Below are 283,770 nucleotides of genomic sequence, written 5' to 3'. Positions count from 1 at the left end.
GCTAAAAAGAGAAATGATTCAAATAACTTGGGACAACCTAAAAAGGAATACGACTCAAGTAACTTGGGACGGAGGGAGTATAATAAGAAGTTAACAAATTCACAATTAAAATAATAAAATTATAAAAATACATAACATATCACTAATTTAAAATAAAAACATACTATAAAAAAAGTAAACAATTTAATTATAGTATAAAGGTTGTAATGTGTTTTTATATTTTAAATATATGGAATATTTAATTGTATTATATATATATATATATATATATATATATATATATATATATATATATATATATAGAGTTGTGATCAATGTCGAACCAATTTTAAAGACCGAACTAGAGACCAAATCTGGGTCATTAGATCTAGTTTTTTTGATGAGATGTGCTGCTGTGAAAATTTTTTCGGCTTCATTACAAGCCCGTTTTACTTCATTATATAGGTTTATTACTTCATTCTGTACGTAATACCTTGAAACTACAACATGTTTTTACTTGCTTCCAATAGGTTTTGAAATGATTCAACATAGGCTTCATTCAAATTCATTGACGTGGGTTTTTGCTTGATTAACATTTAAAAATGCAATTTTTCAAGTGAGTTTATTACTTCATTCAGAAACGTTATTACTTCATTGGATAAGATTTTTACTTCATTCCCGTAGGACTTCAAATGCTTCTACACATACTTCATTCCAATAATTTATTACATTATTCCATGTGTTTATTAAACCATATTAGCGCCAGGGCGTTGGTGATAGATATTGTAGAGAGAAAGAACGGCACACGACGGCGAAACCACATTTACGTACTGGAATGAAGTAAAAACCTACTGAAATGAAGTAAAAACCTACTATAATGAAGTAAAAACCTACTAGAATGAAGTAATATATTATGGAACGAAGTTAAATCTTCGTAACATGTTAGTATGACTTATTTACCTTCAGATGAATTAAAATAGGCTCGTGATGAAGGCGAAAATAATTTATAAATTTCTGTATCTTATCCATAAAAAACTAGATCTAAAAGCCCTAATTTGGTAGGGTTCGGTGGTTCGGTCTTTAAGACTGGATTTGTGGATAATGGGACTCTTTTGATTTTTTTTCGACCCCACGGGTTAAGTTTTCTGGATCCGTCATTGACTCAATGTACAGGATTACTCAGACGATCTTGCTAGGAATGAGAGATGGTGAGAACCAAGATGACGGTGAGCTGTTTGAGAGTATACCGATCACCATCTCGGATATACTAGCCGCATGCCTCACCAATCTAGTGCAAGTCATAACGTTGAAGTGTCACAGAGAGGACATCAGAGAAAGGGAAGAAAGTGTGAGGCGAGCTGCAATTCTTCTTGGTGAAAGCATGGAGATTCTTGAAATTCTGCAGCAGCGTGAGCTTCTGAGTTTGGATGTGGAGAAAGCTGCTAAGATTGACGAGTGGAGGGCATCCATGGCACTGGATCATATAGTATAGTAGTACTGATTTTCATGTTGTTTATCTATTTTCAGTTGTATGATGTGTTTTTTTTTATCATGTGTGGTTATAACTTTAATCTGTTTTGGGATTTCAGTTGCAAAATAAAATGTGTGTTTTTATCGATGTTGGTAATAAATTTTTTATATGCTTTTGATTCTTAAAATCATATGCGTAGACGATGGAACAAATTAACCCTAATCCTATGTGAAAAAGCTAATATAATGATAAATTTAATCTAGGAAGGAAATCGAGTCGGAGACAACAATTAATAAACTAATTAATAAAATAATCAAAATTAAAGATAAACCAAAACTAAATTCATAGCAAGACCAACGCTAGTACATGCAGACGTCCATTTCCCATGCAAACTCTCAAGCTGGGCCTCAAAATTTGGCCCAGAAACTTTCATGGTATTGGGCCCCATGGCCCATATGTTATTCACAGTATAGTATTTTAAGAGATAGGGTGTGTTATGCTAACTCCTTATTAAATTGTTACTTAGTAATTAAATGATAGACATTGAATTATTAAACTAAGGCACAAGATCATTCAACTAACTATATCAATATAGTGTATAACAAAAAAAAATTAACGAAAGGTATTAATGTTAATTAACAAAAAGTTAGTTATTACTAACTTTTAAAAAACATCTCAAAATTTTAAATAATTATAACTATCTCAATTTAAATTATATTTTTACACAACATAATTAAAGATAATTTTATGAGAATTCTAACGAAATCTCACTTGCATATGTTCCGATGTCGAAATTTGAATCTTTTTTTTAAAATTTTCATATTTTTCTAGAACAGCTTAACGTCAATATAACTATAATAATGTCAGTATTATATATATACAATGTCAATGCTAAATTGTGTTGACATATTCAATGAATCGTATTGATATGTTTGATACACTATATTGACATTGATCTTAAACCCTAAATATTGTAGTTTTCTTATCTTTTTAAATTTAAATAATAATAAAACGAAATTGCACATAGCAATTTATAGACCACTAGGTCTCTACAAATCTGATGGTGTTCAGAGATCTAGTGGTCTATAATTTGCCATGTGTAAATTCATTTTTTTATTATTTAAATTTAAAAGGAAAATTAAAACTCCCAAAATTAGGGTCTTGGATCAAAATGTCAATATAGTGTATTAAATATATCAAGACGATGTCTTGAATATGTCAATACAATTTTGAATTGACATTTTATACATATTATGTTGACATATTATAATAACTACATGAGATTAAACTGCTTCATAAAAATCCGAAACTTGAAAAAAAAATTTCAAAAAATTGACATTGGATCATAATTAAGTGAGATCTTGTTAGAATCCTTATAAAATTATCTTTAATTTGAAATATGTTGTGTGCAAAAATAATTTAAATTGTGATAGTTATATGTATTTAAAGTTTTGTGATATTTTTCAAAAGTTAGTTATAACTAATTTTTTGTTAATTTACCTTAATACATTTATTGATATTTTTGTACAATGTATTGATATTCGGAGTTGAATGATCTTAGCCTTTAATTTAAACATCCAATTCATATTATTTAGTTGTAGTTAGCAATTTAAAGAAGAATTAGCAATATAAAACACCCATTTTCTAACAAGTGTTCAACTGCGGGAAGAGTAAAATTAAACATAATCCTTATTTGAGTAGAAAGTAAAATGACTTGAAGAATACTAAATCAAGGTAGAATCCATTAGTTTGATTTTAATGGTGTAAGAAAATTATGTTTAAAACAAGCTTGGCCCTTGCCCATTCCGCTTCATTAGTGTCAGAGATCATGTTCTTGAACAACGGTAAGCTTATAATACTCATAGCCTTTTATGTTCAGTAACTCTCGGCAAAATCCTGTCTTATTAAAAGTGATTATATGTGAATTGGGTAATTATAGATGAAAATTAGGATGAATTGAATGATAAAAAAATAAAAATATGAAAAACGGGCAAAAAGCTGCTAGTTTTGTTTTGGGGGAAGTGGTGAATATTGAAAGAGAAAATAATTGTATAAAAGTGAAGATAGAAAAGACAGCTCGTGGTTGATTGAAAGATAAAATAAACAGCGAATGCACGTTGCTAGTTAGCATTTTAAAGGCATCGACTTTAGAGTCGACCCAACGGTGGCACTACTTTTTTAAAAAGAAAAGAGAATGGATATGATACCCCTGGGCCTGGCCCGCTCATATCATAACCAATAGTGGACAACACGAACCGAAAGATAAAGTGATTGAATTATTGTCAGTGATGAATAATTTTGGTGATGAACAAAAATGGGAAGAGAGAACTATTGATTGTAAATTTGAATTACTACTATATAAAGTTCAGTCTAAGAGGATGACTTGAGTGTGAGGACATCAGGGAAAGAAATCGATTCGATAGAGTTAGCTTTCTAGCTCATGGCTTCTTCCGAAATGCCAATTGGGACGGAATATCTGGACCAAGTGCAAGCATCCCTTGATTCAACAATGCCGTGGATAGGCATGTACATTAATTGCAGCACACTTGCAATGGTGGCCGATGCTTTCAATGGCTTCCGGAGCAAAAAGTATTGGCTCCCGTGTAAGTATTTCACTCTCAACGCTTTCTCCCTCACAGTATTAGCAGTAGCCATGAAACTACCTGTAGATTTAACAAACTTGGAAAAAACCGTCAATGATTATCTCGCAAGGATTAGCAGCCTCGTTTTGATGTCGACTGCCATGAGTAATCTCATGACATCTTTGGGTGCCATGGAGAGTAATGAGATTTTACTAAACATGGCAGCTTTAGGCATTCTTGTCATCACTATTGCTGGAAATATATGCATTCATCTTGTTCAGATGCGTGGCTTTCCGTATGTGTTATATGTGTTGCTACCCCAACAGGCTACATTTGTTGCCTTCATGCTCTTCTTCCTTGTGATGTTATGTTGTATGTCATTGATGGTTGCTGGAGCTAAAAGGTACTCCCTCCGTCCCAAGGTATTAGACCAACTTTCCTTTTTGGGATGTCCCAACATATTAGACTCATTTCCTTTTTTAGCAAAAAACATCTATCTTATTTTATTCCCCACCTACTTTTTTCTCTCTTCTCTCCCCTACTTTTTCCCTCTCTCACAGTACTTTACTCTCTCCACTTTAACTATTTAAATATCAATTCCTTAAATCATGTGCCCAAAAGAAGTGAGTCTAATACTCCGGGACGGGACGGAGGGAGTACATAAGATTGAAGTATGATGAAGTTCACAATGCAGTTTCGGTTAGACAAGTACAGTACTGGGGAAAGATTAGTGTTGCTGAAGTCGAAAATATGGTGGGGTATTGGGTGATGGCTCAAACTAACAGTTCTCAGTTTGCTCTTGCATCTTCTGCCATTTCTCCTATTTTAGGCCTCTTGTGTCTTTTTGTGGCTCTGTTTTTGTTAATAGCTCGGATTAGAGATAGTTCAGTAATTTCGGTTCCAAGTTGGAAAACTCACAATTATTTTTGGTCTGGTACTTCAAACTATGGCTGGTCCATCCTTTGGATTATGAACATTCAGTGTGTTGGAGTGGCAATTGGAACTATTGCTCCTCTGATGAGATGGTTTGCTGCTTTGCGGTTCAAGATTTCTCAGACGGAACGGAAGAGCTTCAGAGATGAAGTCAAGGTTGGCAAGTACTGGACTTTGATGCTGGTAGAGTGGAGAGACAGATCACTTCCTTTTCAATTTCAAAACCGTGTGTGCAAGAAGCTACTTCGCAATGCAGTAAGATTTGTTATGAATTTCTGCATCGGGGTTCAGATTCTCATTGTTTCAGTAGGCAAACTAGTTCTATTCCTCTCTGCTAGATTTGGTAGAGCAGTTCTCTTGTGTTTATGCAAGAATGAACGACCTGTTTTAGTGGGAGCACATGTCCGTTTTAGCCAATATGTACTTCCGCTTGAAGGTGAGCTACAGCTGCCTTATAAAATCCTCAACAACATCTGCAACGAGGTGGATAAGCTGATAAAAGTAGGCGAAACAAAGCAGCCCAAGAATCTGATCCAACTTCTAAACAAATCTTCAAGCTTCAGTGGGGTGGGACGATTCGACAGCAGCCAAGTTTCAAGCTTGCATTCTCAAGAACCTCCAAATTGCTGGACTCTGCCCGTGGTGACTTTGACAGCCATTTCAGTTGCTCTTCTCAACTTTGCAGACAAGAAGGCTTACCACTTAATGGTTTGCATTAGTGAGGGCTTGCCCATCGTGAATCTTATCGAGGAAAGACTAGACAGATCCAGAGAGTTAGAAAGCATAAGAAAAGCAGCAGTTGTGGTTTGGGTTGAAGTTGACTTGTACAGAAAATGGAATGGCATTGATTTGAAGAGCACGAGAGAGAGAGGCGCAACACACGAGGAAACACTTCAAAACCTTTCTAACATTGCAAGAAAGATTGTGACAGATTTTATGGCTCAAACGAGAGATATTCTAATGCAGAACCCTCTAAACTGGCCTGTTAGAGTTATAGCTGCTAACTCAATGTACAGGATTACTCAGACGATCTTGCTAGGAATGGGAGATGGCGAGCACCAAGATGATGATGAGCTATTTGAGAGTATATCCATCACCATCTCGGATATACTAGCAGCATGCCTCACCAATCTAGTACAAGTCATTACGTTGAAGTGTCACAGAGAGAACGTCAAAGAAAGGGAAGAAAGTGTGAGGCGAGCAGCGATTCTTCTTGGAGAGAGCAAAGAGATTCTTGAAATTCTGCAGCAACGTGAGCTTCCGAATTTGGATGTGGAGAAAGCTGCTAAGATTAACGAGTGGAGGGCATCCATGGCACTGGATAATATAGTATAGTACTAATTTTCATGTAATTTATCTATTTTCAGTTGTATGATGTGTTTTCTTTATTATGTGTGGGTATAACTTTTATCTGTCCTGTGATTTCAGTTGCAAAATAAAATGTGTGTTCTTATTGATGTTGGTTATAACTAGGGGTGTCAAAATGGATATCGGGAATTAGATACCCAATATCCAAACCCGAAATATCGGGTAATTGGATACCCGATATCCGATTTTTCGGGTTTCAGGATCGTGTTCGGGTATAGGATTTTTGGATTATCGGGTATACCCAAATTACCCGAATTACTCGATTTTTTATATTTTTATTTTTTTAATTTAATATAAATGTATTTATTCTATTATTTAAAAATTAAATAATTAAATATACTCCCAAAAATTTTTCTCTTAAGTCATATTTTGGGTTAATGTATGAATTGAGATGTTTATTATGGATGAACAAGGGGTGTTATAACTTATTAAATTTTTTATTTCTAAAAATTTGTAGTACTTTTTTTCTCTTATATTTGAAAAAGTTTAAGTTTGTATCAAATTCGAACGACAAGTTTGTATTTTTAAAAGATTGTAGCTTTTTTTTTTTTTTTTTAAATAATAAAATAAAATAAACTACAAATCTAAAATTGGGACTGGATACCCGATTTTTCAGGACTGGATACCCGAGTCGGGTATCCGGGTATCCGAAATCATTTCGGATCGGATATCGAGTATTAAATTTTGGGAAATTCGGGATCGGGTACCCGAAATTTTTGGATTGGGTATCCGCGGGTAACCGATTTGACATGCCTACACTTTAACTTTTTATATGCTTTTTCTTCTTAAAATCATATGCATAGACGATGGAACAAATTAACCCTAATCCTATATGAAAAAGCTAATATAAAGATAAATTTAGCCTAGTAAGGAAATCGAGTCGGAGACAACAACTAACAAACTAATTAATAAAATAATCAAAAAGATAAACTAAAACTAAATTCATAGCAAGACCACGTCCATTTCCCATTCAAACTCTCTAGCTGGGCCTTAAAATTCGGCCCAGAAACTATCATGGTATTGGGCCCTTAACTCCATGGCCCACATGTTATTCAGAAGTATAGTATTTTACATTATTAAAATCATAAGATAAAATTAGAATATTGTTTAGCTTATTCTAGATATCTGATTCTCTAACAAGTGGGAGGGAGTACGATCTCGATGTGTCATCTTAACCGGGATGGAGGGAGTATGATTTTTTTTAAAACGAGCGGAAAAAAAAAGATGTTACCCAACTTAAAAATTCAAGAATGGAGAGTAATCCAAATTTTCAATTTCAAGACCTCAAAATTTATCATTCCAGAAAACAGTATACCATACTTGATACTTGAACATAAATGGTAAATAAAAGTAGCCAATTAAACATAAAAAACACACACATGTAACCTGTAACCTCTAACAACAGCTCAAGTTTATCACAATACAATGACAGAAAATAAAGCAAAAACTATTTTAGCTGATGCCAAGAAATAGATCGAAACAGGTAGTCATCCAGACTAGATCAACTAGAAAATGAAGAAAACATCAAAAAAAGGTTTTGCAAGAATGAAAATTTACCATTCAGAAAAGGGGATGCAACGAGAATAGATCGCCATACCCCCAGAATACTTGATGAACCTGCTCGTATCAATGGGGCAATTAAGCAAACAGGTTGTATGCATTGAATATAATTATTTTATTAATGAAGCTTTAATGGTATTGGGCCCTTAGTCCCAGGCCCATATGTTATTCAGTAGACAAAATGTACCTTTCTTGAGTAAGTAGAATATGCACACCAATGCCTCTCTAACAATCGCCGCCTGAACAAGAAGAGAACTATTAGATCCAATGCACACCCAATAATCAATTTGAATTTTAATAATTATAAATATCAAGGTTCATTAATAAAATAAAAAATCAATAAATAAGATAAAACTAAACAAGCTTTACCCTTGTTACGAAGGTAGCTCATTTGAAGAAGGGTCTGTGAGAACATGTTATACCATTCTCTTTGAAATTTTAATGACATTCATATTTTTCAATTATTTCCAGCGGAATTTAGTTAGCAAATATACACAAATCATAGTACTATGAAAAAGAAGGAACAAATATTAAAAGATAAAATAATTATGTAAAAGTGAAGATAGCATTTTAAAGGCATCGACGTTTAGAGTCGACCCAAAAATGGCACTACTTTTAAGATATTGAAAAAAGCTGCTAAGATTGACTAGTGGAGGACATTCATTCATGGCGCTGGATATTGAAATTCCTCTGTTTTAGGATCAAGAGTGTTGATGTGAATCCGGGATGTGTCAAACCAATAGAAGGAACGAAGGCATCCAATGAATCACACTGGAGCTGGGGTCCATTTCAAACATCAATATACCTATTAAGATGGTGTCCAAATACTCTTCTAAGACCACCATTGTCTTCATCGTCAAAAGAGCTTCGCGTGAGTACCTTACACGCCTCAATCGGAGCCCCGATGAGGAAGTTATGGTCGTTTTATGAAAGTCGCGCAGTCCAACAAGCAAAACGCTCGACGATAGAGAAAATACCCGGGCAAGGCCCCAAAACGCCCGGCCGGGCGTTTTATCCGAAAATGTCATTTTTTCAAGATTTTGAAGACTATTTTCCCTATTACTTTTGTTTTAGTATAAATACTCTTTTGTAGGGTTTTCGTTCTCAGCTTTTGAACATTTGTAAGAGACCAATTCTCCATATTTGAGAGCTCACCTGATACGGCATATTCCCTAGGATTATCTCCATATCTCTTATTTAGTTAGTTATTGATTTCCTATATCTTTTCATATATTATTAGGATCTTTATTTTCTTGTTCCCTAAGTCAGAGTCCTATTATAAATAGGAGATATTGTATTCTTCTATTTCAATCAAGAAATATCAATTATCCTTTTATTTTACTTTTACGCATTTATCATATCATTCTTGGTTTGATCGACCGGCAAAGCTCCGGCGACTACCTTTTATCCCTAAATTTGACGCCGGATTGATCGACGGGCAAAAGCTCCCGCGACATTCGACGCAAATTATCCGAGTTAAGGAATTTCATCCTTAACAAATTGGTGCTTTCATCGTGATCTCTTCCTCCCATCCATGACTTCTGAGAAAGAAATCTATCTATCTTACCTATGTGACCAAATATTGGTTGCCTGCAACAGAATACACAAGAAGCTGGACAAGTATGACGAGTTTCTCCTGTTGTATACAACTCCGGTGATTTCCTACGATGTGGCTCACCCATGGCAGCAGCAGGAGCGTGCCTCCTTTTACCAGCCAGACTGGTACCATCCTCCACCGGATCCCGACCCGCCTTATGCTGAGATAGAGTCTCATCTCTCCGTCACCGATCGTTGCGTGGACAGCCTCCGTCCGCCTGATTTGCCTGAGCTGGAACAACCGAATGCTCACCCGGATTGGCAGCAGCCCACCTCAGTCCACCAGCCGCGCCTCCAATCACCTTCCTGCAGCCGCCTCTAACAGCTGCCGCTACCGCCGCCTGCCTACTCCCACAAACCTACCAAAAACAGCCGCTGCACGATTCTAATAAGAATCCGGGAATTGAAGGTAATGGTTCTTGTGATGCTAAGAAGTTGATACAAATGAAGAAGGATAAGTCTTTTGAGTTGAAAATTACAAAAGATAATGATGATTTATTGAAGGAGAATAGCGTAGATGATGTAGAAGAAATTCTTATAGTAGATCATCATGCTGCAAATATTGATATGTATGCCTTAAAAGAAGTCGATGAAGTTTCACATGGAAAAGTCATTATTATTTCCTCTGGACTATTGGAGTCAACCTCTATGGTAGAGCACTTTCTTTCAACTTTGGGCAATGAACTTTCGCATTTGGGACTCATGGTCCAAGTAGCGACAGTAAAATGTTTATTGCGCTTTTTGAAGGAATTCACTTCGTAGCTTCTCTTGAAGCCATTGCACTGAGTACTCAAGTTGGTCGCCGAGGAATATATGAAGGGAGACACTTCGTCATTCGGTGTCCATTTGATCCTGGAGGAGATATATCTCATCTGGCTTATGTTATCAACAGACTCTGTTTATTGCTTTGCTTCGTGATTTCCACCTTGAGGACAAGGTGGATTTTAACCGTGGGGGAGTTGATACGGCATATTCCCTAGGATTATCTCCATATCTCTTATTTAGTTAGTTATTGATTTCCTATATCTTTTCATATATTATTAGGATCTTTATTTTCTTGTTCCCTAAGTCAGAGTCCTATTATAAATAGGAGATATTGTATTCTTCTATTTCAATCAAGAAATATCAATTATCCTTTTATTTTACTTTTACGCATTTATCATATCATTCTTGGTTTGATCGACCGGCAAAGCTCCGGCGACTACCTTTTATCCCTAAATTTGACGCTGGATTGATCGACGGGCAAAAGCTCCCGCGACATTCGATGCAAATTATCCGAGTTAAGGAATTTCATCCTTAACAAATTGGTGAGTTGATATCCGGTGTAGGTGTACGACATGTTGATGATGATTCGGAGAAGATTCTACATTCTTCTTCTCGTTTTTATGGCGTTGAAAAGGTTGATATTGATGGGAATTTGGAAGCACATGAAGATGATGTTGCGAGAGAATTGAAATCTGTAGAGGGAAAGAAGTCAATTTTGATTATAAAAGATAAATTTGTGCATATGTGTGTTGAAGAAGATGAAGCTCCGCCCGATCATGGAGTTTTGACTCCCCTAAAGAATTGGCTCAAGCTACTACCTGATGGGAGTTTGCCATGCATTAACGCCTGTGCTGCAATTCTGAGGATTTTCTTTGATCTTCTAATTAGTTTGGATCAGTTTGGTCAAAGAGAACAATTGAAGAAAAATGACCTTGGAAAGGACATTATGTTTTTATCTAAGCCGGATGAGGATACCAGAAGCAACCAAAAAATTGCTCAAGAATTGGTTAACACATGGAGGCATCTAGTTTTCAACAAGAGTCCTCCCTCGGTGTATTTTTATGGGAATAATGAAGGGAGACCATCAACCATTCGGTATGCGTTTGATCCAGGAGGAGATATCTTGCCGAAGTTGCTGTTCGACTCTCTTCGTTGTGTCGTGGTTGTGTCGTGGTTTCCACCTTGAGGACAAGGTGGATTTTAACCGTGGGGGAGTTGATACGAGAATATCTCTACGAATATCTCATATCTCTATTATTTAGTTTAATTTTGTCTTGCTCATTAAGTTACTATCCCTATTATAAATAGGGCTATTGTTATTCTCATTATTCAATGAAGAAATATCAAAGTATTTTATTTATCTTTTACGCTATTTCATTTTCTGCAAAGTAATCTTGGTTTGATCGACCGGCAAAGCTCCGGCGACTGCCTTTTATCCCTAAATTTGACGCCGGATTGATCGACGGGCAAAAGCTCCCGCGACATTCGACGCAAATTATCCGAGTTAAGGAATTTCATCCTTAACATCACCCTCTTCATCTTTTAAAGACTTCTTAAATTTGTCCGGGTTGCATTCGATCTTTTGCCGGGCTAACGTTGATTGTAAATGTATGCTTGCTAGTTCTTATGTTGCTAGTTTGTGAAGCCATAAGATGTTTGTATGTGAAAGTACCTTTGGGATTTCTTTCTTGTTCTTCACCTAAATCATAACACAAATATATCCTCTATCCTTTTATCCACTTTTCTTGTTCCATTTCTTGGTTTATCTTCTTCATTTGTTGGGTTTATTTACAATAAGTTCGGGTAACTTCATGAGTCTTCAATCTATAAGATTCACATTAAGTGTAGTAATTTTATATTGTTTTTCCATTCCGAGTTACTGTATCCCATATCGGTTATGTTTCCCGGCCAGTACAAGTCTCTTGTACAGTAATATTAATATGTACTTTTTTATTGTTTTACATGGTATATTAGATACTGTATCTAATTTAGTCTTAAACAAAAGAAGAAATTTGGGTTTGCTTTCTGCCTTATTTTTTCATCATGTACTCCCTCCGTCCCCTATTAAAAGTCACACTTTTCCATTTCAGTCCGTCCCCAATTAAGAGTCACACTTCATTTTTACCATAAATGGTATGTAGGTCCCACATTCCACTAACTCAATCCACTCACATTTTATTATAAAACCAATATAAAAAAATGGGTCTCACATTCTACTAACTTTTTCAAATCAAGTTTTCTTTACATTTCTTAAAATCCGTGCCCGGTCAAAGTGTGACTCCTAATGGGGGACGGAGGGAGTATGATTCTAAACCTTATGTCGGGGAGACGGGGACCACTGTTAAGTTGAATGGTTCCAACTATGTGTTCCATTGACGATTGCTCTGGCATGACCGTGGCTTCCTGATAGGCTAAACCATATGTGGGTCAAAACACCATGTTCTTAGATAACGAGGAGAATTATGGTGACAAATATTTTTTATCAGGTCTTGATGTTGATTGTTATACACCAAACAAAAGAATTCATCCCAAAAGACTAGTTTGAGCCCACGCCAATTACTCCCACAACTGATGTAGGACATTAAATTAAACACTAATAATTATTTAGGAAAAAAAATGTATTTCTATGAGTTACTATATAGTTTTAAGTTAAAATAACACTCATTTGTATGTTTATTCATTTATAAATAAATAAAATTATCATTAAAAATATACTCCTCATATTTAAGAAAATTATAAGTAAATTGATACGAGTAGTGCCCCGATAACAGAGACAGACACTTCTGTGAGGCAGGATAACAGTGACAACGTCTTGGCGAGGTCAGAAGAGAATGTTGCGGGAATGCGAAGGAAGAAGGGAAAAAAGGGTCAGGCCCAAGTGGAACCGAGGGAAGATGGAAGACCGAAGCGGCAACAGAAGAAGCCGGTGATGTTTGGAGACTTTGTGTCTCGTTAGTTTAGTACTTTTATTATTTTAATTGGTGTCCTGTTAGTTTAGCATTTGGATTATTTTTATGGGCTTTATGTTTTGGACTTATTTAATTCCTTTTGAGTCGAGCGTAATTATAAGCTCCGTGCCGGGTTTTCTTGGTGGTTCTTTCCCGGTATGATCGAGTCGAACCAAACCTAGGGTCCTTAGATATATAAATAGGGATTCTGTGAGTTGATGAAATCAATCAATATATCAGAAATTTCCTAATTCCCTTGCATTACTTTTTCGCAAAGTTACCTTCTCCACGGCCAAAACCTTATTGGCGTGGGAAATCCGGTTGCTCGACGGAGATTCATCTCTGCGAACGGACCTTTATCCGGCGAATCTCTCGCCCCTGTTTCAGTTGCGAATTCCTTCGTAACATTTTGGTGCTTTCATTCGGTTCTCATGACGATTGAAGGTTCTTCGGTTCGAACCAACGCAGAATCCATGGTCACGACTACGCCAGCGGTTCCCATCGACCCGACTGCCGCGATCGATCGATTCGCGTCTCAACTGGAGAGACTTTCGGCGACTGTGGGTCGCTTGGAGTCCAGAATGAACATGAACGACCGGCGGAGTGGAGATATTCCGACAATGACCCGCCCTATTCCAGCGCCTCCGTTCTCAACCCAACCGTTGAGTTCGCTGTCATCCATCCTAACAACACCACTACAATCGACCCCTATTTGGACTCCTCCGGCATCTTGGTCGACCATTCCGCATACCATAGGTGGCAACCACACGATTCTTGGGTCATTGGTTCAATCGGGAGCCCACTACTTATCCCTGCCCCAAACCCTAGGGGGAATGTCTGCCCAACCAGTGCTGTCAACGGTGACTACTTCATATGGCCTACCACCGTTTAGCCTAAGTTCGGGATCCGGTCTGCCGGTGTCTGCTGTGCAGCCTCAACCACAGCTCTCTCAACCGTGGCAGCCCGATTACTCAGGTTTTGGTATTTCTAGCCACGCAAGCATCCAACGCCCTCATCTTATAAGCCAGTCCTCTTGCTGGAGCGCCCCATCGAGCCGGCAACAATCAGCTTTTGGTACACAGATCGGTGACCAGAAGCCTAACAAACTCAAGATGGAGGCCCCTCGTTTCGACGGGACGGAGGTAAATAATTGGATTCGGAGTGTACAATACCATGTTCTTTTGGATTTATATGTGGCGGGGCTGAGGCAACCTATTCAGGATGAGGTCCTACTCCACCGACCACAATCCCTAGCAGCGGCTTTTGCCTTGGCGGTTCGAATTGCTTCTTGCCGCCCGGAATACAACCACCCATCGGGAGGGCAGCAAAGGCGTCAGTGGCAGCAGCGGGACCAGCGGGCAGGTCAGACGCCGCTGCACTCAGAAGCTGGAAATTCTCAGCCACAAGCTGCGGGCAATCGGCAACCTGGTGCACTGGGACGACAGTCAGACTTATCCAAGCTTCCTATCATCCGCCTATCGGCGGCACAGAAGGCTGACAAGGCTCGGCAAGGGCTATGCTACTACTGCCCTGAGAAGTGGGTTTCAGATCACGTCTACAAACACCGGCTCTTGGCCTATATGGGCGCGGACGATGATGAGGAGGATGTATTTTATGATCCTTTGAGTGACAAGTTGAATGAGGAAGTGGTGACAACAGATCTCTCTCATTTGCACGCAATGGACGGGAAACGGACTTCGAAATCTTTGTTATTGTCCGGGTCTATTGAGTCGGTAGGGGTTACAGTCCTGGTGGATACTGGAAGCTCACACGATTTCTTACACCCTCGGATAGCTGAGCGCTTGCACCTCCCCCTCGCGGCAATCAAACCGTTCCGAGTATATGTTGGCAATGGAGCATCCATTTTGTGCTCGCACATGTGTAAGGGGACTAAATTGGTGATCCAAGGCTCGTTGTTTGTCATTGATCTCCATGTTTTGCCCATTCACGGTCCGGACGTCGTCTTGGGTATGGATTGGTTGGAATCTTTGGGGCGTGTAACGACGGACTTTGTTGCGAAGTCCATGGAGTTCATTAGAGGGGATGAATTGGTTGTTCTACAGGGGATTGATCAGCCTCCTCGTCGCATCTCTTTGTCTTCCTTGGCCTGCCTCATGTCATCGGCGACGTTATTTGAATTATATGAGTTGGTTGCGCTGGACCCCCACACCCAATCTGATCTGCCGCCGGATGTCGAGGAATTTCCGACGTCATTACCACCATCGATCAGCTCGGTTCTTCGCGCCTTCGCCAATGTATTTCTGGTGCCACAGGGTCTTCCATCCGCTAGACAGTTTGATCATCGAATCCATTTGCTACCAAACTCCAAACCCGTAAATGTCCGGCCGTACAGGTAACCATACTTTCAGAAGAATGAGATCGAGAAGCAAGTTAAGGAGATGCTCGATCAGGGGGTCATACAGCGAAGCCATAGTCCTTTTTCGTCACCAGTGTTGCTAGTTCGAAAGAAAGACGGCACCTTCCGCTTCTGCATCGATTACAGAGCCCTGAACAAGGCAACGGTCCCTGACCATTTTCCAATCCCGACTGCAGATGAATTATTCGATGAATTGGGTGCAGCTCGGTACTTCACTAAGTTGGATCTCCGTTCGGGATACCACCAGATAAGGATGCATGAGGCAGATGCTTATAAAACAGCTTTTCGCACGCATGACGGACATTTCGAATTTTTGGTGATGCCATTCGGTTTGACTAATGCCCCTTCAACATTTCAGGCAGCCATGAATTGTATCTTCCAGCCCTTCCTGCGAAAGTCAGTCATCGTCTTCTTCGATGATATTTTGGTCTACAGTCCTTCATTGGATTCTCATGCTGATCACCTTCGCATCGTGCTATCCATCTTGGAGGAGCATCAGTTTTTTGTCAAGCTCTCGAAATGCTCATTCTGCAGTCAGACGGTGGACTACCTCGGTCACTTGATCACTGAAGGGCAGCTGAAGGCGGATCCGTCTAAAATTGAGGCGATGGTGGCTTGGCCAACACCCGCAACGGTGAAACAGCTTAGAGGATTTTTGGGTCTCACGGGATATTACCGTCGGTTCATTGCTCACTATGCAGTGATAGCGGCCCCCCTGACGGACCTGTTAAAAAAGGATGCTTTTTGCTGGACGCAGGCTGCAGCTGACAGCTTTGAGGCCTTGAAACGGGCAATGACGGCAGCCCTTGTTCTTCGCCTACCAGATTTTTCACGAACATTCTATTTCAAAACGGATGCTTCAGATTTTGGTGTTGGAGCGGTATTGATGCAGGATGGTCATCCATTGGCTTTTTTTAGCAAAAAATTGGGGCCCCGGCGTCGAAGCGCGTCCGCTTACCATAAAGAGTGGTACGCTATCGTAGAGGCCGTCCATAAGTGGAGACAGTATCTGTTGGGTAGAGAATTTGTCATCCGCAGCGATCAGAAGAGTCTTCGGGAATTGCTCCAGCAGGTGATATACAGACTCCCGAGCAACACTTGTACGTCCGCAAGTTGATGGGCTATAAATTCAGTATTGAGTACAAGTCCGGAGCGGCTAACCGGGTGGCGGATGCCTTGTCTAGACGGGACGAGGAGATAGAACCTGATGCATCCATGCTTAGTGCGATAGCACACCCCATTCCCGACATAATACGGCTGCTGGTGGAGGAAACGGCATCTTCAGCTCCACTGTGTGACTTGCGCGTGGTTCTGCTGATCCTAAGTTCACCTTTTGCGACGGACTGATTTATCGCGACCGCAGAATCTACGTCGGAGAATTTTCGCCACTCCGGGAGGCTTTATTGTACGAGTATCACAGTACTCCGCAGGCCGGTCATCCCGGGTTTGACCGTACATTGTGTCGTATATCGATGCAGTTTTATTGGCCACATATGCGGTGTGATGTGAAGCGTTTTGTAGCCGCTTGTGTGGAGTGTCAAACCACAAAGTACTCCACGCAGAAACCAGGGGGTTTATTGCAGCCCCTTCCTATCCCAACTCAAGTCTGGGATGACGTTTCCATGGATTTTGTGGTAGGTCTGCCACTATCCAAAGGGTACACCACTATCATGGTCGCGGTGGACCATTTATCCAAGTATGCGCACTTCGCGCCATTGCCTGCACGTTTTGATGCGATGCGAGTCGCTCGTCTTTTCATAGAAATAGTGGTTAAGCATCACGGGTTCCCTAAAACCTTGGTGTCAGACCGTGATCCTGTGTTCTTGAGTGAGGCATGGGAGAACATGCTCACCCTCAGCGGCACTAAATTGCACTTCTCGGCAGCGTATCATCCTCAATCTGATGGGCAGACAGAGGTCCGCAATCGAGGACTGGAGCAGTACTTGAGGACTTTCGCGGCAGACCGTCCCACTAAATGGGCAAATTTTCTACCTTGGGCCGAGTTGGCGCTTAACTGCTTCCATCACGAGGGGCTGGGCACTTCTCCTTTTCGTGCTCTTTATGGCCGTGAGCCGCCACCCATGGTCGCTGCACAACCGTTGGTCAAACGCCACGACCCGCCCACTATGGAATTAATTCGTCAGAGGAGCGAACTCTTAGTGGAGTTGCGAAAGAATTTGGAACGGGCACAACAGCGTATGCGTTCCTCGGCATGATGTCAACTTTTCAGTGGGTGATAAGGTTTTGCTTAAACTCCAGCAGTATCGGCAGCACTCAGTAGCCAGGCCGGTGTCAGCCAAGCTTGCACGGCGATTTTATGGTCCATTTGAGGTGATTGAACGGATTGGTCCGGTGGCGTACCGTCTGAAACTTCCGGTTGGTGCGCGCATACACGATGTGTTCCATGTTAGCTTGCTAAAACCATTTGTTGAGGGTTCATCGACTTCATCAGAGGGCGAGTTACCCGCTGATATTTTGGGGACGAGGCCGATTCTGAGGCCTATTCAGATTCTAGATCGAAGAGTTGCTCTACAGGGTGACCAGGCTGTCGATCAAGTTTTGGTGGAATGGGCGGGTTCCTCGCAGAATCAGCCGACATGGGAGCCGGTGTCGACTGTGCGACGGCGTTTTCCACACATCCTTGAGGACAAGGAGCCTCTTAACCGGGGGAGAGTTGATACGAGTAGTGCCCCGATAACAGAGACAGACACTTCTGTGAGGCAGGATAACAGTGACAACGTCTTGGCGAGGTCAGAAGAGAATGTTGCGGGAATGCGAAGGAAGAAGGGAAAAAAGGGTCAGGCCCAAGTGGAACCGAGGGAAGATGGAAGACCGAAGCGGCAACAGAAGAAGCCGGTGATGTTTGGAGACTTTGTGTCTCGTTAGTTTAGTACTTTTATTATTTTAATTGGTGTCCTGTTAGTTTAGCATTTGGATTATTTTTATGGGCTTTATGTTTTAGACTTATTTAATTCCTTTTGAGTCGAGCGTAATTATAAGCTCCGTGCCGGGTTTTCTTGGTGGTTCTTTCCCGGTATGATCGAGTCGAACCAAACCTAGGGTCCTTAGATATATAAATAGGGATTCTGTGAGTTGATGAAATCAATCAAAATATCAGAAATTTCCTAATTCCCTTGCATTACTTTTTCGCAAAGTTACCTTCTCCACGGCCAAAACCTTATTGGCGTGGGAAATCCGGTTGCTCGACGGAGATTCATCTCTGCGAACGGACCTTTATCCGGCGAATCTCTTGCCCCTGTTTCAGTTGCGAATTCCTTCGTAACATAAATCTTTTAAACTCGATTGGCCCGATGGGTTAGCTCCAAAACTTGAAAATTTAGGGTTAGAGTTGAAAATATTACCCAAATGGCCCATTCCAAAATAGCCCCTTTACTTGGTTTATGCTGTCCTTTTTTACTTTGCTACTATGACAGAGTACAACTTTCTTAAATTTTATGTTAAAAAAAACTATTTCAATTAATATGTGACTAATATGCGAGAACATATTTTTATGCACAACAAATTAAGAAATGGAGAAATGTTATTCTCGATTGCAAAAGAAGGCTTGTGTGTTACTCCCTCCGTCCACGATTAAATGTCTCATATATGATCGGCACGAGTTTTAAGAAATTGTTTGATGTAATAAAGTAAAGTGATAGAAAAAATTAGTGGAATGCGAGTCTTACTTTTATATATTGGTTTCGTAATAAAATATGAGTGGAATGAGTTAGTGGAAGCAGGGTCTACTAACCAAATATAGTAAAAGTGAAATAAGATATTTATTGGCAGGCGAAGGGAGTACTATCCCATACACGTTGCATGTTCCAGACCTTGCATTTTAAAGGCATCCAACTTTAGAGTCGACCCAACTAACCTGACAATGTCGACTGATCATTGACACTACTTTTTCAAAGGAGAAAGAAAAAAGGGCATATAATTTTCATTGAAATAGCAATTTGGTAGTATATGGTAATAATGAGCAAAATCAAAGAGAAGCAGAAATCAAAACGGTAGAGTTAGCTAGCTAGCATTCGAGCTCATGGATGATGTGCAAGCATCACTTGATTCAACAACGCCATGGATAGGCATGTACATTGCAGCAGCTTCTGCCGTCTGCACACTTGCAATGGCGGCCGATGCTTTCGTTAGATTCAGAAGCAAAAAGAATTGGATTCCGTGTAAGTATTTCTCTATCAACGCTTTCTTCCTCATAGTGTTAGCAGTAGCCATGAAACTGCCAGTAGATCTAACAAGCTTGGAAAAAAACTCTCATGATAAAGTTGCAAGGATTAGCAGCCTTGTTTTGATGTCAACTGCTATGAGTAATTTCATGACATCTTTGGGTGCCATGGAGAATAATGATATTGTACTAAACATGGCAGCTTTAGGCATTGATGGGCTAGTTTTTGTCACTCGGAAATGATCACTATTTGCACTATATGTTGAATATTTGCATGAAAAAGATGCTTTTTGGCAGGGAATGGATCATTAAGTTCGGAAGCTTCTTAATGAAGGCATGAAAAGAAAAACATGCAAGAAACATGACAAAATGACAAGAAATGGAAGAAAGTGAAGGAAGAAGGCAAAGAAGACCCATTCTGCCCAAGCTGTTAGGACTAGCCAGTTTGAACCCGATGGGAAAATGATTAAAGCCACTTGCACACACTTATCAAGGATATATCCCACTTGCTACGCACGCCCATTTCTTCCCTTGGAGAGTAAAAACTAAGGGAAATATCATTTATTGGATACATGTATTAAAAAACCTTAATTTTCCACAACTAGACACTTTTTCACTTAGCTTTAGTTTAGTTTTAGTTTATTCTCTCACTGGGAAAATTTTCTCTCTTCCTTAAGAAGAGAGATTTCAACTTCAATACTGCCAAGATCTTAATTCACCATGGGTTGAAGCTTGTAGTAGATTTTAGTTTCTTAGTTTCTTTGTAGCACTTGTGTTGAAACTTATTTCCAACATCTTAACTCTCTAGTTAATGGTTGTTGGAGGCTGATCTTTAAGAGCTTTGGTGTATTTAATTCTCTAGTGTTAAAGCTTTAACTCTTAGTTCTTGTGTTCTTGTGTTCTTTAGGTGAACATTCTTGTTTTTAAGCTTTAACTTCTAGATCTTGCCTAGTTAAATGTTGTTAGTGTTTTTCATGTTGATTTGAGTTTGTTTTAAGCTTTCAAAATGTTCTTCAAAGTTTGCTTTTGTTGATTTCAAATTTTAGTGGAGAAAAGTGAAAATGTTTTCTACGTTGCAAGTAGTAAATAGTTAGTGGCTTTTCCTTGTCTAGTTGCTTTTATTTTTATATGTTTTAGTGTAGATCTTGCTGATTTCGTTTTGGTAATGTAATTCATCCTCCATGGTTGTTGTTTTTAAGCTTCTTTCATCATGTTTAAGTACTTTAATATTCAGCTTTTTATTTTGTGTTTTCAATGCATGTTTAGGTAGTTTACTTGTTCATTTTGTGTTTCTCCTTGTATTTTTAATTATGTAGCAGCCAAGTAGTCTTTCCTCTCACTTAATTTATGTGCCTTTAGTGTAGAATTAGAAGCCATGATCAGCTTTTAGGAGTTAAGTGGAAGAACCATTAGTTGTAGGCTTTTATCCAATGGTTTTACACCTTGGGTAATAGAAATTGGGAGACAACAAGTACATGATTCCTTTTCACTTTTGGCAGCTCATTTAGCTTAGTTAGTTTCTGCATTCAATCTTCATTTACATATAATTTAGTTTGCCTTTTAGGAGTTGATTAGTCTAGCCACTTTTAAGGGTCACTATCCTAGTTTCCTAGCTTTCTTTTAGGAGCCAACACTTATTTTATTTTCCTTAGTCTTTTAACTTAGTTCCTTTTGCTTTCTGAACTTAGGATGCTCATGCAAGTTGCTGCTCTCTTTTCATTTCCGAAATGTTCTTATTTTCGCCACTGCTAAGTTGCCCAAATTACCAACATGCCCAGTCTGCTTTCCAGTTTAAATGCTTTCTTTTAATTGCATGTTATTTGCACTTTTAGTTCTCAATCCTAGCTTAAGTGTTATTTATATTTTGTAGTTTAGTTCCCACCCCCAATTTAGAGCGTGGCGGCATCGCCAAAACCCTTCTAAAGTGTAGAAATACATAACGGATGCTACCGTTCCTCGTGGGTTCGACACCCTAACTTACCATATGCTAACTAATAGTATTTTGAAAAGTGGGAACTAATAAATCTTGTTGAATAGGAAGGGACACATGCCTACGAAACGCGTGCAAAACTCCGAACCTTCCGGGCATTCTAGTCGTCACTATTGTTGGAAATGTATGAAATTGACGGTGGAGATATTTGACGGTACTGACCATTTTGGTATGTGGCAGGGGGAGGTTCTAGACTCTCTTTTCCAGCAGGGTCTTGACATTGCCATTGAAGAAAAGAAACTAGAAGATATAGATGATGAAGATTGGAGTACCATAAATCGGTTAGCTTGTGGAACAATTCGGTCGTGTCTGTCCAGGGAGTAGAAGTATGCTGTCAAGAATGAGACTTCTGCACATAGATTGTGGAAGAGACTGGAGGACAACTTTCTTAAGAAGAATGGTCAGAATAAGCTCCTTATGAAGAAAAGGTTGTTCTGATTTGAATACCGGTCATGTACCACTATGAATGAACACATTACTTTGTTTAAACAGTTAGTAGTAGACCTGCTAAATTTAGATGTGAAATTTGAGGATGGGGATCTGGCATTGATGTTGTTGTCGTCTCTTCATGATGAATTTGAACATCTGAAGACCACATTGCTCCATGGTAAAGAGAATGTGTCTTTAGATACTGTATGTTCTGCTTTGTATAGTCATGAATTGCGAAAGACAGATAAAATGAAAGGCAAAGCAGTTACAGATGAAGCATTAGTGGCAAGGGGTCGTCAACAAGGCCGATCAAAGGAGAGAAGAGGAAGGTCCAAATCGAAAAGACGAGCTGCCAAAGATGAGTGTGCTATCTGTTATGAGAAAGGACATTGGAAGAAAGACTGCCCAAAGTTGAAGAAGAAAGAAAAGGCTTCGCAGGATGCAAATGTTGCTAAATGCAAAAATGATGCGGAGTCGGATTGTTCTTTGACCGTTTCACCTACAACATCGCATCCAGACGAGTGGATATTGGATTCAGGTTGCACCTATCATATGTTTCCCATCAGGGAGTGGTTCTTTGATTTCGAAGAACTCAATGGCGGACTTATTTACATGGGAAATGACAGTCCATGTAAGACGGTCGGGATAGGCTCAATCAAGCTGCAAAATCAGGATGGAACAACCAGAATTTTGAAGGATGTGCGGTATATGCCCCAGTTGAAGAAGAATCTCATCTCATTGGGGGCCTTAGAATCTAAAGGCCTAGTTATGATGATGCGAGATGAAATTCTTAAAGCAACTTCAGGATCATTGGTGATGCTGAAAGGCGTGAGGAAGAACAATTTGTATTACTACCAAGGTAGTGCAGTTGTTGGGACAGTAGCAACTGCAACTTCGAGTAACAAGAAGGATGCAGAGGCGACGAATCTTTGGCATTTGCGATTGGGACATGCTGGTGAGAGATCATTGCAAATTCTCGCCAAGCAAGGATTATTGAAAGGTACGAAGTCTTGCAAATTAGAGTTTTGCGAGCATTGTGTTCTGGGGAAACAACGAAGAGTTAAATTTGGCACTGCAATCCATAATATAAAGGGAATTCTGGATTACGTGCACTCTGATGTGTGGGGACCTGCCAAGACTCCATCACTTGGAGGTAGACACTATTTTGTCACTTTTGTAGATGATTTTTCCATAAGAGTTTGGGTGTACACTATGAAGAGCAAAGATGAAGTCCTAGGGAATTTTCTAAAATGGAAAGCTAAAGTTGAAAATCAGATGGGGAAGAAGATCAAGGTTCTCCGATCAGATAACGGTGGAGAATACAAGAGTGATCCTTTTCAAGATGTATGCCAGGAGTGTGGCATAGTTCGGCACTTCACAGTGAGAAATACACCACAGCAGAATGGAGTGTCAGAGCGTATGAATCGAACACTAGTGGAGAAAGTTCGTTGTATGTTGTCTAATGCTGGGCTAGACAGGAAATTTTGGGCTGAGGCCCTCACATACGCTCAACACATTGTCAATCGTTTGCCATGTTCTGCCATTGATGGCAAGACTCCTTTAGAGGTATGGTCCGGTAAACCTGCAACTGATTACGATTCTTTGCGTATTTTTGGTTCTGTTGCATATTATCATGTCACTGAATCAAAATTGGATCCACGTGCAAAGAAGGCTTTGTTTTTGGGTTTCAGTGCTGGTGTTAAAGGATATCGATTATGGTGTTTGGAGTCTAAGAAGACGATTGTAAGTAGGGATGTTACCTTTGATGAATCTTCCATGTTGAATAAGGTAAATCCAAATAGTAGTGATACTTTGCAGCAGGTGGAGTTCGAAGATGCAGTTGTGATCCCGACTACGAACACCACAAATGACTCTCATACGGAAGAAGAAGAGTGAAGAGGTTCCACCCTAAGAACCTTCGCAGTAATCAGAGCCAATTGCAGTCAGGCGAACGAGGCGGGAAAATAAGAGACCTGCTCGTTTTGCGGATATGGTAGCATATGCGCTTCCAGTTGTTGATGATGTTCCAGGTATCTTTTCGAAAGCTGTTGAAAATTCAGAAAACGATGATTGGAAAGGTGCTTTGGAAGAAGAGATGAAATCTCTTCAGAAGAACAAGGTGTGGAAGCTGATGCCGTTGCCGGAAGGAAAGAAGGCAATTGGATGTAAATGGGTTTTTGCAAAGAAAGAGGGATTTCCTCACAAAGATGATGTTCGCTACAAAGCAAGATTGGTAGCTAAAGGCTACGCCCAGAAGGGGGGAATTGATTACAATGAGGTATTTTCTCCTGTTGTTAAACATTCCTCCATTAGAATTTTGTTGGCTTTGGTAGCGTAGTTGAATTTGGAGCTAGCTCAACTTGATGTGAAGACCGCGTTTTTACACGGTGATTTGAAGGAGGAAATCTATATGACCCAACCGGAGGGATTCAAGGTTGCCGGTAAAGAAAACTGGGTTTGCAAGTTGAACAAATCGTTGTACGGATTGAAGCAGTCTTCAAGACAGTTGTACAAACGGTTTGATAAATTTATGAAGGATCAGATGTACACAAGAAACAAATACGACCACAGTGTGTATTTGCGCAGACTTCAAGATGAGTCCTACATCTACCTACTCTTATATGTTGATGATATGCTGATAGCATCAAAGAGCCAAGTTGAAATTGACAGATTGAAGGCTCAGTTGAGTAAGGAGTTCGAGATGAAGGATTTAGGGGAAGCTAAGAAGATTCTCGGCATGGAGATTACAAGGGATAGAGAGGGAGGCAAGCTTTGGCTGACACAGAAGCAGTATTTGACCAAAGTACTTCAGCGTTTTAGTATAAACGATGATTCCAAACCTGTAAGTACCCCACTTGCTCCTCATTTTAAACTTAGTTCTCAGTTATCTCCAAATACGGAAGATGAGCGGGAATATATGGCGAAAGTTCCTTATGCTAACGCAGTTGGAAGCTTTATGTATGCAATGGTGTGTACAAGAACAGACATTTCACAAACCGTTGGTACTGTGAGCAGGTACATGCATGATCCGGGCAAGGGTCATTGGCAAGCTGTGAAATGGATTCTGCGGTATATCAAAGATACTGTAGATATTGGTTTGCTGTTCAGGATAAATCACTTGGTCTTTTTGCAGTTGGATATTGTGATTCCGACTATGCTGGTGATTTGGATAAGCGAAGATCTACTACTGGCTATTTATTCACTTTAGCAAGTGCGCCAGTTAGTTGGAAGTCTACCTTGCAGTCAACGGTAGCTTTGTCTACGACAGAGGCAGAGTACATTGCCATTACTGAAGTTTGCCTACAAACTTTGACTAATTGTCAAAAGTTTCTATCCCACATCGGTGGGTTATCAATAGTGTGGGGGAGTGGCTGCCTATAAAAGGAGCTCACCCCTCATTTTGTAGATCATCCCGAATTTGTAATCTCTTCTCCATTAAATATAAGTGGGCTCAGAGGGTGCTCGGAGACGTAGGTAATTTGGCTGAACTTCGTTATCAAAGTTTCGGGTGTGTTTTTTCTTTATTAATTATTTTGTTCCGCAGTTATTTCTGGGTTTGCTTTTCTATTGTAATATTGTATTCAATATTATTTGCGGGTTTTGTAGTAGTGTTTTGTACACCGACTGATAAATTCTGTTTGGAGTATGGTAATTAAGAGAGGACAGTGTCCCCACCAGTCTTTCCAGAGAATTTATTTGGAGAAGTAATTTTATCGAAGTAGAGCCCATTGGGTTAACTCTAAAATTACTGAATCGGTTCATTTCACTATTGAGAGAAAATTTACCCGGTTTTCTCAACATTAGGCTCCATTAGTTTGATGTTAATGGTGAAAGTAAATTACGTTGTTATATCAATTGCTAGGAAATTACAAATTACGAAAAGTAATCAATATTGCACAAGTCGTGGATCTTTCACTACAGACAAAAATTATAGCAGACTTCACAATTACAATGAGAAAACCTGTTCATATGTAGGGAAAAACCATTAACCAACATAATCCTAATCTAACTAAAATTCCTTCTAATTCTGAACTCTTATTCTAACATCATCATAAATTCCATAATTTAATATTATTTTAATTCTAAAAATTAATAGTACAAGATTTATGAAAATATATTCGTCCAGACGCCAGTATAACAATGTAAGAGATGATTACAAAATATCTTTCAACTACTAATCAAATATCTACAAATATACTTACCATTAAGAAGACCAAACTTTTAGTCTTTATGGTCTTTGTCGTTTTTAAAAGGGAGTGGGGAACTTGGTTTTTACCTATTTTTTGGATTAATACATAAATTTAAATATTGTTGTGATGATTTCACAATTCAAATTATCGTACAAATTAAATTGATACGACAAAATTAAATTTGACGTGGCACCACTCCAATAAATTAAACACGACGTTGTTGAAACTTTAAAACTTTTTTTTTTCTAAAAATCAAAATCCACCATTTTCTAATTTGTCTCAGCTTCTCTCCTTTCTCCCCTATCAAGCCACAACAATCACAATTTTTAACTTAAAAACGAATACTACTAGTTTCATAATTATTTTGATTTCCCATGATATCTCATGCTTAAGGAAGCAGGTACGTATGCTAACCATGTTGATTTTCATAATTTTATTAAAAGAATTCAATTCTCATTGTTACATATATACTCCAGGTTTGAATATTCCACTGGATGCTACTACAATCTTTTAAAAATCAAATATTTGAATTGATTTTTTTAATAGACTAAGCCGTCTCCCAAGTCAAGCAATGAGATATATTAAACCAGGCTTTTCTACTTAAAACACTACACTTGAGCAATACATTCATTCAACTAAACTAATTCATTATGTGGCCTCTGCAACTGATAATCTCTATCTTCCTACTTCTCCCACCATCACTACTCTCCGCCGCTCTACATGCCAAACCGGGATGCCTAGACCGGTGCGGGGATTTACTCATTCCATATCCATTTGGAGTCAGGGCCAAATTGTAGCCTCAACCTATATTAAGGGCTAAGATTATTCAATTCCGAGTATCAATACAATGTAAAAAAAATGTCAATATGGGTATTAATGTCAATAACAAATTAGTTATAACTAACTTTTAAAAAATATTTCAAAACTTTAAATGCATATAACTGTCTCAATTTAAATTATTTTTTCGCATTACATATATCAAATTAAAGATGATTTAAACTATCATATATGTTTCGATGTCAAAATTTGAAAAAAAATTCATAAATTTTCATATTTTTCAAGAAGCAGGTAATATCACAATAGCTATCATAATATGTCAATATAATGCTTGCACAATGTCAATACGAAACTGTGTTGACATTCTCATATCTTGGTGTTGATATATTTTATAGACTATATTGACATTGTGTTTATAAACCTAAATTTGATAGTTGTTATTATCTTTTTAAATTAAAAAATAAAAAAATAAAATTACACATACAAATTATAGGCCACAAGATTTCTAAAATCCGATGGTCTTAAATTAGTTGTAGTTAGCAATTAAATGATGAGTTAGCAATTGATAACATATATAAGTTTCTTAGATAAGTACATTTTTATTTCTGTAAATCTTTCTATTGTTTTAAATTCTTATTTTCTATAATTTCATTGGTATTTGTATTCAATATTTGAAAATCTTATGTCCCGTGCATAGTACGGGTGTTAATACTAGTTTTATCAAAATGCAACATTATTCTTCACAAGCTTTTTGCATCTAGCTTATGGGATATTTTCACATGTATGGGGTTGATGGAATTGTCAACAAACCCTGTCGAATAAACTGAACTGTGGGGGCATTTGCTAACTACATTAATGAGGTGGAAATTGTCAGCAACTAATTCTGCTGATTCAGCCATAATTCAGTTCGTTTGTGTTAACGTCGGACTTTTAATGAAAAATTTACTTTTCAAAGACGACTTGTGTTAACGCGGCAAAGACTTGCTACTCGTTTGATTGAAATAGCAGGAGATGTTGGTAAACAAGAATGTGTGGTATTAGAAATGGGTCACTCACCAAGTCGATGTGGGACAAGATATAGAGAGATTTAACACGCCCCCTCACGTGTGGGCCGGAATGACACATCGGATTTCAAGATATAGAGAGATTTAACACGCCCCTCACGTGTGGGCCGGAATGACACATCGGATTTCAAGATATAGAGAGATTTAACACGCCCCTCACGTGTGGGCCGGAATGACACATCGGATTTCCATCACGTGGGTAGGCAAGAGAAGAGATAAAGAAATAAATCCATCATCGACGTGGGTAGGCAAGAGAAGAGATAAAGAAATAAATCCATCATCGACTTGGGCCCGCTCTGATACCATATTAGAAATGAGTCACTCACCCCTTAAAAGGCCTCACAAGGGGGAGGGTTATCCATCTTATATAGAAGAAATAGGATCATCACCAAGCCGATGTGGGACAAGATATTAGAATTTTAACATGTGGTACAACCAAAACCAAAAAGAAGCACAAATCAAATCGATAGAGTTAGTTTTCGACATCATGAGTTCCCAATGCGAAGACCCATCACCCTTTAAGAAAGAGCAAGATGCACTTGATTCAGCTATGCCATGGATAGGCGCGTATATTACAGCAGCTTCTGCTGTCTGTGCACTTGCAATGGCGGCTGATGCAATCAGTGGCTTCAGAAAGAAAAAGTATTGGCTCCCATGTAAGTACTTCACTCTCAACGCTTTCTCCCTCACACTTTTAGCAGTAGCCATGAAACTGCCCATAGATCTAACAAGCTTGGCACTCAACTACATTGATATATTTGCAAAGATGAGCAGCCTTCTTTTGATGTCGACTGCTATGAATCATTTCATGATATCTTTGGGTGCCATGGAGAGTACTGAAATCGTACTAAACATGGCAGCTTTAGGCATTCTAGTCATCACTATTGCTGGAAATTTATGCATTCATCTTGTTCAGATGTATAAATTTGCATATGAGCCTGTGGCTTTGGCCCTACAAGTTGCACCAGCTGTCAACATGCTCGTCTTTCTTGTGATGTTATGTTGTATGTCGTTGATGGTTCCAGGAGCCAAAAGATACATAGGATTGAAGTATAATTAAATGCACAAATCGGTCTCAAATAGACAAGTAGGGTTGGGACGGTTTAGTAGTGGTGAACTTGAAAATTTGGTGAAAGCGTATTGGGTGATGGCTGAGACTAGCAGCCCCCAGTTTGTTCTGGCGAGGTCTGCCATTTCATCTACATCTGGACTCTTGTGTCTTCTCACAGCTCTAGTTTTGGCAATAATTTTGTATGCATACTTTTATAGGGCCAGTACATTTACTATTAGGCTTGAGAATATGAGTACTACAAACTATAAATGGTCCGTCATCTTGATTTTAAGCATTCAGTTGATTGGAGTGGCAATAGGAACTATTGCTCCTCTATTGAGATGGTTTACTGCTTCGCGGTTCAAGATTGCTGAGATGGAGAGAAAGAGCTTTAGAGATGAACTCAAGGTTCAAAACTACTGGACTTGGAGGCTGGTGCAGTGGAGGGACAGATCACTTACTAATTTTCAAGTTCAAAACCGCGTTTGCAAGAAGCTACTTCGTGATGCTCTAAGATTTGTTCTGAGTTTCTGCATTGGGGTTCAGATTCTCTTTGTTTCAGCTGCCAAACTAGTTCTATTCCTCTCTGCTAAATTTGTTGGTGCAGTTTTCTTTTGTTTCTGGAAGAACAAAAGACTGGTTTCAGTGGGAGCACATGTTGGTTTTAACCAATATGTTATTCTACTTGAAGGTGAGCCACAATTGCCTTCTAAAATCCTCAAGAACATCTGCAACGAGGCGGATAAGCTGATAAAAGTAGGCCAAAAAAATCAGCCCAAGAATCTGATCCAACTTCTACAGAATTCTTCAAACTTCAATGGTGTAGGACGATTTGACAGCAGCCAAGTTCCAAGCTTACATTCTCAAGAACCTCCAAACTGCTGGTCTATGCCCGTGGTGACTTTGGCAGCCATTTCAGTTGCTCTTACAAACATAGCTTATGAGAATGCTCCCAAGTTATTGGTTTGTATTCGTGAGGGCTTGTCCATCGTCAAGCTTATCGAGGAAACTCTCGACAGAAATGGAGAGTTAGAAAGCATCATAAATGCAGCACATGTGATTTGGGATGAAGTTGACTTGTACAGAAAATGGAATGGCAATGATTTGAAGAGCACGAGAGAGAGAGGCGCAATGCAGAAGGAAACACTTCAGAACCTTTCAAAGATTGCAGAGAAGAATGTGAGAGATTTTATGGCTCAAACGAGAGATATTCTAATGCAGAATCCTCTAAATTGGCCTGCTAGAGTTATAGCTGCTAACTCAACGTACAGGATTACTCAGACGATCTTGCTAGGAATGGGAGATGGCGAGCTTCAAGATGATGGCGATCTATGTGAGAGTATATCCATCACCATCTCGAATATTCTAGCAGTGTGCCTCACCAATCTAGTGCAAGTCATAACGTTGAAGTGTCACAGAGAGGACATCACAGAAAGGGAAGAAAGTGTGAGGCGAGCAGCGATTCTTCTTGGTGAAAGCAAGGAGATTCTTGAAATTCTGCAGCAGCGTGAGCTTCCGAGTTTGGATGTGGAGAAAGCTGCTAAGATTGACGAGTGGAGGGCATCCATGGCACTGGATATATAGTATAGTACTAATTTTCATGTAATTTATTGCATTTCAGTTATATGGTGTTTTTTTTATCATGTGTGGTTATAACTTTTATCTGTTCTGGAATTTCAGTTGTAAAATAAAATGTATGTTCTTATCGATGTTGGTTACAACTTTTTATATGCTTTTCCTTCTTAAAATCGTATGCATAGATGATGGAAAACTAGCAATTCAATATTGAGAAAATATATATGGTTAAGTGTACGACAGTTGACGCCACGACTGGGATGCATGTCTATTTGATGAGTCATATAAAAACATGTTGTTCGAAAGACTAAGGCAACAAATTAACCCTAATCATATATTAAGAAACTAATATAAAGATGAATTTCATCTAGGTAGGAAACCGAGTCGGAGACAACAACTAAGAGCATCCATAATAGGACGCCTTAACCAATAGCCTAGTATTAGGACTAACAAAATATACCTCTTGCCACATCACTATGACTTTCCACAAGTCTTCCCACAACCAAGCATTAGGACTAGCCGACGCCCTAGACAATCAAACAAATTCACAAATACAGAATTATAAATTCGGCACGAATAAGGAGAAAGTGCAATAATAATTTCATTAAATAAAAAAAAATTACCTAGTACAATCCAAAAAAAAAAGTCTAGTAAAAAAAAACAATGATTCAAACATATTACATTAGATATCAGCGTGCAATCCTACGCGACCATAACTTTTCAATTATATCATCCTGGAGTCGAATATGGCTTCTTGTTGGAAAATATCGGCAAATGCTTGGACCCTTTAGGCAACCCCCGGGGTATCCCCATTCGTACACTGGCGGTGGCCACACCGTGGCTTGGACCGGCAACATCTTCACCATGTCGGCCGCGCCTCCTTAGGCTAACTATCTGATTGCATCCTCCCTGAACTGGAAATACTTGTATCGACGCTCTAAAGCCGACACGATACTCAGAAATAGCGGTCGGTGCATTCTAAAACCCTGCCGAAAAAAGGACTCCCCAAACCGCGGCTCCTCAGCGAAGTAGTTGTCAAACAACCGTTTGTGGACACCAAGGTGGTCCCGATAGACTACTGCTCGATGATAGATGGGGTGAGGGACCGCCAGTGCTGCTGCTGCTGGCGCAAGAACTCTTGCTCCAATTGATTTATCTCTCCGGACATATAGGCTCACAACTCTTCATTAATTCGCTGCGCGTATCACCATCACTAGCCATTTTTTATCTACTAGTATGAGAAACGAAGAGAGGAGGAAGAGAAACTCGTTAACACGAGTGGTGTAAATGAAATAAAGTGCAAGAAGCCGTATATAGAGTTGAAATAAAAAAATAAAAATTAAAAATTAAAAATGCGGATCGCCAATCGACGCCGCACAATAGTGGACGAGCGATCAGCTAACGCCCTCCGACCGCGGACGACCGCTCATCCACCCTGTTCGTCCGACCGCATTCGCCAACTCCTATAGCGGACGAACGACACGCCTGAACCACTAGCCGGTCGCTAGGGTGTGCGTTCGTCCGCTATTGCGGATGCTCTAACAAACTACTGCCTCCGTCCCCAAAAGTTTGTCCCAATTTGACTCGTCGCGGGTTTTAAGAAATTATTTGACTTTGTATTAAATGAAGGTGTGTAGTGGAATGAGGGTACCATACTGAGGAGATTCAAAGTGTATTTAATATCTATTTTTAGTAAGATTCCAAGGGGACAAACTTTGTGGAACTGACGAAAATAGTAAAATAGGACAAACTTTGGGCGACTGAGGGAGTGATTAATAAAATAATCAAAAGATAAACTAAAACTAAATTCATAGCAAGACCAACGCTTGTACATGCAGACGTCCATTTCCCATTCAAACTCTCTAGCTGGGCCTTAAAATTCGGCCCAGAAACTATCATGGTATTGGGCCCTTAAATCTCTAGTTCATATGTTATTCAGAAGTATAGTATTTTACACGATTAAAATCATGAGAAGATAAAATTAGGAGATTTTTTTTAGCTTATTCTAGATATGTGATTCTCTAAGAAGTGTTCAACTGCAGGAAGAGTAAAATTAAACATAATCCTTATTTGAGTAGAAAGTAAAATGACTTGAAGTAATTCTAAATCAAGTTAGGATCCATTAGTTTGATTTTAATGGTGAAAGAAAATTATGTTTAAAACAAGCTTGACCCTAAATCCTTAGAGATCATGTTCTTGAACGACGGTAAGCGTATAATACTCATAGTCTTTATGTTCAGGAACTCTCGCTCGGCAAAATCCGTCTTATTAACAGTGGTTATATATGAATTGGGTAATTATAGATGAAAATTAGGATGAATTGAATGATAAAAAAATAAAAATATGAAAAACGGGCAAAAAACTGCTACTGTTTTTCATAGAAGGGTTAGTGAGGACATGCATGTTATACCATTCTCTCCAAAATTTTAATGAGATTCATATTTTTCTATATTTCCAACGGGATTTAGTTAGTGCAAGTAAATCATACTTCCTCCGCATTCAATAAATAGAAACATTTGAAACGACACCGGTTTTAATGCACAATTGGTAAAGTAAGTGAGAAGAATTGGTAAAGTAAGAGAGAGGAAAAGAAAAATGAGTAAAGTAAGAAAGAGAAAGGGAAAAAGTAGTGAAAGTAGAGTTAGTGGATTGTGGGGTCCATGCCTTAAAATAGAAAGATTCTAAAATTTCTATTTTTAAGAAACGGTCCAAAATGGAAATAGTTGCTATTTTTAAAAAACGAAAAGAGTACAATGAAAAGAAAAGAATAAAAAGTTAAAAATAAATAAAAGTGAAGATAGAAAAGACAGGTCGTGGTTGATTGAGATAAAATAAACATCGACATGCACGTTGCTTGTTCCACACGTTGCTAGCATTTTATAGGCATCCACTTTTAGAGGTATATTTTAGTCTTAAACAAATGAAGAAATTTGGGTTTGCTTTCTGCCTTATTTTTTCATCATGTATGATTCTGAACCTTATGTCGGGGAGACGGGGGCCACTGTTAAGTTGAATGGTTCCAACTATATGTTCTGTTGATGATTGCTCTGGCATGACCCAGACTTCCTAATAGGCTAAACCATATGTGGGTCAAAACACCATGTTCTTAGATAACGAGGAGAATTATGGTGATAAATATTTTATCAGGTCTTAATGTTGATTGTTATAGACTAAACAAAAGAATTCATCCAAAAAGACTAGTCTGAGTCCATGCCAATTAGTCTCACAGCTGATGTGAGACATTAAATAAAAATCTAATAATTATTTAGGATAAAAATGTAGTAGTATTTTTGTATTTCTGTGAGCTAGTTAGTATCTAGTTTTAAGTTAAAATAACACTCATTTGTATGTTTATTCATTTATTATAGATATAAAATTATTATTAAAAATATACTCCTCATATTTAAGAAAATTATAAGCAAATCTTTTGAAGTTGATTGGCCCGATGGGTTAGTTCAAAACTTGAAAATTTAGAGTTAGAGTTGAAAATATAACCCAAATGGCCCATTCCAAAAATAGCCCCTTTACTTAGTTTATGCTATCCTTTTTTACTTTGCTACTATGACAGAGTACAACTTTCTTAAATATATTGTTCAAAAAAATTATTTCAATTAATACGTGACTATTATGCGAGAACATATTTTTATGCACAACAATGAAATGGAGAAAAGTTATTCTTGATTGCAAATGACGGCTTGTGTTTTACTCCCTCCGTCCACAAGTAAATGTCTCGTATTTGACCGGCACGAATTTTAAGAAATTAGTTTAATAATAAAATATGAGTGGAATGAGTTAGTGGAAGTAGAGTCTAATAACCAAATATAGTAAAAGTGAAATAAGACATTTATTGGCGGACGAATGAAAAAAGAAAAATGAGATATTTAATAGCGGAGACGAAGGGAGTACTATCCCATACACGTTGCATGTTCCAGACCTAGCATTTTAAAGTCTTTGATCAAAGATGAGAGTCGACCCAACTAACCTGACAATGTCGACTGATTGACACTACTTTTTCAAAGGAAAAGAAAGATGCATATAATTTTAATCGAAATAGCATTTGGTAGTATATGGTAATAACGAGCAAAATCAAAGAGAAGCAGAAATCAAAACGATAGAGTTAGCTAGCTAGCATTCGAGCTCATGGATGATGTGCAAGCATCACTTGATTCAACAACGCCATGGATAGGCATGTACGTTGCAGCAGCTTCTGCCGTCTGCACACTTGCAATGGCGGCCGGTGCTTTCGTTGGATTCAGAAGCAAAAAGAATTAGATTCCGTGTAAGTATTTCTCTATCAACGCTTTCTTCCTCACAGTGTTAGCAGTAGCCATGAAACTGCCAGTAGATCTAACAAGCTTGGAAAAAAACTCTTTTGATATGACAAGTACTAACTACAGTGACTCTTTTGATACTCTTTTGATTGAGCCAAGAGTCTGTGGTAGTGTGGTACAACCAAAATCCAAGAGAAGCAGAAATCGAAACAATCGCGCAAGCTTTCGAGCTCATGGATTATACTACTGCAGAGCAAGATTCACTTGATTCACCTATGCCATGGATAGGAATGTATATTGCAGCAGCTTCTGCCGTCTGCACACTTGCAATGGCGGCCGATGCTTTCAATGGCTTAAGAAGCAAAAAGTATTGGCTCCCGTGTAAGTATTTCTCTCTCAACTCTTTCTCCCTCACACTCTTAGCAGTAGCCATGAAACTACCCGTAGATCTAACAAGCTTGGAAATGACCGCCATTGACATATTTGCAAGGATTAGCAGCCTTGTTTTGATGTCAACTGCTATGAATAATTTCATGACATCATTGGGTTCTACGGAGAATAACGATAATGTACTAAACATGGCAGCTTTAGGCATTTTAGTCATCACTATTGCTGGAAATGTATACATTCTCTTCTTCAGATGCATAGCGCCAGACCTATGCTAAATGTGCTTCAGTCTCAACGGAGTGCATATACTGCCATCATGCTCCTCTTCCTTGCGGCGTTATGTTCTGTATCGTTGATGGTTCCAGGAGTAGGATTGAAGTATAATGAAATGCACAAATCGGTCTCAAATAGACGAGTAGAGTGGGGAAGATTTAGCAGTGTTGAACTTGAAAATATAGTAAAAGCGTATTGGGTGATGGCTGCAACTAGCAGCCCACAGTTTGTTCACGCAAGGTCTGCCATTTCTTCTATTTCTGGGCTCTTGTGTGTTTTCGCAGCTCTATTTTTCATAAGCGTTTGGATTGAAAAATTAGATTTTCAGTACGATGCTGGTCTCATCAAAAAGTTAGAGGTTCTTACTTCGAATTATAGCTGGTTTGTAGTATGGATTTTAATCATTCAGATTATTGGAGTGGCAATGGGAACTATTGCTCCTCTGTTGAAATGGTTCGTTGCTTTGTGATTTCTGAGACGGAACAAAAGAGCTTCAGAGATGAAGTCAAGGTTGACAAGTACTGGACTTGGAGGCTGGTCGAGTGGAGAGACAGATCACTTCCTTCTCAACTTCAAAACCGCGTATGCAAGAAGTTGCTTCGCAATGCTGTAAGATTTGTTCTGAATTTCTGCATCAGGGTTCAGATTCTCTTTGTTTTGGCTGCCAAACTAGTTCTGTTCCTCCCTGCTATATTTATTAGAACAGTTATTCTTTTGTTTCTGCAAGAATAGAAAACCTGTTTCAGTGGGAGCACATGTTGGTTTTAACCAATATGTTCTTCTACTTGAAGGTGAGCCACAATTGCCTTCTAAAATCCTCAACAACATCTGCAACAAGGCAGATAAGCTGATAAAAGTAGGCGAAAAAAAGCAGCCCAAGGATCTGATCCAAATTCTAAACAGATTTTCAAACTTCAATGGGGTGGGACGATTTGACAGCACCCAAATTCCAAGCTTACATACTCAAGAACCTCCAAATTGCTGGTCTCTGCCCGTGCTGACTTTGACAGCCATTTCAATTGCTCTGCACAACATTGATGATGAGAATGCAAACCAGTTATTGGTCTGTATTAGCGAGGGCTTGCCTATCGTGAAGCTTATCGAGGAAACACTAGACAGATCCGGAGTTAGATAGCATCAGAAAAGCAGCAGTAGTGGTTTGGGATGGTGTTGAAATGTACAAAAAATGGGATGAGATAGATTTCAAGAGCACGAGAGTGAGAGGCAAAACACACAAGGAAACACTTCAAAACCTTTCTAACATTGCAAAAACGATTGTGACAGATTTTATGCCTCAGACGAGTGATATTATAATGCAGAACCCTCTAAACTGGCCTGTTAGAGTTATAGCTGCTAACTCATTGTACAGGGTTACAAAGACGATCTTGCTAGGAATGGGAGATGGCGAGAACCAAGGTGGTGACGCGCTATTTGAGAGTATATCTATCACAATCACTACAAAAAAATGTCAATTTACCGACGGAATTACCGACGGGAAATTTTCGCTACTAATTATCGACGGAATCACCAACGGTAAATTTTCGCTACGATATACCGACGGAATTTCCGTCGGTAATTTAATTCCTTTTTTAATTAATGCATTTTCGTCAGTAATTCCGTCGGTAAAAAATTTACCGACGAGCTCTTTACCGACGGAAAATTTACCTTAGACCCTAATCCGTCGGTAAATAGCTCATCGGTAATTTTTTTTACCGACGAAAAATACATTAATTAAAAAAGGAAATATTTCACCCGCGGAAAATTCCGTCGGTAATTCGCAGCGAAAATTTTCCATCGCTGACATTTTTTTTAAGTGAATCTCACCAATCTAGTGAAAGTCATTAGTTGAAGTGTCACATAGAGGACATCAGAGATAGGGAAGAAAGTGGGAGGAGAGCTGCGATTCTTCTTGGTGAAAGCAATGAGATTCTTCAAATTCTGCAGCAGCGTGAGCTTCCGAGTTTGGATGTGGAGAAAGCTGCTAGGATTGACGAGTGGAGGCAGGGACGGAGCCGGGAATTTATATAAAGAGGGGCAAAATTATACATAGATAAAATTTAAGAGTTTCAAGAGGGGCAAATAGTGAGAAACTACAACAAATTAATTTTATAATGTATATTTTATATATATGTGATGAAATTTGAGGTGGGGCATTTGCCCGTACTAGCTATGAGCTGCATCCGTCCCTGAGTGGAGGGCATCCATGGCACTGGTTCATATTAATATACTAGTATAGTAGTACACTAGTACTACTAATTTTCGTGTAATTTATCCATTGTTTTTTTAATCATGTGTGGTTATAACTTTTATCTGTTTTGGGATTTCAGTTGCAAAATAAAATGTGTGTTCTTATCTATGTTGGTTATAACTTTTTATATGCTTTTGCTTCTTAAAATCATATGTATGGACAATGTGGAACAAATTAACCCTAATCCTATATGAAAAACATGTTGTTCGAAAGACTAAGGTGACAAGTTAACACTAATCCTATATGAAAAATCTAATATAAAGATAAATTTAATCTAGGAAGGAAATCGAGTCGGAGACAACAACTAACAAAAAGATAAACTAAAACTAAATTCATAGCAAGACCACGTCCATTTCCCATGCAAACTCTCTAGCTGGGCCTTAAAATTCGGCCCAGAAACTATCATGGTATTGGGCCTTTAACTCCATGGCCCACGTATTATTCACAAGTATAGTATTTTACACTATTAAAATCTTGCGAAGATAAAATTAGGAGTTGTTTAGCTTATTCTAGATATTTGATTCTCTAATTTACAGATAAATCTAATCTAAGAAGGACTGAAGGAGAACGGTGATTAAAGTAGTGTTCATGGTTAGCAGGACCTATATTATTAAATTAATAAAACTTTCCAAAAATGAAATGCACATATTTTTGTGGACGGACGAAAATAGAAATTGCACATATTTTTGTGGACGGAGGGAGTATAAAAAAATTAACTAAAGTCATAACAAACCAAGGTGAGATGTCCATTTCCCATGCAAATTGCAAACTCTAGGTGGACTACTCTCGCATGGGCTTTAACAAATGAGCCCAGAAACTATCACGGTTTTGGGCCCTAAACATAAAATTAGGAGACTGTTCTTGTAACTCTTGCACACTTCCTTATGAATAGAATTTAGCTCAATATATAGAGCATTTGAGCTGCAAAAATGTCTTCATTAATTCCTTCATAAGCCACAAATATATCATAGGCGACTAGGAAGCAAAATTAAGATAGGCATCTGATTAATTACAGCAAGCAATCTAGCTGCAATTGATGCAGCAGTATTCTACAGTGGCTCGAGGGACATTACTACATGTATAAGGTGGAATTGTCAACAACTAATACGCTGAATTCTCAAGCACAATTATGTGGTGCATCAGAGTCTTCCATCATCATTCATCCACCACTACATACGAAGACCAAGCTTTTAGTCGTTATGGTATTGGACTTTAGTTCAATGAGAATTTTAAAATATAGATTTGAAAGTAGTATAGATTTGAAAAAAAAGAGGCCAATTGGCAAAGAAAGCTTCACAAATTAAGACCAAAAAAAGTTGAATGAACCAAAATCGGTGAAACCATCATAAAACTAAGATAAAACTAAACCCTAAATATGTGATACATACAAAAGTGCTCCGACGTCATGTACAACGAGAACATAAAAACCACCATAATTGACGTTGACAAAAAAAATGTGAAAATATCGAGAGAGTGACAATAGAAAACTCATTCAAACCCACATATTGAGTGACCTAAATTATCTAGTCCATTAAGATTACACATATTACATTTTGATAAATATAGGATCATTTTGAAAAATATGTAGATTATTGATCAAATCGGACAATATCAAACTATTGTTGCAGTCGACAATCTGAACAAGTGGTATTAGAGCCAAGTCGAGTGGGGCCTAGGATGACTTGTTCGGATTGTCGGCTGCAACAGCAGTGGCGTATCTACGATTTTTAATTCGGGGGTGCGATATTTATATCGATTTGAAGCTTTAAAATTCGATCGGATCATTTTTCTTTTGTCTTGTTAGTGGAAAATATCTTATTTAGATATTTTTGTTAACTATGAATATTTTATATTAGTATAAATATAATAATTATATAGTGGTAATAAAATATCCTTAAAGTAAATCTTTTGAATATAAATTATTGGAACAAAGTTGCAATTACTACCATAAGGGAGTGTTCAATTGCTAACTAATTAGCAATCTTAAACTAATACTAAATCTTAGCCATTAAATTAAAAGATCTAGTGGTTGAAATAATGTCACATGGATTATACTTTTAATTACGAAAATTAATAAATAAAATTAGAGGGTATTAATGTCAATTCCCTCTCATTAAAATCATCTTAAAACTTTAAATTTATGTAACTCTCTCGATTTAAATAATTTTTTCACAAAAAATATACCAAATTAAAGATAATTTTATAAGGATTCCAACGAGATCTCAATTGCATATGTTCCGACGACGTTCGGATGATGAAATTTGATATTTTTTATTTTAGTTTTCGTAAATGTTGATAACAGATTTTTATCAACAAATACATCAAAAAATCTCAATAAAACCATGAAAAAATCTCAATAAATATGTGTTGATATTTTCTTGTACTAGTGTTGATATTCTTATGCCATATTTTTTATATTTGTAATACACTATATTGATATAAAAAAACATTCACGAAAATTATCATATTATAACATAATGACGATATTACCCTTTTGTTGATATTTTGTCTACTATTTATTGAGATTCGTAAGATTTAATCTTATCCACTCATTTTAAAATCCAAGGGTGGAGATTTGGTCTTAATTTTGGATTAGGGTGCTATAAGAATTAGAATATGACCCTACTACAAGAAAAATAAATATATAATAACCAAATAATTGATAAAATATTTGTAAATCTTATTAGCAAAAATATAATAATGAATATAAATTATTCAAGGAAATATCTATTACTTTTCTAATAGAAAAAAAGCAATGTAGTAAATATAAATAAATATTGAAAGTTTTGTATTCAAACAAAATACTATTCCCTCGGTTCCTCCGTCCCAAGGAAGAACTTGGGTGAGTATGAAGAATAAGAGGTATTTTCCTACTAACCAATAGAGCTTTCCTTACAAAGGCTCGACAATATATAGTAAAGATCTCAAATTTTGGGGGTACAACTTATTCCTATACTGGATACGCCACTGTGCAACTGTAGTTTGATATTGTCCGTCACATGTACGACCTGAAGGAAAAGGTGAACACAGTTATACAGGAGAACTTGATTTAGAAACATACTGCTGGCTTCTCAACGAGCCGTGGATAAATGTATATTGCTGCGATAAGAGGTCGGTCAGTTCATACCGAGAAGAGCCAAAAATAAGAAATATAGAGTAGGCCGAATTCAAATCCAACGAATTCATCGGGTGTCAGATTCACCTCTCCCGATGCTTGAGTTTATAAGATCGAATACTAGCTAATCGGGCAATAAGAGCGTCCACAATAGGGTGCCGCGGCTCCCGCCCGAGATCGAATTTCTTGTTGTTTTTTTTTTGAATTTTCTTTTTTTTCCCCTAAAAATATACCCATTCCTCTCATTATTTTCACACCATTCCAATCTTCACTCTTTTAAATTTTTCTTTATTCCACTTTCAAAATATGAGATGTCGATAATTTTCGTTGTATAATTTTTCCGTTCTTGTAATACAACGAAGATTTGAATTTAATTTTTCTATTAAATTATGCGTTTTTTCCTAATTATTATAGTCTGATAATTTTTATTCTAATTGAATTAAAATATACCAACAATTGAAAAAATAATGTGATTTGTGGCTATGGCTTGTCCACTATTAGGCTGGACAAGTTTGTTTTTTTTTTTTTTTTTTTTTTTTTTTTTTTTTTTTTTGCCGTGGACAAGTTTTTGTGGCTGAATTTGTAGCTTGGCCTTGGGCTTGGATTGTGGACTCTAAGGTTTAGAATATCAGTATACTCGATCTCGATTAGTAATTGAATTTACTCTTCAGTTTTTTTTTTAATTATTATAAATTTAGGCCACAGCTGAACTACTATCTAGTTGTCACACAATTGGTCCTAAATTCGTATATATGTTTATGATTTGACTCGAAACAATTACCGAATACATGACTTGCACATTTGATGAAGAATGTTATTGGCATGTTGCCTGCAAATTTAGGAGTTTCAAGGTTTTTCAACTATGAGTGACATGACTATATTTCTGAGGTGGAATATTCAACCATAATTTCCAGGGACGACTTGAGTTAACACGGCAAAGACTTGATACTCTTTTCATTGAACTAAGACTCTGTGGTACAATCAAAATCAAAGAGAAGCACAAATCGAAATAATCGAGCAAGCTTTCGAGCTCGTGGATTATACTACTCCTGCTATTACTTTGAGCAAGAATCACTCGATTCAACGATGCCATGGATAGGCATGTATATTGCAGCAGCTTCTGCCGTCTGCACACTTGCAATGGCGGCCGATGCTTTCATTGGCTTCCGAAGCAAAAAGTATTGGCTTCCCTGCAAGTATTTCTCTCTCACACACTTAGCAGTAGCCATGAAACTGCCAATAGATCTAACAAATCTGGACGTCACCTACCGTGATAAATACGCAAGGATGGGCAGCGTTGTTTTGATGTCGACTGCTATGAGTAATTTCATGACATCTTTGGGTTCAGTGGCGGATCCAGGGGGGGCAGGAGGGTGCGGTCGCCCCTCCCCGGCAGCCAAGAGGGTCGAATTTGTCCTATGGGTTGGCCGAAAAAAGCCATGGTCGCCCCCTTCGAAAAAAATTGAGGAGGAAGAAAACCTGTGATGAAGTGAGTGGTGGTGGAGAACCTTCCAAGATGAGAAGGTGACTTGAGATGAGAAGGTAATTTGAATAAACGACGCCGGCGGTAAATGAGATTGGGGTTCGTTCAGTGAATTGGGGAAGGAAGCCTGGGAAGAAGATGACCATATTGGACTTATTTGGAGAAAGATAAGGTTTAATGAATAGGACAATCACCAGTTTTAATGTAGAATTGATAAAGTAAGAGAGAAAGGTAAAAAATAAGAGAGAAGGAGAAAAAGTAAGTGAGAAGTAGGAATAATATGTAGGGTTATTATTTGCTGAAAACTTTTCATAAATGAATGTGCTCTGTTTTTTGTGCACGGTCAAAAATGGTAAATGTGCCCTGTTTTTTGTGGAAGGAGGGAGTAGAATACATTAGTTTAAATATAAAATGTAATTATAGAAAAAAAATATAATAAAGACATTATGTCTCTCAAAAATCATAATAATACTCTAAAACTAAAATATTAGTTAAACCGCAATCCTGCTTTATCCAAATTTTATTAAAGGGGCAACCTCATTTTTACCTTTTACCATTGGTCAAAAAATGCGGATTTCTTAGTCTCATTATTTACTAAGACGATTTCAATTAGTTTTTTTTCCCTCATAATCAATGAATTTTAGTATTTTACATCAAAATTAGTATTGTCTCCAAATCCTTATAACTATTTTAGGAGAAAGAGGGCGTACACAAATTTTAATTTAGTTTTCTAAAATATGATTTTGACTCACTGTCACAGGAACACGTTTCTTGGAAGCAGAACTAATTGACATGAGCAGAAAATCGCAACGTAAAAAGCTTTTCCCATGTAGTTATGCCTTTATCCATGAGAGGAAAAATTGGAATGAAACCGTATTTTCATATCCTTTGTACTATCTGAATAACTAAACGGCATTGGCAAATGATAATTGGGCATCAACAAAAAGGCCACCGGTAGTGCGCTTGGACTGGCTCGTTGGCGCTGAGAACTGCAGCCGAGCTAAGAGTTCTAGCACTTACGCGTGTCTAGACCAAAGGAGTGATTGTGTTGATTATGTTGATGACTATTATCATATTGTAGGATACACATGTAGCTGCCCAAAAGGGTACGAGGGAAATCCTTACTTACCGGGAGGATGCAAGAGTTAGTTTCTTTTCTCCCCTAGTTCTTTTCATTTCAAGTTTTCTCTGTCTCAAAGAAATAGACCATATTTTCATTTTCGTCCATTCCATAAAAATAGTCTATATCCATTTAGGAAACTTTTCCACGTGAACAAACACCACTAACAATCATTCTCGCTTAATTTACCAATTCAACTCCAAATCACTTATTTCTATGGAACGGAGGGAGTACAAAAACCACTTATGAATACATGCTTGCGGTAACTTGGCTCTATCTCATTTGCTTCTCTGCCAGCAATAATTCCCTCTTCAAGTTCACCTGCCAGAAGTGGATGCATGGATCAATGTGGGAAAGTATCGATTCGATTTCCATTTGGTGTGGGTCCAAATTGCTTCTTGGAGCCATCTTTTGAAGTTGTTTGCAACAAGGACACCCACCCCGCCACACCCTTCCTCCGTCTTTTCAAGGCTGAAATCCTTGAGCTGAACTCATCGAAAATTATTGTCAACTACATGAACCTATCTTCAAATTGCTTCAATTTGTCAGAGTCAGACTATCAAGTTGAGCTTGTCAACTACATGAACCTATCTTCAAATTGCTTCAATTTGTCAGAGTCAGACTATCAAGTTGAGCGGAGCTTGAAAATCTATTTGTTGAAAACGCAGTATCGATTATCAGATGACAACTGGATCACCGATCACCGCCATTGGCTGCAATGTTATGCTTAACGGGGTTGTTGGACAAGACAGGCGAACTTCTTTACGCAGCAGCTGCGCAGCCATTTGCTCTGACAATCAGATCTATGCAGGTGGTGATAGTTTGTATGGACTGTGCAGGTATGGACCAACATTTTATGCAGGTGATGGTTGCTGCAGAGTACCAATTCCAAGAGGTAATAATCAGTTGATGTTTGGTTTCTAAACATTCTCTATTACCCCATTAAAGAGCTTGACATAAGTAGACAGTGAAGTATGTGTTGGATCATTTGCAGGTACATCGTACCTTGAATATAATTGGACTGATCTTGGTGAACGAAGGACAAGTTCCAATATTTCATTGAATACACTAACAATGAAGATGGAGATGGTTCATTACAAGTTCCATTTATGAATTACTCAAAAGTGATCCAAGGTCAAATTGTTCAGCCAAGCATGGCACTGGATTGGAGGATCGGAAGGATGAATTGCAAAGAAGCCCAGCAGGATCTCCCTAACTTCGTATGTCGAAACATTAGTGAATGTGTTGATTTTAATGCTACGCTTGGAGGGTACCTCTGCAACTGCTCCGAAGGATACACAGGCAATCCCTACCTCAATCCAGGCTGCCAAGGTTGGTAACCTCTAATCTTTTGCCTTGTTATGCTATAATAATTTACTATTTGGCAATTCATCTACAGATTTATGCTTTATCAAATTTTCAACTAGTGATTATCTTTTGAGCTGATATTGAATGCGCTGATAATACAACTAATACATGCGCCTCAAACTCAATTTGCAAAAACCTTCCGGGGACATTTCTCTGCTCATGTCCAAAATGGTATATTGGTGATGGGAAAAAAGATGGCACATGTTACCTTCCGCTGCCACCATCCAAAACCAAGATGATTATCTTCATAGGTAACAGTATAATGTTTCAACTCTCATATCAATCTGTTTGATACTCCCTCTGTCCATTGCTATGCATATTCCTTTTTGGGATGCCCGAAGTTAAATGAGTCATTTCCTTTTATTGGCATTCCCTCTATTACTTTTCTCTCTATTTTAGTCTCTCTCTTACTTTATTATTCTCCATTAACTAACAAAACCTCATTTTCATAAATACCGCCCGAAAATAAATGACTCACTTAAGATAATCAAACCAAATAATCAATCTGGATCATTGGAATGGAAAAATAGATGGTATAGATCTATTCCTTGTTATAAAATTTGTCAATTATATATACATCAATTTATGATTAAATTGGAAAATATAGATGCTAGTTAGTTCTCCTAAAAATGTGATAAAATTTTGAATTTTACATAATTCTTTCAATTCAAATCAAACCTTTATTGTTTGGAAGAAAGTAATAATCATATATGTGGCTCAATTGACGTCTTTTTATTTTGTAAATTTTACTATTAATTTTCTCACTCTGAAGTTTCCATATAAGTATAGGATCTGGATTGGGATTTCTACTTATAATCTCGATGGTATAAATTGCGGCAAAAGAGAAAGAAAATTATGGTAAAAGCTAAATTCTTTAAACGAAATGGTGGTCTTCTCTTGCAACAACAGACAAATAAAGGTGCGTTTGGAAAAACAAAAGTTTTCCCAGCAAAGGAGTTGGAGGTGGCTACAGATAACTTTAATGAGAGCAGAATTATTGGACAAGGAGGGCAAGGCACTGTCTATAAAGGGATGTTATATGATGGTAAGATTATAGCGATAAAAAAATCAAAGTTGGTTGAGGTGAATCAATTGGAACAATTTATAAATGAAGGGGTGATACTATCACAGATAAATCATAGGAATGTGGTCAAATTATTGGGGTGTTGTTTGGAAACTGAGGTTCCTCTGCTTGTTTACGATTTCATGCGAAACGGGACACTATTTGATCTAATACATGATCCAAGTAGTGAATTTCCATGTACATGGAACATGCGTTTGAAAATCGCAGCAGACATAGCTGGGGCAGTGGCGTACTTACACTCTGCATCTTTTGTGCCTATCTATCACAAGGATATCAAGTCTACTAATATCCTCCTAGATGAAAAGTTTGTTGTCAAAGTATCAGATTTTGGAACATCCAGGACTATTGCTACATATCAAACTCACTTAACTACTCTGGTTAAAAGGGATGTTTGGATATCTTGATCCTGAATATTTTCGGTCAAGTCAATTCACAGAGAAGAGCGATGTTTATAGTTTCGGGGTTGTTCTTGTCGAGCTTCTTACTGGGCAAAGGCCAATATCTCTTGATAAAACAGAAGAGGAAAGAAGCAAAAATTCTGATACTTTGATCCGAAGAGCGAAGGAATTGTTAGTGTAGGATCAGGATGCAAAAATTCAAAAGATAAAGTATAGGACAAAATCATAAAATGAGCATATATTCAGGACCAGTTTTTGCCTTTACTGTACCTTATTAATTATCTCACTTTACTTTTACTACTTTTGGTAATGGAACTCACATTCAACTAATCCACTTTCATTCAAACTTTATTATAAAACTAATATATAAAGGTGGGGTTCACGTTCGACTAACATTTTCAACTCATTTAACTCTATATTTCTTAAAATCCGTTCAGATTCAAAGTGAGACACATAATGGATAATGGAGGACAGAGGGAGTATCTAATTCTAAAAAATCAAATCCATTTTCTAGATAAATAGCTTCTCTCCTCTCTTCCTTGTCGATATCCGCTACTGGTATTTCCAGGTATCCTTCGAAATTTTAAGTTTATGCTTAAGGATAAGGTGCTAAACCACTATGCTTAACTATATCATTTTAGGTCCGTGAATTTTAAAAATATCATTTGAGGTCCATCAACTATGGGTTAAAATATCATATCAAGTAATTTTTAACTACTTTCAAGTTTTTTGGACGAAAATACCCTCAATACCTTAAAGGGTATATAATTTTAATAAACTTATCATATACTCATATTTTTTATAAATATCTTTATAATATATTTTTAACAAATTTTCTAAATATAATTTGACCTTCAATATGATCACTTAATTTTGTGACATGCAAGTAAAATTGCTTCTTTAATTTTTTATATTAAAGAATTTTAAAATTGTATAAACAACTTTTCTTTAATAATAAAAAATCAAATAAGGATCTTTTCTTGCATGTCACAAAACTAAGTGATAATATTGAAGGTCAAATTATACTTAGAAAATTCATCAAAAATATATAGTAAAGATATTTATAAAAAATATGAGTATTATGATAAGTTTATTAAAAATATATACCCTTAAAGATATTGAGGGTATTTTCGTCCAGAAAAACTTGAAAATAGTAAAAGAATACTTCAATTGATATTAACCCATAGTTGGTAGACCTCAAATGATATTTTCAAAGTTCATGAACCTAAAATGATACTTTGACAAAGTTCATGGACCAAAAAAGATGTCCACTCTACTATTAATTAATTAGTTCTCTTTTTATACCTTATATATGTATGATATAGTTATAGTATATTTTTCATCTGTCAACAGTTTTCATAATGTTGTTTAAAAGAATTCAGTTTCTTTTATATCTATGAATGTTCCAATGGGTGCTACTTGACAAAATCAATTTATTTAATAGTCTTAGTCGTCTCCCAAGTCAAGTAGAGAGATATTTTAAGCCAAGCGTTTGAACATCTTAATAGTTAAAGTGAAAGTGAGATAATAAAATTAAAGAATGTCTTAAAATGGACAATACACTAGTTATTTAGATAAGTAGGTTGTCACCAAAGTCAATTAGTGAGATGTTTTAGTCAAATATTTGAACCGGTCAAAAATCTATATACGTACTCCCTCCGTTCTATAGTAATAGAGTTATTTTGCCATTTTGATACGTTCCAAAGTAATAAGGTCATAACCTTTTTTAGTAAAAGTCAACACATTTTTTCATATCTATTTTACTCTCTCTTACTTTTTTCTCTCTTCATCCCTCTACTTTTTTAATTTTTCACTTTATTCTCTCTTTATTTAATTCACCTAACACAATTTTTCTTAATCTCCGTGCCGAAAAGAAATTCCTCCATTACTATGGTATGGAACGGAGGAAGTATTTAATAGTTATGTCCAAAGTCAAGTAGTGAGTTATTTTAGGCCAAGCTTTTTTTGATGATACCTATGCACTTTCACTCAATTAAACTCTTTCACTATGTGTCCTCTGCAACTGATCATCTCTTTCTTTCTACTTCTCCCACCACTATTACTCTCTGCCGCTCTACATGCCAAACCTATATAATGCTCGTCTCCAAAGTCAAGTAGTGAGTTATTTTAAGCCAAGTTTTTTTTCCATGATAGCAAAACTCATTCACTTGTCACCTCTACAACTGATCATCTTTATCTTCCTAATTCTCCCACCATCACTACTCTCCGCCACTCTTCATGCCAAACCGGGATGCCTCGACCGGTGCGGTGATTTACTCATTCCATATCCATTTGGAGTTGGCGAAAATTGCAGCCTCAACCCATATTTTGACATCAACTGCGACTCATCCACTGACCCTCCAAAAGCTTACCTCTCCATTATGAAAAAACAAGTGATTGAATTCGATCAATCTTACATTCGGCTCTTAAACCCCTACACGATTTCAGCTTGCTATGATGAGGATCTGTCAACGGAAGATAAACATAGTATGTCTGTGAACTTTTCGGGAACTCCATATATGCTTCCATATGGAAACGTGCTCACTGCAATCGGGTGTGATGATATGATGCTGCAATCCAACGAAAGTGCCGTCCTTGGCGGCTGCTCGGCGTTTTGTCCTGGCAAGAGTGATGCCGGCTTCGGAGATTGCCACTTTAATGGTTGTTGCCATCAAAAACTAGGCTACGGTAATTGTCAAAACTCAAAAGTAAATATTTTAAGGATTAATTATATAATCTGTTCATATTTTTTTTATTTATCAATTAATACAAGATCTCAATATTTGAAATATGCAAGTTCCATCTCAATATTTTCAACTTATCTTATGCATTCTAATCTTATTAATTTGTATGAAATTCGCATTAAAATTATTAAATACTCATTTTTATCAAACTCGCATTAAATTTATTGTTGTCTCCAAATTCCCTAACTATTTTAGGAAAGGGAGGACGTTTCTTGGAAGTAAAAACTGATATACTTGAGTGGAAGAGAACAACGTAAAAAGCTTTTCCCACGCAGCTATGCCTTTATCCAGGAGAGGACAAATAAAAATGAAACCGTATTTTCATATCCTTTATATTATCTGAATAACTCAACGGCATTGGCAAATGATAATTGGGCATCTGCATCAAGGCCACCGGTAGTGCGCTTGGAGTGGACCGTTGGGGCTGAGAACTGCAGCCGAGCTATGAATTCCAGCACTTACGCATGCCTAGATGAAAAGAGTGTTTGTGTTAATACTCCCTCCGTTCCATAAAAGTTGAGTCGTATTCCTTTTTAGTCCATCCCAACAAAGTTGAGTCATTTCCTTTTTTAACAAAAGACAAAACATCTAATCACTCTTACTTTATTCCATAATTTACTTTACTCTCTCTCTTATCTTTCCTACTTTTTTCATCTCTCCTATTTATTTAATATAAATTCTTAATCTCCGTGGCCAAAAGTTTTGTCTCAACTTTTATGGGACGGAGAGAGTATATATTATGATGTTACAGGATACATATGTCGCTGTGTGCAAGGGTTTGAGGGAAATCCTTACTTACGTGGAGGATGCCAAAGTTGGTTCTTTTTCTCCCTAATTCTATTTATTTCAAGTTACCATACATGATATTGATAAACACGGGATTTGCATGTTTTTAAGGCCTAGATTTGGCTCTTTTTAAATGTCAATCTTGCAAATTATGTTCTTAAATTGCATATATTATATATTTTGGTATTTTGACGTGTTTGTTGATAAATGATACAAAAAGATAGGAAAAGGTGCAAAAAAGGTGTCAAGGTTCAGCAGCCTCTGTTCGAGCCCATCTGCCAACGAGTTTGAAGTCCAATCAGTGCTTAATACATATCATTCTCTTCGTCTTCGAAATAGCTTCGCGTGGGTACCTTGAACATCTAAATCGGAGTTTTGTGGAGAAAGTTATGGCCATTTTACGAACGTTGGGCAGTGCAATCAAAATTAGGTGGAAATTGAAGAAAGGAAAGAAATTGTTGCCTTGTGATATCAAATCTCTTCTATTAATTGTAGGATTCGAAATTACCATCTTTTCTATTACTTGGAGGATACTTTTCTACAAATTATAAATCCTTTTCAATCCTATATATACCCCATAACCTAATTCATAATATTCATCTCAGAGTCTCCAATCCTCTCCATCCCTAGACTTCTTCCATACCATATTCTACATATTATTCTCCTATCTTCCATTGGAGCGGAGCTATGCAGATCCAGGCAAGAGAAGACTGAAGACTGCATAATTCAACCTTGGGTTTTGTTTTGTTTTTCTTCATGTCTAGTACTTTTTGTTGTTTTACTTGTCTATGAGTATTAAACATCTTTTGTAGAATTTTTGGTAATATGCTATGATTTTGAGTTATTAATTCAATTGTTTTCCTTGTTAGCTCTTGTAGTTACTTCGATTTCTCTTGTGTTTATACATTTGTTTGACTGGCCATCTTATGAATGCATGTGGATTTTACTACAAGAACTGAGAAGTGAGTAGTCTAATTTGAAAGAGGAGAAATTGACGTCTTTGCCAATAAAATCGAGAGATTTGAGCCTTTGAATGAAGCAAAATTATCTTAGGAGCTTTTAGGAGTTGTTGCCTTAGTTCTAGGAAGGACACTTCGGTTCTAGGTAGCAATCTACAAATTATATGCTTCGAGAGAAGATATAGTTTTACATACGTGATAGCTTAGTAACTCTAGAGACCGTAATTCAAGGAAGTCTTTTGGATTTTAGCTTTTGATTGTGATTCCTAAAAACTCTGCATTCCTTAGCCTGTTTTGTATTTTATTTATTTTTATATTTTCTGTTATTTATTTATTTCTTTATGTCTAGTTTATAAATTCAAACCCAAAAACCATATGTCTCTAAATAGTACATAACGCTTAGTATATGATAGACAGTTGCAATCTTATTCCCTGAGTTCGATATCCCGGTACTGACCTTTAGCTATACTAGATCTACCTTGTATACTTGCAAGAATTTTTAGTGCTAATAAATAGTGCATCAAGTTTTTGGCGCCGTTGCCGGGGAATATTATTGCTTTAAGCTGATATTGTAGAACGGTTGATAATATTAATTTGGAGTGTAATATTTTGTATAGTTTTGTTTTGATTTTTTTTCTTTTGTTTATTTGTTTTGCAAGGAGCACAAAGCTCAACAATGGATTACTTTGCGCTCGTATGGAAGATGCAATTATTTGCTACAACATTTGATAAGCTCCGTAGAGCGTGGGTAAGATATAAAATTCCTTGTTAACTGCTCTCTTCTCTTTGTTTATTTTCTAGTTTAGTTTGTTTTTCCTTCGTAGAACTGAAGTTTTTCTACATAGAGATGAAGCTAATACTAGTTTAATTTCATTTTTTTTTTCTCTTTGCTTAAAAAAACCTTCTGTTTCTAGTTTAGGTAGATTTTTTAAAACGTTCTGTTTCTTTTAATTTTTTTTCTTTCTTTCATTTTCTTCAAAAAAATTAAAAATTTTCTTTAAAACAAAAAAAAATAAAAACTCTCTGTTCGTGACTCGCTAGTTCCTATCTTGCTGGCATTAGTATCTGTTCATAGATTTTTTTTTTTTTTTTTTTAAGCTTTTCGTTTCTTTAATATTAAAAAAAAAGAGAGAATACACCTAGATATCAGCTCCACACTTATATTTTGTTTTCAGCACATAACTCGCACACCACACTTCAAATTCACATCATTTAATTTCTTTGCATTCTACCAATTATTCTTGAGCTCAACTGTCAACCAAGGTATGTTTTTCTTTTAATTTCTGAGTTTTAACTTTAATCCTTTCATTGAATGACTTTGTTGTTGGTATGTATTGATAGTTTGGATTGAATTTTGATGAGCAATGATGAATTTGTAAGTATTGGATTTTTTGAAATTAATTATTATTGGGTGTGCTCGAGTATGTTTGATCTTGGTGGCTGAAAATTTGAATTTCCCATTGATTGATACGCATAGTTCATGTTCATAGCATTGTGAGACTATTTTATCTTGCATGAATTGTGTATATTTAGTTATTTTGCTTGATCATGGTTTATTGTTGAAAATTCTTGCAATTAATTGAGGGATAGGGAAGATAATGGGGGATGGAAAATGATCATGTTAAGGTAGAAAATTTGATTTGCATATTCTAGGCCTTAATTTGATATAAGTTTGGGGGAATGCCAAAAGTTACTTGTTATATCCTACTACAATTTTCTTCATTCTATGCTCACATTGCGAAATTGTAGGTACAAAAGGCATCCCAAAGGAACTCTTTAGAATAGGGATAACTTAGAGCACTCCCAATGCTCTCCCTAAAAACTCCCTTATTTCTCCCTAACTCCTGCCACATCAGCACCAAAATTTATCCCCAGTTTTTAGCCAACTTTTAGCCAACTGCTCCAATGGTTTCTCCCTTATTTCTCCCTTATTTCTCCCTAACTCAACATTTCATTTTTACATCATCATTTTTAATATTGTTTAATTTTTCCTACAAATGTGTTTAATAAATAGATTTATAATGAACAATTCATCGTTGTATTAATCATTGGAAAATATAATACAACGAGAAAAAAAAACTACAAATAAAAACCATAAAAAACAAAGATTTAAAAAAAACTACAAATAAAAATCATTAAAAAACAAAGATTTAAAAAACAAAGATTTAAAAAAACTACAAATAAAAACCATAAAAACAAAGATTTAAAAAACAAAGATTTAAAAAAAAAAAAAAAAATATCGCCGAATCGCGCCCACAGTGGGCGGCGATGATTCGGCGATAAATCGGCGATAATAAGGGAGTTGGCGATAATAAGGGAGTTTTATCGCCGAATTATCGCCGAATTCACTCCAACGCCCGGCGATAATCCGGCGATAATCGGCGATTTTTCGCCGGATTTAACGCCGAGCCATTGGGAGTGCTCTTATGAGCTTCAAATAACGTCAAGCTAAAGACGTTAACCAAGCGCTTGTTGGGAGGCAACCCAACATTTGGTATCAATTTTTTCGTATTTATTTTAGTTTTAGTTTTATTTGTTTTCTTAATTTACTCTCGTCCCTACCGACTTTTCAAACTTATTCTTAACATAGTTTTGAATAAGTTTGGGGGATGAAGTGGTGGACCGTGAGTTTAGTTGTTTTTGCTTATTATTTTTGCTTAGATTAGTTTGTTTTTGTTAGTTTTTGTTTTAATTTTATTTTAAAAAACCCGAGGTTAATATAGTCATGAGCATAACATAGAAAACTTAGAAATACTCATGTTTAGGGACATCAGACCGAGTTGCCTATGATGAAAAGTTCTATTATGTTTTGTTTGAGTTGACTTGATACATTGAATTGAGAGTTTTGTTAAGAGGTGCACAATTAATGAATTGCTTGTTTACCTTGAATCATGCTTATACCTTGTGCGACTTGAGCCATAAATTTCTTTCTTGTGTGATTTATCTGCATTCATGTACTTGTTTCTAGAACTTGCTCCCAGTCTGCCTAAGTCTACATAGTGTTTAAATGATAAAAGAGGACGTTAGGCCATCCTTCTTAGCTACTTTATATATACAAATTTTTGACCTTACTCAAAAAATTTTTCCTAGCTAGCCACTTTGAGTCTTTAAAGCCTTTTTCTTTGGAAGCTAAATAAAGGGGGAATATCCTTACACTCTTGGGGAAAGTTAGTTTATATCTTGTGAAAAGAGTTGGAGAGATAAGGTAGAAAGAAAGTAGTGTGTTTAAATGTAAAAGTAGCATAGACATATGTGGTTTGAAATTAAAATTTTGTTGAGCATAAAAAAAAAGGATGTATAAAAGAAAAAAAAAATGAAAAGAAAAAAAAATCGAGAAAGAAAAAAAAAAGAGAGGAAGAATGAAAAGAAAAAAAAATCAAGGAATTTGGGAAGTGGGAAGAAATCTGGACGAATAGAATTTACTGAGATTTGAATTATTGGTTGGGTGTTGAGTTTGATGTAGTAGAAACTGATCACTTTTGCTATGTTGGGTTTAGTCAATTTTTAGCCAAATATTTCCTCACCTTACCAAAGAGCCTACATTATAACCTAAAACAAAGACCTTTCGGATTTTTGATTTTAATCACATAAAGTAGAGGAGGGATTAGACTTTGAGCAAGCTTATGGTAAACTTTGCATGTTGCATGATCTGAGAGCATATATTCTTCACCTTATACACTTTGAGAGTGAGTGATAAACACGCTTCTAAACACTTGTGAGCGCATGTACTTCAAGGTGATCAACGAGCTAGTAATGAAAGTGCACTAATAAGCTTTGCTTGATTTGATTTGTATTCTTGTCGAAGTCTTTATTTTTCTATTATAAAAACTGAGGCAACTATGAAGTCTAGACCTTAACATCCGTGTTTCTTAATTTGATTTTCTCTTGTTTTGTTTGAGGACAAACAAATATTTAAGTTTGGGGGATTGATAAACACGGGATTTGCATGTTTTTAAGGCCTAGATTTGGCTCTTTTTAAATGTCGATCTTGCAAATTATGTTCTTAAATTGCATATATTATATATTTTGGTATTTTGACGTGTTTGTTGATAAATGATAGAAAAAGATAGGAAAAGGTGCAAAAAAGGTGTCAAGGTTCAGCAGCCTCTGTTCGAGCCCATCTTCCAACGAGTTTGAAGTCCAATCAGTACTTAATACATATCATTCTCTTCGTCTTCGAAATAGCTTCGCGTGGGTACCTTGAACATCTAAATCGGACTTCAGTGGAGTAAGTTATGGCCATTTTACGAACGTTGCGCAGTGCAGTCAAAATTAGGCGGAAATTGAAGAAAGGAAAGAAATTGTTGCCTTGTGATATCAAATCTCTTCTATTAATTGTAGGATTCAAAATTACCATCTTTTCTATTACTTGGAGGATACTTTTTTACCAATTATAAATCCTTTTCAATCCTATATATACCCCATAACCTAATTCATAATATTCATCTCAGAGTCTCCAATCCTCTCCATCCCTAGACTTCTTTCATACCATATTCCACATATTATTCTCCTATCTTCCATTGGAGCGGAGCTCTGCAGATCCAGGCAAGAGAAGACTGAAGACTGCATAATTCAACCTTGGGTTTTGTTTTGTTTTTCTTCATGTCTAGTACTTTTTGTTGTTTTACTTGTCTATGAGTATTAAACATCTTTTGTAGAATTTTTAGTAATATGCTATGATTTTGAGTTATTAATTCAATTGTTTTCCTTGTTAGCTCTTGTAGTTACTTCGATTTCTCTTGTGCTTATACATTTGTTTGACTGGCCATCTTATGAATGCATGTGGATTTTACTACAAGAACTGAGAAGTGAGTAGTCTAATTTGAAAGAGGAGAAATTGACGTCTTTGCCAATAAAATCGAGAGATTTGAGCCTTTGAATGAAGCAAAATTATCTTAGGAGCTTTTAGGAGTTGTTGCCTTAGTTCTAGGAAGGACACTTCGGTTCTAGGTAGCAATCTACAAATTATATGCTTCGAGAGAAGATATAGTTTTACATACGTGATAGCTTAGTAACTCTAGAGACCGTAATTCAAGGAAGTCTTTTGGATTTTAGCTTTTGATTGTGATTCCTAAAAACTCTGCATTCCTTAGCCTGTTTTGTATTTTATTTATTTTTATATTTTCTGTTATTTATTTATTTCTTTATGTCTAGTTTATAAATTCAAACCCAAAAACCATATGTCACTAAATAGTACATAACGCTTAGTATATGATAGACAGTTGCAATCTTATTCCCTGAGTTCGATATCCCGGTACTGACCTTTAGCTATACTAGATCTACCTTGTATACTTGCAAGAATTTTTAGTGCTAATAAATAGTGGATCAGATATGAAATTCAACACATGAAATTAAGTTAATTTCTAGTACGTACGATGTTTAATGAAAACATGCTTACACATGAAATTAAGTTAATTTCTAGTACGTACGATGTTTAATGAAAACATGCTTTCTCTATCTCATATGCTACTCTGCCAGCAATAATTCCCTCTTCAAGTTCAATTGCCAAACGTGGATGCTTAGATCAAAGTGGAAAAGTATCAATTCCATTTCCATTTGGTGTGGGTCCAAATTGCTTCTTGGAGCCATCTTTTGAAGTTGTTTGCAACAAGGACACCAACCCCGCCACACCCTTCCTCCGTCTTTTGAAGGCTGAAATCGTTGAGCTAAACTCATCAAAAATTATTGTCAGATACACAAACCTAACTTCAAATTGCTACAATAGGTCAGGCTATCAAGTTGCGCGGGGCTTGAAAATGGACTTGTTGAAAACGCAATATAGTTTATCAGATTACAACTGGATCACCGCCATTGGCTGCAATGTTATGCTTAACGGGGTTATTGGACAAGAAACGAAATTCTATTCAAAGCAGTTGCACAGCCATTTGCTCCGACAGTCCGTCATATCTATGATGATGGTACAACTTACGCAGAATGCATATATGATCAAACATCTTATGCAGATGATGGTTGTTGCAGGGTATCAATTCCAAGAGGTAATAATAAGTTGATGTTTTTATTTCTAAAAAGAATTCAATAGATATTATGGGTAAAGTTTTACATTGAAAAACATTTCTTGTTTGATACGAGATTTGATGTAATGTTATTTTTATAAGTTAAGTGAGAGAAAATAATATTTGAGATTGCAGCTTCTTAATTATTAAACCTGTACATTCTCTAACACATTCTCTAATGGTTATGTTAAGAAAAATATATTTATAAGCTCAAGATATAGTTTTAAAATATGTTATCTTGACTAGAAAATGTTGCAGTAATGAGTGAAATATGTGTTGGATCATTTTCAGGTACAACTTACCTTGAATCAAATTTGACTCATCTCCGTGAACTACCGCCAACTGCCAATATTTATTGCAGTTACGCCTTCACTAAATAGATTGAAAAAATGAATGAAAGGGAATTTTTGCTTACGAATAACTCAAGCAATGATCCCACTGTTCAATGCTAAACTGATCGCGAGCATGGCATTGGATTGGAGGATCGGAAGGATGTATTGCAAAGAAGCACGGCAGGATCTCGTTAACTTCGTATGCGGAGATAATAGTGATTGTCTTAATTTTGATGCTACGCTTGAAGGGTACCTCTGCAACTGCTCCAAAGGATACATAGGCAATCCTTACCTCAATTCAGGCTGCCAAGGTTGGTCTTTAATCTTATTCCTTGTTATGCTATAATGATTTGTGTGTAAATTGACCTACAAATATATGCTTTGTAAAATTACAACTTGTGATTGTGTATCGAGCAAATATTGATGAATACGCTGATAATACAACTAATACATGCGTCTCAAATTCAGCTTGCCAAAATGCTCCGGGGACATTTGACTGCTTGTGTCCAAAAGGGCATATTGGTGATGGGAAAAAAGATGGCATAGGTTGTATTCCACAACTGCCATCCAAAACCAAGATGATTATCTTGACAGGTAACAATATAATGTTCCAACTCGCATATCAATCAGATATGCTGCTCATTGAGTTTTACTTATTTCTAAAATTTGTTAATTTTCTCACTCTTAAGTGTGCTTGTAGGTATAGGCTCTGGATTGGGGTTTCTTCTTCTAGTTTTAGCGTTCTTTTGGTTGTATAAATTGTTGCGAAAGAGAAAGGAAAGAATGGTAAAAGATAAATTTTTTAAGCGAAATGGGGTCTTCTCTTGCAACAACATACGAATGAAGGTGCACTTGGAAAAACAAAAATTTTCCCTGCCAAAGAGTTGGAGGTGGCTACAGATAACTTTAATGGGAGCAGAATTATTGGACAAGGAGGGCAAGGAGGTGCCAAAAAGTTTTTTTTATCAAATGTCGTGGATCTTTTAGATTTGTGGTTTGTTCCTTGGGTATTTAGTTACTTGATTTTTTTTATTGTGTTGAATCGATGTTTAAAGCATGTTTTTCTATTACGATTTAATTTTTTATCTCGATTTAAATTTTATATTTGTTTAATGTTATTAGTCTAATTCACTTCCATCTTATAATGTGAATAAACATGAAAATATACATCAAATGATTCTATCCATGAAAAACTTTTATTCTTCATTTACTAGTTTTTGGATGCGTAGCTGTTTCTTGATCGCCTTATTCCTGTTTATTGGCCTTGGTTTGAATACACTTATTTGTTAACTCTTTTATACAAACTAGTGTCCATCACCCGTACTACGCACGGAACATAAGATTTTCAAATAAAGAATACAAATTCTAATGAAACTATGGAAAATAAGAATTCAAAACAATAAAAAGATTTACAAAAACAAAACTCTAAATGAATAATTTACTCATCCCTTATGAATGAAACATTTCAAATTCTGTAAACGATTTTATACAATTTTAATTTATAATATAAAGGGAGTAAAATAAATAAAATAAATGACAAAGAAGAGAGGTGCGACTAATGATGAAAGAGTATGAGCAAGTTAGAATACGATAAACAAATAAAGAAAATATATGTGTGAGTAGAGATCAGAGAGAAAAAATTAGATAATTGGAAAAAACAAATAGCTCAACAATTGTGATCAACAAAACATAAATATTCATAAATTTTGAAAAACTTCTTTGTAAACAGCATTTGTAGTGAAACATTTTATATTCGGCAAACGATGCCTACAACTTTAAATGTTCATAACATTATAAACAATTAATAACATTATAAACACTAACAAAAGGAAAAATATAATTCTCCCAACTTATACCAATCTGGAGCAACTTATTTCGATTTGGAGTATCCTTTGTTATCAGAGATTCAAACTTGAGTCTAAATTGGGGAAAGAAGACTCGTTACATACCACTCCATGAATATCAAAATCTTATCACCAAAATAAATGATTTTAGATAAGATATTTGTCTACCTCAATATATTTATGAATTTTAAAATTATACATTATAAATTTAATATTAAGCTTATGTTTGTCAATATAAATTATAAATATAATATATACTTTGTCATAACCTCCACGTGTTACCTAACAAATAAATGAATCGAATATGAATTGCATCTTTCTACTTAGTCTACGATAAATCGAAATTCTTAGTTGCTCAATTGAATATAAAATTATTGGAATCCAAAATTCTCATTCTCTCGGCCATCCGCCGCCTTGCCGCATCCTCAGCCTTGCCACCCTCATCACTCATCATCGGAGTGGGGTCGCCGGATTCCAAGACTCCTGTTATGCTGCAATCGATCGGAAAAATCAGAAAATCAGAATATGTAAGAAATATCAATATCAAAGCTTAAATTCAAGAGAGAAAATAACACAAAAAAGTAACGTACTCATTCATGGAAAACGTATTTTGTGTCTTGTATTTATAGTGGTTCAAAGTTCAAACAAATTCCAATGTTAGCCAACATATTAGTTAATTTAAAAAATGTTTTGAATCTCAGCATAATTTTTGGGAAGATAAACAGTATTGTACCTCCCAAAGTCTGATTGCCATGCTTTTCTCGGTAATAGTACATGCAACTTTTTTGGGAAGATAAAACCCAATGCCCATGCTTTTCTAGTTAATAGATACATACATGATACAACTCATATGTAGACAGTAAATGTGGACATTACTATCCATTTTCTCATTTCCAAAAAAATACTTCATCAGTCCGCCTTTAGAAGCTCATTTCTTGGCGGTACGAATTTTAAGAAATGTTAAGAAAAGTTAATGGAAAAAAGTTAGTGAAATAGGGGTTCTACTTATTTATATTAATTTTAAATGAGTGGAATGAGTTAATGGAAGATGTGCCATATTGTCACACATACAACCACCATCCATCGTGTTGTTCTCTTCTCCACCCTGACGCAATAATCCCACCGTCCACGAAAAATAAACCACATTTGCCATTTTTTTATTGTACACGAAAAATAGATCAAGTCTAAAAAATGACCTCATATTTGCTACCTAACACAATTATACACTACCTCTCTCTTGTTGTTTTCGCTTATCTTTTATTTTAGTAATTCCACATTAAAACCGGTGTCATTCACAATGTGATCTATTTTTCGCGGTGGACGGAGGGAGTATGTTAAATGCCCATTAATATTCTTTAATACTCCCTCCGTTCCCCATTAGGAGTAGCACTTTGACCGGGCACAGGTTTAAAGAAATGTAAAGAAAAGTTGGTTGAAAAAGTTAGTGGGGCGTGAGACCTACTTTTTTATATTGGTTTTATAATAAAATATGAGTTAAATGAGTTAGTGGAATGTGAGACCTACTTACCATTTATGGTAAAAGTGAAGTGCTACTCTTAATTGGGGACGGACCAAAATGGAAATTAGTAACTCTTATTCGAGGACGGAGGGAGTAATAGTTACTTGTTTTTGAATTTATTCCATAACTTTAAAATTTACTATATATTACTATAAAATTATTGTAAATTCCTAGTATTAGTATTTGTTGTATTATTTATAATTGAAAACTTTAATATGGTTAACAATCTCTAAAATTGAAAAATCAACACTCTACATTCGTTTTCTTTTTTCAATATATGCAGCTGGGAAAATGATCAATACAAAAATGTATCTCAATACAAAATCCAGACCAAATCCTGACCATGAGATTTTTCAATCTAATAGTCAATAATTAAAGAAAAACACAGTGGATCATTATAAAAAAGTTTTAGGTCATATTATCAAATTTGGGTTAGAGATCATATTAAGATCATTTTATTTAATCCTTATTATAATGACATAAAAATAAGTTTACGATGACCTAAATATGACCTATGTATGCTTGGTTCTGTATTATTGTATCAAGAATATAGTACAGTGAGAATGTTTTTAAAGATGGAAGTAATTTATTATCCCAACTTCCAATACATCTTCTCCATCCTTCAATGCTTCCAAATCTGCAACCTACAGTCCGACCTCACCGGCGGCGAAGGAGGACCAGGAAAATTAATAGGAAATCCCATTCGCTTCCGACCCCTCCGATCCTGGCTCCGTCCCCGACAATAATGCTTATCGGCGCCGCTTTCATTCTCTAGTGTTCCAGCGGTAGCTAGCTTGGCATGTGCTGCGTCCGTCAATGCCGGTAGCCACCGCATCGACGCCGAAGTAGTCGCCCTGAAGCTGACGTTGAGCCGCCGGATTTTCCCAAGTCCAGATAGCCTTTTCCGCCCTACTTTCCCTTCAATTTCTCCAAAGCCGTCGACCTCTGCCACCATTTCTCCAAAGCCATCTACCTCCGATTCCTCCAAGTTGCTATAGGTAGATTCATTTTCTTAATAAGTCACAGAAGGGCATTTAGCCAAGCTGCTACTTATAATACTCCCTCCATTCCCTCATAGTTGAGGCGGAACTTTTCGGCACGGAGTTTAAGAAATGAATGTTGAGTGTGTTAAATAAATAGATAAAAAAGTAAGAAAGAGAAAAATGTAGAGAGAATAAAGTATAAAATGAATAAAGTAGAGAGAATAAAGTAAGAGAGAGTAAAGTAAGAGAGAGGAAAAAATTACTATAAATGAAAATGACACAACTATGAGGGAATTTTTTGAAATGGAAAAATGACTCAACTATGAAGGAACGGAGGAAAGGGAGCCGTAGAAGTTCAAAACTTTCTGTGTAAGCCACTGTAGTTAATTCTCTGTACAACTTCATGGAAAGACTCAAAACAAATAAAAAATATTTTTCTTTATGAGAAGATCACGTGTCAAGAGGATATGCTCATTTTCCCCCCAAATAATTTTTCGCCATTTTTGTTAATTTCCCTGCAACTGCCACTTTAGATATAGATTGCTTCTCTTCGTAGAATAGTATTCCAAGTTTAGTTTCTCTCCGACTTATCAAACGAACATCCATCCCGTTTGTGGCAAAGATTCAAGGCATACTTTACGTCTTCGTTTTTAAATTCCCCGTCAATGAATCATTTACCATCTAAATGCAAAAACATCATAAAACAATGAAGCATAAAAAGTTATAACAACTCTTGATAAGAACGCATTTTATTTTGCAACTGAAAACTAAAGCACTCAGGAAACCAAAAAAAGCAGATAAAAGTTATAACCACGCTTGATAAGAAACATTTATGACTGAAAATAGATCAAACAACATGAAAATTACTACTATGCTGTTGTTGAATTGTCACTTGATGATGCTGAAGGAGATGCCAAAGGATCTTCAGTTACCAGCGCAATGGACGCCCTCCACTCGTCTATCTTAGCAGCTATCTCCATATCTAAACTCGGAAGCTCACGCTGCTGCAGAATTTCAAAAATCTCTTTGCTCTCGCCAAGAAGAATGGCTGCTCGCCTCACACTTTCTTCCCTTTCTTTGATGTTGCTTTTGTGACACTTCAATGTTATAACCTGCACTAGATTGGTGAGGCACGCTGCTAGTATATCCGAGATGGTGATGGATATACTCTCAAATAGCTCGTCACCATCTTGATTCTCGTCATCTCCCATTCCTAACAAGATCGTTTGAGCAATCCTGTACATTGAGTTAGCAGCTATAACTCTAGCAGGCCAGTTTAGAGGATTCTGCATTAGAATATCTCTCGTTTGAGCCGTAAAATCTGTCACAATCTTTTCTGCCATGTTAGAAAGATTTCGCAGTGTTTCCTTCTGCGTTGTTCCTCTCACTCTCGTGCTCTTCAAATCTGTCTCATCCCATTTTTTGTACAATTCAACGCCATCCCAAACCACAACTGCTGCTTTTCTGATGCTTTCTAACTCCCCGGATCTGTCTAGAGTTTCCTCAATGAGCTTCACAATGGACAAGCCTTCACTAACACTAGCCAATAACTGTTTAGCCTTATCGTCTGCGAAGTTGAGAAGAGCGACTGAAATGGTTGTCAAAGTCACCACGGGCAGAGACCAGCAATTCGGAGGCTCTTGAGAATCCAAGCTTGGGATATCGCTGCTGTCAAATCGTCCCACCCCATTGAAGTTTGAAGATTTCTTTAGAAGCTGGATCAGATTCTCGGGCTGCTTTTTTTCGCCTACTTGTATCAGCCTATCCGCCTCGTTGCATATGTTCTTGAGGACTTTATAAGGCAACTGTGGCTCCCCTTCAAGTAGAAGAACATATTGCCTAAAATCCACTTGTGTTCCATCACTTGATTTAGATTTTCCCACCCTTAAAACTGAACTACCAAACCAAGCAGAGAGGAATATAACTAGTTTTCCAGCTGAAACAAGCAGAATCAGAAATCCAATGCTGAAATTCAGAACGAATCCGACTGCATCACGAAGTAGCTTCTTGCTTACGCGGTTTTGAACTTGAAATGGAAGCGATCTGTCTCTCCACTCCACCAGCCTCCAAGTCCAGTAATCGTCAACCTTCAGTTCATCTCTGAAGTTCGTTCGCTCCATCTCAGCAATCTTGAACCACGAAGCAGTGAACCATCTCAGCAGAGGAGCAATAGTTCCCATTGCCACTCCAAGGGACTGAATGATTAAAATCCAGTTGACTGACCAGCCGTAATCCGAAGTAAGAAACACGGAAGAAACAATGGGACCGGTATCGTTGGTACTATCAGTACCCAAGCTCGAACCGTACTTTACAAACCGGGCTTGTACCAAAAACAGAGCTGTGAAAACACACAAGAGTCCGGAAATAGAAGAAATGGCAGACCTTGCAAGAACAAACTGAGGGCTGCTAGTTGCAGCCATCACCCAATACCCTTTCACCATATTTTCAAGCTCATCACTACTAAACCTTCCCCACTCTACATGTCTATTCGAGACCGATTTGTGCATTTCATTATACTTCAAACCTATGTATCTCTTGGCACCTGGAATCATCAACGACATACAACATAACATCACAAGAAAGAGAAGCATGATGACAGCAGATGTAACCTGTTGGGGCAGCAATACATATAACATAGATCGAAAGCTACGCATCTGAACAAGATGAATGCATATGTTTCCAGCAATAGTGATGACAAGAATTCCTAAAGCTGCCATGTTTAGTACAATCTCATTATTCTCCATGGAACCCAAAGATGTCATGAAATTACTCATACCAGTCGACATCAAAACAACGCTGCTGATCCTAGTGAGTTTCTCCTTGCTGGTTGTTTCCAAGCTTGTTAGATCTACGGGTAGTTTCATGGCTACTGCTAAGAGTGTGAGGGAGAAGGCGTTGAGAGAGAAATACTTACACGGGAGCCAATACTTTTTGCTTCGGAAGCCAATGAAAGCATCGGCTGCCATTGCAAGTGTGCAGACGGCAGAAGCTGCTGCAATGTACATGCCTATCCATGGCATAGTTGAATCAAGTGAATCTTGCACATTATTCGGATCTACGCGTGCTGCGGGTGATGCCATGAGCTCGAAAGATAACTCTACCGCCTTGATTTTTTCAGTTAAAAGGGTATCAAGCCTTTGACACGTTCACACAAGACTTGGAAATTATTTTTCAATGAAAGACTAGTTGGGTGTTTTTTTTTTCAAAGTTGATGCTATTCCCATGCACTTTATTTTCTTGGTCAAGAATATTTATTTTTCCAGTCAATGGTGAAGTAGGAATGCTCTGAAGTGTTCCATTGTTTTCCACTCCGATGTGAAAACTTCATTACAGATACAGACTCATGTAGAAAACTTGTAGCAAGAACGTAACAAGAACGTTACTATGTGTGAAAATTCAGCAGGATTAGTTGTGAAAATTCAGCAGTATTAGTTGTGACAGCAGTATTGGAAAACTTGAAGTAGGAATGCTCTGAAGTGTTCCATTGTTTTCCATAATTGCTAGTTTGAAAAGGCTTGTGAAATTGCAGAGATTGGAAGCAATTTTTGCAAGCTCGAGACTGAAGCATTTTAATGTGACACGTCATTGGATGCGAGATGCACTTGTGCAGCTCGAGGTCCTAGGCATACTTTTGTTCACCGTCTTGGAGTTGCTCACGATGATCATATTACTACATTAGGTAGATCATATGCCAGTCTATGTAAAAACAGAGAAAAAGCAATATCCACTCTCGATAAGAACACATTTTATTTTCGCGTTTGAAATGCCAAAGCACTCGGAAACAAAAAAACAGATAAAAGTCACAACCAGATACATATTTAAACAACATAAAAATTACTACACTGTTGTTGCATTGTCACTTGATGATGTTGAAGCGGATGCCAAAGGATTTTCAATATCCAATGCCAAGGATGCCCTCCACTCGTCAATCTTAGCAGCTTTCTCCACATCCAGACTAGGAAGCTCACGTTGCTGCAGAATATCAAAAATCTCTTTGCTCTCACCAAGAAGAATCGCTGCTCGCCTCACACTTTCTTCCCTCTCTTTGATGTCGTTTCTGTGACACTTCAATGTTATGACTTGCACTAGATTGGTGAGGCACGCTGCTAGTATATCCGAGATGGTGATGGATATACTCTCAAAAAGCTCATCATCAGTTTGGTTCTCGCCATCTCCCATTCCTAACAAGATCGTTTGAGCAATCCTGTACATCGAGTTAGCAGCTATAACTCTAGCAGGCCAATTTAGAGGGTTCTGCATAAGAATCTCTCTCGTTTGAGCCACAAAATCTGTCACAATCTTTTCTGCAAGCTTAGAAAGGTTTTGCAGTGTTTCCTTGTGTGTTGTGCCTCTTACGCTCGTGCTCTTTATATCCGTGTCCTCCCATTTTCTGTACACTTCAGCTCCTATCCAAACCACATCTGCTGCTTTTCTTATGCTTTCTAACTCGCCAGTACGGTCTAGAGTTTCCTCGATAAGCTTCACGATGGGCAAGCCCTCACTAATGCAAACCATTAACTGGTTAGCCTTCTCGTCTGCAATGTTGAGAAGAGCAACTGAAATGGCTGTCAAAGTCACCACGGGCATAGACCAGCAATTTGGAGGTTCTTGAGAATGCAAGCTCGGGATTTCGCTGCTGTCAAATCGCCCCAACCCGTTGAAGTTTGAGGATTTCTTTAGAAGCTGGATCAGATTCTCGGGCTGCCTTTTTTCGCCTCCCTTTATCAGCTCATCCGCCTCGTTGCAGATGTTCTCGAGGATTTTATTAGGCAGCTGTGGCTCACCTTCAAGTAGAAGAACATATTGCCTAAAATCGACATATGCTCCCGCTAAAACAGGTCTTTCATTCTTGCGTAAACACAAGAGAACTGCTATACCAAATCTAGCAGAGAGGAATAGAACTAGTTTGGCTGCTAAAACAACGAGAATCTGAGCTCCAATGCAGAAATTCAGAACAAATCTTACAGCATCACGAAGAAGCTTCTTGCATACGCGGCTTTGAACTTGAAACGGAAGTGATCTGTCCCTCCACTCCACCAGCCTCCAAGTCCAGTACTTGTCAACATTGACTTCATCTCTAAAACTCTTCCGTTCCATCTCACAAATCTTGAACCACGAAGCAACGAACCATCTCAACAGAGGAGTGATAGTTCCAATCGCCACTCCAGTACACTGAATGTTCAAAATCCAACCAACGGACCAACGATATTTTGAAGTAAGAAAAACACTAGAATTAACTTTATACCTAGGATATAGAAGCCTATGTGAAATCCGAGCTTCGACCAAACCTGCCACTGTGAAAAGGCACCAGAATCCTAAAGTCGAAGAAATGGCAGACCTTGCCAGCACAAACTGAGGACTGCTAGTTTGAGCCATTACCCAATACCCTTTCACCATATTTTCAATCTCATCACTACTAAACCTTCCCCACTCTACTCGTCTATTTGAGAATGATTTGTGCATTTCATTATACTTCAATCCTATGTATCTTTTAGCTCCCGGAACCATCAACGATACAGAACATAACGTCACAAGGAAGAGAAGCATGAGCGCAGAAGATACCATCTGTTGGGGAAGCAACACATATAACATAGATCCAGAGCTAAGAATCTGAACAATATGAATGATGACATTTCCAGCAATAGTGATGACTAGAATGCCTAAAGCTGCCATGTTTAGTACAATATCGTTATTCTCCGTGGAGCCCAGCGATGTCATGAAATTATTCATAGCGGTTGACATCATATAAAGGCTGCTAAGCCTCGCGAGTTTATCGTTGGAGGTGAGGTCTAAACTCGTTAGATCTACAGGCAGCTTCATGGCTACTGCTAGAAGTACGAGGGAGAAAGCGTTGAGAGAGAAATACTTACAGGGAAGCCAATACTTTTTGCTTCTGAAGCCAATGAAAGCATCGGCCGCCATTGCAAGTGTGCAGACGGCAGAAGCTGCTGCAATGTACATGCCTATCCACGGCATTGTTGAATCAAGCGATGCTTGCACTCTTTTCAGATAATCCGGATCTTCGAGCGTTGGGGATGAAGCCATGAGGCCGAAAGCTAACTCTGTTGGTTCGATTTCTGTCTGATTATCTCTGTTGTTTGCATGTAGCATGCACTCTTATTTCAATCAACATAGTATATTAGTATTCCATTTCTTTGGCTTGTTGACGCAAGACTTTGAAATTAATTTTTCAGTGATGTCTTTATTACCCTGTTCTTGGTCAAGAATTAATATTTTTTGTCAAATTGATTGATTTTCTATTATGGTGAGGATGAAACTTGCTACGACACGAATGTGGTGGACTGAAATCATGCACTTTTTTCCAAGTCTTGCCAGTCTTATTGATAGAGACACATGTGGGAAGTTCTAGCAAGAACGTAATTATGGATGCAAATTAAGCAGCATTAACGAAATTGTGTTGGTGGAAATCGACTTTGCAATTTAATTTCTATAATCGTTGGGCCTAAAAAAGTACTATTTCATTTATCAACTCAATCCCTTATTTGGCTGATATTTTCCAATTTAATAAACTAAATACAAGTGTTGGGCCTAAATTAAAAATACAATTTACAATTTGGGCCCAAACTAATTAACCTGAATTCTTTGTCCTTGGCCCAAAGACTCCTCACAATCATTTGTTTCAGCGCCTGAATCCCTACGATTAAAAAGAGAGAAAAATAGAGTGTTTGAAAGATGTTAAAGGCGAGGTAAGAGATAAGGTTACCTCGCCTATATTGGGATGAAAATAATAAGAAATAAAAGAGTAAAAGAAATATAATGTCAAACCTCTTATTCTGAAACGTCAGCAAATTTAATCTCAAATTACGAAAAGTCAACAAATTGGGACCCATATTTTGATATTTCTCGAATAAAAATATGTGTGTTTTCGTTTATATCTGCGATTGAAGTTTATGTTATACTCCTTCCATTCCGCGGTAGTGGAGATGTTTCTTTTCGGCACGTGATTTAAGAAAAATTGTGTTAAGTGGGTTAAGTAAAAGAAAAATAAAATAGGAAATGAAAAAAGTGAGACTTGATGTCATGAACTAGGTTGAATTTTGAATTTGTGGTGAAATCAATTCTACCCCCAAATCATTTAATGACCGTATGTAAACATAGCAAAACACAAAAAATAAGTTACCAAAACATGAACAAAAGAAACATTATTTAATACTTCACTATTTCACAAAATTCATGACAAGAAAAAAAACCTAGGGTCCAACACAGGGAGAATTCTTCTTTTGTTCTAGGCTTGTAATTGCATTCCATCTTAATGAAGAAGAATAAAATTGTTCCCAGACAGGGAGTGACGCATAAGCATTATGCGTCACTCTAAATGAAACGCATAAAGCAGATGCGTCTTTAAAGAAAGACGCATATCGATGATGCGTCGTTAAAGTGGAAACGCAAAAAATATTGCGTTTTGTAAAGACGCATAACCCTTATGCGTCTTTCATTGGTGACGCATATCCGTTGTGCGTCTTTGGGTAATGACGCATAACCATTATGCGTCTCTGGGCGTGTTTTAAAATCGGGCAGAACGCATCAGAACAGACCAGACGCAGAAGCAAGGGACGAATTTACGCGATTTCCGGTGATGTCCGGCAATTTCGGTCGATTTCCAACATTTTCTTTATAAATTCCGATAATTGTACTTCAATTTAGCTACATTCATCATTATTCATGTTTATTTTGCTTTCATTTGTTAGTTTTACCCAATTTTTTAAATTAGGGCTTATAGGAAAAATGTCCCTAATTGGTGTTTTTTGAAAATGTTTTTGATGCAGAAATCATGCAAGTATTTGTGAGTTTGTATTGGGGTGGTAGAGTAGTTCAACTACCACATATGGGTATTGGTTATGATCCACCTTGTGCGAGGAGCTCCATCGTATTAAATTCGTGTGTTTCCTATTCTGAATTGGTAGCAATGATATGTGATGCGATGAGAATAGATATGAACCAACACACTATTGAATTATTATGGAGACAATGTATAGTCTTTGCTTCCGGTATGAGTTATACCTGTTCTGTGATTTGCAATGATGCAAGTGTAATGTTTATGTTCAACAATGCTCAAAATTCAAGTGGGTGTATTGAGTTATTTGTTGAGTATTCACCTGTGAGAAGTTCAGAAATCCCACCAGTTGTTGATTGTGGTATTGGATCATCGGCGAGGGTTGAACTTATGAGCTCTGACTGTGGTATTGGATCATCTGCGAGGGGTGAACATATGAACTTTGATCATAGTATGAATGAGCAGAGAGATGTTGTAGATGCTGTTGATGTTGGTGTTGGATTGAATGATGAGGTAGATGTTGCAGATGTTCTTAATGAGCCAACAGCATTATCTGAGACTGAGCCAGAACCCGATCTCTGTGATGGTGATGGTTCTTCTGATGATGGTGATGGTTCTTCTGATGATGAGATAATACCTTGTAAACCTGTTTTACAAGGTGAACAACCACTTCCAGAATACAACACTAGAGGGTTGAAATTCTTTCGCAAATTACCAGGTCGTCCTTCTGGAGTATCTGATGATGTTGTTGATAATGAACACAACAATTTGTATTGGGATGAGAAAGAGCCGCATCGGATTGTGTTGGGAACAAAATTTGATTCCAAGCTTCATGTGAAGACTGCTATAACTATGTGGAGTTTGTGGCAGGAAAAGCAGTTTAAGGTCGTCGAGAGCAAATTAAGAAGGTGGCATGCCGTATGCAAATTTCCAGCAGGAGCGACAGCAACAGGTATAGGCATCATCAGCACCACAGACGCTGAAAAAGCGAGAGAATGTAAGTGGGAGGTTTTAGTTACACAAAGGGCGCATGACGATATGTGGGAAGTTAGAAAGTGGGTGGGTCGACATACTTGTGTAGGCCATCGTGCTAACAGAGATCATGCTAACTTCTCATCGGCAATGATTGCTCTGTGTATTCGACCTCATGTGCGACAATGTGCCGATTTCAAGGTCTTCTCAATAATAGTTGATATTCAAGACAGATTTGGTGTGTCAATCAGTTATAAGAAGGCATGGTATGCAAAGAGAAAGGCTATAGAGTTTGTATATGGTGGATGGGAGGAATCATTCAGGCAGTTGCCAAGCTACATGTTTGAACTCCAGTCACAGAATCCGGGCACAATTGTTGAATGGAAGTACAACGAGCTGTTGAGTCAGAGACGTACAAATGTGTTCAATTATGTTTTCTGGGCATTTGGGCCTGCAATACATGCTTTCCAGAAGGCTGCACCGGTGTTAACAATAGATGGGACTCACCTCCGAGGAAGATTTAAAGGTAAGCTGCTTGTTGCTTGTGGTTTTGATGCTAACAAGACATGCTTGCCTATTGCATATGCTGTGGTGGATGAAGAAACCAATGACAGTTGGTCATGGTTTTTGGATCATGTAAGAACTCATGTGGTGAAATACGAGAGGGAGGTGTGCATTATATCAGATAGGCATAAAGGAATCTTCAAAGCAATGGAGTCTGCAATCATGACAAGGGCCCCGCAGATACACCACAAATTTTGTTTGGTCCATGTGAGGGCAAATGTGTTGAAGAAGCATAAGGGCCCCAGTGTGAAGGCCAAAATCTGGAAGTTGGGGGTCAGTACTCAGGTACGTAAATTTGAATGAAGAAGTCGAGCACTATCTGATGTCAGCCGTGGTGCGATGCGAATGCTTGATAGGATTACAAAAGAACGTTGGTCGCTATGCTACGATGGTGGACTTCGATGGGGGGTGGCCACAACAAACATGTCGGAGTGCTACAACAACGTGTTGCGGGGTGTTAGAGAGTTGCCAATTAGAGCTTTGGTTGATTTGACATTTTGGAGGATGGTGAAATGGTGGGTATAGAAGAAGAAAAAAATAGAACACACTGAAGGTGAGTTAACCCCGTGGGCGAGGGACATGCTTGCTAAGAATGACTCAAAGGGGCGAAAACATTACATTACTGTAATTGACCGAGATATAGGGAAGTACCATGTCCGAACTCGAGGAAGAATAGAAAATGGAGTGTCAAAGGGCAACAATGTTCAAATAGTAAGGTATCTCGAGTCAACGTGCAGTTGTGGTAAGTGACAGACGTGGAGAATTCCTTGTTCACATGGTTGTACAGTTGCTAGAGACAGAGGTCACGTCATGATTGATCTCATAGATAAGTGCTACTACCTAAGTACATGGAGATCACAGTACTATGGTGAAATTTCATTTGATGCACCAAGACACGAAGATTATTGGGTTGAACCTTCATGGAAATTGTGCATCACCCCTCAGCAGTTGATTCCTAGAAGGCGTGGCCGAATTAGAAGAAGGAGGATACGTAATCAAATGGATGTCCGCGAGGAAGATGAACCGAGAGCTCCCCGCCGTTGTAGAAATTGCGGGAAAGAGGGGCATGACCAAAGAAATTGCACAGATGGTGCTGTTCAGTAATTTCATGGTATATATTTGAGTTGTGTATTTGAGAGCTATTAGGTTTTTATTGACAATTTTTGTTGATTTGCAGGAACGACTGACAAGAGAGGGCATGGCTTTGAGGCTGAATATTGTTGATGTTTGTTTTAGGCATATGTGATGGATCTTATTTGACATTTACTATGTTTAACATTTTGTGGTAGATGTTGTTGACAATTATTATGATTTATATTGGTTTTAGTTGGCAGTTATTATGTCAGATGAATATTGTTGTCATTTTTTTCAACCGGGTGGAATGAGTGTTTGACAATCGATACTTTGTATTGTCAATTTTTTAAAAAAAATCTGCAAGAATTTACCTTAATTATGTGACCAAAACCTGTTCCAAAATAAACAAATACCAACATATTTATAAACATAATTTCACCAAAGACCATTAAAACATATAAGTTCACACTGAAAGATACATAAGAGACCAACTCATATCAAAAACCTATTTCCCCGAAGGAGTGTATTTTGTTGCAGCTTTCCCTTTGTTCTTTCTTGTTGAAAATCCCCTGAATACATTGTGCATTGCCTTCCCAATCTTACTTGATGAACTCTTCACAATTCGTCGTGACGATCCCTCAGTGGGTGGTCGAGATATTACTACTTCATCCTCTTCCCCACTCCCTGATTCCCCGTCATCTTCTTCGTTGCCCTCTTCTTCCTGTCCATGTTCTTGCTGGCCCTCTTCTTCCCTCACAGAAGCCACAAATTGGTAATTCTGGAAATATGGATCACGCCGTGCTCTAGCTGCATCCCAATCAGTACCAGCGTCGAAGAATGAATTACATGACAATCGTGTTCCCCATTGCGAGTAGTCGTGGCTTGAACCACTCATCTGGGACTGTGACCCTGGGTAGACAGACCAACTGGGGGGATCGTACTCTGGACTCAGTGGCTCTGGTTCCACATACTCAGGCTGGGGCTGTTGCGGCTGCGACAACCTATACTGTCGTGTATACCGGTGTCCACCTACCCGAACACCCGGCACTCCATGACGAATAGAAGTCGGTGGGCGTGTTGGCATGACCACATCTCGCCGTTGCGACGTGGGATACTCCATCACATCAGTATTACCTGTCGCACGAAGACCCTCGGCAACCATTTCCCGAATCTGCCGTAACCGAGGATCGGTGTCACGTTCAGAGGTCTCCCTGAGCCATCTCAACCTAGATAATGCAAAATCATTAAAACCAACCTATACCAACTTCAAACTGAATACATTTTTATAAACAAAAACATACCAACACTTTCATAGAAGAGGCTGACTCGTTCATCCCAGCCGTAGACTGTGTCCCAGGTTGAGTTAGGTATGACACCGTGATCCTATTGTACCACGCCATATAGCCCGGATTAATGCGACCTTCCATGCCCGCCGTTGCATGGTCAAAAGTTGATTGGAACCTCTCGTGTCTCATATCCCACTCATCAATGTACAATTTATGTTTCTTTGCCCAATCAGCGCCCTTCATCCCACGACGGTGACTTTTACACAAATGTCCGGCATTCTTTAGCATCCTATCATGATACTCAGGAATACGTTGGTAGCGGTTAAATTGTCGGCAAACCCGTCCAGCCTCGTGTGCCTCGACAAATGACCAGCACACCAAGTAAGTGTCGCACAAGAAGGATGCGGTCGAATCAATGCAGTGATCAGGCAAGATACAATCTACATACGGTGTCCACAGAAACTGCAAACATATAATATAAAAATCAAATTAGCAACTGGCCGTGATGAATCAGTGATAATTGATCAGGATATAATAACAAACATATAATATAAAAATCATAGTTATAATAAATTCATTAACTAAGATAATGGAAATAAATTTCACCTGGCCGGGACGAATCAGTGATAATTGATCACGGTAATAAGCAACTGAATATCGGGGAGCATTTCCTATTTCAGTCACTCCGTGCCACCTAAACATAAAATTAATGTCAAAAGTTACCAAAGAAAAATAATGAAGTGAGTTAATGTAAAAAATACATTACTTGGCTCCACACGGGGTATACGGCGTGTGCATAGGCGATATCACAAAGGATGGTCTCAATGTGGGCATTCTTTCCCACGCACATATCTGCAAAAGAACCATAGGTCCACCCAAATCCCTCTTCTGCCTGGGTACAGAAGCCTCGCATAAATAATGATACAGATACGCCAACGCAGCACTACCCCAACTGATATTAGCCACTTGGTTTGGATCGTCAAAGACATTTAACCACATAAAGGGGACCTTGCACCCTGTGGTGTCCGGTAAAATAAGTCCTCCTAACAAGATCAGGGCATGTATACGTGCCCTTTGGATGTATGCATAATCATGCAGCCCATCATCCAAAGGTAGCGTCGCTTGGTGGATCAGAGATGTCATTAGCAATCCGCCCTGCTTCGTTTCTGTGTCTACGTCAGGTATCCATCCCAACATATCTCGACACTTGCTGGGCCAATCTTCATATCCGATAGGGTAGTCATAGCCAGTGAAAACACGCTCGTCTGCTCTCAAACCCCACAGGCTTTGCACATCCTGTAAGGTTACGGTAGCTTCTCCAACTGGTAGGTGGAAAGAGTGTGTCTCAGGCCTCCAGCGCTCGACAAGGGCAGTGATAAGCTCATTGTCCATCCTCATCGGCCTATTACATTCCAGCACGCCTTTGAAACCCCATACATCAAGCCAATACTTCACATTTTCATGTATTGGCACTGCCCAAACCTTAGTTTCCGTCCGACGAACTCTGAAAATATTTGATGTGCCATCAACCATCAATGAGGCTGAAATGTGTTCGTCTTGATGAAAGAGTAGTGATGGATCCTCAGGTCCATAGCATAACTGCCTTTCGGAACTTGTAGATGTCATCTGCTTAATATCAGCAATCATACAACATTGCAAAAGTTGAAAATCTACATATCCAATAACCTCCAGCATAGCAATCAAAGATGTCACAAACAAAACTAACATATTCATCAACAACTTAATATCTACATAACACTCAAATACCTCAATAAGTAATCACTTAAACAAAATTTTAAAAATATTGTAAAACACGACCAAGATTCAAATTTTATCACAAAAACTCAACAATCCAACATAAATTGCAACTTCAATTGAAAAGCAAAAAACTATATTTCAATTTGAAAACATTTAACCAAGATTCAATTTTGTAGCTTTGTAAAAAGGGCACAATTACAAAAATTAAATCAATTACTTCTACTCATTGCATTATATACATGTGAACCCCACAAATAGGCAACAAAACAACAAAAATCGACCCTAAATTCATCAATTTCATCATAAATTCATCCATTTCATCGTTAACCCTAATTTTGTTAAATTAGGGAAAACCTACACAAATTAAGCAATAAAGGATGAAATTGAAGAACAATTACTTGAAGATGTTTGCAGCCGGTTGAAATTCGTCGGAAAAACCTCAAATCGCCGGTTGCCGGTTGAAAAATGGCTTCAATTCGCCAATTCGTCCCTTGCTTCTGCGTCTGGTCTGTTCTGATGCGTTCTGCCCGAGTTTAAAACACGCCCAGAGACGCATAATGGTTATGCGTCATTGCCCAAAGACGCACAACGGATATGCGTCACCAATGAAAGATGCATAAGGGTTATGCGTCTTTACAAAACGCAATATTTTTTGCGTTTCCACTTTAACGACGCATCATCGATATGCGTCTTTCTTTAAAGACGCATCTGCTTTATGCGTTTCATTTAGAGTGACGCATAATGCTTATGCGTCACTCCCTGTCTGGGAACAATTTTATTCTTCTTCATTAAGATGGAATGCAATTACAAGCCTAGAACAAAAGAAGAATTCTCCCGTCCTAACACAAGGTATATTATAACCAAAACTATTATATACAGTGTGACGCATATGATGTCCGCGTTCACACGTCTATTATGGATGAATATTAAACAGCATTAGTAATTCAAAAAAAGAAAGAATTAATTAGCAAACAAATTGTGCTAGAGAATGGGCACTTGTACGCGTCCTGGTGAAGCTAGGATTTTGATGAATGGCCTAAACTTAATGTTAGAGTTTGTATACTAGAAATAACGTTTCGAATGATTGAATACTGTAAAATTCTTATTTTATTTTCCAGGAAATAAAACAGATTATTTTTATCATAATGTTGTTATGTTTTACATTTAATGGATATTAATTACATGTTTAAATGTATAAGTTAACTTAACAAAGTCTAAGTCTTTGTTTTAGTAGACCGGTTGTGAGCGGCGTCCACTTTAAGGTAACACGGTCAGTCCTAAACAAAGAAAAAGAAGAATTTCACGACCTAGATGGAATTAGACTATCCATCGTGAAAGGTTGCAATGTCAGTCCGCATATTTCTAAGCCTTACTGAAATAAGATGACATTGGTGTGGTAAAGCACTGAACGGATCTAACAGCAAGACTTGTCTTGTGCTATCTACTGAAAGGCGAGGTCTTGATAAATATTTGTTTCTTAATCAAAGTAGGTTAGCATTGAGCATACGTTATTGATTATGCATTACTTTGACTTATCAAATGGTGCGGGTTTTTCGTAGCCCAATAATCTTGATATATTGGGTAGTGGTGATTAATATCTAGCGGTGCTAGGATTGCTATTATATTAAATCGTGTGCGAGGTGAGTCTCGTTTGATAATATCCTCAAGAGGAGCGCGGAACAAGGATTTATTATTCGGAACCTAACTAGTTGGAGTTTGATCACTCTATGAATAATAAATAAGCATTTCATGCTAAGTCCACTCTTGGAATTAATAAGAAATTAATTGATTAAGTCCATAGCAAACATTAATTAATTAATGGACATTTTTATCTTAAGCGCGGGAAATGAAAGTTAAAACGGAAACCCGAATTACTTATAATTTCGGATATGGATGGGGAGAGTTCAATATTACTTCTGTAGTGGCTGCTCGTAATATTCCAATTAAAACTTATATTAAATTGTGGGTTCAATTTAATTAGTAAAAAGTAAATTGGATGAGCCCATATCCAAAACCTTCCATAGATCTCTGTCTGCGCTCAAAAGGAACTTAATATAAATAAGATAATAAAGGAGACAGAAATAATAATCATTCCAGCTCAAATTTTCGTCCCTCTCTCTTAGAAGGGTTCGCAATTTTTCCTCTCCTCTTAGGAGTAGAATTTCTGTCTTCTTTATTTAAGTCCTAGTATTCCGGTGAGATCAGCCCACACTGATATTGGAATACAGTTCGGGAACTAGAGAGAAGATCCGTGGTCTAGTATTCAAAGCGTCACGTGGAGAAATAGCTAGCCATCATCAATTCTTTGGAGAATTAATTAAGTATTATATCTGCACCGTAGAAAAGCATGTTTTAGGTTTCAATATACAAGCATAATTAATTCAAGTTATGAGCATGATACATGTGAGAATTACGCGAATAGATTTTGTCTAAATAATCTGCTAAATAGATCTGATTATTATGTGATTTATTTGTTCGATTAAATTATGAAATTCGAAGCACGCTTCCGCTGCCAGTTATTTCACTTAATATATTGTGTCTACATAATATATTGAGATTGGATCTTCGTCGTGACTTTAAAATTATTTATTTTTTAAGTATATCCCTATGGTTGTGTATCGAATAGATTTAGGCCTAAAGTTGTTGAATGAACATGTTCTTGAGTAATGCCCTGGCCCATAGTTATTCAGTACTAGTATTAAAAACATGAGAACAAAAAGTTAGGAGACTGATTAGCGTATTTTATACTCCCTCATTCCTTTCATCACGTGTCTCATTTTAACTCGGTATGAGTTTTAAGAAATGTAATAGAAAGTGGATTGAAAAAATTAATGGAATTTATAGGTCCTACTTTAATATAGTAGTCCCACCCGTCCCATAATAATATGGGCATATGATATAACATGAGAATTAAGACAAAATTGGTAAAGTAAGAAAGAGGAGGAGAAGGGAAGTTAAAGTAGTGTTAGTGAATACTGAGACCCACATTATTATAGAGGTAATAAATTGTGATAAATTTCCATAAATGGAAATGCCCATATTCTCATGAGTCTGATAAAAATGAAAAGTGCACATATTTTTATGGGATGTGAGAGTATTAGTTTTATAATAAAAATTTGAGTTAGAATGAGGTAGTGGAATATGAGGTCTACTGTAAAAATGAAATTGGACAATTATTATGAGACAGATCAAAATGGAAAATTGAGATATATTATAGGAGATGGAGTAAGTATTTAGTAACTCTCACTAAGTAAAAGTCTTTCTTCTCTACTTTTCTTTCAGCGACTGGCATAGGTTATTATCGATATGCCTAATATAATTTTGATCATAAAACTTTTCAACTGAAATTTGTCCATCAGCCATTGTTGTTATTGCTCCCTGTGAATCTGATCCTGTGAATCTGATATGTAGATATTAATTGCTATGAAAATGCACACAATTAAAAAAAGATATAGTATTTTCTCCGTCTTATTAAAGATGTTTCACTTTCTTTTGTAATTTATCCAACTAAAGATGTCATACTTCTATTTTTAGAAAAAAATTTCTCTTACATTAATATAAATATTATATTTTGTCTCTCCAATTAATACACAAAATAAAACCGCTTAAAATCTCATGTCGTCCCATAAGTGTGACATCTTTTATGGAACAGAGGAAGTAATGAATACTCCCTCCGTCCCGGATAATTCGGGTCACTTTAACCGGGCACAGGTTTTAAGAATTGTAATGAAAAGTGGGTTGAAAAAGTTAGTGGAATGTGGGTCCTACCTTTATATATTAGTTTTATAATAAAATGTGAGTAAGAATGAGTTAGTGGAATATGGAGTCCACTACCAAAAATGGTAAAAGTGAAGTGGGACAAATTATGTGGGACGAACCGAAATGAAAAACTGGGATGAATTATCTGGAACGGAGGGAATAATACACAAAGTCGTGGATCTTCACTGCTGACAAAACATATCGTACACTTTATAATTACAATGAGAAAAACTGTTTATAAGAAATGAAAAACCCTTAACTATACTCCATATTCTAATATTATATTTATTCCAAAAATAATTAAGAGTTATGAAAATATTCTGGTCCAGACACGGGACACCAAAATAATTAAAATAAAATGTAAGAGGTGATTACAAATTTAAAATACCTCTTTCAACTAGTACTAATCAAAGGACTACAAACATATATACATGGTCCCGATAAATAATGTGGTCTGGGAAAGTCTTCCATTTTCATCCACATACCACTAAGAAGACCAAACTTTTAGTCTACGGTCATTGTCGTTTATAAAGGGGGGGAACTCAGTGACCTTTTTTATCTTTACCTTCTTTAAGATAAGGTAGGAGAAAGCCATTTACTGATTTTTTTTATTAATACATAATTTTTATAATAATTGTGATATATTAACTATTCAAATTGTGCGTACAAATTAAATTGAATTTTTGGCATGGCACAATAAAATAAAAAGGCATTTAAATATAAAAAATACTTTTTTCTAGAAAATTCAAAATCCATTTTCTAATTTATATCAACCACTCTCCTCTCTCCTTTATCGAAATTGGGAGTGGATCCCCTATTTGTGCATAAAAGTACAGTATGTTGTCTCGTTGATGATACGCAAGAGAAAATAGATGGTTGTGTTTCATGTCTTAAATTTTGCTTATCATCCGCATCACTGTATTTTTATGTGTTGGAATCTATGCCGAACAATGGACTTTGACCAATTATAATTTCAATGAGACATTTAATTTTATGAAATTAAATTATACAGCGTCGATCTACGTTCGGAGTAGATGACCGTGGTATATTCATTTTCTCAAATCTGATTCCCGGTGAGTGAGAAATAATGGATTAAAGTTGTGCAAAATTACAAACTTAAATGAGCTACGAGAGAATCTTAGGGAATAATTAAGAGAGTTAATTATTCCACATTGAAAGTTACAACCTTATTAAACTAGTATTAATAAGAAGGATTATTACATGTAATAATTATAGTGGACTAAGATGGGTTGTAAGAGCCCACACGCGCGCGCCGCCCGCCCTGCCGCGAGCCGCGTGCTTGGACTCGATCCAAGGCTAGTAGGTCTAATTCTTTTTAACCACCACCGTTTCCACGTCAGTGAGCCAAGCGGGATGGCACCTCGTCAATATGACGCGGGAGGCCAACGTGGCTGACACGTGATAGTCCACGCCATGATCGAATCTAGAAGCGTCTAGATTACAGCTTGTAACGCCTCGTAACCGACGACCGTTACGGTCTAGCATTGATGGCAACCATCAAGGCTGCGTTGACCCCTACAGTGGACTGAGCCTATAAATAGGCTAGTCATTCTAGCATTCTACACAGAAACTAGATAGCACTCTGCATCATACACTCTCTCCTCTCTTCTGCATTGTTTTTCTGTCGAAACTCTGCCCTCTCCTCCATCCAGTTCGCCGGAGCTCTGCTGATAGCGGTGCTACTTCATCAGAGACATAGCCGTTTTATCTTTGGGGACGAAACGTCAATCCGAAGAGCACTACTGGGGCCTATCTCGTCTTGCGGAAAGAGGACTCCTCGACTCGGCTAAACACTTTCACGGGTTACTTGTTTCGAATTTTTCTTGTAATCGTGTTTCAGTTTCTCCATTTGTATTTCTTCTTGGATTGTATTACGCCCGACTAGTTTTATATCTTGTAATTCCAGAAACCAACATTATGCACATTAGGGGATCCACTCCAATCGAAATCCTCTACTGTGCTATAAACATTAGAAGGTGCAATTCTATTTATTGCACCGTATCAAGGGGACATGTACATGGCCACAACAATCACAATTTTTACTTAAATTTGAATACTAGTTAGTTCCATAAGTGTTTTTAGTTTCCCATGATATTCTTAGAACTCTTGACCTCGGAGCAGGTTCTCAACCCCACGGTAGCTAATCATTTGGCTTCTTCATAATTTTATTTACAAGAATTCAATTATATATGAATATTCCATATTGGCTGCAACCAGCTACTATAATCTATTAAAATTCAAATATTTGAAATAATTACTCAATATACAAAAAATAGTCGTAGACAGCATGAGTTTAATACTCCCTCCGTCCCACTTAAAATGCAACATTTGTGAATCGGCACGGGATTTTATGTAGTGTTGTTTTGTGAGTTGAAGAAGAGAGAGTAAAGTAAGAGAGATGAAAAAGTAGAGATAGAGTTGTTTCCATTTTAGGAAACGTTTCATTTTTAATGGAACAACCAAAAAAGGAAAACGTTTCATTTTTAATGGGACAGAGGAAGTACAAAATTAGTTAAGTATAAAACAGATAGAGATAAAAAGTGGTTGAAATATATTATTAGTAGAAAAGAGTCTCACATTAATAGAGAAAAAATCTTTGAAGATGATAAAAACAAGACTATTTTTCGAAGACGGATATAGTTCAAGAAGTGAGATGTTTTAAGCCAAGCTATTTTCACTTATACACAACACTTGAGCTACACACTTTCATTCAGCTAAGCTCTTTCATTATGTGTCCTCTGCAACTGATCATCTCTATCTTTCTACTTCTCCCACCACAACTACTCTCGGCCGCTCTACATGCCGAACCGGGATGCCAGGACCGGTGCGGGGATTTACTCATTCCATATCAATTTGGAGTCGGGCCAAATTGCAGCCACAGCCCACATTTTGACATCAACTGCGATTCTTCTACTGACCCTCCAAAAGCTTACCTCTCTATATTGAAAAAAGAAGTGATTGAATTCAATGAAACTTACATTTGCCTCAGAAACCCCTACATGATTTCAACTTGTTATGATGATCTGTCAACGGAAGATAAACATAGTATGTCTGTGAACTTTTCGGGAACTCCCTATATGCTTTCGAGTGGAAACGTGCTCACTGTTATCGGGTGTGATGATATTGTGCTGCAATCCAACAGAAGTGTCGTCATTGGCGGCTGCTCGGCGTTTTGTGCTGACAAGAGTCATACCGGCTTCGGAGATTGCCACTTCAATGGTTGTTGCCATCAAGAACTCGACGGTAATTGTCAAAACTCAAAAGTAGATAAGTTCTTTTTCCTCCCCATCCCCCAATAAAAATATACTCCCTCCGTCCCCCCATAATTTGTCACCATTTGACCTGACACGGGTTTTAAGAAATATAATAGAAAGTGGGTCCTACTTTTATAAATTAATTTTATAATAAAATATGAGTGAAAATGAGTTAGTGGAATATGAGGTCCAGTATCAAAAATGACAAAAGTGAAATGTGACAAATTTTTAGGGACGGACGAAAAAGGATATAGGTGATAAATTTTCAGAGATGGAGAGTGTAACAGCCCGCCCTCCTAAGGGAACAATAAATGCGGCGACTGCTACCAAAACTGACTTAAAAGAGTTTAACACAGGCTAGGGTTCCATTTAAAGAGGTTTGACCTAAGTATAAAACGAACTATCAGAGTCGCAAGTCAAAGGTTTAATCAAGAGAAATAAATGAAGGATAAGTACTATAAAGTATGATCAAAACCGAAGGGTTCAATAAATCCCAATGATATCACAAGATATCTCAAGATTCTAAAACGAAAGGAACAAGTGCAAAATATCCAAATAATAATAAAGTGTTTCAAAGAAAATTCAGCGGAAACGACCAAGAGAAAGTGCAGCTATGTATGGAGACACAGCTACACTTGAAGTTCAAAACACCCATCTTAATTAGTTAATATGCTCAACACCCGCCACCGCTCGTCGTCGTTCAACCTGCACATAAGGAAAACACATGCAGGGTTGAGTATTTTGAAATACTCAGTGAACTCGTTGCCAAAACATTTTATAAGTTATGTCACCCTTACCATAGTGAACTCGAGGTTTTACACTTTTCAAGATAAATATTCAATGAGTATCACAAAAATATTTCCATAGATTGGCCAATTAAACAACTCCCCAATTTCCTCATCACTTTCCACAATCTCATCATTTCCATAGTGCGACGAAAGTGTGGCCACACTTTTCGCCCACGAGACCGGCCGACTAGCAAGGACGGCTCCCGATCCTACCGTGTACACAGCCTGGTAGGGTTTGCGGCCCGTACTCAGACCCAAATTCGTTTAAACATATCCATAGTCACTGTAGCCTAATGGAGCGTACTCACAAACTAGGCATTAGGCACACAATATCATCACAAAACAAACATAGGCATGGCATAACAGTTAAACCACCCTTATCTCTCCACTTTCATAAATTTGCAGCATAAAAGAGTTTAGGAATAAAGCCCACCTCGTCTGCTTAGATTTCAAGTATTTTCTTTCCTTTGTTATCCTGCTTCGCAACCGAGGTTTCACCTTTTAATCACATAGGCATATATCACAAATCAGATTCAACACAAACTCCTAACTCATGCATGTCTCAACCCTTTTCCCTTTTCACATCGATTTATCTTAACGTCATCAATCAAGGCCATGTTCATCACATAAGTTCCATTTGCATCTCAACTCTAGATCTAACATCAACATATGTCACACAAGAGTATTTTGCCAACATACACACAACACACACACACACACACACTCGCCACACCCACACCCACACGCACACACGCCACACACATGCATACATATTTCCATATTCCCTTTATCCCACTTTCACTCAACAAGATGCATGAGGGTTCAAGAATACCGATTAATCGGTTAGAAAGAAGAAGATTAATATGAGAATACCTTTTTGAGAATAACGAACGGTAGAAACGAAGTAAAGACTTGGTTCTTCAAAAATATTGAAGCTCAAACTCTAATTCTTCTCAAAGGATGAAGGATTATTGGAGTAAAGTAGAAGAAAATTGAGAGAGAGTGGAGAGAGGGAGGGGGCGAAAATTGTGATGGCAAGGGTTAGGGGTTTCTCTTATTTATAGTGCTCAATAAGATCTTTAGGTAAATAATATAGAATATTTGGTAAGATTTGATTCTCCATAATTAATTAAAAACAAATATTGTGGAGTAGGGAGGAAGAAAAAGATTTAGTGTTCAAGCATGGGGATTTTCGAAATATATGGCTTTTAATTAGCCAAGATTTTGTTTTGTATATTTTACGGAGTAGAATAAAATATCATGGAGCAAAATAAAAATAAAAATCCTCCCCATTGGGAAAAGAAATAGGCGTGTATTTGCTCCTTTAAATAAGGAATGGATCTTTAATATTAACTAAAATAAGATATGACAAGATCTCCTTGAGGTATGGAAAGATTTGGTAGAATATTTAAATTCTAGGTATGGAAGGAAATCAATAAGGGATCAATTAAAAATAAAATAATTCTTCCTTCCCAAATATAGGTGATTTTCGAAAATCACATTAAAACAATAGGGGTCAATTTTTCTTATTAGGAAATAGAGAATAATTGGGTTTTGGATTTAATTTGGATAAATATCCCAAGAATTAAATTAAATCCGGAAAAATAGGATTTTCTCCATTAAGGCTATGATTTTCGAAAATTCCAAGGAAAAAGTTATGGAATAGTATCCTAAAAATCTCACTCGCCCTTAAACAATTAAATCATCACGTAATTTCACCTTTAATTCAAATATTTGCATGCCGTCATATAATCAACAAGTTTGACTTTTCAAACTTCCAACGCAACCCTAAACCCGACTCGGTCATAACTTCGTTCCTCAATTAATTCACGTCTCCTAAGTCATAAATTAGGAAATTAAATTTTTGACTCTAAAATTAGGGTTCGAAATAGTGGGGTGTTACAGAGAGAGTAGAAAGAAATAAATATACATTTCCATCGATATCTGTACGCTAATTGTGTTTAGTTTTGTTTTGATCGCAATCCAAGTGAAAAAAGTAAATATTTTAACACTACAATAACTCGTACTAACAGACTAACAGTCTCTAATAAATTTGTGTACAATTAAGGATTAATTATATAATCTATTCTGTTAAAATCAAAAAAACAAAGTGTTTGACTAACTTAATTAGGGTTGGGGAAAAATACCGAAAAAATGATTTATCGCTCGTATCGTATTGAAAAATATCGAAAAATTATCGAATTTTTAATATATCGTAATTTTCGATACGACACGATACTGTATCGTAAGTTTCCGATACGATAACGATATGAATTTCCTTATATCGCGATATATCGTTTTATATCGAAAATACGATATATATCGAAAATTTTCGATATATCGATATTTTTGATATACATCGATATTTTATTTTCGATATATATCGATATTTAACGATATATCGAATTTCGGTACGATATATCGAAATATCGATACGACAACGATATGAAATTTTTTTATATCGAAAGTTCGATATATCGAACTTTCGATATATCGAAACTTTCGATACAATAACGATATGAAATTTTTTCATATCAATATTTTCGATACGATACACGATACAGAGTTTTCGATACGATATATCGTATCGACCCACCCCTAAACTTAATAACTTAATTATAATCTAATTAACTTAATCAATTTAATATTCCCTCTATTTTCTCATAGCCGAGGCAAACTTTTCGGCACAGAATCTAAGAAAATAATGTTTAGAGTCTAAGAAAATAATGTTTAGAATTTAAATGGATAGATAATAAAGTGGAGTAAATTTGATATTTTAAAATTTAAATTTCATTTGTATAAAAATCGAATTTTTATATACATGGATATTTCTTTTATTTTTTAAACGGTTCATTCATAGTTAAATAATCTTAAAACTCTTATTTCCTAAAACAGAGAATATTTCATAGCTCTCTATGCAAACATGCAAATTATAAACATCTATCTTCATCTATTTCACATATTATCACCATCAAATATTTAAAATTTCAAGCTATTAAAGTTAATATTAACCTCTTAGGTTTAGGGTCAGTCAACGGAGGACAACTAGTTAAGAAACTCAAGTGTATTCAAATATAATGCAATCCTAATATTTGAACAAGAAATTATCAGAGTCTGCCTTTATTTCTCAAGAACTCCAGAAAATCACTTCAACATCCGAAATTAAACCATAATTCCAATAAATTGAAATCACCACCAGTCGGCGGCGACGGAAAGGGAGCGGCATGGGTTTAACAACCAGTTATCGTCGACAAGGAGGTGGCTTGGGTATATCCACCGTCGGCGCCGATAAGGGGGAGCACGCCCTAGATGGGGTTCGAATTGTAGAGAGAGGGGCGGCGAAATGAGAACCCGATTTAAAGTTAGAATTGTAGAGAGAAGGGAGAGATCTTTGTTCTTGACGGAAGGGGGAACCAACAAAATTGTCCCATTTTTCCGTTTTGGTCCGTCCCACATAATTTGTCTCATTTCACTTATACCATTTTTGGTAGTGGATCTTATATTCGACTAACTCATTCCTACTCACATTTTATTATAAAATTAATATATAAAAGTATGACCCACATTTCACTAACTTTTTCAATTCACTTTTCATTACATTTCTTAAAACCCGTGTCCGGTCAAAGTGAAGACAAATTATCCGGGACGGAGGAAGTACATGGTAATTTTAACATAAAATGGTTATTTTGGATAAAAATAATTAATATGTTTGGGGATCAAAATTGAACTTTAGTCAAATTATTAAATACTCCCTCTGTCCACAAAAAATAGAGCACAATTACCATATTTGACCGTCCAAAATAAATAGATCACAATCATTTATAGAAAGATTCTCTCTTACCCCACATTCCACTAACACTACTTTTCTCTTACTTTTTCTCCTTCTCTCTTACTCTCTGTCCAAAGATATTAGACTCACTTCTTTTGGGCACAAGAATTTAGGAGGAGGTGTTTAGTGATGTAAGTAGAGTTGGTAGTAAAGTAAATTTTTACCATAAATAGAAATGGCTCAAATATGTTTGGAGGACCCGTGTCATACACACTTTGCTCTATTTTTTTTGGACGGAGGGAGTATGTCACTACCTACTTTTTTTTTTTCAATTCTCATATTTATCAAATTCGTATTAAAATTATTGTTGTCTCCAAATTTCCTAACTATTTTAGGAAGGGAAGGTTTCTTGGAAGCAAAACTGATTGACTTGAGCGGAAGATTTCAACGTAAAAAACTTTTCCCATGCAGCTATGCCTTTATCCAGGAGAGGGCAAAGAGGAATGAAACCGTATTTTCATATCCTTTGTACTATCTGAATAACTCAACGGCATTGTTAAATGATGATTGGGCGTCTGCAATAAGGCCACCGATAGTGCGCTTGGACTGACTCGTTGAGGCTGAAAACTGCAGTCAAGCTAGGAATTCCAACACTTACGCATGCCTAGACGAAAGGAGTGTTTGTGCTGAATATATTCCCTATAACGATGACGATTTTGCAGGATACACATGTAGCTGCGTGCAAGGCTTTGAGGGAAATCCTTACTTACATGGAGGATGCCAAAGTTGTTGTTTTTTTTCAAGTTTCCATTCGACCATATGAAATTCAACACATTAAATTTAGTTAATTTCCCGGTTCCTATTTCTAGTTTTATGAAAAACATGCTTGCGGTAAATTGTCTCTATCTCATTTGCTTCTTTTCCAGAAATTTCGTCTTCAAGTTCAATTGCTAGACATGGATGCATAGATCAATGTGGGGAAGTATCAATTCCATTTCCTTTTGGTGTGGGTCCAAATTGCTATTTGGGGCCATCTTTTGAATTTGTTTGCAAGAAGGACACCAACCCCGCCACACCCTTCCTCCGTCTTTGGAACACTGAAATCGTTGAGCTGAACTCATCAAAAATTATTGTCAGATACACAAACCTAACTTCAAATTGCTACAATAGGTCAGGCTATCAAGTTGGGTGGAGCTTGACAATTGACTTGTTGAAAACGCAATATAGTTCATCAGATGACAACTGGATCACTGCCATTGGCTGCAATGTTATGGTTGTCGGCAATAGTCATAGTACTCTCATCCGTGGTGATGGTAGAACTTACGCAGAATGCATATATGATCAAACATCTTATGCAGATGATGGTTGTTGCAGGGTACCAATTCCAAGAGGTAATAATCAGTTGGTGTTTTCGTTTCTAAAAAGAATTCAATAGATATTATGGGTAAAGCTTACTTTGAAAAGCATTTCTTGTTTGACATGAAATTTTATGTAGTGTTATTTTGTAAATTAAGTGAAAGAAAATAAAGTTTGAGATATAGTAAAGCATATATAAGGATATTTTTCATTTTAGAAAATGTGTGGCATGTCCAAAACAAGAACACAAGTTACTTTATGTGGCTTCTCATTAAACCTGTACATTCTCTAACAACATACTCTTAAGGGTCTGTCTAGTTTTCGAGTTGTGTCAAGAAAAATATATGTATAAGCTCAAGATATAGTTATAAAATCTAGTACTATATGTTATCTTAACTAGAAAATATTGCAGTTATGAGTGAAATATGTGTTGGATCATTTGCAGGTACAACTTACCTTGAATCAAATTTGACTCATCTCAGCGAACTACCGACAAGTGCCAATATTTATTGCAGTTACGCCTTCACTAAATACACTAAAAAATTGAATGAAAATGGTCGTTATTTTGGGGAATTTTTGTTTATGAATAACTCAAGCATGATCCCACTTATCAATGCATGGCCGATCGCGAGCATGGCATTGGATTGGAGGATAGGAAGGATCAGTGGCGGATTTAGGGGGGGGGGGGGGGGGCAGGAGGGGGCGATCGCCCCTTCCCGGCCGTTCGGAGAGCCTAAACTTTCCCTTGAATCGAGCCGAAAATAGCATATCCGCCCCCTCCGTGGAGTGTAGAAATATACTTTGTTTTCAATAAATGGCATATAAAATGGAGTGCTCTAATGGTTTGTGTGTTGATTTTTTCCTAAGAGGTCTAAGGATCAATCCTCAACAAGAGCATATTTTTTTCATTTTTTACTCTTTTAGTTTATCAATTCATATTTCTTTCTTATCATCAAAATAATACCTTTAAATACTTTATAAAATATATTCATATTATTTAAATACTTTATAAAATCTATTCATATTTATTTCTTATCATCAAAATAATACCTTTAAATACTTTATAAAATCTAAACTTTTACTAATTTGTCTATATTTGCATGCTAATTCATGTTTATATTTTATTAACGAAGCTAGTGCTACTTAAATATTAATATAATATTATTTATTTAATTATTAAAAATATTAATAAATTAAATATTAAATATTTAAATATTAAATTTTCGCCACCACCATTTTCGAGGTCTGGATCCGCCACTGGGAAGGATGAATTGCAAAGAAGCACGGCAGGATCTCGCTAACTTCGTATGCCGAGATAATAGTGATTGTGTTGATTTTGATGCTACGCTTGGAGGGTATCTCTGCAACTGCTCCAAAGGATACATAGGCAATCCTTACCTCAATCCAGGGTGCCAAGGTTGGTCTTGAATCTTATTCCTTGTTATGCTATAATGATTTGTGTGGAAATTGACCTACAAATATATGCTTGGTCAAATTACAACTTGTGATAATGTATCGAGCAGATATTGATGAATGCGCTGATAATACAACTAATACATGGTCTCAAATTCAAGTTGCCAAAATGCTCCGGGGACATTTCACTGCTTGTGTCCAAAAGGGTATATTGGTGATGGGAAAAAAGATGGCACAGGTTGCTTTCTACAGCAGCCATCCAAAAACCAAGATGATTATCTTGACAGGTAACAATATAATGTTCCAACTCGCATATCAATCAGATAAGTTGCTCGTTGAGTTTTACTTATTTCTAAAATTTGTTAATTTTCTCACTCTTAAGTGTGCTTGTAGGTATTGGCTCTGGATTGGGGTTTCTTCTTCTAGTTTCAGTTTCAGTGTTCTTTTAGTTGTATAAATTGTTACGAAAGAGAAAGGAAAGAATGGTAAAAGATAAATTCTTCAAGCGAAATGGTGGTCTCCTCTTGCAACAACAAACGAATGACGGTGCACTTGGAAAAACAAAAATTTTCCCGGCAAAAGAGTTGGAGGTGGCTACGGATAACTTTAATGAGAGCAGAATTATTGGACAAGGAGGGCAAGGCACTGTCTATAAAGGAATGGTATATGATGGTAGGATTGTAGCGATAAAAAAATCAAAGTTGGTCGAGGTGAATCAGTTGGAACAGTTCATAAATGAAGTGGTGATACTATCGCAGATCAATCATAGGAATGTGATCAAACTATTGGGGTGTTGTTTGGAGACTGCGGTACCTCTCCTTGTTTATGAATTCATAACAAATGGGACACTTTTTGATTTAATTCTTGATCCAAGTTGTGAATTTCCATGTACATGGAACATGCGTTTGAAAATTGCAGCAGACATAGCAGGGGCAGTAGTGTACTTACACTCTGCATCTTTCTGTGCCTATCTATCACAGGGATATTAAGTCTAGTAATATCCTCCTTGATGAAAAGTATTTTGGAACATCGAGGTCCGTTGCTACATATCAGACTCACTAAACTACTCTGGTTAAAGGCACGTTTGGATATTTAGATCCAGAATATTTTCGGTCGAGTCAATTCACAGAAAAGAGCGATGTTTATAGTTTTGGGGAGTTGAGCTTCTTACTGGACAAAGGCCAATATCACTTGATAAAACAGAAGAGGAAAGAAGCCTAGCGTCTCGATTCCTTGTATGCATGGAAGAAGAATGCATGGACACGATTTTAGATTCACAAGTTCGGGAGCAAGGAAGAACGGAAGAGGTGAGCCTAGTTGCAAAGCTTGCACAAAGATGTTTGTTTACACTCGAAAGGGAGAATGAGACCAACAATGAAAGAAGTTGCTACTGAATTGGAAAGTTTTAGGATGTCTGAAATGTCGAGTGGTGTTAATGTTGAATCAAAAGATGTGGGATCTTTTGAAGATATGTCTGCGATGATTTCAGACACTGAGTACTCATGGACGAACAGTTACAAGAACGCTTCGGCTTCATCGTCAGACACACATCCGTTAGTGTTATTTGAAAGTGCGTCATAATATAGATGCATTTATAGTAGACTCAAATAAGATGATCTAGACTTGGTTCTATGCGATCTCTGAGATTGAAGATTGGATTATTTACAATTGTTTTTAAGTTTTTTTTATCAAATGTTGTGGATCTTTTAGATTTGTGGTTTGTTCCTTGGGTATTTAGTTACTTGATTTTTTTTATTGTGTTGAATCGATGTTTAGAGCATGTTTTTCTATATCGATTTAGTTTTTTATCTCGATTTAATTTTTATATTTGTTTAATGTTATTAGTCTAATTCACATGCATCTTATAATGTGAATAAACATGAAAATATACATCAAGTGATTCCATCCATGAAAAACTTTTATTCTTCATTTACTAGTTTTTGGATGTGTAGCTGTTTTTGTTTCTGTTTCTTGATCGCCCTTTTCCTATTTATTGGCCTTGGTTTGAATACACTTATTTGTTAACTCTTGGTTTATCCAAATTGCTTTTCTTCGTAGAATAGTATTCCAAGTTTAGTTTCTATCCGACTTATCAAACGAACATCCATCCCGTTTGTGGCAAAGATTCAAGGCATACTTTCCGTCTTCGTTTTTAAATTGCCCGTGATGATCCAGTCGATGAATCATTTACCATCTAAATGCAAAAACAACATGAAACAATAAAGCATAAAAAGTTATAACAACTCTTGATAAGAACGCATTTTATTTTGCAACTAAAAACTAAAGCACTCAGGAAACCCAAAAAAAAAAAACAGATAATAGTTATAACCATGCTTGATAAGAAACATGTTATTACTAAAAATAGATTAAAGAACATGAAAATTGTTGGATATTTGACACAAAATATAGGAACACTCAACAAAGATGAAATATGGAGGATAAGTATTTATAGGTTTCTCACAAAAAGATTACAAAATACAATCAAACGTGCTTCTGCACAACAACAAAAACTCTCACAATTTTCCCAACTTAGAGCTACGGCTCTTTTCCACTCCAACTCACACAATTCCTTTTCTTTCTTTCTATCTAAGAGCTTCGGCTCTTACAAACACTCACTCTTCCTTTCTCTCTACTATGAGCTACGGCTCATTCTCTCTAAATCTCATTCACTACATTTCTTTTTTTTCTCTTATAATACAATGAAGCAAGTACTACTATTTATAAGTAACTAAAGTTGATATATAGCTAACACATGCATGCTACGTGTCCTAATTAGTTTAATTAGGAAAATATCATATAATGACCACATACTCCACCGCCTTACACGTAATGCAATTGTGGCTTCCTTCTAGCCATGAAAACTTCACAAGATTTCATCAACTAAGATGAGGTGGTGATGCACCTACTTCATCATTTTTCTTAATCTTGAAGCAATTGAGTTTAATAAACTCAACATCCTCCCTTAAACTCAATTCTTCATGTCTTGCGCAGTATTTGCATAGGCAAGATCCGCATCCATATGAAAACAAATAAGATTCACATTTTCTTCTCCAGCTCCATCAACTTCTTCAGTAGCTTCATACATATAACTCAGGTCGCGCATTCTTCTTGGCTTTCCACCTAGACCTTGAGATGATTCAGGTGATTCTGGTTCTTCAATTTCACGTGCATCTTCATGTTTATTCCCGCACATGTGATTACTTGCTCCGGTATCCAAGTACATTGTGCTATATGATCACCCTCAATTTCTTTATATGTAAAAAGGGAGGTTGAAATTACCTGCTCATCATCATCTCCACCTTCGGCATAATTGACTTGTTGATTGGCCCTGGTATTTCCGGCTGTTGGACACTCATAGCTGTAATGCCCGAATTCGTGACAAGTATAACACTCGACATTTGCTTTATCAAACCCTTGTTGATTGTAGGTTTGAGAATAACCGCCTCTGTATTGTCCATAAGAATTTCGACCTCTGCCTCGATAAGTGAAGTTTTGACGTCCTCCCTCGTTTTGATAATTCTGACCTCGTCCTCCTCGACCACGATAAGCTCGACCTCGACCTTGGTTGTATCCACCACGTGATGTCCCAGACTCAGACTTCTTATTTTCTTGGATTGACATCTTCGCTTGTAGCATATGATCAAGTGAAGTAGTGGCCTTTTTCTTCATGCGTTGCTCGTGGACTTCCAATCTGCTCTGCAATTGGTCGATGGACATGGTGTTGAGATCTTTTGATTCTTCAATAGCAGCAACGACGTGCTCAAATTTCAACGTCAAGGAACGAAGAATTTTCTCAATGACACGAACATCTTCAATGTTCTCTCCTTGCCTTTTCATTTGATTCACAATAACTAATGTTCTTGTGAAGTAGTCTGAAATGCTCTCCGTTTTAGACATGGCCAAACTTTCGAACTCGCCACGTAGAATCTGCAGTCAAACTCGTATCGCCTTTTCAACCTCATCACTACTAAACTTTCCCCACTCTACTTGTCTATTCGAGACCGATTTGTGCATTTCGTTATACTTCAATCCTATATTTCTTTTGGCTCCTGGAACCATCAACGATACAGAACATAACGACACAAGGAAGAGAAGCATGAGTGCAGAAGATACCATCTGTTGGGGAAGCAACACATATAACATAGAACCAGAGCTAAGAATCTGAACAATATGAATATACACATTTCCAGCAATAGTGATGACTAGAATGCCTAAAGCTGCCATGTTTAGTACAATATCGTTATTCTCCGTGGAGCCCAACGATGTCATGAAATTATTCATAGCGGTCGACATCATATAAAGGCTGCTAAGCCTCGCAAGTTTATCGTTGGAAGTGAGGTCTAAACATGGCTACTGCTATTGACAGGATTTTGACAATGGGCCCAAACGATAATTCTCGGGTATTTTTTTGACAATGGGCCCAACAATAAGACCATTAATTTTATGTCTTGCATGTCTCGCATCTTTCTTATCCAATAAGGTTTATGAAAATATTCTCTTCCAGACACAAAGACAAATCTCTTTCAACTACTAATCTAAATAAAGATGAACAAATAAAATAAATGAACTGATTAAATTTCAACTAGAGACAGGTAGGGAATAAGTTATTAATATTCAGACCATGATTATAAAGCGCCATCCAAATTTGACCCCTAATTTGGATGTGTTTCGTCGCTAAATATTCCGTTCATATTTTGTAACAACCTTAGTAGTATGGAAACCATTAAGTGGAGTACAGCTAAGAATAATTAATTAATTAAATGACATGTTAATCGTGCCTCAATATAATATACTTATAGAATATTATTATCGCCAAATTTATGTCAGGTATAGTTGATAGATTTACATAGTAATCTGATTACTGATAAGGTTAATCCCTAAAATTAGGCATTACAGCTGCCCTCCATAAAAAAAAAGGATGAAAAAAATTGGCTGTCTGAAAGCATCTGGCAGTGCAAATGGTTCAAGATTCTTGAGTTTATATAGGTAAAAAAATATATACACACTAGCTGATCACATGGATCTTGAACCCTAAAATAATACTACAAATTAATATATGTAATCCATCTATTTATGTAATAGTACATCTCTATCTTCCTAAACTTATTCATTAATTATGTCACCTCTACAACTCTTCATCTCTATTTTCCTACTTCTCCCACCATCACTACCCTCCGCGGCTCTACATGCCAAACATGGATGCAAGGACCGGTGCGGGGATTTAGTGATTCCATATCCATTTGGAGTCGGCCCAAAATGCAGCCTCAACCCACATTTTGACATCAACTGCAATAATTCAAAAGCTTACCTCTCCATTAATAAGATTAAGAAACAAGTGATTGAATTCAATCAAACTTACATTCGCCTCAAAAACCCCTTCATGATTTCAGCTTGCTATGATGAGGATCTGTCAACCCACAATCAACATAGTATGACTATGAACTTGTCTGGAACTCCCTTTGTGCTCTCGGATAGAAACGTGCTCACTGCCATCGGGTGTGATGATATGGTGCTGCGATCCAACAGGAGCTCCGTCCTTGGCGGCTGCTCCACGTTTTGTGCTGACAAGAATGATACCGGCTTCGGAGATTGCCACTTCAATGGTTGTTGCCATCAAAATCTAATCTCCGGTAACTTCTTTTTCCCCCTTCCCAAAAGATAGAAATAAATGAATATACATTTCCAACTTAAAATGTACATATTTTAACATAATTTTGTAAAATTAAGGATTAATTATCTTATCTATCAATATCTTTACTGGTTTTATCGATTGATTCTCGATCTCAATATTTAAAACTTTGTCAATTCTATCCCAATCTTTCCACTAATCACACGTGTCAGTGTGACATCTGCTTTATGATGGATTGGAGTAGGTGTGGCAAAATGGGTAGCAGGTAACGTGTAATTCTCATTTCGACCTGATTTCCGCCGGGTATTGGGTACCCGCTACCCGACGATAACCGGAAACGGGACGGGATCGGATAGTATGTTTTAGAGTTTTGCGGGTAGCAGGTATACCTGCTTCCCACGCGGGTATACCCATTAGTCCCGATAATACCCGATATTATTAGTATTAGCTATATATAATTTTTTAATACTTTAAATAATCTAAGTGTTCTAAGAGATCTTTTGAAAAAAAAATTATATTATTGCTTTTTTTTGTTTTTAGATTTTTTTTACTCGATCCGAGCCGAACCGAATCATAAAACTGAAATTTTGTCAAAAGCTTAAACTGAACCAAATTGAAAAACTGAGCAAAAATTTAAAATTTCAGTATGTGAATAGTAGTGCGTGTATTTTGTGTATAGTATGCGTAGTGTGTGTAATTTTTGTGTGTAATGGGTGTGTAATATGTGTAGTATGTGTATTTTGTGTATAATGTATGTAATGTGTTAATTATGTGCATAGTGTGTGTAGAGTGTGTAATGGGTGTGTAATATGTGTATTTTGTGTATAATGTATGTAGTGTGTTAATTCTGTGCATAGTGTGTGGTAGAGTGTGCAATGTGTGGAGAGTGTTTTTGTGTATAGTGTGTGCAGAGTGTGTATTTGTTAAAAAAAATAGTTGGATGCAGTATAATTTAAGTATGGTTCAAAGTTCTTTTTCATTCTCATATTTTATGAATTCCTATTAAAATTCATGTAGCTAACTATTTTCAGAGAAGGAGGGCGTATTCTAAAATTTGATTTTAACTCGCAGGAAAAAGTTTCTTGGAAGCGGAACTGATTGACTTAAGCGGAAGATTACAGCGTAAGAAGCTTTTCCCATGCAGCTATGCCTTTATCCAGGAGTATACAGATACGAACGAAACCGTATTTTCATATCCATTGTACTACCTGGATAACTCAACGGCATTGTTAATGATGATTGGGCATCTGCATCAAGGCCACCGGTAGTGCGCTTGGACTGGATCGTTGGGGCTGAGAACTGCAGCCGAGCTAAGAATTCCAACACGACTTACGCATGTCTAGATGAGAGGAGTGTTTGTGTTGATTATAGATATCCCTTTGAATCTGATTTTACAGGATACACATGTAGCTGCGCGCAAGGGTACGAGGGAAATCCTTACTTACGAGGAGGATGCCAGAGTTAGTTTTCTATTTATTTCAAGTTTCCATACTTGATATGAAATTCATCAAATGATGTTCTTATTTGCTTCTTTGATAGCAATTTCGTCTTCAATTGCGAAACATGGATGCATAGATCAATGTGGGGAAGTATCGATTCCGTTTCCATTTGGTGTGGGTCCGAATTGCTACTTGGAGCCATCTTATGAAGTTGTTTGCAACTACAGCACCAACCCCGCAAAACCCTACCTCCGTCTTTTCAACACTCAAATCGCGGAGCTCAACTCATCAAAAATTATTGTTAACTACAGGAATGTATCTTCAAATTGCTACGATCGGTCAGAGTTAGACTATCAAGTTGATCGGAGCTTGAAAATTGACTTGTTGAAAACGCCATATAGATTATCTGATGACAACTGGATCACCACCGTTGGCTGCAATGTAATGGTTGTCGGAGCTATTGGACAAGAAAAACGAAGTTCTATACGCAGCAGCTGCGCAGCCATATGCTCTGACAGAAATATCAATTATGATGGTAGTGTTGAAGGAGGGTGCAGTTATGGAACATCTTATGCAGGTGGTGGTTGTTGCAGAGTACCCATTTCGAGAGGTAGTAATCAGTTGATGTTTTCGTTTCTAAAAAGAATGCAATACATATTTTTGGTTTATAGCACTAACATTTTTTGATAAGCTCATTATAGTTATGAAATTGTATACTATCTTGATAAGGAAATGTTGTAGTTGTAAATATGTAAAGAGCTTTGACATAAGCGAAATATGTGTTGGATCATTTGCAGGTACGACTTACCTTGAATCAAATTTGACTCATCTTAGTGTACCACGGACAATTATAAATAGTTCTTGCAGCTTCACCTTCATTAAATACACCGAAAGTGTAGAAGATGGTAGTAGTTTGGATTCATATACGGATTACTTAAACCCGGTCCAACGTGATGTTCAGCCGAGCATGGCATTGGATTGGAGGATTGGAGCGATGAATTGCAGAGAAGCACGACATCTCGCTAACTTCGTATGCCGAAACAATAGTGATTGTGTTGATTTTAATGCGACGCTTGGAGGGTACCTATGCAACTGTTCCAAAGGATACACAGGCAATCCTTACCTCAATCCAGGGTGCCTAGGTTGGTAATCTATACTCTTTTTCCTTGTTATGCTATATATAATGATTTAATTGGAAATAATATATGCTTTACCAAACAGATATTGATGAATGCGCTGTTAATACAACTAATACATGTGTCTCAAATTCAATTTGTGAAAATGTTCCGGGGACGTTTCACTGCTCGTGTCTGAAAGGGTATATTGGTGATGGGAAAATAGATGGCACAGGTTGCATTCTGCCGCCTTCCAAAACCAAGATGATTATCTTGACAGGTAACAATATAATGTTTCAGCTCTCATTTCAATCCGTTTAATACTCCCTCTATTTTCTACATATAGAAATTCTTTTCTCTTTGTTCGTTTCTTAAAAATAGAAACTTTTCATTTAGGAAATGGATCTCTCAATCCACTAACACTAATTCCACTAATATTTATTTTCCCATGAAACCCCCTTAAGATAAGACAATAGAATCAATCTAGATCTCAATATTAGAAATTTAATGATATAGATATACTCCTCCTAATAAAAATCGTTAGTTACATATATACTCCCTCCGTCCACCATTAGGAGTTCCGGTCACTTTTGCGCACTTGTTTTATAAAAATGATAATAAATAGTTAAAGTGGAGAAACAGTAAAGTAAGAGAGAGAATAATATTAAGAAGAGTCTTATCTCTAGTATTCTCTTTCTTACTTTACCGTTTCTCCACTTTAATTATTTATTATCATTTTTATAAAATGAGGGTGCAAAAGTGACCTGAACTCCTAATAGCGGACGGAGGGAGTATCGATTTGAGGGTAAATTGTATAAAATATAGATGCTACTGAAATAACCACTTTTCCTCTTCTAAAATTCTAAAAATATGTTAAAATTTTGAATTTTACATAACACTTTTGATTTAAATTATTTTCCTAACAAAAAGTATATCAAAGTAAACTTTTTCCGTCCACAACCATGACAATTTTTTTTAGATAGAAGTAATAGATACTCAGATATGCAGCTCATTGGGCTTTACTTATCTATAATATTTTGTTAATTTTCTCACTCTCAAGTTTGCATGTAGGTATAGGCTCTGGATTGGGGTTTCTGCTTCTTGTCTCTGTGTTTTTTTGGTTCTGTAAATTTTTACGAAAGAGAAAGGAAAAAATGGTAAGAGATAAATTCTTCAAACGAAATGGTGGTCTTCTCTTACAACAACACACGAGTGAAGGTGCACTTGGAAAAACAAAAGTTTTCCCTGCAAAAGAGTTGGAGGTGGCAACAGATAACTTTAACGAGAGCAGAATTATTGGACAAGGAGGGCAAGGCACTGTTTACAAAGGAATGTTATACGATGGTAAGATTGTTGCGATAAAAAAATCAAAGTTGGTCGAGGTGAATCAGTTGGAACAATTTATAAATGAAGTGGTGATACTATCGCAGATCAATCATAGAAATGTGGTCAAACTATTGGGGTGTTGTTTGGAGACTGAGGTTCCTCTTCTTGTTTATGAATTCATGCCAAACGAGACACTTTTTGATCTAATTCATGATCCAAATTGTGAATTTCCATGTACATGGAACATGCGTTTGAAAATCGCAACAGATATAGCACGGGCACTAGCGTATTTACATTATGCATCTTCCGTGCCTATCTATCATAGGGATATCAAGTCTAGTAATATCCTACTAGATGAAAAATATGTTGTCAAAGTATCAGATTTTGGAACTTCGAAATCTGTTGCTGCAGATCAGACTCACTTGACTACTCTAGTTAAAGGGACGTTTGGATATTTGGATCCAGAGTATTTTCAATCTAGTCAATTCACGGAAAAGAGTGATGTTTATAGCTTCGGGGTGGTTCTTGTCGAGCTTCTTACTGGGCAAAGGCCAATATCTCTTGATAAAACAGAAGAGGAAAGAAGCCTAGCAATACGGTTCCTTGTATGCATGGAAGGAGAATGTATGGACACAATTTTAGATCCGCAAGTTCGGGAGCAAGGAAGAAAGGAAGAGGTGACCCTAGTTGCGAAGCTTGCACAAAGATGTTTGAACATGAAAGGGAGAATGAGACCAACTATGAAAGAAGTTGCCACTGAATTGGAAAGTTTTTAGGATGTCTGAAATATCAAGTGGTGTTAATGTTGAATCAGAAGATGTGATATCTTTTGAAGACATGCCCACTATGATTTCAGACATTGAGTACACATGGACGGACAGTTACAAAATTGCTTCATCATCACCAGACACGCACCCGTTAGTGTTATTTGAAAGTGCATCATAATACATTTAGTAGACTCAAATGAGATGATCGACACTTGGTTTTATGTTTTTTTTATCATATGTTGTAGATTTTTAGATTTGTGATGTTGTTTCTTTGGTATTTAGTTACTTCATAACAGTGTTATAATTGAAGTTTACAATATTAAAGTATGAAGTGAAATTATGATTCTTACTAAATACTCCCTCCGTCCCAATAAATATGAAACGTTTGCTTTTCGGCACAAGATTTTATGAAGTGTTGTTTTGTGAGTTAAAGAAGAGAGAGTAAAGTAAGAGAGAGAGAAAAGTAGAGATAAAATTATTTCTATTTTAAGAAACGTTTCATTTTTAATGGGACAACCCAAAAAGGAAAACGTTCCATTTTTAGTGGGACAGAGGGAATACTTTTTTATCTCGATTTTTCATGCTCCCTCCGTCCATGAAAATAGTTTCATTTGTTATTTTGAAGTGTCCATAAAAATTAGCCTCATTTTAAAAATGGAAACTTTTTCACATACTTTCTCCCCTTTTTCTTCTTCTCTCCTACTTTTTGCACTTTTTCTCTCATCTCTCTTACTAGACTAATCGCTTATTATAATTCATGTCATTTACAAAATTGGGACTATTTTTCGTGGACGGATGAAGTATTATATTTGTTTAATTTTAGGATTGGTGTTAGAAAATGAACAAAAGTTCATTGTCTTGGAAAATATTTTCATACCTTTCATATGGTACGTCCATATAGTAAGACTGGTATCAATAGGGTAGCATGTATGTGTTGATTTCTAATCATAATTACTTAAATATTACGAAAAGTGATGAAACATCTGCATCAGAGCATCTCCAATGGCGGCAAGCGAGCCGGCTAGCCGATTCCCGGCGCTGGCCGGTCCGCTCGCCGAACCATTGTGGGCGGCGAGCGCCAATTCGGCAAAAAAATAGGCGAGCGCTGGCCGATGCGCTCGCCGATTGACTCGCCGCCATTGTAGGCTGGCGATCGGCCAGCGGTTTTTTTTTTTTTAATTTAATTTCTATATATACGCGATTTGAACGTCATTTTCATTTGCACCGCTTGTTTTAACGAGTTTTCTCTCTCTCTGAATTTTTGTACAAGAGCAATAACGCGAAATGGATAACAACGAGTCTACTCCAGTGACGAGTGGGTCTCAAACTCCCACGGTACCCGTGGGAGGTGGATGGAGACCGATGGGTGGTACTACAATATGTACCCATGGCAGCAGATGATGCCCGGGATGGCAGCCGGGGGTAGTGGTGTGCCGGGTTGGCAGGGTATGCCGGGGTAGGAGCCGGGGATGCAGCCCGGGATGCAGGGGACGTCGGAGAGGGGGGGGGGGGGCAATGTCTATCGCCTCAGTCTTGATTTTTTTACTGCTTCTTCGCAGACATCGACCCCAACGGAGATGCAATTCACTGGGGTGGAGACTTTCTCCTTAGAGGAGTTGGGGATAGATATCGAGGATGCGGACACTCCCGTTCAAACGGGAGGAGTAGGCGGTGGTCAGGCCGCACCGAAGAAGAAGAGGAAGGGCAAGGGGGTGGTCGGCGAGTCGTCGCAGCCGGCTAATGACGGCAGCCCGGCACAGAGAAAGTGGACGGATGCGGAGAACGTGGCGTTGTCCAGGGCTTGGGTGAGTGTTTGCGATGATCCCCTCAGTTCGAACAATCAGAAGATCGTCAACTTGTGGGCTAAAATAGTAGCAGCCTACAAGAGATTTTGCCCGGAGGGGAGGCAACACAGCGGGGAGGAGTGCCGGAAGGGATGGGAACTTATCAGGTAGGGGTGGCAAATCGTGCGTGTTGTGTCGTTATCGTGTTGACACGATAACAACAAACACGAACACGACCCGTTAAGAAAACTCCAAACACGAACACGAACACGACCTGCTACCCTCAGACACGAACACGACACGAACTCATTAACGACACAAACCACTTTGGGTCAACACGACACGATAACAACACATATACGACACAACACGATAACAACACTATAATAATAATATTATAATATATTAATATTATTTCTAATATGAAAATTTTAATTTTAATTTTAATTTTAAATTTTTAAATTTTTAAAATTTTAAAATAAATAAAATAAAATTATTATTATATATACTTAACATGTAACACGAACACGACACGAAATAATATTATAGTATACTTAACGTGTAACACGAACACGACACGAAATTTTCGTGTCCTTATCGTGTCGACACGATAAGGACACGAACCCAATAAGCTTTGACACATACCCATTAATTTCGTGCGGATTCGTGTCGTGTTATCGTGTCGTGCCAAAAATTGCCAGCCCTAGAATCAGGACTGCGGTCTCCCGATTTGCGGGCTTGTACACCAACGCCCTCCGCATGAAGACCAGTGGCCAGACTGACGAGGACTGCAGGAGGATAGCGGAGAGCGCATTCCGCGTGCCGGGGACTTATAAGGATTTCACCTACTAGAACTGCTATCTGGTGCTGATGGATTTCGAGAAGTTCCGGGCGGGTGTCGATGCTGGCTGGCCGAAGAAGCAGCGGCTGAACCTCGCTGGTGACAACAGCAGTAGCGGTGGCTCCCACGAGCTCCCCGAAGATGTTCAGGAATTCCCGACTCCTCCAACGTTCACTCGCCGCACTCGCCCGGTTGGTCAGAGGAGGGCGCAACGGGTAGCCAAGGAAGGCGCCGGGGGTCCCAGGAGGTCCAGTCGGCATCCCCCCCAGTGGCAAGTCGCCAGCCGAGCTCGCCCGTATCGGGCGTCAAGCGACGCAGCTGAGAATGCATAAGATCATAGGTGAATGGAGGGCGGCAACTGACCCCGTGGAGAATAGGTTTCTTCATGACCTCCTCGAGAGTATGCAGGTCGATTTGGCGGCCGCCGCGGTAGAGGCAGGGGGCTCAGATGCGGCCTCAGATGCGGCAGATTTGGGGGTCCCGGGTAGCGGCGAGTAGAGTGAGGCGGGGGCTCGTGTGTGGAAGCCCGGTTTTTTTTATATTATGTAATTTTTTTTAATTAATGTACTTTTTTTATTTAAATGAAATTAATGAATTTTCCCATATATGCGTCGTAAATTTAATTCTGTATTTTGTGTTTAATTTCGTAAATTTAGTTGTTTTTTTAATTTTGTTTGTTGTGGCTAGTCTATTGTTTGTCCAGTTGCTTGTCCTGATGATGTGGCAGAAAAAATTTTAGTGCTGATGATGAGGCAGGAGGTGTTTGTGGCTAGCCTATGGCTAGCCTATTGCTATTGGAGATGCTCTCACTACCTCATCTAGTCATCTTAGTGGTGTAACCTTGTGAACTCTTCATCGCTACAAGGATGCCACAATCGCTATCTCATCAGGCGGTGGAATTAGTGGATTATATGTGATGTCTCCTAATTAAGTTAATCAACATACTATGTCTATAATAAATATCTCATTTTACTTTTACTCTCTTCGTCCACCAAATATTGTCTACATTTATAAGTTGGATCCGTCCACAAAATATTATCCACTATGTTTGTATTTTTGGTTAGTAGGCCACACTTTCAACTAACTCATTAGAATCAGATTATATAGTAAAACAAATAGTATATAAAAGTGGGACCAAAATCACATCAAGTTTTATATTGCCTCCGTCTCACAAAGATGTCACATTTTCCTTTTTAGTTTGTCCCACAAAAGATGTCACATTTTCCTTTTTGGAAAAAGTTCTCTCTCACATGAATATAAAAATTATATTTTCTCTTTCCATTTAACACACAAAACAAAACTTCCTAAAATCCCGTGTCGTCCCACAAGTGTGACATTTTTATGGGATGGAGGGAGTAACTCTTTTTTCTTTAAATTTCTCAAAACTCGCACCAAGTCAATGGACAATATTTGGTGAACGGGATACTACTTTTAGTAAGTGGACCATACATTTCACTAACTTATTTAATTCACAAGAATTACAAAAAAAATTTATATAAAAATAAGACATTTATTTGTTAAATCCGCGCTAATCAAATATGAGACACTCGATAGGGACCAGGTGGAATAAGACTTTATGAAAATATTCTCGTCCAGACATATTCTCGTCCAGACACAAACGACAAATCTCTTTAATTCGAACTACTAATCTAAGATCTACAAATAAAAAAAATGAAATCATTAAATTTCAATTAGAGACGGCTAGGGATTAAGTTATTAATATTCAGACCATGATTATAAAGCGCCATCCAAATTTGACCCCTAATTTGGATGTGTTTCGTCGCTAAATATTCCGTTCATATTTTGTAACAACCTTATTTTAGTAGTATTCCAATTGATAGTGTATGGAAACCATTAAGTGGAGTACAGCTAAGAATAATTAATTAATTAAATGACATGTTAATCGTGCCTCAATATAATATAGTACTCCCCCGTCTCATAAAAGATGTCACACTTGTAAGACGGCACGGGATATTAGGAGGTTTTATTTTGTGTGTTAAATGGAAAGAGAATATAATTTTTTTATTCACGTGAGAGAAAACTTTTTCAAAAAGGGGAATATGATATCTTTTATGGGACAAACTAAAAAGGAAAGTGTGACATGGGGGGAGTACTTTTATGTAGTAGAATATTATTATCGCCAAACATTATTATGTTAGGTATAGTTGATAGATTTACACAGTAATCTGATAAAAAAAAAAAAAAAAGGGGGACGAAAAAAATTGGCTGTCTGAACGCATCTGGCAATGTTAATGGTTCAAGATGATCTTGAGTTTATATAGGCAAAAAAATATATACACACTAGCTGATCACAATGATCTTGAATTCTAAATAATACTACAAATTAATATATGTAATCCATCTATTTATGTAATAGTACATCTCTATCTTCCTAAACTCATTCATTATGTCACCTCTACAACTCATTATCTCTATCTTCCTACTTCTCCCACCACAACTACTCTCCGCGGCTCTTCATGCCAAACCGGGATGCGAGGACCGGTGCGGGGATTTAGTGATTCCATATCCATTTGGAGTCGGGCCACATTGCAGCCTCAACCCACATTTTGAAATCAACTGCGATTCTTCCAAAGCTTACCTCTCCATTAATAAGATTAAGAAACAAGTGATTGAATTCAATCAAACTTACATTCGCCTCCAAAACCCCTACATGATTTCAGCTTGCTATCATCAGTCAACTGACAATCAACATAGTATGACTGTGGACTTGTCGGGAACTCCCTATATGCTTGGGTGGGGAAACGTGCTCACTGCCATCGGGTGTGACGATATGGTGCTGCGATCCAACGGAAAGCATTTTGTGTAGACAAGAGCGATACCGGCTTCGGAGATTGCCACTTCAACGGTTGTTGCCACGAAGAACTACGCACCGGTAATTGTCAAAAGTAGATAAATTTTAACATTTCCAAGTGAAAAAGTAAATATTATTCCCTCCGTCCCGGCTAAGATGACACATTTCTTAGCCGGCACGGGGTTTTAGGAGTTATTGGTTAAAGTGTTTAATGGAGAGGAAAAAATGTGGGTTTAAGTATTAAAAGAGAGAGAGAGCAAGATGGATATTTTAAAATGAGTGAGAAAAAGCGGTTGAGTGTATTAATTGGAGAGAGAGAGTTTCCAAAAAAGCAAATTGGGCATCTTAGTGGACAAACTAAAAAGGAAAATGGGTCATCTTAAACGTGACGGAGGGAGTACTAACATTACGATAAATTTTAATTCGCAGAAACAAGTTTCTTAGAAGCAGAACTGATTGACTTGAGCGGAAGATCGCAGCGTAAAAAGCTTTTCCCGTGCAGCTATGCCTTTATCCAGGAGAGGACATATTGGAATGAAACTGTATTTTCATATCCTTTGTCCTATCTGAATAACTCAACGGCATTGGCAAATGATAATTGGGCATCTGCATCACGGCCACCGGTAGTGCGATTGGACTGGACCGTTGGGGCTGAGGACTGCAGCCGAGCTACGAATTCCAGCACTTATGCATGTCTAGCCGAAAAGAGTGTTTGTGTTGATTATAGAAATTATAACAATGATGTTGTAGGATACACATGTAGCTGCGAGGAAGGGTACGAAGGAAATCCTTACTTACCGGGAGGATGCAAAAGTTAGTTTCTTTTTCTCCCCACATCTATTTATTTAAAACTCATAGGTTATTTCATTATAATTTATATAGAACTATTAAAAATTTATGTGGAGATATTTGAAACAAGAACAAAAACATATACTTTGCGGTAACTTGCCTCATTTGCTTCTATGCCAGAAAATTCCTCTTCAAGTTCAATTGTCGAACAGCAACGTGGATGCATAGATCAATGTGGTAAAGTATCGATTCGATTTCCATTTGGTGTGGGTCCAAATTGCTACATGGAGCCATCTTTTGAAGTTGTTTGCAACACGGACACCAGCCCTGCGAAACCATACCTCCATCTGTTGAACGCTGAAATCGTTGAGCTGAACTCATCAAGAATTATTGTCAACAACATGAACATTTCTTCAAATTGCCACAATTTGTCAGACTATCAACTTGATCGAAGCTTGACAATAGACTTGTCGAAAACGCAATACAGATTTTCAGATGGCAACTGGATCACCACCACTGGCTGCAATGTTATGTCTGTCGGGGTTATTGGAGAACGCGTACAAAGTTCTATTCGCAGCAGCTGCTCAGCCATTTGCTCCGACGGAATGAGTAATTCTTACGAATGCCTGTATGGACAAACATCTTATGCAGGTGATGGTTGCTGCGTAGTACCAATTCCAAGAGGTAATAATCAGTTGATGTTTTGTTTATAATAAGAATTGTTTATAATAAGAATTCAACAGATATCTTCAGTTATATACTCGCTCTGTTCACAAAATTATGTCCCAATTTAAAGTCTCACTTAATTTTTTTCACATTAGGTAGTGGACCCTACACTCTACTAAATCCTTACAATGATATTCTACTTAGTTGGACCTACATTCCATTAACTTTCACATTTCCTAAAACTCATGCCGAATCAAAGTGAGATTTTAATTTTCATAGTACACTTCCTAGAATCCTATTCAACCTGCATCTCTAGTACTACAAAAATTTGTTAAACAGATGATCACCTGAAAATGTAGAAACAATGAAGTTATAAGATATTAAAGAGCTGGACATAAGTAGACATGAAATATGTGTTGGATCATTTGCAGGTACGGCTTACCTTGAATCAAATTTGACTCATCTTAGTGTACCACGGACAAGTATCAATAGTTCTTGCAGCTTCGCCTTCATTAAATACGCTGAACGTGTAGAAGATGGTAGTAGTTTGGTTTCGTATATGGATTACTTAAACCTGGCCCAACGTGATGTTCAGCTGAGCATGGCATTGGATTGGAGGATCGGAGCGATAAATTGCAAAGAAGCGCAACAGGATCTCGCTAACTATGTATGTCGAGATAATAGTGATTGTGTTGATTTTGATGCTACGCTTGGAGGGTACCTCTGCAACTGCTCCAAAGGATACATAGGCAATCCTTACCTCAATTCAGGCTGCCAAGGTTGGTAATCTCTACTCTTTTTCCTTGTTATGCTATATATAATGATTTATTTGGAAATTGATCTACAAATATATGCTTTACCAAACAGATATTGATGAATGCGCTGATAATACAACTAATACATGTGTCTCAAATTCAATTTGTGAAAATGTTCCGGGGACGTTTCACTGCACGTGTCTGAAAGGGTATATTGGTGATGGGAAAATAGATGGCACAGGTTGTTTTCCACAGCCACCATCCAAAACCAAGATGATCATCTTGACAGGTAACAATAAAATGTTTCAGCTCTCATAAGTCATCAATCTGTTTAATATATTTTTCTCTAAAAATCGGGTGTTTGTATGTCATACATATTGTATCATTTCGTTAATATATAGTACTCTATATACGTATGGCTGCGATACCCTATGCAACCCCCCTTAAGATAAGACCATAGAATCAATCTAGATCTCTGGACTAGAAAATTGATGGTATAGATATATCCTCCTGGTAAAAATTGTTAGTTACAATCATATTGATTCGAGGGTGAATTAGAAAATAAAGATGCTAGTTAGATAACCACTTTTACTCTCCTAAAAATATATTAAAATTTTGAAATTTCCATAACTCTTATCAAATTAAACATTGTCATCCACAAACAATACAAACTTTTTTTTAGATGGAGTTAGTAAATTATCAGATATGCAGCTCATTGAGCTTTACTTATCTGTAAAATTTTGTTAATTTTCTCACTCTCAAATTTGCATGTAGGAGTAGGCTCTGGATTGGGGTTTTTGCTTCTAGCCTCGGTATTCTTTTGGTTGTATAAATTGTTGCGAAAGAGAAAGGAAAAAATGGTAAAACATAAATTCTTCAAACGGAATGGTGGCCTTCTCTTGCAACAACAAACGAACGAAGGTGCGCTTGGAAAAAACAAAGTTTTCCCAGCAAAGGAGTTGGAGGTGGCTACAGATAACTTTAATGAGAGTAGAATTATTGGACACGGAGGTCAAGGCACAGTCTACAAAGGAATGTTATATGATGGTAACATTGTAGCGATAAAAAAATCAAAGTTGGTCGAGGTGAATCATTTGAAAGAGTTTATAAATGAAGTGATGATACTATCGCAGATCAATCATAGGAATGTGGTCAAATTATTGGGATGTTGTTTAGAGACTGAAGTTCCTCTCCTTGTTTATGAATTCATGCCAAACGGGACACTTTTTGATCTAATTCATGATCGAAGTAGTGAATTTCCATGTACATGGAACATGCGTTTGAATATTGCGGCAGACATAGCTGGGGCCCTAGCATACTTGCACTCTGCATCTTCTGTGCCTATCTATCACAGAGATATCAAGTCTAGTAATATCCTCCTAGATGAAAAATATATTGTCAAAGTATCAGATTTTGGAACATCGAGATCTGTTGCTACAGATCAGACTCACTTAACTACTCTAGTTAAAGGGACGTTTGGATATTTTGATCCAGAGTACTTCCGGTCGAGTCAATTCACAGATAAGAGCGATGTTTATAGTTTCGGGGTAGTTCTTGTCGAGCTTCTTACTGGGCAAAGGCCAATATCGCTTGATAAAACAGAAGAGGAAAGAGGCCTAGCGACTCGGTTCCTTGTATGCATGGAAGAAGAACGTATGGACATGATTTTAGATTCACAAGTTCGAGAGCAAGGAAGAAAGGAAGTGGTGACCCTAGTTGCAAAGCTTGCACAAAGATGTTTAAACTTGAAAGGAAGAATGAGACCAACTATGAAAGAAGTTGCTACTGAATTGGAAAGTTTTAGGATGTCTGAAATGGCGAGTGGTGTTAATGTTGAATCCGAAGATGTGAGATCTTTTGAAGATATTCCCACCATGATTTCAGACACTGAGTACACATGGACGAGCAGTTATAACAATGCTTCTGCATCATCATATAGACGCATTTATAGTAGACTCAAATAAGATGATCAAGACTTGGTTCCATGCGATCTTTGAGATTAATGATTGGAATATAAGGAATCGTTTTACAATTGTTTTAATTTTTATTTTTTTTTATCAAATGTTGTGAATTTTTTAGATTTGTAGTTTTGTTCCTTGGTTATTTAGTTACTTATTTTTGTTATTATGCTGAATTGAAGTTTAGAGTCTAATGAATGAATTGAAAGATTATTATTACTGAATGTTTTATTATCTCAATTTAAATATTATATTGTTTAATATTATTAGTCTAATGAAATACATAAATCAGTTTCAAATAGACAAGTAGAGTGGGGAAGATTTAGCAGTGATGAGACTGAAAAAATGGTGAAAGTGTGTTGGGTGATGGCTGAGACTAGCAGCCCTCAGTTTGTTCTGGCAAGGTCTGTCATTTATTCTATTTCCGGAATCTTGTGTCTTCACATAGCTTGGTCCGTAGGCTGGATTTTAAACATTCAGTCTATGGGGGTGGCAATTGGAATTATTGCTCCTATGATGAGATGGTTCGCTGCTTTGTGGTTCAAGAGTTCTGAAGTGGAGAGAAAGAGCTTCAGAGATGAAGTCAAGGTTGACCCATACTGGACTTGGAGGCTGATCAAGTGGGGAGACAGATCACTTCCATTCCAAGTTCAAAACCGCGTATGCAAGAAGCTACTTTGTGATGCAGTTAGATTTGTTATGAATTTCTGCATTCGGAGTTCAGATTCTCTTTGTTTCAGCTAGCAAACTAGTTTTGTTCCTCTCTAGATTTTGTAGTGTAGTTTTCTTGTGTTTTTGCAAGAATGTAAGGCCTGTTTTAAGGCCAAGGGAAGGAGCACTGGTGGATTTTGGCCATGTTCTTCTACTTGAAGGTGAGCCGCAGTTTCCTTCCAAAGTCCTCGAGAACATCTGCAGCGAGGCGGATAAGCTGATACAGGTAGGTGGGAAAAGAAGCCCAAGAATCTGATCCAACTTCTGAAGAAATCTTCAAACTTCAATGGGGTGGCACGATTTGACAGCGGACAAGTACCAAGCTTGCATTCTCAAGAGCTTCCAAATTGCTGGTCTCTGCCTGTGGTTACTTTGACAGCCATTTCAGTTGCTCTGACCAACATTGCTGATGAGAAGGTTAACCAGTTATTGGTTTGCATTAGTGAGGGTTTTCCCATCATGAAGCTTATTGAGGAAACTCTAGACGGAACTGGAGTGTTAGAAAGCATGGTCAGAAGAGCAGCAGATGTTGTTTGGGTTGGAGATGAAGTATACAGAAAATGGGATGACATGGATTTGAAGGGAACGAGAATGAGAGGCGAAACACACAAGGAAACACTGCAAAACCTTTCTAACATTGCAGAAAAGATTGTGAGAGAATTTATGGCCGAAACGAGAGATATAGCTGCTAATTCAATGTTCAGGATTGCTCAAACAATCTTGGTAAGATTGGGAGATGGCGAGAAACAAGCTGATGACGAGCTATTTGAGAGTATTTCCATCACCATCTCGGATATACTAGCAGCATGCCTCTCCAATCTAGTGCAAGTCATAGCGTTGAAGTGTCACAGAGAGGACATCAGAGAAAGGGAAGAAAGTGTGAGGCGAGCAGCAATTCTTCTTGGTAAGAGCAGAGAGATTCTTGAAATTCTGCAGGAGCTTGAGCTTCCGAATTTGGATGTGGAGAGAGCTGCTAATATTGACGAGTGGAGGGCATCCATGGCGCTGGATGTTGAAAATCCTTTGGCATCTGCTTCAACATAAACAAACAGGCAATGCGACGATATAATAGTGTGCTAGTAATTTTAATTTTCGTTTCGTAGCAGTGCCTGTAGGTTTCAATTACAAAATATGTTCCCGTCAAGGATGGTTATTAATTAGCTCCTCAGTTCTACATTGATTCACTACTTATGATCTTGCTAAAAAGTTTTCTGGATTTACGACAATCAAGTCTCTCTCATGGTTACAATTTTGATACTTTATTCAATGATTATATGTAGTCATATTAGGCAACAATGAGCAGGATATAGTTATAAACATCAGGTAACAAAAACAAAATTCAATGCATTCTCTACAATAAAACATTTCCAAATTTTTTGCTACTAGGCCTACGGCACGTACCTGAGAGAAGGAACTTGCAGGGTTTTCTTTGGCATCTGCTTCAGCATCATCAAGTGTCAATGCAACAATATAGTGTGCTAGTTTCTTAGTAGTGCCTGTATTTCAATTACAAAATTATGTTCTCATCAAGGATGGTTATTACTGGAGCCACTCATTTCTGCATTCTGCATTGAGTTACTACTGAATTTTCAACTATATTTATGCTCTTGTTAAAAATTTCTTCTGGATATACAACAAACAAGTCTCTTTTTTGACTACTATGTAACTACTTTAGTCCTTAATTCAATGATTCTATGTAGTCATGAAGTGATAAATGTCAGTTAAAAAAACAAAAATATATGTATTCAGTGACTTGTGGGACATCACTACATTTATAAGGTGGAACTATCAACAACTAATACTGCTGACTTTTAAGGGAGGACTTGTGTTAATGCAGCAAAGACTTGATACTCTTTTGATTGGAATAGCAGAGAAGTTGGTAATTAAGAGTGTGGTACAGGCAAAACCAAAGAGAAACAGACAGAAAACGAATCAATATTATTAGCTATCGAGCTCATGGCTTCATCCCCAGATGAAGAATATCCAAATATTGTGCAAAAATCACTCGACTCAACTACGCCATGGATAGGCATGTATATTGCAGCAGCTTCTGCTGTTTGCACCCTTGCAATGGCGGTTGATGCTTTCATTGGCTTCCGAAGAAAAAAGTATTGGATCCCATGTAAGTATTTCTCTCTCAACGCTTTCTCCCTCACGTTATTAGCAGTAGCCATGAAACTGCCTTTGGATCTTACAACCTTGGAAAAATCCTCCGGTGATATTATCGCAAGGATGAGCAGCCTCGTTTTGATGTCTTGTTGCATGAGTAATTTCATGACATCTTTGGGTGCCATGGAGAGTACTGAAATTGTACTAAACATGGCAGCTTTAGGCATTCTAGTCCTCACTATTGCGGGAAATGTATGCATTCATCTTGTTCAGATGCGTAGCTTTCCATTAATATTATATGTCTTGTTGTCTCAACACGTCATATCTGCAGTCATCATGCTCATTTTCCTCGCGATGTTATGTTCTGTGTCGTTATTAGTTCCGGGAGCCAAAAGATACATAGGTTTAAAGTATAATGAAATGCACAAATCAGTTTCAAAGAGACAAGTAGAGTGGGGAAGATTTAGTAGCGACGAACTTGAAAATATGGTGAAAGGGTATTGGGTGATGACTCAAACTAGCAGTCCCCAATTTGTTCTGGCAAGGTCTGCCATTTCTTCCATTTCAGGACTCTTGTGTCTTTTCACAGGAGTAAGTACCATCCCCCTTCCGTTTGTTCTTGCAAGGTTTCCAATAAAAGGATTCACTTTGGATGACAACGGAACCAAAAATAGCACCATCATTTCTTTAGTGTTCCATGTATCGGACTATGGCTGGTCTGTCGATTGTATTTCAGTCATTCAGATTACTGGAGTGGCAATGGGAACTATTGCTCCTCTGTTGAGATGGCTTGCTGCTTCGTGGTTCAAGATTTGTGAGATAGAACGAAAGAGCTTCAGAGATGAAGTCAAGGTTGACAAGTACTGGACTTGGAGGCTGGTAGAGTGGAGAGACGGGTCACTTCCTTTTCAAGTTCAAAACCGAGTATGCAAGAAGCTACTTCGGGATGCAGTAAGGTTTCTTCTGAATTTCTGCATCGGGGTTCAGATTCTCCTTGTTTCAGCTGCCAAACTAGTTCTGTTCCTCTCTGCTAGATTCGGTAGTGCAGTTTTCTTGTGTTTCTGCAAGAATAAAAGACCGGTTTTAGTGGGAGGATCGGAATTTGGGGAAGGAGCACAACTGGATTTTAGGCAATATGTTATTCTACTTGAAGGTGAGCCACAATTGCCTTCTAAGATCCTCAAGAACATCTGCAGCGAGGCGGATAAGCTGATAAAAGTAGGCGAAAAAAAGCAGCCCAAGAATCTGATCCAACTTCTGAAGATGTCTTCAAACTTTAAAGGGGTGGGACGATTCGACTGCATCCAAGTTCCAAGCTTGCATTCTCAAGAACTTCCAAATTGCTGGTCTCTGCCCGTCGTGACTTTGACAGCCATTTCAGTTTCTCTTCTCAACATTGATGAGAAGGCTAACCAGTTATTGGTTTGTATTAGTGAGGTCTTGCCAATCGTGAAACTTATCGAGGAAACTCTAGATAGAACTGGAGAGTTAGAAAGTATCAGAAAAGCAACAGATATGGTTTGGGAAAAAGTTGACCTGTACAGAAAATGGGATGACGCAGATTTGAATAGCATGAGAGTGAGAGGCGCAACGCACAAGGAAACACTGCAAAACCTATCTAACATTGCAGAAAAGGTTGTGACAGGATTTATGGCTCAAACAAAAGATATTCTAATGCAGAATCCTCTAAATTGGCCTCCTAAAGTTATAGCTGCTAATTCAATGTACAGGATTGCTCAAACAATCTTGGTAAGATTGGGAGATGGCGAGAAACTAGCTGATGACGAGCTATTTGAGAGCATTTCCATCACCATCTCGGATATACTAGCAGGATGCCTCACCAATCTAGTGCAGGTCATAACATTGAAGTGTCACACAAACGACATCAAAGAAAGGGAAGAAAGTGTGAGGCAAGCAGCAATTCTTCTTGGTGAGAGCAGAGAGATTCTTAAAACACTGCAGGGGCTTGAGCTTCCAAAATTGGATGAGGAGAAAGCTGCTAATATTGACGAGTGGAGGACATCCATGGCACTGGATGTTGAAAATCCTTTGGCATCTGCTTCAACATAAACAGGCAATGCGACGGTATAATAATGTGCTAGTTGTACTATACTTTTATCTAATTTTCGTTTCGTAGCAGTGCCCGTGGGTTTCTGTTGCAAAATATGTTCTCATCATGGATGGTGTTTAATTAGCCCCTCAGTTATACATTGACTCACCTACTTCTTTCAACTAACACTTATGATCTTGCTAAAAATTTTCTGGATTTACAACAATCAAGTCTCTCGCGGTCCTATTATGATCCTTTATTCAATGATTATATGTGGTCATATTAGGCAACAATGAGCAGGATATAGTTATAAACATCAGGCAACAAAAACAAAAATCTATGTATTCTCGATAATAAAACATTTCTAAATTTTCTGCAACTAGACCGTGCAGCGCGTACCTGAGAGAAGGAACTTCCAGGGTTTTCTTCATCGACTTCTGAATGTTGGGGGAAATCAAGAATCTTTACTAGGTCCCTTCCGGTGTGAAGTGGAGACTCGCAGTGTACAGAAACAAGTTCACCTTGTTGTGAGCTCAACAATGTTGCACATGATTTCACAGATGGAAGATAAGAATATGCAGTTCTTGACCGAGAAAATAGCACGCTCTACCTGGAATTAATTCGATGACTAACCTGAAGAATCTTCTCTGCCAGCCATTGGTTTCTAGCATCTTGGACCACAGATTGATTTAAGCAAGATAAAGCTCTTTCGCAAAAGCAACAAACTACTTGCCGTATGTCCCAGCTACTTCATTTGTCCTAATAGGCACTTTCGAGGCCTTATCACCATACATTGACCTATTCGTATATGCAAGTAAAAGGCGAACGTTTTTTAGTATATAAGAGTAGGATCTTAGCAGATAAACAACAGATCAACCCTCCTGAACTAAATTGAGCAAAAAGCACTAAAAAGGCCAAATAGAGTTAACCTGGAACCAAAAAGACCTTACTGTGCTTATGAATACCGAACAGAATCGAACGTAACATAAAATTCAGTAATAATTTAGGAAATACGGAACAACTTCTGTAAGCATGAGATGCAATTGTCAATAGAAAATATACCAATGAAGGTAATCCTAATTTCAACATCAAGACCTCAATCTACAGTTCCATAAAACAACATCATACTTGTTGATCAAAGATGTAGTCTTTTCAGCAATTCAACATAAAATTGATAAAAAAAAAACTAACTAATTAAACATAAACACATACACATAAGCTAACAACAGCTCAGCTTTACCACAAGACAAGAAGAGAAAATAAAGCAAGATCAATTTTAGCTGATGCCAAAAGGCGATGAAGAAACAGAGCAATCAGCTACACATCAGAACTACACGACGAGAAAATTAAGAAAACGGCGAAAAAAAAGGCTTTTCAAGGATGAAAAATTAACCAGGGTGATCTCTCCTAGTGGAGTAGTGGTGTACCCACGGAATACTAAATCAGCCTGCTCGTACCAATCAGGCAATTCATCAAACAGCTTACCTGCATTGAAAATAAATTTATAAGAAGCGTATATTTTTGTACCTCTAGAAATCTGAATAACCGTGTAACTAAATAGATTAATTCAACTCACATACATAATAATGTGACTAATTAAATTATTCCACACCACATGTATCACAATTTATTTTTAAAATGTTGAAAATACCTGGAAACCAAGTCAAGATTACTTGCACAGTTGCACATTTGATGAGGATAAGATAGAATATGTCGGCCTATTAATGGAATATATTTATAGATTTGGGGTTCACTATAGTATCATCGATAGTCATTTATCTGCAATTGGCAAATCACTGGTAGCGTCAAATAACTGCTGAAGTTGGAGGCTGGTTTTCTTCTTTATAAAAATAAAAGCGACATGCACGTTGCATGTTCCCAAACTATCCTCTCAATTGGTACTACTTTACTAAAAGAATAAAGAAATTAAAGAAAAGAGGCATATAAGTTTCAGGCTTAAATAAATACTCTTTTCGCTGAATTATATAGCATAAGTTGGTAATTAATTTTCAGGCTTAAATGACTACTCTTTCATCGGATAATGACGTGCGGAATCTGGTGCAAACGCAGCTTGACAAAACTATGCCATGGATATTGCAGCAGCTTCTGCCGTCTGCACACTTGCAATGGCGGCCGATGCTTTCATTGGCTTCCGAAGCAAAAAGTATTGGCTCGCATGTAAGTATTTCTCTCCCAATGCTTTCTCCCTCACAGTTTTAGCTGTAGTCATGAAACTGCCCATCTAACAAGCTTGGACCTCACCTTCGTGGACAACCTCACAAGGATTAGCAGCTTAGTTCTAATGTCAACTGCTTTAAGTAATTTCATGACATCTTTGGGTGCCATGGAGAATACTGAGATTGTACCAAACATGGCAGCTTTAGCCATTCTAGTCATCACTATTGCTGGAAATGTATTCATTAATTTCGGCATGATTGTCTTCGCATCTATGTTTTCTGGGATGCTGTCCCATGAGATCGCATCAGTCGTCATCATGCTCATCTTCCTTGCGATGTTATGCTCTGTGTCGTTGATGGTTCCGGGAGCCAAGAGATGCATAGGTTTGAATTATGCTGAAATGCACAAATCGGTCTCGAATAGACATGTAGAGTGGGGAAGGTTTAGTAGTGATGAAGTTGAAAATATGGTGAAAGGATATTGGGTGATGGCTGCAACTAGCAGCCCTCAGTTTGTTCTAGCAAGGTCTGCCATTTCTTCTACTTCAGGACTCTTGTGTGTTTTCACAGCTCTATTTTTGATACAAGCTTGGTTTGCACATGGTATTCAAGTTCCTAGGTATAATAATAAGAATAGACTTACTTCAAACTATGGCTGGTCCCTCAGCTGGATTTTAAACATTCAGTCTGTGGGAGTGGCAATTGGAACTATCGCTCCTATGTTGAGATGGTTTGCTACTTCGTGGTTCAAGATTTCTGAGACGGAACGAAGGAGCTTCAGAGACGAACTCAAGGTTGACAAGTACTGGACTTGGAGGCTGGTGGAGTGGAGAGACGGATCACTTCCTTTTCAACTTCAAAACTGCATGTGCAAGATGCTACTTCGCGATGCAGTAAGATTCGTTATGAATTTCTGTATTTGAGTTCAGATTCTGTTTGTTTTAGCTAGCAAACTAGTTCTATTCCTCTCTGCTAGATTTGGTAAAGCAGTTCACTTGTGTTTATGCAAGAATGAAAGACCTATTTCAGAGCACATGTTGGTTTTAACCAATATGTTCTTCTACTTGAAGGTGAGCCACAATTGCCTTCTAATCCTCAACAACATCTGCAACGAGGCGGATAAGCTGATAAAAGTAGGCCAAAAAAAGCAGCCCAAGGATCTGATCCAACTTCTAAACAAATCTTCAAACTTCAATGGAGTGGGACGATTTGACAGCAAACAAGTTCCAAGCTTGCATTCTCAAGAACCTCCAAATTGCTGGTCTCTGCCCGTGGTGACTTTGACAGCCATTTCAGTTACTCTTCTAAACTTTGCAGACGAGAAGGCTAACCAGTTATTGGTCTGTAATAGCGAGGGCTTGCCTATCATGAAGCTTATCGAGGAAACACTAGACAGATCCTGAGGGTTAGAGAGCATCAGAAAAGCAGCAGTTATGGTTTGGGATGAAGTAGAAATGTACAAAAAATGGGATGAGATGGATTTGGAGAGCACGAGAGTGAGAGGCGCAACGCACAAGGAAACACTGCAAAAACTCTCTAACATTGCAGAAAAGAATGTGACAGAATTTATGGCTCAAACGAGAGATGATCTAATGCAGAACCCTCTAAACTGGCCTTCTGGAGTTATTGCTGCTAACTCAATGTACAGGATTTCTCAGACGATCTTGGTAGGAATGGGAGATGGCGAGCTTCAAGATGATGACGAGCTATTTGAGAGTATATACATCACCATCTCGGATATACTAGCCGCATGCCTCACCAATCTAGTGCGGGTCATAACATTGAAGTGTCACACAAAAAACATCAAAAAAAGGGAAGAAAGTGTGAGGCGTGCAGTGATTCTTCTTGGTGAGAGCAAAGAGATTCTTGAAATTCTGCAGGAGCGTGAGCTTCCGAGTTTGGATGTGGAGAGAGCTGCTAAGATTGACGAGTGGAGGGCATCCATGGCACAGGATATTGAAAATCCTTTGCCATCTGCTTCAGCATCATCAAGTGTCAATGCAACCATATAGTGTGCTATTTGTTTCACCTAATTTCTGTTTCTTAGCAGTGCCTCTGTATTTCAAAGTTGAGTGAGTTGAGTTTTATGTAATTGTGTTTACTTATTTTGCTGCAGTTTGAGGTTATGAATGTGTGTGGTTTCCTTAGGTTCTTGTCCGTTTTGTTAATGTAGCATGCATCAAATATTACTCCTTCCGTCCCTAATAATTCGTCACCATATGAACCGGCACGGGTTTTAAGAAATGTAATATAAAGTAAGTTGAAAACGTGGGTGTCATGTGGGTCCTATTTTTAAAGATTAGTTTTATAATAAAATGTGAGTGTAAAGAAGTTAGTGGAACGTAGGGTCCATTATCAAAAATGGTACTCCCTCCGTCCCACAAAAGATGTCACACTTGTGGGACGGCCCGAAATCTTAGGAAGTTTTATTTTGTGTGTTAAATGGAGAGAGAAAATATTGTTTTTATATTCATGTGAGAGAGAACTTTTTCTAAAAATGGAAATGTAACATCTTTTGTGGGACAAACTGAAAAGGAAAGTGTGACAACTTTTGTGGAACGGGGGGAGTAGTAAAGTGAAAGGTGACAAATTTTTAAGGACGGATGAAAAAAGAAATAGGTGGCAAATTTTTAGGGACGAAAGGAGTACTTAATTCTAATACTATAAAGTTGTTGCGTACCACCGAGTCACACCAACCCTTTTTGTTTGCATATTACTCCCTCCTCCTTTCGCTATTAAGAGTCTCATTCATGGGCGGCACGAGTTTTAAGAAATGTTAAGAAAAGTGGGTGGAAAAAAGTTAGTGGAATATGGGTCTCACTTGTATATATTAGTTTTAAATGAAATGTGAGTGGAATGAGTTAGTGGAAGGTGAGACCCTATTACCATTTATGGTACTCCCTCCGTCCCACAAAATATGTCACATTTGTGGGATGGCACGGGATTTTAGGAGGTTTTGTTTTGTGTGTTAGGTGGAAAGAGAAAATAGTAATATTTATATTAATGTGAGAGAGAACTTTTTCCAAAAAATGAAATGTGACATCTTTTATGGGACAAACTAAAAAGGAAAATGTGACATCTTTTGTAGAACGGAGGGAGTAAAAGTGAACTGGAACTCTTATTTGTGAACGGACTAAAATGGATAAATAGGAACTCTTATTCGCGGCCGGAGAGAATATTATTTTTATATACAATTGAAAAAAAAATTAAGAAATAAAAAAACTATAGTATCATAGGAACCCCACAGAAAACCAAAACTAACCTCTTGTATATTTATGGGTTCTGCACAAAATCTTTCTCTGTTACTATTACTAACTCAAGGAATGAAAATAGGAATTAGCAAACAAATTGTGCAGGAAAATGGGCTTTCCATTGCCGGTAGTACTCCCTCCGTCCCATGATAAGTGAGTCGTATTTCTTTTTGGGATGCCCCACTATAAGTAAGTCATTTCTTTTTGGGATATTGGCACCTAATATCATGAAAGTTTAAAAAAGTTGAATTTTTCCCACGAACTTTGAAATTGGCAAATAATATCACGAACTTTAACCCGAGTTTGTTATTTCTCACCAATGAAAATATTCCGACAAATAATATCATGATACGGATTTTTTTCGTAATTTCTCGACAACAACTTCGAGAGTTTCAAGATTTTTAATATTTGAGAATAGTTTTTCTTGAAGCACACTCTCCAAATTTGTTCTTCAATCTATTAATATAGCCGGAATTTTTTCACTTGTGGGAAATAACAAACATAGGGTAAAATTCGTGATATTATTTGTCAATTTCAAAGTTCGTGGGAAAAACTCAACTTAATGAAAGTTCCATGATATTAGGTGCTAATATCCCTTTCTTTTTTTTAGTCTCTTACTTTATTTTTCACCTACTTTATTCTCTCTTCACTCCTCTATTTTTTTAACTTTTACTATTTAAATAACAATTTTTTAAATTTCATGTCTAAAAAAAGTGTTTCGCTTATCTTAGAACGGAGAGAGTACTTCATATGTGATATGTATGCATGTGCGGGATTTTGACAATGGGCTCAAACGACATTTCCTTGCCAATTTAATAAACTAGACAGTTAAGAATACAATTTACAATTTGGGGCCCAAACTAATTAATTTAAATTCTCTATCCTTGGCCCAAATCCCTCTCAGGCGTCACCGATACACTGCGCAAATTGACAAAGCATATTTTAGTTGGTACGACACTTTTCATTCATATAATAAGTCGGAGGTTCGAGTCATCACTCATCACATATACAAATGAAAAAACATTATTATTATTTTTTACAAAATTCCAAATGCACCAAATCCTAATAGTGGGCCTAGACTACAAGACAAATAGTAGGCCCAATTCAAACCCAACATATTCGAAGTCCATTTAGTAGTACAAATTTTCATGAGAAAAATATGAGATTAATTTTTATAATCGGTCGCATGTTTAGTTTAAATAACCATTACTAAATATCCAGATAATTTGATTGGATTGGTCCGAAATTGATTACATTAATTCAATTACCATTTATATTAATAGTGTGACAAATTAAATTATTCCCCGCCACATGTATCACGATTTATTTTTAAAATGTTGAAAATATCTGGAAATCAGGCCAGAAGATTACTTGTATATGTGATGAGGATAAGATAATCTATGTCGGTCTATATATAATGGAATCAATTCATAGATCTGGGGTTCACTATCATCAATAATTATTTATCTCCAATTGGCACGGTTAACGTCATATATAACGGGGTAATTACACGTTCCATACAAAATATTTTACCTTTGGTTCAATTTTGTAAAAAAATATTAAATTTATATGAAACATACAAAAAGTTACATCAGTGTTTTAAATTAATATATTCCGTTAAATATTTTAAACGCCCGTTAGTTAATATGTAATTTGTCCAACTTATCAATATCAGCATTATAATAATAGAAAGTTAGAGGTTTAATACAATTAAGCACTCTGAAAAAATAGCAGTCAATATCAATTCGTCTAGCAATTTTGTGATTTTAAAAAACTATGTCTCTCAATATACTCTATTTTTATTGTATCATTATAGAATATAAAATAAGTCCATATTTCATTTTACAAAATGGCTAATTTGAACTTCGAACAGTCAATAAGTCAATATTTAATTTTTTTGTTGTATTCTCCATTGTTATATGAAAAAGCTTCGACAATAAAATGCAATTTGCTAATTTGATGGTGAAGAGTGGTGACTTTTTTCTATGTATTTTTCATTTTTGTGAAAATTAATTGTGTTTGAATTAATTAATGGAATGTTTTAATTTAAATTTTTTGCACAAATCTAAAACATTGGTGAAACTTTTTGTATGCATAATGTAATTAGAAATAACGGTGTTAGTAGAGACTTGACGGAATGTATTATTTTAGAACACCATATAAACTTTTTGTATGAAATATGTAAACTTAACTAAATTGACATAAATGTAAAATATTTTGTATTAAACATGCAATTACCCCGCATGCTGAAATTGGAGGCTGGTTTTCTTCATTTTTAAAATTCATTTTTATACGAACTAAATTAATTAACTGTGGAGATGGAAAATGCATGAATGAGCAGCGTGAATAGCATGATCAGTAAAAAAAAAGAAGAAGAAGAGGATAAACTTTATGTCATTGCATACATAAGCAAGATTAAAATAAGTAATTAAAAATCTTTTGGTTGAATTTGTCGGTGTAGGTCCAGGAAAACGTGAAGAATAAGAAGCAAAATTTAGAAATTCCTCGTGAAATTTCCTAATAAAATAAAACACCTAGTTAACAGTCAAATAAAGTAAAAAAATGAAAGAATCCAATATTGACCAATGAATTTAAATGAGACCATCTTTGACAGACGTTATAATCATATTACCACCATGTAGAAAACGTGTAAAAAGCACATTTTTCTATTTCGGTGGGAGCTAGGAAAAAGTAAACCAAACTAAGGTTTCGAACCAATAATAATACTTTAAAGATCCTCACTGGATATAATAATGATATGTAATTAAAATTCTTTTCGCATAAATTATTAATCACTATATGAAAATGGAAGCTTCTTTATATATCATTGTTTCTTCTCTGTATGCTCATACAGTATAACATTTATTTTATAATAATACTAGTACATTGTGTAAAGATTTATAAAATATTTGATGGCATATAATTAGTATACGTGAGAATATTTCATCACACCATATGCCAGCAAAAATATTTCGATTTAAAAAATACTTGATGGCCTATAATTAGTATACGTGAAGTAAACCAACAAAAACATTTGGATAGCACAATGTTGTCTTTCTTAAAAACTTGAACTTGATGATAGATTTTAATAACAATATCCTTAGATTTGTAGTTGTGTTCAATTTTATTTTTTATTCATCTTGAGTCTTATCCAACCAAATTGCAATTTATTCAACTTTTATGTGGAAATTTTAAATTCCAGTAGAGTCAAGATAATTAATTAATGACTAGAGAATTTTCAATGATACCTAAACACCAGCATAGTTGGTGAATAAGATGTTTGTGATCTAATGTCAAAATGTTTGTGAAATTTTCTTGAAATAAAAAATTGTGAGTATTACTCCTACTATATATCGTAAAAACATCCATGAATATTGGTGGATATGATCATTTTAGTGGATAAAAGGGATTAAAAAATATCTTATTATGTAGAAGAGTATGGATATTTATATATTGAAGGTTTTTATAAGCTTTAGATATAAAATACTCTATCTGTCCCAAAGGAAATATGTTATATTTTATTTTTCGTTTATCTCTTAATAATAATCTATATTCATTTATATCAACTTTTTCTCCTTTTCTTTTGCTATTTTATTATTTATAGGTTTTAATATCAACTACATAAGTTCAATTATTTTTTTTCCTTTTTTCTTATTTTATTTATTACGCATTAAAAATCGTACCAACCGTAAATAGACTATTTCTATGGGACGGACAAATAAAACATAAGTTGATGTCTTAAAAAGGAAAGTTTTACTACCTCTGTATTTTAAAAATAGAAACTATTTCACAATTTTGGGTTGTTTCTTAAATATAAAAAAATATTAGAATCTTTCTATTTCTGGAGGTGGATCCCACAATCTACTAACACTACTTTCACTGTTTATTCTCTTCTACTCTCTTATTTTATTCACATTTTTAATTCTCTTTTTTACTTTACTAATTTTTCTCTTTTTCTATATTAATTATGCATTAAAATCAGTACCGTTTTAAATGTTTCTAGTTTTGAAATATGGAGGTAGTATACTTTTTGTGGACGTAAATAAGACAGATGTGTTATACGTACTACCATACGCGTACCTATATAATAATATAGGTGTAGATGTAGTCATGTGGATGAATCAATTATTAAATACCAATATTATTGTTGAAGATGTATATAAGTATGAATCAACTAAATTACCAATATTATGTACTCCTATTATTTATTAGAATATACAGATGTCAAAAGACTGTATCTGTATGGATAAGAAAAGTTGAACTATCATCTTTGCAACGGTGGAAGTGGAAGGTAATATCATTAGACTCCAAATAAATTTATCAATACATATATACATACTAATATACATACAGACAATATATACATTTCTCTTCAAAATCAAATGTAGATAAAGAAAATGATGAACTCTCTCCCAATTGAATCAGTCCATGCACAATTACACATTCACAAACACATCACATTTAAAAAAAAAAAAAAAAGAATCACACACATCAACGCCACCTCCTCGCCGGCAGATCTAAATCTACCCAGCCGCAACGCCTCATCGCCGCCGCGGACGGCGCCAAAAATTACACAAAATTCAATTAACAATCAATCAACGAATAATCGCCGGTTAAATTTCGCAAAAATTGCGATCTAATTCGCCGCCTAGAAATCGTACAACACGAGGCGCCGGGAGCAGAGCGAGCAGAAGTACTTGCGCTTGAATCTGAAGCAAATCGGAAGAAAACAGAATCTCCACCGGCTGGTGAGATCGACCGCCTGCACCTTCCCGCCGCAGTAGGGGCAGGATCCCGGCGCCTGCTGCCGCGCCACCTCCGTCTCATCCTCGTCGCAGCCTAGAAAACACATAACTTCGCCTCTGTGTGTCGATTTCAATTACTGAGCTGGTAGCGGTTGGGATTGTTTTTCCCCTTTTTGAAATCTCAGATTTTTCTCTCTCTCTATCTCTGTTGCAGAGAGAGTATTTATAAGCGGACGAAGTCGAGATGTTTCTGCGCAGATCTAGCTAACGTGCGCATGGGGCGTAGGGTTGAGCTGGGGAAGCTCTCTTGTTTCTCTACGTGGGGCCCATGCTGGCACACACGTGGAAGCTGAATGGGAGAATAATAAATAATGTTTTAATTTCTTCCCTAACATTTTCCAATCATCTTTATATTTATATATATTGTTTATACGATTATTACAATTATTTTGTAGATAGAGAAAATGTAATAGATATTATATTTAATTAATGTATTATTTTGTTGTAGTGCTCTACATTAATACACACATACAGCGAGCATAACTACCTAAGTACTTATCCTGCAAAATTATTATTTTTAATTCTTTTTTCTTCTATAACTATAGCTCTACCTTGAGCTATTTGAAATTAACAATCATTTATTGTCGATGAGCAAAAGTATATATTCTACTCGCTTCGATTGCAGATAGTTCATTATTCGTCGTTTTGCTATATTTTGCAACAAAAGTCGTTTTCATTTTGGACACTTATACTCCACAAATATTTTATAATTAAGCTGTATATGTGATATTTTCAATGAACAATCGAGCGGCGAATAACTAATTGTATAACTATTATAAACCTTTTAATGAAATTAATATATTACATTCAAATAAGGCAGTTATTGTCTAAATTGGTCCAGAAATTTCATCCCATATAGTGGGAGAGTTTGTCATAAAATAAGAAAAATATATCTATTATCTTTTTTTTCCAAATCATTTTTTTCATTCCATTCCATTCTATTTATTTTTGTCCAATTAATTTTGTTCTAATCCAATTAAAATATATCAATAATTAAGAAAAATGTGAAGCATAGTTGTGACGTGATTGGACAAATTTTTGTGGTTAAGCTATGGCTGTGATTACTAGGCGGACAAGTTCTTTTATGGTTGCGGCGTGGTTGCGCCACTTGGACACTATATACTACTACTACTTTTATCTCTGTCAATTACAGTAATTCTCAAAAGTAAATACCCACACAATATTGTTGTATATTTATAATGCATGCATGTAGTAAAGAAAGAAGAAAGTTGGTCATTAATTGCATATTGTGAAGTCAAAGTTAAGTGGGGATAAGGAAGTTTGTTTCAAAATTTTCTGGCTATGCGACAAATGTGCCCGAATTAGATTAGAACATGTGAAAGTTACATTCTCCGTCCATTGTTTCCTATTTCTGGATTGATTCAACATTTCAAATCTTCACACCATCAAGAAATAATATAATATATCAATGAAAGAAATGGATTTATGGGTTTGATTCGGTTTAATCAACAAGTGAACAGTTTTAATCAGTTTGGTTACCGAAAACAATAACAATGAAACAAGTGGATACTTAAAGGAAAAAGAAGTCCAACATATGACAAAAATCTTACCAAAAAGCCTAAACTAACCTTGTTTACATTATATTATAAAGTGTAAAGAAGAAAGCGATTCTTTACACATTTTTTTGTATGAAGTCTTAGCCAAACAAACTTGATTTATCAACTGTTATTTCCCAGTCATGTATAGTTGCAGGTTACTGCACATAAAAAGTGTTTACAAGTATCATTTACATATCCAATGTGATTTGCAGGTTACTGCACATAAAAATATTTGCAAGTGCTTTTTATCTATTAATTATTATCCGGGGCTTATAGGCTATTGTAAGTGAACGTGATATGTGATTGTGGGCTATATTGCATATGATTGTCATTTGCAAGCGTCGATTACCTACTTAATGTGATTTGCATACTATTGCACGTGAACGTGATTTGCAGAATTGCAGGCCATGGTATATAAATGGAATATGATTTTAGGACTTTTCCAATAAGCCTTTGGGCCTTTGGATAAAGTGGCCTGACTCGCTAAATTGGGCAGTGATAACACGTTGGGCTGATCATTTGATGGCAGTATCTAACAAGAATAATATTCAATGGAGTATATATTTGGATTAAAAAAAATTTAGTCAATTAATAATTTAATTTGGGGTTTTAGGGTATTCGAATGCTTTTATTGCTTTTTTCAACTAAGTGACTATGAGAATATATAAAGAATCACCCTTGAAACTTAAAAGTCTAAAACTGTCCACGCTAAATGGCCTACAGGCTACATATAATAAATTATGGGCTCAATAAAATATTATAGCCCAAGACTGAAATAAGCCCATGAAATTTAATTTTTGAGTAATATTTTTTAAAGTGAAAAAATGTTACACATGCCAATAATAGGACGAGATCCAATGTTCCATAATTATTTGTATCTTCACTATTAGTTTTTTTATTTAAATAAAAAAAATATTTTTTATATCATAACTTTGGAATAATAAACCAAGTAATTTTTTTATATCCAACAACTTTTTTTTCTTGATGTTGGACTGCAGCTGAAACTTAATACTCAACGGAGAAAAAGTTAATTACTGAGAAAATTCTGAAAAAAAAAACAAAATTTGTGTGTTTAAATTGACAAATAAGAGTTCATAGAAAAAAAAATCAGAAATTATCAAAATATTATATATTTAAAAACTACAAATAACCTTAAATAAAATATACTACGACTACTACAAAATTTAGGTGGCGGTGGAGGATAGTTACTGATGGAGATAAGGTATACAATGAAAGTGCGATAATCATTTCCTTATCATAAGTTCCTTTCAAATAAATAAACAATTGATATACAAGAATGGAGTACTCCTTTTTCTGCAGAATGTACATCATGTTGTTATTTTTTCAAATTTGAAATCATGACACTTCTCCATCAAATGGAGACATTCTCCCACCTACGCCGCTTCATGTAATCATATCATTGTATTCTTGATCAGTCAAAGCAATGATGCAATGCAACATATACAAAATTAATAGAAAAATTAAAGTGATGAAGAATTTAAAAAAGTGGCATTGTCATGTAGTGGAAGAGTGTATTGTTTTTACATGTGACTATGAGAGGCTAATTAAATTTGAACATCCACTCATTGCATACATACACTAATTGCATGCATTCATATAGAAATTTTACCATAATATTGCCTTATATATGCTACATTCATGAGTAAAATGACCAAATCAAATTGGAATAATGACAATAATTTATATGATAATATAGTTAAACAAAATTGATAAAAAAAAACCTAATAGTTAAATTAAATTGATAAAAAAAACTAAAAATAACGTGGATTAAATGAGAAGTGTGTCTATGGGAGATGCTCACATAAGGTATACTATAACATAATTCTTTTATGATGCATATATACCTTATGTGATCAACATTTTTATTTAATCTATGTTTAGCATTATCATTTTGTTATATATATTTATTTTAATTCTATATCTTCATTAATAACATTGTTAATATCATATATATAACATAGTAACAATCAGAGTTCAATTTACTAGCATATTGTATTCATTTATACGAAGTTATTGAGAAAATCATCAAATTGAGGTATGATTTTAACTAATTTATAAATTTAATATAATAAATAGTCATTTTTGAGATATTAGAATAATAATTTCCTGTAAACAACAGAAATATTAACATGAAGCATAATTTTATACCGAAATATTTGTTGCATATTTATAATTATTAAAATGTTAAACAACACCTTATAACACCAGTCAAAAGTGGTCATCTAATTTGGTGATTTACTGCATATATGACATTCTTTATGAAAAGGCCTTCAAGAAACCTTTGTGGTTAGTGAGTAATAACACATATCTCTTATAAAATCTTTCTTTTTTGTGCATCATTTGCACCTAATTTTACTTTTCATATGTTCCTCATCATGAGAAAAACCTACTTTGGTCCCAATTTCTAGGTGCTAATGGAGATTGTGGCATTTAAATAAAATTAAGATAAGAAAAAGAATTTCGTTTCATGATTAGCCTATAGTTAGACCTTTTTTCTCATTAGCTATTGTCATTGATGTCTTTCTTTGCTTGACCAATAGTGGGACAAAAAAGTTTTCCATCATAATTCAATCCTGTAGATTCATTTTACATTCAATCCTGTATATTCATTTTACATTCGTGATTAGCTCATTACATACTTAACTTTAATAAAATGATGTTTTGATGAACCATCAATATTGTCCTGTATTTTAAAATAATAATACTACCTAATCCTCACAAAATAAAGTCTTATTTTACCATTTTGAGATATCTACCATTATTTTGCCCAATTAGATATTTACTATCTGTGGTAACAGTGAGACACGAAATTTTTTTTCATGTGCATCCCTTCACATTTTTTATCTGTGCTAATTTAATTTGATCGTAAAAATTATGTGTCAGAAATGGTAGATATAGTGAACTACAATTATGTGTCACATTTCCATGCACATAATTGTAGTTTATTATATCTACCATTTTGTCACATTGACGCGTGCTAATTTGATCGTCTGATCCGACCATCCTGAACAACCCAAAAATAAGGGGAAAATGATTGAAGTATGATTATTGCAAGATTTGTTCAACGTTCATTGATCAAAAGGGGGTATTTTTAGCCAATTATGGCACCCAATAGTTGGAGGAATAGACCTCTCTATCCAATTGCATGTATGATAACTCTGCTGAAAACATAAACTAGGATGAAAAATAGGCTAAAATGAATGAAGCAGTGGAAAACAAGCCATACATTGTATTAGAAATTAAACACTAATTGCAACCTAGGAAAAGAGGAAATATATTACAAGGTAGATTCATTCAATTCAACCTATGTAAGAAACTGGGATCCTTTTAGGAAGGCTTGTCCCTTTGAATCCATCCCCCTCTTTCTCTCCCTCTCCTACTAAACACAGCCTAACACTAACCTTCTCCTTTTCCCCAATTCCATCCAAACTTGTTTGGAAAATGTCTTTCAGCCATTTCCCAAACAAGCTGTTGAGGTACATTCCCATACCCCTCAAAACATGCTCCAACACCTCCTCCTCCACCTCAAACCCGCTGCCACCGCCCGCCTCGTTGAAGGCCCTCTCGAATTCCCGCAGCAACGCCTCCCTCGCCTCCCTCTCCTGCTCCGGTCCCCAACTCAGCTCCACGCGTTTCTTGATCCGCTTGAGAAACGCGAGGGAAGTGTGGGGTGGCTCCATTGTGATCTCGCGAGTTAGGTCGCTCGAGATGGGGCTCAAGTCGCCTATTTCCTCATCAGCCCGTACGTTGAGGTCAAGGCCGTTCGAGGAGACCTCGTCCGTTTCAACCCTACTCCTCTTTCCCCTGCCCCCGCCCGACTCCCACTCTGCTTTTCGCTTTTGGTGAGGAAGTGTGCACGCTAGCCTCATCCGGATCACGGGGCTTGCCCCCGTGCAGCCTGTGCTCGTGTCACCATCTGTCGCGAGGATGAATATCGAATCACGGTTGGTCTCCAATTCATCACCAAGAAACTTGATCAGATCAGGATCAGCAAACTCTGCATCCTCAACAAGAACAACCACCTTCCCACCATGATCCCTCAAACCCCTCTCGAGCGCCACACGATCCTCGTGGCTCCTCGTCTTCACGATCAAGAGACGGTCCGAAGAGCCAAAGACGGCCTCTGCTGCAGCCAAAGCCACTCTCCGCTTCCCCACACCGTCGTTCCCGCGAAACACAACAAACTTTCCATCATCACTACTTACCAATGCCTCAACAATCAAAGGAATGGCTTCCATCTGCCAAGGAAAATTCTCCTTGAGCAAATCACACAACAGAGCCCTCTCGTGTTTCGCCTCATCGACACACGAGCTCCCCAGAGCCAGCGTGATCTTCACCTCCGTGTCCTCCATCCTCTTGAGCGAGTCAAGATTAGGCCCCCTCGCCCCGTGCTTTGGGGTGGCATTGCTGAAGCTAAACTCGATATGGCACGACTGCTGCCTCCTGAACCGGGGCAGGGTGCTCGCCCCCGCCCTCACAGGCGGATATGCGAACGAGATCGTCTCCGAATCACCAAACAAGGCGCTCTTATTCAGATAGTGATGGCTCTGATGCAGATTCTGGCATTGCCTGTTGAACTTCCTCCTTAACTGATCCAAATCCTCCTACAACACAACAAACAAGAAACACCTCTCAATCAAAAAACACATTCAACATCCCACAAAATCACAAAACAGAACACACAAACACACCTTATTAGCATGTGGCTTGAGCCAAGAAGGAAATTGCTCTTTATCCAAAAATGATCGTTGTTGAATTGACACAAATGAAGCTTCCTTCTCATACTCCAATCTGCATTCATGACAACATGTCAAAACATCATCTCCTCCTTCCTCCTTCACTTTCCCCTCCGAAACGGGCGATGAATTTTCAGAGAATGCAATCCTTGTATCAATCCCACTGCAATCATTTCGATTCCAATCAATTTATATTCACTCAAAAAATGTATGATCATGCAAAAATTGAGTCCTAACCTTGTAAGGGCAAGCCCGAGCCCGCCCGAGGGGACGGAGAGGGGCTGCAGCCCCCACACCGCATCCAAGGGAGGCTGCCTCATCTGGCATTTCACATAAGTCTGGTAACTCGCCGTCGCCATAAGCCACACCTTCACCAAGCTTGACGAAGAATACCACGCCACGAGCTTCCCGATCTCATTGATTAAAAGGCTCACAGCCGGCCCGGGGTCGACAGCCCACTTCAAGTCCCCGACGTAGACGATTACGTTGCCTCCGGCAACGTAAGAGTCCACCTTCCTCTTCAAGTCCGCTACATTCATCTCCACCTCCTCGTTTCTCATCAGTGCCAGCGGCACTGATGAGAATTGAAATTTGACTACTCTGGCAGATTTGATTTGTTCGGGGACGTCGAGGAGCGAGACGAGGCTGGAGATGAGGGATTCCGCGGTGAGAGGATTGTCGGCGATGATGACGGCATTGCTGCGGCGGGAGGACATGATTTGGAGAAGTTTGGTGATGTCGTGGGGCGGGGCGAGGGAGGGTAGTGAGGGAGGGGAGGGAGGGGAGTTTGGGGTGGAGTAGAAGCAGTGGAATACGGAGGAGGAGGAGGAGGAGGAGGTGATTTCGTCGAGGTTGGATTTGATTTGGGTGCTGGAGAAGCCGGCCTCGCGCATGACGCGGCTGACGCTGGGGTCGTCGAGGATCGAGAGGACGAGCTGCTCGAGCTCGACTTTGATGGATATCAAGGGCGGCTGGAGTTGGTTATGAGGGATGGAATTGTGGTTATCGTGTTGTGAGCCGCGGCGCTGGTGGGCCTGGGCGCGCTTGAGGGCGGCGACGAGGGCGTTGGAGAGGGAGGGGTGGAGGTGGTGGAGGGGGGAGGCGGGGAGGCGGTTGAGGGCGACGTTGAAGCAGAGCTCGAGGGCGCGGCAGTGGAGGGGGTGGGAGGGGGGCTGGAGGCGGAGGCAGGCGCGGCGGAGGAGGGAGGACCGGGAGGAGAGGAGGGTGGCGGCGACATGGAGCGGGGTCACCTGGGCGTGGCCGCGGCGGCGGGCGAGGCCGAGGGAGTGCTTCAGCACGGCGGCGGCCTCCGCGGAGAGGGTCTGCTGCGCTGCGCAACCGCCTGCACGCATAACTTGGTGGAATTCCCCCGGCCCCAACACCCCCCCGGTGGTGCAATGTTTTCCTCACCTATGGTGGGTGTGAAGTGTGTGTAACGATCACTACAAAACCCCACCGTGTGCGTGTGTTTGGAGGGTTTGTGTGTGAGAGTTCTATGAGGTTTTTTTCAAGTGTGAAGGGAAATGGATTCATATGGAATAAATAGATTGTAGGGAGGTGGGGTTTTTTAGGGGTTTCTTGCTTTTGTCAGGGGTGTTTTGGGGTCTTTGCGTTTTTGTATTTTGTGTATTTGGAGTACTTATTATTGCATGGTTTTGGGTGGTACCGTACTGTTGTGTATGATCATGCGATCTTTCTTTTTGTAGCAATTGGTGTTTGAATTACTTATCTTGCTAATGTGAGTTCATGATGATTTGGAGATAAGAACTGATTGCAAACAAAAAGTTGCAATAGCTTACTTGTTTCGCGATTGGATATTATGTGTGCGAGTCTTTCGTATTTGTTAATATCTGAACTCGTTAGTACTTTTCACGTCACGCTCTGCTTGAGCTTAGTGGGATCAATGGTCGTTTCACGTGTGAGTACTTCATATATATATATATATATGAGATGTATTCAAATCCTTTTCATATCTTTTGTCCTTTTTCCTTCTTAATCCTAGCCCCACGATTTTGTCATCTGACGATTAGATTAATGCCAGGTGTCATTAATAATGCACATTTTCATTCTAATAATGCACAGCGGCTAATAATGCAACATTATTGACTAATAATGCACATTTTCATTCTAATAATGCAACATTATAGACTAATAATGCATTGATCACAACCATCCAATTTAAGGATCCAAGGGCTGAGATTAAGAAGGAAATAAGACACTTAGGGTGCAAAGGAGCCTAACGCACCTATATATTAATATCTGAACAAAATTAGTTATCCCTCCCCACTTCTAATGGAATGTTCGACTCAAGTTGAGGGTTGCGTACGTAAAGGAAAGATTAACCAAAACCAATTGGTGACAGAATGATTGGCTCATTAAACATTTAAGTTGGATCGCCTATATTTACGTTTTAATGTAGGATAACTCATATATAAATACGTGAAGACGAGTAGATTCATGTAACAAATAAAATTTCGGCGTAAGACTTACTATTGAAGTTTATTAAACTTGACTAGGAAATTGAATTACAAGTGATAAATATAATAAATAAGTTAGCTTCAACAATAATTACAAAATGTTGAGACCAAAATAGGCTCAAAATTGTAAATCATATTTTTTATGACAAATTTTAATTATATCTCAAGTAGTCTAGTTCATTAGTTTATGTAAACATTATACTACTACATAGGTTCCCACTTTCTCTTTGTTTTATTTTGCAAAGTTCACAAAATAAAAATCGAAATGTGATGGAAGAATATAACCTACATTCTTTGTTTTTCTCGTAAGCAAAGTCCACTTTTTTTTCTTACAAATTATCCATCAAGATATGAAAAAACAAAATAATTGATTGCGGTTAATTTTGAAAAATAAATGAAGTTTTGAATGACAGAGGGACAGTGCGACAGAAGGCAGCAGAAATTCAAATAAAGTTAGTAAAAGAGATAAAAGGTGGAAAGGAAAGCAAGTATAACAAGAGAGATAAAAAGAGAAAGTTGATATTTTTGCCTTTTTCATGTTTGTCATTTGTTCTTTGCATATAAATGTGTGCATGTTCCTTTTTATTTTGCCTTTATTTATTTACACATATAGTATTAATTTTTTCCATCTCAATAGTTACTAAAGAGTGGAAAAAGATTGTGATCATATTGTCACGCCAATCCTCGTAGACAGACAGTGTGTTTTATTCCCCCAAACCCCAAAGTACCCCAAGAAGTAACTCTTTGTCTCCTCACTCTCATCTAACTCTCTTTCTCTCTCAAATAAAACATTTGAATCTTCATAGACAATATTTTTACCAATGGGGTCTACAAACTGAGCCATTCTCTTGTAAAGCAAGTCACTATTTGTAGCATGCCAACATTTTATGTAAGGGTAAGTAAACGGTTGATCGGTTCGATTTTTATTTGGGAAATTATCGAAGTTGGCCCTTCGGGGACCTCCGATAAAATTGGAACGATGCTGAAAAAATTAGCATAGCCCCCACATAAGGATGACACGCATAAATCGAGAAATGGAAATTATCGAAGTTATGAAAAATTAAATTAAAATAACAATTATTTTAATTTTTTTCAAAAAAATAAAATAATTTTCAATATGAAAAAAGTTTAATTAGATCATTCAAAAAAATAATTGATGTTCAGTAACTTAAAAAAATAACACTCCGTAAAATATAAATAAATTGATATTTAGGAAATAATTCCATTCAATTAGTTTAAAATTTTTGAATTAACACTCAAATTTTCGATATGCTTTGGTTCGATTTTAATTTTAAAATATGCTCACTTCTATAAATAGAATTGGATTTTGACAAATACATGTGTTAGTTTTGATAGTTTTGTATTCGATAAATTATGGATTCGTATTATGTCAAATATGCTCGTTTGATTTTAATAATCTAAATTCTAAAATTTTCAGTTTTATTTTACAAAATTGCAATCTTAAACAAAATTAAAAAAAAAATACTCCTACCTTGTTAGCATCACTCTTTTGAATTTACCCAAATCAAAAGTGTAGTGATTATCTAATATAGAATTAGTTGGTTAGTGTTAATTGAAGGATAATGAGAAAAGTGAAAAAGTGTCTTTTGTATGGATATATAATAATCAGACAGACTGAATATGAATTTGTTTCTCCAACAACCCACTAATCTTCCTTTTTGGTAAATCAAGAAAAATAGTGAATTTCATGGAAACTTTTTTCTTTCACGCTAGTAGGATTCGTATCGGATTTAATTTTATTTAATTTTACTATAAACTGTAACTTTTTATAATAATATTAAATTTATGCCATGCATAACATGGTATAGTTAGTGGCTTGCTAGAATAATAAAATCCTAATAAAGTTATGTAGCTACAACATAACTGGTCATAAAATCCATTTTTGTAAGTTTTAATGAAATTGCATGTGTTAATATTCTTTTTAATGCTCACATTTCTTTACAGTATTATCTATTTCTTTATTTGAAGAGGTGACGATTTGACTCGATTGAATTCACGTTCATTGCATTTGGTAATTTGAGTTTTTTTTCTTTACATAGGAAGAGTATTAGAGTCATATAAAATAGGTAAATCAAATGCTTTACTAAACCACTGAGTATCAATATTTATTTGAGTCAAACTTATGACAAACAATATAGTGTATCATAATATTATGGTTTGTATTAAAATGAAAACAACTTTTAAACTGATATTATGACATCACGTATCTAACAATATTATAAACACTACACAGCAATAGTATAAACGCTAGCGTATTGAATATTGTTGGCCGAAAAAAATTGCTGTAAATTATTGTCTAATGTATTTGGTATTGCTGTCTAGTGTATTGGATATTGCTGGCAGAGAAAATGTACTCTTGAGTATTTTGCATGATTGCCACATGGCAGCTGATTATTCATTTACGTATACAAATGATTGGATAGAAATGATGGTATGGTGTTATTTTAAGAGGTGTTGCCATTTTAACGCACCCCTTATATTATAACTAAAGAAATTATATGACAAGATTCTATAACTGAAAATAAAATTAATAAATAAAATAATTATACAAGGAGGGAGTGATGGTGCAACTTTTCACAAAGTGAATTACAATTAGGGAAACTTTTGGGTCAAAGTCGTAAATAGCGTCTAGATTATCTCCCATTAAAGGTTTTGAGATCGGATAATCACCTTTTAATGACTGTTATTTACTACTCCAATTAACAAAATCGAAAGATTTCATCAGAAAGCCAAAAGTGGAATTTCAGCAGTGACTGATCATCACTCACCTAAATTTAAGTATGTGTGAAAGTGGGAAAAAGACAAAAAAGAATTTAAAGAAAAAGGGTTTTGTATAAATGCCTTCAAATCATTGGGAAATTATATTAGATGAGTTGATTAAAAAAAAAGTAGATAAAGATGAAGAATAAATGCGATGAGTTTGCTCTTCTTACAAGAAAAGCATCCCTTTATAGATTAAAATTCCATAATTATTGGGTTTTGACTGTATAATCTTTTGGGGTTCTCAAAATCATTTGGTTTTGCTGTTCCCTGACAAATATTCAAGAAAGCTTAGCTATATTGTTCAATTTGTCATTTAGTCTTCAAATAAAATTTTGGTGGGTAAAAGATCATAGGAGTATTAATTTTGTGTAAGAAACGACAAAAAAAAAACTTGGGCATGGCATATACTATGATGGGGATAAGTTAAAAATTATTGTCTGATTTTGTGCAAGTTCATTTTATAGCTTTAACCATTTTATTAGTGAAATTCAATTTATATTATCATGTATTGAAATATTTTAAATAGTCTCAAATAGTTTGATTTTTTAGTGTATATAACATGTTTTTCTTGAATGTTACTCTAATCTAAAACTAATTATCTAGCATTAAAAGAGGGCAATATATTGTCTCTCCTATTATGGTTTCCACTCTTTAAACTCTATAGTTTAATTATTCTCTAAAGCAAAATTTAAAGTTTCTCTAACAAAAACCGAGTCTTTTATTCGAAAACCTTCGATTGAGCAAATACATTTGTACGAGTAGTTTAAAATTTTTCATTTTATCACTCTTTTGTAATGATGAATTCAATGGAAAGTCGTTCATAATTAAGGCGAATATGAAGAGGATCACTTCATGTGGGGTGGTTATCATGTAGTCATTATTACTAAGCCTTATTTTTAGATAAAATCGTAGGTTAAATTTTATAGATGAATAAAATTTAGATTAAACATTCAATTTTGTATGTTAACATTTTATGAAAATGTCTCGACCAAACGTTTCAATTTTCATTTAACATTGTCCCCCCAAAAAATATTTATAAAGGAAATTGTCACAGGATTTATCATGATTTTGTAGTTGAATTAACATTTACTTTGACACTTTTTATCGAAATATATCGCCATGCATTTCACAATATTTAGTTTTTTACATTAATTTAATTGTTATGAAAACTAATTAAATACTTATTATACCTATAGAGTCACGTTATGACAAGTCATAAATTGGTTTAATATAAAAGTAAAATACTTTACGTTTATATTTATGTTCAACTTTAAATAATTCTATTTTTTATTATTGCAGATCTTGCTACATATTACCTTTTCTTATTCACTATATTCTCTAATAACGTTATAAATCCTCTCAGTTTTCACATCTATGAAAATACTTAATTTGTCCACTAACTACAATTAATATTTAAACCAAAAATTAGCACCTAAATTTACTAATCATTGAGCACCACTAATCATATTACAATAAATAAATAAATATATTTAATATATGTCCTTTTCTCTCATTGTTTTATTTTTTTAAGGGTGAAACATGTTATAGTAAATGTTCATATTTACAAATGTGTGGTGTGTGTGAATAATGGTGGGGTTGAGTGGGAACAAGGTTCAAAATCTCAAAAATCTTTTATTTTTGGGCAATCATTTCTCACTTTTATTTTGCTCCCCTTTTATTCTAACTTTATCTATGTATACTGCATTTTATTCCATACTCTTTAATTCCTCGGACTTCGGGATCCATAAACAAAAAAACCAATAGCATTATCTTTTTCCATTTCCACTTCAAAATTTTCAACTTTATATCCCATGCATAATTTTATACAAATACAGCTATGGTTTTATTAATCTATTCTTTTAGTTATCGTGTTGCACATTAATTTCTCAAATTACATACTCCACTTTATTGATAAAGAAAGGGAAAAGTAAAATTTTGGACCCCAAGTACGTATGTATGTTTAAATTATGCCGATTTACTTATTTTTTTATTTTTCGGTCAAAAAATAATTAAAACCCATTTGGAATGTAAATATGATTATAATTAACTAAGGTTTGGGTATGCATACTTGAACTTTCAGTGTAGTTTTATTAATACATTATGAACACTCAAATAAAAAAGAAGATGAAATTAAATAGTACTAGTACAAAAGCAGTTAGGAATATTAATTAAAATAAATAAATATTCTATCTAAAACTAATGTACATTAACAAAAAATGAAAATAAACGAGCAGGTCACATCAAGACGCTATCTATCAATCTACGTACACGTACCAAAGAAAGTATATAGTGATCTCATCGTAGTTTTAAATAAAAATATTAACTTTACATGTATAATGTAATTACCTTATCTTATTGAGAAATATTCTCACTGCAAAAAGAATTAATTCATTTTGTTCAACATATGTACAGATTTGTTTATTCCTTCCGTCATATTCCTTATATTCTTCGGTTCGAAATATAATTTTGTTTCTTCAAAATGAAATGTCCAAATCAACAACTTTCGACATAGAAAAAAAAATTATAAGGGATGGATTAATTATAAATTTATTACAATAAAGAGCACTTTTTCCATATTTTCAATGGTTGATCAACTAGGATCATACCCTGACTTTTATCTTGTACATATCTTGCCTTTAAGGATTTAACTATGGCCATTTTTTTACTTCTCTTATCTTTTTAAATTTTTCCTTTTATTATTCATATTGGATGACTGGCAACCGCTACTTTCGATGTGCACTATTTATGAACCTTCGCTCATATGCGACCTCACACATATTTGTTTCAGGGACGAACCTAGGTGGGATTGTTCGGGCTTAACCAACCCATAGTGTCACCACAAAACTACATAAATCAGCCTTCGACCCTACAACAGTTCCGCCTCGATCCACACAAATTATTAATCACTTTTAGTTGTACAATTCCATTATCTACGAAAAAAAACACTTCCTCAACCTAAACAATGGCGTACAACATCGCAACAATCTTATTCCACGAATTGAGACCCCACAAGTACCGTTTTCATGACTTGTCACTGATTTGTTCGATGCTATTCTATGAATACTAATAGACACACTCTTGTGCATCAATTCACCCAATCCTAATTAAATCATATATAATACTATTACTCTCTAAACCAATTACTCAATTAACAACACTTATCATGGCTATTATACATCACAAATCCACATGTGTTGCAAAAGAATCATGTATTGATGATATTAACTATGTCTATGTCTATACTATATGTCTAGTATTAGTTTAAAGAATCATGTATTGATGATATTAGCTATGTCTATGTCTATACTATATGTCTAGTATTAGTTTTGTTGAGAGAGAGAGGGAGAAGCTTTCTGGTACTGAAATCAAAGAGGGAAAGGAAGAATGATGGGTGATTAAAGATAAGGGTGAGCGGAAAGAAAAGAAAGTGAAAGGAAAATGAAAAAGGAAAAGAGAAAGAGGAGTTTATTGCTTCTTTTCCTTTATTTCTCCATTTCACATTTTGCATGCATAAAGATGACATCTTTTAGATCTCCCATCATTACTGTCACCTCTCTTTCTGCTCAGATCCCAATGCATTTTTATCATACTTATATCCCTCCAAAGTTTACAACAACAGCTTTATAGTGAATTAAGTTATGCACACCACACTTTTTGAATTAATTGTTTCCACCTTCACTTTTGTGCTGTGAGAATCTAACAATTATTTATGCATTTCTAACAATTCAACATGAAATAATTCCAAAATTACTATTACAATAATAGACTATTCAAAGATTATGGTAAAAAAGTATGCACGTTGCCAAATTTCAAAATGATTACATATTCGTAAATTTCAACTAATGCCACTATACGCACACTTGATGCTCGAAAATTGAGCAGAACAAAATAAATACACCAAGAGGTTTACCATATCTCTTGTCACTTAATTATTAAATTTTCAATCACAAAAGGTGAATAACTTACCTCGTTCCATAAATAACTTACCTCTGTCCCAGAAAGATTGTCCCAGTTCATTTTTTGCACTCAGTTTTATAAAAATAATAATAAATAGGTAAAGTTGAAGGAGAGTAAAATAAGAGAAAGAATAATGTAGGTAAAACTATTCTCTACATTATTCTCTCTTTTACTTTACTCTCTCTTTACTTTAACTATTTATTATTTATTTGCAAAACAAGTGTGAAAAAGGAAATGGGACAATCTTTTTGGGACGGAGGGTGTAATAATTTAGTAAGTGTGAGTCATAATTTTATATGCTTCAACCGTCCCCAAAAGAAAAGCAATACATTTTTGTAGTTTTAGATTTCCCCCAAAATTAGTCCATTGTCAATTTAAATATTTTATTACTAGTTATTTTAGTTTATTTGGTTATTTTTTCGATTGTCACTTATAACCAATAGCTAATGATATTTTAAACAAAACCGGTCCGAACTGAAACCGATAATTTTGGTTATCGGTTAACAGATAACCGACTTTATTCGGGAGTAATCTTTTACACACCCCTAATTTATAATGGATTAAACACCATCCACTTTCACCTGAACCTTTTTGTTGTTCCATTTTCTACCACAAAAATGGTTACCATTTCCATGTCCATGACCGTGATGATGATAATCATATACTCCAAAGTAATGTAATGATGAAGTCTTCCGATAGCTTTTCTCTCTAATCATAGGTGAAGAAATAAACTTAGGGATCGAAATTGTGTATTTTCTAGAATGAATCATCGTTACACACTGATTTACCTATTTATAGGTCTAGAGATATTTACATAAGGAAAAACTAATCTTTGCCTATTTTACAGGGATTGCATTCTATCTACGGAAGGAGATCAATTAAGGATCAATCCCAATATTCCCGTGATATCCTCCAATATCTTCCAACACTCCCCCTCAAGTTAAGTAGTGGGATTGCCAATACTTAACTTGTCCAATACTTCTCTGAATGACTTCGAGTTGACCGCCTTAGTCAATATATCTGCCAACTGATCTTCTGACTTGACATACGGAAACTCGAAAATCTTAGCTTCAAGATTTTCCTTTATGAAGTGTCGATCCACCTCCACATGCTTGGTTCTGTCATGTTGCACCGGATTTTCTGAAATGCTAATTGCAGCTTTATTATCGCAAAACAGTCTGCAAGGTTGCTCCGATTGAAGTTCAAGCTCTGTCATGAGCCTCTTCAACCACAATATCTCCGTGAGACCACTCTTAATCCCTCTAAACTCTGCTTCGGCACTTGAGAGGGCTACCACCTTCTGTTTCTTGCTCCTCCAAGTGACCAGATTTCCTCCAACAAAAGTGAAATATCCGGCAGTTGACTTTCTATCATTCGGGTTACCAGCCCAGTCCGCATCAGTGAACCCATGTACTTCCAAGTGGCCATGTTTCTCGAAAAGCACCCCATGTTCAACCGTCCCCTTCAAATATCGGACGATCCTCAGTGTTGCCTCCCAATGGTCTGACCGAAGGACTTTGATGGTGGTATGAAATTGGGTATGGACCATTTGAAAAAACAAGATAAATTTTTCAACTACCTCAGATTTATGTTTCAAGAAATATATCCAAGTCATTCGTGTGCAGTCATCAATAAAGGTCACAAAATACCTAAAACCATTCCCCCCAATAACAGGTGCAGGGCCCCACACATCAGCATGAATCAAATCAAACATAGATTGCATACGGGTATTAGAAGGTTTAAAAGATTGTCTGTGGCTTTTCGCCAAAACACATGTCTCACACGAAAAATCTCTAGGCAGTAAAAAATCTGGAAACAAAAGTTTAAAATAACCATGGGAAGGGTGTCCTAGTCTTCTGTGCCACAGCCAAGCCTCTTCATTTGTGGATCCGCGAGCCAGCATTGCACTCCCATGGTAAGCTACCCCGTCCACATAGTAGAGTCCTCGGTTCTCAGTGCCACGCTCAACGATCCTCCTCGTCCGAATATCCTGTAAGATGCAAAAATTCGGGTACATTAGCAGTGTACAATTCAACTCCCTTGTTACATGACTTACAGACATCAATCGTTGAGATAGACTAGGAACGAATAAACAGTGTGACAATCGAAGATTTGGAGAGATTTCTATGGTTCCAGTCCCTTCCACAGTAATTAGTTCCCCATTCGCAGTTCGGATATAGGTTTTAGTAATTTCCCCAAAATCAATAAAATCAGATCTCTCTGAAGTCATAGTATCTGTAGCTCCGCAGTCAAAAATTCACCCCCTTTTCTCAATATTATCAGTATTTTGCACACTAAATGCAACGAAAATATTCAATAAAGGTGCAAAACGGTTTTGGGTCCTAATTTGGTCAACATTTGGGGTTAATCTGGAATTAAAAATACTCATGGGCTATTTTTCACAATTTAGCACAGTATGGGGCATTGGAGATGATTTAGCCAAAATATTGGGGTTATGGCAGAGTTTAGAAATATTAGAGTTATTAGGGTTTGATAAATTATCAAACCCTTTACCTCCTTCATAGCCGCCGCCTCCTCTCGACTGCGATTCCGATCTGCCGGCTTTCTCCACAAAATTCCCGACACGGACGCCGCCGATTCCGCCGCCGCCGCCACTCCCGGTGCTCGCTTCTGGATTCGGAGGGTTGTGCGGTTGATTCCCACCTCCGATTCCCCCATCGCGGCTGGGATTTGTACCCTGGTTTTGCTGCTCTGTTATCCCGATGGCGGCGAACTTCACCTGAAATCGAGCTTTCTGCCTTTCGTCCCACCAATCCGGGTAGCCCACAAGGAGAAAACAACTCTCCTTTGTGTGTTTGTTCTTGCCGCAATGAGAGCACCATAGTTTGCTCTTGTCTGGCTTTCCTCCGGCTTGGTGAGTGGTGGCTCCGGCAGGTGGATGACGCGGTGGTCCATTCCGATTGGTCGATCTGTCTCTCTGGGCTCCAAATCCATACCCGATCTCCCCCGATGATGTATCGGCATTTCCTATGCCAGTGGCATCTCCGGTGGGTGATGAAGATGCCGGTGACATGATCTGGCATCGAGTCGCCTCCTTCTTCACCACCGCGTATGCCTCTTCGACTGAGGGGTACGGCTCCATCTTGAGGATATCTCGCCGAATTGCAGCATACTCTGGGTTTAATGCGGTGAGAAATTTGAATAACCTTTTCTCGCTTGTGAAATCCCTGAATTGTTTTATCCCTTTATCGCAGCATGTCACGGGCTGCTTCTGGCTCCTATCGACGTTGATCCATAATCCATGGATCCGACGGTAATATGTCTCAAGATCCAAGTTGCCCTGTCTGATTGCTATTACTTTGTCTTCCAGATCATAGATGTGGAACGAATCTGCCTTGCTTTCGAATGTTATTCGAAGGTTGTCCCACAGAGCTTTGGAGATTTGGTGGTGAGCAAAATCAGCAATTATATCGTGTTCGACATTATCGATTATCCACGAAAAAACCACGAGATCGGTTTCCTCCCACTCTCGGTATCCCTTGCTTTCTGGTTCTGGCGGTTCATCAACTATGTGAGAGTATCCTCTCCTTCCTCCTATCGCGACTTTCATAAGTCGAGACCATAGCGGGTAGTTCTTCCCGTTTAGTTTGAATGCTACGGTAACGTTCTTGCTTGACCTCAATTTCGAGGGTTCAATTGTTGGTTTCTCCTCATCGGAATCTGACATTTTGGTGTGTATAGGGATGAATTTCTGGTTTCTGGTTTGGTTTCAGCCTCTTGGCCGAGTTTTGGTATGATTGGGCTAGGATGAAATTTTTCTGAGCCCTAAGAAATCCTGCTCTGACGCCATGAAGAAATAAACTTAGGGATCGAAATTGTGTATTTTCTGGAATGAATCATCGTTACACACTGATTTACCTATTTATAGGTCTAGAGATATTTACATAAGGAAAAACTAATCTTTGCCTATTTTACAGGAATTGCATTCTATCTACGGAAGGAGATCAATCAAGGATCAATCCCAATATTCTCGTGATATCCTCCAATATCTTCCAACAATAGGTGTACAATGGCAGCTATCCAAACACGGTACATTAGTAAAGACGTTACCTATGGTAAACTCCGCCAGTAATTTAGCAACGAAAGTTCACGTGCAAAACACGCTTTTTGTGCAATAAATTAATTTCACGTGCTTTACAAAAATCGTGAACTTGTTATACGTAGCACAACACAAAGTTAATTCATTGCAAAATGTGCCCAAACATATAAGTTACTACAATACCTATTATTGCCACGATAACACTATCGGATTCTCATTTGAAATATAGACTCTTATGTGATACATTGTTTCTTGATATGCTGGAATTAATTTATGAGACGCTTTATCAGCACCACACAACAATTTTAGGTACTCACAGCTCAGGCTACATTTCAGACCACAACACAAGTCATATACTAAGTCCAACCTTAAATATTTATGGTCTCACCATTTATTTCATTATAAAATCATTTATAGACCAATTTCAAGAATATAACTCAAAAAAAAAAAAAACTACATAATCACGATTGCTTGTTAAGTTTTTTATATTTAGTTGCAACACGTTGTTTTTTTGTGAAAATTAAAATTTATAAAATAATAATATACAAACTCATTACTCTATCAATAATTATGAATCTTTCTACAATAAACAAAATTTATTGAAATGCCAACAAATAAAATTAAAATAAAAGAAAATAGAAAAATGAAGAAAATAAGGAAATAAAAATAAAAACGAAAAAGAAAAAAATTAATGTGCAACCCCAGAATTAGACAACAACTATGGCCCCAAGCGCAGTCCGTGGCCAAGCCTAATCATTGGGCCACAATTACGGACCATGATACAGCCTACTCATCAGCGATAAGCCGATAACCACAACGTCGGCCGCAAGCGCTGTCGCCGCTTTGGCCCTAGCTACAAGTCCGGACCAAAAATCTAGTGCATTGCGATTGCCCTTTATAGTTTTGCAATTACTACCATCTTACGATGTATAATTCAGACTATCAATTTAAAATTATAAATCGATTGATGGATTGTCTCAAATAACATTAATTCAGAACGCCTCATTGAAAATTGGCGTATATTACATCTTGTCACCAAATTAAAAATAAGACAAACATAATAAAAATAAACAATTGTTGTACTTTAATTCAATAATAGTTTTGTGACTTTTACAGCTCTTCGTTGACCTGCAGAAAATGTCAGATGAAACGATATTAAGAGAATCAGATTCTTTAACATCGGTAATTTGCAAATTTAAATGTACCACCATTACGAAAATAAATAATTTTAAAAACCATTAATTAGTTATAATTAAAAAGAGTAATTGAATATTTGTGTGAGAAAATGCGAAGGTTTTTGGGTGAAAAGAGAATGAGTGACATGCCATTGCGCACTAAGGTGTAACTTCGATGCAAAAAAAAGCTTCGGAAGACACATTCCCATATATTGGAGTGAATGACACAAAAAAGGGAATGTTGAATCTATCCACTATTCTAGTCAAAAAGTTCTAATCAACTTTATATATCTGTAATAATTATATTTATTTCATACTCATTTTCAAGTATTTATATGGAGTATAGTTACATCATACATGAGATATACCTGGAAGCAGAATTCGTGAAATCGAACGTAATAAAAAAAAGTTATCTCTGACATCAGAAGACAGAAGCAATACATGACATCAGAAGACAGAAGCAATACAACTGTTGTCGCGAGTAATAGACCGCATATGAAAAACATAAGTGACTCCTAACCCTGAAGAGTTGTCGAAGGCAACAGCGTACACATTACTCCCTTCGTTCCATAACAAGAGTCATGTTTTGTCATTTCGATCCGTCCCACAATAAGAATCATATTTCACTTTTACCATAAATGGTAAGTAAACCTCACATTCCACCAACTTTTTTCACTCACATTTTATTGTAAAACTAATTTATATAAGGGGGACTCATATTCCACTAAAACTCGTGTCATAAATAGGACTCCTAATTATGGAAGGGGGGAGTAATTTGCTACTTATGCTATAAAGATAAATATTGAGATGCTACTTATGCTAAAACATTTATTTCAAAAAATATCAATTTTAACATCTTTCTTTAAATAACAATGATACTGTACTACTCCTACTTTAGGGTACAATGCTAGTGCCTACACAATATATTGTTTCTAGTCTGGTAGTAGTACATGACAACTTTCAAGTTTGAACTGTTCAATATTCCAATTCAAATAAAAGTAATACTATCATTATTCAATCAAGCCTAAAATTAACTGGATCATTTTAATAGCAAATTCAATTTTAGGCGAAATTCTGATATCACATTGACGTCATATTTTTTAATTCGTGACATGAAATTATGCCCGCAATTATAAATCAAGATAATATTGAAATTTTAATCCTTATCAAGATACAGAAACCGTAAAGCAAACTAGATCTTCGTTTTATATTGTTATTTCAATTACTATATTCTTTTTATATAGCACAGTATTACAGTTGAATTAAATGCAAATATGCTACATCGATCATTTGCGTAAAACGTAAGTTGAATATTCCTGTTATTTCACGAGTTTTGTATATGAGTAACCCTAAACCCTTACATAGATATTAATCAACCAAGATTTTAAAAAAAATAGTACTCATAATTTGACGTCCACAAAAAATTGTCTTGTTTATCTACTTTCAATCTTTCATCAAATTATTCACTTTCTCCACTCAAGGTACATTCTTAAATCATTACTAATTATATTGAATTTCATTCTTCGCACATAATATATACTTCGGCATTTTGTATTAAAACTCATATTAGTTCCAAGCAAGAGTACCATCAGTCACCAATGGAGTAATAAAGAGCAACAATAGAATGTAGTGAAAAACAATATCGAGGACATACTACTATTAAGGGCAAAACTGCAAAGTTTGGTCAAATGTTGATTCGTACTTCAACTTTAAAAATCACTCGGAAAAACTACGAAATTTGAATTTGTTCGCAACTATACCATAGCTAAAAAATCCAGTCTCCAACGTGCAATACATTGTTGATGTTTTTCAACTAAACGAAATTATTTTCTTTATGAACATACGACATTGTTCAACTTATCAGTAGCGATGCCCACATGTGATATCACAATCGTCGTATCAGATATAGTTTTACCAAAAAAATTTATCATATGATGATTATGAACAACTCCAAAAATAATTTTCCCAACTAATTTTAAAATTACCAAAATTTGACCATAGTCATTATTAAGTGACAATTTGACCTACAATCTATTATTGGAACAGCATAACAAAAACAATGAATTGATGCATAAGGAGAGATAGAAGAATTTATGTTTCTTGATTTGACTCCTTATTCCCCAACCCATCTCAATTATGTCTTGGCATTGCCGTTGGTGTATATATATCTATATATATGTGAGAATATTGAAAACTCCAAAAGCTAAAAAACAGAAAATGAGGCAATGAAAATTCCCAACATCTGAGAAAATATTGATTGAAAAAACAGAAAATTGTAAGTAACAAAATGCATGCTAGGATCGTAAGATCAAATCTAGCAAAAGATTGAAGAAACGCATGCCTATCATGCTCACTGACATTGGCTCGACTTTTCAAGCCCTACCAATGGATTTCTTTCTCTCTCTTCACTTCATTCAAGAGATACTATTTTGATTCTCCACCAACTTTTCTTAATTTTTTTAAACACAAATCATATCCCTATTTAATTAGTACTATGATAATTAATTGGTTCTAAAGGAAAAAAATTCAGATTTTTATCAATCTTTTTGTTTGATTTCTTAGGTCTTATCATTGTATTTTTAATTGGGTTATTATGAAATTCTAGTTTTAACATGGTAGTTGATGATTTTTTAGTCATAACATAAAAATAGTGCAAATTATAGCTCGATTGTTCACTTAGTAATTCGAGTTAGACTTTACGATCAAGTTAAGTTGGCATATCTTCTAGTTATTGGTACCGAAATCATTGATATGCCTACGAAACACTAAATGCTGAAAAATCACCAAAATTAACTCTCTTACATTTTTTGAAAATTGTGACTCATAAAAAAAATTTAAGTATATATGGATTAAAGAGTAACTACGTAATTAATAGATGTTTTTCTCACTTCCAAATTAATGAGGACTACATATTCTTTAGTTAGATTTTACTATTTGATATAATTAGTTAAGATATGTATTTGAAATTCTAGTACACGAAAGTGACACTAAAAAGTGAGAATGATGACTTCTTCTCATACATTTGAGATGACAAGAAGTGTCAATGAAATGCGACTTCAATAATTAAACACAGTTTCACTTTGAATTTCATGCTCGTTCTATAATAGTTTCAAGTTAAATAAGCTAATGTAATATAATATAAAAAGTTACAATAAATCCTATCTCGTATAGATTGTATTTGGATTCAATGACTTGCAATTTGCATGAATTTAAAGCTGCAACTAGTATTTTATTAAATTATTTGAATGATCTCATGCTATACTGAATTTTGAATTTGAAACTCATGTGAAGAATTTTTTTATTACACCCAAAAGTGGACTCTTATACCTCACATTGATTGTGAAGGATTATATTTCTTGATAGGTTAGTCTTTAAGTTGTATAATTTGGTACTAACATTATTGTTTTCATTGAGAGTCGCTACGATTTAAAATGGTAATTTAACAAAGAATTAGTTGTGGTCCGGCACAAAAATAGTCATGACTTATAAATAACTTGAAATAGTGACCAGATAAAAGAACTAATCATAACCAACGAGTATATTAGCCCTAAAAAGGATTAATTGCTAATTAAAGATTCATATTTCACGTAGTTGTGAACAACAAACAATTCGGAGTGATGGCTTAACAAAAGAACCATCCCTAACCATATGTGTTAATTAGTGTGAACTTTATAGATCAAATGAATTATTTCTATCATAATAGCATAATTTTGTTGATGAGTTCTTTAGTCCATAACAAAAGCCTTTCTCAAACAAAATGAAAACAACTGCTATAAAAGATAACCACCAAAAATGTCTTTTGATCACATTTCACTATAATTAATCTTAAAAAAGCGAGATATGATAATTTTATTATTAATAATCAATAGAATATCATCCATGATTTTGCATGAGAATCATGATTATTTTAAAATTAGGAGATTGGGCCCACATTAACTGCCATGATTAGAATTTAGAGGTAAGGTTGTTGGACTGTAAGGGATAGCTTTTTAGGGGAGGGGTAAAGAATGTTCATTAATATCAATATAATTGAGTTAATTAATTAGTTGATTAATTAATTATTCTTTGCTTCCACTTCTACACCTGTTTTTTCTATTCTTTTTTTGTGGCTCCATCTGCTTTTGGACTGCCTTTTGCCTTTTTGATTCAATTAATGAAATGCTTTTTGTAGTATTTTTTTCGTTTGGATTTATTATTTGGGTCAATTTTACATTGTTCTCTCGCTTTATTCTTATTGAGTACTGTTTTGTCTCTTTTTGCATTTTAATTGTACAGTCAGTTGATAGTATTCATTCACATTTGTTTGATTGACAAATGATTTTATTTGGGGGAGGGGAATATGTTTTTTTGCCTATGTACCTTCTTTTAAAGAGGGAACATCTTTTTTGTCCACAAACTTTGATAAAGTATCATTTTAGGTCCGTGAACTTTGAAAATATCATTTGAGGTCCATCAACTATGGGTTGATATCATTTGAAGTACTTTTTTACTATTTCCAAATTTTTCTAGACGAAAATACCTACAATACCTTAAAGGATAGATATTTTTAATAAACTTATCATATACTCATATTTTTTATAAATATCTTTACAATGTATTTTTGATAAATTTTCTAAATGTAATTTGACATTTAATATTATCACTTAATTTTGTGACATGCAAGTCAAATTGCTTCTTCAATTTTTTATATTAAAGAATTTTAAAATTTAATACAGAACTTTTCTTTAATAATAAAAAATTGAATAAAGATCTTTTCTTGCATGTCACAAAATTAAGTGATAATATTGAAGGTCAAATTATATTTAGAAAATTTATCAAAAATATATAGTAAAGATATTTATAAAAAATATGAGTATATGATAAGTTTATTAAAAATATATACCCTTAAAATATTGAGGGTTTTTCCGTCCAGAAAAATTTGGAAATAGTAAAAAACTACTTCAATTGATATTAACCCATAGTTGGCAGACCTCAAATGATACTTTCAAGATTCACGGACCTTAAATGATACTTTGACAAAGATCGTGGACCAAAAAAGATGTTTACTCTTCTTTAAAGTATATCATTGAAGATTACCGAAACCTAACATCTTCTTTTGATTTTAGTTAAAAAAAATTATTGTTTACAAAATATTGGAATTCAAAGGTTGGAAAATACATGCATGTTCATTAGAAAAATAGAAAATATAATATTTAATTATAGAGATTAATGGAGGAATGATCAAAAAATGTTAAAACAAATCTTCTTTTGATTTTAGTTAAAAAAAATCATTGTTTCCAAACAAATGCGGTGAACGTGGATCGAACACGTGACCTTCAGATCTTCAGTCTGACGCTCTCCCAACTGAGCTATCCCCGCAATTTGTTTATTTTTACTTCTTTTATTTATTAAACGAATCATTTAGCTCTCGAGTAAGGGTAAAAAATGGTGATTTGAGGTTTACCAAACTCTTAGAAAAAAGGAAAAATGAGAACAAAGAATAATTGTTGGTAAAACAAACACTTCATGTTTTGGAAATCGAAGACCAAAACCTGCTGGATGAGTGATAAAGGCCAAATCGAACACATTCAAGGGTTTAGGCAATGGCGAATCGATAACATATTTTTTAGGGATCAATTGGGTGTGAATGATTCGAGCCCAATGTGAACGAACGGGAGAGGAAGAATGTTTCCTTTACTTTAATGAGAGATAACATTGTCATTTTTGCAGATTTAAGGGCGGTCATGACGCTTTTGGCGACCCTAAAGGAAAATTAGGCCCTCCTGCCGTTCAAATTGAATGTATACAAGTAAGAAAGACAAAGATAGTCTAGTAAGAAAATTCTTTCATTTCAAAATATTTCTATTCTCAAACGAACCATTTCAATAGGTACCAGTACCAGGGACGAAGCCACATTGGGGCTTGGGGGGCCACTGGGCCCCCCAGCTATTCAAATTTTATCTATATATATAATAAATTGATACCATTAGCATGATTGGACCTTAGTGCAGTTGGTTTGGCTTGCGGTCTCTCTATGTTGTTCAGTGTTCAAATCCCACAAAAGGCACAAGTCGGTTATTTTTGCGTGTTCTTTCCTTTGGCACAATTCAAATATTTTAACTACCCCACACTTTTCACATACTTTGCCAGCCAAAAGACTTCTCATTTACATATTAGTACTAATTATATTTCCATTTCTAAATTTGGATTATGTTCAAAAGACAATTATATCAAATAATTGGTGCCTAACTTGATTAATTTAATGTTAGTCACTGTTTACTGTTCGTTGTACTTTCATTTCTTTATTATTTTAATGAATATCTATAGGAGTATAACATTTGTATGATACTCAAGTAATTATTTTATAAAAAAATCAGTAAATTTTATTTTAAACAATACTAATTCATTAATAGAATTCTTTATATGTTAATTATAGATGTGTGAAAAAAATAATACTCACTGTGTCCCAAAAAAATAGTTTCATTTTGTCATTTATGTTGTTTCTAAAAAATAATTTCATTTCAAAAAGGGTTATCCACTTTTTTCTCTTCTATCCCTTACTTTTTTTCTCTTTTACTCTCTTACTTTTTTTATTTTTTCTCTCCTCTCTCTTACTTTGCTGATTTTTTATCTCCTTTCTCTGACTTTACCAATTTCTCATTAAACTCATGTCTTCCACAAAGAGGGACCATTTTATATGTACGGAGGGAGAATTATATAGTACTAGTAGTTTATTAATAGCAATTTTGAAGGTGTCACAACCGCTTTTTAATTACATTATATGCTATTTTGATATTTATGTTGCTTTTAACGATAGTACACATATATATCACTGTTTTCTACTACTTTATCTCTAATTCTTTCCCTCTCATAGCCATCTTAATCTATTGCCTACTCGTGCACCGTAAGTCGCAGCTGCTTTCGGCTATATTGATGCCGACTGAAAAATATCTACCAGTTAATAATAGTGTTTTGAGCCCCCCAGTGTAAAATTTCTGGCTTCATCTCTCTGACCAGTACTATATTTTTTTCCCAAATTATATCAACAACATTAATCCTACCCCAATATATCTATACACTGTTCATATCTTATTCATAGTTTCATGCATGCTTGATTCTACTATTAAACTTTTGAAGTTTTGATTTCACGAAATTACAAACTTTGATACTCTTTACCATATCTATTGTAATCTTTGTTAATATTTACTTATAATCTACTTTAATGAAAATGTCGAGTTTGCATAAAAATGTAGTATGATATCATTATTAGATATAAAATAATTAATCAAAAACCTATAGCTACTTCTTGTCTAACGCTGCTGTGCGTATTCTCTCCCTCCACACTTATTTCTATAGATTCCGGAGATCGAAAGCACTAGAAGCTTTCCCTATCCACGTTCGTTATTTATGATCCTACCAATTTTTTCTCGTTAATAGTAGTTTTTTTTCCTTCACCTGATCTTAACACTAGGAATTGTCAATTAAATTATTCCTAATTCAATTTTCAAAATGAAGTCTAGTAGTTTAATCAGTGTAATATGAGATTTTTTTTATTTTTTTTGGAAGGAATGTAATACTGAGTTCTTTGAGAAAATACAGTGCCACATTTTAATAAAAGAGTGTCGTACTAATGTTAGAATGAAGGCCCAATCCTTTTCATAAATTCAGCCCATATCTGTTTATGTTCTGGGCCGTATGTGTATTAAAATTTCGGGTGAATACAGAGATATAGTTTGTGCATTTGAAAACAAATCGACATCGTCACCCCAAATAAATATATATAAGTTAAATTACACACTATATATCAAAATTTTGAAACATTCAAATGTTAGGAGTCTCAGGTAAAAAAAATATAGAGTAAAAATAGATTAATTTGAATATTTTGTGAAAACAAAAGGGAATATTTTCTTGATCTTTCATTTACATATCAGGTTTAGGGATGTCATTCATGCAAAGACATAATTGCCATTTTCTTTAATTTTCTTCACTTTCATGAACGAATTGTTGTTAATGGACATGAAATTACTCTCCTAAAGTTAGCTAGGTCGATACTCCTATTGCATCCTTAAAATGTTGCAATAATTAAGAAAATAAAACGCAAAAAAAGAACAAAAAAAAAACATACAACGGTCAATCTATTAATTGTCACCTTACATGTGTGGCCACCTAAGAAATTTTGTCTCATCAATTTTTAATACCCCACTGATCATGAAAACACGATCCTCCCTTGCTAAAGTTACATATATGTCTAATTCAAATTATTTATCTAATTTAGTCCCATCGATCCATTCTAGCTAGTGCACCTATCCAGCCCTAGACAATAAGGCCACCTAATTAGACATGTGGCAGTAACAAATTCGAGCTCGAGCTCCAGCTATTACACCAATAGGTTGTTTTGATGGGATGCGGGGGCATGTGGAACCCATGCCCCCGCATACACCGCGTTGTGGCCCTTCCACGTCAGCACTAGCATGCCCTCCTCGTCCTTCTTCATCCCCCAACCACTCGCATGCTCGTCGAGCAAAACCTTCACCTCCTTCACAGTCTCCTCTCCGAAGGGGACACTCATGAAGCCTGCGGAGGCCATCCGCCGGCACAACCTACCTCCGGACTCCAACCTCTCAATCCTCTGGCCCCCTTCATACCCGACAATGTTCTCAATCTTGTGCCCGATGTCGGACTCGTACTCAATCCTCTGTGAGCTGTCCTTGGGCAGGAATGTCTCTAGTGCATCGAACGGGATCCACATGTAGTTGAAGCACGAAACTATCCTTGATGCTAGCCCGCTCGGTGCCCCGAGATCGCAGTCCTCGTCGACCATGGTCACCAGGCACGGGCTCAACCTTCCGACCAACTCGAGGAACGAGTCCCGATACGACATTATCCCGTCACACGAGCTATCTAACGAGGAAATTTCCTCGTCAGGGAGATATCTTAGCCAGTTCTGGATGTTGACAACTAGGGCCTCATCAGCATTGACTTTGACCATGGCTGCATTGACTTGACTCAACAAAAAGTCATAGAAAGAGGAGGAGGCGGCTGTCTCCTCCTCTTCCAGTGGCCCCCCCACTTCAATGACATTAAACTCAAAGGGTACATCTCTGTACCTGGCAAAGTTGATCAACCGCTGCCCAACTTCCTCAATAGGTATGTTGAGCAGCGGAGGGGTAGGGGGCCGCCACGAGAGGACCGATATCCGAAGCTCCACTGGCGGGCCCTCCGGCTCTTTCCCCAACGCGTCAATTAGAGTGGGCCACTGCATGCAATGGGTGATGCTCAGGTCCAAGATGTGGATTTTCGGAAACCCTCGCACCGCTTCCAGGATCGCGCTGTTTGAGGCACAGAACCCGAAGCGGTGCCAGGGGATTAGGTCAACGTAGCCAGCGAGCTCGGTGACGGACATAAGGCGGCGGTGGGGGACACCGGCGGCCTTGAAGCTCATGGTAGCAGGGCAAACCCTAGAAGCCCTCGAGACGAGGGCGCGGAGGAAGTACGAGGCGAGCCTCTGGTTAGGGTCGCCGATGGCAGAGGCGACGTTGTTGAGCACCCACATCACTTGCTGAGCTAGAGTGACGTCGTTGCTCTCTAGGGCGCTGCCGCAGTGGAGGAGGAGCTTCTCGATGCAGGCGCCGTCGAGGCATCCGGTCAAGACGGCGCTGGAGATGGAGCTGCGTGAGTTTGTGAAGAGGCTAGGGTTTTGCATAGAGGAAATGGTTGGTGATGGATTCTTGCCTCTTACATCCGCTTTCATAGTGATGTTTAGCTTTTTTTATTTTTATTTTCTTGAGAATTAGTGGGAGATCTTAAACATTGATTTGAGATACAAGGATATGTTGATTTATTGGAGAGTGAGAAAGAGAGAGAGAAATGAAAGAGAGTAGAAGGGACCAATTTCATCTTTCATTAGGAACTAGGGTTTTAAATATAAATACAAGGAAAGGAATATCTCTATCAATGGCTAACCCAATAAAAAGCCAAAACAAAAAGTGAGTGCATGAATCTTCTAACTTGTTTAAAGATCTAAGGGAAGACAAAATAAGGGATGTCAAGAACAACCGATGGTTAGGGTTAGGGTTACGGTTGAAAATTTATAGTCAGAAAAAAAATTACAATCCGAATGATCCTAAACTGGAATATTGATTTATTATAGATACGAAAATATCAATAAATCTATAGGTTAAGAAAAAAAAATTTTGCTCGATTGACATGAAAACCCGAAAACTTAGGTCTGTAACTGAATAACGCAACAACTTGATTGGAATGACCTGAACCCGAGCAGGTTAGCCTGATGAATATCTTAGACAAAAGCAAGAGAATATCCACTCATCCATTCAAATAGTTGAAGAAGATGACAGGTACCAATTTTGTTTATTTTCAATCTTTATTTCATAAACAAATATATATTGATACGTGCATGTCCCCCTTTATATTTTGTTAGGATTATTTTTTCGAATATTTACTAGTTTCACACATTAAAATTTTATTCTAGGTAGATATATATAGAACCAAATTTGACCCTTTTGAATGCAAAAATATTTCCTACTGATTAACTAATTGAGTGATTGGACATTTAGGTTTGGAACAACGCTTATAACATTACTTCATCTAATTCGTCTCATCCTCAAAAGTTTACAAGCTTCTACTATAAAAATCTATAATTTGAGATTGATTCGAGATTTGATTAAGAAAAATTGGTTAAGAAAAAAGTTAAGAAGCTGTCCTAGCCGGCCTAGCTTCTTGTGAAATTTGTCACATTAATACCAAATACGACAAGTGGTTTTGCATTTTTTTAATTAGGTAAATTTGGGTTAATCATTCTTTTCACTTGATTAGTTACCATAGTGTGATTGATTGGCTACCGCACATTCCATTCTTTGTTTTTGAATTCTCTACCTCACGCCAAAATAAAAGACAAGTGGGCCTCTCGTAAGTAAAATTAAAAATAGAGATATTGATTTCTGATTAACTATAAACTTTGATCAAAATGATACTTTACTGACTTAAATGGTCTCATAATTTAGGAACTTAGGCGAGTGACCAAATTTGTCATGGGTCTTCCCAAATCCCATAAAAATAGATAATTTGCCATTTTTATTGTCCTAGAAAAATAAGAACTTCTTTTTTTAGTAAACTTTTTGCTCCCAAATTCCAAATCAAAAGTTGCGAGGACGCCGACTTATCAACGTGGCCTCTATATATGGAAGATTGGTATAGCGATATCGTTGCTTTAAACGACGTTGTTTCATAATATCAGGCAATATTTACCTACAATATAATGCATATACAACTCAATTTTGTTTTACCATGCATGGAACTAGCTAGTAGCTTTGTACTTTCCTAATCCCATAAAAATAGATAATTTTTGCCAGTTTTGGTTGTCCTAGAAAAATAGCTTCTATTTTATTAATGAGATGTGTCGTTTTAAAAGTGGTATGTTTTTATGGGATGGTAGGAGTAATATTTTTGCAAATTGTAGAGGTGTTAAATTAGATAAAAAGAAATTGAATTCAATTATATAATGACGTCACACCGTCTAGTCTACTTTATTGTTTTTCCTTTTTTTTGTCTTCTAATAAGTGCATAATTTATATATTGAAATGTGTACAATTCATAAGTGTACTACACTTATGAGCATACTTTATATATTGAAATAAAATGAATTCATATAAAATGGACAACGCTTTAGCGAGATATTGGCTATTTTCGCTAATTCACATAAAGTTACATGATATTATGATTAAAAACAAATAGTTTTGAAAATTCCGCTGAGATACTTTTTAATTCCTTACTAATCTTAGGCTAAATCTAAAATTGTACACATTTGAATTTTGAAATCGGGATTTTAATGGGTCATGGCTTATTTTAATACATAAAGACAAACTTATAACCCTAAGGAAATTAACACAATCTCGGGCCCTGGCGGACGCATAAATTTTTTCCAGTAGGGACTCCATTATATATACTCCATTCGTTCACCAATATATGTCCCACTTTAATCTGTTACAGATTTTAAGAAATATATAAAGTAAGGTGAGGTAAAAATTTTAGTGGTATGGGAGAGAAATTAATTAGTAGAATTTGAAATCCATTAATAAAAGTAGTAAAAGTCAAATGATACAATTAATAAGGGACAAATCAAAATAAAAAATTGGGACATATAATGAGAGACGGAGCGAGTATTTTATACAGTAATATGTATATATGTTATTTAAGAAAATACTTTTACTTATTATGTTTGCACTTTTCTATTTTAAAATCACTTATATATATTTCACTTTATTTTTTATTAATTTAATAAATAGACCGTGCATTTTAAAAAGTAGAATCTGATTCCAAAAAAAATTGTTAACTTTTTATATATTTTTTGAAGTAATAGCATATCACAATTATAAATCTATGAAAATGCATAGATATTTTTTTTATTGCAAGAAAATAATTGACAAATACCTAATTAAAAGAATGAAACAATTCATATTTACACATTCTTTTTCTTATCCTCGAATGATAATTAAGAATGATAAAAAAAATAAATTTTTGCATAATTTAATAATACTGACGAGAAAAAAAAATAGAAAATTGAATATTATCTATTCAATCAAACCGACAACTGTAAATTGAATTTATGCCACAAATTATAACTAAACTCAAAGTCCAATAAAAATATCTCTAATCTCCCCACCTTAAATCTTCAATTAAACACGCAAAAATCAATTATTAAAGAATAAGAGTAACAAAACTTATAGTAATAACTTAAACTACTTATTGAATTGGTCAATATTCATTCTTTGAAATTATTAATTGGTTGGCAATTTAGAATTTTTGTGTATACTCAATCCCCAAATAAAAATTTCATTTTGAGAAGAAAATAATACGTGTACTCGGAATAATAGGACATTTTTAGGTGCTAATATTTGTTTAATCCATTTCAAAAAGTGGAGTCTTCTTCTCTAAAAACTATGCAGCCATTGTTTCTTCACTTCACCTCCGCAACTTTTGATTTCTAAATTCTACTCAGTCCTTTTTTACCTTTAAATTTCGATATTTTACTCTTCAACAACGTCAATTTGGGAAGGGCTAAACGTATTTTTTGAAATTTTTAATTAAAATTACAGTAGAAAAAAACAAAAACAAAAAATTGGATGAGGGCTTAAGCCCTCCCCTCTCCCTTACTGTGTCCGCCCATGCTCGGGCCTACATATGGCCCACTAGTTTTAAAGTTCTAATCATATTGGTACCATTTTAATTCTAAAATCTAGGACGGTGATCAATACCAAACCAGTCTTAAACTTTAAACGCTGAACATCATTATAAGACAACTGGATTTCATTATAATGATTTAAGAACAAACTTATAATGAATTTCAGATTTTAAAATTATGCTAGATGATGCCATTATTTTTAAATCTTTGAATTCCCTATAATGAACTACAAATCAAGTTGTAATGAACTCCGCATAATTTTATAATGATGTATTTGGTGTTTAGCGTTTAAAACTAGTTTGGTATATAAAACAACCCAATATATACTTTTTTATTATAAATAAGAGGTATTTTCGTTTCGTATTTTGGTTAGCATTCAGTTTGTTAGAAAAACTAATACTGAAATATAATAAGGGATAAATTAAAATGAAATTAGTCTAGAATAAATTATCATAGGAGTGGAAGTGAGATAATAATAGTAAGATACTTCATCCGTCTCATTCAAGATGTCAACTTTTTTTTTTAGTTTATCTCATTCAAGATGTTCGCTTTCTATATTTAAACATAAATCTCTTCATTCTCTCTCCTCATTAAAAATATTCAACTATCTTTTTCTCTCTATTTATTCCATCCAACAGTTCTTCCTAAAATCTCGTGTCAAGCAAGGATATATGAACATCTCAAGTGGGACGAAGGGAGTGCAATATAATTTTGGCATTATGGCAATAGGCCAAGAGATGAGTTTTTCAGAAGAAAAAAAGGCAACCAGGCAAGAAATAATAGTATTAGACATAATGTTACTACATGTTACGAGAATCAAGGTTTAAACTTACTGATCGAAACCCAATTTGTTATATTTGGGCTCTTTTTTTAAAACCAGGCCCAAACTAGACTCATGACCATTTCAAGTCAAGCCCAATTCGGCAATTCCCCTGTTGAATAGGCCTGCCTATTTAATTTTATTTGTTTATTATTTATAATCAAATATCTCAAATTAATTAGTACTTTTTATAATTCATGATAAAATAATTTGTAATTTTATGACAAAACCCAAAATTTGATATGGTAGTGTGAACCACTTTTTGAAATTTTAAGTCTGTACGTAGTTTGTATTTTATTTTTAAATGTTGTATCCTTTGCAAGCATAATTAATTAGTTAATTTATAAGAGCCAAAGTTATAATTATTTGGGTTTATATAATGTGATTTAATAGTATATAGATTTGATGTGTTTTCACCTATATAAAACTATAAAGAGAACAAATAATTTAACAAACATCATGGGCCACCTCCAGCTATAGCCCAATTTATAATTTATATGGGTTTATCATCTGAATTATATGGATTTGAGGTGTTCTCACATAAATAAAACTATAAAGAAAACAACTAGTTTAACAAACATCATAGGCCACCTCCAGCTATAGCCCAATTTATTAATAAATGGTCTTGCCCTGTTCGGCCTAGCTTGATTGTGGACCCTAGTTGGGATGGACACATTTGGCTCGGGCAGAGGCAGACGCAGATGCATAAATTAATTTTGGTAGCCGCTATATATTCTAAATTTTGAGTTTAGAATTTGGAAAAGATGATTTTGCACAACAAATCCAGCATAATATAGAAAATTTGATGAAGTTATTTCATCTAAACAACCTCTCCTTTCTTTTAGAGCATCCACAGCGGTGGATGAACCGACAAACTAGCCCGATGAAGAAAAAATGGTGGACGAGAGGCTGACCGTGGCCGAGATCGGCTAGCCGATCGCTTGTCCACCACTGTGTGGACGAGCCGACGGACTAGCCCATTTTATTTATTTATTTATTTGTAGTATGTTTTTTATTTTATTTTATTGATTTATGTTTGAACTTTCTCCATTTTTAGTTCAATCTAATTTCGTATTTGTCATTCTAATTTGATGGGCTAGGGCATTGACTAAACTATTGCTTGACTAGGCTGTTGCTAGTCCATGATGATGTGGCATGAAAAGTTTTTGCTAGGTTATTGCTTAGCGGTTGCTAGTCCACGACCACTGTGGATGCTCTAATGTGTATAATAGTGTGCGTCTGTGATTGATCCGGCCCACTTATAGCCGTTAGAATCTTTATTTGTAAGAAATTCCCACAAAATTGAGGTTACTTATGAAATTTTCTTCGAAAAAAGGCTTAAATTGTATCTACATCTCAATCTTGCAACATTTTTAGAAAGTACACTCAATATTTAAAACATTCTAATGATGTATCAACCTTTTCGTTTATAGTAAATTCATCCACTCTTTATTCGACACGTATTTGAGACTTAAATCTAGACATGCATCTTATATTATATCTCAAAATTGATTGAAAACATTTGAATACCATATCTGAAAATGTCCTCAAAATAGTCTCCTTAATTTTATATAGGCTGCAAAGCTGACTTAAATGTTAAGATATTCATACAATTATAATAATTTCAATGATCATTTCTTTTTGCAGCTGCCAGCCTATGCAGAACGCACTATAATTTATTACGCCTTTCTTGTCAAATTACACAATCTATTGTGTGTGAAGTAACACCAAGTTAATAATGTCAATAAAAAGCACTATAATATAAATATGTTTCAACATCCTATCTTGTCTTATTAGCATCGAATTAACAATCATTAGCATTAAAATATTCTCTAATTATTTTCCACGTCGCTAAAGAGTGAATTATTGAAGAGGTCATGGACACTAGACAATGAGTAATTTTTATATTTATCATTTTGAATTATAATTTACACACAGCAACAGTTTCGAACATTCACACTATTTTCATACTATATAATATCAAGTATATATAATGTTAATTTTTTGAAGTAAATTTAATAAATATGTTTAAACTCAGCATAGGTTGTTATTAATTAGAGTGGTGTGAAAAATAATATGAGCAATTTACTTCCATTAATTAATTAATTTTGAGGATGATTGATCTTCTTATTTATTCTTCTAGTACCCGATTTATGTTTATCTTTTTATCTTTGTCACAAAATAAATTATAAAGATTTGCTGGTCATTATTATTACTCTTGCTTATAAAAATTAAGAAGACAGAGATTAGTAATTGATTTAGTTTTACCATTTTCTTATTTGTAATGATAATAAATTCTTTATGTTTTCGATGAAGGATATTTAATTATATCTTGTAAAAGTCACTTTTCTCTAATTATTATTAGAAAATGGAAACGTTGAAATTGGATATGATTATGTTCTCACTTTCCTTCTGTAATGCGTACCCATCTCATATTCTACAAGAAAATCAAAAGCGAGAAAATTAAATTTAGTCCAATACGAAAAATTCGAATTCCTTTTTTGACTTAAGAGAAAGGGAATTTCATTCTAAACCTTTTTTTTATTTAAAAAGGAAAGTTTTCTTTGTTTGAACTATTCTGAAGAAAACAATTTAAATTCTATCAATACAATATACCTTGAGGTAGTCGTGCATAATTAGTTTTTACAAATTTTATTAATTAGGGTCAAATCCAAATTTCGATAATAAAGTATGTTAAAAAAAATTAAACACTTTGATAGATGTAGTAACTAAGTACTACTAGTTACTCCCTCCGTTCCTGATTAAGAGTCACACTTTGACCGAGCACGAGTTTTAAGAAATGTAAAGAAAAGTTGGTTGAAAAAGTTAGTGGAATGTAAGACTCATTTTTTTATATTTGTTTTATAATAAAATATGAGTGAATTGAGTTAGTGGAACGTGAGACCTACTTACTATTTATGGTAAAAATGAAGTGTGACTCTTAATTGCGGACATACCGAAATGGAAAAATGTGACTCTTAATCGGCGACGGATGGAGTATATAATATGTGAAATTTTTTTAAAATTTAAAAGTAAATTTTATATGGTATTTCATTTTCTCATTTATGGGAAACCCGAAATCTATTACACATGCAGCTATTTGAAACGCATTGAGCACGTGCGTATTCTGCAATTAATTTGGCACGTGGAACAATATGCTGCTCACTTTAATTAAGCACAGATAGCAGTCATAATTAACACGTGTCTGATGTAAATAGACAACAAAAAATATTCATAATTAGAGCATAGTAATATTATTCGGTTTCGTCTTTTAGTTTTGGGTAATATTCGTATATACGTCGCTGTTATCAAAAGATTTCCATTTTCTACAAGTTTTCACATTCTAAATAGTCTTTTGTTTTTTGGGTAAATTTCGGCGGTAGACTCATTAATCATCTTATTAATTAGGAATTAATTAAGCGATACAAGTCATGAAATTAACCTTAATTATTTAAATGTTCTACTTTTAAATAGGAAATCATTTTTGCTTGACGATGCAGTAGCATCAACCTTAACAACTCTGCTTTTTATGAAATAATTAAACATACTTATTGAAATGTTGACTAATTGATTGAGAAAAATATGTGTAATGATTAATCAAGTTGACGCAGATATCTTGACTAATCTTCCTCATATATTTGTGTGCCACGTTCTTGTGCATGTATCATAATTAAATCCTAATTCCAAACTAGTACTTATAAATCTATTTAACCTTAATTATAACCAATAAATTATAGTACTAGTAGTAATTCTCAAAATATTAAATAGGTCATTTGTTCATTAATATAAGAAATGTAAAGAAAAGTAGGTGGAAAAACATTGATAATACATTAATATATGGATTATACGTTTATAAATTAGTTTTTTTAATAAATATAAAAAAATACTCCATATAGTATAATGTACCTTTACCAAAATATGTAAAAGTGAATTAAAATATACTGAATATAATGGCAAACATCTCGTCAAATTGGAAATATGAGACAATTAGTTGCAAATATAAGAAATATTGTATAATTGATTATTCTAAGGCCATTCGCAACGCTATCTCTTATCCGTCTCTTAACCGTCTCATCTCTTCACTATTCGTGGGCCCCACTGTACTTTTCAGCTCATCTCTTAACTAAGAGACAGCACCTGCAACCCTTCATCTCTTAACCATCTCTTAACTATTCATTCAATTTCATTTTTTATTTTTAATTCCAACAAATTCAATTAATAAAAAACACACTTCATTATAAATAAAATAAAATTACAATTTAAAATACCTAAAAAAATAAAAAAGACATAATTAAAAAACTAGAAATTACAAATTGCACACTTAAACTCAAACAAAAAAAAATGGAGGTAAAGAAGCAGAAGAAGGAGTTCTCTAGTGACGATCATCTAATGGTTGCCAAATTTTGCCCAAATGTGCTCCATTAGATCCTCCTGGAGTTGGGCGTGGGCGGTAGAATCTCGTGTCCTTGCCGGTATAGACAACCGCTCTTGCAAAGACGGATGCACTCCCGTTCGAGGCGGACTACTTGCGGTTGAGCTTCCCGGGGTTTCAGGGTCGAACCAATTTCCCGCCTCAGGTCCTTCGTCGGCGACAATCATGTTGTGCAAGATTATGCACGTATACATGATGTCGACCATATTCTCCATAAACCACTGTCGAGCCGGGGCTTTGATAATGTTCCATCGAGCTTGGAGAACCCCGAACGCTCTCTCCACATCCTTGCGAGCAGACTCTTGCTTCTGCGCAAAAAGAGACTGCTTTTCGTCCGTAGGCCTGTTGAACGTCTTCACGAAGGTTGGCCACTTCGGATAGATGCCGTCGGCAAGATAGTACCCCATTTTATACTGGCGATTGTTAGCGACGAAGTTGATGGCCGGCGCTTTACCATTCAGAACTTCAGCGAAGAGGTCGGAGTTGTTGAGCACGTTGATGTCGTTGTTCGAGCCGGGGACCCCGAAATACGCATGCCAAATTCATAGCCGGTAGTCCGCGACGGCCTCGAGTATAACGGTGGGGTGGGTGCCTTTGTGGCCGCTCATGTATGACCCCTTCAACGCCACAGGGCAATTCTTCCATTGCCAATGCATGCAATCGACAATCCCGAGCATCCCGGGGAATCCGTGCACTTGTTCGTGAAGACGGAGCAGAAACTGACAATCTGCGGTGGTTGGCTTCTTCAGAAATTCGGCGGTGAAGGCTGCCCGGACGCCTTTGCAGAAGTTCAACAAACAAAGTCGCCCAGTGGATTCTCCGACGTGCAAGTATTCGTCGAACGCATCCGCCGTTTGTCCAGTAGCAAGCTGACGGATCGCCGCAGTACATTTCTGGAGTGTCGTGTGGCTAGGACGGCCTACATCTTCGAACCCTTCTCTGAAGAACTCTTCCCGTGCCGCCAATGTATTCGCGATATGCAAAAATAGCGGGCGTGACATACGGAAACGGCGACGGAAGTAGATATCTCCCCACACCGGGTTCGGACTGAAGTAATCACGTTCCAACCTTGCGGCGGCTTCCTCCCGGTTACGGTGGATGTATGTCCGGTGTCGCCTAGGAGGCGCGGCGGCTTCCTCCTCCCTACATCGATTTTCTTCTAGCGATTCTTCCATTATTCGACGCATTTGCTCAAATGGATCCATAATTGATTAAATTTGGGAGAAGAAAAAAATAAAGGAATGATTTTATAGAAGTGATTGGAGAGGAAAGAAAGAGAGATGAGAGAATAAATGTGTGTTTGTGTGTAAAATGGAGAATGGAGAAGAGTATATATAGAATATATAAAATAAAAAAAAAATTTAAAAATATTACCGTTTTTTATTTTAATTTTTTTTTTTTTTTTGAAAAATCTGATTTTTTTTTTAAAAAAAATTGAATTATGACGTCATAAATCCGACGCCCACTCGCGGGTCGGCGAGTGGGCGTCACGCCAGCAGCCCGCGCGCGCCACGTGGCGCCGGGCGCGTGTCTCGCGAGCTCGAGACTTGCCTCGCCGGGACGCGTCGGGCGTCGAGACATCTCGTCTCGTCGAGACGAGACGGGAGCCGCAACGCTGTCTCGATGCCGTCTCGTCTCGTCGAGACGAGATCGAGTCCGCAACGAGGCAGCGTTGCGGATGCTCTAAGATGCTACTCGTGTCGCCATATTTTTCATATTGTTGTGTTTCGATAATTTTCATAAATTTTAAAGTAGAAATAAAAGAAGAGAGAACTACATAAAAAGTCACTAACGTTTCGGTTTGAGTGACTGCAGGCCCCTAGGAAAAAAAAATACCTCCAGTACACAACCCTGACCTTAAACATAATCACATATCTTGTTTTTCTGATTAAATGCCCTTAAGCCCAAAAAAGGCATTTTTGTCATTCCATTATATTGTTGACATGTGATTTCTGGGACATTTTTGTCAGAAACTTCTTATGTAGTAATTTTCTATTAAGTTATGGTACTTCATGCTCACTCCGTCCTCCATAATTTGTTACCATTTGACCCGGCACGAGTTTTAAGAAATGTAATAGAAAGTGGGTTGAAAAAGTTGGTGGCATGTGAGTCCTACTTTTATATATTAGTTTTATAATAAAATGTGAGTGAGAATGAGTTAGTGGAACACTAGAATATATGGTCCACTACCAAAAATGGTAAAAGTAAAAGGTGACAAATTTTTAGGGACGGACCAAAAAGTAAATAGATGCCAAATTTTCAAAGAAGTACGTAATTAAAATTTTATCATTATTTACACTTTCTAATTTTTTTTATAATATACATATTTATCATTAACAGCATTAATTAATATGAAAATAATAAAATGAGACCCTTTCTTCCTTATAAGACTCATTTTCTGATATTTTTTTAATATTTCTGTTTCCCCCTAATTTTTATTTGTTTTTTACCTTGATTTATTGATCAATTTTATTTATTATGAAAGTATCCAATTTTGCAGTATTAATTTATAAATTTACATTGTCTTAATTTCAGATACTATTATTAATAAACCCTATATATTCATATGATGTTAAAAATTTCAGTTGGAACTAAACTAAAATTCTTAATAAAATATTAATAAATATGAAATTGTCTTACAGTTAGGCTTAGATTACCAAATTAGTTCGATGATATATAATGAAATAATTATTGAAATACTATTTTTTATTCTATGTATTATTGATTCAGATTTTATTTCATAAATAACTTCATTTTTTCATATTTTTTGTTGTTTCTCAATGAATTTCCTACATGATATAAGTAGTATATTGTTACCACTGACTAGAAATAGAGGAATATAAGAAGCTCTTTTGTGTAGAAATATTAACAAAACTTTAATCACGTATGAAGTACCAAAACTTATTAGGGTATCACATGAGAAGATGCTGACAAAAATGTGACATAATTCATATGTCAGTAATTTAGGGATTGCCAAAAATGCCCTTCATTTGGGCATTTTGGTCTGAAAAATGGCTATAAATATACGATATGTGATTATGTTTAAGATTAGGGTTGTGTGGAGATATTTTTTTTCCCTAAGGACCTGCAGTGACACAAACGGAAACGTTAGATACTTTTTATGTGGTTCACTCATAAAAGAAATACTATAATAATTTAGCAGCGCTGAGTCCATCCCATGTATATTGCGCAACACACAGTTGATGTGAATAGTCTATATTAGTACGTTGTTAGAGGTTGTACTTACATTAGTATGTTGTACTTACAAGATGTAATGGAATGAACACAACATGACTAGAAGATTTAAAAGTTGTTAGAGGTTGGCCACGATAAAGAGGTTCACGAAGAGGTATGTTGTGCTAATTTTCGATTGAACTCTTGACACTTGTTGGCTTTACCTTCTCTTAAAACGGTGTTGTTGTTTTCATGTCTTGTTACTGCGATGGGTTTGTCTGTAGGTTTGCTTCTTTTTTGGAATATTTGGTGTTGGGCTATTCGCAGTTCTTTTGCTTGCACTTGTTACGCTTTGGATATCTTACTTTTGACAATAGAGAGTTCGAGCATGTTTGTGGCCTCGCCTTTCAGTAGATTTTTTGTAGCTCGTTGCTTCGTGGCTTGACTTGAGCAGTTGATTATTCATAAAATATGAAAGGTGCAAATAGTCCCCATCTGTATTATATGTAGCATATAAATTCTGGTCGATATGATAATAATATCAAATTGATATCATTTACTTCAAGAGCAATTCATACGAACTTTTAAATAATCGGCTACAATTGATATAAATGATCCAATATTTTCTTATATTTTTTAAGAAAATTGATAATGATTTTTCACATATTTTTTTAAAGAAAATTAATAATGATTTTTTACTTATTTTTATGCTAATTTAAATCCTTGAAATAGTAATTACGTGGACAAGACAAGAAGGGTCATAGTATTAACTAAGTTGCTTGGATTTAGCTAGGGTCCAATATAAGGCTATTGTGTTTACACGTTTCTCCTCGAACGTATTATTCAGCTCTTAATCATTGATTTAATTAAATCTGAAACACAATCTTTTCTTTGACAATCATAATCGTTTTAGTACCCCATCTTAATTAATATCACAAGCCATTTTCCACCGTTCATTATTCAATAATTTTCCCGCGGGCCCCAGTTGGCCAACTAATCACCTCCATTAAAAATAATTAAATAATAGTCACAAAATTTAACCACAATAACCCCACGTGACAATATAATTTGTGACACTATAAAACACCCCATAAATGAGGAAAAAATCTAGCAAAACACATCAAAACACACTCTCCACTCCAAATTCTTTTTCCACACACACAACACACACTAAATTAACATGGAAAACTTCGATGATGATTACACAAAGTATTGGGAAGCCAACATGTTCCTCCAAACCGAAGAGCTAGGAAGGTAAGTCCTAATTTACTCTGTTCGCCACGTTCTTTTTGGCTCTGAGCATTTTATTTTGGGTCGAAAAAAAAAAATTGAATACCTTAATTAGTTCGATATGTGTAGCTACTTCGATGAGGCTATATCGGTCTACTACGACTCGAGCTCACCGGACGGTGTGCAGTCGACGTCGCCGGCGTCGAAGAACATAGTGTCGGAGAGGAATAGGCGGAAGAAGCTAAATGAGAGGCTCTATGCACTAAGAGCTGTGGTCCCAAACATTACAAAGGTAAACATAATGTGACCCTTCACTACTAAAATATTGGTGGATACTTTGTCTTATCATAATTAGCTTTTCAAATTAAAGTAATTTATGGAATAATTTAATTGGATGATGTGGTTGGACATTGTGCAGATGGACAAAGCATCAATAATTAGAGATGCCATTGAGTATATCAAATCACTCCAAGATGAGGAAAGAAGAATCGTTGCTGAGATATCGGATTTGGAACTGAACAATGATTTTTTCGGGATAGATGAAGATGTTATGAAATTTAGTTCAAACTCAAAAAGGACAAAAGTTGAGAAGGCGTCATCACCTATTGAGGTGCTCGAGGTAAGATTAGTCAGTTTCTGGCTTTGAACATTTTATTATTTTTCGATAAAATAGATGATTATTGAGATGTATGAATGGCCAAAATCTGATAATGTGAACACTTTAGTCAAACAAGCATTGGCACTAGATGTCATCCGATTAATGAAATAATTAGTCCACTACAATTAATTGAATGTATATTAAGATTAGTTGTCAATGATTGAGTATTAAGTTAATTACTTATTTTTAGTTAATTAATTAAAGTGATGGAATTGATTGCAGTTTAGGGTATCGAATATGGGTGAGAATGTGGTGGTGGTGAGTTTGAGCTGCAGTAAAAGGAGAGACACAATGATAAGATTATGTGAGGCCTTTGAATCTTTGAAGCTCAAAGTCATTACTTGTAGCATCAATGCCTTTTCTGGCAGACTATTCAAGACTCTTTTTCTAGAGGTATCTTTCTTCTCTCTCCTATATTTATTTAAATATAAATTGATGTAGAGAATCAATTAAATTTTTAATCTGATTTTAAAATGATATTCAATTCCGATCTGATTTTGCTCTTATATTCAAATCGTTTCAAAGCATTAACATGTGAAATTTAATTGACAGTCTTTAGATAAGTAAAATTGTCTGATTCGACCGCCTGATAGTTTTAGACAGCCATGTAAACATTAAATTGGTCGGAATCCAACTCATTAGCAAAATTAGATGATATTGAAAGTTCAGTTTGGTCTAAATTTTTAAAATTATTATGCAAAATTAGAATTAGGTCAACTTGTTAGTAATTTAAGGACTTTAAGGTTTAGGGTATGTGTGGAAGCATCTTAAGAAAATATGGAGTACTTGCTTTCATAAGCTGGATAATGTTTTCAATTAGGGTACTTTGTCTACTAGTATATAAGTATCTAATATCTCTTCCTTTTAATGATTATTTTATGTCTTTCTTTTAAGAGACAACTATTAGGCCAGGGTACATTTCATATACAAGAAGCTATCTATTGTTCTCTTTCAATTTATATTTTTAAAGAAAATTAATTATTTTGATGTTGGAAAGTTAGAATATAAAACAACAACGTTCAATGACTGCTTTCAATTATAAATTATAATAAGATATACAAAAAAACATGAAAATTATAATTAGATCCTGGCCTGCAAAAATATAATTGTAGACAATAGGAGCACAAAATATAAGTTGTCAATAATTGTATGCATCATATCATCAACTATATTTTTAATTGAAAAATATATTAAAATCAGAAAATATTTAGCTGGTCCACTAATTGATTGCAGGGTCCCATGTTTTAATATTTTAATCATGTAAATCTTTCCCTGTTTTAAGCTAATTAAGATCCACAACATCAATTATAATAGATTTCTCAACAAGATCGATTTTTTAGAAGTATATAGTAGTAATATTTTTCCTCTTCGCGATTTGAAAGATTTGGAAGCTTCTTATGAATGTCTCTTTCAGTAGTTGAGTCAGCATTTATTTGAATAAATTTATTAACAACATAATTAGTCCTAATTATTTATTTTATGATGCAGGGTAATGATGAAGATGAAGATGTTTTAAGAGTAAAGATAGAAGCTGCCATAGCTGCAGCTAACTCTAAATAATCCTTAATAAATTACATGATGTATAATGATGTGTCGTGTATTTTAATTAGAAAATTTTCTTTCTTGTTTTGTACAGTGGAATTGAGCTTAATTATGTTTTGCTTGATCGGAAAAAAACCTTACACAATTAGCACGTTGGATACATTCTAGTTTGATCTAATGCTTTTTGTCAATTGATGAAAAAAATGCTCAAAGTCAGAAGTCGACGAGCAAAATCACCAAAATTATTGACAATTCAAAGCCTACGAATAACCTGAATCTGAAGTATCAATCCCGTAACAAATATCATATCTAAATCATGCACACATAACAATCAACACCAGACAAAATAACTAAGAGCATCCATAATAGCAGACTAGCGCGGACTAGCCGCTAGTCCACCTGCTAGTCCACTATTGCGACCGGCTAGTGGTTGACGGACTAGCGCGATGGACGACCTCTCGGCCATCGCATATTGCGCTAGTCCGTGCGCTAGTCCGCTATTGTAGGCTCCCGACGGACTAGCGATTTTTCGATTATTTTTTTTTCAAAACTCTATATATACGGCTCGTTGAAGTTCATTTTCATTTGCACCACTTGTATTAACGAGTTTATCTTCTTTCACTCTACATTTCTCTCTTCTTTGCACCATATTCTACTCCAACAGGATTTAATTGAAGAGTTGTGGGCGCGGAGGAGTGCACGTTGATATGAATAGTGCAATTTGTGGACATTGTTTTTTTTGGGGGGGTAGAATTGTACTTTTTAAATTTTTTTATTATTATGTATGTTTTTTTTTTATATATATAAAATGGTTGTATTTTTCCCGTATTTGTGTGAAATTGTGATTTTGTTTGTTGGGATGTCCTAGTGCTAGTTCACTATTGCGCAGTGGGATGTCCTAGTGATGTGACAGTGCAGTGACTAGTCCTAGTGACGTGGCAGAAGATGTTTTTGGCTAGTCCTAGTGCTAGCCCGCCTGCTAGTCCGGTCTATTGTAGTTGCTCTAAACCATAACACTATATATACTAGTACATCATTCAACAGTTTGAGAATTTAAACACGCCCGTCCTACTTGCGTCAGTTGGCGAGCTACTATAAAATTTGAAACCAAAAATAATTTAGCCTAACATCAAAATGATGCATAAAATCAAGATATCATTATGCCTTATGCATGAGTCATGTTTTTTATGCTAATTTCTTCTTTTATATCTACAATGATTAGGGTTTTCTAATATAACACGGACCATATGAGAAATTAGTATTGTAGTGTTGTAATTAAATCTCTTGAGGTTGCTTCCCTCATTAATTTCTTAATAATCACAACAGCCAATAGTGACTGCTTTCAAGAGTATAATATAGCCACCATATCAACAGTTAATTGCTTGTGATCAAACACAAAATCTCCATTGCAACAAGAAAGTTTAGAGACCGTTTTTAATGGTTAAGGAAATTAATTAATACACCTAATTAAGTTTTATATTGGCTACTATGTATGCTTATGGTATTACTAAATGAAATACGTATACACACACACAATTTAGATATGAATCCAACTGACACTGATTTCTCTGAAAATTGTTTATTTCGAGTAAAGACAAAATACTTATTTTCGTTGTTAGAAAAATATATATTCCCATTCAAGGCCGACTCACAATTTAAGTAGTAGTTTTATTTTATTATAAATAAGTAATATTGGTTGATTGTACAAATATATCCTAAATATTGGCTATTTAATTATTTTATGATTTATCCAATTTTAGTGGGCATATTATTTGAAATTCTTATCTTTTGGGATGATATTATTATTCACTCCATATAATAGTTAAAGAGATTACCAAATTTTAGTTTGGACCAATAATGTCATGTTTTCCTTGTTTTATTTTTTTTTTTCTGACTAAGCAACAATGATTACATATTTATATAAGGTTTTATATATACACCAAGGGCATATCCTATTTATAATTAAATAGTGCAACATTTGTTTAGCAAGTGTTTAATTCCGTACTATATACTGTATAATATAGCCACCAAAGCAACAGTTCTTTTCTTGCGATCAAACACAAAATCTCTATTGCTACAAGAAAGTTTGAACCAATATTAAATTCAAGAAAATAAAAAATTAGTCTCATACAATATAGGCGAATATGCCTCTTTAGGTTGAAACGAAAAATAAACACTCTTTGATAGTTGATTTGGACCTGAATGATAATGATTTCTCTAATAATTATTTTATATTCAAAGTCACGACAAAACATTTTTCTTCATTGTTGATGTTGAAAATATATAAGAAACATTTTACCACTCAAGGCCGGCCAACAATTTCAGTTGACGTTTTTTTTCATAGATATAAAAACAAATTGATCTAATTTATTCCACATCATCTTTTAATTTATGTAAATATAATGCTTTCAAATCAACTTTAATTCTGGAAATTAATTGATTATAATTATCCAATACACCATTTAAATGATGCAATAGATTGTTGTCGAATATTAAAATGTAAATGGAGACATACCTTTTTGTTTGTCTTTTATAGGCCTTTTTCGAATATATATTAATGAGACTATTAAGTTCTTAAAATATAATAGTGTCATTTTTCCCTAAAGTTTCGAACCGACCAAATAAAAGTATTTTCAAACCTAATAATAACAAAACAAGTTTCTCACATAGAAATGTTATGGCTCAGCCGGTTATTCGGTGTAGTTCACACCTATATATGAATATGTCGAATTTGATATAAAAAATAAAAAATAATAAAAAAATAAAAAAATAATCAATCAAGCTAAATTTTATCGTTAAAATTGAGTGAGGTTATTTTGAGGCGTGGCATGTTTATGCTTTTTCTTCCGGAAAAAGGTCGATTCAAATTCGACAATCTAATGCATGAAAAACGTTTAAGAATTGATTTTAAGCTTAAAATCCACACAAACATACCTAAGAATTAAGATGGCTCGATTCTCCTGCTTATTGCTTAGAAGAAAAACGTCTTATCAAGTTCCACTTCTTCGTCAAATTGAGTGAAGCTATCAAGAGCAACTCATGCTTTTTTTCAGTTGAATTCAACGATCTAACAGATGAATAAAAGTTCAAAACGTTGAATGGAAGCTTAAAATCCACACAACCATACCCAAGATGGCTCAACTCCCCGACCTATTGATTGGAAAGGGAAACACCTCACCAAGCTGCACTTTGTCGTTAGAAATTGAGTGAAGGCTTGAAGCTATCATGCGCTTTAAGAAAAGAATCAGTCGAATTTGACAATCTAATTAAAAAAAATAAAGTTCGCAATATTGATTTCAAGTTTAAAATAAAATCCACGTAAACATATCCGAGATTAAAAAAATTACAACAAATGTTGCTGCCCAGGATCGAACTGGAGACCTTTAGTGTGTAAGACTAACGTGATAACCACTACACCACAGCAACTGTTAAGGTAAGGTTAAATACTACTCAAAATAAATATAATTGGGTTCTTAACCCAATAATCAGTTTTATTTAATCATTTTTTTTAAAACTAATCTATCTGTGTTTGAAATTGGCTTGTAGAAATAGTCTCAGCTTGGTAGCCCATTTACCGACATGTATTGGCTATTGCCTATTGCCTATTGGGTTAACAACTAGATTTTATTTAATGATAATTTATTTGAACAAAGCAAAATTGTAGCGGTGTTGTGGTTATCACGTTAGTGACTAAGAGCGCGGGTGGTTCGCCTGGAAAAATCACGGAAAGGATCACCTAATTCGGATCTTAATACATTTCTTACTCCACCCCTCACAAATATAAAATATAATGGTGGGGTCCATTATCATGTTTGTGAGGGGTGGAGTAAGAAATATATTAGAATCCGGATTAGGTGATTTTTTTCGCTCAATGCCAGGGTACTTTAGTCATTTGCTCCACCTTTTCTAGGTTTCGTGGACTCTACCAAACACAAAATGGTGGGCTGCTATATTTGTATACAAGGTACCAAACAACATGAAGAATTGTCCATGAAAGTGGGAAAAACCCAATATCAACAGAGTCATGAAAATAATTGTAAAGGGTACCACCCGAGCCCTAAAGGTCGCCAGTTCGACCCTGGGCAGCAACATTTGAAATTCATTAATTTTTTTTCCTTTTCATGTTCAAATCGGATATGTGTAAATGTGTAATGCTTCCTATTTTTATGGACAGACAACTGATTATTGAAGGAGAATAGTAGATGGAAAAAATGATCAAAACCACATAGATTTTAATATAAAGGTGTATGATCAAATACTAATTAAGTTATAGTAATAACTAATACGGGTAACTAATATCAATTTTGTATGTTAAAAATAGCAACACAAAGACATAAATTTATCAATCTTCTTGTTTTGATAAACTTATGTCTTTATGTTGATATTTAAATTTACATATTGTATTGATATAATTATGTCTTTGTGTTGATAATTTTAATATACAGAATTGAAAGTTATTAGTTATTACTGTAAATTAGTTAGCACACTAACACAACCCTTAATATAAATACTCAAAATCTGCCTATTGCCGCAATTTTGGGTGTTGGTTTAGTTATTGTTTGTCGTCTTGATTTTCCTTTTTCTTGTTTACTGTGATTATTAGATCCTCCTCCGATTCACTTTTTTGGAGAAATTCTCTTTATCAAATGTGTGATCGTTATTTGAATATGCTATCATTATCAGATCCTCCCTCGATCTCGGACTAAACAATTAATTAATTAAAACAAAAGAAAACTCCTAAACAAGATCAACTATTGGCCTCATTGCATCTTCAAAAATTTATCTGAGTTGCGTCAATTACACTTAACATGTTACTTAAATAAAAACGAATAGACTTAGATTACATTACACAACCTTGTTCACAGTGTCTAATGCCATAAGTTTCATTTTTCTAAATCCGCCATTGACTTAAATAGTAACCAAATGTTCATTAAATTACGTTACATATGATTTGGAGTGAAACAATAAAACACATGATAAATATAGCTTTAGGACAGATTATCTAAATTTCATCAAAATAGAGTATCGATCAAAAAGAAACGAAGAAAAATATAATTGTGTTCAAGTTGTGTTCTTCCTACTTATGCATATCTCATTGGAGTTTGATATCCTATAAGAGTAGAAAAAATTATGAAAGAAGGAATGAGAAAATATTACTTAAGTCTACAAAAAACAGAGTGCTCTGATTTCCTAATCTTCTTCGGCTGAATTTGGCGTTCTCACAAATCTTCCCTGCAACATCGTATTAACTCAGTCAAACATATATACTTACAAATCTTACTTTTTTAATTACAATAATAAAATTAATTTCTATAAATCCTTCATAATTTATATACATCACACATAACATAGCACTAACTTCTTCACATCTCCTTCTAAAACATCTTGACTTCTTTACTCTGTGAATATTTCTAATTTATTTGAATAACATGGAACTAAATTATTTGAAATGTGACAAACTTCTATAAATGCACATTTACACATTAGGTCAATTTTAGCTAATACATGTTAGCACGATATTACATGTCAGCGCGCACTACAATCATTAAATTTATATAAATCGTATAGAAAAATCTACGTCAGTGATCAAAATCATATATTTAGATTTATACCTTAATTCTAGGGCGTTGATCAGCATTGGCTTTCCGGACTTGGTATCTAATTTTTTTGGAGAAGAGGCGTGTCCGGCGCTTTTCCTTGTATCGGAGCACGATGGCACCCCTCGCCGGCGCCCCATTCTCCGGGAACAAATCTATCTCTCCCAATCGTTCCTGATAAATAAATAAAAAATAAATTTAATATTATTGTTGTTTAAAACTATTTTGATCAAAATTTATTGTATTGTGGAGACAACAAGTGCTGAATCTCTCAATGTAGACGATTCTAGATTCAACCGCCTACATTATCTTATATCTACATATCCTACGCGCAATAATTCAAAATTCAGTACAACTATTATAATGACAACATTAAAAAAAATTAATATATAGGAGTAGTACATAGGTTTAAGATTTCAACTGCTATAATATTCTGCCGCCACCGTCCAACTTTGCCTAATTCACCAATTAAATTATCTAATTTATGTCACATTTCCTTTATGGACACTATACAAGTATCGAAATTATCAATGTAAATATATTAGTAAAATAATAAACAAAACATAGAGAGCCATAAAACAAGGAGGGAATTACTAAAATACTTACTAGTACTGGTATTATAAAAGAGATACTTTTCCAACTTTACACTTATTAGTCGTCAAATAATTAAGATAATTCACGTGAATTAAGTACGAAAGTATATACTATTTTTAATTTTTCACCTTTCTATAGTTTTTTTATCTTTAAATTTAATTCAAAATAAATACTGTAACTCATTATTTATACCTTATTTTATTAATTGTGACCAACTTTATTAGTTGAAATTTACTAATTTTTTCTCTCATAGCAGTTCGGATGAATATATCTTAATAAAAAACATTCCCACTATAATACTTTATTACTAATATTCATATTCATATTCAAAAGCTTGAGACCCATTCAAATGGTTTATGGAATGATCAGAGTGTTAATTTATTAACATCCAAAACAAAAACCATCTTTAAAATATTAATTAGAATATTCCGGCCTTGAATAAATCCAATCCATTCCCCATATAAATACCTTTTCCCAAAAATAAAAACATTAAAAACAAAAACTTATTAATTTATTAGTATTACCCAAAGTCATAACACACGTCTCACGCTGCCACGTGGCACGAAACAAAACAACCGTTTTAACCGAAACCATGAAAAAACTTTCACTACAGGGTGACGAAATTACATACTTGGACATCCTTCCCGCCGCCCTCCGCCGCCGCCGCATCCCCGGAAAACGGCGACCCCTTCTCCGACCACGCGCTCAAAACGTCGTCGTAGTTCAAATTCAGCCCCAGCCGCCCCACCGCCGCGCCGGAATTCTCCGCAGCCGAATAATCCTCTCTCTTCTTCTTCTGCTTCTTCTTCGTCGCCGCCGCCGCCTTCTTCTCCCCCGCCGCCGCCGCCGTGATATCGACGACGTTCACGGTCGGCGAGCTCCACCGCTCCCTCCCGCCGCCATTCCTCATCGCCCTCATCATCATCCCGTACCCGAAATCAAACCCCATCCCCACCGGAAAACCGTAGCAATAACCACCGCCGGCGGCGGCGCCGGCGAATTCCACGGCGGCGGCGCCTCCCTCCGCCGCGAGATTCCCCATGATGCTATCGATTCCTCCCTCGACCTCCTCGTCGAGAATCGACTCCGCGTCGAAATCCTCCCCGAACTCGTCGCGATTTTCCGGGAAAAAATCCCCCCGAGGAGAAGACGTGACCTCGCCCGGGCTCCGGCACGCCTTCTCGAATTTCGCCGGCGGCGGCGGCGCTGCCGGAAGGAGCAGGTCCGGGGGCTCCGAGAGGAAATTATTCCCCCGGGCATTAAACGGCGGCCTCGGGATATTTTTGGCGGGAAAGAGCTTGGGGTACGCGGTGGAGAGGATCGCGGCGGCCTCGTTGTAGGTCTGGTTCGGGCGCTTCCGCGGCGTCCGGGGCTTTCGGGTGAAGATGGAGAGAGGGGAATTGCTGGATTCGGAGAGGGTTGAGGAAGGAGATGAGGATGAATTTGAGGTTGAGAAGGTTGTGGTTGGGGATTTGATCAAATCAAGGTTCAATCTATAAGCTCTCCCACTTAAACAGGAAGACATTTTTTTTTCCCTAAGGACCTGTTTGGGTGTGTGTAGCGTGTGGAGTGTAAAAACCCTAAACCCTGAAAAAGGGAGAGTAGTACTAAAACTGAGGTCAGAAAAGGACCGAAATCTATTTAAAGAGAGCCAAACGCGGCGCTAAATTAGTGGTGCAAAATTGAGCCCTAGGGGTTTTTCTTGAATTCATCGAAGATTGTGATTTTGTTGAATGGGAGAAGATTTATTATGTTTCTCTTCTTCCATGGCTGAGAAATCCCAGGGAAAGGGAAAGGTAATTTCTGCAGTTGCTATTTTGAGGAAAGGGGGGAAAGAGGTGGTTATTTCGAGATGGAAATGGTTTGCTAAAAAAAGAAGAGGGATTTTATTACAAGAAAGAAATACAAATATCTGAGAGAGGAGAGAGAGAGTGATGGGTACGGAGAGTCACGGGAGGGGGCAGACAGAGGTTTTAGGATGAGGTGAAGATATTCAGACAAGAAACACACACACTGCATTTTCTCTCTCTAGAGAATGGTGGGGAGGAGATGATAACAGAGGAAGAGACAAGGGAGTGTTTGGCATTTGCTGCAACTGTATGTAGGTGGACCACTTTCTTCTCTTTCTACCTGTCCTCTGCGCTTTTTTATATTTTTCGAATTATTTATTTTACTATGACACCCCTATTCCCTCTATTGTTATTCACTTCTTGATTTTCCTAGGTGCCCTTTGACTTTTGATTTGTATCTCTTCAATAAGGAATCGTCTTATTTTTTTTGTTAGTTGGATTTCAAGTTTCAACTATTAGTATGTAGGAGCGCATCTCCTCTAACAATGGTGCACCATTCCTATTTTAAAATTTACAATAAAATAAAATAATTTTATAAATATGTGAGTGAGGGTGAAATTATTTTATTTTGTTATGAGTGTTGAAATGGGAAAGATACATCATTGAAATAGGAATGATGCATCATTGTTGAACTTTGCTAATATGTTGGTTAGTTCAAAATTGTCAATTTGATATGGAATCAGGTCGGTACTGATTTCAGTTTTCAAATCATAGCTAAATTGCATGGGTTGAATCAAAATTGGTATACTGATTAAGTCGATTCGATTTCAATATCAGAATTTCTGAACCATAATCATTGATTTTGGCCAAAATTAGAAAGGAACAACTATGAACATTTATAAAACTCCCAAAAAATATAGATAAGAAAGCATTGTTAAAAATGACAAAAAAATTTATGATTACGAACTTTAATCTGAATCAGCGATTTTAGTTCATAACCAAAACCATCGTAGCCTTTGTCAGACCAATTACAACTACGATTATCAACAAAATTTAATAAAATAATACTACTACTATAGAATTTCTCTAAGTAGAGAGGTTTCGCAATCAGGCATATCCCTCCTATTAGGGAGACTAAGAGAGTACTTTAGAATTTAAATTCTTATTCTAAGAACACACCAACGTTGAGTTTCATATACTTTCTCCGTCCGACATTAGCATTATCCGTCGAGTTTTATATGGATTTTAAGAAATACTCTCTCCATCCAGTATAAAAATATGAACTATTGTCATTTTATTATTGTCATTTTAGTCCGACTCTTAAAATTGTGAACTTTTTATTTAGGAAAAAATATCTCTCTCTAATGAGGTGGACTCATTCTCCAATAAAAGTACTTCAGTCACTTTTTCTTTCTACGTTTCTTTTACCTAAACAAGTGTGCATTAAAACACATGTCATTTCGCATGTGTGAGTTGGTCAAGCATTAGACATGCAATGCCTGAGGCAAAGGTCCTAGGTTTTAATCTTCCATGGCATGATCTTTAAAATTTAATTCATTTACCCATAAAAAAAATATGTCCTTTCAAAAGTTTATAAATTTTTAAGGAGGCAGGAAATATAAAATAAAGTGGATGAAAAAGAATTGTGAAATATGACACTCATTTTTATATACTTATATTAATTTTATAATAAAATATAAATATAAAGAGTTATAGAATATGGAAAATCAATTTATCATCAGTAAAATCGAAATGAGACTTCTAATTATATGTGAACCAAATTGGCAAACTGAATCTTGAGATTTAAGTGCCAAACCAGATTCATTCAGTTGAAACATACACACATAAAATCCAATCCTATCTAATTTAGTGGGTCATTAGCCGTTATTCTTTATCTAAGCCATTACAAGTGCAATAACTTGTTGATGGTTTACATGCCTACGTGGGTGAAACTCATTGGTCGGATAGATTTTCTAGGGTGACGTGGACTTCAATTTATCGGTGGTTGGATTATCACATATTCACATGTATCTAGAGAAGGATGGGAGGTGGTTTTTGGAAGCAACAAGGTGAGAAAGCAATGATTAATTTGTTTTTGGTGCGTTGTGTTTCATTGTGTGTGGCAATTGGGAATCATACGTTAACCAATTTATGTTCAATAGATTATGATTATAATAAGTTAAAAATCCATTTCCACATTTTCAAATATTGCATAAATTACCCAAAATTTATCTAGTGTTTTCTTAAGAAAATATCTTCGCCATTTGTTTTTACAACTTACAAGTGGAAATTGTGTCCCATTTGAATGTTAGTTTTTTAAGTAGTTTAACACATTTAATTTGTAATGTACTATGAGTGAATAAAGAATGTTAGCAGTAATTTCATTTTTCAGAAAATATGTATTTTTTGGTAAATAAAATAGTTTTGAAATTGAAATTTAAAATAGAATATCCTAGTACTATGTTTAAAAATGGAAAAATATCATATTTTTGGAGACAAAATAGAATAATCGTGGCACACGAGGTGGGATTTCTTTTTTCTCAATTCACACATTGAAGTTAAAAGTTTCAAATATTACAATGGCTATTACCAATCGTAAGATTATTTTTGTAATACAATATTAGATTTTTTTTTTAGTTGCTTGTAATTAAACCATAAACGCCATTCTACGGTTCTACCCTAAATATAACTCATAGTTGTACATATCTCGATGAGCGTACGATTCTTTTATTTTTTCAAATATATATATTTTTTGTTTTATTAAATTGGAGTATTTTATTATTCTAGACAAAATTCTTTTTGATTGAATGAAATTCTATATGATATAGAGAACTTGTAAATGATTTTAATCAACCTAAATTCTATGGGAAAATTTATATTCACGTTTCTAAGATGTCGGGTGCCCCGAAGTTCTTTCCGTATAGTTATTGGGATTGTTGTTACTAGTTTTGTTTTGCTTTAGATTGACTACGTCGATGGTATTATTTTCTATTTTTGTTGTTTGATTAGAGTTACGATGCTTTTTTCAATTTGCATTTCTACAGTATGGCTTTTGACTGCTTGTCATGAAACTTTGCTTGATGCATATGCTTATCAACTGAAGCATTTTTTTCTCTGAACTAAAATAATTAGTGGGTTCCGTATTAAATTTACACTTCCATCTAGTAAAATAACTCATCATTTCGTTGCCAAATTCTCTATTCAAACTATTTTCTAAAATAACACCAAAACTATACTTATTCTCCACAAATCATATTTTAACTAAGTAGAACTCAGACCCCTGTAACATGTTCAAGCAACAACATATAATTTCTAAACAATATTCTCATGAGTCAACCTATACCCTATGTTGAAAAGTGATTATTTTGTCATATCCTAATCAAATCTATCAATTGCCCTCATATTTCATTGAAAATTTAATTAGAAGTGACAGCCGCATGCTCTACATATACTATCGTAATCGAGATGAAATCAATGAGAAATTGGAAGTATTTGCACCTTGTAGATATCATATTGGCCACAAAAAACTAATGTATAGCATTACCTTATCTCTTAAAAATTTGGGTATGAAAATTTTCAGCCTCAACTAAAAACTTGGAAAGTGAATCACTAGTTTAGCAACTCGCACAACCATAAAAAAATTCCACAGCTTGCAATTATCCAACTGTTCTAGCACTATTAAAATAATGAGAATTTATTGACCGAAAAATTACTGACGGATACAAATGGTACACCGACCAACTATGGACGACGGCCACCATCGGAATTTTCCATTGTCCAAATTAAAATTCTATTTTAAAATACTTATTAAAGAAAATAACATAGAGGCCCAACCAAGTTAGCTACACTTGACAAATATCGAAATTACATTTTACTTTCTTGCTATTTTTAGTAAATGATCTTCACGTTCCATTAACTCATTATATTAACATTTTAGTACAATTCATATTCAATTAGTAATTTGTTCACCCGATTTTATATTCTTAAAAGTTAAAACATATGTCGAGTCAGAGTGGAACATTTAACTTTGGATGAAAAGATTATATAAAAAGTAGAATCCTTATTCCACTAACTATTTTCACCCAAATTCATCAACATTGTCAATACTTGCTTTATTCCTATGTGAGAAAGATTCAATGACGAACATATAGACTATTATGTATTTATAAGACTAAAGATATTTGAATGTCGATAGTTATATTGTAGTACACCCTTATCACTCATTGTAAAAGGAGAGCTAGAAGAGTACTACACCAACTATAATTTATTGTACTATGATTTTATTTTATATAGTAATTTTGACATACAATTGAATAGAAGGGTAGTAGTGGTAGGAGTAGTCGGACTCAAGACAAGCAATGTTATGAAAGAGTCCAAAAGTAAATGGCAAATTTTCTTGAAATGGTTGGATATTTGATAGGGGGCTGCCTCTCAGAGTTGCTAGAGGGCACTGGTAAAATAGTTGGCCACCCCTATATTTGGAAGGATGGTCTCTTATCCATCTATTATTAATATTAAATTTTAAAATGTTCATATCTTATAACTTCTTTTTTTATTTTTATGTTATTTGGTAGATTTTATATCTACATAAAACACCACTGAATTTCTCGAGTGCCCCTTATTAGATTTGAAGGTTTGTATGAGTATAAAAAAAATACTTTAATCGATAATTAAGACGTGAACAAGATCATTAATTGTAAGAGTTTTAATTGAAATAACTCCATCAAAACAAAATCGGCAACACTAATTTATGAATATCAAATCAAGATCTCAAAGACAAAACGAAATATCAACAAAAATAACAGATAAGAATAGCCAACACCATTGTCTAAAGTTAACAATAATAAACAAAGATGTACTACTTCCTATGTCCATTATTAATAGTCATAATTTTTTATTTTAGTTTATTCATAAAATTAGTTCATTTTTGTTTTTGGTAACATGTCTCATAACTTTTTATATTTTTCTTTCCAGCTTTTTTTTTCTCTCTTTTCTATCTATTCAACTTGAACTAGCAATATAATAAAAATTTCATTCTTATTTTACCAATTTTTAGTATCGCACAAGACTACGTTATTATGTGTAAAAATTCCATACTCCAATTATAGGAGCATATAAAATAGGGTGAATGATTCATTTTAAAAAGGATGATTTTGTAGATGGGGTATAACTGGATTCAGCCTTGGCCCATAATATTAATGGGCTTAAGTTTAGGCCCGTTTGTTAATATTATTTTTTAATAAATCCCAATTTTTTATATTTATATCCTAGTTTCACTCTTGCTTCATGATCAATATGATAAAATACTCAACATTTAAATATAAATGATATTTTTTGCTGTCATGTTTGATGTTAAATACTATAACACGATTGTATGTTGATACAATTATATTGACTTTTATTTGGATATGGTCTAGTTTATACTAGCTCGGTTATGGCTATTTGTGATTTGTAAAAATTAGAATTCTTATTTAGCCAATTTTTCCCAATGACATTAGTTTGAGATATATTTCCTATGTAAAATTCAATCTCATCGCTTGGGCGACATGGAATATCTGCAACAAAGTAATCTTCCATGATTTTGAGTACAAATTGGAAGGCATAAAAGAAAATATTATTATGGCACTTAAAAGAATAACTAGAGGATGATACTTGGAATTTCCATTTCACCCGGATACTTAAAGATTGGTGTGATATTAGAGCAGTGCGATCTTGAAGAACTGCAAGCCTGAAATACACGAAAGCATACACTAAAGCCTGAAATACATGTATGCGGGGGATCAAAATCAAGTGATGACTTTGTTGCTAGTAAAGAAGTTTGGGTTTATTCAATCTAGTTAGTTTAGTTTAGCTAGTTTAATTTTAAGTAAAGTTTCGATAAGAAAAAAAAAATCCATTTAAAGAACGGTGAACAAAAAATCCAAAAATAACACAAGAGAAGTTCACAATTTAGTGTGTCCAAAGAAGCACACTTTAAACATGATTTGTACTACATGTTCTATATAAATTTAGATAGAGAGAAAGAGAGTTAGTTAGGTGTATGAGAGGTGAAGCATCTCAATCGAATTGAGTGAGACATGAGAGTAACTAACTGTAAAAATGAAGGAAGAGATAGAGGGGAAAGCATTGACAAAATGATGGCAAATCAAGAAATACACTAAGCTTCTAACTGAATTGAATGTATATACTACCCACCCATTATTTCCACCTAACTTTTTTGTACCATTTTTCTTGAAAATAGTAGTCCCACCAAACTTCAATCTGACTATATCAAGATGTTGGTGACTCCATTTTTTGTGTTTAAAGATTATAAAATTTATTTTAATATGCAAGTACTAATATTGTTCATGCACTAACAACAACAAATCAATGTTTAAGACAAGTACTTCCATTGTGTTACTCTTTCAAGCATTTCTATAGCTTTGTTACTTTGTCATTGCTTTGATAAAATTTTGTACTCCTACTACCTTTAATTTTACCCTATTGTTTATTGCGATTTGAGCCTTTCTAATTTTATTGGAAAACAAATGAAAAGATATCCACTGAAGTGAATAGCAATGTTGCAATATTCAATTAAATATATTTGCAATAAACAAATGTTGGCTGCATTATTATTTTTTAAACAAATGTCGCTTTTGTTAAGAGAAAAGTGCACAATTTATTTTGAATTATGACAGGATATGGACGTGTGATAAATTTCTATATTTGAGAAAAAAGTGAAGGAAAACAAATTGACATAATTGGAGCTTCTCAACTTGAAAGGACAGAGTAGTTGTATTGGCAAATCATAAAAAGAACATTATATCTTTTTTAGTTAATTATGCCTTTGCATTGTACACCAATGAGAAAACTCACACACTTTGAAGGGTTATTTGGTCATCTCATTATTTAGAGTGAGATCTACGAATAATGAATGCTTAATAATTTGTCATTAATTAGCTTCAAATTTGGTGTGGAATGTTTGTTGAGTTGACCAAATTAGTGCTATGCAGTATGCCCTCAAAGAATCGCATTCAATAAAGATAATTATGTTTAATTAAGAATAAAGAAATATAATTTTTGGGACGGTAGAAGGGGTTTAGAAGTTTAATTAGTAAAATGTCTATAATTTTTTTTAGATGGGTAATTGAATTTAAATAGCATTAATATTAGTGTGAGTGTTTACAAATTTTTAATTAAACAACAATAATATAATATTGGCTCTAATTTCAGATTTGGAAAGCCCACATGAATGTCCCTTTGATTAATGGAATTCAGTCCCCTCTTTCTTATATTGATAAGTCTTTTTTTTCCAATCAATTGACATGATAAAGTTCGTTGGATTATAATTTAAATTCAATATGTTCAAAGCGGAGTAATTTATGATACATATATAACAGTTTTAGTTCTTTTTTATATTGATACGAGATATTGCTTATTTGCACATACCAACACCCTCACTCAAATCCTTCGAGATGAACAATTTATAGGGTTGAAATATTTTTTTTGATTGGATTGGACCAGTCCTCCATCGAATTAAACACAAATTGGAGCCTAAATATACAATTGGACTTTTTTTATTCATGTCAAATGTACAGTTGGGTCAGTCTTTTTTCACGAGTATATTATTGAATCAATGTTTATAATGTTGTGTTTCTATGCCGGGCAAAGTCCAACCCTAATTTATAGTATCCCGCCACCTAAGTTTATCGGTATACAATTCATGTTTGTCTAACTATGTTATAGTTGATATAAACTTCAATTTGAATGAAGATTATTTTTTGTTTAAGCCTTGTCTTATAAGATAATCATTTAACATTTTTTCTTTAAAAAGAGATTTGACGTGCATGTATATATATATCTACCCCTTTGTTTTTATATAATTAATAAATCAAAGTTTCAAAAGATGGTGATAAATTTCAAAGGCATTGACAAAATTGAGAGGGAAGATAGTTGGAGAGGTGGATGACAGTAAGCATTGTTATAAATCTAATAGTAGTAGAAGATTTGCTCAGTTTTAGAATTTTAGTGGTGTGATGGTCCATATAATTATTCTAATAAATTAATTGGAGAGATATAAAACTCACATGTAATGTTCCCTAAAAAAACATCATGTTATTTCAAATAAAGTATATGGTCCACGCTCTCTAATTTTGCTCAAGCTTGTAAAACTCGTTTTCATATATTTTAAAGAATGATTTTCAATCAGTTATTCAGCTGGAATGGTTATTTGTTCAAGATTCATAATTTATTTATATTAATAATAAATGGACTGATTTAAATCGAGTTTTAATTTATTTATTTTTTATCTAAGTAGATGATAAACTCATTATGCTGTAGTAGTTTTTTAGTTCGTTGAAGCGTTTATTTTCGAGATTAATAGTAATTTAAATCTGTTTTTGTATGATGTGTGGAGTGAGCAGTATATCGTGCCCTAAGTCTTCAAATATGAGTAGGATTTAAAAAGCCCGAAAACTTCCCTCTATATATTAAAGATCAACTAAACACTTCTAGAGCATCTATATATATGGATTAAAATGACAATGATTTGTTATTTTAGCTCATGGCAATAATTTGTTATTTTAGCTAGTCACAGTAATATTAGTAATTTGTAAGAAATTACAACTATGTTAACTATTTGAACATTTAAAATTTTATGTATTGAAACTTTTGAAATAAAAATTGAGTTCATATGTAAAATCAAAATTAGAGGGAAGTTTTTGTATTTAGAGGCAACTAAATTTCTTTATTGATACATTTATTTTAAGGATTTCTACCCATACATTGTATATGACTCAATCTAATGATAGACGAAATAATAATGGACATTTGCGGTTTTTAAGTTAACTCCTATTAAATATAAATTAAAATATTGTATTTATAATGCTATAATGGATGATCAAGACATAATTGAATGCACAACTAATTATTTCAGAAAGAAAACAAAAATATGCACACACTTTACTTTGCTTTTTATGACATATTTATGTCATTCCTATTGAAGGTTTTAGTAATAATAATAATAATAAATTTGATATAGTATTTTGCACTAATAATTAGATACGAATAATACATAAAATACTTCGCTATAAGGTATAAGCCCTGTCTTCTATTCGCACATCACCTTCTTTTGTGAATGAAAATGCTCATGTCAAAAATTGGCGAGCAGAATACATCGAGAAAGGTAACAAAACAAATACAACAACAAAAGTACATTAAAATATTAACAAAATAAGCAACAACTTCACGCAACAATATCATGTAGTCAGATGTATCGACCTTGCAACACACAACAAATTCGAGTGAGCATGACAAAGCTTTACAAACTCCTCAAACCAAGATCTGAAAGTCACAAACAGCAAAAAAAAAAAAAGATAACCTACGAAGATAAACAGAAACTGAACCAAAGTCTACATTGGGCGCCGTCTACCCAAACATGATATCGCAGAGTAAAAGAATTGGGCACCGCCTGCCCTAACATAATACTGATCGCTATTGTACCATTCGAGTTTATATGTTGTATTCTTATTGTAGTAGTTCTATTCTTTGCCCTTTATCTCTGTTTATGTGCTTGGCGGAGTTGTTCAGTTGCTCTGTATTTTCATTGTTTTTGTTGATTGTGAGGTCACCCCTTCCTGTGGGTATAACTTAATAACTAAAGTGTTCGAATCAAGATGTCGTTTTTGTCATGTTAAACATAAATTGAAATGAAACCTGGCGAGTAACATCAATATTTGGAGATATTTTTTACTAAATTTTTTATAACAGTAGTAAGTAATTTGAAGTAATATTTACTCAAATTTTATAAAATAGATAAATGTTGCTCCTCTTTCATGAATGTAAAAAAGTAAATGGTGAATAGGAACTCATGTACTAGTATGGAGTAGTATTTTATATGTACAGTACTATGAGGTGCAATTAGTCATAGACAGCAACATATGATTCTGTTACAGGTTGTGTTTAATTATAAAATATTTGACATTATGCAATTATTATATAAATGGGATGGCCTTGATTGATTCTTGTTTCTTGATGTCATTTGTAGAGACTAACAATATTATTTTAAATACGAGTGTAGTTTGGTCAAATATTTATGCATTTATGGGAATGGACTGGAATTTCATTGGCCGTGTCCCTTATTTTGAGTAACTTTTTTAATTAGTATAAAACTTGATGTAGAGGGAGTAATTAGTATATTTTATCTATTTAATTAGTTTAAACTTTTAATTTTATACTGATACGTAAGTAGTTATTTAAAACATCGATCAGAATACTTATAGAACGCGTTCCATAGATGAACAAAAAAATATATATATATATACACTTATATTAAAGTAGAGAATATTTTTTTCAAGATGGAATATTGGAATATTGTATTACTAAAATACAACTTACAACTAAATTATCATAAGTACAGAAAACTTAATCATGGCTGTACGGATTTGCAGTTTAAATTTGGAACTTAATTGCAAATTAAGGTCAAATCTTTTAAACGTTAAAATAATCTCTCTATTTTTTTATTGAAAATTTGTCTTTTATATTAGTAATTAGGAGTAATAATTTTGCATGAGTATTTCCACAATGAGACCCAAGATTGATTGAGGGTTTGATACCCAATATTTAAGTAAGTGTCAAAAGTTTTTGAACAAATTGAACCATCAAATAAACATTATTATAACATTTCAAAATTTGGATCTAATTAGCATCATAGTTTAAGTAATCATTAAGGGTTTATCTCTTTTAAATCCAATCACAACTTCTCTACTATATATATGAGAAAATAAACTCAAAGCAAGATTAAAAAAAAGGATAAGAAAATCTGTATATGTCAATTTGAGGATGATTTACTGTTAGAGTTTTGTGAGAAATAATTTTAAATTCAAATTCATCAATACTTTATATAATTGGATATGTCACACCAATTTTAAAATAATAATTATATAAGACGAGTAGTGTTTTGTCATAAATAGCCAATTCTTAATCAGAACACTCTAACTCAATTCTACATTTCTAAAAACCAATTTTAATGCAACTCATATCCAACTCATATCCAACTCATAACACACAAATACTATTATATTCTTATTTTATCCAGTATTTATTAACTAGTCTCATGATTTATTCTTAATGATATCCTACGTAATTAAATACTCCCTCCGTCCCAAGGAAGATGACCCCTTTCTTGGGTGACACGGGATTTTATGCAATTTTATTTTGTATGTTGAGAGGAGAGAGTAAACAGTAAAGTAAGAGAGATGAAATAAACTAGAGATAAAGTGTTTATATTTTAAGTAATGGGTCATCTTAGTTGGGACAAAATAAAAAGGAAAGTGGGTCATCTTTAATGGGACGGAAGGAGTATGTTTTCTATTGAAAATAGTTTAGAACGTGATCTAAATTATTGTGTTTGCAATTTCAAAATATGTGAATAAATTAAAACTCTAACTCCAATATCCCGTTTCTACTAAAATCCCATTATAGTGCAAACTCATCTCCAACTCAATACAACACCAATCAAATATTAGTAGTATCTTCATATTTTATCTATTTCTTGACCAGTCCCATGATTTATTCTGAATGATATCCGAATATGTTTTATAATGAAAAAAAGCTATAAGCATGATGCTACAAGTTATTATTTTTGTAATTTTTAAATTTGTGTCTAAGTTTAGTTAAATGTTAATATGAATTCCTACAAGAGGAGCTAATCGACCAAATTTTAGGTATAAATAAACAAACTTAATAAACTTTAAATAAAGTATTATATATAATTTATATATTTGTATACATGTAACTAACATTAAATTATAGGATCTTAGAGCATCCACAGCGGTAGGGAAAACCGCGTCCGTCCGTCCGTGCCAGTGGCAAGGACAAGCTCGTCCGCCGCTGCGAGCCGTTCGTCCGTGCCGCTGAGCAGCAACGTGGCGCTCTCTGATTGGCCAACGACATAGCTGTTGGCACATTCAAATTTTTTTTTAAAAAAAAGTTCTTAAATAAAAAAAATATTTTCCCACTTCCCAAAAAATTATATCCGTTTTCTACTCACTTTTAATTTATTTTTCAATTTTTTTTCCCCAAAATTCACATTTTCATCTATAAATACCCCCACTTCAATAAAAAAAAATCACATTCTCATCTATTCTATCATCTACATTCTCTCATTTTTTTTCTCATATTCTCTCATCTAAATTCCCACCACACTACACTACACAATGTCCGGCTCCGGCGGTCACCCCTCCGGCAATCACGGTTGGAACCACGATTGGTTCAACTCCGACTCAATCCCTAGTCCGGAAACACAATTTACGGCCCTTCCTCAAACCCAAGGTTCGCAAGTTGCGGGTGGCTACCGCCCTTACACGGTGGACGACCAAAATGCCTCCGGATTCGGGTGGGCACCCGAACCCGGATCGGGAAAGAGCAGCAGCTCTACTCCTACTCCTACTTCTATCCCTACTCCTACTGCTCCTACTCGTGGCACCCGCACCCTGTACACTCCGGGTGAGATGATGGCGATGTTCAAAGCCTACTTGGCAGTCTCCGAAGATCCAGACGTTGGCACGAACAAAACCGGGAAAACGTATTGGTGGCGCATCACTCGTCTTTAAAATGAAACCCGGCTGGAGGGAACCATCTATCGCAATGATAGTATGGTGCGCAATTGCATCTTCAGATGCAACGAGGCAATTGGTAAGTTCCAAGGGTACTTCCAACAGGAAGAGCGGGCGGCGGGGAGCGGCAAGAGCGAGCTCGACATCATCAGTGCCGCCTTGGCGACCTACCAAAGCTTGGAGTTCAAAGCGTTCAAGTACCTCGCTTGTTGGCAGGAGGGGCGCCTTCATCCGAAGTATAGGGGCAGCGTAGTAGCATCCTCCTCCAGCTCCTCTAGCAAACGGTCGAGGTCAGTAGCCCTATCCGACGACGCCTCGGATGATGTGGCTACCCAGCTTGCCGGAACTAACTTGGGTAGCCTTGATGCTGGCCCGAGCAGTTCCCGCCGGCCGCAAGGAAAGAAGAAGGCGACGGCCACCCGCCGTCGCACCCCGACTCCATCCGCCCCCGCCCCCGCTCCCGTTTCCTTTGTGCCTCCTCCCCCCCCCCCTCCCCCGAACAACTCGTTGTGGGCCCTCTTGGGTCAACTCTATTTGAACGATACGTCTAAGATGACTCCGAAGCAACTTGCAACACATGAGGGAATGATCCGGGGTCTCAAGAGGCAATTGGGGATAGAGTACTAGTCTTCCACGTGTGTAATTTTTAATTTGTAGGATTTTAATTATGTATTTTTTTTATTTTCTAGGATTTTAATTATGTATTTTTATTTTTTAAGATTTTAATTATGTAATTTTTATTTTTTAGGATTTTAATTATGTAATTTTTATTTTTTAATGTATTTTTATAGTGTAGAAATATTTTTAGTAATTGAAGTATTTAAATTGAATAATAGAATGGTATGACCATTGAGCTTGTCCTTGCGGAAGAGCACGGATGTGGGTGTTGTGCTGTTAGCCAAGGACAATGAGTAAAAGTGGATCCAAGCCCACTTCCATGCTCTTAGCTAAGAGCACGGATGAGAATGCTCTTAATGTAATTAACACGTCAAAAATATTGTTGGCACGGGGAGTACCTCACAAATTTGGTCTAACTCCAACACTAATTGTCACACCAAAAATAATATTGTACCAAAAGGTTCTTATGAAAGATATAGTTTGATTTAATCTTGTGTTTATATAGAGATCAAATTTAAATATTAGTGATGCTGCTATCCACACGAAACCCACTTGAAATCTATTACACTAATCTGAAGTAAGCAAAAATTGTTTTTATTATATTTGCCACTTTATATTCATGTACTATTACTGTTTGCTTTTCATTTTACGATTTCGTCCTAGCTTACCAAAAAGATCAAGATAATTATTATATGAACTAGAAATTCAACTGCTAGCTAGATACATTGATTTTTTAAACCATTATCAATTTTTGATTTAAGTTATTATATATCGGCCCGTTTCTATAGTGCTAAAATCATACTCCCTCCGTCTCGCTACAAGTGAGGCGTTCCAAATCGGACGTTGTTTTGCAAAAATGATACTAATAAATAGATAGAGTAGAGATAAAGTAAAGTAAGTAAGATAATAATATATAAACGACTCTCTTCTAAATTATTCTCTCTCTTACTTTAATTTTTCTCCACTTTAATTATCTATTATAACCTTTGCAAAAACACGGTCGGAAAGAAACGTCTTACTTGTAATAGGACAGAGGGAGTACTATCTCTGACAATTTAAGATGACAATTATGTGAGTTAGATCATTATTGAGTCAACCTAATAATGGCTCAACCTAAAGCCTAATCTGAATTTGATATGTTAAGGGTTAGTCATTATCGGATCAAACAGATAACGACCCACCCAATAAGGTCTAACACAAACCCAACATGTAAAGGAAATTCTCAATTCGAATATGAACCCGACTTGCTACCTTCAAATAAGAACACGACCTATATTTAATGCGACCTCGTGTATGACATGATACAATAACGAACAAATTTGATTTACATAATTTAAACCTAAGTAATTTACACAATAAAACTTGATTTACATAAATTCAATATAATTTACATGAATGTAAATAATAAAATTTAAAAGTATTTTTTTAAAAAATAATAAAAATGATTAAGTAATTACTACCTCCGTCCCTGAAAGTTTGACACAGTTTGTCATTTCGGTTCGTCCCTGAAAGTTTGACACACTTCACTTTTTACCATTTTTGATAGTGGACCTCATATTTCACTAACTCAATACTACTCATATTTTATTATAAAATTAATACTTTAAAAGTAGGACCCACATCCCACCAACTTTTTCAACTCACTTTCCATTACATTTCTTAAAGCCCGTGCCGGATCAAAGTGTGTTAATATTTGAAGGACGAAGGTAGTATTTTTTTAGCAAGTTACCCGAACCCAACCCAACCCTACCCAAATTAATCGGATTTCTAATGTGTTAATCATATAAGAACAGAAACCTAATAAGACTCGACCAAAATCTAATAATTCCATACGTATTCATATCGAACTTTAATTTCGTGTCGAAAATTGTCAACCATACCCATGATTATCAATTCCACCACATCAAACTAATTTAATACTACTAGTAAAAAAAACAAAACTCACTTGATTCATCTCACATCCTATCCGGTGGTATTTACTTATTTTGCCTAACTAAGATCAAATATTACTATTATTTTTAAAATATGTTTCTAACTAAGATGAATTATTAGCTAATTTTCTAACTAACATCAAATATTACTATTTTTTCCGGAAAATAAATACTCATATAAAGATGGTAAGAGTGGAGAATACAAGGAAGACGAAAGGGCAAAAAGGACAATTCACAGAGCAGCAGTAGAAAAGAAAACTGATAGAAGAGCAGAAAGCAAGAAGGTGAAGTGTGTGTTTCAGTTTCACACTTTTTTTTTTTGCTGTCTCTGTTTTCTCACCCATTCCTCGCAAATGTACCTGCCCATTTCGCCCACCTTTTCTCCTCCATTTCTTCAGCAAACTCTCTCAAGTTATGATCTCCAAAATGTCTAATCTTCAGGTGATTCCCCCCTCTCTCTCGATGCTATTCCAGCTCTCTGGGTTTTGTGATCTCTTGACTATTGCTCAAAAAGGAAATGTGGGTTCTCCCAATTGCTTGATTTCTCAAAATGGGCTCTAGATTTTCTTCTATTTTTGTTAATTATTTGGGGGATTTTTTTGTATTTTTAGGGGATTTAGTTGGTCCCAAGAAGGGATCTTCCCTCTTTTCCTAAAAAAAAATGATTTTTGCTTTTCAAAACATTAATGTGTGATTAGGGTTTTGATCTCACGCGTTTGAATCGCTTAATATTTGAGCTTCAGTTCATTTCTTGTTGGATCTGTGGAGTTCCGTTTGTGCTTGATGGTGTGAGGCTCGATTTTCGTGTTGGTAATGAAGAAGTTTCGTTAATGTAATACTATTTCTTTCAGTAGCTGTCAGTGTGGAGCTGTGGAAGTGTTTTTTTTTTTTTTGGGTTTTTTTCCCACCATTTTTGTGATGGGTGGTTCTCAGATCTGGGTTTAGACAGTAGTATTTTCACCTCTGAGGTTCTAGATTTTGGTGGTTGAGAAACGAAATTGAAAAATTGATAGGAGTAAAAAGTAGTTTGTTGATTGATTGTCTAGCATCTCAGAATGAAACTTGATCGGTATTTATGAATTTTTGTTGCTTTTGCTTAGTGTTGGTAAATACAATTTGAAATTCTAGGTTTACTGGTGATTTTTTAGATTTGATTATTGGAATTGTTTTAGAATCAATCATCTTCTATTATGTGGTGTATAAGTGAGAAATTGATGGCTGCTACGTAAGATATTTGTGATGGTGTAAGCAGGCTGAGTGAATTGCTTTAATGTTGAATTTTTGAAGTGAATTGCAGCTCACATCTTTAAAATCTTGATTTTGTGTCTTCTAGGAATTAGATTTCGCCTTGGTCCTGCTCTAGATTGATCTGCTGAGTGGAGTACTTCTGATTGTCGTTATTGGTGGCTGTCCTTTTTATATTGGGTCAGTTTGTCGGGGTGTTGGATCTTGTGGCTTCTTTGGAGAATTGAACCTGCGATATGGGTTCTCGATTCCCCTCTCATCAGTTGAGCAATGGCCTATATGTATCGGGCAGGCCTGAGCAGCCGAAAGAGAAAACTCCAACAATGAGCTCAGTTGCCATGCCATATACTGGAGGAGATATCAAAAAATCTGGAGAGCTAGGCAAAATGTTCGATATCCATGGGGATGGCTCCAGGTCCCGAAAATCAGGTCCCATAAACAATGCTCCAACAAGGACAGGTTCTTTTGGGGGTGCAGCTTCTCACTCGGGGCAGTTGAATTCTGTGAGAAGTGGCTCGATATCAGTTGGTGGGGTTCCTGGGTCAGTTTCGATGAAGAAGACAAATTCTGGCCCACTTAATAAACATGGTGAACCATTGAAGAAGTCGTCTGGTCCTCAGGGAGGTGGGACTGCTGTATCTCGCCAAAATTCGGGCCCTATTCCTCCAGTTCTGCCTACCACCGGCCTCATTACGTCCGGGCCTATTACATCAGGCCCCCTAAATTCATCAGGGGCTCCTCGCAAAGCTTCTGGTCCTTTGGAATCTATAGGCTCGATGAAGATGCACAATGCTTCTTTAGTCAATAACCAGGCTGTTACCCATCTTAGCCAGGATGACGAATATTCATTCCGCAAGAGCTTCCCGAAGCCAATTCTTTGGGCCATCATTCTTCTCTTTGTTATGGGATTTATCGCTGGTGGCTTTATCCTTGGAGCTGTTCGCAATCCCATCCTTCTCGTTGTTGTGGTTATTCTTTTTGCTGCAGTTGCTTCTGTATTCACCTGGAATACATGTTGGGGAAGAAGGGCTGTTACTGGTTTTATAGCCAGCTATCCAGATGCAGAGTTACGAACTGCAAAAGATGGCCAATTTGTCAAAGTGTCCGGGGTATGTCGATATGTTCATTTAGAATATATAATTATATACAGTTTTATATTGGATTCAAGGCTAATCGATGCTAAGAACTCTGTCTTGTCCAATCATCCAGTTTTATGCTGCATTACTATGTTTTTAACAAGGAGACTAGATTACATGACTACCTAGTACTCTCAACTTAACTATTCCGATGGTATTCTTCACAATGGCGTCACACTAGCAACAGATGGATATGAATACCACTATATTAGAAGGATATTGCTCGTCACATATTTGCACTGTAGAGTTCCATTTTAAATGTGATATGGCTCTAATTAGTTATAGAAATGAAGATTTGTATTTTTCTAATTATAAGGCTAGTTAACATAATATATGTCTGACTTTTGTTGATAGCACATTGATGCAGCTTTGTTTGATTTGAAAAGCTGAGTGTTTCCTAACAAGTATAGTGTTTCTCCTATTTGAAGGTTGTTACCTGCGGAAATGTTCCTCTTGAGTCATCATTCCAGAGAGTTCCTCGATGTGTTTATACATCTACAAGCTTGTATGAATACCGGGGATGGGATTCCAAAGCTGCAAACCCGACACACCGACGTTTTACCTGGGGTCTTCGGACATTAGAGGTGAGGAGGAGAGCTTCGTTGTTTACTCACTGCGTAAATTCTTATCATAGAAACCTTTGTTTCCTACTTCATTGAACAATATTTATCTGTTTATGTCATGCTTAAAAGATACTCCCTTTCTCGATGTTTCTTTCTATAGTGATGATATCCATATATTCTCTCTTTATGCTTTTTGCAAATGGATATTCTCTTGTACAATTACAAAATTTCTCTCTACATTCAGTCTACATATTCTACTAATCGCACGAGAGATGGTTTAACTAACTTGGAAGAGGTGATTCCATTTTCGACTCTAGATTGCATTTGAGATCACTACATGAGAGAACAATACAAAAGAGGCTAAACCAATTGTAAAATCTCGTGAGTTTTATGGGTATGAAACCATAAGTTCTGTTCTTGTATGTTGATAAATACTGATAAATACCTTGTTGCAATTAGTTTGTGTTTACCGAGTCACTTTTTGCCTTTTTCGATGCATGTTAAATTTGATTAAAGTCGACCACACGCATTGTTGAACCCTACTGTTTTGGGCAGGCTAAGTTAATGAAATCTAACTTCTTGTAATCATCACTGCAGAGGCATGTTGTTGATTTCTATATTTCCGACTTCCAATCTGGTTTGCGAGCACTGGTCAAGACTGGCTATGGTGCCAGGGTAACTCCATACGTTGACGAGTCTGTTGTGGTTGACATCAATCCATCCAACCGGGATATGTCTCCTGAGTTCGTCAGATGGTTAGGAGAAAGAAATCTTTCTAGTGACGACCGCATAATGCGCCTCAAAGAAGGGTAACTCTCAACACACTTGCTTCGTTTTCAAGTTACTGACAAATATTTGTACTCACACGCACACAGAGTGCACAAGCAAGCCATACAAAAATAACATTCTCGATTCTACTTGTCAGAATCTCACTCATAGTTTCCGCTGTTTTCTCGATTTGTGATCAGATACATAAAAGAAGGCAGCACTGTGAGTGTTATGGGAGTCGTGCAACGGAATGAAAACGTACTAATGATCGTCCCCCCACCAGAACCCTTCTCGACAGGATGCCAGTGGAGTAAGTGCATCCTTCCAGCCAGTCCCGAAGGAGTTGTGTTGCGATGCGAGGACACATCAAAGGTAGATGTCATACCAGTTTGACATTCGCTGAGTTGGTACGTTTCGTTCCAATTGAAGCCACCAACAAAAACCACATTTCTCATCAAAAGAGTTGGCACGTTTCGTCCTGAGTGCAGTCTTGACCAGATGTATAGTTTTTCGCGTTTTTTTTTTCCAGCCTCGCTCAGTCCAGGAGTTACGTTTCTCGGTATGGCATTCGTGTGAATTATTTTAGTACAGTGAAGGGAAAAATGGGCAATTAACAAGTTGAATATTCATTTTTCATTTTGATTCATCAATTTTTTTCTTTTTAATTTTTGGTTAGAATTGTTTTGGTTTATTGGTAATGGTTAACTCTTGGGCTTGTTGAAGATAGTTTAAGTGTACCTTTGCTCATGAATGTTTATTGGCTTGAGATATTCTTTATGGCCTTTTTTAGGTCACTCTTTTTTTGCTTTTGGTTGGAATGTATTATTATTCAAGATATATAAATATTGTAAATGCTGTGAGATTTATTTCGCTATTTTGAAAAACTACATTTTGACATTCATTTTTTGTACTACTAGTTTGATTGTTTTGTTTTTTGTGTGTTGTATTGTCACACACTTTTCTAGTTCCATTTAATCCACAAATAAATAATTTGATAAGTATTTTGACTTTGCTATTTATAAACATAAATGATTGCATTATTTATAAAGATTACATGTAATCGAACTTAATTAGTTATATAAAAATTGATAAGGATATCCTCATCCACTTTTATTCAAATGAGATGCAAGTTTCTGAAATTAAAAAATATTCCTTCCGCTTTTTAAAAATAACAACTTTTTTCATTTTAGTTCGCTCTTTAAAAATAGCAATTTTCAAACTTTCTATTTTAGGAAATCTTTACACCCCTATACATCAATTTATTTACCACTACAATTAACAACTTAAAGTGGACACTAACATTAATTCATTACCTTTTTTTCTCTCTTACTTTACCAAATTGTGCATTAAAACCCGTGTCGTTTCAAACCTCCCTATTTTTAAAAATCGAAGTGAGTAATTACTTGACCACTAAGTAATTTCCATAAATATAATTATCCACAAAGTTTTAACTTAGTATATACCCTAAAACTATCATACCATACCAAAATTCTGTAGGATATTAACTCAATTCTGAATTTAAGACATTGCACCCAAAAAAGTATATAAAATACTACTCCATAAAATATGATGATTATAGTAACTTTGGAAACAGAATATTCAGTTACTTTTATCAAATAGTACATACTTCTAAATTAAAGAGAGTTGAGTCTCATTTGTATGCAAAATAGTAAATTTGAAATGAATCAAATAATTTTGATAGTCCACTTATTCTTTTGATATTCAAAAATCAAAATCGATTTGTGCATATATTTCACTTGTAGATGAATCACATAATTTGATAAATTCATATTCGACTTATTCTTTTATATACAAATTCGAAATTTCGAGTTTCCATTTTTGTTTTGTTTTGTTTTGCTTTCTCTTTTTTTTTTTTTTTTTTTTTTCTTTCCCTGTTGAAAACACTCGCGCCCTAATCTTCTCTCTCTTCTCACTCTCTCCACAAACAGTCGCAAAACCCACTTCTATGGCCTCCCCTCAGCCTCCTGCAGAAACCGCCGCGATCCCCGACGAACAGCAAGCTCCAGCTGAGCTCGCTCAGGTGAAATGCGAAGAAGAGGCCGAAACAGTCGCGGAGGAAGCTCCAGTGACGGAGGCGCCGGCGGTGGATGAAAAGGATAGAGAATTGGAGGAAATTAAGGCCAAGTGGCCCGGCTGGCCGGGATACTCGGTATTCCGGCTATTGGTGCCGGTGCTCAAAGTCGGCGGCATTATCGGGCGGAAGGGAGATCTTATCAAAAAGCTCGTTGAAGAAACCCGAGCTAGGGTTCGCGTGCTCGATGGCCCCATTACTTCGCCGGATCGCATTGTAATTTCTCCTGATTTTTAATTTTGTTCATTCTTGCTACCTTCGTACTCATTTGCCAATGCTGCCTGTCGATTTCAGTTAATTAGGTTTTCATTTCTGTGGTCTTTTTCTGAATTTGGGGGCTTTGCATGTTTAATTGGGGTTTGGAATAGGCTCTCCTTGCTAAGGATAGTGAAGCTATTGTTTTCTAGGGTTTGTAAAGATAATTGGGGATTATTAGAATTATCAAAGTTGGTTCCTTCTTGGTGCTGAAGATTTTGATATGGATTTTTTATGACATTAACGCTGGTGCAGTAGGAGCTGGAAATGAATACCGAAGTATAGTTGTTATAGCTCAAACGCTCAGCCCCCATCCGGCTTTAGCATAGGGTTTTGGTAACCTTGAGGCAAGAACAATGATTGTTAATTTTAGTTGCAAAATAGCCATGAGTTTATCCATTGTCCTGAACAATCCAATATTACCTGAACTCACCACAGCATAATTGCCTTCCCCCCTTCAGCGATGGTGGCATATCGATGCCCTCTGAATGACTTCTTTATGTATGTAGAAGCAAGCTTGCGATTGATATATTCTCCTTTTGAAAATGTTTTGAGGCCTGATGAGCGATGATAAAAATCAAGTTGTGTGTTAATAGCTTAGTGCAACTACTTGAAAATATGCTTATGTTTTACCACAGTTGGATTTAAGCTAATCTTCCCAATTAACTTGTGACTTCGAACCTGCCAATATCAGGTATTAATAACTGGCAAGGAAGAACCTGAAGCAGAAGTATCTCCTGCAATTGATGCCATTTTAAGAATTTTCAAGAGTGTTAATGGTCTTCCTGAGAATGATGGTGATAAAACCACCGCCGCTGCATTTTGTTCGATTCGACTATTAGTAGCGTCAACACAGGCCATTAGTTTAATAGGAAAACAAGGATCCCTGATCAAATCTATTCAGGAAACAAGTGGTGCATCTGTCCGTGTGCTTTCAAATGGTACAATAATATCTTTTGATCTTATTGATTGTGTCATTTTTTATGTTATATCTTTCTAACTATTGTTTTGGGAAGTGGCTTAGTATTTCTCTGTTGCTTTTGGGCCGAATGTACTAAGTCTGAACATATCTTCATTTTATCTGAAGCAAAATGTGTTTCTGTTTATTTTTATTTCTCTAAACCGTCTTCTTGTTTGTATGCATTGAAAATTATAAAATATTGCTGAAGGGAAATCTGAACTGTCTCAGGAAGATATCACAGTTTTAATTCTCTTGTTAGACATTTCAGATATCAAACTTTTCCTTATTTAGAGGATACTTTTGCACAATTCCTTAATAAGCAAAGTTCTGTTGTAATTTTCCTTTTCTTTTGTTTTTCTTTAACTCATGCTGAGACAATTTCTCCTCTTAAGGTGAGTAATGTTGTCCTCTGTCTTTGTGGTTGCAGATGAGGTACCAACTTATGCTGGTTCCCAGGAAAGGGTTGTTGAGTTGCAAGGGGAAGCTTTGAAGGTTCTTAAGGCGTTGGAAGCTGTCGTAGGTCACCTGAGAAAATTTTTAGTGGATCAAAGTGTTCTACCCTTATTTGAGAAGAGTGTAAGTTTGTTCCTAATCGGTTTGATTATGGGTGAGATCATGAGTTTATTTAGTGACATCTCTCTCTACATGCAGTATAATGCACCATCCACTCAGGAAAGGCAAGTGGACGCTTGGTCTGACAAGACATCCTTGCATCAAACACCACAAACCTCACTAGGGGTTGATTATCCTGTCACGTTGAAAAGGGAATCACTGTTTCTGGACCGTGAAAGCCAGATAGAATCTCATATTGCATCCTCTAGACTACCATTGTATGGGCAGGAACATGGACTTGTGAATCGTTCTTCACTAATAGGGCGTGCCGGTGGACCTGTTGTGACTCAGGTTTGTAAGCACCTATGTTTTCACTTGCAACGCTATGTGCTTTATTATTTGTAGAACAATGGTTATGCCGACTAACATATTTCTTATATGTTGATTGTTTATGCAGGTTGCGCAGACCATGCAAATACCTCTTGCGTATGCAGAGGACATTATCGGTGTTCAGGGGACGAATATTGATTACATTCGACGCAGTAGTGGTGCTATTTTGACTGTACAAGAGAGTAGAGGTCTGCCTGAAGAGATTACTGTGGAAATTAAAGGCACCTCTCCACAAGTTCAAGCAGCTCAACAACTTATACAGGTAGATACTCTGTTTCTATTAACTTTTGCTGCTTTATAATTTTTCAGTGAATCTGGGCAAACTCTGTCATAGAATGGTAATGATTTTGTAGTTCATCATCAGTTCCTCACTGAAGCTTTACTCCCTCCGTCCCATAAAAATAGTCTTCTTTTTCTGTTTTGGTCCGTCCCATAAAATAGCCCCTTTCTATTTTTGGAAAGTCTTTTCTCCCTTATAAGGTGAGCTCCATTCTCCACTAACAATACTTCAATCACTTTTTCGTCTACATCTCTCCTACTTTACGAATTTCTAATTAAAACCCGTGCCGTCCCCAAACTCCCTATTTTTATGGGACAGAGGGAGTATTATTTTTGTTCTAGGGCTTAGGAGTTAGGACCGTGGGGACTTTTTATCTATGAAATATAATGCCTTTTGATTTAGATCACAATTGAGATTATAAAGAGAACGCATAGAAGGTACTCTTTATTATGTTTCTAATGTGTCATTATAACCAAAACAACCTTCAAAATTCTAGCTCTAGTAAAAACATCTCTCTACATTGAAGCTTTCACTCGCCATGCCCTCCTTCCCTCATCATGTTCTATTTCTATTTTCCTTTTCATTTTAGTTCCCTCCACTCTCTCTTCCATGGTAGTAATTCTCTTCCTACTTTTGTATTAACCTTCTCGAGTAGAAGTTGTCTCCCCTTCTGTTGGAGTCTTTTCACTTAAAAGATTTTAAAATACTAAAATTTACATCTTGGGATTTGCTTGAGCAATTCAGAATTTGAAAATCTAGGTCCGCCAAATTTGTACATCACAAGGTGCTGTCACAACTGCCTAGGCACAATAGGCTCCATGCATTTGGCCTTGTGCCTTGTTAAGCAGAAGGTAGCCTCAGTGTCAAATGCTTTGCCCGTTCGCAGTCAAAATTTGCTTTTAGTATAACAAATCAAAAGAAATTCATGTAATGCTAGTTTACCTCTTTCCAAATCTATCAAACCAGTTATTTTTTTGCCCCAATTTTATACCCAGAACAGTTTTTTGATCCCTCCCAAATCAGTCATCCTGAAATTAGGGCCCCTAAAGCTATAATACATCAACCAGTCTAAATAAGGGGGTACAATCATCTATGTTTTATGCTCGTGATTGCACCTACTGTATAATAGCACAATGGATTCCATTAGCAACTCCTTGGTACGTTTGTCAAAGTTGTTTACTCAAGTCACTAAGGTGCTGTTGGAAATTCCTGTGATCTACATCATAATGTTTCTGATTAAATTAAGCATACTTCAAATGCTGTGATTAAGCAAGATTTCTTATTCTTATCTTGTCAAATGGAAGTATGAAACTTCAAATCCAAGACTCCTTGTCAGATCTCCTGCTTGTTAACTGCTGTGGGGATATATGGCTTGCGTGTTTTTACGTGGATTGCTAGTCGTTATGATCTTATATTTATTTTGACTTGACCGTCTCCATTATGATCATGTAAAAGAATCATGCTCGGTAACATTGGGTATGTTAACAATGTGCAGGAATTCATCAGTGGGCACAGAGAGCCAGCTCCCGGAAGCTATGCTAATGTGGAGTCGGCGTACTCTCGGCTGGGAGGAGGGGGAAGCTCGTATTTACCGTCATCATATGCAGGACAAGGACAAGGACAGCCTTACGGTGGATATGGATCGTCGGGGGCAGGGGGATATAGCAGCTTTAGGCTTTGAATTGATGGCTCAGGGTGTACCCAAATTTTCTTCCTTGCCCTTTTCTTCTTCCAATTTGAGCCGTAAAAAGATTGTGGCCTAATTTTACGGTAGCCAAGGATATATAACTATGTAACAAAGTAGATAAAAGGTTGTGGATGTTTGTTATCAATTTCTAAATATAAAAAATGCTTATTCGTTTATACATTGTTACAAATGCTAGTTTCAGCATGTAGTACTATTTTATTTGAGATTTATTTGTATTTACTGGATGGCACATTAATTACAGATGATGTGGATTTTCTGATTTTGTTTGTAATGATAAAATATGAATGAATTCATTGAAATATGAAATGCTGGCTATGGTTTAGTTGATGTTTTAGTGTTATTGATAAAATGAAATGATTAAGCTCTGATTTTTAAATTATTTATAAAATTAATATTGTTAATAATAATTTTTAAGATATTAAAACTAAAATAAATATACAAACAAAATATATACCGAAAATCATTTTTCCAATTCATCCTTTTTATTTCATTTTTAGTTTTTTTTTAATGCTGGAAAACCTCAATTGAAGCGGAGGTCACACTTCTCAAGCGGAAACCATAAGGCATAAACCCTAATTGCAATCCATGAAGTAACAATTCTACTTGAAAGCGCCAATTCAGAAGCTCATATCACCGAATTGTAATCCCATCTTCTGATTCCGATTGAAAAATTGTATACTATGCATAATCTGGTTGAGCGTTCCACGTGTTTGTGAAAAGGCCTCAGAAAGAGTAAAACTCTTTGAATTTGGAGATTTTTGATCCGTTTGATTCCGTTTTGGGTATCAATGGGGTCTTTTGCTGAGGGGGCTGAGCCGGAAGCTGAATGCGTTTCATTTATGAAGCTCGCTGTGGAACAGGTAACAGCTGCTATTGTAATGTTTGGTTTTGCAGTGTTCAATGACGGATTATGTTCTTTTTTCAGCTGTTTACCTATATGAGATGTTAAAACGCTCCTGTTTTTCCTTCTGCCTGTTTATGTAAATGTGTTAAACAATCTAGCATGGATCAAATCGGATGTTAGTGATTTTTATACCTGAGTTTTTTGCTAAAACTATGTTGGTAACCTATTATTTTTGTTGATTGCTTATGTTTTTGTTCTGAGGTTTTTATGGATATTCCGTTTTTGCACTGACTTTTATGTTCATGAGCCTTGTCTTATAGTGTGATCCTTTTGAAGATGCGAAATTCTTATCTGAGTTTCTTTTTCCAGGCAAAGCTAGCATTGGACAGCCTTGAAGTGCCTGTGGGGTAATTTTTCTTTTAATTTCTCCACCAAATTTTTGTTATCTAGCTGTCCATGGGCCGTTGTAGATTGAATTGATTAATAAATTAACATTTTGATTCTGAACATATTTATTGAAATAATTTCCTTGCGCTGTTCTCTCAAGTTGGGTTTCTCTTTTCCTGTCTTTTTAATGTTTGGACAGTTGCATAATCGTAGAGGATCAGAATGTTATTTCCGTGGGGAGAAATCGAACAACTGAGACTAGAAATGTGCGTGCCCTTTTTTATACCGTTTATCTTGTCTCACATTTGTTGTCAATCATCATCCATCTTCCAATATTTGTTTATGATGTTGGAATGAGTAATACTGCACATTTACATAGCTGAGAAGATCATATGTCCAGAATGACAGCTGTGGAAGAGTCATATTAGTTATCAAAAATTGCTGTCACTGTGTGATACATGTGGTCACATATATCTCTTCTCAAGCAGATCTCCCCCCAAATCAGAACTTCACAACGGAGACTTCCCATGCGCCACGTGTATATCACTGTATCATGGTAATATGGTTAAAAAGATATGGAAAATAAATAATTTGCAGATAAGTTCAAAAAACTAACAGCATCATTCTAAACCATTTTTGAGTTGATACGCAGAACTTGAGATGGTAGTTTCGACTGATTTGCTTGATATTCATTTGCCCAAATTCACCATTGTTCTTGGTAACTACTGAAAATACAATGGTCAGGGATTAGAATAATAAATGTTCCAGAGATTATCTTAAAATTTGCTCGGGTGAATTCACTGTCTTCAATAGCAAAATTAGCTGCGAATTAATTCCTTGACTGACATCTACATTTGGGGCTCGAATACAGCCTCTAGTCTGTCATATAATTTTGTGTTGCTTATATTTCATTTCTATGAAAATTATTGCTAGTAGTATTTCAAAGCCTTACATTCTTTCTTAATGCCACTTTTATTTTCAGTTTCTTATCTTTCTCCTATTGTACATTTCTATATTTATCTATATTCGTAACTGGTATGCAGGCTACTCGTCATGCTGAGATGGAAGCAATTGATGTTCTACTTGATCAGTGGAAGAAAAACGGAATTTCAAAGGAAGAAATCGTGTCAAGATTTTCGAAGTGCACACTGTATGTGACATGTGAGCCATGCATAATGTGCGCAGCAGCCTTGTCGATAATTGGTATGGAAAAACAAGTTTTATTTGGAGATTGTTTGCAAGTAATGATTGATATTTGAACTTTGGTTACCTTTCATGGCTCCATATCAGGATTGAAGGAAGTATATTATGGCTGTGCAAATGATAAGTTCGGAGGTTGTGGTTCGATATTGTCCTTGCATACAAGTAATTCTGGAAAACTTCCTAGGTTTGATTCTAAGATACTTCCATTTTCTTTTTCTGAAAATTAATTCTACTTAAAAATTAGTTATAAAAATAATTCCTTCTTTTGTACTCCTTTGCACCATGCCTAGGGAAGCACTAACCTACGTCATACTTTCATTATATCAACTAACTAGATATTGATGTGCATCCGTTATTTTTGAAATGGAGTGGCAGTCATGGAGAAGTGGCGGTTACCTGGAACTGCCCCTCCGGTTCAAAATAACTGATGTGCTTCGGATATTGTCTTAGGACAAACTACAAAGTCATACATTTGGAGTACTATATAATTTATTTTGAGCGAATTATCTTTCTCTTTTGACAAATTGAAATAAATCAAGATTGTCATTTTTTGTTGTAATGTTTAAAATCTTTGTCAGTGGTGGAATATCAGAAAGGAAGGGATTCAAGTGCACTGGAGGAATAATGGCAGCAGAAGCTGTCGATCTTCTTAAAAGCTTCTATGAGCAAGGAAATCCAAACGGTTAGCATATTCCTTTAAGGTTATTAAAAATTGATATATGCTGGGATTCTTGACAAATATAAATGGCATGTGATGTAAATGGAATTAATTTTGTCAGAGCTGTAACATAAACATATTAGATATTCTCCTAGAGTTGTCTCTAGTCTTTACTCTTCAGCTTGTTATGGTTTTAGTATGTTACACAGGCACATGTCAATAACTGATTGAGGGATCTATCATCAACAAACAGTATATAACTAGTATACAACAGCTTCCTCCCTCCACTGACCACCAGGATGCCAAGAATTAGTGATAACCTTAATATTTCTGCTAGAATTTGCAAAAATAAGAGACAGATAGGCGAATAGGATGAACACAAATACCCTATTTAACTTCTATTCGAACATTGTGAATATCTTCTATGAGGTATTAAAAGAATATGCATGATTTTTTCACGGAAATTCCCAAAGAAAATTACAGACTATTCCTTCCTTTCTATTGAATAGATAATAATTCATAACCACTACCTAGGTTTCTAATGTTGCAAAAGGATGACAGTACCAAATATGTGTGCCCCATTTCCCATAGCAACAAATTAAATTTGACAATTAATCCAAAATTTGTGTACTCTCTCCATCCACCATAAGCGAGGCGCTTCTTTTAAGCACTCGTATTGGGAAAATGGTATTTAATAGTTAAAGGGTATCTCTTACTTAATTCTCTCTCCACTTTAACTACCATTTTACGAGTGCTTAAGGCCATCTCCAACCATTTACGCCAAACTCAAACCCATTTTTGAGTATATGTCACACCAAAAAGTAGTTTTACTCCAACCATTTACACCATCTTTAAGTTTACACCATTTTTGAGTATTTCTTTAACAAAATTTTGGAGTAAACACCATATTTGGTGTTATTCCATTGAAAAACCCAAAAATGGGTTTGAGTATGGTGTATGGTTGGAGAAATTATCTACACCAAAAATGAGTTTTGGTGTACGGTTGGAGATGGTCTAAAAGAAGCACCTTCCTTTTGGTGGGATGGCGGGAGTATTATTTTCCTTGCAAAGTTTTCTTGGAAATGTTGGGCTGTCCAGAATATGCTTTAATGATTATGAAAAGCATTCACCAAAAATGCATATCCAACTTCTCCATTCTCATGTAGTAGTAGTAGCCGCTTGTTGTGCATTACTTGTTGGTATGCCAGTTCTTTCATGCTTCCGTCTGGTAACATGGACTCAGTTCCCCTATGTATCACCCGAACAATTTTGGCCGAGTATAGCTTAGCACCTTTAATCCTTTATTTATGGTGAAGTTTCTATTTTGCACAAAGCTTTTTGAAGATTTAGTTTTTTACTCAGGCCACAATTTCTTTCTGCACCATTTCAAACTGCAAAACAGATTTTCTTTGATGGATTTATATGTAAAATTTGAATTCTATGAATCATCTCACATATTTAACAAATCTTGTTGCATTCAGCACCAAAACCGCACAGAACAGTCGTCCCGCGGGTGTAGTTCCATTCCTTATCAAGTTTGGTTTGACTGCCATGTAAAGAGGTACGTCCCATTCAATATTCTCATTATATGTCGCAATTTGAGATGGCAATCTGGGAATTTGCTTCACCTCGAGATATCATAACCCATTGCAAGCTCTTATATATGTCTGTCTCTGCCTTTAAATCTCTACTTTTGGCATTTGAATGCTGTTTCAGACATTGTTCCTGCTGTCTCTAGTCGACTAGTTGAGCTCAAATCGGAGAATCTTGATGCCTTCTTCTGACTGCTCAGCCAGTTGTGCAGATTCTACAATGCTGATGGAGCAAGCTGACTAAGAACATTAATACTGGCCAACCACATTTAATTATGATGAATATATGTAGCATTCAGTTTTAGGATTTGAATTGAGAATCAAATTTGTCAGACTCCATCGCTGTGCTGGTTCTGACTCAAGTTTTGTTCTACAAATTCTAAATGCTTCTTGTATGGATCTCCAATCAACAACAGCTTCCATTGTAACGCCTCTGCCAATTTATTTGATATTTTCACTGATAATAATATTTTTTTATGTATTTTCTATTTTATAGATTGTCAAAAGCCATGAGATTGCCGCAAAAATGCTCAGATTTTGTGTAAAACTTGTGAAATTCTGTGTAGCATTATTACAAATTATGTAAAATTGTGATAAGTCTTGACAATGTAAGATGACAAGCAATCATTAATTTTCCATGTGTTGGTATATTAACTTGCCATCGACATCAATGAATATTTCGGCTTGTCGTCTAGCTATATATTCTAAATAACAAGTCGCTAAATATATGCACGAGTGTCATAATTCGGTGCCATGAATGCAAAGATCACCTTTTAGTTGACCGCGATGAACCCGTAGTCGATACATTAACTTTTCACTGAAATCAACGAACATACATACAGAGTTTCACACTTGTCGTCTAGTAATTCAATAACTAAATATTCTAAATAACAATTCATAAATATCTGTACGGATGAATAAATGCATCCAAGAATGGCGGAGATCACTTGTATGATCGTGACAAACACGTGCTGATATATTAACTTGCCTCCGACACCAACGAACACCTATTCATACTTGTCGTCTAGTAATTTACATTCTAAACACAAACCATTAAATATCCACACGGTTGCATAATTACGCCCCAGAATGGCGGAGATCATCTTTTAGTATGATCGCGACAAACACATGTCGGTACACCAACTTGCTATCGACTCAAACGAATATCATTCCAGACGTGGTATATCCGCGAATACTACAAAGATCACCTTTTAGTATGATCGCGGCGCACACGACTTTCCGCCTACTTAAACAAACAATCGATCTATCCAAACTTGTTGTCCAATAATTCTATAATCATATATTCTAAATGACCTTATAACCAATCTGTCTAAAAGTTTTAAAAAGCACTCAAATCTCATAACCCCCCTCAAAATTGTACATAAAAAAAATTATGTCTTTTTTCACAAAAAGAGTATCTGCATTTTCACTACATTGGCCTTTTTCTCAACTCTCCCCTTTCTGTTTGCATTCATAAATAGAATTTGCATAGTGTATAACTACACACTTCTCTTCCCTCTCCCTCAGTTTTTCTCTCTCTCCCTCTTTCCATCTCCATCTCTATCTTGGACAGAAACCCCCAAACCCCAGCGAAAAGCGGTGGAGACTAACACTCTACTGATGCAACTGTTGCAATGGCAAACTAATGGTATACACACAAAATTCAATCTTGCCTTATTTCTGGAATTTATCGTCGTTATTTTCTTCAACTCTGACAATAAATAGTACGAATAGAATCACCGTTTTGCTGCTTTGTGCTCATTAGTTATGTGATAGACAGGATAATTAAGTTTGGGGAACATGCCTGTACAATTTTATGTATATTTGTGTGAATGTTTATTTGTGCATAAAGGTTTGAAATCGTCTGATTCAGTTGTGGAAAATTGCTAATCCGTGTCAGAAAGAGGAATGCTATGTAGGGAACCCTTAATGGCATTGAAAATTGCTAATCCGTGTCAGAAAGAGGAATTTTATGTATATTTGCGTGAAAGAGTTGTAGAAAGCATCTTTTTGTGTATAAAGGTTCTTGTGATGGTCTGGGTAATATGATGGTGATTGGAATAATTGGAAAATATGTATCGTTGAGATTTAGAGGAAATTCTTGAGAGGGAGATAAATGAGTTTGATTGGGATTTGTGATATAGGATGGGGTTTCTGCATAATTGTTGAATCTCGGAAGTTTAGGTCCGATTATATGTATGATGGAGATTTTTAGCAGCCATCTCCTTACTTAGATTGTGTCTGGATAAGAATTTTGATAATAGATTTCACCAATCACTAGTTTGTCCTTTCCTTCGACTTGTAGAGGTGAGGCCGTCACTTGACGGTGTTGCTGATTAATAGATTTCTGTAGAGCTCCTAAGTGTCAATACATACTCAGCAGGTTTATATCCAGCAAAACTCCCAGGTGTTCATAACTGAACCTCTCAGGGCCAGCTGTCTCTGCATCATGTTTCCTGATAGATAACTGCTAAGCAAAATAAAGAAATGAAATGAATCGAAATCCTTACTAGCTTTTCCTGAGAATCCGGAATTGCCTGCTTTCGTCTGTTTGAATTTATTTACTTTAACAAGATAACCGTGGCAGCTGGCACCAACATATTAGCTAAAGGGTGTAGGGTTTTGTTCTCCTTATTTGTTTTCTGCACATGCTTTCTTGTGGTTCCAAGATAAATTCCCAACAAATCTCGCTTCCATCTAAGACAACCTTAGGACCCCTTGTAGGCTTTATGGCTAGTGAGTTTGTGCATGTCCTCATGCCCTGATTGTTTGATATCCAAGAAGACACTAAGAGTTAAGGCTAAATAGATGTGGTTTTCATGGTTTTCATCGTTTCATCCAGTTTTTCTTTATATTTACATTGCCTGAGTTGTGTGTAAAGCTTTACTTAGTAGAGATACGTTGAACTTGTGGAGTTGAATGATCAAGAACTGGGTTTCATATATTCTGCAGTAAAGATGGTTTGACGCTTTTAAAAAACTGCAAAATTTTTAGTGGAGAAATGTTGACAGGAAAGGTGTGCAAAGTGACAGTACAAAAAGGTCTTTATTTGTTGCTGTTCACTTTTTAAAAGTTGATTTCTTGAAATCAAAGTAACATTTCAAGGTGTTACATGACACTCTGAATTTTTCATGCTGAGACTGTCTTGAATAGTGAATGTTGTAAGGCTTATATAGTATAGATACAAAATGTCTTATGGAGCGGAAACAGCTTATATGATATAAGTATTCAATCTACTAATTATACACAATCTTTGATGGGTAAATTGCTGAATGGATTAACTTTTATGTATAGGCTGATGGAAGTTGTTCTTTGGACTTCATGAAACAAGGCGTTGCATTTGACTTAATGCCAGGTTCCAAGATGAAGGGAAGATGTTCGGTTTGCTGTGAACGTCATTCTGGTGACTGTGGAGAGCTTTCCAAACAGGATGCAAATATTGATGATGTTCTGCACAGAGTGCAGCACATAACATACAAAAGAAATTGTTCCATGCTATCAAAATCCAGCAGTATGTCTCAGAACTTCATGTACGTATACCAACGTAGAGAAGACAATAAGAAGTCTCATTCATTCTTTGAAATGTTTTCATCTGCCGCTGCTAAAGCTAGTAATGCTGGCCACTCTGCCTTCGGTTCTAAAGCTCCTCTGTTGGATGCCAAAGAGTGTGCAGTTTCCGAGTCTGAGCGTGCAGTTTCTGTTCCAGAGAGTGCGACAGAGGGTGTAAGATCTCCTGTGGAGCATCCAGTTGAAAACAGCAAAGTGGCTACAGCATCCTCTAATGAGTTTCGTGCTGTGGAAGAAGCTGGTTCTGAAGAGGCCTTGACAAGTGATGTAGACAGAATTTTGAATGACTGCAATGCTAAGGATCATTGTTCATCATCAAAATCAACTTTGGAACTTAGTTCACCTGTCTTGAAACTTCATACAGATGATGCAGGGGAGTGCTCCTCTTCTGGCGCAGTGATTGCTGGGAAAGAGCCAGAAGAGATTTCAGAAAGAGATGCTTGCATTTCGATTCTTAGAAGTCAGGGAGTGCTCGATAGAGTTTGGGTTAGAAGACATGGAGCGTCTAATGAAAAAACTAACAAATATTGTTTCAAGTCGTGCAAAGTATGTGAGCAGAGGGACAGCTCAAAAAACATGCTGCTATGTGATGATTGTGAAGATTCATTTCATACTTCTTGCTATAATCCTCGCATAAAAATATTGCCACTTAGCGAGTGGCTTTGTAGCTCGTGTATGAAAAAAAAGCATAAAATATTGAATGATAAATCTACAAGCAATAATCTGGGGAACACAGACACAGAAACAGGCATAAATCGACATTCAACATCAGAATTGGAACTGGGATCCTTGGAGTTCATGTTTACAGACACTGAACCACATATGTCCAACGTTCGAGTTGGCAATGAATTTCAAGCTGATGTTCCTGATTGGTGCGGCCCCGTTGATGAGTATGTTCTTCGCTTATATGTATTCTATTTTCTTCTTTTTTCTGTTATTAGGTGGTTGTTTCCCCCCACCTTCCGCCTATTTTGTCGGTTGTTTTTCATTTTATTCTTTTAGCTTATTGGTTATTGTTATTTTTTAGTTGTTCCATGTTGTCTTATATTGGTTTTCACCATATGAATCTTGAGTAATGTTCATCAGATTCTCAGAAAATTTCATAAATGCTGAAGTCGAGTCTTTTTTATTTGGTTTTTCATTGTTTGCAACCATTGCTCAGTTCTCATGAATCGGGATTGATCTTTGCAATTGCTGTAGGGATTGCAATTATTTTGGCGATGTATTAGAAGTGGATACTTCTAGTAACATTGACACACAGGTAACATTTCCGATGATTTAGTTTTTACATGTATCAGTTAAAAGCTTGTTTCTGAGGGTACTAAAGGAATAGCATCACTCTCTAGGACAAGGACGCTATCAATTCTTTAAAGCACAGTCCTATTGGTAATTGGATTCAGTGCCTTGAGGTCATCGAAGGAGTTGGAGAAGGCATTGATGGAACTGTGTGTGGAAAATGGCGCAGGTAAATAACTAAACTTTTGAGATGTTTGATGATTTTTATTTACTCTAATGACTTTCAGTAAAAATATTGGCAGAGCCCCACTCTTTGAAGTCCAAACGGATAACTGGGAATGCTTTCGTTGCATTCTTTGGGATCCAACTCGTGCAGACTGTGCCGCATCCCAGGTATTTCACAAATTTCTATTTTTTTAATGCATTTTATCATTAAAGTTGTGTTTTGTTATCTAATACCTTTAGATATTGCTCTGCCTTATTCAGCACTCTCTTGTCCGCATCTAACTTTCTGAATTATTGATCTTACACATTCCCAATTTTCATGGAGTTATATTATGTGATTTTTTATTTGCCTGTTTTCGACATGCATATTGGACTGACGGTTATTTATACTAAAAAGTAATCACTTGTTGCTAATTCAGGAACTAGAAACAGAAGAAGTGATGAAGCAATTGAAGTATGTGGAGATGGTATGTCTTTTTATTTCAAATATATGCTCATATATATAATGGAAAGGTTCGGACAAGAACCTTCTAAAAATGGGAACCAGTCACACTAAACATATATAGTATTTGCACTTATCTTCAATGAATTGCAATTAATAGCGCTGAAATTGCACTTATCTGCACTTATATGCACTGAAGCGGCATTCTCGCGATAAAAAATTTCTTAAATTTTTAATCCATTGAGTATAATATTTGGTTGTTATTTGTGGTTTTGGATGTTTTTTTTATGACCTTATAGTGCTATGCTATCTGGTTTCAATCATTACTCAGATCTTCTAGTTATTTAAAAGCTTGCTCGTTGATTCATCGAAAGAAGTTTCATATGTATTATGCGCGTTATCTGATGAGATTTCATTGAAATAAGTCTGAATCATCTATCAGAAAAGTTAGCGGGAATCGAGTCCATATATGATTGCTTTGCCTAAACTATTGAAACATTGTGCAGTTGAGACCCCGGCTTGCTGCAAAAAAGCGCAAACTGGAGAAATTGAAGGGAAGCGGCTCACGAGACCGTCGAGGTTACGAAGAAAGGCGAAGATGATGGGAGGCGGCTAGGAAGTTGTAGATGAGTAGAAGGCTGTTAGTTTTGAACCACATATCGAAATGCAAAATATGCATCGAAAGGTTTGAACTACATGTTCTTGTGGAGGCTCTCTTAGGGTAGCTTAATTGTTGATTTTATGTTCTCTTTTGGGTTGTGAACTTTTGCTCATCTTTAGCATTGTCAGTGTCTAACTAGATATTTTTTGCTGTTTTGAGCAAATATAGTCCATATTTGGAATTTTTTGATTTTGATCCTAACCTCTTATGGTAAAAAGCAGGTGGTTTTAGTGTGGATTTCTGATGAATGGAAAGCCATGTTGATGATCTGATGAATGGAAATTCAGTATTACTAGGGGCATTTTGGTAAGAGTGGCTTATATGATTTCAACTCTAGGAACATTTTGCATTAATTTTTTATAAAAAAATTTGCATTTTATCAAGAAGAATAAATGATAGGCTAATAGTTTATGACAATACCAATACGAAATCCAAATAATATACTGCAACTATTTCATGCATTACATTAATTTATATCATAACCAATAAAATGGATACAAATAAAACAGAAACTCCACAGAAAGAAAATATGTGATACAATAGTGTTTCTTGTATCAAAGTATGGCAACACACATTCACAGTTTCAGCACAGGTGGTTCAGTTTATGCTTCAACTAACTCTATACTCTTTTTGTTATTTTTCACTTTATTCACTTTGCAATGGTATCAATAGAGTGTAGAGATTAATAAGCAAGAGTATTCTCTTGATTATCTTAACTCCAGTTTGACTTGAAAGTCGGTTTCTGGAGAGGCAATGTACTCGAAGAATAGTCAACATCAATCTTGTGCTTCAGCCAGTCATTGTATTGTCGACGAGGACAGCAGGTGTCGTCTTTCAGCATGTACTCGAGCATCATCGCCCACTCTGTTATCCCTTTTGGCACCACTGGCTTGTACATCCCGGTAGCCTTCATTTATGAAGCTTGTTGTAGAACAGGTGACAGCTGCTACTGTAAAGTTTGATTTTGCAGTTTTCAATTACTAGATTATGTTCTATTTTCAGCTACTTACCTGTATGAATAATTAAAATGCTCCTGTTTTGCCTTCTGCCTGTTCATGTGTAATGTATTAAACAATCTATCATGAATCTAATCAGATGTTAGTGATTTTAATAATACCCAGTGTTTTACTAAAACTTTTTGGTGACTGATTGTTATTGTTGATTGCATATGTTTTTGTTCTGATGTTTTTATGGATATTCTGTATTTTATGCTGACTTTTATGTTCATGAGCCTTGTTTATAGTGTTGGGAAGATCACATGTCCTGAATGACAGCTGTGGAAGTGTCGTAAAAGCTATAATAAATTGTTAGCACTGTGTGATACACGTGGTGCGTGGGAAGTCTCCGTTGTGAAGTTCCAACTTCGGGGGTGGGGGGTGGGCTCTGTTTGAGAAGAGATATATGTGGCAAAGATGAAATCTTCTTGGAAGATTGATATCTTTACTTATCATAGTATCAGTAGGATTTTGCTGTTTAAGTATTGTTATTTCAATTATTGATTTGTTTAGAGTTTTGGAAGGAATGGGACTCTTGAGTATTATTTTCCTTGCAAAAGTTTTCTTGGAAAGGTTGGCCAGTCCAGAAAATGCTTTGATGATTATGAAAATCATTGTGGGTTATACAAGAAATGCATATCCAACTTCTCATGTTGTGCATTACTTGTTGGTAATGAAGTTTCTCTTGCATAAAGCTTTTTGAAGATTTAATTTTTTTACTTGGGCCACATTTTCTATTGGCACCATTGAAACTGCTACGTGGATTTTCTTTGATGGATTTTATGTAAAATTTGAATTCTATGAATCATCTCATATATTTTACAAATCTTGTCATATATTTTACAAATCTTGTTGTATTCAGCACCAAAACTGCACAGAGCAGTCATCCCGCGGGTGTAGTACTATCCCTTTTCAAGTTCGGTTTTACTGCCATGTGAAGAGGTACGTCCCATTCAATGTTCTCATTATATGTCACAATTTGAGATGGCAATCTGGGAAATTGGTCACCTCGAGATATCATATCCCGTTGCTAGCTTGTATACATTGTTCCTGCTATCTCTAGTCGACTAGTTGAGCACAAATTGGAGAATCTCGATGCCTTCTTCTCATTGCTCAGCCTGCTGTGCAGATTCTGCAATGCTGATGGAGCAAGCTGACTTAGAGCATTAATGCTGCCAAACACATTTAATTTTGGAGATTTTTCAGCATTTAGTTTTAGGATTTGAATTGGGAATCAAATTTATCAGACTCCATCAGTGCTGTGCTGGTTCTGACTCAAGTTTTGTTCTACATATTGTAAATGCTTCTTGTCTGGATCTCCAAACAACTTCCATTGTAACACCTATATTCTTTTAATCTATTTTGCCATTATATTTACATGGTCTCTGCCAATTTATTTGATATTTCACTGTTAGTAACAATTTTTGTTATGTAAAGCCATGAGAGTAACACAGAAATGCTCAGATTTTGTGTAAAAAATGTGCAATTCTGTGCAGCATTAGTACAAACTATGTAAAATTGTGAGAATATGTAAATCTTGAAAGTGTAAGATGGCAAACAGCCATTAATTTTCTTTTCCTTGTATATTCGCATTAAGTAGGCACTAATTTGGAGTAGTATATCATGATCTGTTAACAGATCTGTTAAAAATGTCAAACTAGAATTTTTTTCATGGTAAAATATTTTGGTTTTTACCCCTCTTAAAGTTGACAACATTTGAGTAAATTGATCTTATGAATTTGAGTGTCAAATTGAGATAAATTAAATTCTACTTTGATTTAAAAACGCTAAAAAATCTAACTCTGATATGTTGGAGATCCATGTTTAGTACGATTGTGATGAACATGTGTTGATATATTAACTTGCCACTGATGTCAATGAATATTCGGACTTGTCGTCTAGTAATTTAATAACTATATATTCTAAAAAACACGTCATTGAATATTTGCACGGGTGTCATGATTCGGTGCCATGAATGCAGAGATCACCTTTTAGCTGATCGCTACAAACACGTGTTCGATACGTTAACTTATCGCCGAAATCAATGAACATACATTCGGACTTGTCGTCTTATAATTTAATATCTGAACTGATGTATAATTACATCCAAGAATGGCGGAGATCACCCTTTAGTATGATCGCGACAAACACGTGTTGATATATTAACTTGCCAACAACACCACCAAACATCTATTCAGACTTATCGTCTAGTAATTTAATAATTACACATTCTAAATAACAAATCATTAAATATCCTCACAGCTGCATAATTACGTCCCGGAATGGCGGATGTCATCTTTTAGTATGATCGCAACAAACTTGTTCTCGACTCAAATGAATATCATTCCAGACCTGCCATCGAGTGATTTAATACACATTCTAAATAACATGTAATCAAATATCCACACAATTGCCATAATCATATCCTCGAGTACTACAAAGATCACCTTTTAGTATGATCGGGATGAACACATGCAACTTCCCGCCAACTTAAACGAACAATCTATCCAGACTAGTTATCCAATAATTTTATTATCATATATTCTAAATAACCTTATAACCAATCTATCTAAAAGTTTTAAAAAGCCATATAAGAACTTAAATATCATAATCCCCCACAAAACAATAATACTAAAATAGTTAAAAAATTAGACTTTTTTCACAAAAAGAATATATACATTTTCACTTAAGAATTGGCCTTTTTCCCCTACTCTCCTGACAATCATAAATAGAATTTGCATAGTGCATAACTACTCTTCCCCCTCTCTCAGTTTTCTCTCTCTATCTCTCTCCCTCTTTCCATCTCCATCTCTCTCTTGAACAGAAACCCCCAAACCCCAGCGAAAAGCGGTGGAGACTAACACTCTACTGATGCAACTGTTGCAATGGCAAACTAATGGTATACACACAAAATTCAATCTTGCCTTATTTCTGGAATTTGTCGTCGTTATTTTCTTCGACTCTGACAATAAATAGTACGAATAGAATCACGTTTTTGCTGTGTGCTCTTTACTTATGTGATAAACAGGATAATCAAGTTTGGGGAACATGCCTGTACAATTTTATGCATATATGTGTGAATGTTTGTTTATTTGTGCATAAATGTTTGAAATCGTTTGAATCAGTAGTGGAAAATTGCTAATCCGTGTTAGAAAGAGGAATGCTATGTAGGGAACCCTTAATGGCATTAAAAAAAAGTGTTTTGAATTAATGGGTTGTAGAAAGCATCTTTTTGTGTGTAAAGATTCTTGTAATGGTATGGGTAATATGATGATGATTGGAATAGTTAGAAAACATGTATCTTTGAGATTTAGAGCAATTTCTGGAGAGGGAGATAAATGAGTTTGATGATTGACCGATTAAGATGGGGTTTTGTGATATAAGATGGGTTTTCGCATAATTGTTGAATCTTGGAAGTTTAGGTCCGATTAATGTATAATGCAGATTTTTAGCAGCCATCTCCTTGCTTAGGTTGTGTTTCGATAAGAATTTTGTTCTTAGGTTTCACCATTCACTAGTTTGTAATTTTTCTTCAAATTCTCCTTTCCTTCGACTTGTAGAGGTGAGGCCGTCACTTGTATGGTGTTGCTGATTAATTATTTCTGTAGGGTTCCTAAGTGTCAATACAGAGTCAGCAGGTTTATATCCAGCAAAACTCCCAGGTGTTCATAACTGAACCTATTAGGTGCCAGCTGTCTCTACATCATGTGTCCTGATAGATAACAGCTAAGCATAATAAAGAAATGAAATGAATCAAAATCCTTAATAGCCTTTTCCTGAGAATCCGGAAATGCCTGTTTTCGTCTGTACATGCTTTCTTGTGGTTTTGAAGGAGCAGGGGTTGTTAGAATGAGGTTATTCTTGATGGTTGAGGTGGACAGTCTTGTGGTTTCAAGGTGTAGGGTGTTGTTCTCCCAACATATCTCGCTTCTATCTACGACAACCTTAGGACCCCTTGTAGGCTTCATGGCTAGTGAGTTTGTGTATGCCCTCATGCCCTGATATGTTTGATATCCAAGAAGACACCACGAGTTAGGGCTAAATAGATGTGTTTTTTCATGGTAATCATCGTTTCATCCAGTTTTTCTTTATATTTACATTGTCTGAGTTGTATGTAAAGCTTTACTTAGTAGAGATAGGTTGAATTTGTGGAGTTGAATGATCAAGATCTGGGTTTCATATTCTACAGTGAAGATGGCGTGACGTTTTAAAAAAAATGATATTTGTAGTGGAGAAATGTTGACAGGAAAGGTGTGCAAGTGTCAATCCAAAAAGGTCATTATTTGTTGCTGTTCACTTTGTAGAAATTGTTTTCTTGAACTCAAAGTAACATTTCAAGGTGTTACATGACACTCTGAATTGTTTCATCCTGAGACTGTCTTGAATAGTGAAATTTTTAAGGCTTATATAGTAAAGATACAATATGTCTTATGGACCGGAAACAGCTTATATGATTCATTTCTGTAATAAGTAATCCATCTACTAATTATACGCAATCTTTGATGGGTAAATTGCTGAATGGATTAACTTTTATGTATAGGTTGATGGAAGTTGTTCTTTGGAGTTCATGAAACAAGGCGTTGCATTTGACGTGATGCCAGGTTCCAAGATGAGGGGAAGATGTTTGGTTTGCTGTGAACGTCATTTTGGTGACTGTGGAGAGGTTTCTAAACAGGATGCAAATATTGATGATGTTCTGCACGGAGTGCAGCACATTGCATACAAAAGAAATTGTTCCATGCTATCAAAATCCAGTAGAATGTCTCAGAACTTCGTGCCCACTTACGTATACCAACGTAGAGAAGGCAATAAGAAGTCTCCTTCATTCTTCGAAATTTTTTCATCTGCCGCTGCTAAAGCTAGTAATGCTTGCGACTCTTCCTTCACTTCTGGAGCTCCTCTGTTGGATGCCAAAGAGCGTGCAGTTTCTGTTTCCGAGCGTGCAGTTTCTGTTCCAGAGCGTGCAGCAGAAGGTGTAAGATCTACTGTGGCGCATCTAATTCAAAACAGCAAAGTGGCTACATCAACCTCCAATGAGTTTCGTGCTTTGGAAGAAGCTGATTCTGAAGAGGCATTGACAACTGACGTAGACCGAATTTTGAATGACTGCAATGCCAAGGATCATTGTTCGTCATCAAAATCCAATAGAATGTCTCAGAACTTTGTGTACGTATACCAACGTAGAGAAGACAATAAGAAGTCTCCTTCATTCTTTGAAATTTTTTCATCTGCCGCTGCTAAAGCTAGTAATGTTGGCCACTCTGCCTTCGGTTCTGAATCTCCTCTGTTGGATGCCAAAGAGCATGCAGTTTCTGTTCCAGAGCGTGCAGCAGAAGGTGTAAGATCTATTGTGGAGCATCCAGTTGAAAACAGCAAACTGGCTACAGCATCCTCCAATGAGTTTTGTGCTGTGGAAGAAGCTGGTTCTGAAGAGGCCTTGACAAGCGATGTAGAAAAAATTTTGAATGATTGCAATGCTAAGGATCATTGTTCATCATCAAAATTAACTTTGGAACTTAGTTCACCTGTCTTGAAGGTTCATACAGATGATGCAGGGAAGTGCTCCTCTTCTGGCGCATTGATTGCTGGGAAAGTGCCAGAAGAGATTTCAGAAAGAGATGCTTGCATTTCAATTCTTAGAAGTCAGGGAGTGCTCGATAGAGTTTGGGCTAGACGAGATGGAGCGTCAAATGAAAAAAGTAACAAATATTGTTCCAAGTCGTGCAAAGTATGTGAACAGAGGGATAGCTCAAAAAACATGCTGATATGCGATAATTGTGATGATGCATTTCATACTTCTTGCTATAATCCTCGCATAACAGTATTGCCACTTAGCGAGTGGCTTTGTGGTTCATGTCTGAAAAAAAAGCATAAAATATTGAACGATAAATCTACAAGCAATAATCTGGGGAACACAGGCACGGAAATGGGCATAAATCGATTTTCAACATCAGAATTGGAACTGGGATCCTTGGAGTTCATGTTTACAGATACTGAACCGTATATGTCCAACGTGCGAGTTGGCAATGAATTTCAAGCTGATGTTCCTGATTGGTGCGGCCCCGTTGATGAGTATGTTCTTCGCTTATATGTACTCTGTTTTCTTCATTTTTCTGCTAGTATTTGGTGGTTGTTGCCCCCCACCTTCCCCCTATTTTGTTGTTTGTTTTGCTTTTTATTCTTTTCACTTTTATTGGCTATTGTTATTTTTTGTTGTTCTATGTTGTCTTATTTTGGCTTTTACCATATAAATCTATAAAGCTTTGAAACTTCCAATATTACCAATATTTCCAATTCCAGTAATGTTCATCATATTCTCAGAAAGCATCATACATAAATGCTGAAGTTGAGTCTGTTTTATTTGGTTTTCCATTGTTTGCAACCATCGCTAAGCTCTTGTGAATTGTGATAGATGTTTTCAACTGCTGTAGGGATTGCAATTATTTTGGTGATGTATTAGAAGTGGATACTTCTAGTAACATTGACACACAGGTAACATTTCTGATGATTTTATTTTGTCTAATGTATCAGTTTAAAGCTTGTTTCTGAGTTTACTAAAAGGAATAGCATCACTCTCTAGGACAAGGACGCTATCAATTCTTTAAAGCACAGTCCTATTGGTAATTGGATTCAGTGCCATGAGGTCATCGAAGGAGTTGGAGAAGGCATTGATGGAACTGTGTGTGGAAAATGGCGCAGGTAAATAACTAAACTTTTGAGATGTTTGATGATTTTTATTTACTCTAATGACTTTCAAAAAAAATATTGGCAGAGCCCCACTCTTTGAAGTCCAAACGGATAACTGGGAATGCTTTCGTTGCATTCTTTGGGATCCAACTCGTGCAGACTGTGCCGCGCCCCAGGTATTTTGCTAATTTCTATTATGTTAATGCATTTTATCATTAAAGTTGTGTTTTTTTATCTAATAGCTATAGATATTGCTCTGCCTTAATCAGCATTCCTTTGTCCATGTAGAACTTTTGTGAATTATTGATCTTGCACATTCCCAATTTTCATGGAGTTATATTATGTGATTTTTTGTTTTCCTGTTTTCGACATGCATTTTGGAGTATGACGGTTATTTATACTAAAAAGTAATCACTTGTTGCTGATTCAGGAACTAGAAACAGAAGAAGTAATGAAGCAATTGAAGTATGTGGCGATGGTATGTCTTCTCATTTCAAATATATGCTCATACATATAAGGGAAAGGTTCGGACAAGGACCTTCTAAAATTGGGAACTGGTCGCACTGAACATATAAAGTGTTTGCACTTATCTGCAATGAATTGCAATTAATAGCACTGAATTGCACTTATCTGCACTGAAGCGGCATTCTCACTTTCTCACGATAAAAAAGTTCTCAAAATAATTAATCCTTATATATAATACTATTGGTTGTTATTTTTGGTTTTGGATGTTTATTATGACCTTATAGTGCTATCTGGTTTCAGTCACTGTTCAGATCTTCTAGTATTATAAAGCTTTGCTCGTTGATTCTTCGAAATAAGTTTCTTATATATGATGTGCATTAGCTGATGCGATTTCATCGAAGAATGTCTGAATCATCTATCAGAAAAGTTAGCAGGAATCGAGTCCATATATGATTGCTTTGTCTAAACTATTGAAATATTGTGCAGTTGAGACCCCGGCTAGCTGCAAAAAAGCGCAAACTGGAGTGTTCGAAGGCCAGCGGCTCACAAGACCGTCGAGGTTATGATAAAAGGCGACGATGATGGAAGGTGGGTAGTGAGTCGTAGATGATTAGAGGCTGTAAGTTTTGAACTACATATCGAAATGCAAAAGATGCGTCGAAAGGTTTGAACTACATGTTTTTGAGGAGGCTCTTTTAGGGTATAAGCTTATTGCTGTGTTTATGTTCTCTTTTTGGGTTGTGAACTTTTGCTCATCTTTAGCATTTGCAGTATTTAGCTAATTTTTTTGCTGTTTTGAGCATATATAGTCCATATTTGGAAATTTTTTATTTGATCCTAATCTTTTATGGTTAAAAGCAGGTTGTTTTAGTGTTATAATTTCTGATAATCGGAAAACCATGTTCATGATCTGATGAATGGAAATTTCAATATTAGTTGTGGTATTTTGGTAAGAGTGGCTTATATGATTTCAACTCTAGGAACATACATGCATTAATTTTTTATACAATTTATCCAGGAGAATAAATGATAGCCTAATAGTTTAGGACAATACCATCCATATAATATACAACTATTTCATGCATTGCACCAATTTAAATCATAACCAAAAAAATGGATACAAATAAAACAGAAACTCCACAGAAAGAAAATATGTGATGCTATCAAACTATGGAAACACACTTTCAGCACAAGTGGTTCAGTTTTTGCTTCAACTAACTCTATACTCTATTTATTATTTCACTTTATTCACTATTTTGCAATGGTATCAATTGAGTATAGAGATTAATGAGCAAGAGTATTCTGTTGATTATCTTAACTCCAGTGTGACTTGAAAGTCAGTTTCTGGAGAGGCAATGTACTCGGATAATATTCAACATCAATCTTGTGCTTCAGCCAGTCATTGTATTGTCGACGAGGACAACTTGTGTCGTCTTCCAGCATGTACTCGAGCATCATCACCCACTCTGTTATCCCTTTTGGCACCATTGCTTGTACATCCCGGTAGCCGTAATTTATGAAGCTTGCTGTAGAACAGGTGACAGCTGCTACTGAAATGTTTGATTTTGCAGTGTCCAATTACGAGATTATGTTCTATTTTCAGCTGCTTACCTATATATGCGATGTTAAAATGCTCCTGTTTTTCCTTCTGCCTGTTTATGTGTAATGTATTATAAAATCTACCATGAATCAAATCGGATGTTAGTGATTTTAATACCCAGTTGTTTGCTAAAACTTTGTTGGTGACTGATCATTATTGTTGATTGCATATATTTTTGTTCTGATGTTTTTATGGATATTCTGTTTTTATGCTTACTTTTATGTTGATGAGCCTAGTCAGTGTGAGCCTTTTTAAGACACGAAATTCTTATCCGACTTTCTTCTGCCAGGCAAAGCTAGCATTGGAAAGCCTTGAAGTGCCTGTCGGGTAATCTTTCTTTTAATTTCTCCTTTGAATTTATGTTATCTAGCTGGCCATGGCCCGGTGTAGATTGAATTAATTACTACTCCCTCCGTCCACCAAAATTTGTCCCATTTTTCCATTTCCGTCCGTCCCCCAAAATTTGTCCCATTTCACTTTTACCATTTTTGGTAGTGGACCCCATATTCCACTAACTCATTTCTACTCACATTTTGTTATAAAACTAATATATAAAAGTAGGACCCACAATCCACTAACTTTTTCAACTTACTTTCCATTACATTTCTTAAAACCCGTGCCCGGTCAAACCGGGACGACTTTTCGTGGACGGAGGGAGTAATAAATTAACATTTTGATTCTGAACATATATATTGAAATAATTTCCTTGTGCTGTTCTCTCTGTTTGGAGAGTTGCGTAATCGTAGAGGATCAGAATGTCATTTCCGTGGGGAGAAATCGAACAACTGAGACTAGAAATGTACATACCCTTTTATACCGTTTATCCTGTGTACATTTTTTCATGTCTCTTCAAATATTTGTTTATGATGCTGGAAGTAGTAATACGTCATATTTACATTGCTTTTTCCCCTTCCACATCACTCCCTCCCCAATATCAAAGTTGGGAAGATCATTGGTCCTGAATGACAGCTGTGGAAGTGTCGTAAAAGCTATAACAAATTGTTACCACTGTGTGATACACTTGGTGCGTGGGAAGTCTCCGTTGTGAAGCTCCAATTTTGGGGGTGGACTCTGTTTGAGAAGAGATATATGTGGCAAAGATGAAATCTTGGAAGCTGGAGATCTATACTTATCATAGTATCAGAAGGATTTTGTTGTTTAAGTATTGTTATTTCAATAATTGATTTGTTTAGAGTTTGGGAAGGAATGGGACTCTTGAGTATTATTCTACTTGGGCCACATTTTCTATCTGCACCATTGAAACTGCGACGTGGATTTTATGTAAAATTTGAATTCTATGAATCATCTCATATACATTTAACAAATCTTGTTGTATTCAGCACCAAAACTGCACAGAACAGTCGTCCCGTGGGTGTAGTTCTATCCCTTGTCAAGTTTGGTTTTACTGCCCTGTGAAGAGGTACGTCCCATTCAATGTTCTCATTATATGTCACAATCTGGGAATTTGCTCCCCTCGAGATATCATATCCCGTTGCTAGCTTGTATACATGTCTCTGCCTTTAAATCAGTATTTTTGGCATTTGAAAGATGTTTCAGACGTTCCTGCTATCGCTAGTCGAGCATAAATCGGAGAATCTCGATGTCTTCTTCCCATTGCTCAGCCTGATGTGCAGATTCTACAATGCTGATGGAGCAAGCTGACTAAGAACATTAATGCTTGCCGACCAAATTAAATTTTGATGATTTTGCAGCATTTAGTTTTAGGATTTGAATTGGGAATCAAATTTATCAGACTCCATCAGTGCTGTGCTGTTTCTGACTCAAGTTTTGTTCTACATATTGTAAATGCTTTCTGTCTGGATCTCTAACTAACAACAACTTCCATTGTATAATATTTTAATCTATTTTGCCATTATATTTTCATGGTCTCTGCCAAATTTATCTGATATTTCACTATTAATAACTATTTTATAGATTGTCAAAAAGCCATGAGATTAACACAGATGCTCAGATTTTGTGTAAAAACTGTGCAATTCTGTGCAGCATTATTACAAATTATGTAATATTGTGAGAATATGTAAATCTTTAATAAGATGCAAACAGCCATTAATTTTCTTTTCCTTAGATATTAGCATTAAATAGGCATTAATTTGGAGTAGTATATCATGACCTGTTAAAAATGTCAAACTAGAATCTTTTTTCATGGTAAAAAAACGAAATCAGTGAGTAATTTTGGTTTTCACCCCTCTTGAACTGGCAAATTGATCCAACGTTTGAGTAAATTGATCTTATGAATTTGAGTGGCAAATTGAGAAAATTAAATTCTACTTTGATTTTAAAATGCTAAAAAAGCTAACTCTAATGTGTTGAAGATCCATGTTTATTACGATCGCGATGGACACGTGTTGATATATTAACTTTGCCACCAACATTATTGAATATTCGAACTTGTCGTCTAGTACACGTCATTAAATATCTGCACGGGTGTCATGATTCGGTGCCACGAATGCAGAGATCACCTTTTAGCTGACCGCGACAAACACGTGTTCGATACGCTAACTAATCGCCGAAATCAACAAACATACATTCGGACTTGTGGTCTAAAAATTTAATAACTACATATTCTAAATAACAGATAATTAAATATCTACACGGATGCATTATTACATCCAATAATCGCGGAGATCATCACCTTTTCGTATGATCACGACAAACACGTGTTGATAAATTAACTTGCCACCGACACCAACGAACACATATTCAGACTTGTCGTCTAGTATTTTAATAACTACACATTCTAAACAACATATCATTAAATATCCGCACGGTTGCGTAATTACATCCCGGAATGGCGTGGAACATCTTTTAGTATGATCGCGACAAACACATGTTGGTATACTAACTTGTTGTCTACTCAAACGACAATCATTCTAGACTTGTTGTTCTAAATAACATGTCATTAAATACCAGAACAATTTCCATGATCAGATCCGCGAGTACTACGGAGATTATGATAATGGCGAAGACGTGTTGATACATCAACTTCCCGCCAAATTAAACGAACAATCTATCCAGACTTATCATCCAATAACTTTATAATCATATATTCTAAATAACCTTATAACCAATATATCTTAAAGTTTTAAAAAGCCATATAATAACTCAAATCTCATAATCCCCCTAAAACTATACTATAAAATAGTTTAAAAAATTATGACATTTTTCACAAAAAGAATATTTGCATTTTCACAAAAGAATATTAGCCTTTTTCCCAACTCACCCCTTTCTGTTTACAATCATAAATAGAATTTGCATAGTTCATAACTACACACTTCTCTTCCCTCTCTCTCAGATTCTCTCTCTTTCCCTCTTTCCATCTCCATCTCTATCTTGGACAGAAACCTCCAAACCCCAGCGAAAAGCGGTGGAGACTAACACTCTACTGATGCAACTGTTGCAATGGCAAACTAATGGTATACACATAAAATTTAATCTTTCCTTATTTCTTGAATTTGTCGTCGTTATTTTCTTCAACTCTGACAATGAATAGTACGAACAGAATCACGTTTTTGCTGCTGTGTGCTCTTTACTTATGTGATAGACAGGAAATCAAGTTTGGGGAACATGCCTGTACAATTTTATGCATATTTGTGTGAATGTTTGTTTATTTGTGCATAAATGTTTGAAATCGTTTGATTCAGTAGTGGAAAATTGCTAATCCTTGTCAGAAAGAGGAATGCTATGTAGGGAACCCTTAATGGCATTGAAAAAATGTGTTTGGAATTGAAAGAGGCTTTCTTGTTAATGGGTTGTCAATTTGATGGACAGAGTTGTAGAAAGCATCTTTTTGTGTATAACGATTCTTGTAATAGTATGGGTAATATGATGGTGATTGGAAATGATGGAAAACATGTATCTTTGTGATTTAGAGGAAATTCTGGAGAAGGAGATATGTGAGTTTGTTTGATTGATGATTGCTCTATTAAGATAGAGATTTGTGATATAGGATGGGGTTTTCGCATAATTGTTGAGTCTCGGAAGTTTAGGTCCGATTAATGTATGATGTAGATTTTTAGCAGCCATCTCCTTAGTCAGGTTGTGTTTTGATAGAATTTTGTTTTTAGGTTTCACCCTTCACTAGTTTGTAAGTAATCTTTCAATTCTCCTTTCCTTTGACTTGTAGAGGTGAGGCCATCACTTGTATGGTATTGCTGATTAATAAATTTCTGCAGTGTTCCTAAGTGTCAATACAGAATCAGCAGGTTTATATCCAGCAGAATTCCTGGGTGTTCATAACTGAACCTCTCAGGTGCCAGCTGTGTCTGCATCATGTGTCCTGATAGATAACAGCTAATCAAAATAAAGAAATGAAATGAATCAAAATCCTTGATAGCCTTTTTCTAATAATCTGGAAATGCCTGCTTTCATCTGTTTGAATTTATTTACTTTAACTAGATAACAGTGGCAACTGGCTGTTGTTCTCTCTCTTTGTTTTCTGTATATGCTTTCTTGTGGTTCTAAGGAGAACGGGTTGTTAGAATGAGATTATTCTTGGTGGTTGAGGTGTACAGTCTGTTGATCCAGGAAAAACTCCCAACAAATCTTGCTTCTATCTAAGACAACCTTAGGACGCCTTGTAGGCTTTATGGCTAGTGAGTTTGTGTATGCCATTTCATTCTAAGTGAGTTTGTGTGAGTTAGGGCTAAATAGATGTGTTTTTTCATGGTTTTCATCCAGTTTTTCTTATATTTACATTGCCTGAGTCGTATGTAAAGCTTTACTTAATAGAGATAGGTTGAACTTGTGGAGTTGAATGATCAAGATCTGGTTTCATATATTCTGCAGTGAAGATGGTGTGACGTTTTGAAAAAATTGCAATTTGTAGTGGAGAAATATTGACAGGAAAGCTGTGCAAAGTGACAATCCAAAATGGTCATTATTTGTTGCTGTTCATTTTTTAGAAGTTGATTTCTTGAACTCAAAGTAATATTTCAAGGTGTTACATGACACTCTGAATTGTTTCATGCTGAGACTGTCTTGAATAGTGAATTTTGTAAGGCTTATATGGTAAAGATAGAATATGTCTTATGGACCGGAAACAGCTTATATGATTAATTTCTGATATAAGTAATCCATCTACTAATTATACGCAATCTTTGATGGGTAAATTGCTGAATGGATTAACTTTTATGTATAGGTTGATGGAAGTTGTTCTTTGGAGTTCATGAAACAAGGCGTTGCATTTGACGTGATGCCAGGTTCCAAGATGAGGGGAAGATGTTTGGTTTGCTGTGAACGTCATTTTGGTGACTGTGGAGAGCTTTCTAAACAGGATGCGAATTTTGAGGATGTTCTGCACAGAGTGCATCACATAACATACAAAAGAAATTGTTCCATGCTATCAAAATCCGGTAGAATGTCTCAGAACTTCATGTACGTATACCAACGTAGAGAAGACAATAAGAAGTCTCCTTCATTCTTCGAAATTTTTTCGTCTGCCGCTGCTAGAGCAAGTAATGCTGCCCACTCTGCCTTTGGTTCTGATGCTCCTCCGTTGGATGCCAAAGAGCGTGCAGTTTCTGTTCCAGAGCGTGCAGCAGAAGGTGTAAGATCTCCTGTGGCGCGTCCAGTTGAAAACAGCAAAGTGGCTACAGCATCCTCTAATGAGTTTCATGCTGTGGAAGAAGCTGGTTCTGAAGAGGCATTGACAACTGATGTAGACAGAATTTTGAATGACTGCAATGCTAAGGACCATTGTTCACCTGTCTTAAAAGTTCATACAGATGATACAGGGGAGTGCTCCTCTTCTGGCGCATTGATTGCTGGGAAAGCGCCAGAAGAGATTTCAGAAAGAGATGCTTGCATTTCAATTCTTAGAAGTCAGGGAGTTCTTGATAGAGTTTGGGTTAGACGAGATGGAGCGTCTAATGAAAAGACTAACAAATATTGTTCCAAGTCGTGCAAAGTATGTGAGCAGAGGGACAGCTCAAAATACATGCTGATATGCGATAGTTGTGATGATGCATTTCATACTTCTTGCTATAATCCTCGCATAACAATATTGCCACTTAGCGAGTGGCTTTGTAGCTCGTGTCTGGAAAAAAAGCATAAAATTTTGAACGATAAATCTACAAGCAATAATCTGGGGAACACGGGCATGGAAACAGTCTTAAATCGGCATTCAACATCAGAATTGGAATTGGGATCCTTGGAATTCATGTTTACAGATACTGAACCATATATGTCCAACGTGCGAGTTGGCAATGAATTTCAAGCTGATGTTCCTGATTGGTGCGGCCCCATTGATGAGTATGTTCTTCGCTTATATTTACTCTGTTTTCTTCTTTTTCTGGTAATTGTTGGTTGTTTCCCCCCATCTTCCCCCTATTTTGTCGGTTGTTTTTCTTTTTACTCTTTTTCCTTATTGGTTATTGTTATTTTTTTTATCGTTCTATGTTGTCTTATTTCGGCTTTTACCCTATAAATCTGTGAAGTCTTGAAAACTTCCAATATTTCCAATACCAGTAATGTTCTCAGAAAGCATCATACATAAATGCTGAAGTTGGGTCTGTTTTATTTGGTTTTCCATTGTTTGCAACCATTGCTCAGCTCTCGTGAATCGTGATTGATGTTTACAATTGCTGTAGGGATTGCAATTATTTTGGCGATGTATTAGATGTGGATACTTCTAGTAACATTGGCACACAGGTAAGATTTTCGGATGATTTAGTTTTTTCATGTATCAGTTAAAAGCTTGTTTCTGAGGGTACTAAAGGAATAGCATCACTCTCTAGGACAAGGACGCTATCAATTCTTTAAAGCACAGTCCTATTGGCAATTGGATTCAGTGCCGTGAGGTCATTGAAGGAGTTGGAGAAGGCATTGACGGAACTGTGTGTGGAAAATGGCGCAGGTAAATAACTAAACTTTGAGATGTTTAATGCTTTTTATTAATTTTATTAATTACTCGACTGACTTTTGAACAAAACTATTGACAGAGCACCCCTCTATGAAGTCCAAACGGATAACTGGGAATGCTTTTGTTGCATTCTTTGGGATCCAACTCGTGCAGACTGTGCCGCGCCCCAGGTATTTTTCTAATTTCTATTATGTTAATGCATTTTTTCATTAAAGTTGTGTTTTTTTTTTATCTAATAGCTTTAGATATTGCTCTGCCTTAATCAGCATTCCTATGTCCACGCGGAACTTTTCTGAATTATTGTTCTTGCATATTCCCAATTTTCATGGAGTTATATTATGTGATCTTTGATTTGCTTGTTTCCGATGTGCATTTTGGAGTATGACGGTTATTAGTACTAAAAAGTAATCACTTGTTGCTGATTCAGGAATTAGAAACAGAAGAAGTAATGAAGCAACTGAAGTATGTGGAGATGGTATGTCTTCCGATTACAAATATATACTCATATTTATAAGGGAAAGGTTCGGACAAGAACCTTCTAAAAATGGGAACTTGTCGCACTGAACATGTAAAGTATTTGCACTTATCTGCAATTAATAGCACTGAAATTGCAGTGAATCGGTATTTTCACGTTCTCACGATAAAAAAGTTCTTAAAATTATTAATCCATATAGTATAAATAATTGGTTGTTATGTGTGGTTTTGGATGTTTTTTTGTGAGCTTATAGTGCTATCTGGTTTCAATCGTTATTTAGATCTTCTAGTTATTTAAAAGCTCGCTCGTTGATTCATCGAAAGAAGTTTCATACGTATTATGTGCATTTTCTGATGAGATTTCATCGAAGAAAGTCTGAATCATCTATCAGAAAAGTTAGCTGGAATCGAGTCCATATATGATTGCTTTGCATAAACTATTGAAACATTGTGCAGTTGAGACCCCGGCTAGCTGCAAAAAGGCGGAAACTGGAGAAATTGAAGGGCAGCGGCTCACAAGACCGTCGAGGTTATGACGAAAGGCGAAGATGATGGGAGGAGGCTAGGAAGTTGTAGATGAGTAGAAGGCTGTAAGTTTTGAACCACATGTCGAAATGCAAAAGATGCATCGAAAGGTTCTTGTGGAGGCACTCTTAGGGTAGCTTAATTGTTGTTTTTAGTTCTCTTTTTGGGTTGTGAACTTTTGCTCATCTTTAGCATTTGCAGTGTCTAGCTTAATATTTTTTACTGTTTTGAGCATATATGGTCCAAATTTGGAAACTTTTGATTTTGATCCTAATCTCTTATGGTAAAAAGCAGGTGGTTGCCATGTTGATGATCTGATGAATGGAAATTCAGTATTACTAGGTGCATTTTGGTAAGAGTGGCTTATATGATTTCAACTCTACGAACATATATGCATTGATTTTTTATAAAATAATTCGCAATTTATCAAGGCTAATAAATAATAGCCTATTAGTTTAGGACAATACCAATACAAAATCCTAATAGTATACAACTATTTCATGCATTGCACCAATTTAAATCATAACCAAGAAAATGGATACAAATAAAACAGAAACTCCATAGAAAGAAAAGATATGATACAATAGTGTTTCTTGTATCAAAGTATTGTAACACACATACACCCTTTCAGCACAAGTGGTTCAGTTTATGCTTCAACTAACTCTATACTCTTTTTATTATTTTGCACTTTATTCACTATTTTACAATGGTATCAATAGAGTATAGAGATTAATAAGTAAGAGAATACTGTTGATGATCTTATTTCCAGTGTGACTTGAAAGTCAGTTTCTGCAGAGGCAATGTACTAGGAGGATCTTCAATCATAATCATATGCTTCAGCCAGTTATAGTATAGTCGATGAGGACAATTGGTGTCGTTTTCCAGCATGTACTCGAGCATCATCATCCACTCTATTATCCCTTATGGCACTGTTTTGTGCATCCCGGTCGCCTTATGATGCCCGGAGGTGGCTCTCTTCATATCCCTCAGGAAGAAGAAGAAGAAGAACCATTTCTGCTCTCCGAAGAAAGACCATTCTGGATTGATTAGGCCATAATCTTGTTAGTGAGGGCATCAGACCAATTTTGACAAAGAAAAATGTAAAAGAATACTAGTAGTATTGATTTACTTGGGAGATCCCGCGGTTCATGATTGAAGAGACCAACGAAGTAGTGGCCATAATCTTCATCAGCAAGGTGGAGCCGGATCTCCAGGAGCATCTGCCTCTGCTGTGAGCTGGACCAGGAGTCCATGAGGTCATCCAGTTTAATCTTATCAACAAATTTTGTCAGATGAATCAAAACATTGTATAGGTAGAATATCATTGATAGGGACAGCTGAATTACCTGCCATTCTTGAAGACGATTCAACTTCTTATAAAATTCCTTTGCAAGTGCAGATAGTTTGGCTTTGTATAACTGCAGATAAATCACTCAAAACTTAAACAAGCATACTACATATTATAGGTTTAAAAGTGGAAAGTAAAGTTCCAAAATGAAATGGCCTATGATTCAACAACTTACCTCATTTAACAATATGGTAGAGGCCTTGAAATCTCTGTAGATAACTGATTTTTCTCTTGCGTGCATGCCACGAGCTGCTCCCAGAATGTACTCACGCATCAGAGAACACTTTATCCCTTTTGGCATTGCTGGCTTTTGCATACCAGTCGCTTTCTGATACCGGGAGGTGGCTCCCCATGCACTCTTCCTATCCCACGAGCTGGAGAAGAACCATTCATTCGCTCCGAAGAAAGACCTTTCTGGATGTGTTAGGCCATAATCTTATTAGTTAGAGGGCATCTGACCAATTTTGATAAACAAAGAAAAATGAGTACTGGTATTGATTTACTTGGGGGATCCCACGGCTCATAGTTACAGAGATCAATGTCCAAAGGGGCGGATTCCAGCTTCTTGTTGAGGTTGGAACCGGAAACCCGGAGGCATCATTGGGTTGGTACCAGCAGCTCCACATCATTGGGTTGGAACCGGAAACCCGGAGGCATCTGGCACTTCTGTGAGCCGGTCGAGGAGTCCATGAGCAGTCCCGGTTTAGCCTATCAAGATATTTTGTAAGAAAAATAACTCAAGGTTAAAATACACTCTACATCTTCTCAGACTGAAAATTACGGTACACAACATCCATTCTCATTATTCTCAAGCGAAGCGAAGCAGAGAAGAGGCGAAAACAATTCTACTGTTGGTACCTGCCACACTCGAAAGCTTTGGTCACTTTCAGAATCCATAGACCTCTTGTAAACCCTGCCAAAACCTCCTTCTCCCAGCACCTTCCACTGAGGCATCTGCCGCTGCTGTCCCAATTCAGCCTATCGAAAAATTTTGTAGGATAAATAAGTCATGGATAAAATACACATATCATCCTCTCAGCTATTACATACATTCCACTTCGCAATATTAAGATAAATAACTTGAGGGTAAATGAAGAAGTGCTACTGTTAACAGATTGTGTCGAATGCATTCCTTATCGGTAGTAAAAGTACAAAAGTATCCTATAGGTAAAACTAAAGATCTGAGTAAAGAACAGAACACTGGATTAAGTAAAACTACCTTTTAGAGGGACTAGTATACTATATTTATATGTTTTTTAAGCAAAGAACAGATAAAAACCAACCATTCAAAATGCAAATCAAAGTGATAAACAACTGAAATATCTGCGCACTTACAGAGGATTTCTTATTGTAAAGGCTCTCGTAAACTCTTCTTATATGTTCTGCTCGCAGATGAAAATCATCTGTGGAACATATCGAGTGAAGCCACACATCTGATAATGATGTTTTCTCATTAGTTACAGTAAGATTCATATTCTCCTGCTGAGATTTATCATAATCAACATCTTCAACTTTAGTCCTCTCGACCAATGTAGTCAGAGTACACTTATCTTCTTCACTCCGTGGCTCCCTAGCCGCTCTTCCACGCAATACTTTCAACACCAGCGCCCCAAAAGAATAGGTGTCGCTTTTTCTCATTAGTTCACCATTAATGATTAAGTCAGGGGCAATATATCCAGGTGTTCCTATAAGCTTTGCGCTATCTTGGCTCTGTGACTCGCTAAAACTCAAAGTTTTGGTGAAGCTCTGGAAGTCTAACCACAGACTTGTCATCAGCTAGTGAAAAGCGATGACTGAGTTGCTTTGCCCTGGACGATGGTTTGTTATCCTCATTGGAAAACTCATTTTGGGACATTTTTTGCTCCAGATAGATGACTATGAATGTTACGCAATATAGATGGAATATGATGGTAATGTATGAAAAAAAATGTAGAGGGCGTAGTAGCATAGACCATGATGGTGAATGTGTCTGAATCAGAGGACTGGCACGTTGACGGCTGCTCATCTTAAATACTTCAAATCCTTCAAGTGGGCCGTGTCGATCCAAGAATTCATGGCGAGAGTGCAGAGAAATAGAGATATCACCGTGCTTGAGATCATCATCCATCACCATATAGTTGTTATACCAAAGGAGTTCTCTATTCCCCTCCTCTGTTGGAGCATGTCAGCACTGGTTAAGGCTACCCTGCCATTGATGAAGAGCACAAAATCCATGTGGAGTCCTGCCTCACACAAGTGAAGCCTCACCAAATACTTGAATCCCGCGTCAACAGAAACTCTCCATGTCTTATTAGTACCTATTTCCGCGTCTTCTCCAACACTTGGTTGATTAGACCACATCCCGAACATGGAAGCGATATCATCTCCGGACGAAACAGGACCCCATTTTACGTGCTGGTAATGAACCCTTTCAAGCGCAGTGCTGTTGTCAACATAGATGACAGGATTTGGGGCAACCTCACCATCAGAGAAAGGAGTAGTGGAAGGTATTGAGATAATCTCAATCTCATTCACAAAAGCATAATAGCTATTTCCCAATTCAGGGGAGAAAACTAGGTTTAGAGTCTCATTTTCTTCCACAGTTACACGGAATTGTTTAACAATAACATTGACAGCAAGAGCACTAGCAGTTACTGAAGCACTGAAATTAGCTAGTAACGGTAAATTACCAGCTTCGACTGAGAACAAGTCGTTGGAGCTTTGGAAACCATTGTAGGACGATGGATGGAAGTGGAGGCGGAGAAATTTCTGACCTGGACTCAGCTGCAAGGAATAGGAGAATCTGGAGCGAGAAATTCGAGCTGTGGTGAGGTCCTCCTTGGCAGCAGAGATGGCTGATGAGTCTTCTCGGAGCCAGTGTTTGCCGCCGTGTGCATCTCCGCCGCAGCCAATCGAAATGTAATGAGGATCTGCAGCGGCGCGGGCAAAAATCATGAGGAACATGATGATCTTAATACGGTGCAGCATATCAAGGTAAACCTCCTGCAAATTTCTCAAAGATGAGACGATAGACAGCCGGTAATGGCGAAATTAAGGTCAACTCAGAGGCTCCAATTAAAAAAATCAGGTTGTTGCCCTAAATCTGTTGACCTCGAGAGGAGAGAAAGCGACGGAGAGGGAAATGCAGCGGCAGGTTCTAATCCGATGGATAATTTCGTTGACAATGCAGCGTATAATATATTAATGTTAGTGCTGGATCAAACGAAGAGAATTGTTCTTCAACAATCTTGAAGTTGACTTCAATTTCCGGCGATGATTTGTACATGAGATTTCGGAGCATGAAACCGCGTCTGATCATTATCTGCTGCTTCATTTTCAGTTTAATCGCGGCTGCAGCGGATCCTAATCACATATCGATTAACTCGGCGGAGGTGCCGCGGCGGCGACATCGCTCGGCGGCAGAGAATAGCTCGGAGACGCCGCCGCAGTAGAAGGCTCGTCTCGATCGTCCGCTGCGACGAGAGAGGTGGTAGCAGGCGTCGATCCAATTCCGTACAAGAGCGCGCGCCTCTCCCGCTCCAAATTTTCCTACTCATTGGCCTTAACTCCAGGCCAGAAAATCATCCGCCTTCACTTCAATCCCGTCACCTACGACGGTTCCCCGAGCTTCGATGACCTTTTCACCGTCGAAGCTGGGCCCTACACTCTCCTTTCCAAATTCAGCGCTTCCATAACTGCTCGTGCTCTTTCTCTCAAAACTCTCACTAAGGAGTTCTGCATCAATATCCTGCACCAACACAACACTTCAGCCTCATCTTTTACCCCGAAACTGAATCCAAACGCAGCTATGCTTTCATCAATGGGATTGAGATCGTATCAGTCCTCTCCGCCATCTCCTACTGCCACGGCGGGGACGGAGGAATCCGCGTTGTGGCGCAGAATTATATCGTGCATCTCGACAACAGCACTGCCCTTGAAATCGTTCATCGCCAGAACGTAAAATGGGGATCCGATGATGGCATGTTCGGGATATTGGAATCATCTCTACTACGAAAGTCATCAAGGATATGGAGAGTGAGTGTTGATGTCGGGTTTAGGTACATGGCGAGGCTTCATTTGTGCGAGCTCGGCCTCAAAATGCACGACGATTTCACCCTTCGTGTCGATGGCAGGGTTGCTTTCACTAGTCCTGATGATATAGTTTTGCTCCATCATAGCTACAACTATATGGTGATGGTGGAAGGCCATAAACGCGAGGGGAAGGGAAACATCTCCGTTTCTCTCCACTCTCGCCATGAATTCTTGGATAAGCATAGCCCCTTTGAAGGATTTGAAGTCTTCAAAGTAAGCAACCATGACATGAGTCTTGCTAGTCCCAATCCCCCTCTCCCTTCAAAACCTCACCATGTTGTTGATACCGAATCTGGTGCTAGTCAGACAGCTGTTGTTTTCACGGTGCTTTGTCTGGAACTGTTGCCTTCATTATGCAGAGAGCCCGGCATGGCGAACCATTGGGCAGGTCTGAGTGGCTCTGTCGTTGCTTTTCACTAGCTGAGATTAAAGTAGCAACGAAGAGCTTCCACGAAGAGAATGTGGTGGGAAGAGGTGGATTTGGGAAAGTGTACAAAGCGTTCATGGATAATGGGAGAGAGATGGTAGCTGTAAAGAGGTTGAAGGCGGGCTCAAATCAAGGGGAGCGTGAGTTCGTGACAGAGATCGAGACACTTGATAAACTTCGACATGGGAATCTAGTTTCCCTGATTGGATACTGCAAGGAGAAAAATGAAATGATTCTTGTCTACGAGTACATGCCGAATGGTACTCTAGCTGACCATCTCTACAAGAGGAGCTATCAGTTCCATCCCCCCTCTCGTGGGAGCAACGCCTTAAGATATGCATTGGAGTTGGCCGGGCGATAGACTATCTCCACACGGGCCGAGAGATCATACACCGTGATATCAAGAGTTCAAACATCCTCCTTGATGAGAGGCTCGTGGCAAAAGTATCAGATTTCGGGCTAGCTAAGCCTGCAATGGGGGGCAGCGAGGGGCAGAGCACGCAAGTGAAAGGGACGTGGGGGTATGTGGACCCGAACTATAATGCCACTCATAGAGTGACACAGAAGAGCGACATCTACTCTTTTGGTGTGGTGTTGGTGGAAGTATTGAGTGAGAGACCTGCAGCGGGGCCGTGGCAAGAAGAAGGTGGTCTAACTCAGTGGGCAAAGGGAAGATTGGCAGTGGACACATTGATGAGATTATAGCTCCGAGTCTGCGAGGAGATATATCAGCAGATAGTCTGGTTACATTTGTTGGAGTTGCGGAGAGATGTATGGCTGATGAACCGAAGGAGCGGCCGAAGATGACAGAGATTATTACAGAGCTTGAGCTTTCCCTTGTACAGCATGAGAATTATGGTGCGTCTTCTTTTACTAGGGAGAAAAGTGTTGTTGGTGATCATTTTTTATCAGTTAGTAATGTGCAAAGTGAAGAGATAGTAATGATACATTCAAGAAGAAAGGCCTATAAAGTTTGGTGGGCACTTTTGAAGAGTCTTTGGAAGATTAGGAAGCCATCTTCCTGCAAAATGCAAATGGTTGGCATTTCAGGTATAACAATTTGCTACTACTGAATCAAAGATTCAATTTTTTTTGTTGCCATTGCTTCATCACTGTATATTTTGCAGCGGCGTCAAATTTTCATCGCTTCGAAAGGGAAAGGGTGGCATAGGGATCTAATTGCTGCCAAAGAGGATTGGATGACAATGTAAGCAACATATATATATATACAATAAGTCGTTGCTAAATTCACAGCTACAGTGCTGTAGTTAATACATGTTATCCTTTTAAAATTACTTTGTTATCTATGATTCTGTAATAACTAGAAACTTTCGGTGGATGCACAAAACCAAAATACTGAAATTACATGTGGGTGTATTGTAAAGAAATGATTGTTAGTTTTTCAGCCTCTGTGAATTAGACTCTTCTCAACGCAGTCATGAGATGTTGATTATCATATATGAGGAGATCTCTTGTGTGTGCGCGTGGTGAGCTCCTTCCGTTTGCTAAAGGGGAGGAGAAGGAGGAGGCGATGGAAGGCAGCAGTGGTGGAGGAGGGGATGAGGCGACTCCGATGGAGGGAGGAGGATGAGGCAGCGGTGGCAGCAGCAGCAGAGATAAGGTGGTGATGGTGGCAACCATCATCACCCAAGTTTTTGTCACATATCTAGAATAGTTGTTAATGCAAACTTCTCATTTTGAGCGTATGAATTCATCTCCCTTTCAAACCTGACATCCACAACCATCATGTATTTGCTGGCAATCGATGTGGTATTCATATCAATCCATGCCCCTTTCGAATCGGTCGTCCACAGCCACCATCCATTTGCTGTCTCTTGGCGACCGATGTGGTATTCGTATCAATTCAGTTTCCCTTTGAATGGGACATCCACGACCACCATCTATTTTCCGTGCCTTGAGCCTACATCTTCGGTGGCAACCTCTCTAGTCAAACCTTCGGCTAGCCCCTTTCTGTAGGCCGTCCGGATCCGACATATCGTAGACATGAAACAGCTCATTATCATCCTATATAAATTGACACAACTAAAGATACCATTAGAAACTACACTTCATTTTCAGACAACCGAAACTTATCCAGGCTTAACTTGTACTATTATGTAATACAACCTACACTTCTTAACTCTCTGTGAACAACTATTTTCTTTATCTTGTACACATGTTTAAAATTCGTTTGTTGAAATGGAATTCTCTATCTCAACAACTGCAATTTTTTTATTTCAACAAAAATAAAAAAATGAAATCCACCTAATCATTTCACATTAAATTTTCTTCTCAACAAAAATATAAACCAAAAAGGAGAGAAATGAGGGAGACATAATTAAGTGTGGTTTAAATTTCTGCTATGTTAAAATGGAATTCCAAAGCTAGGCTTCTTTGAGAGAGAGAGAAGAGAACGTATCTCCCCTCCGCTCTTCTCTCCCTCTCTCTCTCTTCATCTCCTTCTCCCGCCATTGATGTTCTTCATCAATCAATGCTGCTTGCCATCCTCAATAAATGGACAGCTTCCGCAAGGCCTACGGCGCCCTCAAGGATTCCACCAAAGTTGGCCTAGCTAAGGTCAATACCAATACAGAATCCAAATAATATACAACTATTTCATGCATTGCACCAATTTAAATCACAACCAAGAGAATGGATACAAATAAAAACTTAAACTCCATAGAAAGAAAAGATATGATACAATAGTGTTTCTTGTATCAAAGTATTGTAACACACATACACCCTTTCAGCACAAGTGGTTCAGTTTATGCTTCAACTAACTCTTTACTCTTTTTATTATTTTTCACTTTAATTCATTATTTTACAATAGTATCAATAGAGTATAGAGATTAATAAGTAAGAGTATACTGTTGATGATCTTATTTCCAGTGTGACTTGAAAGTCAGTTTCTGCAGAGGCAATGCACTAGGAGGATATTCAATCATAATCATGTGCTTCAGCAAAGCATTGTATTGTCGATGAGGACAATTGGTGTCGTCTTCCAGCATGTACTCGAGCATCATCATCCACTCTGTTATCCCTTTTGGCACCGTTGGATTGTGCATCCCGGTCGCCTTATGATGCCCAGAGGTGGCTCTCTTCCTATCCCTCGGGAAGAAGAGGAAGAACCATTTCTGCTCTCCGAAGAAAGACCATTCTGGATTTATTATGCCATAATTTTGTTAGTTAAGAGGGCAACTGACTTATTTTTGATAAAAAAAAATGAAACAAGAATACTAGTATTGATTTACTTTGGAGATACCACGGTCCATAGTCGAAGAGACCAATGGAGTAGTGGCCATAATCTTCTTCATCGGTGGGGTGGAACTGGATCTCCAGAGGCATCTGCTGCTGCTGTGAGTCCATGAGGACTCACAGTTCAACCTGTCAGCAAATTTTTTCAGATGAATCAAAACATTGTATAGGTAGAATACCATTGAGTGGGACTATTTTTTGTAAAGCAAAGAACAGATGAAAAGCAAGCACTCAAAAGCCAATTCAAATCGATAGACAGCTGAATTACCTGCCATTCTTTAAGAGGATTCGACTTCTTCAAACGTAATGCTGCGAGTGCAGATAGTTTGGCTCTGTATAACTGCAGAGACATCACTCACACTGAATATACTATAGTACATATTATTGATTTAAAAGTGGAAAATAAAGTTCCAGAAGGAAATGGCCTATGATTCAACAACTTACTTCCTCTAGCAATAAGTTATTGGCCTTGAAATATCTGTGGATAACTGATTCTTCTTCTGCGTGCATGCCACGAGCTGCTCCCAGAATGTACTGACGCATCAAAGAACGCTTTCCTATCCATGCTGACCACACTGGCATGAGCATCTCAATCGCCGTCTGATGCCGGGAAGTGAATCCCCATGCTCTTTCCCTATCCCACCTGCTGCAGTTGAACCATTCTCTCTCTCCGGAGACAGACCTTTCTGGATTTATTAGGCCATAATCTTATTAGTTAGAGGGAATCTGACCAATTTTGATAAACAATGAAAAAGAATACTAGTATTAATTTACTTGGGAGATCCCACGGGTTAAAATTATAGATATTAATGTCCTGTATAAAGACGGTGACCCGCTTCAGCTTCTTCAGCGCCTCATCAGAGGGGCGGAACCAGAACCCCGGAGACATCTGGTACTTCTGTGAGCCGGGCAAGGAGTCCATGAGCACTACCGATTCGTCCTATCAAGAATTTTGTAAGATAAATAGCTCAAGGTTATAAAATACACACAATATCCTCATACTGAAAATTTAAATAATCAACATCCATTCTCAGTGAGAAAACAATTCTACCGTTGGTACCTCCCACTCTCGAAAGCCTTGGTCACTTTCAGAATTCATAAACCTCTTGTAAACCGTGCTAAAAGCTCCTTCTCCCAGCACCCAAGGCACCTGCGCCTGAGGCATCTGCCGCTGCTGTAAGCCGGTCCCGGGCAGTCTCAGTTCAACCTATCAACAAATTTTTATAAGATAAATAACTCAGGGATAAAATAAACACAACATCCTCTCATCTATCACGTATGTTCCACTTCTCTATCTTAAGGTAAATAGGAAAATGAAGAAGAGCTACTGTTTACAGATTGTGCTGAATGCATTGCTTATCACTAGTAAAAGCACAAAAGTATCCTATAGGTAAAGCTAAAGATCTGAGTGAATAACAGAAAACTGGATTAAGTAAAACTACCTTTTAGAGAGACTAGTATACTATATCCATTTGTTTTTTAAGCAAAGAATATAATAAAACCAACCATTCAAAAGGAAAATCAAAGTGATAAACAGTTGAAATACCTGCACGCTTACAGCGGATTTCTTATTGTAAAGGCTCTTGTAAACTGTACCTAAACGTTCTGTGGGCAGATAAAATGTATCTGTGGTATATACCGGGAGAAGCCACGATAGTGGTATTGATATCCATCTCACGTGATTGTCAATATATATTCTCTCATCAGATACAATAAGATTCATGTTCTCTTGCTGAGATTTATCATAATCGTCATCTTCAACTTTAGTCCTCTCAGCCAATGTAGTCAGAGTACACTTATCTTCTTCTCTCAGTGGCTCCCTAGCAGCTCTTCCACGCATTACTTTCAACATTAGCGCCCGAGAAGATAAGATGTCACTTTTTTTCGTTAGTTCACCATTAGTGATAAAGCCCGGGCCAGTATATCCACGTGTCCCTATAAGCTTTGTGCTATCTTGGCTCTGTGACTGGCTAAAAGCTTTGGCCAAGCGAAAATCTGAAATTTTACCCTCAAACTTGTCATCAAGCAGAATATTTTGAGGCTTCAGATCACGATGTATGACCGTGTAGCAAGTATGAAGGTATTCTAGTGCCCAACTGAGTCCAGTGCAGATCAGGTGTCGTTGCTTCCAAAATTGAGGAAAAAAGTCATTGCTTTTCCTTTCTAGTTTGTCGTGGTGGTCAGCCAATTTCCCGTTGGGAATGTACTTATCAACAAGTATCATCTGTTTTGGCTCAGTCACTGTCCAGAACTTGTTCTCCCTTTGCTTGGCATCAATCTCGAATGGCTTTATGCCTATGGTCTCTCTGCCACAATCCATGAACCCTCTGCCGACTCCACCATCCCTTTGCTTGGCATCAATCTCGAATGGCTTTATGCCTATGGTCTCTCTGCCACAATCCATGAACCCTCTGCCGACTCCACCATATTCACAAATTCCTAGGATCCCAGCTGGTGAAAAGCGATGACTGAGTGACGATGGTTTGTTATCCTCATTGGTAAACTCACATTGGAACATTTTGTCCTCCAGATAGACTATGAATACTATGCAACATATATGTAATATGATGGTGATGTATGAGAAAAACCGTAGAGGGCTTAGCAGAGTCCATGACGGTGAATGATGGCTGCTCATCTTAAATACTTCAAATCCTTCAAGTGGGCCGCGTCGATCCAAGAATTCATGGCGAGAGTGCAGAGAAACAGAGATATCACCTTGCTTGAGCTCTTCATCCATCACCACATAGTTGTTATACCAAAAGAATTTTCCATTTCCCCTCCTCTGTTGGAGCATATCAGCACTGGTTAAGGCTACCCTGCCATTAACGAGAAGCACGAAATCCATGTGGAGTCCAATCTCACAAAAGTGAAGCCTCACCATATAATCGAATCCCACATCAACAGACACTCTCCATGTCTTATTAGTAGCCATTTCTGCGTCTTCTCCAACACTTGGCTGTTCAGCCCACACCCCGAACATGGAAGCGATATCATCCCCGGACGAAACAGGCCCCCATTTAACGTGCTGATAATGAACCCTTTCAAGCACCGTGCTGCTGTCAACATGGATGATAGCGTTTGGGGCAACCTGACCATCACAGTAAGGAGAAGTGGTGGAAGGCATTGAGATAATCTCGATCTCATTCACAAAAGCATAGCTATTTCCCAATGCAGGGGAGAACTAGGTTAAGAGGCTCATTTTCTTCCACAACTACACAGAATTGTTTAACAACAACATTGACAGCAAGAGCACGAGCAGTTACGGAAGCGCTGAAATTAGCTAGTAACGACGAATTACCAGCTTCGACTGAGAACAAGTCGTTGGAGCTTTCGAAACCAATGTAGAACGCTGGTTGGAAGTGGAAGCGGATGATTTTCTGACCCGGACTCAGCTTCAATGAATAGGAAAACAGAGAAGCCGAAATTCGAGCTGTGATGAGGCCGCCCTTGGTGGATGAGACGGATGATGAGCCTTCTCGGTGCCAGTATCTGCCGCCGTGTGCAGCTCCGCCGCAGTCGATCGAAATGTGATAAGGATCTCCAGCGGCGCCTAGGCCGCCGTAAAAAAACACGAGGAAGAAGATGATCATGTATTGGTGCAGCTTATCAAGGCAATGCTCCTGCAAAATTCTCAAAGGTGTCATCTCTCCTGCGACTATCAAAGATGAGATGCCGGTAATGGTGAAATTAGGGTCAAATCAGAAGCTCCAGTAAACCTACATGATTTCCCCCCCAAATCTGTCGACCTCCAGAGAAAACGACAGAGAGAAAAACGAAGGCGGCAGATACAAAGCCGATGGTTAATTTCATTGTAAATGCCGCCTAATTTATTGATGTTAGTGCTTGATCAAACAATTGGATTGTTTCTTCATCAAACTTGAATTTGACCTCAGTTGCCGGCGATGATTTTCACATGAGATTTCGGAACATGAAACCGCACCGTCTGATCATCATCTGGTTCTTCTTCCTTTTCAGTTTCATCGCGGCTGCGGCGGATCCTAATCACATATCGATCAACTGCGGCGGCAGCACTGAGCGGCAGAGAATGGCTCGGAGCCGCCACAGTAGAAGGCTCGTCTCGATCGTCCGCCGCGACGAGAGAGGTGGTAGCAGGCGTCGATCCAGTTCCGTACAAGAGCGCGCGCATCTCCCGCTCACGATTTTCCTACTCATTTGACCTAGCTCCAGGCCAAAAAGTCATTCGACTTCATTTCAATCCCGTCGCCTACCACGGTTTCCAGAGCTTCAACGACTTTTTCACTGTCGAAGCAGGTCCCTACACTCTCCTCTCCAATTTCAGTGCTTCTATAACTGCTCGTGCACTGTCTCTCAAAACCCTCACTAAGGAGTTCTGCGTCGTCCTCGAACCACACCAACTTCTCAACATAATCTTCTCCCCCGAAACTAGCCAATCCAAATACAACTATGCTTTCATAAACGGGATTGAGATCATATCAGTTCCCTCCGCCATTGCCTACTGCCATGGTGGGGACAGAGGAATCCGCGTCGTGGGGCAGAACTACATCGTGCATCTCGACAACAGCACTGCCCTCGAAATCGTTCATCGCCAAAACGTAAAATGGGGATCCGATGATGGCATGTTCGGGATATTGGAATCATCTCTACGACGAAAGTCATCAAGGATATGGAGAGTGAGTGTTGATGTTGGGTTTAGGTACATGGTGAGGCTTCATTTGTGCGAGCCCGGCCTCAAAATGCATAACGATTTCATCCTTCGTATCGATGGCAGGGTTGCTTTCACTAGTCCTGATGATATAGTTTTGCTCCATCATAGCTACAACTATATGGTGATGGTGGAAGGCCATAAACGCGAGGGGAAGGAAAACATCTCCGTTTCTCTCCACTCTCGCCATGAGTTCTTGGATAAGCATGGCCCCTTTGAAGGATTTGAAGTCTTCAAATTAAGCAACCCTGACATGAGTCTTGCTAGTCCCAATCCCCACTATGTTGTTGCTACCGAATCCAGTGTTATTCAGAAAGCTGTTGTCGTCTCCTTGCTTTGTCTCTCAACTGTCTTGTTCCATCTACTACGGCAGAGAGTCTGGGATGGCAAAGCAACAGGAAAGGCGAAGCAGTTCTGTCATTGCTTCTCACTAGCTGAGATTAAAGTAGCCACGAAGAGCTTCCACGAAGGGTCTGTAGTTGGAAAAGGTGGATTTGGGAAAGTGTACAAAGGGTCGATGAATAATGGGAGAGAGACTGTTGCAATAAAGAGATTGAAGCCGGGCTCAAAACAAGGGGAGCGTGAGTTCTTGATAGAGATCGAGACACTTGATAAACTTCGACATGGGAATCTAGTTTCCCTGATTGGTTACTGCAAGGAGAAAAATGAAATGATTCTTTTTTACGAGTTCATGCCAAATGGCACTCTGGCTGACCATCTCTACAAGAAGAACGGTCGCTTACATCCCCTCTCGTGGGAGCAGCGCCTTAAGATATGCATTGGAGTTGGCCGGGCGATAGACTATCTCCACACTGGGAGAGGCATCATCCACCGCGATGTGAAGTCCTCAAACATCCTCTTGGATGAAATGCTCGTGGCTAAAGTATCAGATTTCGGGCTAGCTAAACCTGCAACAGGCGGGAGCGAGGAGCAGAGCACGCAAGTGAGAGGCACGAGGGGGTATTTGGACCCGAACTATGGTGCCACCCATAGAGTGACACAGAAGAGCGACACCTACTCTTTTGGCGTGGTGTTACTAGAAGTATTGAGTGAACGAGCTGCAGCAGGGCCGTGGGAAGAAGAAGGTGGACTAACTAAGTGGGCTCAACAAAAGATCAACAATCTACAGCTTGCTGAGATTGTGGCTCCGAGTTTGAGAGGCGAGATATCAGCAGATAGTGTGGCTACATTTGTTGGAGTTGCGGAGAGATGTGTGGCTGATGAACCAAAGCAACGGCCGCAGATGGCGGAAATTATCATACAGCTTGAGCTTGCAATCAAGCAGCAGGAGAGATATGGTGTCTCTTCATTAACTCAGGAGATAAATGTTGGAAGTGATCAGTTGTTGCCAGCTAGTAATAATGAGATAAAATCGACGAATTCAAGACGAAAGCCGTGTAACGTTTGGTCTACTGCTAGGAAGTGTATGTTGAAGATTAGGAAGCCCTCTTCATGCAAAATGCACTTGGTTGACATCTCAGGTATAACATCTTTTTACCAAAATCAAAGATTCAATTTTTTTTATCATCATTGGTTCATCACTGTAAATTTTGCAGCACCATCAAGTTTGCATTGCCTTGAAGGGGGTGGTGGTATACGGATCTAGTTGCTACCAGAGTGGATGTGATAGTGATGCCAATGTAAGATATAATAAGTGGTTGCTAAATTCACAGATTCAGTGCTGTAGTTAGTAGTAACATTTTATCATTTTGATTTACTTTGTTATCTTTGGCTCTATAATAACTGGACACTTATGGTGAATTCACAAAACCCCAATACCGAAATTACATATATATTTGTTGTAAAGAAATGTGTTGGTTTGTACTTGTTAGTAGAGATGCCCATGGTTCCGGAACAGGCGGTTACAGATTGGAACCGCCGGTTCCGATTTGGAAATTGCCGAACCGGAACCGAACCGCGAGGTGTTTCGCGGTTACAGTTACGGTTTCAGTTTCGGTTCTGAACTGGCGGTTTTTCACGGTTCTGAACCGCCGGTTTTTTGCAGTTCCGGCTTGGTTTCACGGTTTTCCGACGGTTTGTCGTGGTTCTGGCACGGTTTCGGTTCGAAAATATTTGAACCTGAACCGAGCCACAGTTCAAAAATCGACGGTTTCGATTCGAGTAAATTCAGTTACAATTTCAGTTTTAACCTCCAGTTCAATAAACCTTGGCTGGGTCTACTTGTTAGTAATAAATTTCATGCAATTTGCATGGCAATGCAAATCACGTGATCACGTAAAAATTATAGCAGTAGTAGTAGTAGTATTTTCAAATTTTAAATTACCATGAGATTGACTAGAATTTACATAATTTTCAACGAATAACTACAATTTATATATCAATAGTCATAATATGATTTAGAGGCGGAAAATAACAAAATGAAATCCACCCAATCATTTCACATTATAATTTCATATAAACTAAAAAGGAGAGAAATGAGGAAGACATAATTAAGTGTGGTTTAAATTTCTGCTATGTTAAAATGGAATTCCAAAGCTAGGCTTCTTTGAGAGAGAGAGAAGAGAACGTATCTCCCCTCCGCTCTTCTCTCCCTCTCTCTCTCTTCATCTCCTTCTCCCGCCATTGATGTTCTTCATCAATCAATGCTGCTTGCCATCCTCAATAAATGGACAGCTTCCGCAAGGCCTACGGCGCCCTCAAGGATTCCACCAAAGTTGGCCTAGCTAAGGTCAACAGCGACTTCAAGGTTACCTCCATTTCCCCCCTTTTTCTAGGGTTTTTTTTGTGATTAGGAGAAATTGTTTGCTAATTAATCGTGAATTTTGGTTGGAATTAAGGATTTGGATATCGCCATTGTGAAAGCCACCAACCACGTCGAATCACCTCCCAAGGAACGCCATGTTAGAAGTGAGGCATCATTTTGAATTGAAAATTTAATATTATAATAATCACCAAATACATCAACTTTTTAACTTTTTTTTTTTGGAATTTGGAAGATATATTTGCAGCAGTGTCATTAGCATCACCAAGAGCTGATGTTGGCTATTGCATCCATGCACTTTCCAAGAGATTGTCAAAGACAAGAAGCTGGATTGTAATTATCATTTTCACCATCACCTTTTCATTTTTTCGAGTAAATGTCAATTTTGATCCTAAACATATGACCAAAATACGAATTCGATCTGAAACATTCATTTTTTGAAAAATCGGTCCATAACAAATGAAATTTTGGTCTGAGCGGTCTTTTTATTATGGTTCCGTCAAAAAAAAGGACTACCTCGGTGCCATTTTCATTTGTTATGGACTTGTTTTTCAAAAAGTGAATGTTTTAGACCAAGTTCGTATTTTAGTCATATGTTTATGACCAAAATTGACCTTTACTTTTTTTTTCAATGTATATAAATTTATATGCTAATTGTATGAATATGTAACATTTAACAGGTTGCAATAAAGACATTGATAGTTTTCCATAGGATATTTAGAGAAGGTGACAAAAGCTTCAAAGAGGAGTTAGTTCACATCTCAAGAAGAGGCAATATATTCCAAATCTCCCATTTCAAAGATGATTCAAGTCCTCTTGGTAAAAACAAGCAGCAAAATAAAAAGAAAAAGTTTCAAGAATCCATTTTTCTAAGCTTTGGATTGTCTTGATGCAGCCTGGGATTGTTCGTCTTGGATCCGTGCGTACGCGATGTTTTTGGAGGAAAGGCTCGAATGCTTTAGGAAATTGAACGTGGATTTGGACTCCTCGGAAAGAGGGGGCACACACAGATCATCTTCATCAGAAACTAAGGTCTTTTTTTTTGTCATTTTCATTGCATTGTTTGGAAGATTTGGGATTGTAGATGAAGCTGCGGTTGACGGTTGTGTATACCTAATTAGGAACATGGCAAGAATCGGATGTCGGATGTTGAGCTGCTGCTGGAGCAGCTGCCTGCGCTGCAAGAGCTTATGTACCGGCTAGTTTGTTGCCAGGTAGATCGCGGATTAGCTTTGTTATTTGTCGTCACGAACGCCTCATCTAATCAATCCACTCTTGCAGCCTGAAGGAGCAGCGCGCTACAACTATCTAATTCAATATGCATTGGCCTTGGTAAGCCTCTCGTATACAGGAAATCAAGAGTTATGTATTTCTCTTTCGATAGTGATTAATAGATGATGCAAATTAGGTTGTGAAAGAGAGCTTCAAAGTTTATTGCACGATCAATGATGGAATCATCGTGCTCGTGGACAAGGTATCTATGTAGGAATAGATAGTTCGTTTGAGCGTCTGCCTGCGAAAATAGATGTTCTAAGCTTATTTATGTGGTGCAGTATTTTGATATGCCTCATCCATTGGCAGTTGGAGCTCTAAGTGTTTACAAAAAAGCAGGGCGACAGGTCCGTTTCTTGTCTTCGTGTTATGATCCACAGCAACTTATTCGTCGATTATTGTTAGAGATGATCATATTCCACAACATGGTTTTGTTTCGGATGATTTGTAGGCAGATCATCTAGCTGATTTTTACGACTTGTGCAAGACGTTGGATCTTGCTCGAACGTTCCAGTTTCCTGTTCTGAGACAGGTAGTTAGTTCTCTACCTTCATACTGCATTGAACCTCTTCTTTTATACCTTTTTGTTGTTTGTTTTTCAGCCTCCATCCTCATTTCTCCAAACGATGGAGGACTACGTAAAGGAAGTTTCCCCGTCTAATCGAATGGTGGGAGCCATATCACTTCTCTCTTTATCCGAATCCGACTAGATCAGTTCAACTTAAGACCTCAATTTTCAGTTAATATTTCGAGTAGTGAATTGAGGTGTTCATATGGTTAAGGTTCTTGAATATCTGTGTACCGTTGTAACAACAGGAGCAACGGAAAAAAGAGGAAGCGCGGAAATCTGAAGAAGCGGCTGCTGCTGCGAGAGAAAACGGAAAACAAGTTGGAAACAAAGCTTTGGCGGTTGTTGCTCAACAGACACCAGCTGAACAGCCTGTTGATCTTCTTGTAAGTATATCCCTCTCCCGCAGAGTCGTGTTTTCTCATCCCGTGACCGTGCTTTCTCGTCTTGTGCGCGTGTAGGGTCTTAACGAGCCAAGCCCGGTAGCCACACAGCCGGAGGAAACCAACCCATTGGCCCTTGCAATATGTCAACAAGGTATTTTACTGCATTTGCATTTTCGCGAGTTTGGACTCGAATCTTGACAGACAACATGATGCAGGAAACGAGCAAGCGGAGGCTAGGCATCCATCGAGAGACTGTGGGTGGGAGCTGGCGCTTGTGACGACGCCAAGCAGCACGAACTCGCCCCAAACCAAAGTGATTCACTGCTTACTTGCTCTATAAAGTGGCACAGCATACTGATCTGTTTTTGTGCTGTGGCATCAGGTTGGGGGGTTCGACAGAATAATGCTCGACAGGTTGTACGAAGACAGCTTCTCGAGGAGGCGGCTGCAGCTGCATAGGGCCGGATACAGCACAGACCCCTATGGCTACGGGGCGAGTCCACATAATCTGTTTGAACAGCGCGACCCCTTTTCCGTGCCTCCACAAGCAGAAACGCAGATGTTGGGGATGTCGCCACAGCAGCAGATGGTGATGCAGCAACAACAGCAACAATATCATATGATGATGCATCAGCAACAACAACAGCAGCAATATCATATGATGATGCAGCAGCAACAGTATCAAATGATGATGATGGCATCACATAATCAAAATCAGTATATATCTCCGTATCCTCAACAACAACAACAGCAACAGCAACGGCAGATGCAACGAATGGGGTCAATGAATCCATTTGGAGAGCCCTTTAGCTATCCACAAAGCTCAAATCATACATTGTTTTAGACATATGAGCTCTTTGAGTGTAGGCATTATGTACACTTCATTCTTTGTTTATGGTTTTGATTGTAACACTATTAAAAGTTGATACGGCTGAACATCAATGAAGTAATACAGTAACATTTATATTTCATGCCATTTTGTATTTGGTTTTAGGATTCGTGAGACAATGGTCGTATCGCAAGTGACAAAGTCAGACATTCCATGCTAAATACGATAAGATATTTTATACTTTTACTATAGAGTTTCTTTAGATTCAAAATATAAGTTACGACTTAAAATTATTTCACAACATGCATGTAATGATCAAGAGAATATTAATAATCAACAAAAGATGTGAAAGCTTTTTTAAAATTCATATAAATGTTTGTTTGCAAGGAAGTGAAGTGTGTTCATATAGATTATAAATTAGTTACCTAGAGCATAGAACAGAGCTTCAACACTACTGACGAAATAAAACAGAGCATGCTTCAAAACGAGACGTAAACACGAAATTCAAACTAGAACTACCAGATCTACGCTACTGGGTCAAGCAGAAAACGAAATGAACACAGATTACCTTGCATGCATCACCTAAACTACCGGATCTCAGAAATCGAGCACGTGAACAACTAAATCTCAACCTCTAAACTACTGGAAATCATGTAAAAAGCATGGATCTAAACATCTAAGCTACCAATTACGAAAATCATCCAAGAAACATAAGTAAAAACATCATCAACATGAAAATAAACACCAAAGCTTCATAAAACTGGAAATGAGTCGAGATCCAACGGTGAAGTCGTCAATTCCTCCGATGAAACCATTGAACTAAGCTAAGAAAGCAGCAAACTATCTAACTAAACTAAGAGAGCGGTGGCGTTAAGCGCCTACGAGAGCTTCCTAGTTGGCATACTTTGAAAATGACACGGGATTTTAGGAGGTTTTGTTTTGTGTGTTAAATAGAGAGAGAAAATATAATTTTTATATTCATGTGAGAGATAACTTTTTCCAAAAAGGGAAATGTGACATCTTTTGTGGGACAAACTAAAAAAGGAAAGTGAGCCAACTTCTCTAGGACAGAGGGAGTATTACTTTTAGGTCAACTTTTACGCACTGGACTATTTTAATGGAAAAAATTTATTTTGTATACTACTAGTAATAGGGGAGTGATCAATTGCTAACTCATCATTTAATTGCTAACTACAACTAATTTAAGGCCATAGGATTTTAGAAAACGTGTGGTCTACAATTTGCCACGTGTAATTTTCGTTTTTATTAATAAAATAAAAAAAGATTAAAAAAAACGCCAAATTAGGGTTTTAGATGAAAATGTCAATATAGTGTTTCGGAAATATCAACACAATGCTTTGAGAATGTCAACACGATGCTTTAAGAATGTTAACCCATTGCTTATATTGACATTCTACATGTATTATATTGACATATTTTATATAGTATGTTGACATTTCTGCTTTACGAAAAAATTAAAAAAATTTTGAATTTTTTTTCAAATTTTGACGTCGGAACATATGCATATATGATATCGTTGGAATCCTTATAAAATTATCTTTAATTTGATATATGTTATATGAATTTAAAGTTTTGGGATTTCTTTTAAAAGTTAGTTATAACTAAACATGTAGTAAATTGACATTAATACCCCTATTGATATTTTATGGAATTAATCCTATGGCTTTATTGACGTTTTTTGTTGATCGTATTGATATTTCTTGGTTGATGATCTAGGCCCTTAATTTGAATATCTAATGGCTATTATTTAGTTGTAGTTAGCAATTAGGTATTGAGTTAGGAATATAACACTCCCCGCTGGTAATATTACTATTCAACTCTGTAAAGTTTAAGTATTTTCAAATCTATCACAGGTTTTATAAAATATCAATTTCGTATCTATTCTTCAAATCTTTATTAAATGTATCACCTAATTCAATTTTGTATCAAAAGATTTCTCTAGAATTCAACACATGGGAGAATATAAAAATTGAATTAGTGATAGATTTGATAAAAGTTAAATACGTAAAAAAAATTAAATTAATATAAAAATATTACTCCATAAAATATTGGGATGTATACTTCAATTAATCCTCATCGATTGTATCATTCTGTATCCATAATTAATGTGAAATACTTTGCATCATATTATATTTAATATAGGGTCCTATTCTAATGCTTATAGCACTCTAATTCAAAATCAAGACTAAATTTCTATCATTAGATTTAAAAATGAGTGGATGAGATTAAAGCTCACAAATCTCAATAAATAGTAGACAAAATATCAATAAAAGAGTAATATCGTCATTATGTTATCATATGATAATTTTCGTGGGTGTTTTTTTATATCAACATTATGTATTACAAATATCAACAATATGACATTAGAATATCAATACAAGGACAAGAAAATATCAACACATTTTTATTGAGATTGGACATGCATAATATTGAGATTTTGCCTACAATATATTGAGATTTTTTGTTGCATTTGTTGATAAAAACTGTTTATCAACATGTACGAAAATTGAAATATAATTTATCAAATTTCATCACTCAAACATCGTCGGAACATATGCAATTGAGATCTCGTTGGAATCCTTATTATATTATCTTTAATTTGATATATTTTTTGCGAAAAAATAATTTAAATTGAGAGAGTTACGTAAATTTAAAGATTTGAGATGATTTTGAGGAGAGAGAAAGTAGTTAGTTATAATTACTACATATAGGATTTGACATTAATACTCTTTTTATTTAATTAATAATTAGTTAAATTTAAAATATATTACACTTGGCATTATATTAACCACAAGATCTTCTAATCTAATGGTTAAAAATTGGTGTCAATTTGGAATTGATAATTAATTAGCAATTGATTACATTCCATTTAATATAAATCTACATGCTGACAATTCATATGTTGTGGGCACCTAAAATGCGACAATTCATATGTTGTGGGCACCTAAAATGCCACTTTTGTGTGCCACATCTATGTGCCAAATACTATTCCCTCCGTCCCGCTTTAGCAGTCCTATTGACTTTTCTGCCATCTTTTTGTAAAAATGATAAAAAATAATTAAAGTGAAAAAATGGTAAAGTAAGAGAGACAATAATGTAGATAAGACTCTTCTTTATATCATTCTCTCTCTTAATTTACCATTTCTCTTCTTTAACTATTTTTTTTATCATATTTACAAAAAAAAAGGCAGAAAAGTCAATGGAACTGCTAAAGCGGGACGAAGAGAGTATCTTTTTGGGATACAATACATATACGCTTTTTGTATCAATTGTGTATACGGGACTTCAATGACAAATATTGAGACAATAAATTAATGTTTCTTAATTTAATTATTTGTCCATAATGATAAATGTTGGGTATTTGTATTCACTAAGAATATATTAATTATCAAAGGAATATAAAACAATGTTCACTCCTAATTTCGTAAGAAAACGTGTGACTTTTCTAACAAGATATCCTAAAATTTTAATTATCATTTCACATTTTTATAATAAACCTATAAATTAAAGGGGTCATAAATTGATATTATTGACGAAACTTTCAAAAAATTGGATTTTTTCCATGAATTTTAAAATTGGCAAATAATATCACTAACTTTACCATATGTTTGTTTTTTCCCATGAATGAAAAAATTCCCACAAATAATTTTATGATACCGATTTTTTTTCGTAATTTCTCGACAACAATTTCGAAAGTTTCAAGCTTTTCAATATTTGAAGATAGTTTTTCTTGAAGCATACACTCAAAATTGTTCTTCAATCTATTAAAATAACATGAATTTTTTCATTCGTGAGAAAAAATAAACCAAGGTAAAGTTCGTGATATTATTTATTAATTTTAAAGTTCGTGGAAAAAATCCAACTATTTTAAAATTTCGTGATATTAAATGTGAATATCCCTAAATTAATAATCCCACAATTGAAACTCACTAATCCTTCTCTCTCTATAAATCATTAAATCCACATTTATCCTTCTCTCCTCTCTCTTCTCTCACAATTCAACAGCATATCTTCAATGGCCATGTCTCGAATCCTCTCCCAATCCCTAGCCAGATCCTCCCTCTCCCACCCGTCGCCGCTGCTCACCGCGCGCCGCTACCGCTCCACCAAAGCGCACCGCGCTCAGCTCATCGAAATCGACGCCGAGCAGCCCGATTCGCCGGAGGCCGCGGCGGAGGTCATCGCCTTCGGCATCCGGAAGCTCGAGGACGCGATCCACAGCATCATCGTGCGCCGCGCCGCGCCCGATTGGCTCCCCTTCCTCCCCGGCCACTCCTACTGGGTCCCTCCCCGCGGCTCGCCCTCCGCCTCCTTCGGCGCCGGCGAACCCGGTGGCAGCATGATTGAGGCCATAGGGAGATTGGCTTCCTCCGAGATCGGAAGGAATCAGGGGCCTGCGGTGGATTTGTTGTCAGAGGATGAACAGAGGGCCTTCAGTTCGTCCAAGGGTTGGCCTTCCTCCTCTTTTTTCCTCGAAGGTAGTCTCTCGTGATGGTTATGGCGCTGTGTTTGTTCAATTCGTTTTGTATTACGAAAATTGATGGCATTTTAGTGTGAATTGTGGGGCGATCTTCGAAATTAATCTGATTGAGTTTTTTCTAACCTAATTTTTTGGTTACCTGTGTTTGTTCAATTCGTTTTATATTACGGAAATTGATGGCATTTTAGTGTGAATTTTTGTGGCGATCTTCGAAATTAATCTGATTGAGTTTTTTCCAACCTAATTTTTTGGATGAGTGGTTGATTTCCATGATTCAGTTGTCCTTCATTTAATTGAAATTGTTTGTTTAGCCTTTTTTTTTAAAAGTACTAATTTCTCAGTTAAATGGAACTGGATATTTTTGGAAGTTGAAAGATTAGCCCTTTTGCTATTGTGATAACATTATCATATCGATGGGTGAATTTGGGGAGGTTTGAATCAACTGAGTTTTAGTATCAGAATTTTCCATCAGATGCGGAAAAGTGCTTTTATTCTTGGTGAACTTTTACATCTGCAAGATTACTAAATGGCAGAGGGGAGAATGGGTGTTGACAATATAAACTTGTGATTTAGACATTGAGTGTTCTTGAATTTGATTGATTTAAGCAAAGGTGGTATTTTCACAAAGAAAGAAAGGACTAGGGACTGATTATACATCAAACGGGAGATTTCAAAGGTGTCTGAATAGCATAAAATCATGTAAAACGTTAAAGAGGATGATATGGTTTGTGGTTTTTGTACTTAGTCATGGAACATGATTGGTAAGGATTGCATTTTGTTTAAGTATTGGATGATAAATGATCTTTTTTGCTACTTATATTTTATGATGCGTGACTTTTTTTGGAAGGTTGATATTTTGGAGAGGTTTGATTTGCTGGGCAATGACGTCATTATAAGAATGTACAGTAGGGTTGGAAAAGTTTTCCTTTGTGACTTTTAAATTGACAATTTTATAAAATGGTAGACAGGAGACTGGAAGTGACTTTAGTCTATTGGATGTGGAAACAGGTTGCTCCTCATGATTTATCTTTGTACTAGTGTGGCTTAAATTGACTCTCTGGTTTGAGATTGAGTCAGTAGTGTACTAAATAATAGCCTTCAGTTTAAAATTGGGAATGTTGAATGGCATCCTTGTCTAAAAGCTAAATTGATACCACTTAGAATTTACCAGCTTACATGTGTGATGGATAGTTACTTACTATGTTAAAGTTCCATCATGGATTTTTACCATCTCTGATCTCTATCAGAATTTCTTCTGCCTTTCTTAGAAGACCATATATAGATTCTCAAATTGCTGAGAACTAGTACATGTTTGTTCGTTGTCGCATAGGGGCAAGATATTGATAACGCATCCATGCTTATCAAGGGTAATAGCTATATATGCTTTTGTTCTTTCTTTCTGTGTGTTATATACCCCTGGCTCCCCGTTCCCACTCACCCAAGTCTCTGTGCGTTTCTGTTCGGACCTTTCTTGCATTTCATCTTAAAAGCTTCATCCTATCTGCACTTAAAACTGTACCTTTACTTTCAATCTAAAAATAATGTACTACATATATTTACTCTATGCACTTTTACAATGCAGAGACTTCACCAGCACATCCTATTCCCATTTCTGTGGTAAAATTAGAGATGAAGATCCAAGACCAAGATGAACAAGTGAACAGCCGATCCGACTCTGAGGATGAGTAAGGATGAGGAGCAAACACATCAGATCAATCCTGGGGTGAGTGAACCTTCTCGACACATTTGTACTCATAGCTCTGCCAATATAGCTCGTAATTATCATATTTCATTCATATGCCTCTTTTTCCTTCTGCCCCTAATCCCGGGTTCTATTTCAACCTCTTTCAATCTCACAGGGATTTTAACCGATGTCGATATTTGAGGCATGAGAGCGGAAGAGGCGAGAACTGTGTATAGATGGATCCTTGATAGGTCGAAGTTACATATCGTGCGGTTCACTTTATGGAGCAGCCGGTTGCGCCTGAGTACGTTATCGAGCTTAAGTAGTCAGTATATTCTATCTGATCTGTAAAAACTAATAATGGATTAAGGAGAATGAAAATGTTGTTTGGCCAGTTTAGTTGTATATATATGGCTTTACCCCTTCGTTTATTCATGCATTTTGGTGGTAGGATATTGCAATTTCAGTTGTAAATTCTTATAAATATTGATTTTGCTACTTAAAGAAGTCTGATGGGGGAAGGATGGTTGCTGAAGTTGTAATCAGTTTATTTATGAATACACTCTATATACCTAATGCTATTAATTTCCAGCAATATCAAGTGTTTATCTCCAAATATTCAACTCAAAAAAGTTATTTTTAGATATGTTTTATAAAGTATTTTGTTTTATTGATTTAATCAACACATTCTACCTGAATTAGTGATATAAAGAAGGTTAATATTCGATATTATTATGTTTGAGTGTTTTAACGAAAATGTTTGCAAAAATATTATTATACGTATCAATCTTGATTAAAAAATTGTTCCACCAAAAACAAAATTGCAAATTTGAGTATTACAAGCCTCTTCTTCATACTCGAGCTAAATTCTGGCGCAATTAAGCGATAATCACAAATCTATGCTAGTCTTTCTACAGTAATCATATCTAACTTTTTTTGCCTAAATCATTCATCGCCGACTACTGCCTAACCTCGCCACTGATCCACTCCTAATAATAACACCGGCAATAACAAGAATAATAAATGCTTTTTCTATAAATAACAAAAAAAAATTGAATTTTACGAAAAATCATGAATTTTGACCAAATTTTGATATACTCCACGACTTTCAAAATCGGTAGTAGAATATTAACACTTTTCTAAATTTTTCAATGAGCAAATTATTTTGGTTGCCAATTTGTAATAGGTTGTCGATGTGTCGTATACATGTTTTCAAAATTATTGAAGTAGTTTAATTATGTACTATGTGGTTGATAATGATAAAAATCATCCAATGTCTATGTGTGGTTGATAATGATAAAAATCATCCAATGTCGCCTACGTATATTTTTTCAAATGTCAAAAATTGAGAAAATATGAAAATCCAACTAGACAAATTAGAACTTGACCAAAATTCTTAACTTTTTTTTTTAGAAAATTGCAATAATAGTAATAGCTTTTTTTCATGAAAAATAGTTAAAAATAGCTTTTTTCATAAAATAATTTTTATTACATTAATTTTGAATTTTGAGAACCTACCCATTCCATCAGTGCATCCGTGGCACAATCTCATTGGATCGACCATGGACGACACGTATTTTCATAACTGTATCACTCTCCCTAAAACAAGAGAAGAAATTTGGGAAAATTTATAATTAGGGATTCATATCAAAGTTCAGATTGAATCAGAAGCAGCAGCTGTTTCGATCTCTCCACATAGAATTGCTATGGCGGAAACTTCCACCTCCTCGTCCAATCAAACTCACTCTCAGGACTCCCGCGATTCGCAATCCCAGGTCCCTTTTTTTTTTTTTTTTTCTTATTCTGATCTACAAATGAATTTCATTGATCATTAATTCGTTAGCGCCTTCATGTATGGATGCTGATTAGGATGTTTATTTTCAATCACCAATTCTTCCTGTAGCTCAATTATCTTCATGGTCTTAGATTGGGCAACACATGGGGTTTTTTTGGCCTGCTTGATTTTGCTTGGTTATTTCTTGTGTAATTTTTTTTTATCTTGTATAGATAATTTTAATTCCTGTTTCTCTCTATGTTTTTAAGGGACCTGCTATTTAGTTTCTCAAGTGGAGTTTAACTTGTTCATATGTTTTGCATATCTATATCATACTCCCTTTAGAAGTAGAGATATTTCTGCAAATATCTGTCGTTGCTCATGTGTACATATCTCTATAGTCTTCTCTACATGAAGACAAATTAATATGTTAACGTTTGGAACATTTTCCTTCGAGCTGTATACTGATATAATCACTGTGGGCCCAGGTTCCCGTATCCGAAGGGTTAAAATCACAAAATGGAGATAGTCCAGTGTTCCCAATGATGTATCCTGTGCTTGTTCCTGGATTATTACCTCCCCATCAGCACCAGGAACAGATTAACCATGGGCCAGGTCTATATGCTGTTCCAGTTCATCCGTATATGCAACAATTTGGTGGTTTTCCGCCCAATACTCTTATCCCGTTTACCTACAACTTACCTACGTAAGTGTTTGTAAAGTCTGGCACACTGATAGGATTCTTTAATGGACCTTAATTTGGTATTACGATGCTTGCCATGACTGGCTTCTTAACAGTTTTTTTTCATCTTGTTACTGATATAAAGCAGTCTCCTCTTTAAACTAGACTGGTTTAGTTGGAGCTTATCGTCAGCTATTTTGTTATCGTGCTTCATTTTTCCATCGACATTATTGTCAAGTTGCTATGTTTGTACTTGGCTAAGGAAAGCTTGGCTGCTTTTTTGTTTCTAATAAAAATGTACACATGGATTATAAAATATTTCCATAAAACTTACTGTAACTTGATAAATTTGTTTTAAAGTAACCATTTTTGAGCCCTGGGTGCATCTTGCTGATATTCGACGTTTTTGAATGGTGCTTGTATAATCTGGCAATACAATATGAAAAACTTGCAGTTCAGCTTTGCATTGTTCGTCCATATAATGTTATCAGATAGTGAAGTTAATATTCTTTTAACAAAACCATTTTCAGCTCTAGGTCCATCCTGAAGTTATTCATTGTTTAGTATAATTGAATACTGTTCATAGCATTTGGCAGTAAAATATGAAGTAGTAACTCACAATTTTTGCTGTTTTGCATTAATAATCTTTACATTGTTATCAGGGAACGGAGCTCTCCTGAGGCTAGAGATGTCAGTGGTGAGCAGGGGCTAACAGGGGAGCAACCACAACAGCAACAACAGGCTGGACCTCAAAGACAAGTTGTTGTTCGGAGATTTCAAATTGCTATCCAGCTTGATATACTGCTCATCTTGAAACTGGCAGCAGTTATTTTCTTGTTCAACCAGGATGGATCTAGACAGAGACTAACTCTCCTTGTGTTTTTTGCAACACTTGTTTACTTGTATGTAGCTGAGATAAGTTTATAGCTTTCCATATGCCCTTTCGAAGTTTCAAAAATAAAGTTTCTTGATGTGCCTTTTCATTTGCTTACTTTGATGTTGCCATCTTTTGGTGCTTGTTTGTCTGTATCTACAATTTGAAATCCTGTTAGTCTGATACCTTGCTTATCCGCAGATATCAAACTGGAGCTCTTGCACCTGTAATTCAATGGCTTTCTCAAGGCATGCGTAGGGCAGCTGCACCGCCAGCCAGGCCTGCTGCTAGGCCAGACAATTTACCTGCTGCTGGGGAACCAGGAAATGAAAACGCTCCCTTACTCGGTAAGCTTTCAAGTGTTTATTTGAACTGTCATATAAAACACCTATTTGTATCTTTATGATACATCATACATGTTGGCACCGCTGCAAACTCACCAAATATTAAAAATGAGGTTTTGAAATGCACATCTGCATACATCCATGTTTTTCTTCTTGATTCTCAAACCATGTTGCTTGTAAGTACCAAAATTAGCAACGAAGGACTGTTTGTCCTTCCCTCCAAAATAAATAAAGCAAAGAACCCTGATAGAAAGTTCTCCGACCATGCTCTTTTAGTGTAGCAGTAGCATGTGATTATTCGGTAATTGGTATATACAATGATTCAATAGGTACTAGGTAGACACAGCAGAGGAATAACCATAGACACACATGTGTATACATGCATGCTTGCAGGCTCATTTCCAACCTTTTGTATTGTTTTCAAAATGTCATCTGAATGTATCAAGTACCACTTGTCCCCAAGATGTTTTATACAGTAGTAATTCAGAATTTTGGTCGTGATTGATATAATGTTGGCGCCAATCTTTAGGTGAGAATGAGACTGATCAAGCGAATGATGGGAATGAGAACGAGCATGTAGCCGAAGGTGGGCAAGTCGAGGGTGGTAATCGCTTGTGGGTGATTGTAAAGGAGATCCAAATGATCGTCTTTGGTTTCATCACTTCACTTCTCCCAGGCTTTCACAACGTAGATTAGACTGTAAAATTGCCCCAGAGATGTCAGTCGTCAGACAATTGAATCGGCTTTTTGTTTCAAATAATTTTTACTTTAGGGAAGAAAATGGGATATTGTGTATGATAAGTGAAGGATGAAACTGAGATTCTTTATGCTTTTATTTGACGATTTGTAAATCTTTTTGTGTTTATGGCCAAAAATTGATATATTTATCCATCTTTGAGAAATTAACATTTACTTTTATGATTTTAATTTGTAACGTTTGACAGGCTAAAAGATTCTCAGAATGTTGCCTTTTCCTGCAAAATGTTACATATATTCTCAAGTAAACTTAAAAATGATAGCTAAAAGAATATGTTTCTTTGTGAAAATCAGAATTAGCATTTCTTTATTAGATAAAATCTGTATAAACACAAGGTGCAATTAATGATATTATACATGTCAGGATGAAGTTACATACATTATACATACAAGAAAATAATAAGCCAGAGCAACAATTGTTTATGCTACCCGACACACAAATGGTTATCAGTATGGAGCAAATCACATATCAGACAGAATGCTGCTGATTTTCCGAAGCTCTTTGAGCGCGGACATGGCTGTCTCTTGTTCTTCGCCAATGAACACATTCTTCGATTCTTGAGATTCTAATTCACCATGATCCTGCTGGAAGACAGATTCAATCACCTGCAGCAAGGAAAACAAAATAAACGAGTTCAAGAAACGCACTGAGGCTCAAATTTGTATCACAAACTAGTTTCATAAGGTGACGCATTCTTGTTAAGAGGGTGTGGAACTGGGATGTAGGATGATTGACTTAACTTTCACGCAGCAAGTCCAAATCCATTCGTTTTATAAAGATTTTCACGATGAAAGGATTGGTGCTAGCAGGTCAAGTTATGTACCTGAATGTTCTCGAGCATTGATTGAGCAAGATTCCTGAGGCTAACCATTGAATTCTGATCCACCGTTTCACCTTTGCTAGATATGGAAGAGACATCACACGCATTAGCCACAGAAAAGGCAGCAGCAGCACGGTTCTGCCCATTGGGAAATTTAGTTGGAACGGGCATACTGGGACTCTCAGAGTTTCCCTCGTTAGCATTTCTTCCCAACTTCAGCAACCAATTAAATTTACCTGACAGGGTCCTTGTGTACTGCATAAGTTTTGGAGGTTTTCCCAGTATATCGTCATTTAGGGAACATCTTGAGATGTCAGGGGAGATGCTAGGGCCGAGAAGAGGGGACGATTTTGTGTTAGTCCTGAATGATTCAAAATCAGATACATCAACAGATGAGTTTGATGCAACGCTACTTCTTTCCGACACATTCTCATGATCGATGTTCGTATGATTAGGACTGGGTAGATTTGAGAGATCTGGACAATTTTCTTCGCTCCCAGCAGCACTCAACGCATCAATTGATATCTTGTTTGCAACATCTTGTCCAGTAACCTCAATCGGATCCTGGTGCTCTACACATTCACTGCATACTTCATTCACTTCATTATCATCTGCGCCAAGTTGCTGCGCCAGATCACTCAACAAACTTTTCCTAATAGTTGGATCAGGAAGATTGGTTCTTTCACTTTTTGTTGGTGAGGATGGCTCGGGCTCGGTTTTAGAATGTTGAAGCTTAACCCTATCTGACCAGCCCTTTCGGATGTGGGGCACTTTTTCTTGCACACCAGCTTCCTTGTATTCTTCTTCCTTGTGGTGCAACACTCTCCACTTCTCTTCCCAGTAGCTCTTTGGTGTATCTTTGAGAGGAGTTCTTGGAGAAGTTGCATCGAGAGAGTGGTTAATATAACCCCTTGTAACCCCAGGCTTCGCTTCTTCATAGAACCCAGGATGAACGAGCTGAGGACTGGTATGGTTCACTTCTACAGCCAGACTCTGCAACGAATATGCCTTTTCCACAAGCTTAACAAGACTTGCATCGTCTGGGAAATTCAGCAACCGCTGAAGGCAGGAAGTGGCAGTCTCAGTGGCAAGCAATGAAGACCTTATCATAAGTATCATAGACACCGCAAAAGCAGAAATGAATGCTCCCCTAGGTGAATCAAGGACTCCAAGGTCTGATTCTGCATGAGTTTCATCTGCTTCGGTGAACCTTGTATTGTCACACGCAAAAATTTCATCCCAGATCAGCAAAAGCTCTTCCAGAGAGAATTCGCGTCCAAATAATACCCTTAACCAGCGCAGTGAAAAGTACTGGGGTTCAACCCCAAGTTCTACAAGGTGAGTGTAAAGGGATGCATCAACTAAGGAAAGCAAATGATACATTGCAGTAGAAGCTTCGATTACAGGGGTGAACATAGAACGGGAATTACGGAAAGGAGATGGTGTGAAAAACTCTGCTATTGCAACAGCACCAGAAGCACCACGCATCAAAGCATCAAACATTGAGTATGCATCATGCTCCATAAATTTATCTGATAAGACAATACCAAGTTCACCTTCTGCTCCATACGCGTCACTAAGTAATATAATGGTTTGTATCTCTGGATCAAGTTCAGCAAGACTGGCTATATTTTGATTTTTTTTACATTTGCTCCCATCTTCCCCAGATTCTGAAAATTTCTTGAACTCAAACTTATATGTCAAGTCGTTTTCATGAAATGTAAAGCCATCAAAGTTGTCAATAAAATAGTCTTCATAAGTTGTTCTCACTTCTGACAGGCGTTCAAGGTCCACATGAAGAACATACACCAGTGGAGCTAAGAGTTCGTGCATCCCTGTAGGAATAAAGAAATCAATAACTGCAAGGACCTGAGAAATATATACTCCGTAGATCTTATTTATCTAATAACTGTGGATGCCATAAATAAGGAGGTAATCCTACATTTCTAAAATTTGTTACTTTCATTTCCAATGTCAAGAAAGACACTGCAGGAAACAATCTAATTCGATCTTTATCCCTTCATTTAATCTTGACTGCTTTATATGAATAAATGCAACCTTCAAAAGAATCTACCCAAACAATGTGCTTTGAAGTAATCTCATATTTCAGTCCACACACCTCACAGACGGCTTCAAAATGATACTTTAGAAAATAAAAAATCTCCACCTCACTCCACTAGAACATTACTTGTCACACACAAAGGCCTAACTTATATTACTAACAAAATATAAGAAAAAAGATGGTTGTGAAGTACCATGCAAATTTATAAAACTATTCCACCTCGTCTCTATCAACACTAGTTAATAAACACTTCATACCTTGTCTATAGCCATACTCCGGGTGACTAAGGCACCAAAGCAACAAAATTCTCCGTAAGATGCCTTGACATCCACTTGTCTGGAAGTAGCTGCCTCTTTCAGGGTACAAACGTGTCAAATCTTGATCAACCATTCTCTCGAGTTCGGCATTTCTAAAGAAGCGACCCCACATGCTATCTACAAGACAAGCAAAAAAATAAAAAAATAAAAGAAAATTTGACTTCAGAAGAGTAAACTAAAGATATAAATAAGTGTAGAACTTCCAAAAGCATAGGCAAAAAAATTTGGGACGAATCCTGGAATCCTGTAAAGGTATTGCGGTGAGGAATCTTATAAAAACCCGTATGGGCTAGAGAGTGTTTTTTGACAATGGAAACGTGAGAAAACAAAATGCTACCAGGATTTTGTGACAGCGGATTGTCTATGACGGGATCAGGAGAACTACTTCCATCTTTTGGCACATGAGGATCGACCAGAAGCTGTCTCCTCAGTGCAGCATACCTGCAGAATCATACACACTATGATCACGAACAACGACAAAAATGCAATACATTGCACTACATCATTTTTGGAGCTCAAAACTTAGAAATAGTATAGTTCCATTGAGAAACTTATGATTTGATCTCTTGTGCATTCGTTATGCAACAAATGCTCAAATCATTAAATTAAGCTACAATTCTTTCCACCATTTTTCGTAAACCTGAGAAAACACCACCTTTAATCCTACCTAAACATGTACTCTAATAGACAAAACTAATCATGATTCATAAACGAATCAACAAATAGCCAAAACAACCTGAAACATACATCTAAAGAGGCAAAATGAGCAACAAAATCAAGATATTCAATCAAAAGTACAAAAGCTCACCTTCTCCGAGAATCAGCGGTGACACGGCGAAGATCGTCGGTGGTTGCAGAAGGAGATGACGGTAAAATCCCCAAATCCACCCGCCATTTGACCCCTCTAAGGCCACCATAACGACGCGAACATGATGCCGTTGCCGGCATTGCAGTTTCCACAATATTTTGTAATCAAATCCTTTTTTTCTTCTATTTTTTCCCGAAACAGCCTATTTCCCCTTCCTATTCTCCGTTTTTCCGTTTCTTCCCCTTCAATCCAGCTACAATACCAACAAAATCATGATCACGATGAAAAAGGCCTTCGAGATGATTTTCGTATGATCCAATTTCAACGTTTAAACACATTCACGGCCATAAAGTGAAGATTTTTCTCCGCTTTCCGCTGCAATTCCGCGATCAACGCATTGCCCTAAAACATCAACACAATTTCTCGGAAGAAGAATCGGATTTCCGGTGAACCATTGGGCATGGCGCTTGATGAGGCGTATCGAGATTAAAGCTGAACGATTGTTAACAATGGTGAGTGCGTGAAATTGAGAAAATCTGAGAAGATTTAGAGAAAATCCAGGCAAAGGTTTTGGGTGGAGAAATGATAGAAAGTTTAACAAGCAGAAATCTAGAGAGAGAAAGCGAAGGTGGAGAGAGAGAGAGAGAGAAAACGAACAAAATGATGCTTTGCGGAATAATATAACCAACCAAATAAAACGCTCTCTTTGAATGTCAATATTAAATATTATTGAAATTAATAGTACTCCCTCCGTATCAGATAATTCGTCTCAGTTTTCCATTTCAATCCGTCCCACATAATTTGTCCTATTTCACTTTTAGTGGACTGTTCCACTAACTCATTCCTACTCACATTTTATGTATAAAATTAATATATAAAGGTAGGATCCACATTTCATTAACTTTTTCAATCCATTTTTTATTATAATTCTTAAAATACGTATCCGATCAAAATGACCCAAATTATACAGGACGGAGGGAGTAATTTTTTGATATTGGATTTGACATAATAATTAATAATGTCTTTTTTTTGGATACGAGGAAAAGAGAATGGGACCATTTGGCCGTTTCCATGATTCCATTTTATGTTTATTTTACACTAATAATCATTGTGTGCCACATTCTTAATACGATTCTCTTTAGCACGCCTTTTTGAAAAAAATAATATTACCTTAGTTCTAATTAAGTTAAATCGTATTCCTTTTTGTAATGTATCAATTAAATTGATTGATTGATTTTGAACTTTGTAAAAAGTAAAGACTAAATCAATGATACAATATGAATATCTGCACTTGGCTGTTGTGGGTTATGAACTATTCCGATAAGGATATTCCGTCCGTTCTTCAGGCGAGTTATGCAGAATCCCGGAAACTATGAAGCCAACAGAAAAACATGGATAGCTAATGCATTAAAGTAGTACCAATAGATACTCGGTCAGCTAAGTTCGTTACAGATATTTACGCGAATGACCACAAATGTGCTGCCAGAGGAATCGCAAATATCTGATATGTTACACATTGACCCGAAAATCGGAAAGATCCATCACAAACAGCTTCATATTATACTACTACTTCATTTGATGAAGGTAAACCTCTTTCAGATAAGGGTTAGAAAATGTAGCTTATGCAGTGGTTGCTTACAATAAGGATCGAGCACTACAGCATCTTCTTTCAATATTCTGTCAAGACATTCGATGAGAGCAATCTGCAGCAGTAAGAAAATTCATGTAAGTCATCAATTAGTGCACGATAACTGTAAAACCAGCACGGGCAAAGAGAATGCATGAATTACTTTATTGTTACGCAACAACCAGATTGTGCCATTGGTGAAGGAGCTGTACAATCTCCTCCTCTGAGATGGAGTGAACTACTCTTGATGGTCCTTGAACCTTTGAGTAGTCAGATGGTACCTTTAAGGCTATACAGCAAAGCATAAGAACATTAGCTTGGATGATCAACCAACTGAGGAAAATACATAAATACTGAATTTCAAAAGGGATTCATCAACTGCTTCTCCTGTTTAATGCAAGAATACACACTTACCCTTTCAAACGAAAAAAAGGTAACAAATATGTGCCGACAGTTTCACTATAACTATATAAAGTCATCAGAATCGTTTGACACGATACCGTCTTTGGTTAAGTTAGGAGATGTAGAAAGTTTAATCATTAAGTGGAGTACTATTTTAGCAGCCTGCCCACGCAGAAAATTTGTCAATTCAACAAAGATAATTCAACAAGAAAACCTGACATACATCTCCTCTAAACTAAAATAATACTATTATAAAGAAGAAAATATAATCAGAGATATCAAGAATTCGATCTGTAACTAAAAGATTAAGATTATAAGCCGATAATCACATTAGCATTGCATTAATTTTGGCAGTCTATCACAAGTGGTGAAGAATCTAGCCAAGAAACACAAGCTCATACTAAAATTTACTTCATAAGTATATTAACATGGGATAAAGAGCATCAGCAGAAAGTGTTATATACCTGCAGATACTAGTTGCAGAGATATCATTCCTGCGACAGAAGAGATGTTCATTTTGTCCTGCAAACAGCTCACGATTTCATTAGCAACTTAGTCAACTTATTTGCTTTAGCCAGATCCCCGTTCAAACACAGTGAATGAATAAGAGAATAAAAAGAATTAAAATCTTTCAGCGGCTGCATTTTTCCAAGTTCAATGGAACTTAGCATGTCATCCACTTTTGTGTAGTTGGATGACAGGGAAAGAAAATCAGATCCAGCATAGCTTGAATGTGCTACTTCAGTATTTGCTTTTAGTTCATGTTGATCCAATACATGCCAAGAAGAAATACTCTTAGCAGGGAAAAGCAGTGAGCCAACTTCTTCAAGCAAGGAAAGGGCATCATGAATACGTCCTTGCTCACATAGAGAAACAAGTAGGTTATCCACTGAGTCAGACTCAACTCCAGTATCGATCCGTTGTAAGAGATCAATGATTGACTGGGTCTGAAGCATCTCTCTCAAAATGCTCCGGGACTCTTCCATCCTTCCTTTGGCACACAAACCCCGGAGGAGATACATGAATCCCAGAAAATCTGGTAACAAACCCGAAGCTTTGAACTCGAAGAAAAATTTTAGAGCTCCTTCCATGTCACCCTTCTGGCAGTAACCATTGGTAAGAGCACCAATTGTAAATCCATCTGGCTTAAGATTCCATGCCTCCAAATCCTGGAAAATCTCTATGGCTTCCTCAAGTAGACTTGCTTTGCAATATCCATTAATCAACGAGTTATAAATACGGGTATTTGGCCTAATTTCCTTGAGGAGCATCCTCTCAAAGAGAATCCTGGCATCCTGTAGAAGACCTTCTTTAACTAAAGCGTCAATAAGTGTACCATATGTAACCTCTGTAGGATGAATATCTATTTTCTCAAGTGAATCGAACAATCGAAAAGCTTCAATCAGACAACCTTGGCTGCAGAGCCCATTTATGACAGAGTTATAGATGACTATGTTGAGAGCTAATCCCTTCTTCTTGGCTAAAGTGCAGAGATCTAACGCCTTGTTGATGTGCTTTGCTTTACACAGGGCATCAATCATAACGGAGTAATTGATAAGATCCATACGAGGAAGGTTACTTTCTGCTCCCATCATGAGCTCGTATGAATCTACAACTCTTCCATCCTTAGTTAGTGTCATAAAAGTGGAAATAGGAATGGTCACACTCCACTTTTTCTCATTCATTCGTGAGAGAAATACAAGAGCTTTTTTCACATTATTCAAGCATAGGTAATTTACTATAGTCTTACAAACATAAAAATCAGACAAGCCATACATCTTAATGAAGCAAGTCAGAATAAGCCGAGCCCATAACGTTTTACCTTCAAACAGAAGTGCTCTTATTATTGAACAATAACCCATACTTTCCAAAGCTAATTCTTCACTTCTCATTGCCACTGATGCACTGTATGCTGCCTCAGGGCAACCCATTTCGCAGAGCAAAGAAACGACATCATTACAGACAATCTGTAATTCTCGAGGCCCAATGTCTTTCATTCTGCAGATAATTTCTAAAACACTGTCTGCACCTTTTCTGTTCAATGTTGCTTCAATCAACGTCATATGCACTGTTCTATCCAAAGTCATACCTTTCCACATGTATTCAAGAAACACATCAGTAGCCATGTCAACCATACCCTCATTACAGAGCCCTAAAATAATACGCTTGTAAGAAGCAGCTGACGGACTTGAGGTCCGGCGGAAATCATCAAATATTTCAAGCGCTTCATTGATCCTGCCTACTTTACAATATCCATCAATCAGACTACAATATGAAACAGAGTTCGGAGACAAGTTCATTTGTGGTAGACCCTTATAAACTGCAAGTGCATCCTCAAACAAGCCAACCATTAGTAGGGCTTTTATTAGTATGTTACACATGACCACATCCATCTGAATACCTTCTGCTTCCAGTCTCCTTTTAGTTTCTAAGATCCCAGAGAAATTCTGTTCTTCAACATAACCCTTTAAAAGTGTACTATATGTGATGAGATCTCCAACTATGCCCTTCGAGAAATCATCTGCCTCAGTTGTCCTCCCAACTTTGCATAATCCATTGATGACAGTATTGTATGTTATAACACCAGGACTTATACCTTTCTTCTCCATTTCATCGAGAAGAGAATATACAAGATCAAAATCACCCTTTTTACAAACTCCATCAATCAAAATTGCATATGTAAACTCATCAGCTTCAATCCCCAACCTGCCAAGCATGCTAAAAACTGTAAATGCCTCATCTAATTTCCCTTTTTTACAGAACCCCAAAATAATCACAGTGTAAGTAACTAAATTTGGTGTGAGTCCATCCTTTCTCATCTTGCGCAAAAATCCTACAGCCTTTTCCACATATCCATTCTTCGAAAATCCATCTATGAGGATAGTATAAGCAATGGTATCCAACTCAACTTTAGTATCCACCATTGCTCTATACCTTTGAAATGCCTCATAAATCATTCCTTCCATTAAACATCCATGCATCCAAGTACTATAAAACACAACATCCAAGGGCAACTTATTACTTTCCATCCAAGTAACCAAATGTGAAACATTGTTTACATTTCCTAATTTACAATAAGCACTCAAAACTGTTGTACAAGTAACAGCATTAGGAATCAAAGAACCTGACTTCAGAGCAGTCTCATAAAACCCAACCGCGAGTTCAGGCTCCCCAATCCTCACGAAACCAAGAATAACAGAACTACAAACATAATTATCAAAAGGGTACTTGAATTTATCGCCAGACATAACTTCCAACAAATCAATCACCCTATCCATTTTCCCCATTCTGCTAAAACAGCATATCAACAAACAGAAAGTGCGAGAAGATGGAACCACCGCATCCATTTTCAAGAAATCCTTGAAAACAGAAAGCCCCCTCTCAGGATCTCGATTATAACTGCAAATGCCTTGAATCAAAGTATTAAATATTTGATTCTTATGCAAAATACTGGATTTTCCGGTTAGAGTTTTCAAGAAATCAGCTGCTTCTTCATATTTGTGTTGCTCAAGCAGAGCTTCAGTATAAACTATGCGCGTCCGGACATCAGCTTCGGTATTATTGCAACTGAGTTGGGAGAAAAGGTGAATGATGGATTGGAATCTTCGATTCCGGGAGAGGAAGAGAAATAAATTGCTGAAATCTTTCGGTGTGGGAGTGAAACCGCTTTTTATCAGTGTAGAGAGCGGAAGCATTTTGGAATGATTCTATGCGAAAATTAGAACACACTTACACCTTGCTTGATGCTTTATTTTGTTCAGCCACCATGACTCCTCCATTTCACAGAACTTTTAAGGAAAAAAACAATAGCAACAACCAATCAGTAAAGTCTACAATCAAAGATATCAATTCAACGAAAACACGCAAAACAGTTGCTTATGCTAGATGCTAGACTATTCAGAGTTTCATCCTTCAGAACCCTAACTAAAATCAAATATATCAATTTCAATTCTACAAAAGTAGTTCCACAATTGAACTCATTTGCGATTGTAAATAATGTCAAATTCAAGTTTTAATGAAGTAAGTCTTACAGTATTTGGCAATACGAGGACGGCGGCAATCATCAGCGGCGGTGGCCGGTGAGAGTGAAGAGGAGCTGAAATGAAATGAAGAAGAGATGACAGATTGATTTGCCAATTTGACCCATGGAATCGGGTCCGAACTCATTTTCGGGTCGTATATCAGAAGTTATACAAGTATACACGTTCCAAAATGTGCTCTTACAAAATCAAAACTATGATCTGGACCGTTAAAAAATATCAACATATGATAAAATAATAGCAATAAAAAATATCAACACAATGTCAACGATTGATGTTATGTGTGTTGACATTGATTGACATTGTTGACATCAAAATCTTAAAATTTTACACTGTATTGACAGTGTGTTGATATTATGTTGAATGGTTTGGAGTTTGTACAATATATAAATTTGCATTTTATTACTACTCTTTCAAATTATATGAATAAATACAGTAATAAATTTACTCTTTACCAAAAAATTAAAAATAAATTTACGCTTACTAGTTAATTAGTTAATAATTTTAATAAGACTTGATTCCTACAAAATCAGTTCTTTTAAGAGCTAATAAAGTTACTGGTGTCATTTTTTAGTTTGTATTGTACATTTTAAAATTTTGAATCTGACAAAATTTATTTCATACTATTAATTATTACAGTATATTTTTTTTTAATTTAGTTGTTTTTTTTGTTTTTAAATTTAGTTGTATAAATTTGAAGGTCGCATCAATATGGATTTGAACCCGAGCATTACTACACCCACTCACACACGTAGAGCTAACTCTTTTATTGATTACTATATATATGGTGTATTTTAAAATACTACTCCTCCCTCCGTTTCGCCATTGAGGCGCTTTTTTTATTTTCGATATCGAGACGTTTCTTTTAGACATAAAATTTAAGAAATTAATATTTAAAGAATGTAAAGTATGAGTGAAAAAGAATACAGGTTTTAAAAAAATTAAAATAGATGAAAGAATAAAATAAGTGAAATGACTGACGCTAAATGGGACATTCAATAAAAAATGAAAATGACTCGTTCACATAGGATGGATGAAATTAATTATTGATTTTATGTCACAAGCAATTGGACAATATAATTTTTGGGCTTGGACTTAGAGCACTCCCAATGGAGGTGGCGAATTCTCGGCGATAAATCGCCGATTATCGCCGAATTATCGCCGGCCATTGTGGCGAAGTCGGCGATAATTCGGCGATAATGTTACCGTTGCTTCGCCGAGTGGCGATTTATCGCCGGATTATCGCCGAGCGATCGCCGGCCACTGTGGGCGACGCTCGGCGATAATCGGCGATTTTTAAAATTTTTTTTTTTTTTTTTGGCCGAACGGCTATTTTATCCCACCCCTATAAATATTTCATCCTCTTCCTCCATTCATCACCCACAAACTTCATTCACACAAATTTTCAATCTTTTTTCTCTCCATCTTTATTAAATGAGTTCTGATTCATCGTCTCGTGCTCAGTCCGACGAGGAAATATCACATTCTTCTTCCGAAGAAGAGGTACCTCCCGCTCCCACCGGATGGGATGTAGCGGGTTTCGCCAACAACCCAATCAACAACTATATCTCCCGCTGCATACAAAGCGAGATCGCTCGAATGCAGCAGCCACCCCCCCAACGGCCAATCCGCCGGCGGCGCCGATACATCCCTCGCAACCACACTGGTGCGCACGATCGGCTGTTCGCCGATTATTTCGCGGAGGAACCACGTTATCCGGCAGATGTATTTCGTCGCCGGTTCAGAATGCGCCGCTCCCTCTTCCTGCGCATTGTTAATGCGTTGTCCGCGCGTTACCCCGAGTTCCGGCTCCAGCGAGACGCAGCAGGGAAGCCCGGACTATCGCCCCTACAGAAATGCACTGTTGCCATCCGGCAGTTGGCATATGGAGGGTCCGCCGACATGTTCGATGAGTATCTGCAATGCGGCGAGACGACTGGCAACGAGTGCCTGAAGAATTTCTGTCAGGGCGTGCGAGAGATATTTGGGGAGCACTACCTTCGCTCGCCGGACGCAGCTGACTGCCAGTTCCTACTGGATTGGCACTGGAGGACCCACGGCTTTCCGGGGATGCTCGGCAGCATCGACTGTATGCACTGGCAGTGGAAGAACTGCCCAACCGCGTGGCGAGGCCAGTTTACTACCGGCTACAAAGGTACGCATCCCACCATCATTCTTGAAGCCGTTGCCGACCAACGGCTTTGGATTTGGCATGCTTATTTTGGTATAGCCGGGTCGAACAACGACCTAAATGTTCTCAATTCCTCGCCCCTTTTCAACGAGCGGATCAACGGATTAGGCCCCTCCATCGAATTCACGGCCAATGGCAATGTGCATAACATGGGGTACTACCTGGCTGACGGCATCTATCCGCAATGGCCCGTGTTTCTGAAGACGATCAGATGCCCACTCGGAGATAGAAGAAGGTATTTTGCCCGAGCGCAAGAGTCTGCGCGCAAGGATGTGGAGAGGGCATTTGGGGTGCTCCAATCGCGATTTGCACTGGTAAAGGGTCCGACGCGCTTTTTCTACCAGGGGGATATTGCCGATATCATGTATGCGTGCATCATCATGCATAACATGATCATCGAAGATGAACACGAAGGCGTCCTCGACGTCACCAACGACCCAAGTGTTGCATCATCGAGTCACGGTGTCTCAACCGAGTCCGCCCGCCAGGGTGTACCGCACAACGAACATGAACGGTTCCAGGCGTTCATGGACATACACCAGAAGGAGGCCCATCAAGCACTACAACACGATATCATCGAAGAATTGTGGGCAAATAGAAACCGCGCCCACCGCCCTTGAATTTTTTTTTCTTTGAATTTTTTTTTTGATTTTTTATTTCCATTCGTGTACTTTTTTTTTTTTTAATTTTCTTCGTTGTAATGTGTACCCGTGTTTAATACAACGAACTTTATTACTATTTATTTGATTTATCTTTATAAATTAAATAAGCTAGCTTTATTATATATAAAAATAAAACAATTAAATTAGTGATGATGTAAAAATGAAATGTTGAGTTAGGGAGAAATAAGGGAGAAATAAGGGAGAAACCATTGTAGGGGTTGGCTAAAAACTGGGGATAAAATGTGATGCTGATGTGGCGCTGATGTGGCAGGAGTTAGGGAGAAATAAGGGAGAAATAAGGGAACTCCATTGGGAGTGCTCTTAAAGCAAATGAATTTACATTCCAAGAGAAGGGGGTTTTCTCTTTAGGAAGTGGGCTTACGTTTCAGTTTCTTGGGCTTGGGCTTGATCTTGGGCTTTATCAGATAATATTGAGCATTTGCATCTTTACTAAGATGGAAAATATATCCAACAGATTAATATACAATTTAATTAATAGTATAAGGTATAATGGTATATATCAAGAGAAAATAAAGTGCTCAACTGAATTTTACTTAAGACTATTATGTTATGGAAATAAAAAGGGTTGGTTGGATTCCTTTCTCTCTCTCTTTTGTGTATGTTCAGGTTGAGGGGGAGCCGATGCAAAGTTAATTCGTCGCGCATTCAAGTTCAACAGTGACAACGATATTGTCTTCATCAATTTGACATAATTTTCTATTAACTTAATATTTTTTTTTCTAAGAAAGTACTCCCATTTTCCAAATATTTATCACCCTAACAAATCTAATTATCCCTCTGAAAATAAAGGTGACTAATTAAATAAAATAAATTTTTTTTGTTAGGGGATGGTTTTCAAAGTCTTGAACATAATGAGATGACGTCCACGATAATATAAATGAGCTTATATATATGCAGTCGTACGACCCAATTACATTTATGCAAAATCTTCTTTTTATTCACTTTCTTTTCTAGTCAAGAACCAACATGAGCAACATTATGAAAAAAAAATTATTTCCCACAAAATATCATTATGTGTAGGTCTCTTTTCAAAAAAAGTTAAGGACAAAAAGAAACGTTCACCAACATTTTATTTAAGATATTAAACATTAAATGTATGAACTTTAACAATATTTTCAATCACTAAACAATTGACACATAATATTATATTCGTGCACATGAAATGATTTGAACCCCAAATTTACTGATTAAAATGAAACTGTATTAGTAAATCTAAATAATATCCTTATTCTCATGCCAATGTTATCAAATGTAATGCATCAATTTTAATGCAAAATACAAGCATATTACAACTAATCTCTTATATAAATGGATTACAAAATGAATGCAAATCCCCTAAACCCAAAGTTTTTAAATACGAAATTCAAATTTTAGTTTTCGAGTCTCACTAAAGTCTTCTAAATCACCAACGGGTCGTAGCACAGTGGGCAGCGCAGAGCTGTTGTGACCTTGAGGTCACGAGTTCAAACTCGTCACTTATTGAGAGACTTTCGGCCTTAAGCCACGAACCAGATCGAACAAGATTAATCGGATTCCACCAAATACGTGTTTATAGTCAAACTAAAAAAAACTTCTAAATCTAGCTTGTCACACTAATTCAAGATTTGTAGTAGATTATTGGATATTAAAATAGTACTATTAATGCACACTTTCGACAGTGACTTTTGATTTTCAACATTATTAAATATAAAATTTTCAAGAATACAACCCAAAAAGGTAAATAAAATCTGTGAGATACTACAAGGACAACTTTTTAGGTGGAAACTTTCCATTTGTATAATGTGATGGAGGAAAAATAAAAGTTTGTGATTGTGAGGCCTAAATTATAGGAATGCAGATTGAAACGAGGATATTTGCTGTTTAACAAAAGTGATAGTACTACTATAAAGACAACTGTTTTTAATTTATCATTATTATAAATAGTAGTAATATGAAAATGGTCAAACTCATTTCACTGACATACACATCATCATCTATAAATATACTACTTTAATATTCTCTACACACAAAATGTCATCATGTGATATATTTGGGACATCAGCAATTAAAACAAGTATTTCAAGATATGTGAATCTATTAATAATTGGAAAGTAGAGAAAATAATGCATTATGTGGTAATTTGGACTTGGATTGGACTATGATGCTTTTAACTTCTCTTATTTGTTGATACATATTAGCGGAAAAGGGCTCTAACCATATTTTTTTACATTTCTTAAAACTCATGTTTTAAATTAAATAGAACTTTTATTTTAGAGTGGAAGAGTTCGTTATATATAGTAAAATGAGCAATAGTGACATCCTCCTTTTCAATTATTGACCGACCAAAAAGGTCTTGGAGCTAATTAAGGCCATGCACATTACTTGATAAATAAAGTGCCCCAAATCTAAATCCACAAAGACATAATATTATTGGATATAGGAGCAAATTAAATTTTCATTACTCGAAATGCCATCAAAATTTAGAATGTTTAGTGCGTGACAACAACTTTATTTGTCTAGTAGTAGAATAATGGCAGTCATTTTCAATGATTTTATCCAGACTCATCAGCTCAGATGTATTTGTCTCATTTCTCATATGCACATGGAATTATTATGCACAACACCCTAAAATTTACTTTTCTCCATGAACGAAAAAAAAATGCTTAAAGTCAAAATTGGAGCAAATACACCAAAAATGTTGATAATAAAATTGACACAACATCAAAATATATTCACCTAACAAAAATGTGAGGACTTATCTAAAATCAGAAAGATGATCTGAAAACAATCGAAGAATCAAGAATCTTATTGCAAGGTGACGCAATTTAATGTGACATTCTGACTCGTCTCATCCACCGCTAGTGAGTTGTGGTTCTTCAACTTTGATGTTGGCCTACGTTATGTTATGCTTTCATTAATATTTTATTTGGAGGATGCACATCTTGGACTTATTTGTTTGATTATGTATTGCTTAGGCGTGCTTGGTTTTGTTTGCACAATTTGTTATTTCTTGATTCTTGTCGATGTTTTACTTGCACTAAACGTTGCATTCCGATGTTCATCGCTTTATAATTTGTTTGAGTCTTTCATTTTTGTGAAAAAAATAATAAAAGTGCAATACATAATCTAATAAAAGACAAAAATCAACTAACAACTAACAAGCAACAAATATTAACATCACACATCAATGTTAGACTTGTCTATATCCTTTAACGAGATATACATCAATCTCGCAACACCCAACATGCAATCCGCAATCCTGATATAACCTACTACTCCTACAATTTGCTAAATTTGGTAAAAACACATTTAGGATACTAACCAATACTATTTGAATGTTATGATAATATCATAATAATATTCCACCACTTTTAGGACGTCACCATTTTATTAAGCAAAATATGGACCCCAAAACTTTACTGGTAATAAGGAATTGGTATTCTAAACTTTCAAGTCTAATTGCAAATTTTGAGACCTCAAAAAGAGTTATTGTCAGCGGAAAATTATAGTGTAATACCAAAATTACAGATCTTTGAGTGAAATGGTCTTGACCTATATTAAATTACAATATACTTAACTGTAATAGTGTAATGACTATTTAATTTGGGCTGCTCATTTTGAACGAAAATGCAGCCTTAAATTTTTTTATGTTAGAACCTTTAATGAGCTCACATTGAATAAGTTAGCCTATAGTTGATAATATTCACCATATAGTCTAATATATGTTGGTCTTGGACTCTATTTCAACAAGTAAAAGATATCATAGACTCCTCTATTTTTCTTAGATATAACTCTTGTAATTGGCTCATTTCGAATAATCAAATGATTAATCTTTTTTTCCTTGAGTAACCTAGATGCATCTCTATCAAATCCCAAGGCTCAAGCATACTCGAACTCCAGCAACACCCAAGACCATAAAACAATAAAATCACATCAAAGTGAAGAAATAAAATACCTTTGAACACAACATAGACAGTAGCATAACACAACCGAAAAGGAAACACACATCTTTGACGGACAAACCTCTTCATAACCACAAGACTATCATCTACCATAAACAAGCTGAGCCAATAACGACAACAACAACAACATCGAACGAGTGAGCTATGATCATGTGGAAAGAAGAAAGCTTTGGGCTAGGAGTTAGATAATATAGGTGCAAGAATCAAATCATAGTTATGATTTGTGTATATTTGAACATTAAGCAATATAAATAGGTATATGTGTGGCATCACTTGTGCACGTATGCATTAAACAATACCAATATTTTATATCGCTTACAATTAGGAAATACCCCAATTACTGTCGAATAGTACATTTTGGGTAAAAATCTACTTCAATTCGTGTGCTAATTTGTCCACAAATCGCATTAAAAAGAATATTAAATTGGTTATTTTTCTAAAATTATTAGGGTTGAATGTTGGTGGACATGCACATGGATCAAGTACTTAACCAATTGCCACATCTGTCACACTCCACTTATCTTAGCACATGCCCCTCATCCAACTTATTTGTAGCATCTTATATATGCCTTGCATTTATTTAGCTCTATATATAGAATATATCTTTTCACATAAATATGCCATAGTGTGACCATCGACCAAGCCAATTAAATAAAAACAACCATTTTTGGGTACTTACAAAAAATTATATAGTGCTTTCATTTAAGAGCCTCTATATTCCACTTTATATAAAATAAATAATATCATCTATATACATGAGATTATACTTAATTTACAATTATATAACCAATGGCCTTAGATTGAGATTGGATAAAATAAAAATAAGAAACCCTTTTCAATTTTTAGTTCGTAAAAATCTACAGTAAATTCATTTCATAATTTTTCACAACGAAATCATTATGTTCTAGTAGAATCTATTTTAAGATGAGTTTGTAGTGTAAATCTACCTTATTCTTCAGAGTTGGGATTCATTTTTCTTATTCGTTCGTCATCTATTATAAGGGTACAGTTGCTGCACCGCCTCTTCCTTTGACGCTAGTGACAAGTTTCTTCACTGTATCTGCTACAGTGTATATACGTAGGTACGAGTAAATAAAAACCTAAAATTATTAAGGTTAAAAACAAATTAAAGTGTTATTATCATAGGGTTGTGTTTGGAATCTTGAAATGGGCATGTGCCACAAAGTTTGGTCTTACAAATCACATGTAATGTTAAGAATACGACAATTATGGTGGGAGCATCCCTCACATGTAGATAAAAGTGACCGTTTGCGACAAAATTAATTTCCCTCTCTTCAAAATCCAATAACCATATTATATTACATTATTTACATAAATGATAATGAAGTTTAATCTAATTTTCCAGACTAAAGTTTCCATTAATAAATGAAGAATTTATGGCATAAAGGGTCCACGAATTAATGCATTCTTTCAATTTGTATCAAATATATGGAGCTGCCTGCCTATACATGAAAAGCTAGCTTTTTTTTAGTTTTCATTTTCAAATGTTATATAGTATCCTGCTAGTATTTTTCAAAACCAACCTTAATTACTAGTCTACATCGTCGTCGTCGTCGTTATTATTATTATTGTTATTATTATTATTATTATTATTATTATTATACAATAATCATATTTATAATTGATAAAAAATACCACTCAAAACTTTCGCACGATAAATCAAAATACAAATAGTTACACTTGAAATTTAACGGTTGAATCACAAAATGATATTACATACTAATACATATTGTTGAATACGAATGATAACCAGAAAAAAAAAAAAAAAAAAAAAAAGAAGCAAAACTTGGGTTCATATTGTCGATGAATCTGAATTAGGGTCAGTCGTCTTTCAAGTGATAATGTATGACACAACAAAAGAAAATGGTTGTTTCTTATTATTTCTCCGTATCATTGATAGGAATGAGATAATATCAACGTATTTAATTATAAATTTCACTTGAGTTCATTATCTTTACGTAGATAATTAGTCCATACATTTAGGGGTCGTTCTGTTTGGAAGATTGGAACTCCAAAATGTATCATATTCGATTTATGAGATTGAAACTCACATCATAATCTTATATGAATAATTACGTCATAAGGAATCATAGCTACCACTCCAACAAAATTAATCTTAGCCTTTGTACAGTTTTACCATTTACTTTTTTTTTTGAAAGAATTCAAACTCCTCATATTTATGCATTATAAAGATTAAAGATATTTTATTAAATTACTCCGTAACCACTTGTATGCATGTAACTATGTATGTACGTTTTCAAAATTACCATTCCTAACAAATCATTTATATTTTTTTCACATTTCAATCTTACTTACCTCGTATCGCTATAATATTATTAAAGTAATCGAACAACACACCTTATATAAGTACAATACTTATACCTTCGGGGGCCTTCTCCGGGCATCGAACGATCAGCTCAGAACTGGTACGGATAAGGGGAATCCGACTGTATTATGATTTTCAACATAAACTACAACAAATATCATCCATGAAAGAGAGCTACTCGAGTTTCCAGCACATCTATTTCGTATTAACGGCTAAAAATATTACTCCTTGTATTGAAATATTCGAACATAGAATTAAATTAGCTCAATTATTCGAGGATGTACGATAATTATAAATAATGTTAATAGGAAATTGAAATGACACTTTTTTTGTTTAATATTTGTGGCATGATCTGATTGAGAAATTAATGAGAGCAACGGTCACTGATATGTTGCATTTGGTGTTCTAACATTTGTACAAATATTAAATATAAATAGTTTAATCTTATATTTGCCGGTCTGTCTCAATGTACCCTGACCCATATTAATTTGATAGTATTTTGTTTACAGATTTCAATCTATAGTTCTATACAAATAATATTACAAATAATGCAACGGTGCAATCGTACCCCAGGAAAAATAGAAAAAACAAGATCTCAATTATTAATAATAATTATATATGCTATTTCTGCAGAGTTATTTATGATAGATTTTTAATTAATAACTTCTGTACATACAAACTAATACAAAATACTTTAATAAATGATATTACCTACTTTAAAAGTATTATTTCAAGTATTTTTCAATATGACAAAATGTAGTTTAATGGATCTGACCACCTACACAAAAAATGAATTAATTAATAAATTTATGTGTTTACTTATTAATTAGTGAAATATTAATTGTAGGGGCTAATAGGAGAATGTGACGAAAGAGAAGAAAGTGGAAAAGATGAGGTATTCTATATATGGAGCCGAAATCTTGTGAGATAAAAATGCAAAATTAGATAAAGTTGAAATGAAATAAATCATAGATTTACTTTTAATTGGCAAAAAGATGATGATATAATTATGGTATCCGATGAGCCCAATAAATCTAATGTCACGCAGCTAGGAAAGTATTTTTCATCTGATTATTAAATTTCTTTGACCATATAATTAATTAATATGGCCTACCTAAAGTTAATGGGAAAGCCTAATAGCATAGCTTTGCATAATTAATAATTTGTGTAAGAAAAATAATATTTTATATTTGTGCATATTGGCACTATGAACCTAATCTCGAGGACTATAATATTATGACAACAAAAAACTTGACCACCATAATTAAAGCAATCAATTAAAATGATTGTTCATCTTTTCCATACCAAAAATTCACTAACCAAAACGCGTTGCTTGTCGCCTTTATGTTCCATGGCTACTAATTAATTAGGTCAACATCATTGTTTTACATCTAGCTAGGATTTAATGAATCTCATGTGAAACAATTTATTATCGGAAATACTTTGAATTTTTGAAATAATTTATTGTATACGTATTTATTGACTAAACTAGTAGTATCTCTATTGAAATCTCGTTGAGTTTTACTTCCATTTTACGGTGGTAAAGAAGTACTTATTCATCATTTAGCCAAATTAATTTGCCACAAAAAATAAAATGTTACTACTAAAATATATATTGAAATTAATACTACTGTGTGATGGGGAGTGTTATATTGCTAACTCAATGCTTAATTGCCAACTATAATTCAATAATAGCCATTAGATATTCAAATTAAAGGCCTAGATCATTAACCATAAAATGTCAATACGATCAACAAAAAACGTCAATAAGACTATATGATTCATTCCAATAGAAATCAATAGGGATATTAATGTCAAGTTAGTTATAACTAACTTTTAAAAGAAATCCCAAAACTTTAAATTCATATAACATATATCAAATTAAAGATAATTTTATAAGGATTCCAACGATATACTACATGCATATGTTCCGACGTCAAAATTTGAGAAAAAAAATCTAGAATTTTCGTATTTTTCGTACACAGGCTAATGTCAATACAGCTAAGATAATATGTCAATATAAAGCATATACAATGTCAATCCTAAATTTGTGTTGACAATCTCAAAGCATTGTGTTGATATTTTCGAAACACTATATTGACATTTTCATCCAAAACCCTAATTTGGCGTTTTTTTTTAAAAAAAATTTTCGATTTAATTAATAAAAATGAAAATTATACATGGCAAATTGTAGACCACACGTTTTTTAAAATTATATGGTCTTAAATTAATTGTAGTTAGCAATTAAATGATAAGTTAGCAATTGATCACTCCCCACTATGTGATAATACGTGATAATACGTTCTTTAGTTTGTATGCTATATATTTATGTAATTTATTTTTATGTCACACGTATATCATGTGTCATGATTGAATATAAATAAATAGATACGAACCTTGTTATAAATCATCATTATTCTAGTAATTGAGAAGCAATTTGGTCGATCATTTTGGCTAAATGGATAATCATGATTGATTTTAT

The 283,770-nt window shown here is 36.3% G+C and overlaps 25 protein-coding genes, 3 long non-coding RNA genes, 3 other non-coding genes and 8 pseudogenes across 63 annotated transcripts; 24 read left to right on the top strand and 15 right to left on the bottom strand.

Moving 5' to 3' along the window:
* Positions 1-3,730: 3,730 nt before the first annotated feature.
* LOC125189664 (uncharacterized) lies at positions 3,731-6,434 on the top strand. The gene is made up of 2 exons (XM_089058443.1): positions 3,731-4,435; positions 4,686-6,434. The coding sequence occupies exons 1-2, from the start codon at positions 3,891-3,893 to the stop codon at positions 6,298-6,300; spliced, it is 2,160 nt and encodes a 719-aa protein (XP_088914569.1). The 5' UTR covers positions 3,731-3,890; the 3' UTR covers positions 6,301-6,434.
* Positions 6,435-7,631: 1,197 nt separating this feature from the next.
* On the bottom strand, positions 7,632-8,506 carry LOC125187160 (uncharacterized). Its single transcript, XR_007170572.2, has 3 exons — positions 8,263-8,506; positions 8,081-8,132; positions 7,632-7,950 (listed from the first exon to the last, which is right to left on the bottom strand). It is a non-coding gene; the product is annotated as an uncharacterized LOC125187160 (long non-coding RNA).
* Positions 8,507-29,356: 20,850 nt separating this feature from the next.
* On the top strand, positions 29,357-30,844 carry LOC125189665 (uncharacterized). The gene has a single exon (XM_048086920.1). The coding sequence runs from the start codon at positions 29,357-29,359 to the stop codon at positions 30,842-30,844; it is 1,488 nt and encodes a 495-aa protein (XP_047942877.1).
* A 3,999-nt stretch (positions 30,845-34,843) lies between these two features.
* LOC125189666 (uncharacterized) lies at positions 34,844-37,670 on the top strand (annotated as a pseudogene).
* Positions 37,671-42,055: 4,385 nt separating this feature from the next.
* LOC125186070 (uncharacterized) lies at positions 42,056-42,948 on the bottom strand. Its single transcript, XR_007170356.2, has 2 exons — positions 42,399-42,948; positions 42,056-42,319 (listed from the first exon to the last, which is right to left on the bottom strand). It is a non-coding gene; the product is annotated as an uncharacterized LOC125186070 (long non-coding RNA).
* A 1,122-nt stretch (positions 42,949-44,070) lies between these two features.
* LOC125189667 (uncharacterized) lies at positions 44,071-46,763 on the top strand. Its single transcript, XM_048086922.2, has 6 exons — positions 44,071-44,452; positions 44,572-44,627; positions 44,773-44,952; positions 45,002-45,064; positions 46,010-46,488; positions 46,610-46,763. The coding sequence occupies exons 1-6, from the start codon at positions 44,071-44,073 to the stop codon at positions 46,761-46,763; spliced, it is 1,314 nt and encodes a 437-aa protein (XP_047942879.2).
* Positions 46,764-48,581: 1,818 nt separating this feature from the next.
* LOC148926479 (wall-associated receptor kinase-like 4) lies at positions 48,582-50,161 on the top strand. The gene is made up of 2 exons (XM_089057881.1): positions 48,582-49,270; positions 49,522-50,161. Exons 1-2 carry the CDS (start codon positions 48,661-48,663, stop codon positions 49,581-49,583), a joined length of 672 nt encoding a protein of 223 aa, XP_088914007.1. The 5' UTR covers positions 48,582-48,660; the 3' UTR covers positions 49,584-50,161.
* A 12,364-nt stretch (positions 50,162-62,525) lies between these two features.
* On the bottom strand, positions 62,526-64,825 carry LOC125189668 (uncharacterized). The gene has a single exon (XM_048086923.2). The coding sequence runs from the start codon at positions 64,781-64,783 to the stop codon at positions 62,633-62,635; it is 2,151 nt and encodes a 716-aa protein (XP_047942880.2). The 5' UTR covers positions 64,784-64,825; the 3' UTR covers positions 62,526-62,632.
* Positions 64,826-65,493: 668 nt separating this feature from the next.
* LOC125199099 (uncharacterized) lies at positions 65,494-67,837 on the bottom strand. The gene has a single exon (XM_089058669.1). It carries the CDS (start codon positions 67,806-67,808, stop codon positions 65,601-65,603), a length of 2,208 nt encoding a protein of 735 aa, XP_088914795.1. The 5' UTR covers positions 67,809-67,837; the 3' UTR covers positions 65,494-65,600.
* A 1,979-nt stretch (positions 67,838-69,816) lies between these two features.
* Positions 69,817-72,198, top strand: LOC125198079 (uncharacterized; annotated as a pseudogene).
* A 9,375-nt stretch (positions 72,199-81,573) lies between these two features.
* Positions 81,574-91,154, top strand: LOC125187812 (wall-associated receptor kinase-like 1; annotated as a pseudogene). The gene is made up of 4 exons (XR_016130774.1): positions 81,574-82,235; positions 87,199-87,621; positions 87,730-88,178; positions 90,022-91,154. The product of XR_016130774.1 is annotated as a wall-associated receptor kinase-like 1 (transcript).
* A 3,513-nt stretch (positions 91,155-94,667) lies between these two features.
* On the top strand, positions 94,668-100,143 carry LOC125186326 (wall-associated receptor kinase-like 8; annotated as a pseudogene). Its single transcript, XR_016130373.1, has 6 exons — positions 94,668-95,202; positions 96,273-96,661; positions 96,741-97,250; positions 97,438-97,782; positions 97,862-98,035; positions 98,827-100,143. The product of XR_016130373.1 is annotated as a wall-associated receptor kinase-like 8 (transcript).
* A 4,737-nt stretch (positions 100,144-104,880) lies between these two features.
* LOC125188819 (wall-associated receptor kinase-like 1) lies at positions 104,881-109,677 on the top strand (annotated as a pseudogene). Its single transcript, XR_016130469.1, has 6 exons — positions 104,881-105,366; positions 105,715-106,098; positions 106,255-106,758; positions 107,172-107,519; positions 107,608-107,784; positions 108,270-109,677. The product of XR_016130469.1 is annotated as a wall-associated receptor kinase-like 1 (transcript).
* LOC125188821 (uncharacterized) lies at positions 106,076-116,211 on the bottom strand. 5 transcript variants are annotated; one of them, XR_016130470.1, is made up of 6 exons: positions 115,975-116,211; positions 115,717-115,808; positions 114,723-115,121; positions 111,566-111,660; positions 107,183-111,194; positions 106,076-106,735 (listed from the first exon to the last, which is right to left on the bottom strand). It is a non-coding gene; the product is annotated as an uncharacterized LOC125188821 (long non-coding RNA). The 5 variants fall into 5 exon arrangements; XR_016130471.1 differs by having other exon boundaries at positions 106,076-106,700; XR_016130472.1 differs by lacking the exon at positions 106,076-106,735 and adding an exon at positions 106,853-107,087.
* Positions 112,035-114,505, top strand: LOC125188820 (uncharacterized). Of its 2 annotated transcripts, XM_048085878.2 has the most exons (2): positions 112,035-113,908; positions 114,004-114,194. In XM_048085878.2, the coding sequence occupies exons 1-2, from the start codon at positions 112,121-112,123 to the stop codon at positions 114,052-114,054; spliced, it is 1,839 nt and encodes a 612-aa protein (XP_047941835.1). In that variant the 5' UTR covers positions 112,035-112,120; the 3' UTR covers positions 114,055-114,194. The 2 variants fall into 2 exon arrangements, with proteins under 2 accessions (XP_047941835.1, XP_088914651.1); XM_089058525.1 differs by having other exon boundaries at positions 112,035-114,505.
* Positions 116,212-116,410: 199 nt separating the features above from the next.
* LOC148926478 (uncharacterized) lies at positions 116,411-117,903 on the top strand. Its single transcript, XM_089059142.1, has 3 exons — positions 116,411-116,487; positions 116,538-117,321; positions 117,430-117,903. Exons 1-3 carry the CDS (start codon positions 116,411-116,413, stop codon positions 117,901-117,903), a joined length of 1,335 nt encoding a protein of 444 aa, XP_088915268.1.
* A 6,148-nt stretch (positions 117,904-124,051) lies between these two features.
* On the bottom strand, positions 124,052-124,705 carry LOC125190431 (uncharacterized). The gene has a single exon (XM_048087746.2). It carries the CDS (start codon positions 124,601-124,603, stop codon positions 124,400-124,402), a length of 204 nt encoding a protein of 67 aa, XP_047943703.2. The 5' UTR covers positions 124,604-124,705; the 3' UTR covers positions 124,052-124,399.
* Positions 124,706-129,337: 4,632 nt separating this feature from the next.
* Positions 129,338-132,378, bottom strand: LOC125189210 (protein SMAX1-LIKE 4). Its single transcript, XM_048086490.2, has 3 exons — positions 131,110-132,378; positions 130,828-131,035; positions 129,338-130,740 (listed from the first exon to the last, which is right to left on the bottom strand). Exons 1-3 carry the CDS (start codon positions 132,222-132,224, stop codon positions 129,436-129,438), a joined length of 2,628 nt encoding a protein of 875 aa, XP_047942447.2. The 5' UTR covers positions 132,225-132,378; the 3' UTR covers positions 129,338-129,435.
* Positions 132,379-134,295: 1,917 nt separating this feature from the next.
* LOC125191487 (U6 spliceosomal RNA) lies at positions 134,296-134,398 on the top strand. The gene has a single exon (XR_007171165.1). It is a non-coding gene; the product is annotated as a U6 spliceosomal RNA (small nuclear RNA).
* Positions 134,399-150,610: 16,212 nt separating this feature from the next.
* On the bottom strand, positions 150,611-150,683 carry TRNAF-GAA (transfer RNA phenylalanine (anticodon GAA)). Its single transcript has one exon. It is a non-coding gene; the product is annotated as a tRNA-Phe (tRNA).
* A 2,686-nt stretch (positions 150,684-153,369) lies between these two features.
* LOC125191387 (scarecrow-like protein 32 pseudogene) lies at positions 153,370-155,155 on the bottom strand (annotated as a pseudogene).
* A 12,866-nt stretch (positions 155,156-168,021) lies between these two features.
* On the top strand, positions 168,022-170,531 carry LOC125187201 (basic helix-loop-helix (bHLH) DNA-binding superfamily protein). Of its 2 annotated transcripts, none has more exons than XM_048083746.2 (5): positions 168,022-168,182; positions 168,288-168,450; positions 168,577-168,777; positions 169,039-169,209; positions 170,305-170,531. In XM_048083746.2, the coding sequence occupies exons 1-5, from the start codon at positions 168,109-168,111 to the stop codon at positions 170,374-170,376; spliced, it is 681 nt and encodes a 226-aa protein (XP_047939703.1). In that variant the 5' UTR covers positions 168,022-168,108; the 3' UTR covers positions 170,377-170,531. The 2 variants fall into 2 exon arrangements, with proteins under 2 accessions (XP_047939703.1, XP_047939704.1); XM_048083747.2 differs by having other exon boundaries at positions 168,039-168,182; positions 168,274-168,450.
* Positions 170,532-173,711: 3,180 nt separating this feature from the next.
* On the bottom strand, positions 173,712-173,784 carry TRNAV-UAC (transfer RNA valine (anticodon UAC)). The gene has a single exon. It is a non-coding gene; the product is annotated as a tRNA-Val (tRNA).
* A 1,605-nt stretch (positions 173,785-175,389) lies between these two features.
* CIL (CCT motif family protein) lies at positions 175,390-178,579 on the bottom strand. The gene is made up of 3 exons (XM_048086190.2): positions 177,181-178,579; positions 175,971-176,129; positions 175,390-175,590 (listed from the first exon to the last, which is right to left on the bottom strand). Exons 1-3 carry the CDS (start codon positions 178,072-178,074, stop codon positions 175,549-175,551), a joined length of 1,095 nt encoding a protein of 364 aa, XP_047942147.2. The 5' UTR covers positions 178,075-178,579; the 3' UTR covers positions 175,390-175,548.
* A 15,199-nt stretch (positions 178,580-193,778) lies between these two features.
* LOC125199637 (protein SHOU4-like) lies at positions 193,779-198,067 on the top strand. 2 transcript variants are annotated; one of them, XM_089059497.1, is made up of 5 exons: positions 193,779-193,922; positions 194,815-195,835; positions 196,291-196,446; positions 197,023-197,234; positions 197,394-198,067. In XM_089059497.1, the coding sequence occupies exons 2-5, from the start codon at positions 194,963-194,965 to the stop codon at positions 197,584-197,586; spliced, it is 1,434 nt and encodes a 477-aa protein (XP_088915623.1). In that variant the 5' UTR covers positions 193,779-193,922; positions 194,815-194,962; the 3' UTR covers positions 197,587-198,067. The 2 variants fall into 2 exon arrangements, with proteins under 2 accessions (XP_088915623.1, XP_088915624.1); XM_089059498.1 differs by having other exon boundaries at positions 193,779-194,000.
* Positions 198,068-199,089: 1,022 nt separating this feature from the next.
* Positions 199,090-203,586, top strand: PEP (RNA-binding KH domain-containing protein). Its single transcript, XM_089059764.1, has 6 exons — positions 199,090-199,501; positions 200,235-200,481; positions 200,929-201,077; positions 201,153-201,404; positions 201,511-201,705; positions 203,219-203,586. The coding sequence occupies exons 1-6, from the start codon at positions 199,160-199,162 to the stop codon at positions 203,402-203,404; spliced, it is 1,371 nt and encodes a 456-aa protein (XP_088915890.1). The 5' UTR covers positions 199,090-199,159; the 3' UTR covers positions 203,405-203,586.
* A 340-nt stretch (positions 203,587-203,926) lies between these two features.
* Positions 203,927-208,603, top strand: EMB2191 (Cytidine/deoxycytidylate deaminase family protein). Its single transcript, XM_089058125.1, has 8 exons — positions 203,927-204,291; positions 204,645-204,682; positions 204,862-204,928; positions 205,706-205,865; positions 205,953-206,049; positions 206,444-206,547; positions 208,005-208,084; positions 208,240-208,603. Exons 1-7 carry the CDS (start codon positions 204,220-204,222, stop codon positions 208,040-208,042), a joined length of 576 nt encoding a protein of 191 aa, XP_088914251.1. The 5' UTR covers positions 203,927-204,219; the 3' UTR covers positions 208,043-208,084; positions 208,240-208,603.
* A 937-nt stretch (positions 208,604-209,540) lies between these two features.
* On the top strand, positions 209,541-216,813 carry LOC148926475 (uncharacterized). Of its 4 annotated transcripts, none has more exons than XM_089059708.1 (11): positions 209,541-209,763; positions 211,471-212,572; positions 212,883-212,943; positions 213,029-213,147; positions 213,206-213,311; positions 213,563-213,610; positions 214,092-214,270; positions 214,468-214,552; positions 214,969-215,182; positions 216,104-216,183; positions 216,371-216,813. In XM_089059708.1, exons 1-7 carry the CDS (start codon positions 209,736-209,738, stop codon positions 214,185-214,187), a joined length of 1,560 nt encoding a protein of 519 aa, XP_088915834.1. In that variant the 5' UTR covers positions 209,541-209,735; the 3' UTR covers positions 214,188-214,270; positions 214,468-214,552; positions 214,969-215,182; positions 216,104-216,183; positions 216,371-216,813. The 4 variants fall into 4 exon arrangements, with proteins under 4 accessions (XP_088915834.1, XP_088915835.1, XP_088915832.1 ...); XM_089059709.1 differs by having other exon boundaries at positions 209,544-209,763; positions 213,221-213,311; XM_089059706.1 differs by having other exon boundaries at positions 209,544-209,763; positions 211,410-212,572.
* Positions 216,814-217,975: 1,162 nt separating this feature from the next.
* LOC148926474 (uncharacterized) lies at positions 217,976-225,877 on the top strand. 12 transcript variants are annotated; one of them, XM_089059538.1, is made up of 11 exons: positions 217,976-218,140; positions 219,782-221,313; positions 221,673-221,733; positions 221,822-221,940; positions 222,014-222,104; positions 222,359-222,406; positions 222,880-223,930; positions 224,283-224,320; positions 224,724-224,792; positions 225,334-225,413; positions 225,542-225,877. In XM_089059538.1, exons 1-7 carry the CDS (start codon positions 218,138-218,140, stop codon positions 222,973-222,975), a joined length of 1,950 nt encoding a protein of 649 aa, XP_088915664.1. In that variant the 5' UTR covers positions 217,976-218,137; the 3' UTR covers positions 222,976-223,930; positions 224,283-224,320; positions 224,724-224,792; positions 225,334-225,413; positions 225,542-225,877. The 12 variants fall into 12 exon arrangements, with proteins under 12 accessions (XP_088915664.1, XP_088915662.1, XP_088915658.1 ...); XM_089059536.1 differs by having other exon boundaries at positions 224,934-225,413; XM_089059532.1 differs by having other exon boundaries at positions 222,880-222,981; positions 223,789-223,930; positions 224,283-225,413.
* Positions 225,878-227,278: 1,401 nt separating this feature from the next.
* LOC148926473 (uncharacterized) lies at positions 227,279-232,146 on the top strand. 2 transcript variants are annotated; one of them, XM_089058623.1, is made up of 7 exons: positions 227,279-227,427; positions 229,152-230,263; positions 230,602-230,662; positions 230,749-230,867; positions 230,953-231,043; positions 231,301-231,348; positions 231,804-232,146. In XM_089058623.1, the coding sequence occupies exons 1-7, from the start codon at positions 227,425-227,427 to the stop codon at positions 231,897-231,899; spliced, it is 1,530 nt and encodes a 509-aa protein (XP_088914749.1). In that variant the 5' UTR covers positions 227,279-227,424; the 3' UTR covers positions 231,900-232,146. The 2 variants fall into 2 exon arrangements, with proteins under 2 accessions (XP_088914749.1, XP_088914750.1); XM_089058624.1 differs by lacking the exon at positions 231,301-231,348.
* A 265-nt stretch (positions 232,147-232,411) lies between these two features.
* On the bottom strand, positions 232,412-236,187 carry LOC148926472 (uncharacterized). 4 transcript variants are annotated; one of them, XM_089058625.1, is made up of 7 exons: positions 234,556-235,500; positions 234,079-234,198; positions 233,724-233,928; positions 233,396-233,634; positions 233,219-233,290; positions 233,002-233,143; positions 232,412-232,909 (listed from the first exon to the last, which is right to left on the bottom strand). In XM_089058625.1, the coding sequence occupies exons 4-7, from the start codon at positions 233,534-233,536 to the stop codon at positions 232,794-232,796; spliced, it is 471 nt and encodes a 156-aa protein (XP_088914751.1). In that variant the 5' UTR covers positions 233,537-233,634; positions 233,724-233,928; positions 234,079-234,198; positions 234,556-235,500; the 3' UTR covers positions 232,412-232,793. The 4 variants fall into 3 exon arrangements, 1 of the variants encoding a protein (XP_088914751.1); XR_016130523.1 differs by having other exon boundaries at positions 234,556-236,187; XR_016130524.1 differs by having other exon boundaries at positions 233,002-233,108; positions 234,556-236,187.
* A 296-nt stretch (positions 236,188-236,483) lies between these two features.
* LOC148926471 (receptor-like protein kinase FERONIA) lies at positions 236,484-239,382 on the top strand (annotated as a pseudogene). The gene is made up of 2 exons (XR_016130522.1): positions 236,484-238,768; positions 238,846-239,382. The product of XR_016130522.1 is annotated as a receptor-like protein kinase FERONIA (transcript).
* Positions 239,383-240,375: 993 nt separating this feature from the next.
* LOC148926470 (receptor-like protein kinase FERONIA) lies at positions 240,376-244,813 on the bottom strand. 3 transcript variants are annotated; one of them, XM_089058621.1, is made up of 8 exons: positions 244,694-244,813; positions 242,520-244,593; positions 242,025-242,180; positions 241,748-241,913; positions 241,418-241,659; positions 241,242-241,313; positions 240,970-241,102; positions 240,376-240,875 (listed from the first exon to the last, which is right to left on the bottom strand). In XM_089058621.1, exons 2-7 carry the CDS (start codon positions 244,095-244,097, stop codon positions 241,091-241,093), a joined length of 2,226 nt encoding a protein of 741 aa, XP_088914747.1. In that variant the 5' UTR covers positions 244,098-244,593; positions 244,694-244,813; the 3' UTR covers positions 240,376-240,875; positions 240,970-241,090. The 3 variants fall into 3 exon arrangements, with proteins under 3 accessions (XP_088914747.1, XP_088914746.1, XP_088914748.1); XM_089058620.1 differs by having other exon boundaries at positions 242,520-244,694; XM_089058622.1 differs by having other exon boundaries at positions 242,034-242,180; positions 242,520-244,694.
* Positions 244,814-244,886: 73 nt separating this feature from the next.
* LOC148926469 (receptor-like protein kinase FERONIA) lies at positions 244,887-247,263 on the top strand (annotated as a pseudogene).
* An 881-nt stretch (positions 247,264-248,144) lies between these two features.
* LOC148926468 (putative clathrin assembly protein At4g25940) lies at positions 248,145-251,576 on the top strand. Of its 2 annotated transcripts, XM_089058526.1 has the most exons (15): positions 248,145-248,364; positions 248,456-248,525; positions 248,615-248,712; positions 249,060-249,198; positions 249,275-249,411; positions 249,501-249,593; positions 249,661-249,711; positions 249,788-249,853; positions 249,933-249,998; positions 250,103-250,183; positions 250,254-250,319; positions 250,468-250,605; positions 250,681-250,756; positions 250,821-250,918; positions 250,988-251,576. In XM_089058526.1, exons 1-15 carry the CDS (start codon positions 248,284-248,286, stop codon positions 251,447-251,449), a joined length of 1,722 nt encoding a protein of 573 aa, XP_088914652.1. In that variant the 5' UTR covers positions 248,145-248,283; the 3' UTR covers positions 251,450-251,576. The 2 variants fall into 2 exon arrangements, with proteins under 2 accessions (XP_088914652.1, XP_088914653.1); XM_089058527.1 differs by lacking the exon at positions 250,254-250,319.
* A 3,829-nt stretch (positions 251,577-255,405) lies between these two features.
* LOC125190946 (uncharacterized) lies at positions 255,406-258,214 on the top strand. Its single transcript, XM_048088371.2, has 3 exons — positions 255,406-255,933; positions 257,518-257,658; positions 257,795-258,214. The coding sequence occupies exons 1-2, from the start codon at positions 255,471-255,473 to the stop codon at positions 257,622-257,624; spliced, it is 570 nt and encodes a 189-aa protein (XP_047944328.1). The 5' UTR covers positions 255,406-255,470; the 3' UTR covers positions 257,625-257,658; positions 257,795-258,214.
* A 997-nt stretch (positions 258,215-259,211) lies between these two features.
* Positions 259,212-262,205, top strand: LOC125186764 (uncharacterized). Its single transcript, XM_048083210.2, has 5 exons — positions 259,212-259,394; positions 259,882-260,099; positions 260,738-260,977; positions 261,151-261,296; positions 261,823-262,205. Exons 1-5 carry the CDS (start codon positions 259,326-259,328, stop codon positions 261,987-261,989), a joined length of 840 nt encoding a protein of 279 aa, XP_047939167.1. The 5' UTR covers positions 259,212-259,325; the 3' UTR covers positions 261,990-262,205.
* A 170-nt stretch (positions 262,206-262,375) lies between these two features.
* On the bottom strand, positions 262,376-266,716 carry LOC125190968 (uncharacterized). The gene is made up of 5 exons (XM_048088401.2): positions 266,058-266,716; positions 265,587-265,690; positions 265,190-265,366; positions 262,874-264,705; positions 262,376-262,655 (listed from the first exon to the last, which is right to left on the bottom strand). Exons 1-5 carry the CDS (start codon positions 266,195-266,197, stop codon positions 262,512-262,514), a joined length of 2,397 nt encoding a protein of 798 aa, XP_047944358.1. The 5' UTR covers positions 266,198-266,716; the 3' UTR covers positions 262,376-262,511.
* Positions 266,717-267,441: 725 nt separating this feature from the next.
* LOC125188642 (Pentatricopeptide repeat (PPR) superfamily protein) lies at positions 267,442-272,267 on the bottom strand. Its single transcript, XM_048085614.2, has 4 exons — positions 272,118-272,267; positions 268,551-271,874; positions 267,848-267,973; positions 267,442-267,760 (listed from the first exon to the last, which is right to left on the bottom strand). The coding sequence occupies exon 2, from the start codon at positions 271,779-271,781 to the stop codon at positions 268,620-268,622; it is 3,162 nt and encodes a 1,053-aa protein (XP_047941571.1). The 5' UTR covers positions 271,782-271,874; positions 272,118-272,267; the 3' UTR covers positions 267,442-267,760; positions 267,848-267,973; positions 268,551-268,619.
* Between the last annotated feature and the right edge of the window lie 11,503 nt (positions 272,268-283,770).

This window comes from Salvia hispanica, chromosome 5 (genome assembly GCF_029641045.1).
Source record: "Salvia hispanica isolate PSC_SH4W2 chromosome 5, Shi_PSC_v1, whole genome shotgun sequence".
Lineage (NCBI taxonomy): Eukaryota > Viridiplantae > Streptophyta > Magnoliopsida > Lamiales > Lamiaceae > Salvia > Salvia hispanica.
Note: the sequence above shows the minus strand (reverse complement) of the source record. Positions and strands in the feature narration are given on the sequence as shown.

What these genes read in the sequence shown, in the direction of transcription:
- LOC125189664 (XM_089058443.1), top strand. Translation starts at nt 3,891, where the DNA reads ATGGCTTCTTCCGAAATGCCAATTGGGACGGAATATCTGGACCAAGTG. An exon ending in ATGGTTGCTGGAGCTAAAAG is followed by an intron (nt 4,436 to 4,685) that starts GTACTCCCTCCG and finishes GACGGGACGGAG; the next exon opens with GGAGTACATAAGATTGAAGT.
- LOC125189665 (XM_048086920.1), top strand. Translation starts at nt 29,357, where the DNA reads ATGGCTGAGACTAGCAGCCCCCAGTTTGTTCTGGCGAGGTCTGCCATT.
- LOC125189667 (XM_048086922.2), top strand. Translation starts at nt 44,071, where the DNA reads ATGGATCAATGTGGGAAAGTATCGATTCGATTTCCATTTGGTGTGGGT. An exon ending in CAGAGTACCAATTCCAAGAG is followed by an intron (nt 44,628 to 44,772) that starts GTAATAATCAGT and finishes TGGTGAACGAAG; the next exon opens with GACAAGTTCCAATATTTCAT. An exon ending in AATATCCTCCTAGATGAAAA is followed by an intron (nt 46,489 to 46,609) that starts GTTTGTTGTCAA and finishes TTTTCGGTCAAG; the next exon opens with TCAATTCACAGAGAAGAGCG.
- LOC148926479 (XM_089057881.1), top strand. Translation starts at nt 48,661, where the DNA reads ATGCCAAACCTATATAATGCTCGTCTCCAAAGTCAAGTAGTGAGTTAT. An exon ending in CCATCAAAAACTAGGCTACG is followed by an intron (nt 49,271 to 49,521) that starts GTAATTGTCAAA and finishes TAACTATTTTAG; the next exon opens with GAAAGGGAGGACGTTTCTTG.
- LOC125189668 (XM_048086923.2), bottom strand. Translation starts at nt 64,783, where the DNA reads ATGCCATGGATAGGCATGTACATTGCAGCAGCTTCTGCCGTCTGCACA.
- LOC125199099 (XM_089058669.1), bottom strand. Translation starts at nt 67,808, where the DNA reads ATGGCTTCATCCCCAACGCTCGAAGATCCGGATTATCTGAAAAGAGTG.
- LOC125188820 (XM_089058525.1), top strand. Translation starts at nt 112,121, where the DNA reads ATGGCTTCATCCCCAGATGAAGAATATCCAAATATTGTGCAAAAATCA.
- LOC148926478 (XM_089059142.1), top strand. Translation starts at nt 116,411, where the DNA reads ATGGATATTGCAGCAGCTTCTGCCGTCTGCACACTTGCAATGGCGGCC. An exon ending in ATTGGCTTCCGAAGCAAAAA is followed by an intron (nt 116,488 to 116,537) that starts GTATTGGCTCGC and finishes TCTCCCTCACAG; the next exon opens with TTTTAGCTGTAGTCATGAAA. An exon ending in AGTACTGGACTTGGAGGCTG is followed by an intron (nt 117,322 to 117,429) that starts GTGGAGTGGAGA and finishes ATTTGAGTTCAG; the next exon opens with ATTCTGTTTGTTTTAGCTAG.
- LOC125190431 (XM_048087746.2), bottom strand. Translation starts at nt 124,603, where the DNA reads ATGTGTTTTCTAGGCTGCGACGAGGATGAGACGGAGGTGGCGCGGCAG.
- LOC125189210 (XM_048086490.2), bottom strand. Translation starts at nt 132,224, where the DNA reads ATGCGTGCAGGCGGTTGCGCAGCGCAGCAGACCCTCTCCGCGGAGGCC. An exon ending in CTCGGGCTTGCCCTTACAAG is followed by an intron (nt 131,036 to 131,109) that starts GTTAGGACTCAA and finishes AAATGATTGCAG; the next exon opens with TGGGATTGATACAAGGATTG. An exon ending in TCAAGCCACATGCTAATAAG is followed by an intron (nt 130,741 to 130,827) that starts GTGTGTTTGTGT and finishes GTTGTGTTGTAG; the next exon opens with GAGGATTTGGATCAGTTAAG.
- LOC125187201 (XM_048083746.2), top strand. Translation starts at nt 168,109, where the DNA reads ATGGAAAACTTCGATGATGATTACACAAAGTATTGGGAAGCCAACATG. An exon ending in CAAACCGAAGAGCTAGGAAG is followed by an intron (nt 168,183 to 168,287) that starts GTAAGTCCTAAT and finishes CGATATGTGTAG; the next exon opens with CTACTTCGATGAGGCTATAT. An exon ending in TGGTCCCAAACATTACAAAG is followed by an intron (nt 168,451 to 168,576) that starts GTAAACATAATG and finishes GACATTGTGCAG; the next exon opens with ATGGACAAAGCATCAATAAT.
- CIL (XM_048086190.2), bottom strand. Translation starts at nt 178,074, where the DNA reads ATGTCTTCCTGTTTAAGTGGGAGAGCTTATAGATTGAACCTTGATTTG. An exon ending in GCGGCGGGAAGGATGTCCAA is followed by an intron (nt 176,130 to 177,180) that starts GTATGTAATTTC and finishes TTTATTTATCAG; the next exon opens with GAACGATTGGGAGAGATAGA. An exon ending in ATCAACGCCCTAGAATTAAG is followed by an intron (nt 175,591 to 175,970) that starts GTATAAATCTAA and finishes ACGATGTTGCAG; the next exon opens with GGAAGATTTGTGAGAACGCC.
- LOC125199637 (XM_089059497.1), top strand. Translation starts at nt 194,963, where the DNA reads ATGGGTTCTCGATTCCCCTCTCATCAGTTGAGCAATGGCCTATATGTA. An exon ending in AATTTGTCAAAGTGTCCGGG is followed by an intron (nt 195,836 to 196,290) that starts GTATGTCGATAT and finishes TCCTATTTGAAG; the next exon opens with GTTGTTACCTGCGGAAATGT. An exon ending in ATAATGCGCCTCAAAGAAGG is followed by an intron (nt 197,235 to 197,393) that starts GTAACTCTCAAC and finishes ATTTGTGATCAG; the next exon opens with ATACATAAAAGAAGGCAGCA.
- PEP (XM_089059764.1), top strand. Translation starts at nt 199,160, where the DNA reads ATGGCCTCCCCTCAGCCTCCTGCAGAAACCGCCGCGATCCCCGACGAA. An exon ending in TTACTTCGCCGGATCGCATT is followed by an intron (nt 199,502 to 200,234) that starts GTAATTTCTCCT and finishes TGCCAATATCAG; the next exon opens with GTATTAATAACTGGCAAGGA. An exon ending in CAGCTCAACAACTTATACAG is followed by an intron (nt 201,706 to 203,218) that starts GTAGATACTCTG and finishes AACAATGTGCAG; the next exon opens with GAATTCATCAGTGGGCACAG.
- EMB2191 (XM_089058125.1), top strand. Translation starts at nt 204,220, where the DNA reads ATGGGGTCTTTTGCTGAGGGGGCTGAGCCGGAAGCTGAATGCGTTTCA. An exon ending in GAACAACTGAGACTAGAAAT is followed by an intron (nt 204,929 to 205,705) that starts GTGCGTGCCCTT and finishes ACTGGTATGCAG; the next exon opens with GCTACTCGTCATGCTGAGAT. An exon ending in TGAGCAAGGAAATCCAAACG is followed by an intron (nt 206,548 to 208,004) that starts GTTAGCATATTC and finishes TGTTGCATTCAG; the next exon opens with CACCAAAACCGCACAGAACA.
- LOC148926475 (XM_089059706.1), top strand. An exon ending in GTGTGTGGAAAATGGCGCAG is followed by an intron (nt 213,148 to 213,205) that starts GTAAATAACTAA and finishes AATGACTTTCAG; the next exon opens with TAAAAATATTGGCAGAGCCC. An exon ending in CAGACTGTGCCGCATCCCAG is followed by an intron (nt 213,312 to 213,562) that starts GTATTTCACAAA and finishes TTGCTAATTCAG; the next exon opens with GAACTAGAAACAGAAGAAGT.
- LOC148926474 (XM_089059532.1), top strand. An exon ending in CTAGTAACATTGACACACAG is followed by an intron (nt 221,734 to 221,821) that starts GTAACATTTCTG and finishes ATCACTCTCTAG; the next exon opens with GACAAGGACGCTATCAATTC. An exon ending in CAGACTGTGCCGCGCCCCAG is followed by an intron (nt 222,105 to 222,358) that starts GTATTTTGCTAA and finishes TTGCTGATTCAG; the next exon opens with GAACTAGAAACAGAAGAAGT.
- LOC148926473 (XM_089058623.1), top strand. An exon ending in CTAGTAACATTGGCACACAG is followed by an intron (nt 230,663 to 230,748) that starts GTAAGATTTTCG and finishes ATCACTCTCTAG; the next exon opens with GACAAGGACGCTATCAATTC. An exon ending in CAGACTGTGCCGCGCCCCAG is followed by an intron (nt 231,044 to 231,300) that starts GTATTTTTCTAA and finishes TTGCTGATTCAG; the next exon opens with GAATTAGAAACAGAAGAAGT.
- LOC148926472 (XM_089058625.1), bottom strand. Translation starts at nt 233,536, where the DNA reads ATGCAAAAGCCAGCAATGCCAAAAGGGATAAAGTGTTCTCTGATGCGT. An exon ending in ATCGTCTTCAAGAATGGCAG is followed by an intron (nt 233,144 to 233,218) that starts GTAATTCAGCTG and finishes TTTGTTGATAAG; the next exon opens with ATTAAACTGGATGACCTCAT. An exon ending in TGAACCGCGGGATCTCCCAA is followed by an intron (nt 232,910 to 233,001) that starts GTAAATCAATAC and finishes TAATCAATCCAG; the next exon opens with AATGGTCTTTCTTCGGAGAG.
- LOC148926470 (XM_089058621.1), bottom strand. Translation starts at nt 244,097, where the DNA reads ATGCCTTCCACCACTTCTCCTTACTGTGATGGTCAGGTTGCCCCAAAC. An exon ending in GAGAGTGGGAGGTACCAACG is followed by an intron (nt 241,914 to 242,024) that starts GTAGAATTGTTT and finishes AATTCTTGATAG; the next exon opens with GACGAATCGGTAGTGCTCAT. An exon ending in TAACCCGTGGGATCTCCCAA is followed by an intron (nt 241,660 to 241,747) that starts GTAAATTAATAC and finishes TAATAAATCCAG; the next exon opens with AAAGGTCTGTCTCCGGAGAG.
- LOC148926468 (XM_089058526.1), top strand. Translation starts at nt 248,284, where the DNA reads ATGGACAGCTTCCGCAAGGCCTACGGCGCCCTCAAGGATTCCACCAAA. An exon ending in CAAGGAACGCCATGTTAGAA is followed by an intron (nt 248,526 to 248,614) that starts GTGAGGCATCAT and finishes GGAATTTGGAAG; the next exon opens with ATATATTTGCAGCAGTGTCA. An exon ending in TTCAATATGCATTGGCCTTG is followed by an intron (nt 249,712 to 249,787) that starts GTAAGCCTCTCG and finishes GATGCAAATTAG; the next exon opens with GTTGTGAAAGAGAGCTTCAA.
- LOC125190946 (XM_048088371.2), top strand. Translation starts at nt 255,471, where the DNA reads ATGGCCATGTCTCGAATCCTCTCCCAATCCCTAGCCAGATCCTCCCTC. An exon ending in CTCCTCTTTTTTCCTCGAAG is followed by an intron (nt 255,934 to 257,517) that starts GTAGTCTCTCGT and finishes TTTACAATGCAG; the next exon opens with AGACTTCACCAGCACATCCT.
- LOC125186764 (XM_048083210.2), top strand. Translation starts at nt 259,326, where the DNA reads ATGGCGGAAACTTCCACCTCCTCGTCCAATCAAACTCACTCTCAGGAC. An exon ending in CCCGCGATTCGCAATCCCAG is followed by an intron (nt 259,395 to 259,881) that starts GTCCCTTTTTTT and finishes CTGTGGGCCCAG; the next exon opens with GTTCCCGTATCCGAAGGGTT. An exon ending in TTTGCAACACTTGTTTACTT is followed by an intron (nt 260,978 to 261,150) that starts GTATGTAGCTGA and finishes GCTTATCCGCAG; the next exon opens with ATATCAAACTGGAGCTCTTG.
- LOC125190968 (XM_048088401.2), bottom strand. Translation starts at nt 266,197, where the DNA reads ATGCCGGCAACGGCATCATGTTCGCGTCGTTATGGTGGCCTTAGAGGG. An exon ending in TCCGCTGTCACAAAATCCTG is followed by an intron (nt 265,367 to 265,586) that starts GTAGCATTTTGT and finishes CTTGTCTTGTAG; the next exon opens with ATAGCATGTGGGGTCGCTTC. An exon ending in CAATGCTCGAGAACATTCAG is followed by an intron (nt 262,656 to 262,873) that starts GTACATAACTTG and finishes TCCTTGCTGCAG; the next exon opens with GTGATTGAATCTGTCTTCCA.
- LOC125188642 (XM_048085614.2), bottom strand. Translation starts at nt 271,781, where the DNA reads ATGCTTCCGCTCTCTACACTGATAAAAAGCGGTTTCACTCCCACACCG.